The sequence below is a fragment of the Copadichromis virginalis genome, linkage group LG7, assembly GCF_057382275.1.
Source record: "Copadichromis virginalis isolate Kocher_CV1m ecotype Utaka linkage group LG7, C_Virginalis_male_GT1.1, whole genome shotgun sequence".
Classification (NCBI taxonomy): domain Eukaryota; kingdom Metazoa; phylum Chordata; class Actinopteri; order Cichliformes; family Cichlidae; genus Copadichromis; species Copadichromis virginalis.
In genome coordinates this window covers 32,237,229-32,523,449 of record NC_140624.1, presented here as the reverse complement: position 1 = coordinate 32,523,449, position 286,221 = coordinate 32,237,229, and the positions used below count along the sequence as shown (strand labels likewise).

General features: G+C 39.9%; 4 protein-coding genes and 1 long non-coding RNA gene across 6 annotated transcripts; 3 read left to right on the top strand and 2 right to left on the bottom strand.

Moving 5' to 3' along the window:
• The first annotated feature begins 12,000 nt into the window (after window positions 1-12,000).
• Window positions 12,001-26,268, top strand: LOC146705420 (uncharacterized). Its single transcript, XM_085463067.1, has 6 exons — window positions 12,001-12,065; window positions 18,714-18,855; window positions 19,309-19,756; window positions 20,052-20,294; window positions 20,425-20,672; window positions 22,062-26,268. The coding sequence occupies exons 2-6, from the start codon at window positions 18,722-18,724 to the stop codon at window positions 24,400-24,402; spliced, it is 3,414 nt and encodes a 1,137-aa protein (XP_085319193.1). The 5' UTR covers window positions 12,001-12,065; window positions 18,714-18,721; the 3' UTR covers window positions 24,403-26,268.
• LOC146705421 (protein FAM200C-like) lies at window positions 15,498-17,306 on the bottom strand. The gene has a single exon (XM_085461003.1). The coding sequence runs from the start codon at window positions 17,304-17,306 to the stop codon at window positions 15,498-15,500; it is 1,809 nt and encodes a 602-aa protein (XP_085317129.1).
• A 128-nt stretch (window positions 26,269-26,396) lies between the features above and the next one.
• On the top strand, window positions 26,397-37,541 carry tdgf1 (teratocarcinoma-derived growth factor 1). Of its 2 annotated transcripts, XM_085463069.1 has the most exons (6): window positions 26,397-31,647; window positions 31,744-31,799; window positions 33,355-33,642; window positions 35,202-35,316; window positions 35,583-35,692; window positions 36,672-37,541. In XM_085463069.1, the coding sequence occupies exons 1-6, from the start codon at window positions 31,625-31,627 to the stop codon at window positions 36,779-36,781; spliced, it is 702 nt and encodes a 233-aa protein (XP_085319195.1). In that variant the 5' UTR covers window positions 26,397-31,624; the 3' UTR covers window positions 36,782-37,541. The 2 variants fall into 2 exon arrangements, with proteins under 2 accessions (XP_085319195.1, XP_085319194.1); XM_085463068.1 differs by having other exon boundaries at window positions 26,397-31,799.
• Window positions 37,542-47,184: 9,643 nt separating this feature from the next.
• Window positions 47,185-52,481, top strand: LOC146705418 (uncharacterized). Its single transcript, XR_014921696.1, has 3 exons — window positions 47,185-47,230; window positions 47,323-47,447; window positions 52,093-52,481. It is a non-coding gene; the product is annotated as an uncharacterized LOC146705418 (long non-coding RNA).
• Window positions 52,482-123,086: 70,605 nt separating this feature from the next.
• dcc (DCC netrin 1 receptor) lies at window positions 123,087-268,752 on the bottom strand. Its single transcript, XM_085461002.1, has 23 exons — window positions 268,653-268,752; window positions 257,569-257,842; window positions 243,806-243,960; window positions 243,009-243,157; window positions 242,751-242,889; window positions 236,767-236,816; window positions 216,250-216,391; window positions 213,628-213,738; window positions 212,067-212,261; window positions 208,848-208,943; window positions 201,023-201,261; window positions 198,741-198,879; window positions 191,654-191,761; window positions 190,624-190,818; window positions 190,484-190,516; window positions 184,978-185,043; window positions 175,330-175,492; window positions 173,851-174,074; window positions 173,408-173,524; window positions 161,081-161,230; window positions 156,612-156,908; window positions 140,702-140,850; window positions 123,087-124,023 (listed from the first exon to the last, which is right to left on the bottom strand). The coding sequence occupies exons 1-23, from the start codon at window positions 268,750-268,752 to the stop codon at window positions 123,934-123,936; spliced, it is 3,381 nt and encodes a 1,126-aa protein (XP_085317128.1). The 3' UTR covers window positions 123,087-123,933.
• Between the last annotated feature and the right edge of the window lie 17,469 nt (window positions 268,753-286,221).

Below are 286,221 nucleotides of genomic sequence, written 5' to 3'. Positions count from 1 at the left end.
GGGCGGCGGGGGACCAGGACGGAGGGACCAACACCAAACAAAAAAAACTCCAGTGACCCAAAAGAATTGACCAAAACACAACACACACTGGAGTCCCCGAACAGGGTCCCAAAATATAGTTCAGGAGGCTGGCCCGGAGGCTGACAACTCAGGAGCCTAGAATAGTTCATCTCCGGGGGCCCACCATGCGGAAGGCAGTGGCGGCGACGGGGAAACCGTTCAGGCGGCCGACCGTGTGGACAGCAACTGCGGCGACGGGGAAACCGTTCAGGCGGCCGACCGTGCGGACAGCAACGGCGGCGACGGGGAAACAGTTCAGGCGGCCGACCGTGCGGACAGCAACGGCGGCGACGGGGAAACAGTTCAGGGGGCCGACTGTGCGGACGGCAACGGCGGCGCGAATGCAGGTCCGGGGGCCGACTGTGCAGACGGCAACGGCGGCGTGTAGGAGGTCGTCCACGCAGCAGGCGGGGGTGGCAACAGAAGTCCGGAGGGCGGCCACGGTGGTGATGATGCCCAACAAGCGGCCTGGCAGACGACCGATGATGTGAAGGTGGTAGTAGGGGAACCGAAGGCTGCGTGGCCCCTGCAGCCCCAGGCGAAGCGGAGGTTGGACCAGACGAGGCTGAAGCCGATGCGGAGGCCGGACCAGACGAGACTGAGGTTGAAGCGGAGGCCGGACCAGACGAGACTGAGGTGGAGGCTGGACCAGGCGAGGATGAAGACACGGAGGCCGGACCAGGCGTGGATGACGGCAGCGGGACGGCTGCAAAACCTGACGGCAGCGATGCTGCAGGAGGTGATGTGGAGATGTGCTGGCTGGGTCCTCCAGGACCGTCAGCAGGTGTGAGGATGTGCTGGCTGGGTCCTCCAGGACCGTCAGCTAACGAGGCGTGGTGCTGGGTGGGCTCCTCGGGCCCTCCAGCAGACGGCACTTGAGGCTGGCTGGGTTCTCCTAAACCCCCAGCAGACGACACTTGAGGCTGGCTGGGTTCTCCTAAACCCCCAGCAGACGACACTTGAGGCTGGCTGGGTTCTCCTAAACCCCCAGCAGAAGACACTTGAGGCTGGCTGGGTTCTCCTAAACCCCCAGCAGACGACACTTGAGGCTGGCTGGGTTCTCCTAAACCCCCAGCAGACGACACTTGAGGCTGGCTGGGTTCTCCTAAACCCCCAGCAGAAGACACTTGAGGCTGGCTGGGTTCTCCTAAACCCCCAGCAGACGACACTTGAGGCTGGCTGGGTTCTCCTAAACCCCCAGCAGACGACACTTGAGGCTGGCTGGGTTCTCCTAAACCCCCAGCAGAAGACACTTGAGGCTGGCTGGGTTCTCCTAAACCCCCAGCTGACGAGGAGGGAGGCTGGACGGGCTCCTCGGGCCCCCCAGCTGACGAGGAGGGAGGCTGGACGGGCTCTTCGGGCCCTCCAGCTGACGAGGCGGGAGGCTGGACGGGCTCCTCGGGCCCTCCAGCGAGAACAGTCTCAGGACCAGTGGGCACAGGGGCCCCTGGAACACACGGGACAAAACCAGCAGGCGCACGGGCCTCTGGCAGGCACAGGACAGAACCAGCAGGCGTACGGGCCTCTGGCACAGACAGAACAGAACCAGCAGGCGCGGGGACCTCTGGCACAGACAGAACAGAACCAGCAGGCGCGGGGACCTCTGGCAGGAATAGATCAGAACCAGCAGGCACACGGGCCTCTGGCAGGAACGCAACAGAACCAGCAGGCACACGGGCCTCTGGCAGGAACAGGTCAGAACCAGCAGGCGCACGGGCCTCTGGCAGGAACAAGACAGAACCAGCAGGCACGGGGACCTCTGGCAGAGACAGAGCAGAACCAGCAGGCGCACGGGCCTCTGGCGAACACAAAGCGGACTGCGGCTGCACAGAGCAGTGACTCAGCTCAGGCAGCGACAGCCGGATGCAGTCCTCAGCTGGCTTCTTGACCTCCAGGGGTCCAGAGTCGGCTGGGGGCTGGAACCCAGCCTCTGGGGAGGCCCTGGAGTGCGTCACAGTCTCTGTACTGGCCAGCTGTTGGGGACTGATTACTGCGTTATGTGGCGTGTCTCTCTGCTGGACATGAACAGGTGAAAAACAGTGCTTTTTGGGTTGGATGGACTCTACCAACTGAGCTATTGACTGGGCTATGGACTGTAACATAGTGTCTAATGAATCTGACTGTGACTGTAACTGGGCTATGGGTAGTGAGGCTGAATGTGATGGAGGTGGCGACTGAGCGGCTAACTGAGCTAGTGGCTGCTGGGCAGCTAACTGAGCTACCGGTGGGGCAGCTGACTCAAAAAACACAGCCCCGGAACAAACAGTCACACAGTCCAAAACAGAAAAAGGGTCCTTCTCACTCACCACAGCCGGCAGTTCCGAAGTCCTAATCTCCGGCTGTGGGGTGACGCGCCGACGGCGCGATCGTCGCTTCCTCCCGGGCAAAACCTCCGGCGGGCCGGGCAAAACCTCCGGCGGGCCGGGCAAAACCTTCACCGCCGGGCTGGGTTGGGAAGCGGTAGCGGCTGGTGGGTGAAGGTGCAGCTCGTGAAGAAGGAAGTCTTGTGCTAGCGGGTGAAGCGAGTCCAGCAGCCAGGAGTGGGCAGAGATTAGCTGCTGTAGCCTGGCTTCTACCGCGCGGTGAAACCCTTCCCCCTCGTGCTCGAGCCACAAGTTGACCAACCTTGAAACAGTGTCAATTAATTCCTCCCGAAACTCCTGGGAAGGTGCGGATGCTGCTGGGTCCATGTTGGTCGGCTCGTACTGTCACGGCTGAACACACTCACATCAGACAGAGACCTTCACAATAAAACAGGAAACTCAGACACGGGGAACCAAACAAGACACAGATCTAAACAGACAGCTTCACAAACAGATGGGGTGACACCATAGACAGACAGATACAGACGCAGACTCAGAGGCAGACCGAATATAACACAGAACTAAAACAATCATCATCATCATCATCTGGAAAATGATAACAAACTAAAAGCGCTGGGTCACCGACCCAGGACCATGACACTATTATTACGTTGAGGGTATTATGTTCTTTGTTTTGAGGGTTTTTGTGTTGTTTTTGAATCATGTACCTATACTACAATAAAGATGATACAGCAATAAATAAAGTTATGATTGTTCTTGTTAGTGGTTGTCTTGATATATTTCTTGAGACTACTTTGCTGTAACACACTCTATCATTCAAGACTGTTATAATAATTTAATGAGATTATAGTCAGAATTAGTAATTTCATAATAATATCTCAGTGCCAACATGAAAATGGTTAAACTAGATAAAAATATCTGCAGCACAATCAACACTTGCAGCTAATTTTCTTGCTCTCTCGCCAACAAACAGTTCACTGTCACAGATTATATTTTAATCTTTTTTGTTATTGGTAAAAACAGGTAGCTGTTTGCAGAGAGTACATTTCTAAAAACCCCTTTTATTACCTGCTAAAAACTTGGGTATGTACTTCACAAGTTGGTAAAATCACAGAGAGACAGAAAAGAGAGATAATGGGACTAAACTGTGATGGTGTCACTGTCAGTATGTGAGACGGACAGTGACATTGTACCTTTTTTGAAGTGACTGAAATGATGTCATTAAGTGATGACTTGATTGAACTGGTCTGTTGAACATGTTAATCTTTTCTAGTCCAAACACAACCAGTTACTGATGGGGTGAGTGTTTTTCCAATACAGAACCATGACAGATTCGGCCTGCATTCTGTATATGCATGAAAGGTGCAATCATTAAATGATTGAAATGGTTACACTTCTGAATGCGCCACAGAAATAACAGTTGACCCAGAAAACTGAGACACAAGACTGGATTATATGCCTAAACAGGTCAGGTGGAAGAGGTACCGTTTGGACCCTCGTTATAACAAATGTGCCTGTTTCAGCAGGAAGAAGGTTTAGAAACAATTTGGCTCAGGATTGGTTCACACTTGCACACAGCTGTCATGTTTGTGTACGTATCTGACCTGTTTAGGTGTCTCAAGCTGAAGAACAGCAGGGTGATTCTTAGAAATCCCCTGTCACAGGTGTACAGATTTATTTTCTGCTTTACAGTTTGTGGAAACATTACTGTTCTCTGTATGCTGCTGGTAAGTATTTCTATGTCTTCAGACTTTCTTATTGGTTGGCTTATATATATACTACACTGGCAATCCACTCATCTGCCTTGACAAACATATGAACTTAAGTGACATCTCATTTTCAATCCATAGGCTTTAATATGATGTTGGTCGAAGGCTCCACAAGGTTTAGTGTTTATGGGAATTTGGGATTATTTTTCCAGATGTGATCTGAGGTCTGACACTGATATTGAATGTAAAGACCTGGAATGGCTTGCGGTCTCTGCTCTGTCTACCTCTGTCTCTGCCCCCCCTCCACCAAACATTTACATTTGGCACAAAAGCCATAAAGAGCCCATTCCATGAAGCTCTCTACACACCATTATTGTGATAATCTGAAGGCCACATGGGGTTTGGATCTGTAGTGATTGACTGCAGAAAGTAGTGACCTCTGTGCTATCCCCATCAGCATCGACTCACCCCACTCTGTGGTATTACATGGCCTCATTCTTACACAGATGTTTGTCTGCATACCTAGCTGCTTAATTCTATACACCTGTACTGAAGTGATTGGAACATCTCAATTCAATAATTTGAACAGGTGAGTGAATACTTTTGACAATATAGAGTAAAACACGTTTAAAGAATTTGTTGCATTTGTTGCCAGGTCAGACTTGAAAGGATATTTTTAGTAACAAGGACTTTTAGTACACTGATACAAAGATGAAATTAATAAAATTAGTTAACGTCGTATTAATTAAATGACACCACAGAGTGTTGTTTCTCTTTTGATGATCTCTTCAAAACCTGGAAAAAAACTTATGAGTGGGAAAAAATACACGTGTAACCACCCACATGTTCTGCCATTTTGTTATTTGATAAACTAACACAATAAAACAGCAGTAATCTTAGCAAACAACTTCATTAAAGAAACATTTGATTTGAATCAAGAAATACTGTACATACACAGCAGTTATAACTTAGTGAAGACTCCTTCACATTAAATCAGTTTTTATTGTAGAAATCGTGATAAAGCCTGTTTGTCTGGTCATCAGTTTGTGTTGCCCTTCTGTAGTTTTCTGTCATCAGCAGCAGGATGATCTGAGGATCCCATTACAGGTGGAGCGGACTCCTGCTGCTGTCTGACCTCACTGAAACCTGACCCGAGAGCAGCACCAATACCTGGTCTGTAACTTCAGTATGTATAGAGAGTTCAGTAAGATGTGTAGGAAGTACATGGTCACATGAGCAGCCCAGCAAACAAGTCATTGGACAGTTCTGGTGATGCCATCAGTCTTTAGTCAAAGTCAAAGTCAAAGTCAACTTTATTGTCAATTCTGCCACATGTACAGGACATACAGAGAATAGAAACTTCGTTACTCTCAATCCCTAGATAAAATAGAAAATATGTCAACAGTGTATTTTGTTGAGTCACACTACACGGCACTGAGCCTTGCAGCCTTATTTCGGTCATCTCAGGTGGCCTTGAAGTATAAATAGTTGTTTACAAACCTTTATTAGTCTAAACAGCAGGAAGTTTCCCATAAATAATGAAGAAATGAGATGTTGTGGACTCTATAATGCTTTCAACAAGTTAATAACTAGAAATGTGGTAACATCACTAGAAATAAATCACACAGGGCTGTAAACAAACAGACAGTTTATCCAGATCATATAAACCACTAAATCTAGAGGTGACACAAAAGGTGAGGTGGGTGGACAACGTCAACAAATAAAGCCCCATCAGAGTATATGTTAAATATTGAAACCTCCCAAATATTTCACAGGAATTGACCTCATAGACCATAAAAGGTGAATGTAGACACTATTAAGTCACCCATCCACCTTGGAAAGCCCAGGTTTTCATGGCCAAATGTCATGAAGGAAAACTGTTTATTCTCAAACTGGTTGGTGAGGCAGGGTGGAGGGAGAGGTCATTGCTAGGTGACCTTGCTAGGTGACTGCAGTTGGTTTGGCTGCTAACAAACTTGTCTTTAAACATTTGGCAGCTACTGTACAGGCAGTACTGAAAACACTGGAAGTAAAACACTGGATCTTTTGAAATGTGTTGACTGAGCGCTGACAGTAGCAAGGCACATCTTTTATTTTGAAGATCATGTTCTGTTTCTGGTTTGCTACAGGTGACTGTAGCAATTTAATACCGATCACAAGGATGTTTTTGGTGACATATCCTCTTTATGATTTATTCTGCCTGGCAAGGGCCAGGAACTACTCACCAACCAGCTAGGAAGAGTACATTTTTCTCAGTTGACTGGTGGTTTCCAGATGGTTACCTACCAGTCTGTGGCATTTGCATAGATATGACAATCATTTAAAGCAGTCACACCCTTACCTTTAGGCCTGACCAAGTTAACTCAAGCATGAGTTGTGAAAAGATATGTCACTTCACTGTTGTTATGAAGCAGGAACACTCCACAGAAACCTTTTTTTATCAGGTTGTAAACTTTTGTTAGTCTGTTTATTTCCACCATTTGACCTTAGAACTGAAGAAGCTTCTCGGATGAGAGGTGAAACGTATCCAAGTAACTTAAAGAAGTCCAGACGCTTTTCTTTGCAAGCTCCTTTGACTACGATGACCTGGATGACTGAGAACCTTCACAGACATATCTGTTTATTTCTGTTGTAAAGCTGAACATTTTAATGTGGGAACCTTGGTGAAACTCCTGTATTGCCTTTATTTTTTAGTTGCAGCCAACAAACTGCTATTATGGAGGAAACTGGAATCTTTTCCCACTTAGCAGCTTTTAAATTAATTGGGTAATGGCACAGTCTCCTTTAGCTTTCATTCCCACAAACTTGACACCTTTTTTAAAGCTAGAACCAATTTTGTAAAGCAGGACAGTTTCACTTCCAAGTACTCCAACTGTCAGGAAGACAGTTAACCCAGCTTTTCCCACGGGAGCCTGGATGCCTGCAATCTGATATGGAGAGGTGTTTCAGACTCTTTGTGCTGATTGGCTGATTGCCAGGCGGCGTGAGAAATCTCTGGAGGAGTAAATGTGCATGTTACAGCTGTTAAAGATTCAAAAACCATTTGGTTTCTGATTGGTTAACACTTGCAAACAGCTGTCCTGTTTGTCTATGCAGCTGCACCTGTTAATTAAAAATCCATTTCGATTGTGCACAATTCATGTCACTTCTCCGTATTTCCATGCAGCCGGCTGCTCCTGTCCTGTTTCTCGTTGCCTCACCCTGAAACTAAATTTAGAGCTCTGGATCTGTTAGCGTATGATGTAAAAATAGCAAAGAAGGGAAGCCTTCTCACCACAGAGCAGAGACACGGGACACACTGAGTGTACGCTGGTAAAAGTTAAAAGCAGAAACGAACTGAAAACAGAGAGAGAGAGAGTAAGACAGGAACCACTGAAGCTGCTGTAAAGTGTAGAGACAGACAGGCGCAGACACTGACAGTCAGTAGTGAACACAAACTGTGGTCCACATTAATGCAGAGTTACATGTAAGAGGGGATTTAAATAAAACATCTGAGACACAGAAAGACTTCAGGTAAGTTGGGATTGTTATTTTTAATTTTACATTCATTGAACTTCCTGTATATTGTAATGAATTAGTCACTCATATAATTCATTTCAATTAGATTGTTGAAGAAAAAAAATACTAAAGATACCGAATGAAGAAAGCTACATTACATGTCTGTGTGCATCTGTAAGTTAGGGCTAGACTATAACACAGAGGCTCAAGGCTCAAATACTGCTAGAAGCATAAAACACTTATCTTGGACATGCCACTGGTCAAGTTGCACTGTGGGTAATGTAGGCTCCCAGGGTTAACTGCTTGGACTGTCAAGTCTTACAATAACAAAAGTATTACATTAATAAAAGCAAAACTTAAAAGACATTTTTAACCCTCTCAGGTCTACATCACCATTGGTGATGACCCAAACCTGAACTCTAACCCTGGGCAGTCAGATTATGTAATTAAAGCTTGTTTTTTATGAATTTCTTCTCTCAGGTCTCATCAATTAGGGATCAAGGAGAACAACCATTTTCACAAACATTAAAAACTTTTCCAGAATAGTCTGTTTACCTTTCTCCAAATGTGGGACAGGATTAGCACCTGATGACTTAGACCTCAGAGAAATAATTTCCACCCACTAACAGAAAACTGTAATAAATGCATTATTTGAAAGACCTAATTTGAGCATATTTGACATATGCTCAAATTAAAAACCCAACATTATCCGTTAATAAGTTAATGTTCCTGAATGCAAAAAGTAACAAAAGGCAACTTTGGTCAGACGTTGATCTAATCTTTACAATAACGACTAAAAGTAAGATTTGAATCCTCTCAAGCCCAGGAGCTCTGATTGTCAGTCCAAGCTTTATTCTTATTTCCTTTTTTGCTTTTCTAACTTTTCTGATTCCTGTACTGTGCTTCAATAAAGCAACATCTTTCATCAGATACAGAATATGAGAGAAGTTTGCCTTCAGGTCTTTTGAAGACATTGTGAAAGTGTTTATTAGCACCACTACAAAGCATGTGTCATGGTCAGTGTTGGGTAAGTTACTTTAAAATAGTAACTTAGTTACATTACTAGTTACTTCTCTCAAAAGTAACTCAGTTACTTCAAGTTACTCGTTACTTTCAAAGTAACTAGTTACTAGGGAAAGTAACTTTGGTTTTACTCAGAATTCTCTTGTTAATGTGTTTCTTCCATAACTTTGCCCGTCTTCTAGCTTGCTTACTTGCCACAAGTGCACTGTGCCACCTACCAATAGAAAGGAAAAGATAATGTGCATATTTCCACGAGAGAAATCCCACGCCTGGACCGTCATTGACTGCTGCCATGATTCTAGCCTACGTCACAGCGTCATGTGTGCCTTTTACATCCAACACAAAAACTGCAGTCGTGGTGCGTTCGATTGTACTCAGAACTCGGAAATTCTGCCTTCTGAATAGGAAGATGTAGGCAACACCAGACTGCAGATGAGCTGCATACAGGGCTGGACTGGGACAGAAAATTGGCCCGGGCATTTTGACTAGAGACCGGCCCACCATTATAGGAAAAATCATAAAGCCTTTGAATGAAAATAAACACTGTTGTGACAGTGATGTTCACTGTTTTGATGGTATATATGCATCAATCTATCAATCGTTTGTTGTAAGATTCAGTTAATTATTTTTTAAAAGCTAGACATTTTAAATGAGAATAAGAAAGAAAAGTATTTCTTTGTGCCCCCCTCTCCCCGTTAATGCCCTACATGCCCCCCTGGCCACACTTTGCTAGACCCGCCCCTGCACAGTTACCAGCTGTCAGCTACCTAAAAAAGGATCCTGGTGTTATTTGTCTCTCAGAAACAGTTCATAACTTCCCTTCAACTCATTCATGTCACCTAAAAGGTAAAGCTCCTTCTCCATCACCTGTTCAGCTCTGATGATCCAGTAAGGACATCTCCTGGTTTCATCTTCATGTTTCCCTCTCACCACATATACAAACCATATCATGACCAGCAGCTTTTTTATAGCTGTGGCTCCAGCAAACATCAGCTGATACTAGAAATTAATATTAAATAAATTCTAACAATAGCTGATCAAGCTTAAACGTGCTGCTGTTGTTTAGCGCGACATCCGCTGGTTTCCTCTTTCGGCGCAAAGTGGGCGATAAACAAACAAGAGAGCCGATCAGCTGATCACTGATCAGTTTTCATGATTGAAGTAGAAACGGGAGAGGGAGGGGGGAGGATGAGAGAAGAAGAGGCAGCTGTGCAGCAAAGACACAGAATAACTCCAGCTTTGTGCCTTTTCCATTGTAGCTGAAGTCCGGGGCAAACTTTTCACCTCAATAAGAAACGTGTAATATTTTCTCTGAATACCAGACGGGACGGTTGGCAACTCTAATAACTTATGAACAAAATAAAGTTCAACATCATTAACTTCATAGCACCCACCCAGCTGTATAGAAACTCCGTCATGCTAGCACGCAGTAGGGAAAAAGTCAGAATAACGAAAATAAACTCCACCTAAACTTGGTTCATATCTGACCCAGAGAGACTGCAGGTCATAACTTCTTACCTGAAGTTCAGTTCACACTTGGACCGGCGGCCGCCTCGGGTCTCTTTTCCTTCTGCGTCCCTTTCCTTCATCCACCTGCGGGCCTCCACCACTTGCTAATGTTACTGAATCTGTGGAAGCTCCGCGATAGCCACCACACGAAGTAACGAGTAACGACCCTATCTAAATCCCAGTAACGACTAACGCGTTCCTGATTTTGGCATAATAACTAGTTACCGTGCTCGTTACCACAATAATAACGTAGTTACTGTAACGTGTAACTTAATAACGCGTTAGTCCCAACACTGGTCATGGTGCTATTGTTTTGTGTTTTTGAACTCGGATTGTCTTTTAATGAACTTAAGTTTTGGTTTGTTTGGTTAGTTTTTGGATTTTTGGTTTCTTTTGATCTCTTTTGTGAGTTTTAATTGATGTGATATTAAGTCTTTGTTTCCATTTTTTACTTTATGATTATTATAGTGCTGCGTTTAAGTTATTGTCATATCTTTTCTTCTGATTTATGTACTGAGCAATTGTAGTACTGTGTTAATACCTTTGTCCCCCGGTGTTCTTTTCTCACTGACATGTCTGTGTTAGTTCTCTGTTGGTTATTTCCTGTTTTACTTTGAAAGTCCTTTATGTGCCATGTGTCATTTTTATTTCCTGTCTAGCTTTCCCCCTGTTTCCCTGATTCTCTTCGCCTGTTGATGGTTGCTTTTTTTTATGCTCCCTCCTGTTTCTTGTGGTGTAATTAGTCCACCGTTCATGTTAAGTCCCTTTTTTTGTCTTTGCTGATTCGTGGTTCTCTCTTGTGCTGTACTTTTCACAATTCTGTGTGATTTTCTGTGTTTCTGAATTTCTGTATCATTATCCTTTAGACTTAGTTTATATTTAACTTTTTTATCAGCCATTAAAGCTCCCTTTTTGTTACTTTGTCCTGCATTTGGGTCCTCATATCTGCACTGCACCAGTTGTGGCAGGATTACTTTACTAACCAAGCAATTTTGTTGACAAAACCTAAAAGTTCAACACAAAAGTTTAGTCAGGACAGGAGCACTCAGAAACCTGTGTGTTCTCATACCCCCGCATCCTCCAACTTACAAAGAAAAATGAAAACTGTTAACCACTTCCTCAGACTCCGAGGAGAGGACGGATAACAGTTTTAACTTTGTGTCAAAAATAAAGAGAGATATGCATCTTTAGCCTAGATAATCATAGCTGATACTTGCAATCTGTGGTATGTTTGGAAAGGTTTCATTTCATTTATATTTGTAACCCTTCCAGGCCTGTAGTCATTTCTTTTCTTGAGTTTATTGTCATTTGATTCTTGTTAAGTGTCCGATGGGGAAATCCTGAACACTGAGGTGGTGAAGGAGATGTGAGGTCATTTTCTAATTTTAGTTCACCATTAGTCTGTTAAGTATGCTTCATTTATTTACACAGACACTGCTAAGTCCAGAGTCAGTTTTCCAAGCAGACACAGATTAAAGGCGGGGACCTTTCTGAGTTCACTGTAACTCTGACTCTGGTTGTCCATATTATTGTAGTTTATCAAAGTATCATATACATATCCTGTGTATAATTTGACTGATTATTTCTAGAAAATGTTGAGAATCTTCATTTTATTTAAATAGTGAAAGCCTCTCTCTATTTTTGAATCATAATGAACTGAAGAGTACAAACCATTGACTGACAGCAAAGGCATTAACATATACACATTTTCAGATTAAAATGAACAAACTGACATTATTATTATGTTTAAATGACACAGAATCTCCATCTTTCCTGAATCAGTGCTGTGATGTTTTGTTGTTGTCGCTCCTTGAAGAAGAGCTGAGTTTAATTTTAGAGCATAAGTGGTGGTCTGGTGTCACAGTTACATGAGCCAGTATTCAACAAGACGCTGCACTGAGAACTGGACCAAAGCTGGGCTCAAAACTGTGTTGAACTATCGGTATGTATCTAAGAGGAGACTGGGTGGTGATTACTTTTTAAGTACCAATTTAAAATGTTGGAACGGTTTCATATCGAATACCGTTTCTGAATTCAATACGGAATGAAAGTATGTTTATCTAGATAAGCTCAGTGGTGTATTAGCAACTTAATTTACTGATTACTCAAAACTGGAAACATATTTTGAAAAGCCATACAGAGAAAACAAGGTAAAGAATGGACATTTGGTGTGTTGTGTTTATAGGCTGCAAATGTTGTGCTACATTTCTGGGTTGTATTGTGTTTGTGTACTGTGGGAATTGTGATGATCTTCTGAATAGGTTCACTACTTCAAAGTTTAGTCTATGTCTTTGAAATTATTGCAGTATAACTTGGGAAAACAGTAAAGTGTCAAATTAATCAGTCAAACTGAAAAACCAAACTAAACTTCAAGGAATACAGTCAAGGTAGACAATATGACATCTGAACTAAGAAATAAAAACCTGGAAAGGATATTTTAATAATTCGTTTTAATAATAAATGTTGTAATGAATAACCAAATGATGCTCCATGGTGCAGTTGTTAACATATTTACCTTACACTCCAAAGATCTCCATTTTGAGACCAGATAGAAATCTGTGTCTCAGTATCTCGCAAGACCCCACAAGAAAGTTAATAACAATAATCTATGTAACATTTTTCATTTTGAGGCGCATTGTTCCAAGAATGTGCAGCATACGTCTAATTTTTTTTCCTGCAATCTTGAATAACTAATGACACTTAAAGTCAGAAGTAGCCCATGATGTACTTTAGGAAGAAGTAAAAGAATCAACAGATCTCTGGTGATTCTTTACCAGCACACCAAAAAAAAAAAAGCCCCATTTTCAACACAGGTGCCTTTGCAAGACACAAAACCTTTTAAGGAACTCAATTTCCTGCATCAGTTTCCAGTGGATAAATCAGGGTCTAAATGAGGAATACAGACATCCAATTCCAGTCTGGCATGTACACATTCTTCCTACCGCTGTCGCATTATTGTTATTATTAAATCCTTTATAGTCTCATTGAAATTTAGATCTATTTTTAGAGACGTGTACAACGAACAGTCCAAATATTGAGACAAACAGCTACACTGATCACAAATCAAGAAAAACATATGCAAAACTAGTTGCAGATAGACAAATATAACCTTTTAAAATGTTCCAGTTGAATCACAGAATGCAGTTTCATAGTTTTTTGTAGCTCGTTACATTTATTGGCTGCAAATTATTTCCAGTTTTTCCAAGTTCAGTATGAACAGCAAGTACAGCTAATGTTAAATGTCCTGTGACCTGATGCTGTAAGTACTCACTTTAAATTCAAACAAGAAGTAGAGGTCTTCTATTTGCTAGGGAGCATTGTCACACTTTTCCATATAACATACAGAGGAGTAAGAAAATACCTGTGATGAGTCATAATGTACTTCTACAAATAATATTTTGATGCATGCTCAGTCATCCACGTAAGTAAATCCCAAAAGGTTGATTCTGTTAATCTGGACGTAACATTTTCAGTAGGAGAAACATTTCGTCACTCATCCAAATTACTTTTTCCGTCTCAGCTGACTGCCACTGAATGAACAACCTCACAGCCCACTGTTCATTCAGTGGGCTGGTTTCAGTTATTAACAGTGTTGGGAAGGTTACTTTTAAAATGTATTCCATTACAGAATACATGCCCCAAAATGTATTCTGTAACCTATTCCGTTACGTTACTCAATGACAGTAACGTATTCTGAATACTTTGGATTACTTAATATATTGTGGCGAGTTCAGACAAGGAGGAGACGGAGGTATCGTTTGGTCTTGCTTCCCGTGAGCTAGCCAGGGAGCACAGCCGTTTATTACATTTGCAGAAGAACACACTGCCACTAGCTAACTGCTCAGCGCGGCAACCACAACACACATAGGGCGCCCTCTGACCCCAGAAGGACACACCGTCGCAGCGAGAGGGCGTCACCCGTCACCATGGCAACATACACAAAACACAACTGTACAAGCAGAACCCCGAACAGCCCAGACCCGCTACAATATTATCATGCTTTTTACAACAACGTGAATGTACTATTGCTGTGTGATTTATTACTATTACTGAAGGTCCGCGACTCCGAACTGTAGTAAAGGGACCTCTGACTAATGCTGGGCTCACACTGTGCGATTTTTGGCCCATTTTGAGCCGATTTTTGAGTCGTGTGATCGTTTTGGTGATCGGCCCGATTTTGGCCTTCATCGTGCGTCGTGCATCGTGTAGTATACGTGGGGTAACGAGAAGCGATTGACACCTCACGACCAGCTCCCGATCATCAATCGCTTGGTCGTGAGGGTGTCACCGCAGTTTGCCACACTGCGCACGCGCAAACACAAATGTCAGCGAAAAAGACGGCGTAGCACGGCAGTGCAGCGTGTGATCTGGACACAAGCGATGGAGGCACAACCTGTAGAACCATCCGAGCCCTTTCGATGTGGCCTCAGAAAATTATCACGACCACAACAACCGTGAAAATAGTTGGATCGACACTGCTGCTCAATCACAGCTGCCTGACCAATGTTTTTCATTAGCAATTTAGCAAAGTTGATGGTGGTGGTGTGTCTGTGTGAGTGAAAGACGGAGAGGGAGAGCGAGCGACAGAATTTCTGTTATAACCTTCATTTTTATGGACGCACAGTGTGAGCACTCAGGTCGCATCAGAGCATCGGGCCGTATAGTGTGAGACCCTGCATCGTGACCTATGAACTTCTAACCCCTGCGAGTCAATCGTACAGTTTGAGCAGGAGCTGAATCGCGCGACTGAAAAAATCGCACAGTGTAAGCCCAGCATAATACGGCGGGGTCCCTGTCGGCTGGTAGCCGAAAAATAGCTCTACTTTGTTGTGTGGGTCAACTTCTCTTGCGACAGACAGAGAGAGGCGTTGAAAGGCTGCTCCAACGGAACTTGTTGTTTTCGGAGGAAAACACGAACACAGTGTACAGTCGAGTCTTAATAGCTTACTTACAACTGGGCTCGTCAGGCACTCTTCTTGGCTGCAGTGGTTATTATTATATTTACATGCTTCCAGCTCCCGTTTTTGCTCGATGACTGCTCGTACCTTTCCACTCCCCTTTTTCTCCCTCCTAGCGCTCACAGACACATAACGTGTATGGCAGTCCATTCTCCCAGCAGCACGGACTACACTGAACATGATGCTACATTCTTTAGAGCAGTGGTTCTTAACCTTGTTGGAGGTACCGAACCCCACCAGTTTCATATGCGCATTCACCGAACCCCTCTTTAGTGAATTTTTTTTTTTTTTTCAAATTCAAGACATAGATATGTTTTTTTACTGGTGCACAAAATGAGCCGTACATGAACATCACCTTGTTCAAAGAACAAAACCAACACAATGCATGAACTTACAACAAATTACATACCTGCAAATCAGTGTGACTTCTGCTGTTGCCTTTGAGAGACCAGTTCAGATATGCGTGGCTTCACCTTGGCAAGTGCCAGTCTCATGTCATTTTCACAGAAAAGTCTGTTCCTTTTCTTCGTTTTTATGTCCAGCATCGTCGAAAAGGATTGCTCGCAAAGATATGTTGTAACAAATGGTATAAAAAAATCCAGGGCTTTCTTAGCAATAATTGGATACTTGTCCATTTGTGGACACCAAAACGTTGAGAGTGTTGTTGTTCTGAAGAGTTGCTGTTGAACCTGGCTCTGCTGAATTTCAATGATTTCGTCAAGGTATTCATCATTGACATCTGCTGTCTCAACAGCAAACGTGAACGGCTGTCTCACCCATGCTGGATATGACTCTCTTGTAGGGAAATATCTGTCGAGAGACTTTGCAAGCTCATCTAAGTGCGTTGCAATTGTTTGCTTCAGTTCCGTGGATACAGAAACATCTCCGATTCCAGACACATCTTCGACCTTACTTACACAGTTGTCCAGAAGGGGGAAGTTTGCAAAGTTGTTGTTCTCTGTTCGTCGTTTCCATAACGTTAGCTTTTTTTGAAAAGCCTTCAGGTGTTCTTCCGCTTCTATGATATTGACTCCACCACCCTGCATCTGCTGATTGAGATGATTGAGAGCTGCGAATATATCAGCCATGTACGCTAAAATGAGAATGAACTCAGGATTTTTGAAGCAATCTGCATGACAGTGTTGGTGCTCTTGCAAAAACAGGGCTAATTCCACACGCATGGCAAAAACACGATTCAGCACCTGTCCCCGGGATAACCACCGAACATTAGAATGGTACAGAAGTACCTCGAATTCAGAGCCCATTTCTTTACACAGCTCACTGAAGATGCGGTGCCTCAGAGCACTATTTCGCACATAGTTCACACATTCCACCACGGTTTTTAATACTTCTGCCATTTTTGGAGGCAAGGTTTTTGTTGCCAATGCATGCCTGTGCAAAATACAATGAGTCACAATGATGTGTGGTGCATCGGCTTTTACTAGCGCACCAAAACCAGAGTTTCTTCCCAGCATGACGGGAGCTCCATCTGTACAAACTGCAGAAACCATGTCCCATGAAAGATTGTTGTCTCCGAAGAAGTCATCCACAAGCTTCTTCACATCGGCTGCCTTAGTTGTTGTTGTAAGAGGCTTACAAAATAAAAAATCTTCTTTTATCATGTCATCTTTCACATAGCGCACAAAAACAGTAAGCTGGCTTAGATTAGCAACGTCTGTGCTCTCATCGAGCTGAAGGCTGAATTTTGCCGGGCTTGAAATCAGATCGGCGACTACTTGAGCCAAGATGTCTTTACTCATGTCTTCTATTCTGTCGCTGACGGTGTCATTTGAAAGAGGAATTTGTGATAATTTACCTTCGGCCGCTGTTCCGAGTATCAGATTTGCCATCTTTAACGCGGCTGGTTTCACGAGTGTTTCACCAATGGTGTGTGGCTTGCCCTGCTTTGCGATCAGGTAAGCAACTTCGTACGATGCTGTGAGGATCGGTTTGTTAACGGGTACAAATCCAAGAGCAGGCAGAGTGGGCCTTTCATCGAATCTGGCTCTCTTCACCTTGAATTCAGCAAGTGTTGTGTTCTTGTATTCCCCGTCTCCATGCAGCTTCAAGAAGTGTTCCTTTAGTTTTGCCGGTGCGAGACTAGAGTTGCTCAACTTGGCGTTGCAAATCATGCAGATAGGACGCTCACTCCCATCACGTTCCGTGATACATGTAAATCCATACTGTACATATTCGTCCAACCACTTTCTTTTTTTGCCCGACATAGTTAGTATGGATTAAAATGTTTAAAAAAAAAATCACGCGAAGTACTACCACGACATTCACATGTTGACTACTGCGCGCGCTACATTCCCCGCAGGCCTGATTGGCCAAGCAGTGTAGCATGATCGTCTGCAGCCAGTGATGGCCAGAAGGGGGCGTGTCATCACAAATTTACAAGATAATTCGGGCGTGGCTGGACCTCTGCGACCTCCGCAGTGGAGGCTCTGCCGAACCCCTGAGACCGACTCACCGAACCCCTAGGGTTTGATCGAACCCAGGTTAAGAACCACTGCTTTAGAGCTATGCTTGTAGCATTCTGCCTGTTAGCTTAGCACAACAACAACAACAACGAAAAGGCGCTCTCTCACCCAGGAAACACACAGTCGCAGAGAGAGAGAGCGTCGCCCTGTAACCATGGCAACCGTAACGCTGCCGCCTGGAACAAAAGAACGTAGCTGTCAAACAAAACCCAAACAGTCCTGACCCGCGACAAAATGAAACAGGAAAGTACCGCAGTGTAATCCATTTATTTCAACAAAGTAACTGTATTCTGAATACCACCTTTTTAAACGGTAACTGTAACGGAATACAGTTACTCATATTTTGTATTCTAAATACGTAACGGCGGTACATGTATTCCGTTACTCCCCAACACTGGTTATTAAGCAAATGTACTGTTTATAGGGTTTGAGAAACCTGCAGTCAGCTGAGACTGAAGAAGTCATTTGGATGAGGGACGAAACATTTCTCCCACTGAAAACGCTACATTCAGATGAACAGAATAAAAAAAAATATCAACCTTTTGGGTTCTACAGATATAGAAACATGCATGCCTGCAGCATCTCCACAATCAAGCACAGACAAAATTGTTGATTGAGCAATCATCGAGTTGTTCATGAGAAACAAGATTTGTTTCTAAACAAAAAATCCATTCTTCATCATTTTTCTTGAAAGCTGTTCCACTTTTTTCCCCCCCTCATGGCAGGTCTGCCACAAACGTCATTTTAAATCAACAAATGGAATTTTTTTTTACTCCACACTCATGGGAGTCATACTTTTGATTGTTGTTGTCAGTATTTTCTTTGGCTATGAGTTTTGACCAAAGACCAGGCTGCTTCAACTTAGCTGAGGGTTTGCCTGACATGGACCAAATAACAGACACATTGTAGCATATGGACCACATTTGGCTCACAAAGTTGCTGAAACCACTGTCAAGCCTATAGTTCACAAGTTTTGGGTTACATTTGGTCTATTCAACATTTTTTCCAGTGCTGTAGCTGACCAGGTCTTAAGAATTAGAGATTGGATCCTAATGTTTCTGTCATTTGGGGAAAAAAAACTCTAAAGGCTTCTTATGGTTGTTTTATCATTATCATTATTATTATTATTATTATTTCTACATCTCTCAGGTAACAAGATGTTGTCTACAAAGGGGGAGCAGAGAACATTCAGCAATGGGCGTCTGAGAGACCAGTGGGAGAAGAGAGCCCAGAGCATCGCCGACGACAACAAAAAAGAGGAACAATGGAAGCAGAAAAGTTCCACCAATCTGTGAGAATAAACCTTTTTTTTTGTACAGTGTAAAGAAAATGTTGAAAATTTGAAAATGCAGCTATAAAGATTTTCAGATTTTTATCTTATAATTTATTTCCCAATTTATTATCACATTATTCTACGAATTCCTGAATCACCTCCATCATTCAAAGACAACAGTAAAATCAAACTTTAATGTCAATAGATAACTGGTCCAAAGGTACTTGTTTATGGAGCTTGGGCTGACTTGAAAAGACGCAGAAGTTTGTTTCTGGTCAAACATTTTTAAAAAGTAAGTTTTACATAAAATACATTTTAATTTTCACAAATCATTTAATTAATAATTTGAGACCAGCCTGTAATCGCCAGCCAGGAGGTTTGGTCCTTGGTCCACAGCTGATGAATGTTTCTGTACCTAAGATCTGTATTCATATACACTGATCCAGCGTGTTTTTTTGTTTTAATCTGCAGGCTACTCTCAAAATGGAACTATCACTGGCTGGTTGCTAATGGAGACAAGATGAAAGATGGCATGAGTGAGTTTAAGAGGGTCACAAGTGGTGCAGCTGAAGCAGAAAAAAACAAGCCCAGAATTCGATTCAAAGTTGTCCCTCCTCCTCCCAAACCCAAAGCCGAGCCTCCTCCTCCACCACCTCCTCCGAGAAGGTCAACATCACCCAGACTTCGAAGGCAAAAGCGCAAAGTAGAGGTTGATGCATTTCGAATTTGCTGGAAGGACTCCTGGATGAGCTTGAAGCCACCAAAGTATCTTTTTCTGAAAGCCCAAGAGTTGCAAACCAGAATTCTAGGGTTCACAACCATAGAGCTAACTAAGAACAGCAAGTACAAAGCAAAGGGAAGCGGACTGAAGGGTGAATGGATGTTTCCTGCTCATAAGTGGAATCAATCCTGGAAACAGGTACAAACACTAAAATTTAATATTGCCTGCAGTTTTTGAGGTCTGGGAAATATTTTGGGTACAGTCCTGACTACACGACATAGCTTGATAGAAGGAACTTCCAAGGTGCCATACATGTAAAAGTGCCTAAAACACCCAAACAGGGTCAGAAGAAAAATAAACAAAACAAATCGTTAAATATCCTTCAAGGGACAAGTCACCTGATCTTAATCAAACAGAGTTTGCTGTTCAGTTAACATCCTGTTCAGATTTTGTAGATAACTTTGCAGTGTTGTCTTGTTTTTCTTGTTTCCAGGTGAAGAGTCCAGGCCAGGTGGAGCTTTCTGAGGCAAAACAGTTTCACTGGGATATTCTATTTCAAAGAGAGAACGTTTGTAAGGTTGCGATAGAAACATATTCTCTTCCTGTTTGGGCTGGTACCTGGAAGATCATGAACTTTCCCTTCAGGCAGGAGAAAAAGGACTGGGATCATATCTGGACTGACTACCAACAAAACCTAACCAACAACTTTGATCAAATACAACAGCTAGAGGAGGAGGTGGGGATCATTACAATGACTGTTGTATTGTTGATTTCTGCTCTTTATGGTTTGGCCAGATGCTACATGAGCACTGAATCAGATAAACACTTATTAATATTTGTATTACCACTCTTGAATCATCAAACAGGATGAACCCTTTGACTGGGAGGATTCATGGAAAATGTCTGGAGCAGATTTTGAAACAAACGACTTCACAGATGACGAGACGCTAAGTGAGAGTTCCTTCAGTGCGGACGCTGAAGTTATGATGACTATAACTGATGTGTGCGTACCAGGATGGAGCAAATCCTGGCTACTGTCAGCAGCTCCTCCAGAGGAAGGTGAAGAACGGCAGAAAAGCTGGAGCACTTGCTGGGGATATAAGCAGCAGCTCAGGTGAGTTACCACTGTGTTCTGCACCTGATGCTAAACATAAAAGGGCTATATTTGTAATAAGATTCATGAAGACTTGTTATCTTGCGTTATGATAAGGCAACTTGATAGTTTGTAAAACTCCACAAAAAACACAGACCTTCAAACAGGCACATTTTTCTACACCTGATGCTTTCTGGCTAACATTCACACGCTGATGAATGCATCAAAGAGCAACTTGGGGTTCCGTTTCTTGCCCAAGGCAAGCAGACTGGAGTAGCCAGGGATCAAACCACCAATCTTCCAGTTAGTAGAGGGCCTGCTCTAATTCTTGCTCTACCTAGGTTTGAAAGCTTTTGTTCCCTAATAAATGAAATGGTCATCTAAAAACAATTTTGCATTTACTCAGGTTATCTTTGTCAACTATCACAATTTGTCAAACAGGCAAAAAATAAACTTTGTTTAGTGGTTTCTTGTTTCCTGTTTTATTGTGAAAGTCTATGTCTCATGTGAGCGTGTTCAGTTTACCTCCCTTGTCTCGTCTCGTTAATCACTCCCAGCTGTGTCCCCCACCTGTCTGTAATCTCCCTGTGTTTCTCTGAGTGTTTTTAGGTCGTGTTTTCTGTCATTGTAGTGGCTGGTCTGTCTGTGTATCCACCATGCTTCATGATGTCCGTCGTCATTTACCTCTGCTCATCCTCCTTCATGTTCAGGTCCTGGTTTGTGTTCAGTAGTTTAGTTGTTCTCAGTTTAAATAGTTTTCAGTCCCTTTTGCTGTTTCTCCATTTGCATTTTGTGTTCAATAAACCACCTCACCTTCACTACTGCAATTAGATCCTCCTTTATTATTTCCCCACGGCTCACTCCACTCGCCGTGACACAAACAGAAACAAAACAGCTACAAAACCCCTCTGTTTTGGAGTTGCATGTCTTTCTTGGTTGTTTTTGTGATCTTCCCAAAGATGGACCTGATGAGCAAATCAGCTCAAATGTCTTCAGATTCAATTCAATTCAGCTCAGTTTTATTTATATAGCGCTAAATCACAAAATCAGTCCCCTCAAGTAGCTTTGTATTATACGGTAGACCTTACAATAATACATGCAGAGACCGGTTGGGGAAGGAAGACAGGATAAAAGACATGCTGTGGACGAGAGCTGGAGATTAATAACAACTATGAATCAGTGCAGAGAGGTCTATTAACATATAGTGAGTGAGAAATGTGAATGCATGGGAATCTCCCAGCAGCATCCCCCTTTTGCAGCATAACAAAGGGAGGATTCGGGGTCACCTGATCCAGGCCTAACTGATTCAGCCCTAGCCTGAATCACACATGGTTTACTATTTCTACTGTTATATTTCTATGAAAAGTTCTTCTTCATGTCCATTTAACCAAACCGTGATTTCATCCACAGGTGGTGCAAAGCTTCTGTAAACTCCAATCATCAACACAGTGCCATGCTGGAGAGAAAACGCAAAGCTACAAACTTCCTCTTCACATCAGAGTTGGACGAGGAGATGACAGACACCACTGAGTGGATGGAGGCCTGGAAGGCTCCAAGAGGATGGTTTAAGGTAGAGGAGGAGGAAACAGAGGAGGAGGGGGAAGCAGAGGAAATATATGTCAAAGGGGAGGAGGATGATGAAGGAGTGAATAATGAGGACAGAGATATGGATGAGGAAGAGGAGGATGGAAATCTGGATGGTGTGGAGGAGGATGAAGGAGTTGAAGAGGAGGAAGCTTTCAATAAAAATAATGTGGACAAAAAACTAGAAAAGGAGAGAAAAATAGAAATAGTTATAGAAAAGAAAGAAAAAGCCCTTAACAAGAAGGCTGAAGATGATGAGGAAGAAGATGAAGGAGTGGATGAAAATGAGGAGGAGGAGGAAGAAGAGTATGAAGATACTGACAACAAGAAGGAGGGCAAGGAAGAAGACAATGAAGAGGAACAGGATGAAGATGGTGGAAGGGAGGATGGAAACAAAAAAGGCAATCAAAAAGATGACAATGAAACAGATAACGATGAGGAGGAGAAAGAAGAGGAGGAGGTGGAGGAAGGGGATGAAAAAACTAAGGTAGAGAAGCAGGAAAAAGACACAAATGAAAATGATGAGGGTGAAGTAGAAGAGGAAGAGCAGGACAGTGAATTGAATGAAGATGAAAGGGATGACAAAGTGGAAAAGCTGAATGAGGAAGGCACAGACGAAGAAGAGGAAGTGAATGCAGAAATAAAGGAAGAAGAGGAGGAGGAAGACATAGAAGATGAGGAAGAGGAGAACAAGAATGGCATAAATGAGGAGAAAGGAAACCATGATGGTGGCAGGGATGAAGATGCAGAGGTAGATGAGGAAGAGGAGGAAGATGAAGATTATAATAACAATGATGATGAAACAAATGTATGTGAAAAAGAAAAATACAAAGAGATGGACAAGAAAGATAAAGGTGGAGAAGAAGAAGAAGAAGAAGAAGAAGAGGAGGAAGAAGAAGAATCAAAAGAAGGAAAAGAAGAAGAAGCAAAAGAAAAAGAAGAAGATGAAGATGAAGAAGAAGCAAAAGAAGGTGAGGAAGAAGAAGAGGAAGAAGAAGCAAAAGAAGAAGATGAAGATGAAGAAGAAGCAAAAGAAGGTGAGGAAGAAGAAGAAGAAGAGGAAGAAGAAGAAGAAGCAAAAGAAAAAGAAGAAGATGAAGATGAAGAAGAAGAAGCAAAAGAAGGAGAGGAAGAAGAAGAAGAAGAAGAAGAAGAAGAAGAAGCAAAAGAAAAAGAAGATGAAGAAGAAGAAGCAAAAGAAAAAGAAGAAGATGAAGAAGAAGAAGCAAAAGAAAAAGAAGAAGATGAAGATGAAGAAGAAGAAGCAAAAGAAGGAGAGGAAGAAGAAGAAGAAGAAGAAGAAGAAGAAGAAGAAAAGGGAGAGGGTGGTGGGGATGAAAAAAATGAAACAGAAAGAAATAAGAGTAGTAGGGTTAATGTAGATAAGGAGGAAGATGAAAAAGATGAAGATGATGACAAAGCTGATGAAGATGAAGAAGAGGATGATGCGCAAAAGAATGAAGGCAATAATGTAGATAGCGAGGATGAAGAAGAAGAGAAGGAAGAAGAGGATGAAGCAGACAACGACCAGGAGAGTGATGAGGATGGTAAAGACAGAGAGGAGAATGAAAATGTTGACGAGGAGGAAGGTGGTGTAATATTTGAGAAAGATGAAGAAGAAATTAAAGAGAATGACAAAAAAGCTGACCATCACAAGGATGAGGAAGAGGAGGAGGAGGATGAAGAGAAGGAGGCTGGTGAGAAAGAAAATGAAGCAGAGGTTATAGTAGAGAAAAACACAGAAGAAGAAAAGAAGGTGAAGAAGTCACAGAAAAGAATGAAACATAAGCCCGATGTCCCGCTCCATCTGCAGTTCCACAAACTGAACGCCTGCTTTCCCTCCTGGAAGCAGTCATGGATGGTGGCAGTAGCTCACAGAGGAGGTTGTGATGCTGAGGATGAGGCTTACGAAGAGGGTGAGGAATCGGAATTGAGAGCTTGGAAGGACTCATGGAGGATTTGTCGCTATAGAAAGCCAGATGATGATGACGTGGTGTGTTTCTCTATGGAGCACCGGAGTCAGCGGTATATGGGACTGACGCATGAAGAAGACAGCATGCCAAACAGTGAGTGGACTCTGAGCTGGAAAATGAACAAAGAAAAAGATGAAGATGCTGAAGAAGAAGAAGAAGAAGAAGAAGAAGAAGAAGAAGAAGAAGAAAGTTAAAATTTTCTGAGAGGAGAAATTAGAAGTGCTGGGTATTATTTATACCTGATATGAACTAAATGTGTCAAAAGCTGGGATTGTCATGTCTTATTTCAGATGCTGACCAGAGATACTTTTAATCCAAACTTCTGTTCTGCATGTTTAGGTTTAGGCTAGGCTACTGGAAAACTGCAAAAAGATATTTATTTCAACTGTTGATGCCATCAACAACCTCACATGCCCAGAAGGAAGTAACTAATACAGTTAGCAACATGTCTGTGTTTACTTTAGGTCAGATTTGAAAACTACTGATGAGTCGTGATTTTTTTTTTCTTTCTTTACGCTTCTTATATAGTTTGGTGCTGTTTTGTGATCCTTCTTGCTTGAGTGAATGTCAACAATGAAAAGTACAAAGTTAGCATGACAATTAACGGTAGCTATGCAAGCTAGCCAACTCTCAGTCGGTAAAAACAATAGCATTTACATAAGCCCGGAAATCCACAGTTCATTATCAGTGGCTTTCAGCAAGAGTTCTCCAGGTTTTCTTAAGGTCTTTGAGAGTTTTTCTTTTCAGTCATTTTCAGTCCATTCCTTTTCCTTCCCATTTTCAGAGAAATTATTTTTTGTTGTGTATTTGTTAAGCACGAGCCACTTAACACTGGCCACCTAACTCAATGGATAAAAGAGTGTAACCTATGCATAACAACTGAGCAAAGAACCAGTTTTAAAGCATTATTTTACAAAGTTTTTTTGTTACAAAGACACATAATTTAATAAAACTCATGAAACAGTATTTCTGCACAAAACAAACAATTATTAATGGAAAACATGGCTTATATTGACATGGTGTGCAGAGTGTCCTTAACAACTTTGAGGAAACTGATCAAATGGAGGACAAAGAAGGTGCAGAAAATGAAAACAATATGTAACAGTATCTTTATCCAGTGTCCTGCATCTGGCATTTGATTCATCTCCTGTTTCCCAAAGTCCCATCAGAAGTGGTCTCAGTGGAAAGGTGGCTGTCAAGAAGCCATTCATACAGAGGGGAGACAGGGAGAGAGGCTGAGAAGTGCCAAATTACACAAGTACTGGACTAAAAATGCAGTGGTTGAAACAAAGATAAAGTGGTTGACAGCTTAAGAAGAATGTAGGAAAGGAGCCAAATGCCAGTTGGCCTCTTTACACTCAGCATTCGATGCTAAACTAATTTGATAAGTACACTCAGGGAGGATATCCTCCAGAAAGGCCAGCATAAATTTCACAATTTAACTTTTAAAAAAGTTATCCAGATCAAAAGCATAAAATGTTATGGGTTCTTCACTTGCTGATGCTCCAGAGCATCATTTGATTAAACTTTATAAAATCTTCATCTTTGACACTAGAAATTTGATATTAAAAATGATAACATACAAGGAAGTGTCCTGCTATAAGATTACATATTATTATTTTCACGTTTACAGTTATAGCTGCTTTTTCATCCTGTGTTACTAAATTTCTGCTAACTGCCTTCTACTGCTAGACTGTTTGTGTCATTAGACACCAAAGCTCTGAGGGTGTTGTGAAGATGTACAATTTACCCCACATCAAAACATAAAAATCAATAGCCAAGCAGTGAGCAGCTAATGGCTGTAATTGGTTAACACAATGTACTGACGGGGTAAAATATGAAGCACTTTAAGAGAGGTGACTGAGGTTTGTCTGATTTTTAAAGTAAGAAAATGTCATATTGGTGTTGTGTAGATGGAAGAGGCTGTGCAGAGATCAGTCTTAAACATTTATATGGTGATGTGCGTCTTTACTGCACTCTTTTATGATACAGTGAAGATCAAACTGCAACTTTTATTAAAGTTATAAACTGTGAATTTTACAGAAAAAAACTGCGTGTTTGTTTTCGCACAACTTATTCACACTTAATAGCACTACATAAGCACATTTTCAGTATTTTAGTTTCTTCCTGAGAGTGAGCGGTCAAGACTGATGTCAGTCTGCTTCATGTGTGCAGATCAAAATCTCTGTCTTTAGAAATTGAAATAAGTTTATCCAAAGTATTTTGAGAAATCATTAAAAGTAAAAAAAGAAAGAAAGAAAGAAAGAAAGGAAGAAAGGAAGAAAGAAAGAAAGAAAGAAAGAAAGAAAGAAAGAAAGAAAGAAAGAAAGAAAGAAAGAAAGAAAGAAAGGAAGAAAGGAAGGAAAAGAGAGACCCAAACTGAGTTCTAGTGTGGATTTAAATTGGATCTTGGATTTAAATTCAAATTCAAATTCAAATTCAAAATTTATTTGTCACATACACAGTACGATATGCAGTGAAATACTTAGACAACTGCTCGTGACCTAAAGAAAAAACGACTATGAATAGGATAGGAAATAAATAGGAAAATTAAAATGAAGGGTAAATTTCACTAGGAAAGAATAAATAAAATATAAAAATTAAAGTTAAAAATAAAATAACTGTACAACAAAATACACAATACACAAACACACAATATAGAAATGTATAAGAATATATGAAGAAATATAGAACAACAACAGCAGCTGTACAAGTACTAAATGGTAATTAAGAAATATAATGTCCAGGGTTGTGCAATCCACATGTGTAAGTGTCTTGTGCAGTGCAAATATGCTTAAAGTGATTTATTTAAGTGACTTAGTGATAAAGTGATTCGATTAGATGACCACGCAGTGTAGTTGTGCAGTGGCCACTAGTGTAAACAAATGTCCAGAATGTCCAGTGTGTGTGTAAAAACCATATGTGTGGGTCAGTACTATGTGGTGGTGTGATTGAGAGACCGTATCGCCTGCGGGATGAAGCTCCTCCTCAGTCTCTCTGTTTTGGTCTTCAGGGAGCAGAATCGCTTTCCTGACCTCAGCAGAGAGAACAGTCCGTTGTTGGGATGGCCGAGGTCCTTCACTTGGTCCAGCACCGCCTGCTGTAGATTGAGTGGAGCCTTTCTCATTATACCTTTAGACTGCATAACAAATGCATTACACTGCAAATGTGTTTTTGTGCTGAGGAGTAACATAGTTGAGTGTCCTTTGGGATTAGTGACTAGTGTTAAAGTTTTTGTTAGGTTTGTGCATCAGTGCATTCTCAAACAGAGAGCAAAATCAATTTATTGAATGTGTTTGGAAACTTTTGCTGTAACTTGTGATGGTACAAGAAATAACAAAAGCACAAACCCAGGTTGAGAAAAACACTCGTCTGCTTTCAGTTCTGTGCTGACTGTTCTTTATAAAGCAGGCACTAGAGGGAGATGTTGCTCTGTCTCCATGAGGTTCATCTGTATGTAGGACAGAGTACCTTGAACTCCTAATAGTGTCTGGCTCACCTCTGAAGTCTGTACAGGCCCAGCAGACAGTGCACAGAACACACCAGTGAGAGTGGAAAAGATAAATAAGCATAAATAATGTAGCGCTTAACATAATATTAGAAGGAAGTGATAAATAATGAACTCAATTTGGAGTAATAAGTAAAATATGTATCTCTTATTAGACTGCTGGTCAGTCTGGAATGGGTAAGATGGATAAAAGACTCTGAGACTCATATTAAACCTATAAATCACTTTCCGTGAATGGCCATTATTATCTCAAATAGAGACCAAATACTGTGAAACCGCCACAAGTGCAGTTTACAAAAAGGGTGTCCAATAATTCAGTGCTCTATTTTCTCTCTGGCTCCACAGCAGGAGATGGCTTCCACAGCTTCTCTTCATCATTATATAATGATAAACTTGTAGCCTGCAAAGTTTCCCTCTACCCCTCCGAGTCTCCCTGCATTTTGAGAGCTTTCACATGCAGATTTCCTGTAGTGTTCAGATCAGGGCTTCCCCTCCTGCTGCTGACTCTCCTGCTGTGTATTAGCATGAGATCAGTCTGCATTGTGATGCTGCGCAGATTACAAAATACCCATTTCCACCTCTGATTGCCCCTCTGTCCTCAAAGTAGAGACAGATTAACAGAGGTGAGTGGAGTGGGGGTGGGGCAGAGCTGTAATACTGTTTTGGATAGTTTGGTTACTTCATCTGTGACCACCAGAACCAAAAAAAGATGCTTTATGTAATCTATGCGATATTTATTATTGATATATATTAGGAGTTTAGCTTTCATTATAATGACATTTGACTTGCAAGTGGAAAAAAATGGCATTTTGTATTTATTAGGAGAACATAGAAGAAACTGTTACCTTTCAAATAAATAAATAAACTATATGAACTTCCTGGAAGTTAACCAAAAACTCAAATTCTTCTGCTCACCCTAGATTTGATGCCAGCTGTCATTGTGCATTTCAACTGATTTGTAGCTTTGTTGTCTGTGAGGTGACTGCTACTAGGAGGTCATTCAAATGAACTCATTCTGCAGTGTTTACAGTCTGTCTGTTAGCTTCTAATGCTAATACAGGCAACAAACGGAGCTTTTCTACTGCTGCTTTGCAAGTTAGATGAAACATGATGTCTGATTTGATCAGATTCATGTTGCTCTGTACAACTCAGACCCACAGAACAACTTGCATATTTGTGTGTTGATTCATATAAACTGTGTTTTCCTGACTATCTTGGGTCCACATACACATTGTAGCTGTTATTGTTGCTACTGGATTAGAGCAAAATTTAGATCAGAGAACAATTTGTGATACAGATGAATTTCTAGAAGGTATCTGAGGGAAAAAGTTGCCCACACATTGAGTACCATGTCTGGACATCCATATTGCTTCACTTTCTGGCTCTGATGGACTTGTTTTGGAGCTGAGTTACAGCCAGACTCATCATCATTTTCAAACTGTCTGATTACATACCATAGCCGGTCACCTTGTGCAGGTGACCCATATACTGGCTTTGAGTCCGCCCCAGACCATTACCTGTGTGATCTTAGCAGGTGGGAAAGAAAAGTGAATGGACTTCTTTAAGTTTCTTGAAGATGTTTCGCCTCTCATCAGTGAAGCTCCTTAGATTACCATGACCTGGATGACAGAGAACCTTCACATTTTCTGTGTGTCATTCGCCCTCCCACTCTCTCCCGACACTACTGTCTGCACTGTCCCATCCAGTGAAGGCAAAAAGCCTCATGTTCTGAAAACTCAGCATCTTCCAAATCTTCTTCTTTTCTAAAATCACTGAGGTTATTTAAATGAAGATTTTTTTCACCATTTGGGATATTTTTGGCATTTGTTGCTCCATTAAGTTGGTGGCAAACATTTTGTGATCTAAGTGTGGACAAATATTATTGCACAGAAATGACATAAAAAGCTATTTAAAAAAAGATTAAATTGAGATTAAATGCACCAAAACGCAGAGCAGAAAAAAAAAACACTGTGCAGAACTTAGAGCCATATGACTGTTGCTGTTTACACTCTCACTGAATACGCCTCACCCACCGGCCACCGAAACCATTCATCACAATGCAAGCAGAGTTTTTGAGAAGAAATCAGAACATCTGTTTAAGCATTTACCCCTGGATAAATGAATAGTTCATGACTAATAATACAGCCATTCTTTGCAATTAAATTTAATGCTGTGATTTTGGTTTTTGGGCATGGAGTGGTTTTAAGTTGTTTTATTTTGTACATTTACCAAATTACATTTAGGAGAACCTGGAATTATTCACCAAATTATTTAAAAGTACTATAAAACCCATAAAATAAAACTTATTAAAAAGGTATTTTACTCCCAAAAATCAGCGGCTGAAAGTTAAGCATCTTACTATACCAAGAACAGATTTCTATGTTTTCTATATGTTTCTTTCTGCTTAAGAAAGTGTGATACAGAAGTGTAAGTGTGTGTGTGTGTGTGTGTGTGTGTTCTTGTTGTGCACTGAGGAAAGTTTCAGTTTAGGTGGATTTCCTTTCAGGAGCAGGGTCATTAACATGTGAAGGTGAGGTTAATATGCATATTTACAGGGTGAGAGAGTGGGGGATGTCAGCGAGAGAGGTGGAGGAAACAAAGAAAGAAAGAAGGCCTGTGAGGTTTTATATGAGCAAAGAATTGAATCTACTGAACCACAGATGGTTAAAAGTACTTTGATCTTTTAATTCTTTAATGCCTCAATGTCAGCTTCCCAAAAACCGCTGAAAAATCATTATATACTAATATTTTTTCCACTTTAAATAAATTTTAAACCTTTAAAATCAGTTATTAAGTCACCCTAGTAATATTCTCTTAGACATTAACCCCTAAACTAAAAGGCTTTTATCTATATGTTATGTTTTTATCAAGTTAAACTGAAGAATCTTTATGTGCACCTGTCTTTATGTCCTGGTGACCATCCAAATAAAGTCAATTAAAAAAAAAAAAAACATTTTCAGCAACACCTGAAAAACTTCAAAAAGTTTTCATTTAGTTACTTCCTCTCATATTATTTTAGCCATAAACGTTCCTTTTGTTCAAATATAAGGTGAGGTTTTATTTGAACAATTACAGGAGCTTGCTACTCTGCAGATTTCTTTTTTTAGGAGATAAATTTTATGTTTGTGGTAATTTAACCTTTCTTTTTCCAGTATTCTTTTCATTTTTTTTTAAATCACCACCAGTATAAAAACCACTGGGCTCATTTTATACCCAGTGTAGAACAGATGAGAGATTCTGGCTCTCCAAAATTTTCTTTCTTTGTGCAGCATGTGAAGCATTTTACAAAACCCATTTCCACATGAAGTAGCTTTGAGTGAATTGCTGTACTTTTCTTGACATACGTGGGTAAGAGCCATCTAATTCTTCTTCTTCCATCCAAAGCTCAGCAAACAAAACCAATTACCTGATAACTAAATTAGGAAACACGTTATTTTTCTGGGCCACCAGAACAGCTTTCAGCCAGTTCCCAGTATTGTTGATTCCACCTTCACCTCCACCCAGACGGCCGTGAGGGGGCGTGGCTTCCGGAGCCCCTCCCCCTTGCAGGAGAATCACCTGGACAGAAGATAAGTTTTAGAGACACAAAACTGCGAGGGGGAGACTCAGGCCGGAGGAGGATTCACTAGATTCTTATACGGCGTTTTCGCTTTTATGAAGTTTTTAAAATATATTTTGGAGTAGCACCTGCTCAGGTTCTCAGCGTCTGAGTTGGTTTTATGTCTATGGATACTTTTCTCTGACTTCTGGAGCTACAAACGTAAACTTCAGGGAATTTTTTTCGACCTTCGGCTATTCGCGGTTTTATTGTACTTTTTCCTCCACTGTGAGTTGAAGAACGGCCAAGAAATCAAGAAGGTGGTTTGGAGTTTTTACTATTTAAATTTTTTTTTCACCACTTCGCTAAAATGAATTGGAAGGAGATGCTCAAGTAAGTCCAAATGACTCTCTGTGAAAATAGCTCTGTTTTTTTGTTTTGTTTTGTTTTTTTAAATACTTGTTTTAAACCAAATGTATCTGTTTCCAGGTTTGTGCTCTGCGCCTTCATGTGTGTCCAGTCTGCTGCTGCTGTGTCTGCTTCAGGTCTGATCATCACACTCAACATACGGTCATCTGTGCTTGTTTGTCTGTTTTTTGTTTCTAATAAGAACAAAAATGTGACAATTAATTGGAAAATTCCACAATTACAAACTGTTGCTAAATTCTGACCCCTGCAGTGCGGGAATCTGGTGGATATGATGCAGTAGGGGTCATGTTGTTGCCGTGCTTTGGAGTCACTTGTCTAGTTCCGGTCTCTGGGACTCTGGGCCGAGTTCCATTTATGATTTAGGGCCAACAAAAAACTTTTTTTTTCTTTTAAGTTGGTGTAAGATATAATTGGTCACCACCACAGGTCCCTTCTCCCTTAAACTGCCTATACTGATTGCTGAGTCTAGAATAGAATATAAGAGAAAAAAATGGAATAGAGTGGAATAGCCCTGTGGAATGCACACACAGATGTAGACAGAAGGGGGAGACGAACCCCAAAAACCAATGAAGGAAAGAATTCAGCAGTTTACCTGGAATAGCCCTCCAAATAGATTTTTGGACTGATTGTGTAAACCACCACCACCACCATCAGATCACCAAATTAGAAAATTGAGAAGAATGGTGTTTCCTAATGTCAGTAGACTGCAGAGACTTGGAATGCAGAGCTGTAGCGCTTTACTCAGACATTTATTTAACTGTTTTCTTCCATTAATTTGTCATCAGTTCCTATATGGCCACATGATTCAGAATATTAATTCATGTGATACAAATATGAGCTCCTGGTGATCAAAAATGTTTGGGGGGAGGGTTTTATTTGTGCAGCTTGTTAAACCATGCCTTACTAACATCACAAGTTGTACCACTTCATAAAGCAGCTCAAACTGTGTATTGTGTTGTCAGTGAACAGTGGCAGTATTTGAACAGCATGTTTGAATGTTGTTATAATTGATTTTAATCGGCTGGGGTTGTAGCTGCTAGAGCACAGAACACCCACAGTGACTTTTAATGTTTCATGTAAACAGTATCTCTTAGAGCACAATCAGCATTAAAATGTTGAACTCAAATGAAAGCGTGTATTTTACTGCCCTGTGCACGAAATCATCACTTTAACAGTTTTCTGCAGCGGGAATCTGTTTTATTGGCAACAGTGTTGAGTTTTACTGTTGTGTTTTCTATAATAGCATTTTTTTTAATTGGAGTAGATGGCACTCGTGGGGATCATTTTATACAGAAGAACTGCATGATGTGTAAAATTCCTCTTTATTTGAATGTACCCAAAGCGGAGAGCCCAGTTTAAAAGAGAAAGTTGATAATCACTGTCGTGGTACCCTTTATCTCTGAATGGGTTTTTAGGTTTTGTTGAGTCAGCTAACACAAAGAAGCCTGGTTGTAGTGAACTTCTTTGCTGCAGAACCTTCTGGTCTGCTTGTCAGGAGGGTTGATGCTTGTTTTCACTTCAGTTTGTAACGTTATGTTGATGTTAGTGGGACTTCAGTCAGACCAATACCCCACAATCTCCTTTGATTTTATTTTATGGGTCAGTTTCTTTGGCTCACATTTGCCTTTGCTCTGTGTGACATTTAAAATTTGTTGCGTTTCTCTTTTGCAGGTTGCAAAGGAGACAAATGCAGTACTCAAGGCACCTTCCCTACAATGCCCGCTCTTCCTTCCTCCTCTGTTACCTCTTCTCCTTCACTTCCAGTAACTTCATCTCTTTCCTCCTCCATTTCCTCTCCTCCTTCAAGCTCTGCTTCCTCCTCTTCTTCTTCTTTGGCGAAATCCTTACAGACCTCCCAGGACTTCCTGGGTCAGTTTACCCAGGTGAGGTCACCAAACAACGGGGACCGTAAACACCGTGACGCTAGCGCCGTACTGCCCTTCATCGGCCTGACCAGCAGTAAGTTCACACTTCGGTAATGCACACACAGATGTAGACAGAAGGGGGAGACGAACCCCAAAAACCAATGAAGGAAAGAATTCAGCAGTTTACCTAAAACAGTTTACCTGATGCTGTTCCGTAATTTTCCCCAGGATTTCTTTTTTGTAATGCATTTAAGATATATTTCCAGTTGCTCAGAAAGTTTTGTTGTCTTATGCTGTCATATACCTTCAAATAAAACATCATATGAAAAACTGTGAAAACAAAACTGGTAATGGGCAACATCATCTATTCAGATTAAATAAAGTCTTTGATCAAAGGGCCAATTGTTTAAAATAAAAACAGTATATTCTCTCTTCTGATTTAAGTGAGAGCTTTTAAAATAAAATGAATTCAAATGAATTTTCATTGTTACCCATCCAAATAGATACTAAAACAAACCCCTTAATTAAAAGGCGTGGCTGTGTGGGCCGTTGTTGGTTCACTTCTAGTGTTTTTCTGCCATTTTCGGAGGTTTGTTCAGACTCTCTGTGTTTGCTGATGTGAAGCAGAGGATCACAGGAATGTGCTGCCAGCTGGAGACTCTGGTTTATCTCACAGATACCGATACAGTAAAAAAAGAAATGCTTGACCTGAGGTCTGAGGGCACAGCAGTGGCACCCTGAACAACAAATTAAAACACAAAATAAGTCTTACTATACTAAAAATAAATCTTACAAAATTTAAAATCAGAAAGTCTAAGTTCATCTGTTAAATGAAAACTCCATGAAAGACAATCAGAAAAACGAAGACACAAGAAAGTTTTATATATTGAGTATAATTAATGATACTGGACTGAATACCTGTAATGGAGCTTACAGGTCATATAGACAGATTTACCTGGACAAATATGAAATGCATACATAAGGTTTGGTGTTCATATGAAAAAGGCATATCCCTAATGGCTCTGCAGACACAAGCTCCATATTCTGTATCTAATTCTTACAAAATATTGAAGAAAATAGTATAGATCCCCAATGTGCCCAGCTCTTGTACAGTTATGTAGAGTTGCTTACTTCAACATATTTGCTGGCAGAAACGTTAAAATAATCATTCTATAAGATACTTTAGATTAAGACTATATTCACACTTATAATTGCAAGCACTCATTTAATCACACTTTTGTTGCTTTTGTTGTTCCTTTCTCACTTAAAATGATCAATATTTCTGAAAAGCTCATGTAAGAGATGATCAGCTCTGTAAAGACCTCCATTACTAATTACAGGACTGTTAATTCTTCTGTATAGTTGCTACAGAAGTAGCAGAGAAACACAATTTTGAGATGGGACACATTCCTGCCTTCATACATGGAAAGCATAAAGGTGGTAAGAGCAGTAGCAGGGTGCCCTTAGATGTTAGAGATAACAGCAGACCGCCAGGATATTGGTAAAATCAGAAACAGAGGAGCTGGCGTGGAGGTGGTCTGCAAAGTGACTTACAGATACAGGAGGAATTGGATGCAGGTTAGATTGTAAATGACCTGGATGGATTTGTTGTTGGTTCCCATTTAAATATCTGTTTTTGTTGGGTTTTTTGAGGTGCTGAACAGAGTCGAAGCTGCTGTAAGAATGGAGGAACCTGCATCTTGGGCAGCTTCTGTGCCTGCCCTCCATATTTCACCGGGAGAACCTGCGAGTATGACCAACGAATCAGGTAAACCCGAATACAAAAATATTAGATGTGTGCTCCTGTATAATGCTCTACTTACTCTAAAATGCAAATTAATATTGACTATACTGGTTGAGCCAACTTGGTCTAATCTAACTGAGACTTTGAGAATATGTCTTCAATGTCTCTGACTGTTTTATGACCAGAAATTATCACCAATATGGTTCTTATGTCACTGGTTTAAAAAATCTTAAATATCTTAAAGAATCAAGTGCTTGGGAGTGGTTTTAATTTCGGTCATCTGTGTGCAGGACCTGTGGTTTGATTCCTCACGGCGAGTGGGTTCAAAAGGGCTGCTCCTACTGCCGCTGTGGTTATGGCACGCTGCACTGCTTCGCCAAAGTCTTCCATAAAGACTGTGGTAAGATCCAATGAGGACTAAATAGAGACTTGCTGCAGTTCAGACCAGGTTTAGCTTTTTTTCAGAATCTAGAGGGCCCACGTGTCTTGACTGTATTTGTATATTTCCATGTGGTTCATTCAGTCCTTTAGATGTATGATCAGGTAAGCGAGGGCTATTTTTGTTTCTGTGTGGATGAGCTGTTGATGGCCATCAGACAGTTTGAAAACTGTCGTTCACACTTTTTCAGACTTGCAACAAAAACAATTCCCTTCAAGTGTAAGTGTCGTATTCAAACTCTCACCCCACCCACTCATTTACAACTCAAGGCAATGCATTCTTCAGCACAAACAATGACAACGTGTAAGCACTTTTAAGATAAAGCTTATCCAACATTTGTTTTGAAGTATGAGTAGCTGCAGCTTTTTGAGTGATTATTTTATTTATCATGAGCTCCATTATTTCAAAATTCCTTAGCCAACTTTCTAAATAGCCTAAAGCCAACACTTTGGATAAATTGGCCTATCATTGCTGAACATACAGACATCCTAAATCTTCTAATCTAAGAATTGTGCAGTTTTCCAGCTCTTTTTGCTGATAGCGCCTCATGCCTTTTCTGCAAGTATCTGCTTTTTTTTCCCCCTCCCAAAATGTTTTTAGTATTAAAAGCAGAAAATATATTTGTTGGTTCTTTAGCCCGTCAGTAGTACAATCCACTCTTCATCTTTTTTTCTAACACAAGAAATAACAAAGGAGACACCGTGCAGTACAAAGCCAGGTTTGGGTGAAAAGTAAAGTGACCATGCTGTGTGTAAGATGAGCCCTCTTGAGAGAAAATGTGTTTTTTCTGCAATAAACAGGGCCTTAAAAAATGACCAACTACAGAACATAAAATAAGGCCATAAAACAGTTAGTGAAAAGGCTTTTGAGACACAGAATGATAACAAATCATAACTTTAATTCTACTCAAAATGACAGTTTTCCTGTTTCTGTTTTCCAGATGATTCTGATGAGGTGCGCTGGTATCGTTCATCGGCTGTCAGGATGATTCCCACTGGCTGCTTCTTCTTCTATCTGATCCTGCTTTCTCCTTTGTATTTCTTCATCTGATGCCTTGAAACACCTGGATTTATGTGAAACTGTGTCTTAGCCTCAGCAGGATATTTTTGAAAGCTTGAAATCAGAAGTGAGTCCGTAACAGAAACAGATTTTCTGAAATCTATCATTTTGCATCCAGAAGGAAGAGACACACTTTGAACTGTAGCTGGACTGGACTGTGTCCTGATTTATGGGGACTTTTTTTTTTTTTTTTTTTTTTTTTTTGATGCTGTGGTTTATAGGGATCCACAGGCCACCCTGTCCCCTAACCAGATCTATTTATACCCCCTTCCCGTGTGAGCACTAAGAGCTCAGTAGACTTAACCTTTCTCTTTCAATGTTTGCATTTTGAAGGATTTGCTGAACTCCCAAGTTAACGCGATTCAACCCAAAAGACCCAACATACAGCCAACATAATTCTCCCAATTAAAATGTTCAATATATCATTCAGAACTTCTTCTCGTTCAGACAAACCATGTACCCCTATTTCTTTGTTTCTATACCCATATATGTGTCAGATGTCTTGAAGAAGAAATGAAATATGTGAAGGAAGCTGTACATAAGATTTTTATGAAAAATATAATTTTTTCTTTGGTAATTTTAGGATCTCTTACTAAACACTAGATTTTTTTCTCTTTGTAAAAGATGATACAGAGTTTCTGTTTTTTACACTTTGTGCAAAAAGACAGAAGACACCAACTCAGCCAGTGTGACATTTTGTCCTTAAATATAAACATGTACGCACTGTGTTTATTAAAGAGTTACAATACTGTGCCACTGATGGTGTCTGTATGGTGAGAAAATTGCTTTGTCTTCATTTAAACTATAACACTCAGTTTACCAAATTAATATGATTGCATTGCAGCTTTTCCTTTCGTTCCATCTCTGTGACTCTATTATCTGTAGGTATTTTCAGAAGGAGCTGTTGTCTCCCTGCCTGTTATCTCCAGAGTTTATTGATGAGGTTAGGATTGATTATCTGCTGCTCTCTTATCTTAAACAAACACATCAGCTGTTGTTCTGTAGTCTGTCGCCCTGCCAGCTGCTACAGATCACATCTATAATTAACAGGCAGAGTAAAAAATAATTTATATCAAAGTTAAACAATCATTACAGTATCTGTCTGCCTTGGAAGCTATAAAAATAAACTCTTCATTGGAAAAAAAAAAGAGGTCTCATTGAACAAGACTGTCCTCCCTTGGAAAAAAAAACAATGTTGTGTTGTTTGTGCAAACTCTTATTACAACACATAGCTGTTGTTTTTTTTTTTTTTTTTAAAAAAGATAAGTGACCTTTAGAGGTTGTGTGAAAAGGGGCTGCTGGTGATGTGGCGTCCAGGAGGCACAATGAAGCACCCTGGTGAATTCAGCTTAGTGCTTTAGTGTTGTAAACCTACCCAAAACAAATCCCAACAGCAAGTTAAAGGGGAACTTGAAAATCAGGTGTTTGTGCAACCAGCAACATGTCTACCTCGTAATAACAACTTTCTCTGTAACCCTGGGAGGTCTTAGTTATCAGTTAGATAAGGAGTAACCCCTAGATAAATATGTGCTAAAGGAGTATTTTAAAAAACATGTTTGTATTGTTCTCTGACTGACAGCTTAGGCTTATTCTTGGTTACTTAAACATTCCAGGGATACAGTGGGAATATTTCCAAATTTAAATTCACAAACTGTTTCATGGAGAGTAAACATAAAAGAGAATGTGTGTGTGTATGTATGTATGTATATATATATATATATATATATATATATATATATATATATATATGTGTATGTATGTATGTATGTATGTATGTATGTATATATATATATATATATATATATATATATATACATACATACATACATAAACATGTATGTATATGTATTACTGATATATCACTATGAAACATTGTCTATTTAATACAATATAACCTCAAATGCTTACTTAAACCTATATTACACTGGTGGACATGGACAGCTGGAGACCTGTTACACTCTTTTGACATGTGAAGTCTGCAGCCTGGGGAGCACGGGTAGCTGTTGCATTACAGTGTTAAGTCCGTGCAGTATCAGAAAACAAGCCGGCATGTGGACATCTACGTGGATTCTTGCAATAACTGTTTGATGATGAAAATTACATCACTGGGATCTGAGCGGACCCACGGATGCAGAAAGTATAATGCCTGCTTTAGGTTTGTACTACATTAGATTTATGGTTTAAAATAATTTCTGTCTTAGACTGTCTGTGGTGTAGCTTCTTAAATCATGTCTTGTCTCCCACAAGCCATTTTTAAGACAACTTTCTTTTGATTGGCTGCTTCTAAAGAAATGTAATAAGGGAGGGGCTTCTGTGCTCACAGCAGATGATATCTGCACTCACTGACATCATGCAGTACAAAGAGTAGAAAGAACTGTGTGAAATTGAGCTTTGGGAGCAGAGTTTTATCAACAAGGTTTACTGAAAAAAGCTGCATTTAAACATTGGTGATAAGAGAATCCAACATTTAATTATTTTTTTTTACAAAGTGATTCAGGCAAAATTTCTCTCCTGGTCTGATTAAATCTTGCAGTTATAGTTCTGTTGGACAGACCAGAGTTAATGGGTTCTGTGGGTGTTTTGGGGCGAGGGGGCAGGGGGCACCCCTTCTTACTAGCATTCATTGAGCCACAGTAAACAACTACACTGTAACATAATTATGCAGATGACAATATCACCATCCTAATTCACCAGGTGACAACTGCTCCATAGATTATCTCCGCAAGGGACAAATAAAAGGGATGTGCCTGAAACACCTCTGCTAGATGCAGATAAAACCAATGATTTAGCTGAAAAAGAAGAAAAATGGTGAGCGTTAACACTTACCTGGACTGTGCTCTCTGAAAATCTGAGACCTGTCAGACATCATGATGTAATCCTGAAATCAGAGATAAATTGGTTACAAAGTCTGTCATCTGAAAAAGAAAGCGAATCAAAAGATATATGCCCATACAGAAATGAGAGAAGCTTTTCCTATCCAAAAGCATCAATAGTCTGGTCTCCTAGAAAGCAGAGTCACAACAAAGAACAAAGAAAAATGAACATATAACAGAATTTCTTAGGTCTCTGCACTGCTTCAAATGTGTCAGAGCAGAGATTGAAATCCTGCTTCTTGTCTATAAATCTTGCAAGCAGTGGCTCGGGTCTTCTGAGGCACTGCTTGGTAAATGAGAAAACTTAAAGAGCTACAGTTTGAGCTGGATTCCCGGGCAATTCAAGGTGAACCTCTCCTCTTTATAGTATAAAATAATGCTGTTTTGGCCAAACTGCTGGGGTGTGTCAATTAGGCACAGGGTCTCCATGGTGCATGGGATTTAATGAAAGCGACGTTCGTCTGTCACATCCTTCTTTAATGTCTGCTCAGTTGATAATCATGAGATGTCTGACGCCACTGCCCCTCGAGCCTCTTAATGCAGACTTCGTATGCCTCAATTGTTCTCTCTTAAGGCCTTCTGTATGAGAGCATAGAGAAGCTGACAAAAGAGAACTGTGTGTCAAACTGTGCTGAGAACGCGTTGCCTCTGCTCACTTCTCTTTCATGTTTCATGCAGCTCATTTGCAACTTTTGCATGTTGTAAACTTTGTCCCCTTGATCATGTGGTTCGTTACTGTTCCCTCTCCTGTGCATCTTTGCTGATATCTCTGGCTCTGGTTCTTGTTTTGCAGGGACTGACCTCACCACCCTGCACAATGTTTATTGTTTCTAATTCTCACTGCTCGTCTTTCCTCCTTTCACTCTCCTTTTACCACAGCCACTCGAGGCCATCAGATGTCCTCCCTCAGCCTGTTTCTCTTAAAGGTTTCTCACTCTTAAAAGGAGTTTTTTCCTCCTATCGTTGCCACGGGATTACAAACATTCAGTTTGTAATCCAGTTAAAATCTCAACCGAACTATGTAAAGCTCTGTGAGATTAGTTATTTTCATTATTTGAAAACTCCACTGACTTTAAAATCTGCTTAGTTTATTTCCTCGACTGCAAGCCTGTCTATAGGTAGCTGCTTTTACTTATCCTCCAGTTTAAATGATGGGGTACAAAATGCTACTTAAAAGGAAAACGAGGAGAGAAAGAACACGGATGTCAGGGCTTTTGTCAAGAAGCAGAGGAGGTTTCATAGTTTAATCCCATGGTTATCTGAGTGTAATCTCTCCTTTGTTATCTGGACTACTCCAAAGAAAAATGTGTCTAAAGTAAGTCTTCCAACTGGAGGAAGAAAAAACTACTGGAAAATGTGATTTCCCAAGCAAAGACCTTCTCAGACATTCAGCTTTGTTTCTATCTCTGGGCAGATCTCCGGTGGAGCTTTCAGTCTAAACTGATGTGCATTCTGGATCCTGTGAAAATTAATGTTGATGTTCTGTTTGTTGATCCCCTCTGAGAAAAGGTTAAAGGGATTGGACCAGATTTAAGCAGCTCTGAGTGGAGCGAGGGGGTCTGAACAGAGGAGGAGCAGCAGGAGGGAAGAGCGGGGATTAAAGGGGGATGTGAAAGAGAAGAGGAATGCTTAATGTCTTTATACCACTTTTCCATGTTCTCCTGTGACTTTAGTGCATTAATGCTCATGTATTGTTACATAAAGCCGATGTGCAAGATTCAGAAAAGGTTTTATAATCTAGTTTCTGAGCTGAGTAAACAACTTGGAAAAGGGAGAGTGGAGAGATAAATGTAATGAGGAGGAAACTGTGGTGAGCTTCTTATCTCTCCAGGTTCCTCAAACAACAGCTTTATTTGCTGATAGCAGCACTGCAGATAACGGCATTAACAGACACATTTGTATTTCTGTGCTCCTGGAGACTCTACGTGACACTACTTCAATCACAAAGACAAATTATCAGCTCTTTTAGTATGAATATGTTACCTCATTAAAGACTTGAAGTTCTATCTTTAAACGGAGCTCAGCTGAGCAGCAGCCAACCCAGGCATGGGCGGGGGTGAGAAGGGATCATGAGTTTGAAGCTGAAAACGGTGTGGATGTTGAATGTTGTCAGTGCGTATGCCCCATGGGTCACATGTCAGAAGAGAAAGAGGAACTCCAGAGTAAGTTGGATTAAGTGGTAAAGAGCCTGGAGGGACAGATTGTACATTACATATGTAGGTGAAGGAAACAGAGGTGGTGAGGAGGTGTGGTTAGGTATGGTGAAGCAGTGTGGCTTCATGCTGAAAAACAGCACTTCAGATGTGATGCTTGCTTTGAGAGTCCTGGTGGATCAGGAATCTGCTCTGAACCCATCCTTGTTTGCTGTAGTGTCTCTGTGGACTAAGATGCTTGCATACAACATTGTGATCTGTATTAAGACTAGTGAGCAGGTGGAAGAAAACCTGGAGAGGTGGGGAATACATGTGTGTGAGTAAGAGGGAGACAGATGGATAGGTGAGGATGGATGGAGTAGAGATAGTGAAGGAAGAGGAGTTTGAATAGGAGGGATCAGACATCCAAAGCAATGGAGAGTGCAGGCAAGGTGGAGCAGGTAGAGATGAGTGTGAGGGGTGATGTGTGACAGGAGAGCAGCAGGAGAGAAAGATTTAACGATGGTTGTGACACCTGCTGTGATGTATGGTTTCCTAAAATTTTCAGTGGGAGTGAGCCGAATGGCCAGGACTAGAAATGAGTACATCAGAGAGACAGCTCAGGTTGAGGAACCTCGAGACAATGTTAAAAAGTCAAGGCTGAGATGGCTTGGACATGTACAGAGGAATGACAGTGGATTAACTGGACAAAGGATGTTGAAGATGGAGCTGCAATCCAGGAAGAAAAGAGAAAGACCACAGAGGAAGGTCATGGATGTGGTGAAGGAGGACATGCAGCTGGTATGACAGAAGAAGATGCTCAGGATAGGGTGAGATGGAAGCAGATGATGTTTATTGTGACCTCAAAAACGAGCAGCTGAAGAAAGAAGAAGAAGAAGAAGCCGGGCAGCAGCCAGTTTCTGCTAACAACTACAGGCTGCACACTGAAAAATTAACCTTCAGGCTGTTTACATATTCATCAAGTATGACTCCAGTGCTGGACTCAGAAGCTTGGACTTTAATGATATGGACAATGCAAAGATAACAGAACCAGAGGCCTGTACTGTGAAGCACGATTGAAATCTTAGTGAGGTAACTTCCAGTCTCAATTTTGGGTTATGAAAACAGGAGTACATCACCATGACAACATCTGTTACAGACCTAACCTGCTCCAGAGCTGTTTAAGATAAGAGATAGCAGGTACAAAACCACTGTCTACTGATGAGTTCACACCATGAGACACAGATTGAATCTCACACTTTTTTAGACTTTCTAATTAAAAATAATGAGACTTAGGTACTCGTTACTTCTCAGTTACATTTAAGCACTAAATCTACTTCGTTGTGTTCAGATTCTAAAAAGTATTTGGCACAACAAAACTATTTTGTTAGCTTTAGACACTAAAATCTGTTTGGCTTGGTTTAGGTGCTAAAGACTAGTGGGAGGTGTTGTTGTATTACAGGCACCTGATTACAAGCATCTGACTGGCTTAGTGGGATCACTTAACCAGAGCATGCCTGACAGTCTGAGAGATTTTTGACTGTGTGTCTGACAGCTTCCTAGCATACACTGACAATGTTTCCACTATTGCTCACATTTCCACATGAACATGACTGATTACAAGGTACAAAACCAAGATAACTGATCTGGCATGAACTCAGACTGACTGCAGCTGCTGCTTTTCACAGTCACACAGTTTCTGATACTAAATTCACAGATGGTGTAAAACTTGTGGAATGGTCCTTCAATAACATTCAGTTTTATTAACTGATACAAACACACACGCGCTACTGTCAGCTGTTTTAATCCTGCCGGGGAAGTTTGCTCTCTTGTGCTGATCAGCTGTTTGGGTGGATTTGAAAAAAACTCATTGTTGCATGTACGTGTCTGACACCGTATCAGAGTTCTGTCATGCCTTCCATATGACTCACCTGCTGAGGGATTTTGTCAGCAGCCACACGCACATGAAAGGGGGTAGATGGCAGTGAGTCAGGAAATAATATATGAGTTCATCACTGAATAACAGTGAAAACTGTAAAACTAAACACACCATCGTTGGGTGGCGCGGTGGTGCAGCAAGAAGGTGGTGGATTCAAACCCAAACCCTCAGCTGGGCCCTGTGATGGACTGGTGACCAGTCCAGGATGGATCTACTGAATGTTTACAAAAGATGGACATGCCCAAGATGCCTTTGTGTAAACCTGCATCCGGCCGCTTTCAAACACTCTTGACCCTGCTTGAATCCCTGCTTAATGTTGTTGAGAAAACAAGTCAGTAAACAGGATTTTACAAGTTTTGTGACACAAAGTGGATGGTGGCTGTCAGCCTAAAAAAAAAGTTATATACAATTAAATTGCAAATAACGAGGCCAATCATATTACTTTCTATGACTACGCACATTTTCTATACAGAACAACAGGCAATAACAACCAGGTTAACCAATGTTTTACCACTTTGTGGCATAGATGCAACAAGGGGTTGGAAATATTTCTCAGGTGGCCAAATTGACACTATTACATCAGATACACACTAGAGATTTCTTAGCTGCACATCCGTGATGCAACTCTCCTGTTTTACTATATCCCAGCGTTATGCTAAAGAAACCAGTTTGTCATGACATAGTGGTGGTACGCTGTGGTCATTAAGGGACCAACAAGGTCAGTAGCAACACTCAGCTATACTTTGTGTTTAAAAGATGTTAAAATAGAGCACCAGTTTAGGTCACAGAGTGAGCAAGCACCCATATGCCAAAGGCTAAACGCAGCAGTCCATGTCTGACTGTGATCCAAGGCCCTTTGCTTGGTTTCTTCACCACTTTCACTAAACTATCTAATAAAGGCAAACAAACACCCCCAAAATAATGTTAAATTGGTACTAAGGGGCCAGATGGATTCATGATTTCATGTTATTCTAACTGTACCATCTGAATGCCACAGCAGAAATCAAGACTCGTCAGACCAGGCGGCATGTTTCCTATCTTGATTTTTGCACTGTGAGTTCATGTGAGTTGTGGCCTCAATTATCTGACAAGAGAGGCAACCAGTTTGCATTTCTGCTTCTGCAAACAAACAAGCAGACAGGCACTGAAGTAAATACACTTATACATACTTATTGTGTAGTTTAATAAATGTTTAGCAATAGTCTTTTTTTTAGCTGACTCTCAGCCCTCACACACACTCACTCTCTCTGTCTCTCTCTCTGTGTGTATGTAAAGACAGCTAAGCTGTGGTAAGATCCTGGTGCCTTTCAGTTAAGCCATGTGACATCTGCGTCTTCATGTCCACTGCTGAGTGTTGTCTGTGTAATCATATGACTGTGGACAGATGAATAGAAACAGAAAAATTGAAACATCCTGTTTGTGACCGGAGAGACTTTGAGTTACATAAACATCGTTAACGTCCATTAACTTTTTGGTGGTCTGAGTTCTGTCGCGTAGCATGATGCAACATATGTTTTGTTTCCCTAAATCACAGAAAAAAGCCCAACACACACAACAGTTTAATTCAGTTTTATTATATCCACAATTAACAACAGTGACCTTGAAGCACTTGATATTTGCAAGGTAAACACCCTACCATAATATAGAGAAAACCCCAACAATCAAATGACCTCCTATGAGCAAGTGTTGTGGCGAGAGTGGGAAGGAAAAACCTCTCAAGGAGGGGCAGCTGTCTGCTGTGACCGTTCGGAGTGAGGGGGGGAAAGACAGGACAAAGACACACTGTACAAGAGAGCCAGACTTAAACCCTCTTTCCCCGCGCAGCTGTTTATGATTTTACTGCACAGTTTCAGGCCTTTTCCCCCATTTGCAGCGACAGTAATTTCCCTGAAGTAAATACATTACGTGTCAGTCACTACTGTGCATCAGATCCCAACTGACAGACAGAAAATCATATGAATGTGATGTGCTTAGCGGTGTCTTTATTACAGTGAATGTGGGGAATGATGGCTCACATAATTCATCCACAGCTGGTAGTATGTGTTGTGATAACACTTTAATGAGTAGTAGGAGACTACATAGCTTTGCCAATCCTGAAAAGCTGCTCCACACCACCATGAACCAGTGTCTGTATCCAAAACGATATTTTGATTAGTTTTTGTCTTTTTACTTGAAAACATGAAGACACTCTCTCTCAGTGTTTTAGGTTGTAATTTAACATGCATCTATTATAAATATATGACACAAAATGCAATAGCGAAGAAGTCTTCTAAAAGTTCTTGAATCAATTTTAATTTGGTTCTGATTCTGCCAATTTCAGTTTTAAGTGATTCAGACACTACCTACTGCACTTTAGGACAGGAAGATGTAATACTGATGTTTGTATTGTGCTTGTGGTCTCCGTTTCATGAAAACAAACAAACTGGTGCGTATGTGTAAGTTTGGTGATGGAGTTTTTATTATGAATGAATGATGAATTTTTATGAATTATTATGTCTATTTTTTATGCTTAAGGACAACAGATGGAAATTAGTTCTTGGCTATAATCTGGTATGTTTACATTCATGTAATTTTTTTTTTTTTACATTTATGTTCATTAACATGCACTGTCCTAAATAAATAAGAAGAAAAATACCTTTTAACTGATTATTAGCTAAAGTTCAACTAAGTTCACATCAATTTAAAATGAATGAATTTATTTACTAATGATGATGACAACATAATGTTTAATTAGCTTGTTAGCCGACTGCTGATTAAAGCTATTTTCGGCTGCTCCCTTATTCGCAGCGAGTCGCTACAAATCACTGACAAAATGAAAACAGAGTTATTATTGCTTCCCTTTGGGCGGCTGTGGGATCTCATATTCATGCTCCTGCTGTATTGTAGAGATCCCATTAAACAGCTTCTGCATCTGATTTAGGTTAAGGATTTGTCTTCTGTTCATTAAATCCAAAGAACCACATTATGTCCAGCACACAAGAGTTAAAATGAACTCCATCATTAAAATGTTGCTTATCTCTGTATATTATATTGTGTAATAATTTCAGTAGCAGACACTATATATCAGCTTTTGAGAGTTTCCTTTGTAATGCAGTGATTAATGTTTCTTTCTTCACCTGTCAGTCCTTTTAATGTTAATCCTGGCTGGTGGACATGATGATGGCTGAAAGGCTTTATTCTGCTATATGAAAAAGTCTTTACTTAATTCACAGACTGGAGTAAAGGGACAGAAGTAACAAGAAAGATGAATAACAACAAGCAGAGAGATCATTTTATTTGTGAAAAGAGGAAGCAACAAGGTGGAGATGAGTTAAAAGAAGAAGAGCATTGGACGGAGGATGGAGAGCAGGACAGAGAGAGACGATAAAACAGAGATGTGGAGCAAAGGGGAGGAGTTAAAGAGGAAATAAAGGCGAACTGGAAACAGAGGGCAGTGATAGAGGACAAAGAGGCAAAGAAAGAAAACAAAAGAGGAAAGAAGTGAAAAGAGCCAGCAGTAAGTAAACAGACTTTCAGATTTTATTGAACCCACACCTGAGTTTTTGTGGACTAGTGTTGCGTCTGCTGCTGTGTAATTGCTGTTGTCAGGTGATGAATGCAGCTCGAATTCATGACAAACAGAAGCTGAAGTCATTCTGGGAGCAGAGGATTGTTCAGCACAGCGAGCAGACGAATGGGGAGGAGAACCGTATGAAGAACAGCGCTTTGGCACGGTCAGCAAATACAAAAACATAACAAGTTCTGGAAAGTTCCTGATCCAAGTGTGTAATTTCATAGTGCGAACCCTGATTAACATTCCAGATGATTTCAGGCTGGAAAATATTTGCTTTTTAAAGCCTGTCTTTGATGTGTTGGATAGCAGCAGAAGGATGACCTTTTGGAGTGCAGTATCCCTGATTTGCATGCATCCCAGGAAAACCAAGATGGATGAAGTCAGCTTGGTTTCTGCCCAATAGAAACAATGTGTGCTGTAAAAGCACTTTTTTAACCAAGCATTCTTTGCTCCTCAAACATTGTTCCTCCAGCCCAAACAGTCATTTTATTTCAGTGCCTAACACTGACAATACTGCATATCTATATGTTTCAGTTTTATTAATACAGCAACCCACAACAATATGCTGCAATGAGACAATGTATATATATATGTACAATATAATGTACAATATAAAATATGGAAGTAACCTCTTTGATGCCATCTCCTGGTTCCTGGCTTTTGGCCTCATCGGGTGGTGACCTCCATTGTGAACTAAGGTAGTTTGGAGCCACGTGTTAAGCAGCTGGGTTGAGAATCAGCATCATTGAAATCATTGAGTTTAATTATCTTGGGGTCTTGTTCATGAGTGAGGGGAGACTGGTACTCCTACTGAGCTGATGTGAAACTAAAGCTGTCAATTTACTGGTCGATCTACCTTCCTGACCTCACCCATGACCATGAGCTTCAGGCAGTGACTGAAAGAAGGAGATTATGGATATGATATCCATAATTGGATATCCATAATTATGGATACGGGCAATGAAAATGAACTTCGTCAGAAGTGTGACCTCGCACTTTAGTAAAGATAGGATGAGGGGCTTGGTCATTCAGGAGCGAATCAGAGTAAAGCACTTCTCGTCCACATGGAAAGGAGCCAGTTGTGGTGGTTTGGGCATCAAATACCTGATTGTCTCTGCTTATCATGGCGCCCCAATGAAGGATGATGAATGGATGCTATCCTTGCACTAGAAATAATAGTTTATTAAACTAACATTAATATCAGAGTACAAAAACGAGCAGCAACTCATCAGCTTCCGTCCAAATATCCATAATAGACAACATAAATGGAAATAAACCAGGGACAGATTTTGTAAACCTAAAAGAAAAGAAAGGTGCTGGGGCTAGCACTGCTAGCTTCAGGGCCCATTTAACATATATAGCCAGTTGTGTTGCACACAAAAAATGATGTTCCCACAGCTCTGTGCCATGTCTACTAGTGCTGAGAGTGCAAGTACTTAATGCAGTGTTCTTCTGAACAATAGGTGTTGATGGAAATTACATAGCAGAAGAACTGTATGATCAAACTGCATGTTAGGGACTTGAAACTGTATTTTTTTTATCTTGTGACTAAAAGGCATTCTAACCCAAACCGTACACCAAAAAAGTTTTCTAATGAAACTTGCTTATTTCTAAACACCCTGGACTACCACCAGCTGACACACAGTTCATTATACCAGTTAAATTCCAACAGATGCAAACACTTCACCAGTTGAAATGTGACATATTGTGTTGCCAGTCAAAGCTTGTTAGCATAGCTTCCATATTCCAACTGAACATAAGTTTGACAGCATGATGGGTGCTTCCATATGCTGAGATGTTACGTAATCAAATCTATATGAGCTTGGTGAAGAGCTTTGAGTCAGTGTTTGATGATGAGCAGCAGGGTCCGTGAGAGGCACAGAGGGAAGAAAAGGGCATCAAAAATAAACTCAATAACTGCCCTTTGTTCCGTCTCACTGCGTCATAACTTGATTAGTTCAAAAAATGGCTCGGTTATGTTTCCAGCTCTTCTGTCTGTCATCACGGAGTACCCTGAGAATGTTGATCAGAGCCAGTTTGGCTATATGTTTGAATCCTGCAGATCAGCGTGAGTATTTGAGGACAGACAACCAGAACGCAGCAGATTAACCAATGCAAGATGGCGTGTGCTGACAGATGAGCACAGACACAACAATATTAATCCATCAGCTAACATAGCCTAGTTCTCGCTCACTCAAGCACACTCACACAGACTCACACACACACTTCCTCTCTTTCTGTAACACAATTATCTGTGACAGCAATGACCGAAGATCAAGTTTCGCTGGATGTCTGCACGATTACTTTAAGCCTAGGAGTTATGGTGTCAGGGCAAATACTGGACTCTGATGCTCATCTCGGCTTCCAAACATAGAACACATCCTAAAAAAAACAAATGACTTTTTCTTCTTTCACACATTTTAAATCTGTGCTTTACACCAACAAATGGACCGCAGTGCTGCTGCTGGGGAGCAGCTCTTTCTGTGACTTGTGAGTTCAGAAAAATGTGCAATAAATTTTTGATTAAAATGTGAAAATCTCTCAGGTTATGAAACATTTATATAGTGTAAAGTAGTTCCTAACTGCACAGTGATATATAGCTTTATGTAAACTATAGATCTAAAGAACAGCCCTGCTGCAGAGGTACAGGATTAATAATCTTTCCGGGGTAGAATTTCAATACCTCCTTTATTTCAGGCAAAAGTAAAGTTTCATCAGCGCGTAGTCAGTCAGTGAATCACCTTGTCTAGACTAAAATATCATCACTGGTTAAATGGATTGCTGTGAAACCTACAGACAGGGATGCTTCTGCTCTAATGATCATTGGGATCATTAATCTAGAACCACAACAAAGTAAAAAGAAATTGTGAAACGTATTGATAACTATTGGATAGACCTCAGTCCTCGAGGGCCGGTGTCCCTGCAGGTTTTAGATCTCACCTTGGGTCAACACACCTGAATCACATGATTAGTTTGTTACCAGGCCTCTGGAGAACTTCAAGACATGTTGAGAAGCTAATTTAGCCATTTAAATCAGCTGTGTTGGTTCCAGGACACATCTAAAACCTGCAGGGACACCGGACCTTGTGGACTGAGATTGCCCACCCCTGGGATAGACACATTACCAGCTTGGTTATTCCCATAATGTGTACCATAGCAGCTTAATGTTTGATTGCCTTTGTGCGCATAGCAGCCTCCTGACCTGGAAAAACTGAAAGCAGTTCTTTCAATTGCCACTTAAATGTGGTTCTGGGATCAATTCCGTATCAGTGGTTGGATGTAGCTACTAGAACTATGATATTTTGGCTGAGTGACATTTTGGCTAATATTAGGTATTTGGCAGTATATCTGCATTGGCATTTATAGCAGCCAGTATATGAAAATTTAAAAAGTATTGTGTTGGATTGTTTGTATCAGGTAAAGATCCTACAATGATACAGAGAAAACTACAACAATCAAAAAGTTCCCTATGTGCAAGTGCTACAACAGTGACAAGGAAAAACTACCTTTTAACAGGAAGTAACCTCCGGCAGAACCAGGCTCAGGGAGGTACAGCCATCTGCCATGACCGGTTGGAGGTGAGGCGAGACGCAGTGGAAGAGAGCCAGAGATTAATAATGACTAACAATTAAATAGAGTGTCTGTTGATTTGACATAGTTCATTTACCATAGGGCACTCTGCAACCAGATGATCTGAGTGGAGCTGAGCATAGTGTAAACAAGTAATCCACGATTTTTGTGACAATAAAACATTATTATTAAATTGCATTGTCAGAATATGTTATTAAGGACCTGTAACTACACATAAAATGTTAGAGAAATGTTCATACGTTGTGTGTCAGAAAGAAAAGAATTATTGAGCTACATATTGAATATTATATATCACTTAAAATCCTATATTATTGTGTGCTATGTTACCCATTGTCTGAAGGCCTGTTGGTGCAGCTTTATTAATTTGACCATGACCATTTTAGTTTTGGAGCATATTTGGACAAGAGGGTGAAGCACATCCATAAAGTGAAGGATTGTAGGAATGTTTGTATGTCTCTTCCTTTTAACCGTGTGGTGGATTGGTTACCTGTCAAAGGTAAACTGTGTGTCTTGCCCTGTGACAGGCGAGAGTGGCAGTCTACTAAAAAATCAGAAAGGTGACTCACTCACTTTTGGAGATAGCCTCAAGTGGCCATGTGAGGAACTGCAGCTGTTTTAAATACACTGCCATCTTCAAATATCCAACTTTACAATAGAAAGGGACGTATCTGTACAATCTGATACAGCAAATAGATGTTTTATCAAAAAAACCCAAACCCCCCCAACAAAAAACGCATACCTGTCACAGCAATTCACAGCAGCAGTGGCCACAGCTATCTTTTAAACATACATACTATTTTTACTCAAAAATAAGTCTAAGCTTAAAAGCCATACTCTCACTGTTGCTCATTGTGTAGCTCACACACCTGCCACTGCTGACTCAATTGATTCCCCTGAGGTACTTGTTGCTGCCTTCTCCCTGCTGAGTTGAGCTCAGTGCTTCATTGTATGGAGTGACACGGTAAGAGCCTCAATGTCACGCATTAATGCTGAGCATACAAGATTAGTTTTAACAACATAATTGCATCGTTCACCTGAACTGTGACATTGCTAAATCTTGTGTCATAGTATTATAAACCACCTTAAAGGGTTTCTGATGAAACCCACACTCATATCTCTTTTTTAAATAGGTATTTTCATCGTAATCACCGGCTAATTCTTTACCTCCTCCTTGTTTTTCTCTCTCCTGTCATTGCTGTGAATGCTGCCTTCAGACTGAGGGAGCAGTGGGTCATCAGGTTGGAGCAGAGGAATCAACACCTGCAGAGTTTCTTCGAGGAGAGAATGAGACAAGCGCAGAAATCCCAGCAAATCCTCGGAAAGACCGATTCACCCTGAAACCAGCAGATAAGCCAGAAGGTGGTTAAAGAAAGAACAGCTGCTGTCCAGATATTGTTTATGGTGCTAAAAAATAAATGTGTAAAGGTCTGACCTTTACACATTTATTGTCATTGATTTTTATGAAACAGAGGAACTAAAACAAACAAAAAACAAAACTATATTCAATATAAATTAAATCCACTAAAACTCCATGAACACTGTTATACTTTATTGCTGCCTGGTGCCACTGCTTAGCCAGTGTCATGTAAATATGTTGAGGATACCATGCGTTCTTAAATAAGTAAATGTGATGTCTATATTTGCAGTAATAAAATCAAAAGATTAAAAATGCTTCATGTGTTGGCTGTTATTGATGCCCTGCATTGTTGAGAATGAACAGTACTGGGAATTAAAGAATGGCAGTGGGTATTAAGAATAACACAGTGCAGCTTCATCACAGAGTAAACTGGCATTTAACCACAGAGCTGAAGCAATGCACAGGGACATGGACATTAACCCGGGAGACAGGCAGGTTTTTAGTGCTAGCAGTGCTAATGCTGGCCACAAATGTCATCTATGGAAGAATGTTAATCCTAAATGTGCAGGTAATATTACAGGTAATCCAGTATTTAACCTCCATTAGACTGTGACCAGTGTTTACTGAGTTCTGTATTTTAGGTTAATGATTAGTTAGTTATTTTGTTTTATTTAAGTAACTAGAGAAATATACGTTTGCTCTTAACTCTGTGTTTTTCTAGTCTGGATAATTTCTAGTGCCAAAGTGAACAATGTATTTTCACTTTGGCACTAGTCTTTTCTCTTTTTTAAAATTTTTGAGCAATAGCAACTATTCTGTCTCGGAGTGATGCTGGAAAACAGATTCATGCATTTGTTACTTCAGGGCTGGTCTATTGTAATTAATTATTATCAGGCTGTTCTAAAAGCTCCCTTTGAAGCCTTCAATTAATCCAACGCACTGCAGTGAGAGTGCTGATAGGGAGTAGAAATGGAGACCCTATCCCTCCCATAGTAGACTTTGTTCAATTAGCTCATAGTTAATCCAGAATTGTACTAGTATAAGTACACAGCCCTGTAATATCTCAAAGACCTCGAAGTATAATGTTATCCCTTTAGAGCACTTCACTCTTAGACTTACCTCTGACAGAGTTTCCTAGAGTTTCTGAAAGTAGAATGGGAGGCAGTGCCTTCAGCTATCAGCCTTCAGGACACAGATGCTCTGTAGTTTAAGATTCGGCTTTAAACTTCCCTTTTGAATCCACTTACAGTATCAGAAGGTGCTGAATCCTCCATTAACTATGCTGCTGATTCCCATGATGCACTGAGCACTTAACCTCCACTTCCCTCTTTTCACTCCCATATGTTTATATGCTATTAACATTAACATTCATTAATGGCATAAGTAAACAGGGTTATCATTTGCATGGACGTCTCTGTTTGTGAGCGCAGAAGCCCCACCCACACAGTCTTTAATCCCTCTGTTTGGGATCATAGAGTGCAGGCTTGACGCTCCAGTTAAACTAATTGTGCTTTTCCATATTTTCTATCATTAAAAACCTCTCAGACTCCAAACTGCTTTAAACACCCGGTTTCGGACATTTTATCAACTCCTTGCCCTCTCTGATGTCAGTAAGAAGGGATATCCCCTATATGGTCACCTGAAGCATATGGCTCTTGCTGTGAGTATTGAAAAAGCCAGGTGAACCGAAGCCCTGTCTAAGATTTAAAAAATTAAAATATTTTTTTCATACCACAGTCATTCAGGGAATTGCCGTTTTACACCTGAAATTAATTAGCTTATGGTTTTTGCCTTAAAAATAAAAAAACATAAAAAATAAATGTATTTTTCCCCAGTGTGCACTTTGTTTTATATTTACATATTTATTGTGTGTGAAAATGTGTACCGTGTAATATGCACAGTGTAACTGAATGCATACTGTACCTCATCAGTAGCTACTGTATATCTATATGAAAATACATATAAAAATGTAAGCTGAGCAGTTAACTTGACATTTTTTATGTTTTTTACTCGGCATTAGTGCACGGTGTGCTGATTCTACATTTCTTCGTGTGGCCACCAGATGGCAGCAACAGACAGAGAAACACATGCAGCAACTCAGACATACTTTTCTTATGTGTGTTGTAGTCAAAATATTTAACATCACTGTCTACACTCAATTTGTCATGTTTTATTCCTGTTTTATATCCCTTATAGCCAATGAAGTCAGTGCTGCACTTGCACAAGAGTAGTTTGGACAATTTGTTGCTTCCAACACATAGATAAAGTGCTGCAGTGCTTACAAGCAACCAGCATTAAAAGAAAGAACTATTTTTTTCCACTTTGATGAGCAAGAATTGCAAAGATTTTTGACATTAACTCCGTCTAACACCTTTGAGATGAACTGGAATGCCTACTGCAAGCTCTGCTGACCTTATCAGGCAGTGTCAGAGCTGAACTAACGCTGTGTCTGAAAGAGAGAAAATCCCAGCAGCATATTTAGAATCTCCAGGAAAGACAGAAGGCGGAGGACCGGAGGCTGTTATAGCAGCACATTAATGCACTCATATGGTTGAAAGGTTCATCTGTATTCATACACTTGGTGATGCTCAGTATGTTGTGTTTGTCAGTAAATTAGATTTTTCTATGCCAGTATCTCCTTACCTTTTCCTTACTTCAAATTTCCTCTTGCTATTGATATTGGGTTAGAGATAGACTGCATTTTAATCACATGGTTTGTCTCATAGTTCTTATAAGATTTCTATCTGGGCTTGCCAAACAGGTGAAAATATCAGAGAAAGGGGTTGATGTGATTTGTGTGATGCTCTGAATGTTAAAAGGAAAAAAGTATTTCAGATTCTGGTCTATTTCTGTGTCAGCGATCAATCTGAAGCAGATTAGTGGCACTGACCACGTTGACTCCTTTGTTTGAAAAGATCAGATTTCTTTGAGTTTTATCCTTCCACTGATCAACATTAAGATGCTGGGATGGAATCAGTCGACGTATTCAACAAAATCAATCCACAGCTGCCGTTTACCCCTTAGAAATATGGCCGTGCCTCAAGTTTTTACAGAAAACGCATATCAAACAGCATTCTGACAAGAAACATGTTATCAGATCTAAGTGAAAGAGTCAGAAGTCAGATTGTTATTCTGTGCAAAGAAGGGCATCAAATCATGGTTCGACTAGACAAGAGATGGTGCCAGAGGCAACTGAGTTTAGATTTTCAGTGGGAGTGACAAGGATGGACAGGATTAAGAATGAGTATATAAGACAGAGAAGAGAGGTGACACTTAGTTTGGACATGTGCGCAGGAGGGATACTGGGTATACTGAGAGAATGATGCTGAAGATGGAGTTGCCAGGCAAGAGGAAGGTCAAAAATAAAGTTTATGGAATTTCAAAAAGAAGTACAAAAAATGAGAGGAAGATGAAGAAGATGACGATGATGACGGGGGAATAAGCTCAAGAAGTCATGGGAAGAAAGATGGCGGAAGAAAAAGAAGAAAGCCGATTTAGAGGAGGAGGAGAGGGAAAATGAAGAAGGAGGAAGAAGATAACGAGAAGAAAGCAGAAATACACAGTGTTTATTTCATTGAGAAATCATTTTAGTCAATGACCTTTTCTTTCTGACAAAAACATGACAATAAGTAAATAAAAAGTAATGCACGAGGACAAAAACTGCGATGATTTACATTTTCATTAACAAACAAATGAAATAAAAATGTTCCTGAGAGATGAGATCCAATCAGAAATAATGACATTTTGTAGAAAGGTAGGACAAGCTTCAAGGAAAATAAAACAATTTGTGAACCGTGTGATAAAAACATAACAAACCTTTACACTTTATATTTTAGTCAACTGAATCGATTTCAGATTTATGATAATCGTATATTTAGTCAAGTAAAACCAGTCTAAAAGACTTTAGATTATGACACGTTTACAATTGAGAACACCATTAAATGACAACCAAGCTTCATACACAGAGATTCGAATAAAGCAACTTTGCCATAGATATAGAATTTACTACTACTACTACTAGTGTCTACAGTGGTCACGTGTTTTGTCATTTCAAGAACTGAAGATGTGGTCAAATTTTTCTTGTGAGTTGCAACATCCCTACATGTTACCAAAAAATGGGGTTAAAAGTTGAGGTTAATGATTAATCCATGTTAGAAGAGTAGCAGAAGTCTGAGAATGATAACATGTAACAAACCAGAAAAATGTGTAATAGTGCCATTAAAGCAGTCCACTGGTCTTTTGTTATAGACAACATAACTCTGCAGGCACAAAATACACCTCAAATTAAAATATATATTTTTCAGAGTGTTATCCTCTGAGGGGTCATGTCAGCCGGCAACCAAGAAAATACAGCTTCAACAAAAGTGAGAATCACACTTTAATGAAAGCCACGATCTTTCTATAACCTAATTGAGAAGTTTTCTTGCCAAAACCTCACCAAAAACTTTCTGTCCAGGAAAACATTTCAGTAGATTCAATTCCGTTAATAACCTTTCGAACATGACTGTGATGATCAAACCCACAGTGAAATATTATTCAAATCAGGGGGTGTCCAAATCGACTTTTCCACTGAGAAAGGGAGAGCAGCCCTCCATTCTTCATAGAAATGCTTTACTCTGCAGTTTGCATCTTTGTGGGGAAGGATCATGCTGCAGCAGGATAATGAGCCCAAACACACCTCAAATCTTTGAAGAAGGGCTTGAAGATTGAACCCTGCCATGGACCTTCAACCACAGTGACCTAAAATCAACTCCACACATGAGGGAATTTGGAAATTGAGAAAAACAAACATTTTGGACATGATAGGAAACTTCTGGGACAACATAGGGTAGGGCTGCACGATTAATCGTTAGAAAATCGCGATCTCGATTCATACTTATGTGTGATCTCATTTCCAAATGACAACGATTTAAAAAAAAAAAAAAAAAAAAAGACGGCGACGATTGTACCGCATTTTGATCCGGGACGTAATCTGCATGAAAACAAGCGCTCACTCTTCCTGCTCAACAAATGACAAGGGCGGAGCCTTATACCACGTGATACAGAAGCTGTGCCGTGTGATGCTAAAATTAGCAGGGAAAAAACAACGGAGAGCACGTCAGGGATGACGAGAAAGTGACAGGAGAAAATCCGTCCCGGTCAACCACCCAAACATCAATAACGGGAACCTTATACAGCGCTTCCCTATACACGTCGAACTCCCGCAGGCACAAAGAAATTACGGAGGCTATCACTTATCACCTGACCAAAGATATGGCTCCCATCAACACTGTGCAAAACGAGGGATTTAGGAAAATGATCAACACCCTAGACAAACGCTACACAGTGCCGTCCCGCAACTGTTTTTCTATTGTTGCACTACCTGCTCTATACACGCAGTGTCGAGCAACAGTGGAGACGGAATTTCAAGCAGTACAACATTTTGCGGCAACAACAAAACCTGAGACATTTGTTGTTTTTATGTTTATTTATTGTTTTTATGTTCAGTCTCAACTGTTACGAAGTTGATGTGCAGCTAATAAGTGCAATAAATATTTATACTGGAAAAGAGAATCGTGAGAGAATCGTGATTCTGATGTGTCCGTGACACGAGTGTGGTGTCACTGACAGGAAATGATGATGTGCACGCTGGGTGACCTGCGGGTTCTGAAAAACTTTGTGAATAGATGAGACTGGACGTGACCTGCTAAATTTAAAGAATAACCTTGCTGCTGACAAAGACAAAAACCTGAGTCATTGCTGCTGCTGCTGCTGCTGATAGAAACCCAGAGAGAGTGGAAACACAAATATTCTGCGATTAGAAATAATGATGATGACAGTGGTGATGATGCTTTTGTCCCAGTGGTGGTGAGACTCGGGGCCTGTTACAGTTTGACATTCTCTGACCGTAGACCGTGAGCCGACTAACCTTCACTGTAAAGGGTGAAAACAGCTGTTTTTCTGAATTAGGCAAATTGAAGCTCCAATATTACAGTTCACTGGGCAGAAGGTAAATAGAGGGCAGGACCTTATCTGGCATATATATAGTAGTACATACCACTCAAAACACTTTTTATGCAAACCGTAAAGTAGTGTGAATGTAGCTTTTAGTCTAAACTCTATCTACAAACCCAATCCCACAAACATTGTGACACTGGAAAAAATGCAAATAAAAACCGAATGTAAGAATTTTTCACCACCTGACTTGACCAGACTTATGTGATATGCTATTAATGTAAATCTATTGCTCATCCTACCCCCACACCAATCACAACAGTGAAGGCGGGACCAAACTATCTATTGCTCATCCTGCTGTCTTGTCAGAGGCTGAGAGGCCGGTATGTGTGGTGGACCCAGAAGCAGACTCAAGGGACTGATTGGATTAGTAACAAAATGCAACTTTATTTAATTCAGGAACGTGTAAGGACATGAAGAACTGAAGCAGGAGACTCAGGGCATGAATAACTGAAACAGAGAGAGAGAGGGAGGTTAGTGCTGGATGGAAAATGGCTTCCAAAGGTAATTTGTGATTGTGGAGGAAGTTTACTTGCAGGTCAGAGTGTAAGTTGACATCAGGGAGGGGGACTGAGCGTGAATCCAACTGAACCACGAGGCAAGTGAGTTTGGGAGTCCAACCTTCTGTTCCAGAGATCTAAGCTGAGCACCGAGCAAGAGGGCAGGCAGGTGAAGGAGCAGTAGCGTGGTGGCAGTTGACTAGCATTGACGAGACGAGGTGAGTCTCTTTAATGCAGGTGAGTTGAATACTGATCCAAAACCAAAGGAGAAAACTGGTCACACAGCGAAACAAGCGACGAAGGCAAATGATACCCAAGAAACATGACAACTGAGTTTACCTCCACGGAGATAGCAGACAAAATGGCGATAAACCGAAGGCTGAGCTGGTCTTAAATGCCGGCCTGCTGATTACAGGTGATGAATCACAGGTGGAGGTACCGGGTAAGACATGAAACTCCGCCCCCATTGGCAGAACCTGAACACCATGGAAAGTGGAAAAACATACCACACATCAGACACTCGCTCAGATCAAGACAGTCTTTCTTCACCTGGAGACTCTTGTAAAAGAGATATTTGATCTAAAAAGTTTTATTTAAACTGGAAAAAAAATCTAAGTTCCAATAAAAATAAAAATACATGAAAATATGTAGACCAAATGCTGATTGGCTGAAAAGTGAGCCAGAAAAGGGAGGAAATCACAGCAGCATTTACCAGAAGAGAAAGAAGCATGGAAAAACATCAAAGATCAGAAAATAGAGCAGGAGCACAGATGGTGGCTGCAGTAGACACGTTTCACACTTGGTTTCATTTCTGCTGTTTGTTTGTACATCTTCTTTCTTTAACATGGCGGGATGAATGACCATCAACAGCACAGCGAGAGTAGCCCATAGACTGGTTCCTTGTGACACTGACCCCATGGTGAGGGTACACAGCTACAACATGTAGATGGTGTTCTGCAAAGCTGTCTGTAAGCTGTGCATAGGAGCACCACTGACGCATGTTGGAGCACGGGGGGGCTACAAAGCTTCACCTCAGCTAACAGGAGGCACTAAAAAGGACCTGTTGATCATGTTTGTGGTATTCATGCCTTTGTTAAGTCAAAATAAGCCTCATTCTGTGCAGCAGGTTTGGATTTCCTTGCACAGTGACAAAGCATTTAGCTCCAGGCACTGAAGGCTAAGGCTTAGACCCCTGCAACCCATACGGAAAAAGAAAATCCTAATTGCATTTTATTTACACACAAGAAGAACTGGATAAGTTGAAATGTACTGTGTGTTAGTGGAAGAAATATGCTTGTCACTACTCAGTAAACTAATTCCTGGCATTTCTATACTTCAGCTAATATTCTCTGGACTTGATTACTTACACAAATTCTGTCCAGTAGACTTTTTCTCTGCCAAATAGAAGAATCATCTCAATTAATTTGAAAGAATTCATAATATTTACAAATAAGAGGAATTGTTTTCCTGGTTTGCTTCTACTGCTTCTGTTACGGTCTTATTTTTTCAGCTATGCAAATATGTAGCAGTGCATAAAGATCCTACAAACCATCTAACAATTGATGATTCTGCCGCATTGGTGGCATCTGCTGGACTGGAGCATCGAACCAAACATGGCAATTGATGCATTTCTCTTGCGAGGGTACAATTCTTCAGCTCAATGCAAACAAGAGGAGCTCACTGTAACAAAAACTAGAGCTTAAAACCAACAAAAGCATCAAACAGTATTTAAGATTTAATGTTTTTTAAGACTGGAATAGAGCTTTGGCTTCTCGGATGATGGAGTACATTCATTGACAGCATAAGGGATACAAACAGGGACACGCTTTTAATTTGTTCCTTAGTCCAGTGCTTATAAATCCCTTTCATTAAAGAGCTTAAAACTTTTCTGCAGTCCCTGTACAGACTTTATGTTCCTGTGTCACACCACATCCTTATCTTTGTCAGTGAGCCACAATAAAACATAGCTGGAGGCCATAAAAACAGCCTGTATTATGTTTTTGACACTATAATTCTAATATTCTAACAATGTCTTGCAAAAGAAGTGACATGTAACTTTAAATTAACAATTGAGTTCTCTGAAAATAATCCTTAATTAATTGGAGGATAAAGGTCAACAGCGTGTAATTGGTACACTTTGAAGGAACATGTGCTAATTAAGTAAAAAGGGTCCTTTATTCAGTTCACAGCAGGTCAGTGGAACATGGAAAAAGGTTGTTATTTAATAAAAGTATAGAAGCCTACAAATAGTTTCTATAGTTGTTGGCTTTTACACCTTTATACCATTTATCCAGTTAATACCATTTCTTTTCACATTTCTTTAAAAATAAAGTTGCCTGGCTATGAGCAGGACTGCATTTACAGATTATGTAATTTTTCATGGGCCAAATTCCACAGCTTTTTGATCACACTTCATAAACATGACTAGAGGGTCCTTTAAGCGTAGTCACTATTAAATCATTAAACTTAGATCATTATTCATTGATTAGCATCTTTTTTTTTTTTTTTTTTGCCTGTCCCGTTTGGCTCTTTTGCCATCAGAATTGTTGTCTAAAGGCAAAGAAAGATGCCCAACGGATTTACTTTACCAAATTGACCATCCCAGCCTTGCCGTAATGGTCCATTTGATTCACCTTTTATTGTTTATTTTATTTTCACTTACTGAATACGGGACAGACTTGACTGGGGGAAAGAAGGGGAGAAAGAAAGAGGGAAAGAGAAACAGCTGAGAAGAGGGACGGGGGAGAAGGGCAAAAAACAAAAACCAACAGAATGAGCAGAGAAGAAAAAAATGCATCTATCGATCACCTGGATCACCTGCTGAGAAAGAAAAAAGAAAACAAGCAGAAGAGAACAAGAGTAATAGAATAAACAACATCACAATGATATATGGGAATATGACAGTAAATACTAAATGTTAAACATTATTGTGCAGCACATAAGATCAACCGAACACAGTGTGCTTTGAGGTAGGAGCCAAAAAGGGTGTAGTTTGTGGGTGTGATCACCCGTGTGTACACCTGTGAGCATGGACGCGCTTGTTTTTTTTAAAAAGGTTCCTTCATGTAATGATCTGCTAGAGGGTGTGGGGGGGCCATAGCCCCCGTCCTCCAGGGCATGAAGCAGGTATGGAGGAGATCAAGACTCCAGACATCCAGAGGCCCCCAGAACACAAGAGACCAAGGAAGACTAACAGAGGAGCAGCTGCGCCACTGTCCCAGAAAGAGCTGAGGAGAGTCCCAGATGAGGGCTCACTCAGCAGCCACGGAGCAGAAGCCAGGGGGAGTTGCAGTGACGTGCCCGTGAGCTCCGCCGGCAGCCAGCTGTGCCTGAGTGACCGAGCCCCAGGCCGAGAGGCCGGGGGCACCCCACCTCCGAAGTGGTCCGAGCGAGCCCCAGGCTCCAGGCCCCGATAAGCGGCCGCCAAGGAGTGAGCCGGTGTGTGTACCTGGACGCCCATCCCCAGACACAAAGAACCACCAACGCACCGATATCTGAGGGAGTCCGCCACTGGCAGGGGAAGTGGTGGTAGGGGGAGATAGGCCTCCAAACCTTGGAGGGCCTGAGATGTCCCCAGAGAGGTGTCCCATAAATGTTACAGTGCTGGGACATGTTGCAAGGACCTGCACATTAATGTCACAGCGTCTTCAAAATGGCTTCCATTTGGAAAAAGAGAGTCACGGTACAAAGATGTTTCTGTTGGCTGAGTGTGAGGACAGAGACTGCTGTACAAAGAAATTATCATGAAAGCAGAAAAATCAAGAAGAATTGTCCTTCACTGGCAAAGAACAGGCTGAATGTACTTTACCTTGTCTATGAGTCTGCGTGTGAGGTTTCCCTTTCCCTTCATTCACATTTTTAAATAGAAAAATCCTTAATGACCACTCAGTGAAAGGTTGCTGACTTACAATTTAACAAAAGTTGTTAAAAAGGCCAGTAGTGACTAAAAAAAAATGAGGCAAAATCGAAAGCAGGAAAGGGCCACAAAGCTGAAACCACCTGCTTTACATTAGTTGGAGTTAAAAACATTTTATTTACTTTACTCATTTCTGCTTGCTTTTACTTGGTGCCATAACAACTAATTATAACATTTTATGAATTTCATACATAACAAATCACCTAATGGGCAGACAGGTAAGTCACAGTCCAATTTAACCAACCGGAGCCTAATATAGAGCAGGTCAAGGTCAAGGTCAAGGCTCTTTATTTGTCACATGCATAGTTATACAAGTATAAAACACAGTGAAATGTAGCCTGACACGCTCCTCGACATGTGCAAAAAAATTGGGAGGGGGGGGGGGGGGTGTAGAGGAAAAACATTATTTATATATATATATATATATATATGTATATATATATATATATATATATGTATATACTACATATATATATATATATATATATATATGTAGTATATACATATATATATGTATATACTACATATATATATGTATATACTACATATATATATATGTATATATATATGTAGTATATACATATATATATATGTAGTATATACATATATATATGTATATACTACATATATATATATATATATATATATATGTAGTATATACATTGGGTGAATGTGCAGTAGTAGCAGCAAGCAGGTGAATTCTGTACATTAATATGAATAGACATCTGACTATTTTACAGGATAGACAATATAAACATATTTAAAATTAAAGGAATTGAAATGTACATTGTGCCTTGGTTTAGTGTCTGGAAGAGGTAATAGTAAGGTAATAATTTCACTGAGCTTCTTTCGTTTAAAGATTTATTTAGGGTTAAAGAAAAGATAGAGTGGGCTATAAATGTTTATTCTGATGCTGCTATGATCAAAAGAAGCATTAATTTTGGTTCAAAATGGGTGGCTGTAGCTCAGGTGGCAGAGCAGGTCAGCCACTAATCAGAAGGTCGGTGGTTCGATCCCAGGCTGCCTCCTGGCTGTGTGTCAAATATCCTTGGGCAAGATACTAACCCCACGTTTGCCACCTACTGGTGGTGGTCAGAGGGCCCGGTGGCGCCAGTGTCCGGCAGCCTCGCCTCTGTCAGTGCGCCCCAGGGCAGCTGTGGCTACAATGTAGCTTGCCATCGCCAGTGTGTGAATGTGTGCGTGAATGGGTGAATGACTGAATGTAGTGTGAAGCGCTTTGAGGTCCTTAGGGACTAGAAAAGCGCTATACAAATGCAGGCCATTTACCATTCAAAATGGGAAATAAACAGCAGCTTTCTATGATAAAGTGACAGTTTGATGCTTTGTTAACCCATCCATCCCACCCCAGATTACACAATTACCAGTTTGGACTGGGCTAACAGAGAGAAACAGACATGATTACCAACCATAGCCAGGTTCATCAATCAATTCCGATCCCTCCCAAAAACCAGACAAACAAAACACAAACTGAACACAGAAAGACGAGCAGGTTCAAATCCAGAACATTGTCGCTTTGACTCAACTGAGTAAATTATAAAAGTTGTTTACTTACATTAATATCCTAAAAGGATCTGTAAATTAAACGATTTGCTTCTTTAGAAGCTCCTTTAAAATGTAAGCTGCATCACAAATCCACACCTCTCTCTGACATGTTCCCTTTGGTCAACTGATTTTTGAGTGTGTTGTTGAAATACATCATCTACACTGCACTGCCAAAAGGAAATAAAGCAAAGGAAATATTTCTGAAGTACTTCATTGTATTGCATCATTTCCTGTTAGCACAAAACGTTAGGAGTATGGTGTTTTCCTATACAGTCACTGAAATTGAGTAAACAAATGTTTCTTTATTCTACATACACAGAGTAACAGTATGTTTGTAGTAGTGATGGGATTTCCGGCTCTTTTTAGAGAACACCAATCAAGTATACATAGTAAATAAACCTCAGGTCTCCAGTAGATTTTCCACCAGACTGCTTGGTGTGGTACTAATACAATACCAGAATCTAGGTTAGCACATTTTTCCTTGTGTTGTTTGACCTCATAGTAGCTTGTGTGTTCTAATCTATTACCCACTACTGCCAGCCTCACTTAGCTACCTGCCAGTGAACCATCAGCTTCCAAGCTTCCCAGACCAGCTCCCTATTCCACAGCCACCTGCTCAACTCACTTTGCCAACCTCCAGTCTCTGCTAGCTACCATTCACTATGAGAGACCATCTTGTTGCCACCTCTGCAGTCCTGGCTGTATTACAAAAAAATCCTGCTGAACTGCTTAATCGGACTCTTTCAGAATCTTGTACAGTTTTTAACAAAAGCAGTCCACAGTCTATGAGCTGCTGACAAATATCGAAAACCTCAAATATTTTAATGCTGAATCCTTTTTTTTATACCAATACTGTCTTCCATTGTTTACCTTCTGCACAGATCGTAATTGTTTAAAGCCAAATTCCAGTCTAAAGAATAGGTAAAAAATGCACTTTTAACTGGAGACACAGAGGGAACTGTGAGTGCTAATTTTAAGAATCTTTACTTTTTCATCTTAACAGCAACATTCACCTGACAGCTGTTATTCACACTGTATGCTTTACTGCACATCTTTTTTAATGGTTCTTTTCACAGACGGCTGCAAAGGTTGATTAACAACTGAGCAAAGTTCAGGATTATAAACATCACTTAACAAGCTCAAAATCTTTTTGAATGTCTTGAGGCCAGAAAATTTTTAGATGTCAGTTGCAGTCAGAGTTGATCATCAAGAGCCAGCATCAACAACAGCAGCATTGTGATTTATGGTCAGCAGGGGGCATTGACGATATCCAAACTAACGGAGAGGGACCGCTGGTTTTTCACATTATCTGATGTGATCTGGATCAGTGCTGAGTTTAACAGCCGGACTCCCCTCCATGATGACTGTTTGTTCAGTGATTTTCAGGACTGAAGCTCTCAGCAGCTCATTATGAGGCCTGTTCACACACTAAAGCTCTCACACAGTAAAGCTCATTTGGTTAAAGTGCTCAGCAGTGACCCTAAATCCCCTAATTTCCTCTCCAGCAAACTGTTGGTACTTAGAGACTCAATGCAGTTCACAACTGAGCTAAACAATCCCAGACAGACTTTCTGGGGTCTTTGTTCTGTTAAACAAGTAACTTGGCAGAAACAAAGGAAAAAAGAGCTGTCAATGCAGGAAAACTCAAACAATTTAGCATACGTTAATATCAATAAGTTACAGACAAAACCCAAAACTTTAAGCCCACTGGTTCCTGTTGAACACAATAATCTTTATAAATGTCTCAAATATTCACCATAACAATAAAGACAATAACAGCGCAAGACTTGGCTAGGAAACTGCCATTCTTGTGGATATTACGTTGACAGGTACCAACCTAAACACGACTGCAGAGCAAACATGGTAGCAAGCTCCTCAAGCACTACAATACATACTGTCATACCTCTGAAACATGCTCAGGAACAGCTCGAGCAACCTGACAAAGACCCCAAGGTGTTCAACCCAGAAACCCAAAGTGTCTACTGTAACCCACAGGACTCCCAGATCCTCCCTGATAGGTCAGAGCTGTTTTTGCAGCAAAGGTATTTGGATAAGTGGTTAATTTGTGACTTATTGGTGAAGTTTCATTCTTTTTTAAATGCCCAGGAATTCTTTAAATCAAGTGGACACTGGTTCCTCAGGATGCTCACTGTAAAAGGAAGCTATTATTTAGTATAGTTTAGCCATTTAGTTTAGCCAGACACACATGTAAAGACAGTTCTTACTGTACACATCAGGATTCAGGTCTATGTAGAAAAATCTGAAGCCTCAATGACTGGAAGTAAAATGCTGAGTTTCTCACATCCGTGTGGATGAATTTTGACCCATGCTTCTTTATATTGCTGATTCAGTACATTTAAACCCCTTTTCCATTAGTACCTACTCAGATCAATTCGGCACAGTTCGCCACAGTTTTCAGTTAGGTTTTCCATTAGGTCATCACTAAAGTGTTACTAAAATGTGACGTCATCATGCTTCATGCCACTGATTGGCTGGTCAGTAGCATCACTGGATGAGTGATGAGTGTGTCTCATTCACAAAAATTAAAACCACCATTTTTGAAACCTGGCAACCGAGCAGCGGGTATATTCTTGCCTCGACGTCCACCTTTGTTGTAGCGTTTGTGTCGCATATTAATTATGTCATTTGATTATGTCCTGTTGCTATAACAACAAGCACGCACACACGGATTGTAATGGAAAACCAGTCAATCCGAGTCAAGTCGTGGCAAGTCAATCTGAGTAGGTACTAATGGAAAAGGGGCTTTAGGTTTGTGGGCTTTTGGGCTTATGCACAGTGCTCTTAAGGTCCCATCAGCACATTTTAGTCAGGCTGGGAATTGGACTGACTGAGCCATTGCAGCACCTTGATTCTTTTATTTTTCTGCCAATCTGCTGTAGATTTGCTGGAGCGGATCACTGTTCCAGTACATGATCCAATATATCGGACAGATTGAGTCATGCTGTCTTTGGTATATGGAGGAGTTCATGGTTGATTCAATGACTGGATGGTGCCCAGGTCCTGTGGCTGCAAACAAGAAATAACTGGCACCCTTTCAGACTTTTAGTAGACCACAGGTATCAATTTCAAAATCCTCCCATTGTTCTCAAGTTATCACATTTACAAGATTTTCAGAAAACTTGACCTCTGCTCTTAAAGTCAAGGTCACTGAGGTTTAAACTCATCTAAGATGTTTGGTAGAGGGGTAAAAAGCCCAAATCAACAGGCCTCCATGACAGTTGGTCTGATTTTGGCCAAACATGGCATGGTCCATCTCCATGTTAGTTTCATCTATTCAAAGGGCATTGTTCCAGAAGTTTGCACTGTCATGAACTTTTAACATTTAGCATGCAGCCTGTAGAGTCTTAGATGCAGCTCTTGGGTTGTTTTGTTGTTTTGAGCATTGGATGGCCCGACTTTGGGAGGGGCAGTGTGGCATTGTGTTAACAAACACAACAGAAATAAACATGTTTACATCCTTCTACAAAAAACAAAACAAAAAACAAGAAAACAAGATGTCATCAAAGGTCACCTCTTCTCACCTACACTATTTTTTCACAGCTGTGATGAGGAAGTTTTTCGGTGGCAAAAACTTTCATCAAATATTGTCTCACTATAAAATCTTGGACCATAACATCATATGTATATTATGTGGAGTTATTAATAGATGTTTTCAGAAAGTAATCCACTCGAATTTGATGGTTTTTAACTGATCAGGACAGAAATGAAAAACACTCTGTAGCTGCTTTACCACACAGTGTTACTGCCTGTATTCAATGTGTTCAATTTTTCATCCTCTACGAGACTGCGCGTCTCTCAACCAGATCCAGAGCTACTTCTTTTTCTTCCTCAAACATTTTCTGTGATTTTATAAAACAGATGCTCTCTGTTTCTTTGTGATATTGTTTGCTGTGTTTGCCTCTCGAGTTTCTCAGCTGGTTGTGTTTGTTTTACTGCCTGCACACATGGTTGGTGGATAGATGCTGCTTTCTACTAAGAGCACACTGATGACATGAAAATACAATGTTCTAGCAGGAAACAAAACAAGCACAAGAGCTCACCAACAGGTGTGCAGTGTGACAAAGTGAAGTGTGTATAAACACTCAGAGTCGGTTGGGCAAAGACTACTTTAGAGTTGAGAGGTGGGTAAACAGTGTTTATGAACATTTAGTCTCCTTCACAGCACTGTCTATCAGAATATGCATATAATACTTGTTTGCAGAGTTATTTAAATGTTGGCTTTAGGTATTTGATTGGATTAATACTTACAATATACAGAGCACAACCAGATGCAAAGCATGAAAAGCAGAATGGCAACACAACAGCACCTTCAGTTGTCCAGTTCAGTGTACAGGGGATGCATTTAGAATGGAGAACATCAATCCAGTCTCATAAAAATGTGCAAATGATTAATTGGTTTTAGAACACATTCCTTTCAGTTAAAATAAAGATAAAATTTTATTTTATTTAAGTTAAAAAGTCACAAAGCCCACCCATGGATGGAGTTGCATAATTTCTCATAGGCTTGTAAAAGAATAGAAAAAGTCACTGCCTCCCTAGGAATGCAGATTTTTATCCATTGAAACATTATCTTATTGTCTGTAAAGTAAATGTTGTCTGTAAAGAAAGTGGCGATCGTGAAGATCGCCAGCAAACCAGGCAAAACATGAAGATTTAGGACTGCATTTTAGCTGCATGTTAAACAAACCTGGGTTAAGTAACCAAGAGTTACGTGTTATGTTACGTCTCAATTATAGTCCTTAAATGTGTTTTCCTTAAAATTTAAGACTTCCGTTTAGGTTTGATATACATAAAAGTGAAAAAAAAGAAGTGAAAATTCCATATACATGTGTAGATGCAAACCTAACCCTAACCTTCACTGGCGCCCTGGTAGACAACAAGAGGTTAAACTGAACTTACTAAGCACCTTTAGTCACTCACAGTAATGGACTGACAAAACTTCAAGTAGAATTTCTGGCCTAATAGCTCCTTATTTACTGTTCAATACAGGTATTTTGCACTGAGTAATGCACTCTGTCTGAACGCTGAATGGTCAAACTCCAGTAACCCCCTTAAATCCATGCTGAAGTCTGACAACGTGAAGCATAGTTACAAGAATAAAATGCCAAGACAAAAGTTTGAACTGCCATCTGTTTAGAAACCAGGATCTCCGATGGCGTATACGTTACATTAACAGACACTCTAAATGACGGTGACAACACAAACACTTAGGAAAAAGCTGTTTGTCAGGCTGAAGAGATAAGGACAATATAGCCTGATAGACGTACAGTTGGCCTTTTTTGGCACAGATGGAAGCTCATACATTCAGCTCCCGACAGCAAGTTATTGATCAGCGTCTGTGTTTCCAGCTCAAGTCAGAGAAGGCTGCCTTCACCACCTGCTGTTTGACAGAGCTGAAACCACATCAGCATGCTGCCTGGATGACTCACTGGATAAAGCACTGTGCTATGTCTACTTTAAGGGACTGCCATTAAATGTGTGAATAGCATTCAAGACTACAGTAGGCTCTAAAGACAAGGCGAATTCAAGAGTGGAAGGCACAAGCATGAACAGAAACTAACCCAAAACAGAAATGCTACAAATATGAACACAAATACACGAGTAAAAGCATCGGCTCCACGTTTAGACTCTCTATTTTGAGTGCCTAAATGAATCTGTACATATGACAGGTATATGTGCATGGTATGCGAGTTGGATATAGAATGCTGTACTTCTCAACTTCAGTGGTCACCTTCTTGGTTTTGTTGCCAACTAATTTTCAGCCAGTAGGAGAATACATCATCTGATCGCAATGCCTTCCATCTATCCATCCATACGTTCATTTGTTTTCTTAACCATGTATCCACAAAGCAGGGTAGATAGTTTATTCACCTTATGCAGTCCAGACTGCAGTGTCAATAATAGCAAACTAACCTGCCTACAAGATAACATTTTTATTAAGCATAGGCTGTACAGGTGCTGTAGTAGTTTTTGGTGTGCATGCATATTAAGCTCATCTACACCATAGAAGAAGTTAGTAGGCTATTAAATGTCTAATTAGAAACATACGTTTTCCACGTCCATAATCATAACATGTTGCAATTGTCATTTTTAATGACAGCCAGCTAACTAGCAAGGTAACAAATTTTCCTCAAGCACTGGAATAATACAGTATGTGTTGTGGTATTTATGCATGTTAAATTATTAAAATGTTGAAGAATTTGTGTGGCCAGTGGCTTGGCAAAGTCTAAAAGTTCAGATAATGCAAAAACTAGTGCAACAGTCTTATGTAATCTTACGTAGTATATAACCCTACAGTGTATGGCATGCAAGTAGAATGCAACAGTAGAATCTAAACAGAGTTATGGTCCTAAATACTTAAGTTTGCACTATTATTTTCCCATGGCTGATCTTTTTATTTTATCTCATCTGTGAAGCTGCCTAGTTTGTCTGTTTCAGTATGAGTGCTATAAATCAATCCCTGATTAATAAATAATGATAACTGAGATATCAGTCCACAGCATGGAGCAGTCATTTGTAAAGACAGCTGTTCTGTTGTTGGAGAGCTTTGCTGTTGTGACACGCTCAGTTGAATTGCACTTTGTCTTTGCTCTTCTTCTCCATGAAGGGTCTAATGAGTAGTGGAGCAGGGCCACAAGACTCAACTGCAAACAGATGTTTGGGGACCTTTAACTGAAACCCCCACTTAGATGAACAATTAGGAAATGTGTGGGTAGCAAATTCATTTTCTAACATTTTCCACTTGAGGTTGTGTTTTTATTCTTTTATGCATTTGGAGCTTATTTCCTTTAATACTTTGCTTTATTCTTTGTGCTTCGTCCTAACAGGTCCTCCTTTGGACAATAAGATGTCTAAAAAAATCTTACAGTGAGAGACTCTTCATTATTCTGCCATCGTGGATCTGATTAACAGAGAGAAGTCTGCTGCCTGTCTGACAGTTAATTAGCATTTTATCAAGCAGGAAATTAATCTGACGGGCTGCCCAGCTATCACATCATCGTTGACACTCTTTCATCGGTGGATTCCATTCAGTCCACTTTTAATAACCCTGAACACACCAGCTGTCCATACAGTTCTATTTTAAGCACCGTGTATTTAGCTTCTTTTTCACAACAGTTCTTTATTAGTTTAAGTTAAAATTTAAGCATTAATTTTGTTAGTTTTTGTTCATAAAAGTTTTGCCTAGTTTTCATCATTGTTGCATCATTGTAATTACGCAGTGTGTGCTGTGAACTTTCTTATGTCTGTATCTTTCATTATTCATCACTCTGCATTAAGGGACCAAAGTACGTCTATCTTTACATCAGCATAAGTATTCTAGCATTGAGAAAGTACAGCTTACTGGCATTTAGATTGACCACTTTTTCCCTATGATTTCCAATTCATTATATTTTAAAAATATGCCCAGCCATTGTCGATACTGAAAAGTGAAAGTGAGTGACCTCAACCTCTCAAGGTCAGAGGTCAAGTTTTCTCAAAACCTTGTGAGTGCGATAAGATAAGAAAGAAGTCACTTTGAATTTTCTAATTGATACCTGTGAGGGTGCTGGGGAGCATCGCCCTCACTATATGATGTACGCACTCACAGTGTCTAATAGGAAGTTTTGATTTTGTTATGCTTTTGTTTTGAAGTCCGTTAACCTCTCTCTCTCTCTCTCTCTCTCTCTCTCTCTCTCTCGCTCTCCCTTGAAGTCAACTTCCTGAAGGCCTTAGTCATGGAGTGCACACATGATTATGGCCTAATGATGTTCACCTGAGAGGAGTTTACCAATCACCCACTGATAGTGGGTTAAACCATCTGACGAGAGCTGAGGGGGGAGTGGGTTGAATTTTCAGTTTGATTTGATTTAGTTAGTTGGGATATTGTTTAGCTGGGGGTGTTTTGTAATTAGATATTTGTGAGGTGTGTCAAAATAACTGCAATGTTTCACTGTATAGGTTTTTGTAGTTGGGCTGTGTCGGGGTGGGAAGACCTTTTTACATTTTATTGTTGATGGTATGACCAGCATCTATTTAAGGAGGGGTTTGTTGAGCGGCTCGGGGGATTTTTTTTTCTAGATGTGTTGCTGGTGAGCATGACGAAACCTCTGTACCACAAAAAAAGAGAAAATATATTCAAAGCTTTGAAAACAATTGAAGGCTCGTGTGGTTGTTTTTTCCATTTGGTCCCCTTTACATTGTCGTGCCACCGTTACAATACCATAGTTGTATTTGCTAAAAGTGTTGGAGAAGTATGAATCTCAGTGACCGAGTCCTGGAGGTTGCCAGTAGTGATGGGCAGATGAAGCTTCATGAAGCACTGAAGCTTTTCATCCAATTGGTTCACCCCAGCGCAAAGCTTCTTGAAGCTTCATTTGCTCTAGTAGGACACCTACTGGATGTAAAAATATTAGTTGGCATGAATTTGAAGAGTGTGGCCTTTTGCACACAGCCTGTAAATGTCAACAACAAAAGGAGTGTGTAAAACATCTATATTGTAGTGATGCAGTATACTGTGTATATTTATACTGGCAGGATGGAAAATGATCATTTGGAAATGCTTAAAATGGAAATGATCATTTACTGTGAGGTGAGGTGTGGTTGGGGTGTGGACAGTGGTTGTGCTTTTGTAACGTTGAGGTATGGACAGCTACACACTGAGGCTTTGAGCCTCAGTCCTGCCTGTTCACATTTTATTCTGTAAAAACTAAATTTTCACTGCTTTTATGACCTTTTTAGTGGGGAGAACATAGCTAGGATTGAATGATTTAACAAATCTTTTAAATCCTTTGTCCTCCACAATGCTAAATGGCTGGGAGTCCTCAATCACCATGCTAACCAGGTCTTCATCTATTTGAGATTGTTCTCCTGAGGAAAGACAATAAAGACAAAGCACAAATATAAATATCACACACGTAACTTATTACAGCTGTATAATATTGTTATATCATTTAGTATTAGTAACATTACTGCATGCTATATTATCATGGCATTTGATGGCTCACCTGGTCTTGCTCCACAATCGCTGTTCCCCTTATTCTCATGCAAAGCTCTGTAGTGCCTAAGCATGGATGAGGTGTTGTTGTTATATCCCAGCTCCCTGGCACATAGCAAACACTTCACCTTGTACAAAAGTAAAGCCGCTTAACATTAATTGTATTGCAGCATCAGTATTATGAAAATACATCTTCTGTAGAAATTTACATACCTTGTTGGGAGGAATAAGATCAAAATGTTCCCACACAGGGGAGGACATCCTCCTCTTCTTAGCTGGCTCCATTCTCTCCTGACTTTCTCTCCTCACTCTCATAAACCTCCAAACTGTCTCCAAACTCTCACTAACCGCAACTCTCCATCAAACACCCACATTTTGAATGAAGTCTGAGGGGTTTATATCGCTGTCATAGCTCGCGGCAAATTCGAACCACTTCATGAACCAGTCACGTGGTACAGCCGGGCAGTGAGGCTTCAGACGTCATCATTTTCAGCTCCTCCCATAAATGAAGCAAGCCTCGATACGCGCATCACGGAAACGCCCCCTCCATTACTCGACACAAGCTTCGAAACCTCGATACAGAACGTCACATCACTAGTTGCCAGTATTTTTAGTAGAAGCAACATTCATCAGAACCGAGATGAAGCTATCTAAAGAACCTGAATGGAAGACGGCCTATGCTGCACAAGTTCATGCTGCAGTGAAGCTGTCCAAAGAAGTCCTGCAGAGTTGGACTGGGCCAGTATGGTATATAAGCCACATCATCGCGCCAAATCCACACTCTGTCTCTACCCCAGTGAGGTTGGTGTGGAACAGCAGCCAGAAGTACAGAGGCCTCAGCCTGAATGACATCCTCATCAAAGGTCCTGATGTCCTGAACCCGATAAGAGCTGTCCTGCTGCGGCATCTCGCTTAAAGCGAGATGCCGCCCTTGGTCACATCTGCAAGATGTACAACTCCGTCTGGCTGGAAGATTGAGAGGTCCACTTGCACAGATTCTTGTGGCGTGACACAGACGATGCAGGCATAGAAAACTATGCCATAACAAAAGTCAACATTGGAGACAAACCTGCTGGTTGCGTAGCCCAAGTCGCCATGAGAGAAACTGCAAATCTACCTTCATTCAGTCACTTCAAAGAAGAGAAACGTGTGCTGGAAGAAGATGCTTATGCTTATGTCGATGACATCCTGACATCCATCTGAGATGCCTAACAGCCACCTACCTACCTATCAGCTATCTAACTAGCTGGTCAAAATAAATTGAATGAAATTTAAAGTCTGGTCTTTTTTAAGTGTGGGCACCTCACAGACAGAGAACACTTGACACATCCTGTCTGTCTAAAAAAACTGAACAGTTAGATGACATCAAAGACTTTACTCTGGTTTGGTGCTGTAGTCAAACACGAAATAGATTCTCTGCAAAATATTGGAAATGTAGAGAATAATAAAGGAGTGAGACCAGAGCCACCCCATAAATAAAACTACAAACTTGACATTAGCAAGGCCATACAGAGAAATTCTCATTACAAAAACAGGAATACATGCAAACTAAATGTATTTGAGACCAACCCAGTGGATTGGAGGTTGAATCTTGAGGTTAAAAATCCAATGTTTGACTGTAAGGCTGCAAAAGGACTTACAAATGTAGGCCTATCTGTGGCCCACATCCTACACTATACTGTCAAAAAGAAAGGTCACACTTATAGCTCTTTACTTTCAACGACCCAGAATAAATATGAAATTGACTGCCGTTACCTTAAAATCCTAATATTAGCCCTCTGAATCCGAGTGCACTGGGACCTTTAACTGGCAGGTAAGAACACCCCGTTAACTGTTTTAATTTTAAAATCTAATTTTCCTCAGTGTTTCTCTGAATCATTGCAGGTCATTCTGGATTAGAGCATTAGCTGTGTGTGTTGTTTCCTCCCTGCTGCAAGTGTGAGCATGCTGTTTTGTTAATCTCCCTAAAATGAGCAGGGAGTGGATCTGACAGCTCTCTGTTTGCTAACTGACAGCCAATTAGCCCAGTTTCCCAATGAAAATTATACAGACACTATTCTTGGATTGTGAATCGATGTGACATGTTTCGCTTCCAAATTGCTTAGAAAACTGCTCTGTTTTATTTTAATGGCACTGCAATAAGGAGATTTCAAATGAGAATAAAAGGGGGGTTCTACTTTAATGTTTCTAAACAGGGACAAACTAAGGTTTTTAAGAAAGGAGTGTGTAATGTGAGAATGATCTGTTGGATCTGGTATAAGAACAAAATGTATGAAAACTTTTTGAGTCCTTGACAGTTTTTAAATTGGACTCACTCTACAGTTTAGATGAAGACAAAGCCCCATCGTAAAAGAAGACAAGACTTACTTAATTCACAGCTGGCAATCCAGTTTCAGCTGAAGACTAACACAAGTTATGTTCTAAAAAAAGGCCAGTCAATCCTGAGTCAGTTTGAATCAGTAAAGTCAGATGAATAGTCACAAAAGACCCAACTTTAAGATAAACAAGTCTTCAGTTAGCTCTGTTTTAGTGGTCGGCCTTGTTATAACAAACAAAAAATGGAGTACTTGGTCTGAGTCTCAGTTTAGCAGCCAGGAGATGAAACAGATAAAGTAAGTGTAATATGTCCGACATGTTTGACCAACTAACCAAACAATGATGCAAATGTCAAAAACATAAACCTTGCTACATAGAAAATGTTAGCATTAGCATCTCCAATCTTGCTAGTCTATAAAGTAGAAGTAGAGTGAGTTCAGAAAAATACTCAAGATGATCATTCACTCTATGAACTCTCCAAGGGCTGTCGTCAGCAGCAGGAAACTCAATGGATGTGTCACCTTCTCCGGTTTAGTTTTTGTGTGCATCGTGGTTGCTTTCCGGATGACTCAGCAATTGTTTCCTATCCCATTCACTAGAATCCTTTCCGCTTCCTCTCATGTTCGACTCAATATATTATTTACTCAATGCACGATCTTTGAGTGGAAAGTCATAATAAAAGTGGAACCACTTGAAGTGTTTTTTGAAGCCCTAATTCAATGTCATTTGACGTCTTTTCAACATAATACTTAAAACCTGGAAACATGATTTTATGAACAAGTAATTTGGACCTAATAGTGTATTGCTCATTCTCCTCAAATCCTGTATTTGAGCTTTTTAATACGCTGTGTTCATGTTGGGACAAACAAGCAGGTAGCTGCCACACAGCAGCCAAGTGTGGGGGTGTATAAGGTGGAGAAACTTTGTTTATTTCATCTTTGTTTATATTTGGTTATTGCAATCAACACGCCATCATTTGCATGTTGGCGTGATGGATAAGCGAATGTCCTCCAATAAAAGTCATTTCACAGCTCAATACACTGATCTAACGGAGGCAATGCAGGGTGCGCTTGTGTGTGTGAATGTGTGTGTCATCGCCTCGCCCTACTGATAACAGGTGCAAACAGCTTGTGGCTAAAAAAAGTCTCAGACAGTAAACAGCAACACGAGGAGCTGAATATGTTTTCACAATGAACTGGAGGGGTCACAGGTCAAGCGCACCTCCCATTCTGCATCGAAAATATGCCACAGTATTCCTGGAGGTGGTATAATCCTTCATCTTCACACAGCATATCAACCTTCCATACTTGCAGCTGTGTTCACATCATGGATTTGGTCTGCTCTGCTGGTTTCACAGGACATCAACTCACCAGGGTCAACCTAAGCATCTCAGACCATTCCACAGTCACTACACTGACATCCCGTCCCCAAATATAAATGTAAAATATTATTCAGAAATCTCTCCCAGAAATATCTTGGCTTTTACTGCGGGAAGAAAAAGAGTCTTCCACTGCTATCTGTTAACTAATTGGATGTCATCAACTATTACAACAAAAACTCCATTCATGTGTTAACTAGCTGGGTCCCAAAAATATACTTGTTCACACACTTTCTTACCTGTTCCCCGAACTTCACTAAAATCGCATCCATATGTTCTGAAAGAAAGGCTGGTACAAGATGCTCTCATAACAGCCCATTTTACGCACGTTTCATCTATTCTGAAAACCAACTATCACCAACAAAGTGACACACAACAAGAGATTTGCTTTTTATGTAGACTTCAACCTCAGCACCATAGCACATAAACACGAGGTCATTCTACCAGCACAGAGCAGGTGAATTCAAGCCTACATGTTTAATAGTCAGACTGGCACAAACGTTAACGGAGCACTTTACAGGGCTGGACTGTACAGAAATAACACAAGTATCTAACTCCTCCTCTTTACTCATGATCACAGACAGCAGGACTTCTTCATCGACGTCATTGCAAAAAACCCAAATTCAGCAGGAACTTAGATTTTGTTTGTTGCTGTGAGCAGCTAAACAGTTTACTCTCTGCATTAATTACATACCTACAGCATAATACAACAGCAGGAAGGATGATCATCTCCAGAGTATGTGGTTCAACAGCGGTCATTGGACTAATTACCTATAATTATCAGCTATTCAGGCTCTGGCACGATGTAACAGTGAATGATTTGTACTTTCTTTGTCAGCATGACGGACAGAAGACAGGCCTGATTAAGTCAGGAAAACACAATAAGCTTACCTGATTACCAGTAAATTTGAGGTTAGGCATGTGCTGCAGACCTGATATGACATGTGCTGCATTTACTTTGCCTACCAATAATGCAGCAGACACACAAGCTCTTCCTTTCTCCTGAACAATAGCAGCACTTTCATGTGATGTCAACACAACCAGGGACTCTTCCTCATCCTCTAAAGGTATTTATTTTCGTGTATGTTAAACTAAACTACAGACAATATTGAGATATTTAAATTATGCAAGTGTATTATTTCAATTTTTGTTAAAGTGCAAAAAAATGTAAGTATTTATTATAGTGCGTGAGTAATTTTGAGGAGTGTGTAACTTCCAGGTGTTTTACAGGAAGGGAAAGCAAATTATGCACTTCAGTTTTTGTTTTGCCTCATGCTGTTTTTATATTAGCTCAGTAAAGGGCATATAGTTTAACATCGTGGTTCCTCACACACCATATCCTGACAGCACTCTTCTAGACTAAGGTCTTGGATGTTGTTTCTGGGATCTGCTGGAGCCACTTGCACAGGTCGGGCATCACTGTAGCCTTCAGCCTCCACATCTTCTCGAGCTCCTCTCTCAGGCATTGGTATTTCTCCAGCTTCTCATTTTTATTCTTCCTGATGTTGCTATCACTTGTTATAGCTGCATCTGTCACTTTGGCCGTCTTTCTCTGCTTGGCCATGACTTCTGTGTCTGGGTAGCTTCCCTGTCTGTATCTGGAAGTTCAACAGGATCTTAGCTTGGTCATTCTTAAGTATCCCAGGGGGTGTATACCGTTTTGACCTTGGAACTTCCAGGCCACATTTGGCATGCATATTATGCAAGCCACTTGGTTATAGTTTTCCATATATGCCCTGCCTGCTAGCAGCTTGCATCCAAGATAAAAAGGCAAAATTCCCAAAGCATAAAGGAGTGCAGAATACTTCATAAAAGATCATAAAATTACACCCACCAAAACTGGAGGACAAACAGGTTGCGCCACACAGCAAGCATAGTCATCACATAATTCCATTAAAATGCTTCAAAAAGCACCAGCAACACAAACACAACAGCAAGCTCCAGTTAAGTGATGCTAATTAGCGACTGGCTACAGCTGCCTGCATTACTACACCTGTCAAACCTCCTCCATATTTCTCCTATGAAGGCAGAAATGATCCATACACTGTGAACATATTGTGAATTTGGAAAGTTGAACCCTAACCCTGTGTGGATTGATTCACTTTTTGAGACAGCTTCAAGTGATCATTAGAGGAACTAAAATTTCTTCAAGGTCAGTGTTTGCGTTTCATCATTTATGTTATGTTTGGAACTATAATTCACCACATTTTAAAATAAATTTATTGTCAATATTGTTTATTATATATGCAGAACACATTTAGTAGCTAAAAAAACAATAATGTGGTGTGTTTGTCAAACAGTAAGAATGAGGGGAAAAGACAAAGAAACGAGGCAGAGAAAAGAGAAAAACTGGAAGAAAAGATAGATGCAGCAGAGAAGTGATGAGGAGGAGGAAGCTGATATAATTTGCCTGTCGGAATTCATTAGGGCCAAACTGGTGAAACACACAGACACACACACACACACACAGAGTCTGGTTTTAATTCCAGAATCTCATTTCAGATCTGATTAATTACTCTCTCACGCTTGACGAAGAAAATCAGCAGCAAAACTGAAGGGATTAAAGACACAGTCTCACACACACACCCTCACCCACACACACAGATGGTGAATGAATTATTCATCCAACTCACATGTTTTTGTTTTTGTTTTAAATTGAAAATGCAACACAACAACAACACAATTATATCGGCAAACAATGGCAGAGAAACTGTGTCGTGTTTGCGTGTGCGTGTTAATGAGCTCGGCAGATAGATGTTATGAGTTTAATGAAAACAAAAGTTGCACATTTTGGCCACACAAAAACAATTATTGATGGAGCTGCAGGGTAAGCTTGAGCTTTTACAGCCGTCTGCCACATGAGGACTCACAGTTTAAGTCTGCCTACGTGTGCTTTTTATATTGAAACATAAATAAAATGTCATAAAGTCAATATTGGCAGTATCCCAAGCTGGACAGAGAGCAATGACATCGACCAGTTCAACATAACTGGGTTTTCTATGGGTTAGCTGGCTTGACAAATCCTAAAAACAGTTCAGTTAATGGGTGTATATCAGTTATTAATAAATGGACTGGACTTCTACTCGAGAGCTCAAAGTGCTTTATTAAACATATTTCATTCTTCAATACATTCAAACAATCTTTTTTTTTTCTACACCCAAGTGCTTTCTATTTTTCACACATATTCAGACTGATGAACACGCCAGGAGCTAGTGAATAGATGACCTACCTAGATGAGCAACATCCACCCCATAATGAAGCTTTGACTCATCATCTGACTTTTCCTTTCTCCTCATTATTTTAATTAGTTTTTTATACACACTTTTACTTTTGTTCTAACCCACTGGTTATGGCTTGATCCCACTACAGTAAATATAGGACAGCAACCTCTGTCTGACTCAGACTGTCTGAGGTTTGTAATGAGCTGCCTACTGTAAGTTCATTTTATAAATCACAGTCCCACAGTATCTATGACACGATTTGTGGAAGTAGTTTGTTTGTTATTCAGAGTGTACTCTGAATATAAGTGACTTTCTGTGTATGTGTCTGACAGTGACAGACTTGTGATTTATCATAGTTGATTGCTGTATTATCGTACACTATACGTAGTCGTGTTGTTTAACCTGTTTATATTAAACTGGTTCGTTTTCCACCTTGGTGCAGTTTGTTTTTAGCCGATGTGAACACGGTAATCTCATTATCTCATAATCACCAACACCAACAGAGCAGTTTGTTTATGGTGTGAGCATGAACCAAGCTTGATTCGAACAATCCTCCACGTGTATGTTGCAGGTTTGAACTAAAACACTTTCTGTAGTCACGTATGTGATCTGGGATGCAGCAAGTTACTATCAACGTGCAAATGTCTGTACAAGCTAGCAGCCTGCTGAAATGAATGTAGATTCTCAGAATACAGCGCCTTCTTCACATATTTACTTTTGTTGCTCCCACCCAACACATTTGGCCAATAAGTAGACTGAACATCCTCACGTGGTTTTTAGTGACACGTTCAATTGGAGTTCACTTGGATTTTTCTCTGTGTGAGAAGAAACCAAACCACAGGGAAAAGCTGCAAGCCATCAACTGATTCAGAGAACAGTAATGAACTATAGTTTTATTCACAGGCAACAAGATTGGACAAAGGCATAATAATTTTGGCCTTGCTTCAGTCTTAAACCACCATTTCCTGCTAGTGTGATTGCAGTATTAGGTTTGGGAAGAATCGAAACAACTAAACAACAACAGAAGCAGATGCTCTGTTGAAACAGGTGAGATGTCAGTTGAAAACTGTCATAACAGATTAACAGACCATGGATACCTCAACCTGGCAATACACACGACAACCAAAGAACGCCTTCTGTGATACGTCAGTGGCTTTGACAAAATGTCATTTGACATCTTTGGTTCAGGGTGGCCATTGCCATCACAGTTCATCCATTTTCCTGAGATTTTCATCCATATTGGAAGAGCTGCACCCAGGTATTCCTCCACCTGGCAATAAAGAATTTTTGCGGTAATTTCATGTCCTATCACAGGCATGCAATGAAAGGTTGTTTTTTTTTTATAAAGCATAGCCGCATTGGTGTTCTAGCCTGACTAATATTTAATACAACAGAAATGCTGAAAATTAAGCTCCCATTTTCACTTAGAATGAGTTTGTCATTCTGAGTCACGCCCACGCTGCTTGCTGTCTGGATTTCACTGCACTGTCAATAGTTGACATCAAACACGAAGAACTAAAGTTTTGACTCAAGATGGAAGAAAACCGGAAACCTGTGAGGAGATGTGTGGCTCTTTGAAGGTGCCTCAGCTCTTTGTTTGCTGTATAAACTCAATGGAAGCACATCTGCTGTATTAACTTTCTGCACACACCACTGTAGTCCAACTCTCCCTTTCTCAATAAACACAGAGTTGCAGTCTTAACTTTCACGTGTCAGTCTGAGCACATCTAAAGGACCAATCATAATCCATTACCACGGTGGCTGTCACCATCACTCCATGGAAATGAATTCTGACTGGTTTCATGCTTCATTAAAAACCTATGACCTCCAGTAGAGCAACTTTCATCATCTAATCATTCACTCATTGGTTTGTGGAATTTGTATTATTTATTACTATTTGCATTTGCCAGATAATACTCTTCCACAGACGCTCTCCACAGACAAACATTAAAATGAACACATTATTTTCAATTGCACCAAATCTTCATGAAAGAAGAAGAATTTTGGGGTACTTCCAGCTGCACCAGCTCCCCGATGAACGAAACAAAAGAAAGTATATGGCTTCATATTTACACTAAAAGAAATGAGATAAGAAGAATAGAAGCAAAATATACCGACAGAGTGGGTGGCTCAAAGAAACCCTGCAGGGTTTAATAAAAGGAAAAACTATTCAGAAGAAAAACAAAACAAAAAGAAGGTGACTGAGTGACAGACGGGGGAGGCAAGATTGAAACTCGATTGAAATCTACAATAACAAATTTAGTGAGAAGAGTGGCAGCAAACACAGACGCCTGCTCAGGAAACTGACTAGCGACAGCATTCACACTGCACTTAATGTTCTCACTTTATCTCACTTTATGCACGCAGATTAGAGCAGGATCAACACACACACACACACACACACACACACACGCACGCACGCACGCACGGTAGCAAAACATTTACTGTAGTTTTCTTCCAATTCAACTGAAAAAAACCCTTTTTAATGCTTATTCACTTATAACAGTCAACACACAAATCAGGGATGCACTTTTGTGGTTTCACACTCATACTCAAATTTCAGTTACACAGTATGTATTTTGTTTGTTTAGTTTAGTTCTTCTAGTCTAATTCAATGTGTTTTTATTTACATTGCACTAGTTTACAGCAATAGTTACCATCCATCAATCTATCCATTTCCTTCCACTTATCCAGGGCTGGGTTGGGGGGTCAGCAGCAGAGAAACCCAGACCTCCCTGTGGTCACTTCCTGTAAAAAAGAAATGACCACTGAATCGTGGCATGCACAACTGTTAGCGTTTTGTCATTTATACAAGCTGCATTGTATTTGGTTTATGTTTTGGGCTACTTGTCTGCTGCTCCAGTCCTGCTTGCAATAACGAAAGATGAGGATAAGGGTGGGGCTGATTGAAATTAAACTGGACTGTGGGACAAAGTGGCTAGGGCTGAATTAGTTTACCATTTGTCACTTGCATACATTGGGGGGTTTTTTCTGTTAACTTATAGTCAATCAGTGCTTTAATGTAGACACTGCACATGTAACCTTAGCTCTGCATACTATCCAGGGGCGGTTTGTGGTAGAATTGGTTACATTCATTACATCTGTGCAAATGTTCCTAAAGCTAAATGTCACTTCATCATTAGTTGATTTGAATCTTTCATTTGTTTATGTAGTTTGGTTATACTTACCATTGTGTGTTCCTTTGTGCAGGTCTTATATGTGAAACAGGTACATGGGAAGGGTCACCCCAGTACTTCCTGTTTTTATAGGATATGATGTCATTGATCAAGTCAGTTAGGTGTAACCAAATGAAGGGGTGTTTCTTTTGTGTAAAATTGTTTCATTTAAATTTAAAATAACCTCATGAGTCAGATTTTGTGGAGAGACTGACTTTTCAAACCGTTTAGTTGGGTGAATGAATTTGTTAAGTGGAAGAATGATTTTAGTCCTCTTTCTTTGTCTAGACTGTGTTATTTAGTTGACCCTGTTTTCCTCAATGGTAGAGTTAATGAGGTTCAGATGTGAATGGAATTCTGTATAAAGCAGGTGAGATTTTGACTGCCAGGCTCTTATGTTTTGTGAAATAATTGTTGAAAGGTGATGCCAGAAAAGAAAGAAAAGAAAGAAACTTTAAGAGAAAGAAACTCTTAAAAGAAACTTGAACAGTCTGCAGATGCTGTTTTCTTATCACTTTCCATGCTGCTTATGTTATGCTGCCTCACAGACTGAACCATCTGCTATGAAATCAGAGGGAGGGATGGGTTTTTCTTGTATTGAGCTTAGTTATCGTCCCTGTGGTATTCATAGTGTTATGTGTTCAGTAAATTTATAGAATAATGCTAGTGATGGCTTGAAGTCATGGCACTTGTGTTAAGTTCATTTATAAAATTTGCCCCCCTCCCCTACCTCACAAAAACACACACAGACATACAAACACAGGTTTTGATAAGCTGTGTTTGCATGTCTGTGTTTAATCAAGGTCTAGGGCTAGACCTTGATTAAACAATAAAAGAAAAACATCGCTGTTGAATTAAAAGGCTTGAGCACTGTGTGAAGGGGTTATTTGTCAATTGCAGGGTAAATTAAAAAAAATAATAATGAAAATGAAGGTGATGACTAGCATCAATCAACACTTAATCAATAAACAAAGTCATTTCTCAGAAATGCTAATCTGAAAATGCTGGTGGAGCCTCCACCTGTTTAATGTTTCATTGAACCAGCCACGTTAGGCACTGATGCTTCATTTCCATTATCAAGGTTTTCTTTGCTAAAGTGCTACAGAAGTTTTTAAAACTTCCTCACTCTACATCACACATGACTGAGAAGGTGTTTAGTGAGGTAAAAAAAAAAGAAAAAAGAAAAAACCACATAAGCTTTTTTACTTGCTAATGCTACCTCTGATTCCAAAGCACAGATTGTAATTAACTTTAGAGCAGTAAAAGCAGAGCCAGCAGCAGCATCTCTAGCATCCTAGTCTCCCAACAGTTTCCCCTCATAGACCACAGGTTTATCCACAATGCATATGCACAAACAACCAGAAAAAGGTGCTAGTCTCTGAGCTTACCCAGCTCCAGCCTTTCCACATATGCTACAGATTCCACTGGAGTCTGAGACAAGCAGAGTTAAGCTGCTTCCAGTGACAATAGCCAATTGTGGCCACAAGATGAAAGTAATTGTAATGATCAATGCAAACAAGTAAAGAGAGAAGCTTGTGGGAAACAACACTGAGATGCAAGGATCACTTTCACTTTGGTTTTAATTTATGTCTACTTTTAGATTTCACTGGACAAGCACTGCTTGCCTTGCTTGCCCAGGTGGAATGTAACTATTGTACCCCCCATATATACTCTTGATATTTTTCATTAAGTGATCTTTGTGAATTAAACAGTTGATTAGGAAAGACTGTCTTGCGGCCTTCTGTTATTTCTGTTCACAGTTTGCTTGCACAGAATGTAGACAGTCTGACTGCAAAGAGATTTTACTGCCTAACTCAGTGGCAGGTACCACCCTGGCTCTTTTGGTTGGGATTTTTCATAGATTTTTTTAAATTATAGCAGAAAATAATACCTATGGGATATTATGCTTAAATATTTTAATCAGGAAGATAATCTCCACTGATGTAACTCAAATCAAGAGAATTCAAATCCTAACAGCACACTGGAAACAAACTACATTATTGTTGCATAAGCTCTACGTCATCATGGGTTTTACATATTCCCCTAATATTCTATAAATGAACTTCCACAATTTTAATCAAAGTCCTGGAATATTTTGACTGCACCTCTGGTAAATATATTTTTGTCAAAGCATTAATATCAACACAAAAGGAGTTAAGTGAAATTTCCAAGAAGAAAAACTAAATTACAAGGTATCAAAGTGGTACATGTCAGCTTTTATCGATCAAATGATTGATGCTAATGAGCTGACACTGATTGCACATATCTCAAATAATCCTGCTACTATCAGACATTTCAGAATAATGAAATGAAACCAGTCCTGTCAGTTATGAGCCATTAACCAGACAGGGTTTGAGACAGCTGTTGGAGAACAGCGGGATCTTCGTTACCTTCCTGCAGCTGAACCAAAGAGCATCAGAAAGTGATTAGAGCTCAGTGGGCTCAAAGGAAATATTACGAAAGGCAGTCTGAATCACAACCTGTCAGAGTATGCTGCCTCTTAAATGAATACTCTGTACTATCTGGTTTTTAAAACATTTAATTGAACATACTAAGGCAGAAGGAAATATGTATTTATACTGTGCTGTCCTGGCAATACCATTACCAGGCACTTTCACTGTATTTCAAACACCTCCTGTTTGAGCTTCTGCAGAAGTCCAGCAGCCAGACACAATTAATCACTTGATCGGTCGATCACTACCTTAACCTCAGATGGCTCTCTCTCTCTCTCTCTCTGAAAGCTAACATCTCTGAAGAGACCAAACGAAACAGGACTGCACTCTTATTGTTCACAGGACAATGAGTTGAGAGAAACCTGTCTGAAAAATACAAATGGATTTGCCATGAATAATGAGGTGAATGAATCAGCAACAGCCTATATCACGCTGAATGATTAAAATGTGATGTGAATGTTCTCACAGCTTTAATGTTGTTTTCCAGGACACAAAGCTGGCAGTGGTAAATACAAAGAACATTTTAAAAGTAACTTTAAAGATGAAAAACAATAAAAAAGCAGCAAATGAGTAAGTCAGGTCCAGTCCTAAGAGAAATGGCAATAAGGATAAAAGGTTGATTTCCTAGTTTAAACACACTGAAAGATGTCAGAGATGCTGATGCCAGTCAGTTAGTCCTTTGGATCTATCACCTTTTTAAAATAGTTTCAATTTAAGTCTTAAAGCAAGCATTCAGCTGTCTCCAGAATAATAATAATAATAATAATAATAATAATAATAATAATAATAATAATAATAATAATAATGTCCATCCAAGTACCAACCCAAATGATGTCCATGCAGAAAGCTGTATAAAGAGCATTCCTCTTCCTCTCTAAGACTGACTCCAAAAGTGCAACTGTAACTAAACACGACTTTGATCTTTAACTAATGGCTCACTCTGTAATCAGTTTGCAAAGGGTGATCTTTTTTAAAATAATTCACCTTAAAACAAAATTTTAAATATCATCAAGGCGAAAAAGTATGTATTAGTATGGACTGCTATTGTACTGCTAGCTTTCTGTTAGTCTCATAAATGGACAGCTTAAAATATTTTGTGCCTTTAGGAGAATTCTTTATGCACTCTGGTGAGTGAAATTCTAGGATCTTAATATATTCTTATTTAACAATAATTTTCAGGTCTATGTCTGTGCGATGCATCTATATATAATCATGAAAACAAAGGTTTTTTACAGTACTAAGTACACTGCTACACAGGGATCAAGTGGTTCATTTGTTAAGTCAGGTCTTGCTAATCAAATGCACTTCAGGTGTATGTTTATACTGTCCCACGATTTTCCAAGGAGTGCATGTCCCAGCCAATTTACCCCAAGGTCAAACCGTGCAATGCTCAGGAAAACAGAAAAAAACCAAACAAACGAAAAGCAAAAACAAAACAGGAGAACTACACCTCGGAGTCAACAGGTCTCAGTAAGTTAAACTCTAAAGTTCATGACAGTGCAATTAGAATAAAACTGAGTAAGTGGTTCATTTGGAAGAGTTGCCTCTTCTCTCTGAAAAATTGCAGCATGGTTTAGATTTGTAAATCTGCATCTGAACAAATCATTTCTGGAAACAAAACACTTCTGGAACAATGGCCTTGGACAGATGAGACCACACTGGATATATTGGGCCATAATGCACTGTGTTGAAAACCAAACACAGCACATAAGCACAAACCCCTCTCTAAAAGTAGAAGTGGAATTTTCACCTGTCACACAGTGACAAATGGGTAATGATTTGGGCTTGTTTTCCAGCCACATGACCTGGACACCTAGCAGCCACTGAGTCCATTTTGAACTCCTCTTTATACCAAAGTAGTCAAGGCCATCAGTCGGAAAGCTAAAGCTTGGCTGAGGTCATGCAACAGGATTAGTGTGGACACAGCAGCACATCACAGAATGGAGTGAAAAAGAAAACAATCAAGACGCTGCAATGGTCCAATCATAGTCCAGTCCTCAATCTGTCTGAAATGCTATGGTGGGACCTGTGCAAAAATGAATTCCTGCAATGAACTGAAGCAATGCTGTAAAGAAGAGTGGGCCACAGTTTCCCCCACACTGATATGGAAAAGTGCCAAAGTCATACAGAAAACTACTATTTCAAGTTACTGTTGCTAAAGGTGGTTCAACAAGCCATTGATCATTGGGTGTACTTAGTGTTTCACAGGACTGCCGAGAGTCAAGTGAACACATTCTTGTTCATAACAAAGTGGTTTGTGGTTTGTTAATGCAGCTTGCTAACAAAACTTGCTACAGTCATGTGTTAACTTAGCACTCCACTCTTGTTAAAATGTAGTCACCTTTGAAAAAGCCATGAACATTGGCAATAATGTCAAAGCTGAAAATGCAGTGTCTACAAACCAATAGATAACATCATGATGCTTATATGCAATCTAATGTTGCATGCATAACTTAATATGGTATTTTCCTTACAGACAAAGCTAAAAGTCAAAGGAAGACATTGGAAGTGTTTTTATTAAGCTAAAAAGTCTTTTAACTGCTATTTGCAGTTGGCAGTGTCTATTGTTATAGACACTCCCCTCTATTATTAACTATAGCTTAGGCATAAACCTTTAACTACACTAGGAGAATAATTTAAGGTAACTTAACCTATAGGATTCATCATCTTAAACCAGGTCTTTGTTTTTGTTGCAGAAAATAATAGGTGATTTGCATTGGATAGAGGTGAACTGAATTTCTACCCTGTCAGAGTTGGTTGTCATGAATGATTCAGATTTATGTACCACCTTTATTAACCATTTTGTTTCATTTTCAAGCTAAGGTTCAGTTTTCAAATTATCTAATTTATGAATGGCTAAATTAATTCTTCATCATCAGCAGAGTAGGTGTTCATGAATAATGTAAATTTTATGCAGAGAACTTGCGGGTCTGCTGCTAGAGGACAGAGGGGAATCTGGACTGAAAGGAAAAATGGGTTTATATAAAATAATATATAAACCCATACACAGTGAGACAAGTTAAGTTTTTAGTTCTTTTTGTAGCTTCTGGTAGATTTTGGTTTTTTAACCAGATGATGGACCTGTTGTTAGGGGCAAATAATAATGCATATAAATACGCCATAGATTGTCAGTGATACCAGTGAAGGTGGAGATACTAAAAGCTCACTGTTTGGATGCTCACTAAGCACATGACCATGCCACTGAGGAGTTTTTGATCTTTCCGGCACTCCTGCTGCTGTAGGTGGTGATGGTGGGAGGGCTAAATTTTGAGGATGTTTGTTCTGTCCAACACTTTCATGCTATGGCTGTAATGACCAGTGAAGCCTCTGGGGCTGTCCCCACTTTAATCTGTCCTGGTTAGTTTAATACTTTTCAGCAGTTTTTTGTTTGAACAAAGGATCAAAAAGAAAGGCAGTGTTTTGTACTCTAGAGGAAAGAACTGAAAAATAAAATGCTGACATGGTCTTCAGTAATTTCTCCTTCAAGTTTTTTTTTTTTTTAATTTCCCCTTGACTTTATCTCGACTGACCTGAGCTACTCTTTCATGCCCAGTGGTGCCAGATTGGTCAACATACTTTCTTTTCTTGTGTTTCCCTCTTTCTTCTTACCTTTTCAGTACACTTAGGAATTTGTGAATGAATTATTGATTCATCTACAAATGAATCAATAATCCATTTGCCGCTTAAGTGACAAAATGTTAAACTGAAAAATCATAAATTGCATCTAAAAACAGGCTGTGATGCCATGCTTTGGTCAATAGAGTCCCATTGTTATCCTTCCATCACCACCATATTGGTTTTTTGAAACTGGATGTGATAAGTGAGGGGTGGGAACAGTTAAAGTTTGCTGCAACCACACACAACTTTGTGACCTGTCACAAGTTAGACCCTAAAGCATGTTTTACACTAATGTTTGATTCTAATGTTGGTCATAATTTACTTAATTCATATAACTTTTATTAAATAAGAATCAAAACTATTATTTTGTTTGTTTTTATGATTTATTATTGTGTTTTTGTGTCCACACAAACAGGATTCTTAGAAAAAAAAAACATTTTACTAGCAGCTTCTTGCAAAGAACATTGTCAATCACATAAGAACTGAATTGGAAAATAGTGGTAACATGTCTTGGAATGAATTCATATTTGACATTTTTGCCTTTTTTTTATCTACAGAGAATGTCAGGAGAGATGTAAGAGTATACAGCTATGTAGAAATCATGGTGGAGGCTCTGTCATGGTTTGGCACCTGATTGGCAGCAGCTTAATTTTTCAACATGACAACGAGCTTATACACAATGCCAATGTAGAAAAGGAATACCTGAAAAGAAAAACACACCGGAACACTATCAGTTCTGAACTGGCGTCACCAGAGCCAAACCTCAAAATTATTGAGCAGTGTAGGATCATCTTGAGAGAGAAAAGAACAAAAAGGAAACACTCTGGGATGTCCTTCATGGAGCCTGCAGAACTATTTCTGAAGACTATTTGAAGAAATTACAGAAATAGTTCAGGCTGTTCTGAAGAATAAAGGTGGTCATATTGATTTGTACGTAGTGTTTGTTTTGGGGTTGTTTTATTTAGATAGATAGACAGACAGACAGACAGACAGACAGATAGACAGATAATGTTTCCATCAGTTCTCTAAGTGTCCTGTTGTCTATGCTTGTGGCCACTAAAGATTTACTTCCAGAGATTCCGCACTTACAGATGGTTACACAAGAAAATAAGCATCCATACTTCCCATTTCAGATATTACACACTGTTTATTTTGTTAAAAGGCTTTTCTGTTTCTTATTTCCATAAGAAGGAGTGGACATTACCCTAACAAAAACCTAAATCCAAATCCGAGACATGTCTGCGATGACCTAATGAATGTTAAGAGGGTAAAGTCCCTGTTGTTCTAAAATGTATATAGAGCATTAGGGTTATTAGAAAAAAAAAACCCTCCAAATATACAGTGGGGCAAGAAAGTATTTAGTCAGCCACCGATTGTGCAAGTTCCCCCACTTAAAATGATGACAGAGGTCAGTAATTTGCACCAGAGGTACACTTCAACTGTGAGAGACAGAATGTGAAAAATAAATCCATGAATCCACATGGTAGGATTTGTAAAGAATTTATTCGTAAATCAGGGTGGAAAATAAGTATTTGGTCAATGACAAAAATACAACTCAATACTTTGTAACATAACCTTTGTTGGCAATAACAGAGGTCAAACGTCTACTATAGGTCTTTACCAGGTTTGCACACACAGTAGCTGGTATTTTGGCCCATTCCTCCATGCAGATCTTCTCGAGAGCAGTGATGTTTTGGGGCTGTCGCCGAGCAACACGGACTTTCAACTCCCGCCACAGATTTTCTATGGGGTTGAGGTCTGGAGACTGGCTAGGCCACTCCAGGACTTTCAAATGCTTCTTACGGAGCCACTCCTTTGTTGCCCGGGCGGTGTGTTTTGGATCATTGTCATGTTGGAAGACCCAGCCTCGTTTCATCTTCAAGGTTCTCACTGATGGAAGGAGGTTTTGGCTCAAAATCTCACGATACATGGCCCCATTCATTCTGTCCTTAACACGGATCAGTCGTCCTGTCCCCTTGGCAGAAAAACAGCCCCATAGCATGATGTTTCCACCCCCATGCTTCACAGTAGGTATGGTGTTCTTGGGATGCAACTCAGTATTCTTCGTCCTCCAAACACGACGAGTTGAGTTTATACCAAAAAGTTCTACTTTGGTTTCATCTGACCACATGACATTCTCCCAATCCTCTGCTGTATCATCCATGTGCTCTCTGGCAAACTTCAGACGGGCCTGGACATGCACTGGCTTCAGCAGCAGAACACGTCTGGCACTGCGGGATTTGATTCCCTGCTGTTGTAGTGTGTTACTGATGGTGACCTTTGTTACTTTGGTCCCGGCTCTCTGCAGGTCATTCACCAGGTCCCCCCGTGTGGTTCTGGGATCTTTGCTCACCGTTCTCATGATCATTTTGACCCCACGGGATGAGATCTTGCGTGGAGCCCCAGATCGAGGGAGATTATCAGTGGTCTTGTATGTCTTCCATTTTCTGATGATTGCTCCCACAGTTGATTTTTTCACACCAAGCTGCTTGCCTATTGTAGATTCACTCTTCCCAGTCTGGTGCAGGTCTACAATACTTTTCCTGGTGTCCTTCGAAAGCTCTTTGGTCTTGGCCATGGCGGAGTTTGGAGTCTGACTGTTTGAGGCTGTGGACAGGTGTCTTTTATACAGATGATGAGTTCAAACAGGTGCCATTCATACAGGTAACGAGTGGGGGACAGAAAAGCTTCTTACAGAAGACGTTACAGGTCTGTGAGAGCCAGAGATTTTCCATGTTTGAGGTGACCAAATACTTATTTTCCACCCTAATTTACGAATAAATTCTTTACAAATCCTACCATGTGAATTCATGGATTTTTTTTCACATTCTGTCTCTCACAGTTGAAGTGTACCTCTGGTGCAAATTACTGACCTCTGTCATCATTTTAAGTGGGGGAACTTGCACAATCGGTGGCTGACTAAATACTTTTTTGCCCCACTGTAATTGGCCCTGCGTGTCTTCACTCCTATTTCAGTCGCCTTCAGTGCTGAAAAACAAACATAAAACTTGACTCAAACACTTTACAGTCTCAACAGGGACATCTTTTGAAATGAACAGAGGTCATTCATTAGGGTCATACTGATATGCTAGCACGTATAAAATGCAAAAGGTGTTCAGTCAGCAGCTTGAGCATTAAAGTATTAAAAAATACACACACACACACACACACACACAAACACGCACGCACGCACGCACGCACGCACGCACAGACACACGCACGCACGCACGCACGCACGCACGCACAGACACACGCACGCACGCACGCACGCACACACACACACACACACACACACACACTCATATTCAGCTGCATAGCTTTGAAAAGTATCATGTAAATGAAAGTATTCCATTATTGATCAGGGCACTCGGATGCAGCCGTCAGTCTGATATAAAGTGATGAATCATCCTTTTGAGAGAGTGGAGCTGCTCTCAGTCATGCAAGGACAAACACTGCATAACCACACATGCACAAAGACAGGAAAGCGTAGACACAAAGACATTCACAGAACTCTATGCTGAGTTTAGACGTTTTCAAATTCATCTACCTTATTAAATTCCATCTTCCTGGTTTTAATGATCTCAGCTGATTTAAAAAAACAAAAAACTGAGCAACCAAAGAAAAAGTAGAAATATGCGTTTGCTTTTGCACAGTGCCACTCAGCTGAGTGTCACAGATGTGGATAGCGCAGGAGAAGTGCAGTGCAGTATGAGAATATTTCCACACAAATATTAGAAAGTGAGTCCCCATGTGTCTCACAATATTTGTTGGGTAATCATGCTTTTACCAAGTGGACTAGAAGAGAAACTGCTCTTGGTCTTAGACACCCCAGAATCACAAATATGGATGCTGAGAGATTTTGTAGGTCTTTCCTTCCAGCTGCAGTCAGACTCTACCACAAAGACTTTACAGATGACCACACACGCACAGTTTTCTCTGCATTACTGTAGGGTGTTTCCCTTACAAATAAAGTGCCCTGAGACAACTGTTCTTGTGATTTGGTGCTATATAAATAAAAGCAAATTGAACTGAATTGAATCTGGACCGATCATCAGTCAGTACCATAGCTAACACAGAGATAGCCAGCCATTCGCACCAATAAGCAGTTTAGAATCACCATTTAACATGACCCTTTGGATGTCTTTGGAGAGCTGGCAAGACCACACACAGACACGGGGAGAACATGCTAACTTAGCACAGAAAGGCTCCAGCCAGATGGTGGGTTCAAGACCAAGACCTTGCAACAGAGCTAACCACCGCACCACTGTGCTGCTCACTTATTGTTTCAATAGAAACTAAAAACAAATGGAGATAGAGTGAATCAATGATCTAGAGAGAGCAGCATGCGAGTCAATCACAGATCTCATTCAGCGGTTCCACAGAGGACATCAAAGCCTTTTATAATCCTTGAAATATTATTAACAAAGCATTAAGTTAGAGGCAGTTAATTTAGCGATCTCAATCATAATGACTTCTTGGAAAAAGAAAATTGCTTCAATCTTTCTAAGTGGAAGTTACTGCTTTTCTATATACAGCATTGTATTACCTTACCCTGTGGAAGTTATTACTCTGTTTAGTCTGAAAACTACCAACATGTACTGGGACCACTGTAGCAGTGCCAATAAAAACATTTGCTTTGGGAAAAAAACAAAACAGAAACAACAAAAAATGTTGCTACAGCCCAACATAGTAAAAGAAACATCTTTAAAAGTCTGCAAAGGCCAGTTTTTTTCTTTTTTTAAAAACCAGGTCTCCATGCAACATTACAAGCTAGACCTGTTGCTGTAATAAATGATAGTGAATCTAAAAGGGGTGGGAATCACTAATGCAGAATGTATGAACACATAGCTGTTCAGGAGTTTGTCACCGTGTTAATGTTGAGGCAGATCAAAACATTAACAGCTGAATCATGTTTCCCAAAACTGGACAAACTTTCAAGCTGCACATTTCCTGTGAAGTCTTTTCTGACAAGGTGCAAGAGTCTCATTCATAAAACACACTGGGCAATAATCAGAATTTTACATTACAGGCCTTGATCACAGCATCAAAGAACTGCAGTTACACATGAAACACGCACAGCACTCACAGTTTCACAGTTTAAGTGTGGAAATAAATGAAAGCACGCTGTGAATGAGCTTTTCACCTCTTCTTGGTTCACAGCTTTACACTTTACTCACAGGTTTAATGGAAATTATGTGTGAAAAGCTTTTCAACAGAAGCCTGAGAGATTATTATCCATGGTCAAGGTGTGTTATGCTAATTAGATCCCTATATCATACTATTAATCTACTATTAATGTTCAGAATTAAATATGACAGTTAAATTGTTATACAGAAAGACAAAAGCCTAAAGTCTTTTGTCCTTAAGTTAAAAAATATACACAATGCAACTTGCAAATATGCAAGTAATGCATTGTCAATTTTAGTTTTGATCACCATAGCTGAGAGGTGAAGTTCTGAATAGGAGGCACTGTTGACAAGTTAAAAAGCAAAATCATTTAGTGCATGAATGCTTGATATATTAACACGGGGAAGAAATGTCTGTTTTAAATTGATCTAAACCATCATTGCTGAAGCTTTAGTATATGTTCGACTATTCACCCTGAAGCCAACATTCCAGGAGACGGGGTTGCCCTATAAGCCTCGGTGCCCTTCCTCCTCCATCCTTCCCACTTCAGTTACCACATTACAATAACCACCACAATTTGTGAGTAGCATTTTTCACATTGTGATCCAGATTTTCAAATAAAAGCATTTGAAACCAGCGCAAAATAGCTGGTTGACACCAGCCAGATGCAGCCAGACATATCTGCAGGAGACTGAACTGAGAGAAAGATTTGTAGTAAAACCAAAACTGTGTACTAAAAGAGGATTAAAAAATAACTGAGTAGAGATGAGGAGGCATGAATGATGAAAATGAAGGACAAAATTAGTTAGTTAACCAACTTTTACATAAAACATTCATCTTGGCATGTCCAGTGTTTAATTTTTTAGGGCACTTACACAGAGAGTTGTTCTACTTTCCACAGCCCGACACACTGTAGCCTTCCATCTGAAATCAGAAACACACAGGATGCTGTGTAAAACGTACAGGCAAACAGAATGGAACAATTTACAAATAAGTTAAAGCCTAATTTATTTATTTTTTTCTGCCTGTCCCATTTGGTTCTTTAGCCATCAGAATTGTTGTCTGAAGACCAACAAGGATACCCAATGGATTTACTTTGCCAAATGGATCATCGTGGCATTGCCGTATTGGTCCATTTGGTCGATCTTTGTTTTTATTATTTATTATATTTTATTTTCAGATGTTACAGATGGGACAGACATGAGTGAGGGATAGGAAAGGGAGAAAGAAAGAGGAAGGAAAGGAAAAACAGAAGGGGAGAGGGACAGTGAGAAAGGGGGGGAGAAAAAAAATAAAAATCTCCTGGATCACCTGTTGAGAGAAGAATAGAAAACAAGCAAAAAAGACAAAACAAAAAAGAAAAAACAAAGCAACATTCTAAACACAACACCATCGCATTAATCTAGCTAAGTGTAAACAGCAGTAAATACTAAATATTCAATGTTGTTGTGCAGCACGCAGGACAGATGTGCTTCGAAGTAGCAGCCAAGAAGGGTGTAATTTGGGTCTACGAGCAGTGAACACCCGTGTGCATACCTGTGTGGATCAGCGCGCTTGTATTCCAAAGGTTTCTCCATGTAACGATCTGCTAGGGAGTGTGGGGGGGCCACAGCCCCCGTCCTCCAGGGTGTGAAGCAGGTATGGAGGAGATCAAAACTCCAGACATCCAGAGGCCCCCAGAACACAAGAGACCAAGGAAGACCAACAGAGGGGCAGCTGCGCCACTGTCCCGGAAAGAGCTGAGGAGAGTCCCAGATGAGGGTTCACTCAGCAGCCGCAGAGCAGAAGCCAGGGGGAGTTGCAGTGATGTGCCCGTGAGCTCCGCCGGCAGCCAGCTGTGCCTGAGTGGCCGAGCCCCAGGCCGAGAGGCCGGGGGCACCCCACCTCCGAAGGGGCCCGAGCGAGCCCCAGGCTCCAGGCCCCGATAAGCGGCCGCCAAGGAGTGAGCCGGTGTGTACCTGGACGCCCACCCCCAGACACAAAGAACCACCAACGCACCGACACCTGAGGGAGTCCGCCACTGGCAGGGGAAGCGGTGGTGGGTGGAGATAGGCCTCCAAACCTTGGAGGGCCTGAGGTGTCCCCAGAGAGGTGGCGTCTGATACCCAACCTGACATATAGACACAGACATACAGGCACACACAGATACAAACATCCATCCCCACCCTCATGCTCTCATATGCACTCACTCCACACTCAACCAACGTGTAGACAGACATAAAGAGACGCTGTACACACGATCACACTCCCCAAGCGTACTCTACAAACCGGGTCTAGGTACCCTTGCCCCTGGAGGGGGAAACTGCACCCAGACCCAGGTGGTGTTACCCTTTTCCCTGCGGTGGGGAGAGGCAGACCACCCCGACTCCGTAGCAGCAGGGAGGCCCCACACTCCAGACCGCAGTTGGACGGCCAACTCCTCCTAGCCCTCCCGCTCCAGCAGGTCACAGAGAATGGGGGTGGGAGAAGACTCCAAACCTCCCTCCACCCGCTCATTGTAGTGTTGATGCATGTGTGTTCTAAGGTGCAATTAAAACCCAGGAGGGCATGGAGCTACCTGCCAGAGAGCAGCAGGTAAGTGCATAGTCCCTCCTGATAGCCCTCAATGTCTAAGTGTATTTAAAATTGAGAATTGAATTAGTTAAAGCCTAATTAATTAAAGTGTCCAAAACCTTTTTGAACCCCACATATCTACATGTATCTCTAAACACACCTAATAATTCACTTTAGGTTTATGGAAATTTAATTTTTACAACAATCTAAAACCCTGTGCTAACATAAGAGCGCATAACATCGTCCATAAATCCTGCTGGTGAATATAATCACATTTCCAAACATCGTTTCATAGTAAGCAGCATGTCATTAAATTCCTCCTCTAACACCGCATTACTGGAGGCTTCAAAATTGGCTTTCTTTAAAGGGTTAAACTGTAACAGTTCTGCTCATTGTTTAAACTCAGTTCTGATGTCCAGAAGCGACTGTATCGACCCTCCACTCCGAGCCCTTCCTGTCTGCTCCCTGCCACTTTGGCCGCCTGCTCAATCTCTGTTCAGAGATGGTACCCTGCAGGGCTCACTGTGTGTGTGTGTGTGTGTGTGTGTGTGTGTGTGTGTGTGTGTGTGTGTGTGTGTGTGTGTGTGTGTGTGTAAAATAACTCAGACTAACTTCAGGCCTGGACTGAGGCGATTTGCAAAAGTTCATATCTCAGCACGAGACCCAGACACACACACACACACACTGTGCACACTTAATATCCTTTAGCCTCCAGCAATGCGCAGCCAGATTCCCACTGTCAAAGTCCAGACCACCCCAGATTGATCACTTAACACCCCTGCTGGCAAACATCTATATACATATTGCCTATATTCAGCTATATACGTCTATATACTGTTACTACATTCATTTGTTTTGCTGTAATCATAATCCCTATTGTAGCTGGCTTTAGGGTGGCCATAATGTGGATATTTGAGTGAAGATCAGGACTAAATATAGAGTAAAGAAAGCTGTAATGTATTGTGTTAACATTTCATATAGAAATATGTTGAATTACTGCCATCACTAGTGTTGAGCAACGGCATGATTTTCAGACAGAACATTTTAAAATGATCCCTCTTCTTTCCATTTGCTGCAACTTGAATTTTGTCCCTGTCAGGTTGTGTCTCAATAATTATATTTAAAAATCAAAGATAAAATCTGGTAGGATTCCAGCGTCATCTTTAAGGAAACTCAAAGTTGTCTAAGTGGACAACACAGATCAAAATGAGTGCCCTAATTGTTTTTGTCACGATGAATCATCGTATAGGAGATTCACTGATGATGACTTTCTTTCACTAATTGTGTCAAAATATTCCAGAATCAAACGTGAGGCCATCTGTCTGACAGCTAAAGCTTGGAGTGCTGTGGCAGTACTGCAAGAGAGCTGTACAAACACTTTCACACTGAAGCCACGTTATGAAGAAGAGTGGGACAGAATTCATCTACAATGATGTGACAGACTGATGTTGCTGTTGTTCCAGGAGCTACTGGAGCTACAATCATGTGAACAATTCTTCACAACAGTGCTAACTACCACAGCACTGTACCAAAGAATAGCCCTACCAATATTAGAGACTGAATCCCAGTGATCATACAGTGGTGACAGTGGGAAGAGAAACTGAAATTTTAAAAGGAAGAGACCTCTGGCATAGCCAGGCTGAGGGAGGGTCTACCATTTGTAACAATAATTTAAGGGGTAAGAGAAAAGAGAAGACAAAAAAGTGGCACCTTATTGCATGTGAAATATTCAGATACTAACCCAAGCTGCTCCCCAATGCATCCACAAGAGTATGAATGTGTTTGTGAATGTTACATAGAAGGCATAGAAAAAAGTGTTTGTATTAAGGGTGTGAACGGGTTTGTGAGACAAGTTGTATCAAGCACTTAAAGTGTTCAGGTAGAAAAGAGTTATATACAAACCAGTCCATTTACATTTACATTGTATTAGATAATTAGCGTTAGCTGGCTGTCTAATGACGGATGGGTTCATATTATATCCAGTAGTTATTGGCAGTGTTGGTCAAGTTACTTGAAAAAAGTAATCAGTAACTACTTACCGATTACTTCTCCAAAAAAGTAATTAGTTACTTTACTGATTACTTATTTTCAAAAGTAATTAGTTACTTTTTAAAAACACGATTTACAACCTGAAGAGGTGATAAAGCGATAGATCTTTCATCCCAATTCTACTTTTTCTACAAAATCCATCAAACCAAATAATAATCAAATGGAAAAGTCCCCTTTTAAAACTTGCTTTATTAGTTTTAATCTTTTAACTTTGTGTATCAAGCAAAAATTTAATTATATGCAACATTCTCTGACTGGAAGAAATTTGCTTAACATTTAAACCTATTTTCTGCACATTCCAGCACATAAAATAAAATATTTTTTGTGTTTACACTCACTCTTTTAAATAGATGCAAGTAAAACACAGCAGAAAATAAATAAAGTCAAAGACTCAGCGGTCCTGTTGCTCTATTTTCACCTGTAAAGCAGGAGTAGGGTAGGCGGAGGTTTACCCTGCTGCAGGTGTGCCGCGGTCAGTTGAAGAATCCGCGACTTTCTCTGTGAGTTTCCCATTACGTCGTAGCTACTCGGTGCTTGCTTGGAAGTTTAGGGGGTTTTTTTCGCTGTAAAAAGAAGTTTTCTTCCCACGCACGATGGACGCTAATGTTTTTGTCACTTTTTATGGAATCAAACTCAAAATAAGGTCAGTACTTCCACGCTTTAAACGCTGCACGCTCATACTCTCTCCCACACTCGATATATTATCCATTGTTGATCTGCACACAGGTGCTGCCACGAACGTCGCACTTGCCTACGTCACTGTCATGAGACATTCTCGCAAAAAAATCACGGTTTTAGTAACGCAGTAACGCAGCGTTCCTACGGGAAAGTAACGGTAATCTAATTACCGTTTTTGCAATAGTAATCCCTTACTTTACTCGTTACTTGAAAAAAGTAATCGGATTACAGTAACGCGTTACAAGTAACGCATTACTGCCCATCTCTGGTTATTGGTCACCTTTTTAGATCCAGTGCAGCGCACTTTTTATTAGAACATATTGTTAGCACATTAACAGTAACAGGTAACCTGTGGAAATGTTGTGAAAGGATCCATTTCATGTAAATATTACAATATATTTTTAAAAAATTGTCTCCTTCTCCAAAAAAACTTTAAGTTTAAAAGTCCTCACAAAAGTAGGAATATACCAGCACACACCGTCTTATACATGTTATCAGTTCCACCTCCGTGCACCACTAACATTCAAAAACAACCATCCACACTAGTCTCTGACGCACACACAAACACACACACACACACTGGTGCTGTGAAGGAAGCTCTATGCTGCGTGTTCCTTCTTTGCTGCAGCTCGTTAGTAGCGGCTCATCCTGTTGGTTGCCTGGTGATAGTGACTCATGTAAACACAGTCACTCTGTATATGCGAGAAATTAATTGATTTCTGTTTTGATATACAAACTCATCCTGAAATGAGTTTTTTGACAGGGTCGTCTTGTCATCTTCTTTATCTCTTCCACTCTAAGTCTCTTTCTTCTTCCACTCATGTTATCCATTTTCATTCTGTTGTCTTTTGCCATCAATTATTTTTAATAGAGACAGACTTTGTGCCGTCACTTCCCTTGATATTACAAATACAAACAAGTTAAATCTGGTGTTTCTCCGTTCTTGACTTTTTCTCTCTCTCTTTCCTCTTCTGACTTAACTTCCCCCCTATCTCTGACTTATGCTCTCACTGTATCCATCTGATACAGGAATCTCCCCAATAAATAAAAATGTTCTTCATGGGCTTGAAATACAAAGAGGTGGTACCTTTTTTTTAATTAAAGAAAATTATGAACAGACACAATTAGAACCCAATAATCAAAATCAAGTTTGTGAAGTTAAGTGTGCTTAAAAAAAAGAAGCAGAAACTACAGCAGGTGAAATAATGGAACATATATCAAGAATGAGGAAAACACAACTGAGGGTTAAAATGTCATCACCTTTTGAGGCACCAACATGCCAAACCATCCCACGTACTCAGAGAATACAAAGTCATGGTCATACTGACAAAACAATGATAACTGACCACCAACAAACACAGAGAAACTATCAAAAACCAGGTAATCTTTAATCTACAAATCAGCAGTTCTACTAACAACCACAACCAACTGCTAACAACTACAAACCTGAGATCTACCAAGATCAGAGAACAAACAAACCCAACCACTGAGCAACCATGTAGGAACAACCAGCCTTAATCAACTTAAACAACCATTCGGTAATTATCTAAGAAACCAAAACCTTCAACAACCTCCAACAAGAGCCAAGAATGACAGGTAACACCAAACAGCAAAAACTAAGACTACCTGAGATGGACATGAAACATCAAATTTTACCTTCTACTTAGCTCCTTTAAAATGATTACAGGGTACAGACAAACCTAAGCCCACAATGGAGCAGACTATTAAGTATTGAGAGCAGATGGTACAAACCATTTTAAGACATAATTAGACCGCTACTAATAAAGACTCTTGCAGTGCTTAATAAATTCCTATGCACAACACATCATTTTCTGCCACCAACCAAAATTTGTTTAGGTTTTTGTCTTGTTTTTATAAAACTGAATATTAAAGTTGTGGCGGCCCACTAGAGGGCTCCACTCACACCCAAGTTGAGAGGAGGGGTTTTGTCAAGTTGTGTGGCACGATGTGTTCAGTTGATGTGTTGTGATGAATAAAGTCAGAGTGAAAAGTTAGAGCTCCTTTGTCGTCTGTACCGTACCTCCACATTGGTGACCCTGACATTTTTGTTCCGAGGTCGTTGGACTCTTCTTGGTTTGTTTTTGTCAGGCACGATGCCCATCAGCCTCCCTTGCTTCGGCTTTATGATAGCCAGTATAGAGTTCTTAAACCGGGCCACAAGCATTTTCTTTTTGACTGCGGACTGCTGCATACAAGAAATATATTTCAGCGTTTGCTTTTATCAATATGCACACACAATAACAGCTTCTCTCGTTCAGTTGTTGCTTTTGCTCATATCTCTGCTCTGGGTGCTGACGGACATCTGCGGACCTGCTTTCAGCGTGTCACTCCTGCTCTCAACATCTCCGCACCCTGTGCGCTCAACTCTTTCTGCCACAAAAAGTCAAATGTGCCACAAAACCAACCAATCACAGACTTGGATGCAAAAATTCTGATTGGCTTTTTTGGTCTCCAATCAGCTTGCTAGCTACTGCAAAGAGCTCTGAATCAGGAGACCCCCACAGCGGCCCAGCTCCCCTGTGAACTGCACCAAGGCTGGAGGAGCGGGGTCACGAAGTGAGTCTGCTGAATGAGTGGAGTGGGCAGGGGTGCCGGAGCACTAAGCAGAACCAGTGGGAGTAGTTTAGCAAGGGCCATCAGTGTGTCGTTCACACCGCCCGCCCATTGTTCGGATTCCTGAAACTGTCATGTAAGCCTGGAAAGGGATTCTTGATATCTTTGAAGTAACAAGTCAGGAGACATGTCTGTGTGTTCTGCTGGGTCCATAAGTATGGCGGGAGTACGGGTGGGCCTCAGGAGCAGAACACACAGACACGTTTGGTTATGGCGCAGTGGTTTTATATACAGTGACAAAAGGGGGGGGGGGGGGGGCATGGTGACTGGCGGAGTGCTCATACAGTCTACGGAAAAAGAGAACAGAGATTATGAGGAGCTGGAGGTTTGAAGTGGGTTGAGCACAGGTTGGCTGCAGGTAGAGGAGGAAACTCTGATTCCAGATGAAGACGTTCTTCCAAGGAAACGGGGTTGACGGAAGCGAGGCAGTCTGGTGGGAGGAATACAGGCGAGGAAGGATCTTCAAACACTCGATAGATCGAAAGTACAAACATTCAGAACATTTACCATGTTACCATGTGGATGAGACAATACTCCCACACCAGACATCTGCTGCACAGCTCCTTAAAAGCCCCAGCTGATGACACCCAACATTTTGCAGGTGTGCTGGGGATCCTGCAGACCACAGCCCTGCCCACATGCTCTGAAAAAGGGAACATGACAACCTACCCACAGCACATACCCTCCCGGCTCCTAATAACCTCAGAGGAAACCTAAATGCATTTTCATATATTTATATCAATTATTTAAATGATTACTTAACTCCTATCTACTGTCATCTTTTTTTCTTGTGTATATGTTTAGATTAACTTGAAAAGTAGAATGAACATTTTCCCTGATCTTTTTTAATATGATATAATTAGCAGAGGAAAACAAAACCTTCATTAGAGTTAAAATGTGTCTGTTGTTGCTGCTGTTGAGATATGAAGTAGTCAGAGTTGCCTTGTGCAGAGATGTTTGTGCAACAACCGTGTTTTCATACCTGCTGATCACATCTAGCTCTCACAGTGTCAGTCAAAAGTTTGGAGACACTTATTCAAGTTTTTCTTGAGTTCATATCATTGTGTACAACAAAACTGAAGATATCAAAACACTGTCAGGACTACTACAGTCAAAAGAAGCCTGCTGTTTCTATCTGTAGCAATCCATATTTGGTGGTATGGCTCTGTTCCACATGCAGACGTGGAAGTAGGAGGAGCATGAGCAAAACTTCCAGTACGGAAGATACCATGCATCAGTGAAAACAGAACAGGACTATGATTAAGCCAGATAGAGCATGAAACTTGGACCTGGAATGGAAGTGGCTTGCAAAGTGGTTTGCAGATGCGTAGCAAACATGGACAGGGTAAAGGAGCTAAATTTGTCACAATTTGTTGTGTAAGCTGCTTGTGGATCTCTTACTGAGGTTCATGAGGCCATCACCTGGAATAGTATTTGATTTTCCTGCTGTTGATGTGATGATGCTGATGATGTGCTTTAGTAGTGTTGGTATACTGCAAATAACCCTGTCTATATAGTTTAGTCAGAACCAAGAAGATGCCTGCATGAAGTTGACCGTTTTAATTGTTTTTTGTATTTAAATAAATGGAAAACTGTAAAAGTAAAGAACATATATAGGCATGTCTGAACTTTAGACTACTATAGTGTGTTTATTAATCGTCAGTTTCTAACAGAGCTCATCTTTGTATCTGCTTCCTCAGTCGCCCGCTGACATGCCACATAGGGGCAGATTTAATAAGAAGCTAACTGGTAAAGTTGGTCCCCCTCTGTGTTCTCGCCTGTCATTTAACAAAAACAGCAGCAGTAATAATAATAACTCCTGAGCTGTGTTGCTCTGACAGTTAGGGCTCCCAGATGGATGCTAAAGAGCATCGAGAGCGATGGATCGTGTCTGTAAATATGAAGTCAGAGCAGCTGAACACACAGAACACAATCAATTCCCACCAGACACATTTTGACTAATTCATTAATCCGTTTGGACCGACTCTGAGTCCATTTGAGTCTGCACATTACTCCCAGCTGTCATAGGGCAAGAGGCAGGGTACACCCTGAACATGTCCCCAGTCTGTCACAAGCCAAGCACACAGAGACAGACAACCATTCACACTCACATTTACACCTATGGACAATTAGCGTAGCTAATGTATGTCTTTGGACTGTGTGAGGGAGCCGCACAGACATGGGGAGAACTTGCAAACTCCACACAGAAAAGTCACAGACTGGATTCAAACCCAGGACCTTCTTGCCGTGAGTTGACAGTGCTAATCATCACCTTAAATTCATTCATTTTTTATCCAATTACATTTTTTTCAGCTACTCAGGCAGAAATAAAAGTAGCCACCAAAACACCTAGATGTCCTAATGGCAGTTTTTGTTCCCAGTTTGCCAAAACACTGCTCCATCGTATCTTGAATGCCTCATAGTATATCATATTATCCCAACAGAGCTCTTCGCTCTCAGACTGCAGGCTTACTTGTGGTTCTGAGAGATTCTAAGAGTAGAAGTGGAGGTTCAGCTATCAGGTTTGGGTGCCGAAGAATAAGTTTACAGTTAGAGCTGGATCAGGATACCTGGCGATGGGCTCAAGCTCTGCTGGAGGGTTTAGTGACTTCTCCATCATTTTGCTCCTTTCAGTCTTAATGCATTTACATGGCATTAATGAATGTCATTAACTTTAGTCTTCTTTCACCTGCAGTTTGTATCTTTATGTTCTATTTTCCCTCTTTCCCTAAAGTTCATTTTGAAGTTCTTGATCATTTTGCTGGATAGCCACTATTTTGGCAAACCTTAGGGTTGCCAGATATGGGTAGTTGGTTAACTTATCCCCAAACTTATCTCACCCCTGTAACATCTCCTTACTTCAGCTGACATTTGCGACAGTCTGTCTCCTCTGAAACTGAGCTGAAACACGCCGCAGCTGAAGCTAATCCAATTTCATCCACAGTCACTTTCATTTCCATTTTCAGTGGATACTAACATTCCCCAACTGCATGCGTGGGCGACTCTCACAGCGAGAGAGTGACCGTGCAAAAAAACTGTCAAATCCACTTCACTGCTCTACTGAAGGAATTCATCTTTAATTAAATTTAAAAGTGATCCTCATCAGCTTTGCTTTTATTGCTCGGCAGCTTATGTCTTTTCAATGCAAAGCACACTTTTCTCTTGTTTTCTTTTTTTTGTCATCAACAATTTTTATTTATTTCATTTTAAACTTCAATAACAGAACTTAAGGATAACTACATAAATAAATAGTTTTAAAAACAAACAAACAAACAACAACAACAACAACAACAACAACAACAACAAAAAAAAAACAAAACAAAACAAAACAAAGAACAAAACACAACAACAACAACAACAAAAAACAAAAACAAAAACAAAAACAAAGGAAAGTTATCCTATTCTTTCTTCGCACACCAATCCCCACACCACCACTCTGTCATTACTCCTCTGTTCTTCAAGTTACAGAAAGCCAGCTTGTAAAGGGGGACCAAATACAGTCATATTGATGCAATTTGTCTAATAAACCATAAGTCACTTTTTCGTAAGACGCCAACATAGCCATTGTCTTTAGCCACTCTTCATAGGGAGGGGGGTTCTTTTTCCGCCAATGTCTTAGCAGGACCCGTTTGGTTGTAGTAAGAGCCAGAATCTTTTCTCTTGTTTTCAAATAAATTACAAAGAAGTTTCCATTTTAGAAAGCTGTTAAAGAGAAACCAAAATAATAAAAAAACAGAGCGGTCAGGAAGATTTGTGGCATCCACAGCAATGTGTTTGTTCTTCTTTAGTCAAAACAAGAGAAGGATGAGAGTTCTGTGAGAGAGAGACAACAATCGGAGTCTCAAAAAGAAGACTTTCAGCATTGAATCACATCATTTTGCCTCACATAACAAACAGGGAGGTTCCTTTTTCAGTCTCTGTTGCTTTCTTCACAGGGAGGACATCGATGGGATTGTGTTCTTGTAAAGACATGAACTGTGGCAAACAAAGTAAACTCATAAGCAGAAGTTTTAGCTTTGGAGCTTTTTTGAAGACAAAATAGTAAAAATGCCAAGAATAAACTTGACAGTGAAGTTGACCTTATGAGTAACATTTCAGCTTTGTTATCAGAGGTCTTCCTGGATTTTCTCTTTATGCTCCTTTTTACGTTTCCATGTGTCTTAAATATAATGCTCCAAAAAAATCAGGTCTTGATGAATAAAATATTTAAGATGAAAATCTATGATATACAATGTGTAAGTTGTTGAGAACAAAATGATATCAGCGGAAATCATCAACTCTTTGAGGGCTGAATTTAAAAAGACACCAGAAATTAAATGTCATAACTATTCAAGTGGTCCATTTTTGAGCCATATATTAAGGAAAAAGCTGAAGTGCATATATGAACCTCTAAAGCAGACTGAATCGAATCTAGCATCAGGACCAGCTCGTCACATTGCAACTTTATTTTTTTCACAGTGTTTTTTATACCTTCCTAAGGTTTCAGGTATGAAAAAATAAATAATACCTACCTCTAACTGATCTTTTATCTTCTCCCTTCTCTGCTTTTCTCTGTTTTTTAGTTCAGTCAAGCCTCATTTCAGTTTGTGTTTGACAGAGAAAGTGAGAGGTTAAAGACACAGTCAGCTCAGCCGTCTCAATAAACTACCTCCATCTGTTCTGTAGCATCCCATTGGATTGCAAATAATCCCTGCAATGTTTCGTTTAATGGAAAACTTCTGTTTTCTCCATGACTCACCTGATTCTGCTCGCTCCGCCAGCACATAAGCAACAAACTTTACCATTCTGTCCTTCTTTTTGCTTCACTGTTTTACTGACGGCTGATGTTCTTGGGACTAATTATCTATTGAAACTGCTAGGAAAAGATGTCAGTCCAGATGCTTCATACCTAGCAAAGGAAAAAAGAAAACTGTTATGTAATTTCTCTTTCATGCCACTGAATAGAGAGTTTGTTAGAACTTCTATTTATTTGTTATTGTTTGAATATACTCTGACTTTTCTACTGTAACGGTTTAAAAGACAAGCAAGCCACAAAAGAGGACACAAGTAGGTAAAAGCTTAAATCCCCTTAAATGCCTTTTATTACTAAGCAAGAACCATTCACAGGAGGTCAGTGAAATCAAACAGGACACAGACAAGAACTGGATTGTCAGTGACAGGTGGTGAACAAAAGAGGGAAACTTAAAAATGACCTAAAGTAAAATCCAGGCAAGCCTGTGATTTTAAGTAAAGATAAAATAAGGAGTGAGTGAACAGAAAGCCAAACCATGACTCATATCCCATTCATCGCTTTTGCATTTGTGCATTTGCGTGGAGTTTCTGCTCCATTAAGTGCTATTCTAAGCCAACTAGCCATTAACAGCAACATGAACGTGTGAACAACATCCTGAAAGAGCAAGCAAGATTACTAGATTGACAGAGGTGCAGTAGTTTATAGCACTGTTGCCTCACAGGTCTACAACCACTACAAAAACATAAATCTTAGATTAACTGGTGGTTTTAAATTATCAGGTGTAAATGTGACAGAATGCCAACTTGATCAACTTGTACTCCACTTTCTGCCCCATTTAAGGATGTACAGGGTCCGACGTCCTCTCCAATTTGAACTGGATAGGCATTTAAGAAAATGGATGAAAGGATCCTGTAGATACTTTGTGTTCATGTTTGAAGAGTCTTTTTTGAAGGGTTATTTTTCATTTTTCTTTGTTGTAGTATAGTATAATAACAAACAGAAAAAGAAAATAATGACGCTGATTTTAAGTGGAGCATTTTGGGAAATGGTTTGTTATCGCCATTGCATATGCCTGAATGCATTTGAAAGAGAATAGACACATTTTTTTTCAGCAAGTGATGGATGATTTTAATACATCCATTTGATAGCAATATAAATCACAGCAGATGCTGATTGGAAGTTCTTGTTTCAGGGGAGAAAGGCAAGAGGGTTCCAAAGCTTGCTGGTGTATTTCTGCAGTACCACTTTAATAACAGGCCTTTCAGCAGCGGCAACATGATTTCACACAGCGTTGAACTCTTCAGTGAGTGGGAGGTTGTAGGCATTGGAACCGGCCTGTATATAAAAGATGAATGTGACTTCTGGGTATGAAAAATAAAGCCAAAGCAGTAGTGAATCAAAACTGCATTCTTTCTGGTGACCAGCAGGTGGCCAGGTCTGCTTTCTTGTTGAAAAAGTAACTTGATTCATGAGCTCATTGAGTTCATGCTCTCAGTCACCACTTTCAACACCACACTGAGCCTGGTTCAGCCAGGCTCAGTGTGAGTGTTCTTCCTGTTTAAATGGAGTTTTTCCTTCTCACTTGCATGCTCATAGAGGGCCATTTGAATTTTGGAGTTCCACTCTATTGTTGTAGGGTCTTTTGCAAGGCAAAAAAAGTACGAGATGACTGTTGTTGTGATTTGGTGCCATATAAATGAAACTGAATTGAACTGAAGTAAGTCAAGATGTGTCTGACAAAAGTTTTCATATCCACTAGGGAGTTGGTGTTCATTGGCACAATGGAATATGATATGTCTTTGGATACACATTTTAAACAGTTGTGGGTTATTTTTATTGTTTATTTTCATGTAATATGTTGTAATAAAGATACCTGTAGCAATAACACTTTATCATACTTTGGATTTGGCATATGGAAGCAAACAGAGCGTTCACCTGAAATGTAGGTGTTTTCTAAACTTACTCCCAGCTGAGACATGATGTTCTTTAGCTTGCTTACACTGTCTGAGTTTAATGGAGCACATTTTAAAAATGTGTTAATTTTTAAGTATTACAGGAGTGTGGATGCAGGTAAACTCTTAAAAAACTCAACAATCGCATGTTTGTATTCAAAGCTGCATCCCCTGCATTGGAAAACAGTTGGATCGTATCTCTAACTCAGCAGTTACTCCTTCGAAGTCACTGAAAGCTCCGACAGGAGCTTTGAAGTGTGGACAATTAGTCGATATTTAAACCTGTCCAAATCTCCACAGTAAGCTGAAGAATAAAATATCTATAGTTTCACAAGGCTAAATAGCACATGTCATCCTAGAGCATCACATTTAGAACAGGTTAAATAACATCTGTGTCACTGATTGATTTTTAGACAATGGTTTATTCTCTCTGATTTTGAGTTTTAGTTTTGCAGAAGTAAATATATAATCTTTTGTTGGAATTTTTCCAAACTGCTTTTGGCGACTAGTCTTCTTTTCAAACTGCCACAATATATTGTTCATAGAGCCTGTCGTTGATTACTTTGACCCTAAAGTTGATCAGCTGTTCATGACTGAATTTGAGGATTCTTTTTTCAATTCAATTAGCCTACTGGCTCTATGGTTAAAACAAACATAACAAATGAAGATGAAAGTCTAAGAAAACAAAACTACTACTACTATACCATCAGTAATCCCATCCGTTTGTCTTAGACAAGCATCAACCTCCAGGACCTGATAATACAGCCAATGCAGAACAGCTGCATTTCCTCTTATGACCACTTGAGGCTGCTCCAAAACTGAGTGAGTCTCCATTTACTCCCATGTTAAAACTTTACGCAAGTGTTTATGTTGGTGCCCTTTGAAACATTTCTGTGGGATTATCTGAATTTAAATATCTTAATATTATCTAAATACTATGACTGGCTGGCTTTCTCTTCTGAGATATATCTGCTCCATTTTGACAAGCGAAAATCTTGCTTATATTTGGAACTTAGAATTCAATGGGTGACGTTTCTGGCCTTAGATTTTGAAATCCTTTGCCCCCAGTTGTGGCAATCATGTTAATATCACATCAATGAGGATGTTTATGTGTGTGGCTGGGACAACAAAATTTTGACATGGGAGTTATTATTTAGCGTTAACATTTTTATACTACAATAAGAAGTGATTTATTACAAAAATAATGACAAAGGTACCCTAATGTTAATGATGATGATTTTCTTACCAAGTGTTTTTCTTTTCCTGGCAAAACTCATTTAAATTTGAGGCATTGTTGGTTTCCACTTATGCAGCCTCATTAAAACTTAACTGCGTGGTTGTGTTGCCATCTCCCTCCTGTTGCAAAACTAAAGAACAAATTAAAAACACAGGTTTAGGAAACAAGATCTGTAACTTATTCAATTACAGAAAAATCATGTAAATTTGAACAAGTGACATTTGGTGACAATAACTCAAACTGGATATGTTCTGACTTCTTCGACTTTTCTCTTTGTCATTTTCTGTTATTTCACTAGACTAGGTTAGACTTTTATTTTGAAAGATTGTTTTACCAACAAAATCAATTTAAAAAAAAAGGTGTTTCATAAAGATTTCTAAAAGTCACGTGTCCCATATGTAAGCTTTATTTTACATAAGTCAACCACTTCACTCAAGAGTGAGCAGTGCATCTTATTTAAAATGAATATTCAACTCACAGCACGTGTTGGTTTCTCTTGTCTTGAACTTAGCTTAGAACTCTATAATTTTCTTTTCTTTCTGAATCATCTAATCACTCAGACTGGACAGCAGTGGCCATCAGGCTGGCAGGCAGCAGATGGAGGCTCACATCTCAGCATGGAGGAAGGAGACAAGCTGTCAGACAGTTTATCCTGCAGTCCTGTCCTCAGCTAACAACCAGCTCACCACAGGCCTCCTTCATCCGCCTCGTCTGCCTGCAGACAGAAGCTGGCAGCTCGTCAGTCGACATGCAGAAGAGACAGTAGAACCAAACAGAATGCAGTAGAACTCTTCAAAAAAAACCTTTTGTGTTCTGTCCTAAAGTTCAGCATGTCCACACAGTTGAAATCTCCACAGCTCCACACAAATGGAGACATTTTTAGACGACACCTTTTCACCACAGAGCTCCATAATGGGTCAGATTGCAAATTCTGTTGCTGCTTTTGTTTTTCAGTAGGAGTCAGGAAACAACTTGTAGGTGGGTTACAGCTGCAGGTGGTTACAGATGCAGGTGGTTACAGATGCAGGTGGTTACAGCTGCAGGTGGTAACAGCGTACATATGACCAAGTGCCATATATGTAGTACTGTGCAAAAGTCATGAATCATCACTTTTTTTCCTTAGTTTGATTGGAAACTGAGAAATAGTTGCAGAAATGTATTAAAAAATGCTAACATACATGGAAATATATATATATATATATATATATATATATATATATATATATATATATATATATTTAAAAGGCAAAAATAGAGTTTTTACAATTCTCACAAGATTAAAAGTTAATATTTGGCATGGCCATTATTCTTTATCACATTATGAGCTCTCTAAGGCAAGGATTCTCGAAGTTTCTTTAAGTGCCCTTCAGGAAAGGTTTCCAGGCTTCTTGATGCACAATCAAAGCTCCTCTTTGAATGTTGGTCACCTTTTGTGCTCGTCAAGATGATTCCACACTGCTTTAATAATTTTGAAGCAGTGTGGGCTCTGGGCCCTATCCATGACTCACATGCCTGCACATTTTCTATCCAGGCATGCTTTTGGTACATTGACTGTGTGTTCAGGGTCATTGTCATATCAAAAAATTAAGCTATTGATAATCAGATTTGCATGGGGGATCAAAATCTGACAATATATTTCTGTCTTTATAATTCCAGCAATTTTGGCACAATCCCTAATACCACAGGCTAAATTGGAGCCAATGGTGATCATCTTAATCAGTAGTTTTGTTATGTACATGTTAAAACGAATCAGTATCTGCACATTACAGAGCTCTTAGACTTGTTCCACTACAGATGCCCCAGATCCCTTCACTGACTCGTGTGAGTTCAGCACATTCAGACTTTCCTGTAATAATAATCAGTTTCTGTTCTAAACATGTAATATCAAATTACTTTTTAGCATAGCTAAGAGATGTTGATGTGTTTCTATACCCGTAGGTCCCTTGCCCCTGTACTGTATGATCTAGATATAGCTCTGATGTTACTTTGGGTTTGTCCATATTGAGTGAAAGATCAAGGTTTGAGATAAAAGAGTCCCTTCACTGCCATGCTTACGACATAGTCTAAATTAAAATAGATGATATGAGACTTTGTTTAAACTCTCTTAAAGCTATGTCAGGTTTACTACTGATAATATGTCTGATAACAGCTACACATTTCCTCATTGCCTTGATTTAGTGATTGAAAATCATAATGCAGTCTTGCCTTATGGTACATAATTGGCACGTTTGGCTGCTTCAGCTGTGCCAAAGACCCCTGGAGGAGTCTTTTTTGAACTCAGTTGTTTTACCCTTTTGAACTGTTTCCCTGTATGACATGCTGCACTGCTGAGCTTTTTAAAACCTAACCCTATAACACATTCTCATACCAGGGCGTCAGATACTGCCAAGTCTTTTAGTTGGTGTTAGTGCCTTCGTGCACCTTTTTATCCTCTTAAACTCCACATTGGAAGGGCACCGTGTAGTAAGTCAGAAGTTTGTCAGTCAGGAAAATGTGGTTCGTAGTAGCAGACGGACTATCATGAGCAGGGAGCATTTCCCTGCGGCCTGATGGCTGTTTGGCCTATGTGAACTTTAGCAGTCCTATTATTGAAAGTATAGATGAGGTACTGAACACGTAACCAGTCAGTCACAACTGTTATCTATAAACTTTATGCTCTTGCCACAGACAAAAGGGTCAATGTGTATGCTTCTCTCTCTTGGTAAGGTACACAGTGTCTACTTGATTCTCTACACGTAATGTTACACAGGTCCTGGTGTAACAAGAGGTTAAGAAATGGTGGAGGAGAGAGGCAGAAAATAAATAAGAGGTGTGGCTAAATGCTGAAATGTCAGTTAATGAGGTCAATGTTTGTGTGTTTCTGATACTCTATCCCGATCTTTGACTATAAAAATAATCATTTGAAGCTTTGCACTCACTCACTGTATCTCATTGTCTTTTTAAAAGATGCAGGTTGATTTTTTTGTGTTTCAGCATCTGGTTGGGGTGTTCTCATAGCCCGAACAGATTTTGATCACTCAGGTTCTCGGTTCTCCTGAGTGTGTTATTTGGATAACTTTCGTCTGTGATAAACATATAGTGGATGATTCTTCGCCTTAGAAGAATCACTATATTTACTATTAGTAGGAGTTAAAGTGGGCTAGAAGTGGCTTCAGAAGTGTGTTTCTGCACCTTCAGTTATTAAGCAACTAAATTTGATGGGCAGGATTAGTGCCTGTTACTTTTGGCTGAGTTAGTCTTGCGTGTGGTGCAGCCTGGTGCACCAGGCAATATTTGCTTAGTCATAAGAATCCCACAGTATCTCCACATATCCTTCTTTTTTCCCCTTCTCATTCATATCTGTTCATGGTGCACATACAAATAAAGTTGGGGCACTGAAGCACCAACAAGAGTGGACATAAACAGCTTAATGTTTTGTTGGAAAGAAATTTCAAATGTACCTTGTCAGATAGGACACAAACATCACCAAGTACAATTTCTGTTTCTGTGCAGTGTGTTGAAAATGTTCGAGCTAACATGTGATGCTCTAAGATGTCAATATAGCTCATTAAATGTGATTATCTTAGTGGATTCAGTTGGCTAAAGCCACAAAGAGCAGTGGATATCACAGTAGCATCACAGATCAGCTGGTCACAGTCTGTATACAATAAAAAATATTTCAGACTTTTAAAAAAAATTTATTTGGCTTATTTCTAAGTAATTCATTACCCCACACCCATTGTTAGGATTCCCCTTCATCCACATCGCACTTTAACCTCTGATAATTAGTATTGAAGAAATTCAGTTAAATATGTTCATAATGTCTTAAAAAGAAATCTATTGTTTTTTTTGTGCATCATAATTCTGGTTGCAGACTCTGCGTCTGACCTCCATTTACTATTATTTTGAGTTTAATAAATTGGTCAAAAACAGACAACCGGCAGACTAACAGCACTTTTTTCAATACTAGACAGCCAATAATATCAAGTGAATAATATGAAGTAAATTCCTTAAACAGCCTTAAATAACACACAGGTTTAGCCTGAGTGGCCTGGCATGGAATCAAATTCACAGCCTGAATTACTGTTTCACTCGACCTCTATTGGTTTGTGTCACATTTTAAGCTGTCTACTTCCCCTCTCACTCTGTGAATAAGTGTAGGAAAAGATCGAGGTTGGGATTAAAATACGTACCTTCACAACATTAATCCTGCATGCTGGGAAAAAAACAAAAAAGCTTAAATGTGATGCCAAAGGATGCTTTACGGGTACTAAAATGTGAAAACCGATAGTGAGAGACCTGACTTAGTGTTGCCGTAACTCTGTCACCACATCAACACACTGTAAGATGTCCTGGATCCCCTGGAGGATGCTCTGTAAGATGACAGCAGCAACAAAACACAGCATATTCCAGTTAAGGACAATTTCCTTTCTAACTATAGCCTGATGGATCATTCTGACACTAACTGTATAATGGGCTATGACAGACTCCCCTTGAGTCCTATGCAGCCTTTCCTCATGCATCAGGTTGAGTAAGGTGAAGTCTCACCCTGAAATTTTGTAGTTAATTTTGTTGTGACTCGGTTTTTAAGTCTCCGTAACATCTATTATACACACATTTGGTTGTGTGGTGAGTAATCGGGCACATTAACAGGATGTTTGTTTTTGTATCAAAACTTTATTTATCAAACAAAAAGAATGCACCATTGAAATAACATTTCTATAAAAAAGGACCATGGGACTGTTCTACAGTGCATTACAAAACCAGCAATTGTATACAACATTGTGGATAGAAACTTCGCTTTACTTTGTCTTCATCATCATCATCCACTTTCCCCCCTTCACTTAAATGAACAAAATGTACACTCTTAAATATTGCAGTCACTAAGCTAATTTGGTTATAATGAGTCTTGGACTTTTTTTTAAAGGATGAAGTTAAATGTATTTACTCTGAATCGTCCATCTGTCGGCTCCTCTGTCCAACAATGATGTTCTGGAAATGAAGTAATTGTCTGTGTGAGAGGAGATAAGGGTCGTTTTAATTTGGTCCCTTTCGCCCTGAAGAGATGAGGTCCACATCATTCGGGTTTTTTTCTACTCTATTATTTTCTTTTTGTAAGCTTTTGGCCTCAAACTGTCTGCCATGGAGCTGACGGAGATGGTTTCACACGACACCAGACCTCTCTTAGTCACCACATCCCTGACCAACTTTATTTTTTCTATTATTTAACCCTCCCTTTTCTTATTTTATTTTTTTCACCGTGTAATTTGTCCATTTTTTGATCCTCAATGGGTCCCACACAGGAGTGAAGCGCCCAAAGAAAGAAGTTAATGAAGTCGAGTTTCCCTTTGAAATGTGGGAGGTGAGCTGAGCCAGTTTCCACCTTATCAAGTCTGCTTGGTGTTTCTGAGTTTCACACAATTGACACTATACTAGTTCACAAGGAGCCTTCACTCGTACAGGACCTTCCCGGTGTGTTTCACAGGTTTTAGTCCATTAACTACAAAGAGCACTGGTTTTTCTTTCCTGCAGAGCATCAGCTTTTACTCTGATTTCCTGCCTTCCAGGCTGCCATTTAATGACACCTTTGTGAGCAAAGATATGCTGAAGTCATCCAGAAATGCAGCTGAAAGCATTTAGAACATTCTTTGTGGCGGTGCATTCAGAGACACTCAGACATATGAGAAGAAGTCATCATATTTGCCTTAATAGAGAGATGTAAAGTTTGACCAGTAGTGCTGGTCAGTATTCAATGATCTTTTATAGTTATAGTGAGGTATCAGTCTCCAGATGAGTAATCAGTAATCAGAGTAATCAACCAACCCAATGATACCTACTGGAAGAAGAAAAATACATTTAAAAATAAAGGGGATCTGAAAGTGTTCTACTATAATTGAAATAAGGAGTATGTAAAACACATATGGCGCTTTACTTGTCCTTAAATAATTATTCTTTTTATAATTTCATAATGATTCCATTTGAAACATTGGTATGTCTCTAACAATCAAATCTGAGTGAACACTTAACGTAACCCAACATCTGGTTTGTTTTTTGATATAGTCAGTTTTTTTAAAGAGAAAAATTGTCAATACAAGAATAAAAATGTGAGCACATGAAAAAAATCAGTTACTGAGGTGAAAGATTTTTATTCTATAGATGCCATTGTCAAATATATCATATATCATGTCTGAGTTTGTCCAAAGGCACCGTTTGTACTACTGTCAGACGATTAGTGTTGACTCAAGCACACCACAAAGTTAAGTCCTGCCCATGATAACTGCACTCTGCAAGCTGCTTTGCAACCCACCTTCACTGCAGCTTTAATCCATGCTGTATCTGGATTGACCAGTGTCATATCTGCTGTCGGTACCAGCTGCTCTGTTCTTGCTGCTGCTCAAGAATGGAGAGCCATACAACTAAATACAAATTACTCCATTTAGTAGTGAACACTTTCCTGCAGCTCAACTCAAGCTTCAGTTTTAATGTCACGATGAAACACACTTCACGTCAGCTCCACTCAGGTGCCTCTCTCTTTGCCCCAGATTTGGATTTCCTGGCTCCAAATAGTGGGCAAAGAATAAAACTTAAATGTGACCCTGCGGCGGGTCTGCTGTAACTATGAAGAAGAACTGCATAGATGCGATCGGAGCCCTGCCATCCAGATTTCGGACTGACAATAAACAGAAATCGGAGGTGACTGCATCTCCTTGGAACGAGGAATCACGGTGGCAAACAGAATGCTTCGTCAAGGAATGTAAATAGGCAACAATATAAAAAAAAATACTGAAACCTTTTAAGGCAGTAACCTAAAATAAGAAAAATAAAACACTGCTTCAGTCCTCTTTTTTAATTTTTGTTCTTTGCTAATCTAAATGCACATTTGCAGAAATATCACATGGTTATAAATAATAGATTTAAAGAGCACTCGAAATAAAGTAATAATAGTAATAATATATTAAATTTGATTATAAAAAAGTTACTTCTACTCTAGTGGAACTGTACACTGTAAAAAAAAAAAAGGAGCTTTTTAAAAATGTAGTTCTGCTGCAGCAATGTTTTTCTCCACAGTAAAATACACACGAAGCAAAAACCCAACTTCTGGCTGTTAGGAGATGGGGTGAGGGTGGGGTCAGACTCTTGAAGAAGAAAAGGTCCTTTTCAGTCCTTAGTCTCCTTTTTAGATTCCTGTGCACTGTTTAATTCACACTTGAAAAAGTGAAACTGGGCATTTTGTGTTGCACTGAATGATAAAATAAGATGATGACGTTGAGATGATGGTGATTCTTAGGCTGTTCCAGCATCAGATGAAGAAACTCTATTTCATAAAGCAATATTTGGGATCTTTTTGCGCATTGACAGTAAATCACAGGGTTTAGCTTTACATTTGACATTCAGATAAATTTATGTCCCCTTTAAGTAGACGTTTATTCTAACTGCCACAAATAAAAGCTTGCTCTTAACATGTTGTCCACACAGTCACAGTGTCTGCATCATTTAATCTCTCTCAATATTCTTGCCTGTCAACAAGTCCTCTAACCTAAATAACAATGTTGATACATTTGAAATATAACCGGAACATAAAAACAGATTTTTTTAAACCTATGTTTGGTTGGCTTTAGAGATAAAAATAAACTTTAGGAAGAGATTTAGCTTAAAATAGCGCTAAAGCAGCCTGGAATCAGAAAGAATTGCCACTTGTCCCCATCCACAGTCTGACAATACCTCCACTCTAGCTGATATTTGCAGGAGGGGAGCTTCAATTGTCTGTAGTCAAATACTAGAGGCCAACCTATCTGCCTCAATCTAATGTAATTTTAGGTCCACCGTGATGTGTAGACATGCTGACATTTTGGTCCCCCTGAATAATATTGATGTATTTTCTATATATGGATCAGAGTCCTACAGTCATGGCCAAAGATTTTGGTCATGACTGTATAGTCAATTCTCAAAGAGCTGATTTCACACTAGAAATCAACAGAAACCAGGCAAACAAAGTAAAAAAAAGTTGTAAAGTAAAATAAGTCTGAAATCTGAAAAATGAAAAAACAGGTAGAGTACAGGACGGTCCTACAGCTGTTACATGCCGATAACGTAAATTAAACTAATTTCCTTGCAAGTATTGGGAGAATACAGGCAGAATTTCTCCCCCCAAGTTTCTTAGTTCCTATAACTAAAGGTCAGCCAATACAGGTAATTTGTCAGGTATTAAGGCAAACATCACTGCACAGCAAAGGCCGTGGATCTTAAAGCTTGGTTACTGAAGGGAAAAAAATCTCTGAATAAGCAAAAAAAAAAAAGAGAAAGAAAAATCAGCTCATTTAATTCTTCTTTTAGAAATCTGGCCATTACACTGTTCTAAGTTAAGTAGGCGGATTTCCATAAAATGATCTTTGTTGCTGAAATAAAAGGACATTTAGGTTGAGTCTGAGAGGAAATGGTTTGTTTTGATGAACGCTTTCTGCATTATGAGTCACCGAGTGAGCCATTTGGGGGTACAGCATCTTGCACTGGAACATTTTGATAGACACGTTTGCCGTTCTGTGGATCCAAGCTTTGATATTTCAAGTACAGGACGATCCCTGCCATCACTGGATGTAGTACATCTGATGTGTCTGTGTTTCCCGGCAGGTGCTGAAAGGCTGCATCTGCGCTGCCAAAGTAAAAAAACAAACAAAAACAACTTTTCTTTTTTAGTTTCTCCCTTTAAAGGGACACGGGGCTTTTGGGATAAGTCCTCAGCAGAACAGCCCCGTCTCATCTGGTCCCCGTGTGTCGACTTTACAGGAGGAACAAATTAACATAACACAGAGCCCATTTTAACATTTCACAAAGACTTCAAATAAAGTGACTAAATATGGAGAAAGAAAAATAACACTGAAGTGAAAAGTATAGCTACAGAGAATGTCTTATTTATCTCAACGATGACAAAAACTCATGAAGGCGAATGACTGAGGATAAAAAAGTTAGGTGTTCTCTTTAAAGAACATTTCAAGTCACATCATTGGTATAAAGTCGGATTTTTGACAGCTGAGGGGAAAAACACCTATTTAAAGGTTTAATCAGCTGCTTATCCGTGCTACGTTTTATCTGAGTCCAACTGATTTCTCCTTCTAAGAGTTACCAAATGTCCTATGTAAACGCTACAGAGTGTACAGGTGTTTCATGAATTAGCTCGTGCCTAAAAACGTTCAAAGGTTTCAGCCCAACTGATTATTTCCGAGATCCTGCATCAGTTTTTAGACTGATTTCCTTCCTTCCAGGCATCCATTGGTTTCAGCTCAAGTTTATGAATTTCAAATAGTAGAGACTTCAAAGTGGAGGGGCTTTTGTAGGCCTGATACCTTGTGCATAAAGTATAGCAGGGCATCAGACAGACATCTGGAGACAAACCCATCGTTATGTAACTGAAGTATTCTTGATCAGATTAGTCAAAATATAATTTGAGCAAGCACTTTGACCTGATTTGGACTTATGGGCGGTCTACGAATTGAAAATATACAAAACTAATGGCAGTTGGAAACCAAAGAGTAGACATAAAAGATGGATGTTTCTTATAGGTTGAAAAGTGAAAACTAAGTGCCTTAAACCTGCTTTTTTTTTGTTCTAATGGCCATCAAACTCTGACCTTTGCCCAACTTCGCACTTGAAAACCTCAGTAAACGCTTTTCTAAAGAGGTTTTGAAATCAGCCACTAGTTTTGTATTTTGTTTTATATAGCTTGGTGTTGATTTTTGTAAGTTTGGGTCCAATTCAGTGTAAATAGACATTAAAGTAGCACATGCTGTAGGTAGTGGCGAATCCCTACTGCTCCTTGTTTTCAAAAACTGAGATCACAGTGGCTTAAGTGATGAGCGTGATGACTTAAAACGAGAGACAACTTCAGTGTCTATCTTTTGCATGTGGTCTATTACGGAAACAGCTGAAATTACAAGCCATTTCTAGGAAACTCAGAAGAAACAGTTATGAAATACAGATCAATTCTGCAACACTGACTAAAATAAAGTTGCTCAAATGCAAAGTGTGATGGCTGGCTGATGGATCCACCAGTTTAAAGACTCCTAGTACTGCTCAACTTAATTATTTTTTTACTTTTTGATTTAAGAGCTGTTCTGTAAGTTGACTTAAAGTAACCTGTGCAGTTGCTTCCATTTCCACTGACACATCATCTGAGTCACTGGATCAAAACCTGACAAGTTGGCAGTGATACGAAGGTCTGGAAACAATGTGTGCAAGCTGACTTTCACAAATGAAACAAACAAACGTCTGCCAGAAAGGTCCAGCTGGATGGATGATAATTGGAAAAGAAGATGTGATTCACATTTAATGGGTTAAAATGTGCAAATTCACCAGTAAGAGCAGTTAACTTTAATCATTCCTTCTTTTCTTTCCTTTTTGAAATGCCTTGTGTCAACAGGCCATTCGATTCAGAATTTATTGTTGAATCTGATTTTCTTATTTTTTTATAATCAAATTTTAGTCTGACCCCACAGCACAGGATTGTTCCGTCTCTACAAAGCTCTGCTCTGCAGAGAGGAGGGGAGGGGAGGAAGAGCAGAGTGAAATGGGGATTTTTCTCCGAGAACAGGCTGATGAGTTTGATCCCCTCACCGCCTGTCTGCCAGCGTTCGCTCGCTTTTCATACCCGCGCTCGCACTACCGAGATGTTACCTTTCCATCCCTTCCGTGCCCGGGACTTTTCTCCGCCGGCGTAACGGCCCAGCGAGCGTGAGCTTGAATCATAATATTTGAAACTACGTTATAATGAATTCACGGGCTCATTCCTCTGTGCCCTAACTCGCACATACAAACCACCCCTGAATATCAATTCATGGCTCTGCCTCTCTCTGTCTCCCTCAGGCTTTTTCCTTTTATCACAGAAAGATAAAGGTCTGTAAATTACAATATGGAGACTGGGGTGATGGAGTCAAATACAGAGCATACTGATTGCCTGTTTTTTTTTTCTCCCTACTGATTAATGAATCATTTGTCATTTTGAATTCCTGGTTTTCTGCAGGCAGACAAAATGACTATCCTTACCAGTCGTTTAGCCAGGTGGTCAAATGTGACTGTTACAGGTGGTGTAGTTCCACATACTTCCAATTATGTTGCAAGAATGAGGGGGTGATATTTAGAAAAACAGATTGCTGCAGCAGCAAAGAAAGAAGTGAGACCTTCACAAAAACTCCAGCGCAGATCAATTTGTTAGGATTTTTTTTTTTTTTTTACAGTGTACACCTTCTTCACTGTCCTAATGCCGCTTTTCACAAATATGATTTCTCTTTCAGAAAGAGAAACAAAAACATCCCCACCCATCTCACCTCCATCAAATTTTCAAAATCAGGTTCTCTGGCCTGCTGTCAATGCAAATGCAGTTGTTTTAAAGAACAGGGAGGTACATATGCTTTGCACTGATGCTACAGAGGACACCTTGAATGCAGTTGCTTCAGGTTTAAATTCCCTCTTTGCAATTTGTTTCCTCAGTCAACCTTTTCTTAAACGGCTTCTATTAAAACTACAAATGGCACAAAAGGGCTTCTTTATACCAGTTAACAAAGAATTTTTGAATTAAACTAAATGTCTGACATGTTCAAAGGCTGGAGGCTATCATATTTCACTGTGGTTAAAGTAGCTCTCTGCAGAAATGTGGTTAAAAAAACCTGACTTAAAAAAACTCAGCTCTGACAGGACATCAAATGTAAAAATATACTTTGTGGATTATGCATTATTTGTGTTGATCTTTTTGTCACATTTTCTCTTATCGTTTTTTGTATAAAAACAGAACCACCTGAAGAAAACTCTAAGTGAAGCTGACGGTTTTGCCATTGTTCCAGGTGGTTGATCAAGGTCGGCAGAGGTACACTCGTGTTTGTCTCATGAAAAATAAATATGGATTCATCAAAAGCAAGCCCAGATACAGCACACTCACATCCAGCCAGACACTGTAAAATGGCACAGTGAAAAAATAAACAATGACAGAGATCTGTCTCATCAGTCGTCATCAGTGGCTGCCCCATCATCTCCAACCCCAATAAAAACATTAATAATAAAGGTAACATCAAATCTCTTTTTCTTCCATTTTTGACAAGAGCAACACAGCGCCCTGCTGTGGTTGCTTTGAAGCTAATTATGCATACAACTTAATGACAGAAAACAAAATTATTGTTTTGTGATCTCAGAGTCAAAACTGTTGTCTTATGATCATGACTTAATTACCCTTTTCTCGATTTTGGTAGTGCTTATTATGTTTTTGATAGAATAACCATGATTCAGTGAGTGTCCTACAAAATGTATCTTTGGTGAACACGTGAACTAGTGTCCCAAAGACCAACAGCACTGATATTCACAGACTGTAACCCTTCTTTAGTCCTCCAGACAACAGGGGGGCGATGCTGCACTTTGCGACTAACATGTTTAGAGTGACTGAACATACGTTTGACATGAACAATTGCTGTATTTCAACCGGAGACATTTCTTTGTTCCACAATGGAATTGATCATCTCAAACCAGCTCCACCTTGTTCCTCAAATCGTATCTTTTTCACCCACTTCAAGTCCATTTTTAGGCCAGACTTGAACAACTAGCAAAAAAAAGTTACAGTAAGCTTTCAGAGATGAGAATTTGGCAACGACACAAGTCCTTGTGGGTAAATATTGGACATTTTCTGCGTTAGGGAGAGTAAAGGCTTGGTCAGGAGCAGCAACCAACTGTGGGAGTCTAAAGAGGTTTTTATACAGTCCTGTAAGAAAAAGTTAGTAGAATCCAGATCCAGATGATTCAGACCAGACTTTACAATTTTAATCTCAAGACCCAGAACGTGGAAGGGTATCTTGGGCTTGGGTGATGTGTGTTTCAGTCAAATCATACTGTTTTGTGTAAGACAGAAAAAGATAAACGATGAGAAAAAATGTCGTAGTGAATCACCTCGCTCTGTTATAACAGACAACCTTGAATCCACATGAAAAAAAAAAGTTTTGTTGAAACTTTGGTGGCTGAGGATGTATTTTCCATTTCTCACTTAGGTTTGTGTTGCATTTTCAAACCATATGCACATCCCGTAAATGCGCAAAGTTGGAATACCCAAAGAAAAAGAAAAGACAAAACGGAGTGGCGATAATGAAAAATAAGTGAGGTACAGTCACAGTAACTGAGTTGAAGATAACTCAGCGGAGAAGGATGCTAATAAATATCACAAATAAGAGAAACAGGAGGGATCTTGTAATTTTGTCTTCTTTTTTTGTGATAATCCTTTCCCCCTGTTTCATTAAGTCGAGGCGCTAGGCATTGGGTTTTTTTAGTTTTGTGTTTGAGGTTGAGGGGTCTAAAGGGGTTTCAGTTTAAACTCCTAAAGACGCCCCTCAACACTGGTCCTGTTCTTGATGCTGTGTGCTGTAGTGTTTATCCTCTTTCGAATTTCCTTTTTCCAATCCCGGTCCCAGTGGATAGTAGCCAAGACCAGTAGAAACCAAACAGACTTAACCCAGCACAAACGGAGATCTGATTCCACAGAGGCATCTTTAAACCCAGATTGACCTGTTGGTGCCTTGAAAGACCAGACAACAGGTGACATCGAGGCTTGAAGAAGGGTTCCAGACTAGGCCGTGATTCAGGGCCGGGCCGGGCTCAGATGTTAGAAGGCGGAGCCTGTTATGGCATTGAGTTGCTGCATCAGCCCTTCTAGACTGGCCATCTGCTCTGACAGGTCATCTTGCTCATAAATCTGAAATATAAAGAAATAAAACAGAGTTTAATAGCTTTATAAAATCATGGACCATTGTGTGTCAAAACTACATACAGTAGATACAGTTTAAAGAAAAGCTATCAAGCTATAATTGTGAACCAACCGATCCACCACTGAGGGTAAGTATGTATGAGGCAGATTCAAACATATGTATTTCAGGCTTGAGGCTACACCAAAGCCCCCCCAGGATCGATCCACTGTATTTTTCTCTCAAACTAGTTCCAAAATAACTAAGGATGGATATCTGCATTGTTGCTCAGGTGCTTGTTAGCACTGACCACAAGCTTGTGTATGAAAGCCGTTCAGTAGTCATGTTGTGACGAGTTCAGATATCAGTTTGATCATACCACCAAATTCTACTGAAATATTTTGTAGACATGTGCTTCTTCGTTGGTAGTGTGACCAAATCAGTCCTGGCTTCTGCACTTCATGTTCTCATAAACAAACATCCTAATGATCATCGCCTGCCAACAGACCAGAAAACAGTTAGGCTTTAGTTAATTACCCAAAGATCAAAACTTAACCTCCTACAATCCAAAGCAGCTACCAACCCTACTGAAAGTTAAGCAGCTTTTTACAAAAATGCTGCTTTCCAGTTTCAGCAAACTTGATTTAAAAAATGCTTAATAATGAAGATAGTATTTGGGTGATAAATAATCCTGGACTTTATTTTTTGCTCTGTTACAAATATGTATTTTTTAACAGTATGTCAGTGACTGAGTACACTTCAGTTTGGTGTTAGTTTCTTGCATACATGCAATTTGCATGCAATGTGCTCACAAATGCTTGTAAAAATGGCTGAACTACTCCTGAGCCACACTTTGGTAGCACCAGTGTGATTGTCACTTCAGCTGACAGCACTGTTAGCAGCCGTGGAAGCAAGACATTCTGTGGGGCGTTATGGGTTTTATTACAAAACTATGTCCTGAAAGCACACTCTTCATGGGGAGGCTGAATATGGGCTACAGACTGACAACTCAGCACTAGTTATGTAAAACCCAAACATGTGAAAATCATCCACTTGTCAACCAATTTTCTTGTGGATGTAACCACTTTCTTGAACTGCCAGCCGTATTACGGCTTAATTTAGCTCCAAAACCTAATATTGTAAATCCATCAGTTTACTAAGACAACAAACAAGAGGTCAGCTTATTTGGACCTTTTCTCTGAGAACAGGAAAAGCTACACATTTAGGCTGTGAAAGGACATAAATCACACCTTTTTCACTGCTGAAAACCATTTCCCCAGCCATACCTTTAAGAGGCTTAATGTGTTTCTTCTGCACTCTTTGATGCATTCATTCATTTTTGTGCGAGTCAACTTGCACAGTGTCGTAAGTGGCTGCAAATACCTAATCTATCACAGTGAACCTCGTGTCTGATTTGGTTTCTGTCAAGAGTTCAGTTATTGTTGCCTGGCAGTGCAGTGCAAACTTTTCAATATGCACTTATAACTGAATAAAATAAAAGGTGACTCCGTGTTGACTGTGATGGATTATCTATCAGCAGCAGGTTTCAAGTCTCTGCAGTCTGACTGATGTGGAACCAATGGCTGCCTGAGGGAGGGAAATCAGAGTAAAAAGTTGGACAGCGATCAACAGGAATTCAAAGTTCACAGGATTTCTAGTTAATGGGCTTAATCAAGAATAAAACCAGCAATAATGAGCTTAGCTAACAGTTCTCCCCCGAGACGACTGCATCAAATGTGTTAGAGTTGTTGCTGTCACTGGTCTGCAAGTGTTTCCAAGGATGCGGCACACTTATAGAGTGAATGGCTTCACTTAAATATCCTGCAAATGTGTGATCACTGTGTAATGGCCTGTTCTGTCCGACTATACAAACTGTCACCTCTCAGTGTGCCAACTTAAGTGCCTTCATCTGTGTGCGTGTGTGACAGTCAAGTGCTCGTCTCTCACAGACACACATTCTCGGCGTGTTATATTGAGCGTGGCCTTCATGCAGAGTTTGTCCTTGCAGCTGAAAAAAAAAATTCAATATTCTCCTCAGTGTGCTGTGGAAAACCGATAAAGGCCCTGTGGAGATATTTCTCACACTTTAATCGAAAAATTTTGTCAATGTACAAGACCCTCAATTTATATACTTGTAAAGAATTAGTGTTGTACACAGTCAGTCCTTCATTATACGGCAGCGACTCTATATAAATATGACTGCAGAACTCCAGTGCATATGCTTGGCTTTCTGAATTGACCCCCTTAAGCCACATACAAGTAGTCAATGTAATCTTTAGCAAACTGCAGATGGACAACAGATTTCTTTGTCTCCTTCCAGCCCTGTGATGCACACCATTGTTGTGCATTCTGTTCCCCTGACAGGGGAATCATTGACGTTAATATCAGCCTCTGTGTTATAGAGAACTTTAGTTTCTTAGAAACTTTTGGGGTTCCTTTGTGACCTTGCAGATCCTCCTGTGGAGCACAACAATGCTCTTGAAAATCCTTCAGCTGCACACAGTCAGTCTGTCAGTGGACTGCTGGGTCGAAAATCCTCAAGGACTGTTTAAAAATCCTTCACAGCCAAAAAAACCCCAACAACCACTCTTTTTATTAGGTATTCAAAAATTGTCGTTGCCTGTGCCATCATGCGCTTGTTCACACACATTTTGAAAGATATCAGATCAGGTAATCATCCCCTTAACTGCTAACATGCGACTATACTGTCATCTTCCAATTTACTGTTAATTCTAATTCTGTACAATATTGGAGAAATGACCAGGTCTGCTTAACAGAGGTGGTGTCCAACTTTGTGGGCTTGTGTTCGGTCATATTGATGCAGAATCTGAAAGCTTTCTCAAATATTTTTATACAACATTTATTAGATTAATAACACATATGACACACCAAAGCTTCGAAAGCAGCCATATTGTGTGAAAAAAATTGTACAATCACTTTAAATCTGCTCATTCTGGGACTAATTAAGGTGAACACTTAAATTTTGAGATAGTTCTTACTGACGAAAAATAAAAAGTTTGATTTGTGTGTTAACACACACAAAAAAGTGGTTTACTTACAAGCACAATAAAATAATAAAGAAAACTTTGGGTTACACCGTTATTGATAGTAATGCTTTAATATGAGTTATATTTAATATACTAACTTATACTTTTGTGCTCATGTTTTGGTTTAAAAGTCAGATTATCCGCTGATTTCCTCTAACCTCGACCCATCTGCAACCCTGATGATGCTAATCTGGATGTTTGGCACCGTAATGTAAAATATAAACATGATGGCAATGATTTTTTGTAAAATGTAAAATATTAGTCTTTGTGGGCAATATTTAAAAATACAGATTAAGTTAAAAAATATTTTTTAATTATTATTGCTATCCTGTTTTGAGGGGGGAATCAATCCTGCTGGTCTACAGTTAAACATCTCTCATGAGTTTGGTTCAGTTAAAGCTTTTAACCTGAACAGATGGATCATGTTGGGTCAGCTTTCGACTGGTTTTCTGCCTCGGGACAAGATAACACCCCCTCCAGTCATATATAGATTTTTTATACCGCCCCCATTTAAAACATCAACAGCAGTAAAGAAATATCAACCAGCAGCAGCAGCAGTCTGTATACCAGTTACCACCTAACTGACAGTCCTGTGACATCAGAATGTCAGAGTTTTCAAAGCATAGAGAATTCGATTTACACTGAAAGCTGCAGTAATGTTTATTTTTTTAATAAACTGAAATAATTTAAGTTATCATTGCGTAATATCTCATATCCTTTATTTTATCTTTCATTAGTTGCATTCTGAGAAGGGGAAAGTTGGTCAAGCAAACATCCCTTGAAAAAACTTTCGATGCCAACGACTGATGCAGTTACATCATACACACTACTGAAATGTAAGTAACTTGTTAGTAAATGTGATTGGATTAGTTTTACTTAAAAGATGCATCATATTCACAGATTTCACTTCTTTACAAATTATTACTGTGTAGTATTAGCTGCAGTGCCAAACGTGTAAAGAATCTTGCTTCTCAGTTAGTGAAGTGAAATGTCATTGTACATTTGTTCCTACACAGCTCACAGCTTCCTTTGAGTAGTAAATACATCACAGAGTTACCTAGGCAACCAGAACCTGCAATATCTGCTAGTGACCACCTGTCAGATTAAAAGTAATGCAGGGCAAGTGGATTGCTTCGTGTGTAGACAACCCTTCAGGGAGCTGCTGGGCAACTGGAATACATCCACTGATGGTTAAAGTCCTTGCATGCTTCCTTGTGTTTTTACTGATTTATTTCATCCTGATGGATATTTTTCATTTTGTTTTACATCCTGCATTTTTAGGGTAACTGAAATATTTCAGGAAGAGAATTACATAATCGCTGATTAATCAAGAAATTAGAAAAAAAAAAAAATCAAATGGACACGCACGAAGAAGTTGCATTGCCAGCAGGGGGAGATAATATATTTAAAGCCCAAAAGTCGGCAGTGAGCAAAAAAACGTATGAAGTACAGTCCAAGGTCCTTAATCAGCAGAAACGATTAAGCTAGGCGGCTAATATGCGTTTACATATAAATGTGTTAATAATCTCTGTTTAAACACTTTCCTGTGATTATTTCATGTTGATTTGAAGAGTTAAAACAGCGCTGCTATTTGGCCAAACTGAACATCTACTGTATAGGCTCCCTGTATAGCAAAAATATTTGGGATATTTTTCAGATACATTAAGTCTGTCCCCATCGAGATGCCTCAAAGAGATCTGAAAAAGTACTTCCACAATTCTAAAATCGTATCCTTCCATTCAGTAACAAAAATTATGCTATATCACGGATTTTGCTGTACTGACTGTGCCAAGCTTGGCAACCTTCGTCTTCATAATGGCATTTAATAACTATGACAAGCTTTATCCAAGTAGAAGGACCCTCCAGGACGGAAAAGGAAAGATCAAGCCCAGTTCTGTTGATCAAATTTACTCAATATGCAAAATATGTCTCTTGTTGTTCAACTCAGACAATAAATTGGTGTCTAAAACTGTTTTTAATGATTTGAAAAACATGATAAACTGTTCTTTCAAATTATACTGAATGCAGCATGCCAATAATGCTAATTATGAGCCCAATCAATGAATACTTTAGGATACTTTTAGTTTATTCATGCATTGTTTTAGTTTCTCCAGATAATTTGGGAGATATCCAATGCTACTTCACCTTGTAATACTCTTGGCTTCTACCAGGCCCATTTTTCTATTGTCTATTGTTCTACATTGTCCTTTATATGCACTTTGGCATGTATGTCTGCCAGTATAATTTAATCTAGTGGCTCATGTAGCTTCCCCTGAAGACAATTTTCCATCTAATTTAAAACACATTTTGGTTAAAATTAGCATTTAAATTATGTTTTTTTTGTAAAAACAGGCTTAAAAAACCTCCTTCACCAGGTTCTGTTCATTTTTAATCTCTCCTTCATAGCTGTTGAGCAGGTGACATAAATCTCTCTTGCTCGCTCTAGACATAAAGACCTGTTGTGGATTCACATTAAGGAAAAGGAAGGACACACTGCACTTGTAAGGTTGTCTTTTGTCAGTGTAACACATGGGGAGTGTGACCTTGTGGCCTTCCACTTTTATTTCAAATGAGAAAAGCTCATCTCAGAACTCCACACTGCTGTAGATTGCCCACTTCACATGGGCAGAAAATTCTTCTATATAAATCACAAGCGGGTGTAAAAAAATCCTTAAAAAACCCAGTGACCTTTTGATCTCATTTGTTGACCTGTAACAGCAGTTTCAACGAGTAAGTCAATGCTTCATCGATGGGATAAAACGCCCATCGATACTCTATGTTTCCCTCTGATATCCTGTTGACCTTGAATGAAACTCCTCTGTGCTCTGTCAGGGATTCATCCCGACACAGCAGAGCAAGCAGAGCACATGCAAACCTTGTTTCACACTAACTTAGATAAATGTGGTTACGTGTCTCCATCTGTCCAAGTATCCCACTCTTTCTTTCCTACAAGTTAGCAATGAAATGCGTAACGCGTTAAATGTCTCATAGTTCTGAGCGACTTGGAGGAGACATAAAGATGCAAAGAGGCGTGGTGCCATTTAACAGAGCTGAATACAAAGGGACTGATCGACAGACTTTCTGCTGCATTGAACAAATGCCAGAAATACTGAATAAGCTGTTAGTAAGAAAATGTGGGTCTGAGTGGTATCACCTCTTTGTTGACTTATTTTCTCTCCCCACAGGACATTAAATAGTTCACTCAACAGTCAGAAGCAAATCAAGAAGTTTTCTTTTAATCATTTTGCACCTTCACCATCAGCTTTCATGCCCATTGTGGCATCTGTAAAGCAAGATGCATTGCATTATAGTGAATTGGGAGTGATTATGAACAGATTGTGAAGGACAAATTCAAAAAGCCTGGACTGCATATACTTATATTCGCATTGAGATTAGATGCTACTAAATGTTTACGCCCAATAACTGCCTGGTGAGGTTGTTCTGTGGCCAGCTGGATGAGCAAAGTGTCAAAACATGAGCTATTTAGGATGAAGAGATGCTTTAATAATAATAATGGGTGAATGGGTTAAATGCAGAGGAGTAATTTCCCTACGGGGACTAACACATACACATAATACAACAACAACAACAATAATAATAATAATAATAATAATAATAATAATAATAATAATAATAATAATAATAATAATAATACATTTTATTTATAAAGCGCCTTTCAAGTCACCCAAGGACACTGTACAATAGATAAAAACACATAATATAACAATGACACTATGAAGAACAATAAAACAAAAGCACAGGATATAATTAACGAACAGTGAATATACAGATTTGAACTGATGGGTTTTGAGTTGAGATTTAAACTGGGGGAGAGAACCAATGTTTCTTATATCTGGTGGTAGAGCTCCACAGCCTGGGAGCAGAGCAGCTAAAAGCTCTGCTTCCTGTGGTGGTGAGGCCAAAATAAGGCACAACAAGCTGGACAGAAGAAGATCGAAGTGAGCGGGCAGGAAAGGTAGTGCTTAACAGGTCAGAAACGTAAGGAGGTGCGAGGTTATGAATGGCCTTGAAGGTGAGCAGAAGAAGTGAAGTTCCTGAAGAACAGGGGTGATGTGCTGGTAGGACGGGGTTCTGGTGATAATGCGAGCAGCAGAGTTGTGAACCAGTTGAAGCTTATGGAGGGATTTTTGGGGGAGACCATGCAAAAGAGAATTGCAGTAGTCAATACGGGAGGTAACAAGACCGTGGACAAGAATGGACGTGGACTGTGTGGAAAGAGAAGGACGTAATCTGTTAATGTTGCGTAGATGGAAATAGGCAGAACGGGTGAGATTCCTGATGTGAGACTTGTAGGAAAGTGAACTGTCTAATGTGACACCAAGGCTCTTAACCTGAGAAGAAGGCAAAACTGTGGAGTTATCGATGATGAGTGAGAAATGGTTCGCCCTGTAGGCATAGGGTCAAGATGACATGTTACCAGAGATACTGAAATTACATGAGCTAATATTTCTCTTTTCTCTGTTTAAACACTGGATATCGTTTCTGTCCCCTATTTTGAATAAAATATGTGTTTATAGCATTTGCAAATCATTTTCATTTCATGGATAAAAAGTCCACAATAACATGCTGGGCAGGTGTTAGAAGGTAAAAATGTGTTGGGAATATTTAAGGCCAGGCGGTAGCCTGGGAAAGTGTTACTTTCTGTAGATCTTGATTTGTCTACTTCTTTCTATCATTTTTTTGATATGAATAGAAGCAGAGATGCTCAAACAGGAAGAAGTGGGGATAAGATGTCACTTCAGTGAGTTGATAGTAATGTATATGTTCAGTAAGCGTTTCCGACTTTCAGAAAGTCTAAAATTCCGAACTCTACACTCAGAGTGAATAAAACTCGAAGCGATCGTGGCTCAAGAGTTAGGAGTTCGCCTTGTAATCGGAAGGTTGCCGGTTCGAGCCCCGGCTCGGACAGTCTCGGTCGTTGTGTCCTTGGGCAAGACACTTCACCCGTTGCCTACTGGTGGTGGTCAGAGGGCCCGGTGGCGCCAGTGTCCGGCAGCCTCGCCTCTGTCAGTGCGCCCCAGGGTGGCTGTGGCTACAATGTAGCTTGCCATCACCAGTGTGTGAATGTGTGTGTGAATGGGTGGATGACTGGATATGTAAAGCGCTTTGGGGTCCTTAGGGACTAGTAAAAGCGCTATATAAATACAGGCCATTTTACCATTAATAAGGAGTCTGAGGATGTCTTTGATGGTTGAGGTTAGAGGCCACTTGGTTCATTTTGATGTCCATGGACCATCTGCGGCCTGCTGTCCAGATCACACTGAGGCCAGCACAGACACTCATACAAAGGTACAAAGAGTCCTGTTCCTGTCACTTCAACAAACATTTCACTGAATTCCATTTAGTTCCTGGAGACAAATTTGAGGAAATACCAACATGAAGTGTCTTAGTAAGGTGTTTTCATCCTAATATCTTGGGGTACGCTGGAATTCTTAGCCTTTAGTTTTTTCTGTGGTTTCTCTTGCACTGACAGGCACCCAGCAGAGAAGCACTGCTGTGAACGGGGTTTTTTCAGGGAGGTCAAAATCAGTTCTAGCACTAGAAAAGCTTAAATATGCCTTGATTCTCCTAGTCCTGGCACTTTTTTTTCTAAAGATTCCCCTCATGTTAAGTTTTGATGATGATCTTGGAGGAAAACTCTAACAAGTTGATTTAAAATATCCTATAGGTGTTTCATTTGGATTGCAATCCAGTGATAATGAAGGTCACAGCACCTGCATCAAATGATTCAGTAAGCCCAGGTGTTTTATGCATAGAAGCGTTGTCATCCTGTAACAGGGCATCTTCATCATCTTCATCATCATCAAAGCTTGGTACAGATTTGCAGTGATCTTTGCCTCTAAGGAAATAATAATATAACCCAAATTATGACAGCAAAGTTGTTAATACTTTTGAAAAGACAATATCAGAATCAGATATCAGAATGAATATATAAAAAGAAAAACAGAATATTTGTTTTAGATCCAGTTCTCAGGAATGGGAAGTCGAAATTCAATTTTCATATTTTTCCAGATATAGTAATTATCTTGTTAGTATCTTACACATTGTGGGTATATACAAAAAGCCTGGCAATAGGTCTGGCAATCCAGAAGGTCAGTCTCATGGCTGATGGCTCAGCTGATTTTAATTGGTAAATCACAAACACTATTTAAGCTGCTTCTGGCTACCATTGTTGCTTTTAGTACAAGCCACTTTTCCCCTTCTTGCTGATTCTGATTTAATACAATGTCTCTTTTCATTGATGCCCGCTTGGTGCTGCTCTGCCTGCCTCAGGATTTAAATATACACACATGGAAGGCTGGAGAGAAAACACGCTGCTGAAAATACCTTAAAACCAAATTATGTATAGCTGATTTAAAGAATGATGCGGGCTTATTTTTCTAGGAGTTGTGTTTTCAATAGAAAAATGTGCTTGAGGCCAAAAACATTATAGAAGTCCAATTTAATTCTGCTCCCCTTCTTTCTATGATAGTTTGCAGGTATAACAATATAATAAAAGCACCATTGTGCTGTACTGACATTAGTCACTCACCCTGTGTCACAGTCTATTAACTAGCTGTGTGTGTGTGTGTGTGTGTGTGTGTGTGTGTGTGTGTGTGTGTGTGTGTGTGTTTGATGGATAGGCCAGGGGGCTGATGGGAAAAGACTAGATCAATTACAGAGATAGAGCAGCAGATGAAGGGACAGACCTGCTGACCTTTAAGACCTCTCCCTCCCTCTCTCTATCCCACCCTCCCTTCCTCCCATACTTCCAATTCATTTTCTCCACTCGTCCTTATCAGCTTCTCTGCTGATTTGCGCTCATCTTTATCATCCAGTCTTTATTTCCTTTCCTCTATAACCTCCCAACTTCTCTCCTTTTCTCTGTCCTGCTTCTCCCTTCCCTTATTACAGCATCCCTCTCCCCTTGTTGTCGTGGTAACCATCTCTTTCCCCTGTCCCCCTCCCTTCCACATATTGTCCTCTTTTCTCCTGGTCTTCTAATCTTTCCTTCATTTTACCTCCCTCACCTCTCTCTCCTCTCTTCTCCTCTTTTCTTCCTCTGGCCTCTCTCCTCTTTTCCTGTTGCTGTGGAAACCCCCCCTCCCCATTCCTGTCCTATTGTCTTTGAGTCACATATGAATATTTAACAAGTCCCGACGTCCAACGTCTCTCCACATCATCTCTTGTCATTTATCTTTCTGCTTCTCCTCTTCCCTTCCTTCCTTCACTCTTCTCCTCTCCATCAGCCTCCCCATCTGTCACCATGCTTACTCCCGAGTCTCTCTCTATAACTTCTCCTTCATCTACCTCTCCTTTCTCATCCTGTACTGTGATTTTAGTCATCTTCTTTCTCCTTTTCCTCCTTTGTGCCCTCCTTCAACCCCATTTTCTCTTCCAAGTCCACCTTCTCCTTGCTGTTCTGTTTACTCAATTTTAATTTCTCTTCCTCCCTGTCACCCCTTTATCTCTTATTACTCCCTCTTTCTCTGACAATTATCCTTTCCTCATTCGAATGCCTCCACCATTGTATTTTTCATTTCATGCCCTTTAAGCCTTTCTTTGCCCCTTCTTTCACTTTCACTTTCTTTCACTCACAGAGGCTCTCTCTTTCCTTTTCCCCTGCTCTTCTTCTTTTCCCCTTCCATTTCTCTCCCCCCCCTCGTCAGTTTCACTCACTAATGAACACTGTTTTATTCCACAGCTGAAAGGCCACCGACACGCTGGAGGGAAGGAAACAGGTGTAGTGACAAATCTCCACCTGTGTGAGAATGTCTGTTTATTCCAACCTCTGTGAACCTTACGTTCTATTTTTCTTTCTGTGTGCCTTGGTTTTACAACACGTTTCTGGTTATCAGAATCAGAATCAGAATCAGAATGGGGTTTATTGCCAAATGTTGAGCAGGTTTACAACATTAGGAAATTGCTGCGGTGCTTCAGTGCAAACATAGTGTCATAAATAGCACTTAAATAGACATGGAAAAATAAAAGTAGGGATAAGAATTAAAAGTGCTACGTGGAAAGATATGTGCATGAGATATACATGAGATATATACATGAGAATAAGAATTAAGAGTGCTACGTTGAAAGATATATACATGAGTGCAGGTGGTGATCAGTGCCAAACATGGAATGATGCAGTGAACACAGCGTAGGGTCATGTGTTAGTGGCGGGTACAGTCATATGGTTATTGTTCATGTGTCCAACAGCAGAGGGGAAGAAACTGTTCTTATGGCGAGAGGTTCTGGTGCGAATGGACCGGAGCCTCCTGCCTGAGGGGAGCAGGTCAAACAGACTGTGTCCAGGGTGAGAAGGGTCAGCTGAGATCCGAGCTGCACGCCCCAGTGTCCTGGAGGTGTACAGGTCCTGCAGAGATGGGAGTCTGCAGCCAATCACCTTCTCAGCAGAGCGCACAACACGCTGCAGTCTCTGTTTGTCCCTGATAGTGGCTCCAGCGTACCACACGGTGATGGAGGAGGTGAGGATGGACTCGATGATTGCAGTGTAGAACTGCATCATCGTCCGTGTTGGCAGGTTGAATTTCTTCAGCTGCCTCAGGAAGTACATCCTCTGCTGGGCTTTCTTGATGACGGAGGTGATGGTGGGCTCCCACTTCAGGTCCTGGGTGATGGTGGTACCCAGGAAGCGGAATGAGTCCACAGAGGTGATGGGGGTGTCAGTCAGGATGATGGGGGGGAGTGGAGCTGTGTGCTTCCTGAAGTCCACAATAATCTCCACTGTCTTCTGGGCGTTCAGCACCAGGTTGTTGTGGCTGCACCAGGACACCAGACGTTCAACCTCCCTCCTGTAGGCAGACTCATCCCCGTCCGAGATGAGTCCAATAACGGTGGTGTCATCTGCGAACTTGATTAGCTTGACAGACTGGTGGGTGGAGGTGCAGCAGTTGGTGTACAGGGAGAAGAGCAGAGGAGAAAGAACACAGCCCTGAGGGGAGCCGGTGCTGATGGTCCGGGAGTCCGAGACATTCTTTCCCAGCCTCACATGCTGCTTCCTGTCCGTCAGGAAGTCAGTGATCCACCGGCAGATGGGATCAGGCACATTCATCTGGGAAAGCTTGTCTCGGAGATGGTCTGGAAGGATGGTGTTGAAGGCAGAGCTGAAGTCCACAAACAGGATCCTGGCGTAGGTTCCTGGGGAGTCCAGATGCTGCAGGATGAAGTGTAGGGCCATGTTGATGGCGTCGTCTACAGACCTGTTGGCTCTATATGCAAACTGCAGGGGGTCCAGGAGGGGGGCCGTGAGGGTCCTGAGATGGGAGAGAACTAGGCGCTCAAAAGACTTGATGACCACAGATGTCAGAGCCACGGGTCTGTAGTCATTTAGTCCAGTGATCCTAGGTTTCTTGGGGACAGGGATTATGGTGGAGGACTTGAAGCAGGCAGGCACATGACATGCCTGCAGTGAGGAGTTGAAAATGCCAGAAAACACTGGGGCCAGCTCGTTTGCACAGTGTCTGAGGGTGGCAGGAGACACACCGTCTGGGCCGGGAGCTTTCCGAGCATTCAGATTCTTAAACTGCTTCCTCACATCTGCTTCATGAATATGAAGAGTTGTGGTGGGAGGAGGTGGTGTGAAATCCTCTTTTGTGTGGGGTGAGGAGGGGGGTGTTGTAGGTGAACGGTTTGAAGGTGGTGATGGCTCTATGGAGGGGGGAGAGGTGGGGGAATTAGTGTCCAAAGTGTCTCTATTGTTGGGGCCGTTGGAGGTGTGAAGGCTGCCTGATGGCTCGTCAAAACGGCAGTAGAAGTCGTTAAGGGTGTTGGCTAAGAGCAAGTCATCAGTGGAGTGGGGGGTTTTAGGCTTGTAGTTGGTGATATTCCTAAAACCTTTCCACACAGAGGCCGAGTCATTCTCTGAGATCTGCTGCTGCATCTTCTCAGAGTGCTGATGTTTAGCAATGTCCACTTCTTTAGTGAACCTGTACTTGGCCTCTCTGTAGCAGTCCCTGTCTCCGCTTCTGAACGCCTTTCTCTTTTCCAGCCACAGCTTTTTGAGTTTAGGAGTAAACCAGGGTTTGTCATTGTTATAACTCACCCTGGTGCGTGATGGCACAATGCTGTCCTCACAGAAGTGGATATAGGAGGTGACAGTGTCCGTAAACTCGTCCAAGCTGTTAGAAGCAGCCTTCAATGTGTCCCAGTCTGTGGTCTCCAAACACGTGCGAAGCTCCTCCACAGCCTCGTTGCTCCACAGTTTTTTAGTCCTCACGACAGGTTTGGAGAGCTTCAGCCTCTGTCTGTACGCGGGGATTAGGTGGATCATGAAGGATTATCTGAAGGTTTGCAAGACCCCCCCACCCCCCTTTATTTTAAAATGATGAACAATAAACAAAGCTAATTTTTACAGTTTTTGAGGTGAGTTTCTTTCGTAAACAACGCTACGTCCAGATGAACAGATTCAACTTTTGGAGATTTACTTTCCTGGATGATTGAGAATGCATCAAGAAGTTTCTTTCGTAATTGACTCATCAAATCAGATCATCTAATCATTGAGTAGTCAAATCAGAAGTTAATTAGAATAAGCTTGTTTGCACCTTCCAGTATGAATGGCATTCCCATATTAAACACACACTTGATGGAGGACAGTAACTGACTTTTGAATCAAGCTGCAATTTTCAGGCCTAAAAAAAGCCAGTGCAGAAATGCTAAGAACTGCAGTTCCACTATAGGCCACACCACAGACTTCCATGGTAAACCATGAAACTTTAAAGATTCACAGCTTTGGTTTCTATGGATAGTTGCCTCCTTCACATCTGCAGAATGGGTGACTCTATTGCTCATAACTACTTCTATTCAACTGTATTTGTTGTTGTGGTGTCTATTGGATTAGAACTATCTCAGAAACATGTTTTGTTGTTTGCTACATACCATCCTGTAGCTTGCTTTTTGTTTTCAGGTTGCTGCTGGTTGTGTAATTGTGTGGGGGATATTTTGGGTTGAGTATTCTTGCTGACCATGTCCATGCCTTTAAGACCTCTTTTCAGCAGAATAATGGAGCATGCCATCAAGTTAAAAAAAAACCCCAAATAACTGCTTTCTTGAACATGACCATGAGTTAACTGAAGTCAAATGCTCTCAGGAGTCACCAGATCAGATGTGGTGACGTTATCATGTCGGTGTGGACCAATATCAGATCTGAAGGCAACAGAGAACACCAGCAACCACATTTTTTATGTCTAATAAAGCAAAGCACAACTACACAAGTTGTGCTTTACCACAAATTATCATTCATATGTTGTACTCTATAATTTCCTATTTTAGGAATTAATTTATTATTGAATGTGTATCTTTCATCAGTGCATTTTAATTAAGTGTTATTGTGCCGTATCAAGAGAAAATAAGAAGCTTGGATGAATACATAATTACATGAATATAGCAGTTAAGGTTAAGATAATAGAAACACTTTAAATGAAATCAATTACATTAAATGTGATCATCTGACTCAAACTTTTATTGTTGTTACATTGAAGGCGTGTCCTTTTTTTCAGTGCTAATTGTGCTAACTATTACTTACTCATCACATTTCACTGATTAATTTTAAGGGATTCTGTCACCGTTTTACTATGTGAATTTTATATAATTATTTGTCAATCTGTGAACATTACTGACACTTCCTGTCTGCAATAGTTAAGAAACACACTCAGGACACAATAACCCTGCACAAACCTCCCGTTATTTGAAGAAGACGCTGTGATGTCGGTGTGGACCAGAAGATAGGCAACAGAGAACCTCTGCAAGCACATTTTTATTACGTCTACTATAGCAAGACGCCATGCGGCTGCTGTTCTATAGGAGAAATAGTGCAAGTTTACATATGTGCTTAGTTTATTTAATCTTACTGTTACTGTCTTACTGTTCATTTTAACGGCACATTATATTGGCTGTTGATGCACTCTGAGAAGGTTGAAGATCTCCACAAAAGCAAGAAATTACGCTAAATTTTTGTGGTTACAAACTGCTAAAAATGACGCTGCTGTACTGTGTAGACTATTAACTTGCTATGAAGCTATTTCACTGCAGTTTTAATGTCATTTTAGGAGTTCTAGCGAAATCCCCATAAACAGTTTCAGCATCTCCTCATCGACGTACCCTGAATTCAGTTTCTTTCCTAAACTATGTGAAGATATCAGCTCTATTGCAATTTACAGTCTCTGTAATGATAATATTGATGACACATTGTACTTGTTGTCATAAATGTGCTTTTCTCCACAATGAAACATCAGAATCACTTTTATTGTAAACAAACGAGGAATTTGTTGTTGTGCCATATAGGGCAAAAAACAGTGGCGCAGAAATATAAAAAATAGATACACACAAAAGGGGTTTATGCCAACTACTGACAGATACAGAATACAAATGAGAAAATAAGAAATATGTAGCGATTGTGAGCGGAGGGGTGGAGTGTAAAATATAGGTAGGACATGATGTGCAAAGTGCATATCAGTACATATCAGTCACACCTACTTCACATGCTGAAGCACCGAAGCGGTCGGCGCTCTGCTCACTCAGCTCATCTGAGAGCTTTGCTGCCACTCACTGCTGATGCTGTGCACGTAGCATTTCAAAAACTACCTCTGCAAACATCCACCTGTAGGCTCTGAGTCAACATTCCCCTAGGGGGGGGAAGTTATTATCATCGCTCCCGATTCTCTTCTCACTCCCTGCTGAGGTATGTATTTCCTCATGGAGCCTAGATGCCAAATATCAAATCCATACTACTTTTACTGCAGCTGCCGCTACTACCACATTACTATACTGAAACTACAGCTCATTTAAAATAACTGGCTTGTAATATTTAATCTTTCAAAGAAGTTACTTCAGTCAATTTCAAACAAATCACTACCACAGAAACAATAAAATATTACTTGAAGTAGTATAGGAGAAACTGGCACCTGAATCTGGCATTACACTGTTAAAAAGTTGCTGTAAAATTCCAGGTTGCTAGGTTTGATAGCTTTTAACTATTACTTTACACTGAACTTCCTCTAATCTACAACAACAGTAAAATAACAATACTGTTCTGTAAAAAATATGAGCTTTGCAGTATAACGTTGTTAAATATAAGGATACACCTCGGAAAAAAAGATTTGAAGCGCAGATATAACTTATAATATTTTAAATGTATTCTTCAAAAGTGTAGGTTTTCATGGAGTATTTTTAGCACAATATTTTAGCAGTTTACATTAACTTTTAGCCACTCCTAGGCCTCTTTTTTTCATGAGGGGGTTGTGTATCCATCTTTTCTCAAAGGTTCCTCCAAAAGATATTTAGGAACAGTAAGGACCAAAATCAGTAATTCAAAGAAACCTCTAAGAGGATTTTTCAGTAGATGACCTCAAACAGTTCTGAGCAGCAGAACACTAGTTGATACAACCAATTGCTGGAGTAACTATTTGTGATTCATGGTTTCTATAACAACACATAGAACACACAGCTGTCTAAACAGTTTTAAATCAATGCTGCAACTGAATTTAACATAAAGACAAAGACATTCATTGTTTCTATGACTAAAGGCCCACAGAAACAATGTGTAACAAGGACACTCGCCTCTGTGATGTTGGTGTAGTGCAAAACATCAATCAGCAACGCCCGCTACAACATGTTCACAATGCAGACTTACGTTGGCAGCTGAATCCTCCGCGGGTTTTGTTCCTCCCTCTTCTGGTAAGTCCGGCGCCGTGGGCACTGAGACAGGCAGCAGGGGAGAGCGAGCCTTACCGGCCTGACCCAGAGAGGCCGTCTTCACCTGGGGCTTCGGGAGGCTCGCACCTGGAGACACAGATGAAGTTTTTTTTCAACAAGTGTTTGCTCCTGGGATTTGGGGTTGTTGTTTTTTTTTTTTTTTTCAACTTTTACTTGCTGACATCAAATTTGAAAATGTTTTTCGTGTAGTGTCCACTTTTTTAAGTGATGTTCCAACAACAACTAGGATGACTGAACTGAACCTAATGAATGCTGTGCTTGTCGATGTTGTACTGAAAGCGCATCAGCTAATGAGTGCTAGAATGTCACTGTATACAGCCTGTTTTACATTCTCATTTTAAGTTGTTTTCCACCAAATGTGGGTGATGTCAGCGATGAGGATGGGGGAAGGTTTTTATCAAGATATAGAGGGAAAATCCATCTGTTTGGAAAAAACTATATCAGGGAAAGTATAATCCGGGCAGGATGGGTGACAACTGCTGGTTCTTGCAAACAGAGATGGATATGCACGCTGACCTTGTTGAATTGTCATCTGGTTTGTTTTCAGAAGAAACCCATTTCAACAGTGTTGATGGGAAACACTGAATGAAACATAAAAATCTTTGGTAGTATTATATTCTTTGACTTGCTACTAGGAATCCACCACAAAGAAACAAAACAAATAACTGCAGACAAAAAACAAAGATTGAAACAAGACGACAAGAAAAAAAAGAAAGGACCTCAACAGTTACCTTTGTATTGCCGACTGCTGGCCAGGTATTGCATCACTTTAGAGTTTCTCTAAAATGGATGAGTACTTGCATGGTACTTTTTCTTGTTGGACACTCAACGCACTTTTATCTACAAACCACACTCATCTGTTCACACATTCATCCATAGTACTTTATGTGTGTGTAGTATGAGTGCTCACACACAGTGTTGGGGAGTAACGGAATACATGTACTGCCGTTACGTATTTAAAATACAAAATATGAGTAACTGTATTCCGTTACAGTTACCGTTTAAAAAGGTGGTATTCAGAATACAGTTACTTTGCTGAAATAAATGGATTACACGGCGGTATTTTCCTGTTTCATATTGTGGCGGGTCAGGCCTGTTTGGGTTTTGCTTGCTACGTTCTGTTGTTCCAGGTGGCAGCGTTACGGTTGCCATGGTTACAGGGTGACGCTCTCTCTCTGCGTGTTTCCTGGGTGAGAGAGGCCTTTTTGTTGTTGTTGTGCTAAGCTAACAGGCAGAATGCTACCGGTATAGCTCTAAAGAATGTAGCATCATAGGCAGTGCAGTCCGTGTTGCAGGGAGAATGGACTGCCATACACGTTATGGGTCTGTGAGTGCGAGGAGGGAGAAAGAAAGGAAAAGTACGAGCTGTCATCGAGCAAAAACGGGAGCTGGAAGCATGTAAATATAATAATAACCACTGCAGCCAAGAAGAGTGCCTGACGAGCCCAGTTGTAAGTAAGCTATTAAGACTCGACTGTACACCGTGTTCGTGTTTTCCTCCAAAAACAATAAGTTCTGTTGGAGCAGCCTTTCAACGCCTCTCTCTGTCTCTCGCAAGCAAAGTTGACCACAACAAAGTAAAGCTAGTTTTTGGCTACGAGCCCGACACGGAGCACGTATTAGTCAGAGGTCCCTTTACTACGGTTCGGAGCCGCGGACCTTCAGTAACAGTAATAAATCACAGCAATAGTACATTCACGTTGTAAAAAGCATGATAATATATTAGGTAATCCAAGTACCGTATTTCCCGGACTACAAAGCGCACCTGAATATTAGCCGCACAAGCTAAAATCAGGGGAAAATCCTGTTTTGTACATACATTAGCCGCACCTGACCAAAAGCCACAGGTGTTTCAATGTTGACTTATCATATGTAAGAGAATATGCACAAAGGGAATTGTCAGGAAAGAGATGGCTGTTTGGAGACACACCCCTTTTATTAATATTTTGAAAAACAAGTTATGGGTACATATTTGCATAACTTTTTAGGTATATATACAAGTAGCGGTAATTACAAGTACGAAACATGTACTGTGCTTCATAAATGAGTAACAAATGTAGTACATAACAATAACCTACAGCACACCAGAAAAATAGATTCGGCCTACCTTTTAGGCTCAGGTGCAGTGACACGGCTTTAACAAGAAGAAAGGTCAGTCATTCACCACCATCTTTCTCTTCTTCCTGCGCACTAAAACCACCAAAGTCCTCTCCTCCAGTGTCGGATACGAACAGGCTCAGGATGGCTACGTCATCCACTCTCAGCTTCTTTCATTCGTTGTCACTTACAAAACCAAACAAATCCTCGTTGTCAGTGTCAGAGTCGAACACCCTCTGAAGGGCCGTGGCGGTGTCCTCCTCTCCATAATGCAGCAGTCCAGCCCTTTGAAATCCGTTGGTGATCATGGATGTTTTCACACTTTTCCACGCTGTCAGGTTCCACCAGTGGAGTTGAGCATAACTTGCTTTTCGCAAGTTTATCGCCGCTCGTCATCCACGACTCCCGCTGAACGCGTAGCGTTAATTTGAAGTTTGTTTTTCGCGCTACTTGTACGGCACTATGTTGCCTGGCGGATGGACACGTGACCAACATACCACTCTTGAACCCCAATACTGTGTGTCTGATCACATGCCCTCTGCCAGGCAACGTAGTGCCGTACAACTGCGGAACAAACAAAACAAATCGTCTTACGATATGACAAAAATCATGGACAATCCATAGAAAAGCCGCACCTGACTAAAAGCCGCAGGGTTCAAAGCTTGTGCAAAAAGTAGCGGCTTATAGCCCGACAATTACGGTATTCAGAATATGTTACTCTCATTGAGTAACGTAACGGAATACGTTACAGAATACATTTTGGGGCATGTATTCTGTATTGGAATACATTTTAAAAGTAACCTTCCCAACACTGCTCACACAGAATAAAATGATCCCACACTGATGGATGCAGTGAAGGCACATTCGGGTTCAATATCTCACCCAAGGACACTTCAACGTGACTGCCAACTTTCCAATTACTGGCCTTCCCCTTCTTCCTCCTAAGCTACAGCTGCCTAAAAATATTAGAGGCATTTATGCAAATGGAAAAAATGGCTCGGAAGTTATTGACTTCCAGGGGATATCCCAAGTGGGTACTTATCCTCTGGTAGTACCTAGAACTGCTAACTGGGCAGGCCACTAGGGGGTACTACAGACTTCAAAAGTATTAGTCAAAGCAATTAAAGGTTCTAATGCTCTTTCTCCTCTTTTGGCTATAAGTCTGGTTGCCTGAGGCTCTGTGGCCTGCAGTTACTATTGAGCTGTTCCACAAAGTGAAATTTTATTAATAGATAATCAGGCCAGGCCTTGTTTTGCAGAATGGCTTGTTTCCTGAAAATTGCTTTTTAATACTGACCTCCATGTAGTCTGTAGTTTGACCTGATAACACAGAGCTCCTATTGATTGCTCTAAATGACAAATTCACATGTAACTAAGTGAGCCATCAGACTGCAAACAGATTTAGAGTCTGAGCCATTCACTCATCTGCATGAAAATCCATCCACCCATTCATCTAACACTTTCCAATTCGTATAGTCCATCGCTCTTAGTCAATAAAAATGAAATGTAAACATAGAAATACTTGGAATGGACCACAAAGTCAACTAACAAGGAAAGAAAGCAACTAGGAACAAAATAAAACTGGCCTTCAAGCAGAAGACAAACTAATGAATAAAAGACAAAATATATAAATAAATACATGTAATTGCTGTCTCCACAATACAAACAGGAAATTGAAAGATCCCCCCATACGCACTACAAAGCGAAGGTGATGAAAAGAAAAAAACTGGAGACCAAAGACATTTTTTTCCTCATCCCTGAGTCCCTGAATAGCCTCCTCATATCTGAAGACGTCCTGAGGCTTCTTCCACCCACAGCCCCCTCCTCCATTCTCTGCCCTGCACTACTTCACTTCACTTGATCGATACATCTATTCTGCTCCCTGAGAAACAAAACACCTGGAACATCTTCAATAGGAGTGGATTACACCGGAGACTGCCAAGTTTTAAACTACTTTAAACATTAACGGTGTAGAAAACTTCACGTTATACTGTGTACTCAGTAATTTATTAAAGCACAAAATGGGAAAACAGGTAATTGTACGAACAACAGAAGTACGACACCAACTGTCCACACGCTCAACAAAGAATATACACAATTTGTAAAGAAGGCAGCAAAGTCCTTTTTATCATATTATAAAAGCAAAACTGGCTTTGGAAGTATAACTCTTTTGGGATTAGAGAAACACTGCAGTCATGCTGGCTGTTGATTGAAAGAAACAAAATTGGTGTCAAAATGTGCACACTGTCAACAAAAGTTGACAGTGCTGGCTCAGTGCTGGCCTGGCTCTCTGATCTAACTGTGTTTAATCAATGGAGTTGACCAATTATCGGGGTTTCTACAATTTTTGCAAATGAGTGAAGCTGATTTATGCTGCTAGCACAGTTATACTGTAATAAGTGTAAGCAGAGATTGCTACACCACTGATCCTTCAATTACCTTATTTTTCCTTTGAATATGAGCTTGTTTTGTCATTTTTTTAAATATCTTTTAGAAGTGTGGCTACAACAGTCAGCTGTCATTTACACTGGGTTGCGTATACAATTTGAACCTGACCACCTGTATGTTTGCATTTTTCACCCGCCAGAGCTGGAAGAAGGGAACTAAAAATATAAATATGCTTAGCATTTTTCATCTAGACTTGTGGACGGGCACCAGAGTGGCTTTGAGTCTGTATTTTTCAGTCTGGCTTTCACAGTAATACTGACCTTGTGCGGCTCTGAATGTCTCTACGTCTGGTGGAGAAATTGCTGCCAGCTTCATTTCCAACTGAAGCACGACCAAATGCGTTTGTATGACTTCTCAGCACGCTGCTGTCAGACCGAATCCAAACTGAACTGAGCTCCAGAAAAAAAAAAAAAAAAAGAAAAAAATGTGGAAAAACACAATGAGCTTCCGCACTATAAAGCTGAAGCAAAGGTTACACATCCACAGTGGAGAAAGCCATAAAAGAGAGTTTCACGGTGCCTAGCTCACCCTCAGGGGGTTTGTCAGAGAGGGATGGGGGGCGGAGGTGGGGGGACCCATGGCTCGTCTGCTCAGAGAGAGGTGGATATATTTACCAGACAAGCAGGAGTGGAGGTGTGAAATGCCCGACGGGGGTCACATCAGAGGTGTCTGTGTCTGCTTTTGGGTCGAAAGCAAAGATGGAAAGATTTACAGCAATAGGAGATGAAGATGGAAGGGGCGGGGTTATTGATCTGGAGAACAAAAAAAAACAAAACTTGTCTTTGAGAAGATATCGCATCTCTGGAGGGAGTCAGACGACGTCTGTTCCGTTTCATAGAAAAGTTTTATGTTTCTTTGTCTGCTTGTTTACCTTTTTTCCCCGTTTTCTGTCTGGTTTGACCCATGCGTGTCTCTAGCTACCTGACCAATGATTTCTATGATCCAAGGCTTAGAATAGTTTTCTTCTACTTGAATTATATGGAGGTCAGTTTCTACGATGAAAAGAAACAAAAAAACAGAAAGTGCAGAAGAAAAAAAATTAACAGTAACACTTATTATTACTATCATTATTATTATTATTATTATTATTATTATTATTAGTGGGATACAAAAACTGGGAATACTACAAAACTGTAAAGTATAACATCTCAAAGTTATATTCAAATTTAAAATGTGGACTTTTGGTACTTTATCTAGAATTTATTTATACTGTTTTATTATCTTAATTTTATCTTTTATGTTATTATATTAGCATATTACAATCTTGCCATCATAGTTTTTTTGAGTTTCTATTCAAGATTTGGAGAGAAACTCTGAAACAGAAAGCAGTTTATATTCAGAGCTGGCTACAGTTCAGTCAGGGACCTGGTTACCTAAAGCAGATGGATATTTCAGTCTGCACTTATTTCTGGCAGTATGCCGAAAATAAATAAGTGCAGATGGATGTGGTTCAGTCTGAATTCAGTTTGAATCAATACATTATTTGGATTCCTCCATCAGCTGATGCAAAGGTCATCCAAATGACTGTGGCTGTCGTGTAGAGGAAGTCAAATGTTATCCATCATGGAAACCCCGACCACCCGCAGCACCACTTACTGGACAGGCTGTATTCAGCTCTGCAGCCACAGAAAAAGAGATGGAAAATCTGTCCTACTTCATACATTTGTTCCTTTTTAAAACTCCTTTCTACTTTGTATTTTTTGTTTGTTTGTTTGTTTTATATAACTTTCTCCTTTTGTGTAATATCCATCCATTTTCATATGAGCCTATCCCAGACGAGCCTAAGACGAAACACCAAGTGCACCTTTGACAAGTCACCAGTGTATCGCAGGGCGATTTATAACATTACGATACTGATACGGTATCAATGTATGTCAGAAGTTAGTGTTATTATTTTCCTGATTTAGTAAGAATTTTTTACTTCACATCAACTTCTCTTAGTATCTCTACATGATGACAAAATCTCATAATATCGATAACAGCCTGCTACCCTATGATATTGTTTTAGTCAACTTTATTGATAAGTTAATACCTCATAAAAAGATTCAATATGATTTTTTGTGAGCAAAACATCTCATTAACATTTTTTCATGCCCCTTAATCAGGTTTTGTTAATCCTATTTTCCTGTCTTTTTGGTAAAAACTGGCTTCTGTAAAATGAGACTTGAAGTACCTTAAACTTTCTAATTTGAATATTACAAAGTGAGTATGAAGCCTTTGATGTTTTAAGGCCTCAGAGCACATCCTGATCACCTCACCATGTCTGATCAAACTGCAGATTGAAGACCAACTCTTCCCTCTTCCATCCTCTTCTAAACCCCCATCACAATTTCTGCATGCCTGCAGGTACAGTCTTTCAAAACACCTTCATCTTTCATCTCTAACATGATGTGGCCAGTAAAAGGTCATAAGAATACGAGATCACAGCTTTGACCTGTCTTTTATCTGCATGATGATGAAATGATAATTATACAACATGAATTATTTGTCAGTGTGGGTCAGTGTTTCACCGTTTCAGATCCTGTTCTTAGTTTTTTCTTGACTGCACCAATATATTTTTGCTAAACATTCAACCATAATGACTTTACCAACCCCTGATATTTTCTGTAGCGTCACCCTTAGAATAAACTACCATGCCGTTTGTATAGTGAAGGGTAGCAATCATTCCAATCCCTAGAAAACGAGTCGTCAAATGGATGATTTGAGAATATAAAAAAAATAAAACACGTTTCTTTCTCCGCCCTAACACGACCATTCAATTGCTACAGATAACCATTTTAAAGCACCAGAGCTTTTCATTGGTAATATCACTGTTCCTCTGAGGCAAGATGAAGGTGTGCCCTTAAAAACATCCATCACAGCTGGCTCTGTGTCTGCCTCCAGCTGTGGCTGTAATGTCTTTTCTCAGTATCAGACACTGAGTCAGACAATCCCATTACAGCTTCCAGCATTAAACCGCACATTCAGGCCAATTTAGGTGAATAACTGCCCACCATCACACTTTAGTCTGCAGATGGGCTTTGGAGACTCCATTTAAAAAGAGAAGAAGGTCTCAATTTATAAAGTGATATAAAATAAGTGAGCAGAGCGGTGGAGGTTTCTGTGGTCTGCTTCAGCTGAAGGTCAAAAATAGAAGCTGCTGACAGCATTCACTTATGATTCAATCACATCGTTTTGAAAGATGCAACATGGATATTTCAAGAAAGAAGCCTGAAGGAGGTTGGATTTACAACGCTGAACGTCATGCAGACCAAGAGACCTGTCAGCAGCACTGTAGCAACCTCTGGTTGGCAGGTAAAAATGTGTATTCCATGACCAGTGGCCAAGAGGCTGGGCTCAGTGTTGTTGGCTGTAACTGGGTGCTGCACCAAAAACCTCCTTGTCATTGCTTTGATTGCTAGCAGATAGCTGCATTCACCCATAGTTTCCATGGAAAACCCCCACCTACTTACAAACATTTGCCAACGACTCTCAGACTGGCAATTAATCTTAAGAAAATGTGACCCAAACAGGAAATGGAGATCATTGCTCTACAAACTAAAAGTCGCACCTCTTGATGCAAAACTTTTACAACTGAACGGCCTCAGCTAATAGATCAGGAAACATAAATTTTTCTCTTCTGACCAGTGGTGGCCAACCAATCTCCTTGGACCTCTTGCTCAAGATATACTGCTTTCAGAAGTCCTGCTTTCTAAAGTCCTTCATCTTTAATCCTTGAGTTGAGCAGAAACTGTACATAAAAGCGACTGTGATGTCAATCATTGGTTAGCAGCCTACAGTGAAGGTTGGAGGAATACACATTTTACTATGTTTTAACCCTCTCAAGGCAGGCGTTGCAGATTTGCAACAGTTAAGAACTAACAACCTGATTACCCCACATATATATTTTATGAGGTTTTTTTACTCAGAAGTACCACTGCAGGACTTGGTTGTGCATTAGCAACAAAAAGTTTAATTTGAGCCTGAGAGGGTTAATAAGCCTAATATGTACATTTTCAGTTTTTCCACATCCATGGAGTTTGTTGCCATGACATGCACATTTAAATTTACAGATCACAGTGGAAAGGCATAAAACCTCCACATGTAGAAATTTTGTAAGTAAAACAAAAATTTTATTTTATGCCTTTAGGATTTTTGAAGGAGTTTTAAATCTAGAAATGCTTTTAAATTAAATATTTTATTTATTTTTACTTTTTTTAGCAGGCTAATGCTGGCATCAACATACTGGCAATAATAGTCAGTTTTACTAAAATAAAAAGCAAGCAATTACTTCATGTTTTATGAACCCCTCCAGTTAGCCCATTGGTGCACAGGTTCTGTCCCCTGGGCTGCATTGTTTGACACCCCTGATCTAAAGAAAACTACATAATCTCACACATGCTCCATCACATGCTCTCTCTTCCCCTCTCTCTTTTTCTGTCTCACCCAAACAATCCAATTATACCATGAAAACATTATTATTTTCACCCAGGGAGTCATTCAGACCTGGATAAACACACAAACAAGACCAACAATGAACATCAAAAGCCATCGCTCACTGGTATGTTTTTTCTCCCTGGAGGGGGGTGGGGAATAGAGGTAGTGCTGCCTAGCTTTGAGGCTCTGTTGTAGGGAGGGGGCTAAAGTAAGGGTGGGCGGGGTCACGGGGCGAGCGGCAGGTCTCTCGGAGTTGTCGCCCCAGGCTTGCGATTTCTCAGCGAAAGATTTCCAGGAGCCAAAAATCAATGTTAATCTGAGGCCACCTGGGCATGTAAACAGAGCCATAATGGAACTGTATACACCCACGCACACACACAGAGGTGATACACACCTAACAAAAGAGGAAATGCACAACAAATACAGCTACACACATACAAACGGAGCCCAGGGATCACATGTACTGTAAGACGCCCCCCCCCTTTCCTCATTGCTGCAGGCTACCAGAGACAGTATGACAGGATGAGGCGCAGAGGGACAGAAAGAGCTAAAAAAGACAGTGAACAAGTGAGACAAAGGACAAAGAAAGAGTAAAGTAAAGAAAACCGAGAGGGAATTAGGGAATGTCTAAGAGGAGTGGTGCTCTTGCCTCCAGTATACTTCATTTTCTAAAATCTCATGGGGAACACTTTCTGGACTTACAAGTTTTAAAACGACATGGTAGAACCACATAGTGATGTGCAATCTAATATTAACCAGAGCTTTAAAAATTCAGCTGGGAGAAGTCCTGATTATTAGAAATTATATTAGTTAGCTTGACTTTATTTACCTTTATTGTAGGGTACTGACATTCACGATGAAACTGCTGATCAAGCTCAGAAGGGCAGAAGTCAGGAGTGATGAGACCAGAGATAGTCAATAAAGTTCAGTGACTTGTTGCAACGACAAGTGAAATAATGTCAGATGAGCAGTTGCTGAGGTACTCATCTCATCCCCGAGCCAAGTGACTGACCTCTGATTGACAACTCACTTTAGTGCCACCTGTAGAGTTCTGACGTCTCAGTCGCCTCTCCAACTATTTCACTGACATAGTGCCAGTTCAGTTGTCTCAAGGCGCTTTATATCGCAAAGCAAAGACCTTACAGCATTAGACCAAGAGGGCCAAGAATCTAAAGATAAGTTTTCACAGGAAGAGACCTCAGGTAGAAGGTTGGGGTTTGAGCCAAAAGATAAGCAGGAAAGAGAAGCAGAGAGAGACCAGGAACAGCAAACAGGACGACAACACAAACTATAGAAGAGAGTAAAGCTAAAGCTAATGCTATCCGGTTGTTCAGTGATGACGCGACGAATCCTACTTCCGGGTCTAAAGTAGTCTGCGTTTAATATGGCTTTTGTGTTGTTAACATGTTTAATGTTTTGTATTTTCTTCTATTTGATCTCAAAAAGCTCCTAAAACAGTCAGTGATCACTGTTGACCTCCCTCGGCTTTTATTACCGCTAATCATTTATTTAAGCTCAGTTTTTAAAACCTTAGCATGTAACTACAGCCCAGCCCATGCAGCAGTATATGAATGACTAACCTCGTATTGTGGATGGATTATCTCAGTTGTTCTCCTGGCTGAAGTTTTGTCCTTTTACAGCATCCTGCCATGCGATTACATTTGTTCCTGACCACCGAGAACACTCACGTTAACTTTTATCGAGTGGAAAAAAAGTTAGCTTGTTTATATTATGCTAACATAGCTGTGTCGCTAGCGGTCACGTAGCACATCATTATATACCAGCTAGCCCAACTTCAGTAACCCTACAAACGTCACTGCTGTTTAGTTTTCTGTCTTCATTTATGCTGGAAGTGATAGCAGAGCTGTACGTTTTAATTTGTTTCCAAAACCCCGCAGTCAGGACATGCTATATTTTATTTAGATAGAAGCTAATGAGCTAACTCCCTGCTAACTTCTAACTCCGTTAAATGTCATAAATTCCGTTTTCATGGATGCCTGGATGTTAAACTCAATTGTTACACCTGGTAGAGCAGAACGCTGATCATTTTATTAAAGATGAAAGACTTCAGACAGTTCTTCAACTCTCAGTAATGCCATAGTGATCGTTTGATATGTGGACCTGCAGCGGAGTTTAGACCCAGACACGGCTAGTGACGTCAGACTGAACAACCGGATTAACAGTGGCTGCAAAGTGCTCAGTGCATTATGGGAAGTCTCCATTCCACCCAGAGGCATAACTAAGCAATGATTGACCTGAGGCAGCCATAACCATTAGCTTTGTCAAAATGGAAAGTATGACTTTTCAAAGTAGAGATGTTTTTCTCCTGAACCTACTGAAAAAAACAAAAACAGTTGTGGAAATTTGAGGAAAATTTGTCATTTATGGAAAAGGTTTGTGACCAGTTGATGTCAGCTATGCGACAATTTGTTCTTGGGCAAATGTATCATAGAGTCGGTGCAGTCGCGTTGTGAATGACATTTAATAAGCCAAACAAAAAGAAAAACTAAATGAGTGTACTTGTTTATTACGTTGAACTGGCCCAGTTAGCCCGTCAGGATCTGTGGTTAATAATCTCTTTCTTCCATGATGATAGATGTTCCACTTGTGTTTAATGACTTTTGGGAGGTTAAATCTGTTTCAGCTTGTGGTTGAAGAACATGCCATGACTATAAATCATAAAGGAAACCTTGTGTTACCCAGTTGCTGTCCATGGTGCTGATCGGAAGCTGGAAAGATGCTACAGTTACTTTTGATTACTGTTATACACAGTGTGTGTGTGTGTGTGTGTGTGTGTGTGTGTGTGTGTGTGTGTGTGTGTGTGTGTGTTTGCTTGGGTATCTACTAGGGGTGCAACGATATTCGTATCGATATTGAACCGTTCGATACAGTGCTTTCGGTTCGGTACGCATATGTATCGAACAATACAAAATTTTTAATTTATTTTATCAACTTTCCTTCTGACGATGCTGTCTGTGTTGAGCGCTCAGTGAATCTGCGTTCGACTACTCCGCCTAGGCTCGACAGTGCAGCCTAGGCGGAGTAGTTGAACGCAGATTCACTGAGCGTTCAACACAGACAGCATCGTCAGAAGGAAGAGCGCAGGGCAAGCTAGCGAGACAGAAGTTAAGCTCTCCTTGCAACATGTATCTCCCCCACCCTCATTCAGATCTGGCGTTTGGAATTATTTTGGTTTTCATGTGACGTATGACCCTGAAGGTAAGCGAGTCATGGACTAAAGTAAAACAGTATGTTGGATGTGCCATGCAATGCTCAATTACATGGGTGGGAGCTAGTGTGTTAGCGCAGTTAGCTCGTTAAGTGTTGGCCGTCTAGCCCCATGCACGGGGCGATCCGCGGTAGCTCGTTAACGGAGATTTGCCGTGTTGTGGCGTTAAGGTCATTTCAACGAGATTAACCTGAAAGCACTAGTGGGAACACAACGAATATGACTGCACATTTACGCCGACATCATCCTAGTGCAAAGACAAGTGGAAGCAGAAAAAAAACAAGCAAGCATGCTACTAACTTTAGCCGAGTCATTTAGACAGCTGTTAGCACATCATTCTCCTTATATGTTTAATATGCTGCTGAGAATATAGCCCAGAAGAAGCGGATAGTATAGCTTTTATTTTGGAAAGAGACATTTCTCTGTAATAAACTCTCTTTTCCAAAGATGAGTGATTCCTCAATCAGATACAGGGCTCGCAATATCGCTAGCCCAACGTCCTGGAGCTAGCGATTTTTTTTAGTCGGGCTACCAAAATCTATCTCTTCCCTGCCCGTCGGGCTATTGTAGGAAGGAAAAATATATGTCAATGCTTTTGCATTCTTTCAGAAATGTAGCTGGGTAATTATGTCATTGGCATCGGTGAGCCACTGTCAATATGTGACATATTGAAGTCGCGTTTGAATTTGCGCTTGTTTTTTTGCTTTCACTTTGCAATCGCGTGAACTGTGTATAGAGTGCGACAGCACTGATCTGTGAGTGATGATAATTTGTGCACCAATTCCTCTGACATCGTCTTATTAATCGTTAGCTTACTATGCAAACATGACAAGTGAAATCTCCCGCAGCAAGCTTAAACATGTGAGAGGTTGATCGCGCAGAGAATCGCTGAGCTTATGTGAGTGCGGTGTAAAAGCAGCAGGATATATATTTGACTACGATGACCTTCACAGACAGATATATATTTTAGTTCTGCTGAGCCAAATAAGACAGGTCAGGGTGAAGAAGTGACAGCCAAAGAAAAGCTTACCACAAAACGGAGAAGTTATGACAAATCAGACTATAAGGCAAAAAGAAAGTGCAGCTTTATGGTTTCATGGACAAAAGAATTTCTGTGGCTGCAATATGATGAGCTAAATAACCAGGGCTGCACATAAGTGGTCCGCAGGTGCGTATTCGCTGTCAAAATAAAAAACACGCACAAGGGTTAGGGTTAAATTTAAAAACTGTACTTTTGAGTTAAAATATATATTTATAATTTTAATAAATGACAAATTAAAAAGGCATGAACATTTTTTTTGTATCGAAAAAATATCGAACCGTGACACCAAAGTATCGAACCGAACCGAACCGTGAATTTTGTGTATCGTTGCACCCCTAGTATCTACCCCGGGGCCTGTTACAAAGTTGTTACACCTGTCCTGAACCCACACTGGGAGCTGGTTCTACAGGAGAGGGTCCTAATAGCTGAAGCCTCTGCCTGTTTATCTAGCTTTAGAACTACAAGTAAGCCTGCAGTCTGAGAGTGAACTGCTTTACTGGAATAATATCATCTTGTGAGGTCTTTAAGATGTGGCAGGACTCAACAACTGCGCAGACAGGTTCACAGCCGCTGCGTTGCTTGAATTCTTTGCCAGGAAGCCACAAAAATGAGTTTTGATGACAGACATTGAGAAAAATCAGGTACTGAGCAAAGCCGGGAGGTTTTATTTTCTGTTCTTCTTGGATAACTGTGAAAAATTTCAACCCAGCTCATATTTTTAAGATATTTCAATCCAACATGGTGACTGACTGAGAACACCAGTAAAAAGAATCAGAGGGGACTCTGATTCCCATGAGACCAACATTTTTTTTGGTCAAACATAATGCCTGAGAGAGCAAGAGAGAGGGAGAGAGCGAGAGAGAGAGAGAGAGAGGGAGATTTGATATATGGAATATGGAGAAACCGACAGGTAACATAAAAAATGAATGAAAGAACAGAGGAAGGTCGGTCCAGATCAGATCCAACCCTCTGGCTAATGTCAAGGCCAGTTACAGTATATCGTTCTACAAATACACACACACACACACACACACACACACACACACACACAGTGTAGAAGCCTGAGGCTAATGCATTCAACTTCCCTGAATAAAATATTAAGCAAAGCACAGAGGCTCACTAGAGAGACCCAGCTTAAACACAAAGTCACTGGAATCTGACAAACCAATCAGCAAGAGGCTGCATCTTAGGGACCGGCTGCAGACGCAAAGCAGAAGAGGAATTTAAAAAAAGTGTCATTATTACAAGACAAACTTTACTTATTGTGCTGCTAGTGGTTCAGTAGAGGAATGGTACAAAGCTGTTGGCATTTCATAATCTAAGCATGCTTTGTACTGTGAAGGATTCAAAGACCTTTTCATTCTAGTAAATATACATAAGTTGGAATCAATAAGAATTACGGACACTTTAATGCAAAAGAACAGAGCACAAGCGCTTTGGTTAATCATTATATTTTGAAATTTAAACACATGTTCTACACATATAATTCACAGCTTTACATGACAATTGTTACTCTAATCTTCTTTATAAAAACTTTATTAATGGTGTTATTTTTTATAGAAATTTGTTGCAGATTGGCTGCGTGGTCTGCCACAGTTATGGAAATTTGTACCTCTCCAAGAAAGGTGGAAAGAAAATGAATATACTAACTTAACCCCCTAGGACCTGGCGTCCACATATGTGGACATCACATTTTGGGTTATTTAGACCAAAATACTCAATTTTGCTCTACAAGGGCCTGATATGCTGCTACTGTTCTATCAAAATTTTAAACAAATATCCTCATATGTGGCTCTTATTTTTCATAAGGTAAAAACAAAAAAATCTGGTAATTCTTTCTTTTTACATTCATCGGGCCCCAATATGCTCAAATATCAAAGAGAAATTAAAAATGCATGCCGTGGAAGAGTTCGGGTCTTAGGAGGTTAAAGAATATTTTATTCACCTACATCCACTCAGTTTATTTTAGGTCAGAGTAACAGTCTCTACTTTATTTTGATGTCCTTTTGTGCTAGTTTCTGTCCTTTGCTCTCAGCTTCACCACGTGTGCCCAGGAGAGAAGAGTTTGTTGTATTATTGTAGGGTCTTTACATCACATTAGAAAGCACAGTGAATCAACTGTTGTTATTATTTGGTGTCAATAAAATCTAAATATATTAATAAAATTGAATTGAATCCATCATTCCTTAAGCAAAGAAACAACAACAATCACTGATAATCTATAATCAGATAATTCAGTTCAGTGCACCAAATCAAAACAACAGTCTACAATATAAAGTTCCTTGGGTAAAGACTGTACAGTACTAGAAAGAAACCCAAATAATCAGATGACCTTTTATGAGAAAGCACTTGGAGATGGTAGAAAGGAAAAACTCCCTTTTAACAGAAAGAAACTCCAGCAGAATCATCTAAAGTCAAAAGATAAACAATTTAGACTGAAATCTGAGCATTTTTGAAAACTCAATCAGCCACTAGAGGTTTAGCTGCTGATTCCAGGAAAATTATTCCTGCCAAGAACACTACAATCAGTCCTGGTCCATTATAAGAAATCCTACATTATTAGTCATAACACATGCATTAAGCAGCGGTACTCACTGGACTGTGGCAGCATAGAAGTGTACACCTTGGGGTCGATGGTCCCCATGGGTGGTGGCAGCAGTGGGTTGGTGAAGCTTCTTAGTGGATGGGTGGGCCGCACACAGGCTGTCGGGATGGTCCGACCGCTCCCACCCTGGGCCTCCTCTGCCGCTGCAGTGGCTGCACCCGGGACTGGGCCTATCGAGGGAAGGTGCTCCCCAGGCGGGGCTGAGGAACCGGGGAGGAGAGGAGCAGTCTGTTGTGTTGGAGGCTGTTGCTGGAGAAGAGGATTGGAGGAGGCATCTGTGGACAAAGCTAAGAATGGGGAAGCAGATAAACGGATGTAGCATGTTAAGCAAGAAGGAGGTAAAAAAAAAAAAAGATTCAATGCGAGGTTAAGAAGAGATGAGAAATATTAGCGAGGGGAATTTGAGAGAAAAGACAAAATATCCTATTAGCCATTTTCGAAGAGCAAAAGAACGGTCAGAGAAAAGACAGACTAATCACAACAAGTCTGAGTAACACGGTTATAAATTCTGGAAAGAGATCGTGCTGAATTTTAATTGTGTTCTTTGGCACTACAAGGCAAGTACAATCTAGTAATTGTCCATTATCCTTTAAAAAGCAGACATCCTTACACTCAAGTAGTAATAAATATCACAACGGGCCAGAGGGAACATGTAAATTTGGGCCTTAAACTTGTTGAAATTCCACTACTGTGTTGCAGTTACTGTGTTTGTCTTCTCTCACGAAGTTACAGCTTGTCATTTATCCAGTCGTCTTTAAAATTTAATAAATCTCATCTGTATAATTTAACACTTTATTTAAAATGCCAATCTCCTCCTCTGGCATAGAGAAACCCTGCCAGATCTTAGTTTTATTCTGTTTCTTGTTGAATGTGAAGCTTCATGCTGGTGCTTCTCTGCTGGATGAATTTCTCCACACTGCGAAACCCTGTTTTATCTTGTCAAAGACACATATGAGAGGAAAAAAGGAGAAGAGCTTCTTGTTAAAGGAAAAGACAATAAAAAAAATCTTCAGCGTGCAGAAACTTGACTCTCATGTGTCGTGAGAGATGAAACTCCTGCTTGTGTAACAACAGCCAGTTTGATCAGAGAGAACATTGGAAAGCTGGTTATTGTATGTAGAGCTGCTGTGCGTTCATTAATGTAGTGCAGCTGAGACAAGAAGGAGAATGTAGAGGGAGAGCCGAGAGAAGGAACGTGAGCGCAGTTAAAGAGTAAAAATGAGAGGGGGAGGAAAAAAGTGACAAGAGGGGACCGAGACATAAAAATAGAAGACTTTCAAAAAGCTCAGAGAGACGATGAGAAGAAACAATAATTTGTGTTTTTCCAAGAATCTAGTTTTGAAGAAAATACATCTGCATTATCTCCAGATTGAAACACAGCATTACCTCCTCTATCAGGAGGAAAGTTGGTAACATTCTCCATAACAATTCACTGCAAAAAATAAAATGGATTTTTAAAATAGTGACTCGCAGGTCTACATGAATACACTTGAATACTGAAAACACCAAATGCCTTTAAAGGAAAAACGAATAGCAAGAAACACAATATTCATTTCATTTGGCTAACTCACAGGAATGTAAATGTTATATTAAAAGATGGTTATTTGAGAAACTTCACATTTAGACAATTAGACTGTAGGGAAAATGCTACATATGGCAGTGTTAGTGTAACTGTACGGTGCAGGGACTCAGGCAAAACTGATAACCTGGTTTAAATAACAGAAAATAAACTGCAGTCTCTGTGGTTATATGTTCCGGTAATAAATGGAGACCAGAGCAAGGACACTAAAATAAGAAATGAATGATGGCACTAAAATGTTCTTTACACCCAGGTATCATAACTTCTTTAAAGTAAGAATCTGCTTAACCTTGTATGACATGAGGAAATCTTTAAAAGAACCAAAGTTTATGTGTCAGTACGGCGCAATACAGGGTAACCATATTTGCCAGGAAGAGCAGACACTTACATTTACTCGCTGCACCTTCAAAGGCCTTGAAAAGATTATGAGTCTGATGTTATCAAATCTTTCAAAGAACTGAGGCATAAAGTCTGAGGCATACATTTTTAATATCCACCACTGAGAACTCTCGTAAGAGGACATCAACATGACTCCCTTACTAAACCCCTCAAAAACACGTGCTGAAATAATGATGGGAAAAAACAAAATAAAAAAACAAAAGCAAGTGGTTCATTTTGTTTTTCCTCACTACTCTTTAATTACTAACATCTGTCCTGTCTCCTTTTCCTCACCTCTAACCAGTGACAGATGGTCTCGAACATCATTAGTGATTGTCCTAACCTTAATCAGAACCCTGTACTATTAGAATATGTCATTTTAAAAATATGCTCCATATACATGTTGTCAATGAGGAAAAAATACAATCAGTTAATCTGATAAATTAAAATAACTATTGTTTTTTTCCCAAAAAAGTGCTTCTACTTGGGTTAGAGTTATGGACATGAATTAGGGTTAGCACCGAGTGAACACACAATGTAAGCCTGGACTAAAAAGAGAAAATAGTTACATTTTAACACATGACCAAAATACTGTCATGTGACATGAGATGGTATGGTAATATGAACATGGTGGGACTATTTCAGCCACACCACGCAGCTTCTGTCATCATGTCCAAGGCTGCATGCATGAAAGGATGTACATAAATTTCCTCCTACAATATTCCAAAAAACTTTGAGACAGTGTCATCTACTTGAAAAAGAGGAGAGCTATAAAGTACATAAACATTAAGTTGTTCAGAGCAGAAAGCAGATGAATTGGATCATTTGGATTCAAAGAGCATGCTGGTGTAACCATCGAGATTCGGGAGGATTCAGTATTTTACCATGCTAATGAATTGACTTAAATTTATCTAAGAAGTTCTACAGGGATCAATGTCTTAGTTTAATTAGCCACATAGCAGCAGAGTCTAAAGCTCCCAGATTGGGTATTGCTACTGTCTATGTTATTTGGGGAACATAGTTGACTCGTTCTGGCCCTAATCTTCTATCTTTTCCTTTATAATCAGCAGAGTCCATTGTTGAATCTCATTGCGTGTACGTCTCTATCGTTTTTCCTTCATTAGCAGCTTTCTCATTATATTTGCCTTTCTCTATCATTAGCTGCCCCACCCGCCTCCACTCTTGTGTGCTTTGCCAGCAGCGATCAACCTTCGTGTTGTGTCAGGCCGTCCACTGACTCTGCCTCTCTGCTGTTGTTATATCACTGATACGAGCCAACCAAGAATTAGCCAATTATTGAATTACTGAATTACTGCTCCCCACCATGCCGTTTACCATTTAGCCCTGCAGCAAACCGAGACTTTAATACAACAGTGAGATAAAGGAAATGAACAGTGGGCAAACAGTTGGAAAAGTTACATGTTTACTTCTATCTATGACAGTTCTACATGCATAACAACAATATTAGCATATACAGATGTAGCAAGTTAATGTGCTTAGTTTTTCTCTCATATTAGTTTGAGAAATCATTAGGCCCCGCCCCCTCACTGCTGCCATTCAAATTTTTACTATTTGATCACCGTTACTTTGGCAAAATATTTATTTTTAAATAAGTATGGCTCTTTGATTTTAATATAACAGATGTCTGTCATACATTCAAACATCTGCAGGTTAGCAAAAAAATTTAATAATAATAATAACATTTAATGTTTCATGTTTAGTTGACAAGTTCATACCATGAATATATTGTATGTCACTGAACTAAAATGTGCACGAACATCATCACATATACAGCAATTATGAACGTCTATATGTTTTTTTCAGAAAGATTCCTAACAAATCCAATATATGTTACGTTCATTTCATCATCCTCTTGTAAGTGCGAGATCATGTTGTTGCTTTGGTTCTCCCATGTGTCACATTCAATGTACAACAAAGCAGTTTACCTACAATGTCACTGCAACTGTCACTCCCATAAGAACAACAGTAATATTTGTAATATTTTATTTCTAAAATTTGCTTTGTGTCACTGATTAGCTTATATGTTTTACATGTCTTAACTAGCAAGATGATCTTTTAGTAATGCAAAAGCCCCTTAGAATGAGGACATCCTCTACATTTGTAAATGTAGACCTGTAATGTCATGACTGCTGGACACCCGAAAGAAGAAATTTGTAATTTGACGGTAAAATAAAATGAACTAGTATTGGTAACCAACAACGTGTTTCTTGGCCTCAGTGTTCAGTTATAAATATACATAGGAAGAAATCTCCTTTGCTGACTGCGCAAACTACAGCAGTTTATGTTGTTGGCACAACATAAAGGTTAATCTAAACATATCACATGGAAATAAGAAAGTGTAGAAAGCAGACATCAGAGTTTTCTTTCACACCTTTTGTTGCCTCCTGGCCACAGAGCTACCTGTTGTCTGAGCAGTGGCAATTTTTTCAGGCTTATTTTTGCTGCAGCACGATTAGAAGTATAGTAATGGCATCAAAGTACCTGGTGTGTATCCTCTGTCCACAGTCAGGCTGGGGAAAGGCATTGGTCTCAGGCTAAACTTGTTGTGAGTGAAGCCACACGAGGGAGAAGGCAGAATCCCAGGATACTGCGAGGAGTCCAGGGTTGGCACCGGGATGGCACTGACCACCGCTGAAACAGAAAGAGCAACAGGGTGAGTGTTCCAGTGACCCACACTGAAACAGAGACAGTAAACCTGCAGACCACACAGAGATTGCGATTTCACGTTCCACCGATGCCAGTGCATTTTTTATAAAGCTTATGAAGAACTGATCAGGACCAAAACTCAACGGATTCTTCCTTTGATCGTGCTGCATCTCTCCACCGTCATGAAATCTGGCTCAGCGGTGTTTGTGTAATCTTGCCGGCAAACACGCAGAAGCCGAACAAGCAAACACACAGCACTGATCACATAACTCAACCAGCGAGAGATGAGGCAGCGATACATGAGTCAGAGTGGGAAAACAAACTGTGAGCACCACTGAAACAGATGTATAAAGAAGCAGGCTGATAGCAGTGACAGAGCAGACACGCACAGGAGTCAGCAAACCAGCGACAGAGCCAAACGAGTCAGGGCCACCAATATTAGTCATTGCACAGAAAGTTTTTATGTTTATTTCAGTTTCGTTTTTCAATTTCAGATGTGTGTTTGCTCATTTTAGCTCATGCCTAGTTTGACCATTAATGTTTTCTTAATCTTAATTCTAATACGAGGATATTTGTCAGCGGAAAGAAAGCGTATTTAAAAAATATTGTTTTACTCACAATCATGTGGAAACCTTGGTCTCATTAAAAATGCAGAAACGCCTTCTCATACTTGTTAGGTTTACACATTTTAAAAAGTCAAACTTTAGAGATTTTCTAAAAGTTTTATTTCAATTTTAGTCAGTTTTGCGAGTGGACTTAAAAAAATATTTTTGTTCTTTTTGTCAATGAAATTTTTTTTCACACAAAGTTTTGGTGTATGATACGTAGAGCTGCCACCCAGGCAAAAGAAAAATACAAGTGTATCACGTTATAACGTGAAAGGTTTATTGTTCTAACAAGATACGTTTCCTGTTTGTACAATATAATATTTATATTGTACGAACGTGATAATTATGTATATTGTAATAACGTGATATTATGTTGTTCAAACGTGAAAAGTATATTGTACAAACAGGAAAAGTTGTTAGAACAATAAACCTTTCACGTTATAACGTGATACACTTGTATTTTTCTTTTGCCTGGGTGGCAGCTCTATGCTTCCGTAGTATGATGAAGTTTTAAATGAAAAGTTTTAACTCTTTTACCCTTGTGGTTGCTTATTTGTGTGAGAAAAAACAGAATGTGAGAGTAAAGCTGAGTAGACTGTGACAACACTGACTGAGAAGTTGTTTTAGGATTTGTCCAATTGGATACATGGCACCAATTTATCCTTACTTTAGGGTTATCCTGCTGTATATGTTATAGTGCTGGATAGTTTCAAATGATCTCATTTATCTGTTTCATGGTATCAAGTAGACATTCAGTGAAAGTTATCTTATGTGCAGTCATGTGAGAAAGTCAGTTTACTCTATGCATTCCTGTGAAAAAGGAGGAGTTTGAGTACCAGCCCAATGGTAATCAAGTGCTAATCACTCACGTAATCAGCAAACGTAAGCATCTGTATAAAAGGAGAAGTTTTTGTCTTTCCATCTTTTCCAGCAAATTCACCCAGAGGTCAGAACTTCCAAGCCTCAGAGAAACTCCAAACAAAACCCAAAATCTACATTTGGGATTCATCAAGAATCAGTTAGCAGGTTAAATAAAGTTAATGGCAAACTGAAGAAGACTGAACAAGTATGGCATCATTGGAAGGGTTATCAGGAGAAATGTGTGTCCACAATGAACTACACCTCATACCAACCGTCAAGCACAGTGGTGTAGGGGTGATGATTGGAGCTTGTTCTTGAAGCCACAGGACTCAACCATGAACTCCTCTCTATACCAAAGTATTCACATGTGAGGCAGTGCATCTCACAGTTAAAGCTTAGCACAGTAGGATCACTCAACATGACAATGATCCCAAGTACAGCACAAACTCTTCAACATAATAGCTGGAAAAAAAGACTCAAATTGCAATATTCTAGTAAAAGCTGAGACTTTAAATTCTGTGATGGGACATTATGAGAATGGCAGAATGTCAAAGAAGCAACGCATAAAGATGAGTGGGCAAAGAGTCCCCCAGAGCAATCAGAGACACTTACAAAGGTCATTTTCTAAGCTAATGAAGCAAAGGGTACTGGAGAGAAACCTGAGACAACTTTTGACATGACTGTAAAGCTGCACAGCACGATTCACATGTTAGAAGACATTACATTTCAGATTCTGAGTATCACAAAAAAGAAACAGCAGCAGAATTCTAATATCATTCTAAACACTGTTATTATTATTATTATTATTATTATTGCTGCTATTAACATAAATTTTCTTTTTTCTGTATGAAAACCTGCATTTCAAACTCCACTAACTATCCTGAATCATCCAGGTGTAGTATTTGTAAATCATGACAGCAAAGATAGTTTTTCACCATGTACAGACTGTTCTTTTTCGCAGCTATTCATTAGTTAGGAGACCTGGAAGTTCACTGCACTGAAGAACAGCAACCAGTGAAGCACCTGCATGTACATATCCATGGTAACCAAAGAGCTATGCCAGCGGACAGAAAGGGAGAAGCGTAAGAAGTACGATCTGTGGTGGAAGAAGTTTTTTATAATGTCACAGTGTTAATGATGTTATCAGCAGCCCTGTAACAGTCCCACCGACTGTAAAGCAGACAGTCAGTCGGAGCCAATAGAGTTCATATTGTGACCTTGAGAGGAAACTGCAGGGACTCAAACTCACTGAGACTGATTACACTGCCTCAGGTCCACACACACACACACACACACACACACACACACACACACACACACACACACACACACACACACACACTGCTTCTCCAAGCTGTTTAAAAGATAAGAGGCACCCGTCAGTGTTTGTTTGTTTTTGTGTGTGTGTGTGTGTGTGTGTGTGTGTGTGTGTGTGTGTGTGTGTGTGTGTGTGTGTGTGTGTGTGTGTGCACATATTTCTCTCTTTGTCTCTCTCCAGCTGTGTCTTCTTTACGCACCTCCATTCAGGCTGGAGGTGAATTCAGCATTGTGTTTCTGAATATAAATGAATGTTTAATAAGGAAAAAAAAGTGTTCAAAAGAAAACATTTGCAACAGCCCATTTCTGTTTTCTACAAAGATATTTTCAATGTAATACTGAATTAAAGGCTCACCAGCCTGCTGTAAGGAAATCAATCCAAAAAAAGAAAAAAGAAACACGACCCAAGGTTTAACATTTTGTTGTAAACAGTTTTCTCCATTTTTGTTTTCATCTATGTTTCTCAAAAGTGGATAGATAAAAGATCTGGGGAATAACAATGCTTATAAAGATATTTTTCTTACTAGTCATTATAATAATTGTGAAGATTATTAAATTGATATTTTCAACACTTTGTGAAATATACTTATTCGACTTGAATGAGAATAAATTGTGTAAACTGGCATGGAGCTTTTCAGATGGTAGCATGACAAATGAGCAGTGTAACTGTATAGCTGGCGGACTTGCTGAGTTTCAGTCAGTGTAAAAAAAACCACGGATGGTAAATTACACAGATTCATAAAATATTGAATCAAATGTACTTTTTTCATTACTTTTAATACAGAGTTCTCTTTACCCTCTCAAAGTTATTGGGCGGTGTGCAGGACTTTGCCCAACCAATCTCCGTGTGATTTGTGTTCAACAAGTCCCTGAGGGGGTGTTCTGTGTGGAGCGTTCGGCTCATTGCTACAGACTACTCAGTCCTTGTGCAACCAAAAGGAGAGCTTGGTATACACTAGGGGCAGACTAGTTCCCAGACAGAGCTGGACATCATCCCTTCACCATGTGTTAAAGATTTTCTGTGTGGAGCTTTCTGATCTGGTGACCTCAGGTGACCTGGCCCTGTTGGCTTTATCAAGTTGTACACTTCCTGCAGGCCAAAATGCCCACTCATGGTTGGGAATGAAGTGCTTCCCAAGTCTTGCTGGTCTTTTTTTTTTTTTTACAAATAATGGGGAAGTGTATGGGTACCAGTCTATTGTTGTAAGGATAAGAGAGAATACAAGCAGCAGAGATGAGCGTCCTCTGAAGAGGTCCTGAGCGCAGCCTTATAAGAAGAAGCTTCTGTGGAAGAGTTATACAGTCTTATTGCCACCGGCACAAAGGATTTACTGTGGCGGTCAGTTCTGCATTTCGGGGCAATGAGTTTTTTGCTGCTTTGGTGTATGCAGACAACTTTTTATGAACATTCAGATACAGTTTTCACCGCTGTCAACAACGAGTATCTGGTGTAGTTACACAAAACACAAATCTTATATCAGTGTCGTAAGATTAAGGCAAGAGAGGACTTTTTATCAGGATTAGGTAAACGTAGTGATCTTGGTTAAAATATCATATGGTTGTATATGACACGAGTTGGTATGTCTTTTATCTCGTGTCATTGGAACCTCAATTTGCTGAACATTTTGTTGAACAGAAGTCAGCGGGCCCCAGTTGGGCAAAGACTCGAAAAAAGATGATGAAGAAAGATTTATTGCAACTTAGATCTTGAAGGAGGTTGTAAGCCATCAAGGGAATGACTGCCTGGACTGAGAAGTCCTGAAGGCATGAGTAGAAGGATTGCTCCAAAGAATTTGCCAGCACGGGCAGGGCGGGGATTAGAGAGGAGGAAAAGGAGGGATGGTGGAGTTCCAACAGATCTAGGGCTTGCTGTCTGTGAGGCATGTTGGATATCTCAGGAAGCGCAAGGACCAAACTCTTGTGCTAGAAATTTGATTTAAATTAAAAGAATTTAAAAATGTCTTATTATGACTGCAGACAGGCTGCAGTAAACAAAGGAACCGTGTTAGCATTCAAACAAACTACAACCATGACTGAAAACTTTAGCAGGAAAGAAATAAATACAGAATAAAATCAGTGTCAGTGAACATCCAACTGACACGTTCATTATGAAGATAGCTGCAAACTGACAAATGCATTAGGGACATTTGCACATTAAATTAACAAAAAAGGCAATTTGACTGAAATTGTAAATAGCTTTTCAACACACTTTCGGTGTTTGTAATGTCATGCATAACAGTAGTGACTGCACTAGTAGACTTTTTATTTGCTTTGATTGCTTTTTATTTAATGGGGGAAATATTGAGAACATTTAAGTAAATTGTTTGTAATTGATTTGGTGGAACGTGCGTTATTCTTAAACCCCTGCAGGGTCCACACTGTTTCGCTCTTTGTTTATGTCTCTTGCATTTTGCTTAAGCTAAAGGAGCTCCAGGCTTCTTCGATATTTTTCTGTTTCATTTTTTTAAAACCCGGCTGTAACATCTCTGCTCTGCAGACGTCAGATGATCTCTACCTCTACCTGCTGTTTCTGTGTCTTTGTGTCTCCGGTCTGGCTTTCTTCTCTCACTCTCACAGTTTTCTATCAGTTTTATTTGGGTTTCATCTCAGTGTGCTTGTGTCATTGTTGATCAAACTTTTTATCCATTCTTGTCTCTGTTTTTGCTCAATATTTTTCTTTCTGTATGGTTTCTTTATCACTCCTTCTTTTTTATTTCTATTTAATGCCTTTGTGACTTTTACTTTGTTAATTTTACGTGACTTCATGTAACAGCATTTTTTTTATATCCTCTTATGCAAAATTCAGCATTTTGTGATCTCTATCTGTATTTCTGTCTCCTCTTATCTCTGGCCTCCTTCTCACCCTCTTACAAAACCTCCATAAACCTGTAGCTCCCCACCTCACTGCACCAAGCTCATCAATATTCTCCGCCAATAAGTGTATTGACCAGACTTGCTCATCTCTGGTCGTCCTGCTGCTGTAATGAAACCCTGACTCTGTTTAAATGAGCACACACACACACACCTCCTAAAGCTGCTGATCACAGCCCTGCCATTATCAATACTGTCTGATCGATGCTGGTATTGATGATGGTTTAGTGTAATAACCTCTGGGTTTCAAAGAGGAAGAAGCAGCTGGAGGAGAAAACTGGCCATCTGTCTCTTTTGACAGTTAGAATTCAATTTAAAAACCTTTATTGACATGTGTGTTTTTGTGCAGGATTTTCCATCCATCCATTTTCTAGCCCTGATTCAGTATTCAGGTCTGGGTTCCTTGGGGAACAGTCTAAGCAGAGCTCCCTTTTCTCACCCACCTCCTCCAGTTCCTATCTGCTGCACAACAAAGCCTTTCCAAGTCAGTCAGGAGACACGATCTGTTCAGCGTATCCTGGGTCTGCCCCGGGGTTTCCGACTGGTAAAACTGATACAAAACACCTGGGGTGCGTCCAGGAAGCATCCTGGGTCAGATGCCTGAACCACCTCAACTGTCTCGCTTTGATGTGGAGGAGCAGTAGTTATACTCTAAGCTCCACCTGAAAGTCTCAGCTCCTCAACTTAAGCCCTATTGGAAGTGTCCCCAAGAGCATCATGGACACAGTAAAAACAATTGTGACCACACCTTTTTTCACACCTTGGCTCGTGTGATTAGGTAGAGGATCAATAGGGGTCCATGATCCTCTTGGGAACATTCGCATATGGCTTAAAATCTGGGACTCTCCACCAGAATTCCTTTATAATTACACAGGAAAATGAGAAATAGATACAGTGATTTATTAAAATGTGTAAATATGTAAACACTGGTTCATGCTTTGAAACAGATGCATTTTTATGCTTGAATGATTGATATATCAAAGTGGCTCAAACGAAAAACACCGAGTGGACTGAACATCAGTGAAAAAGCAGCCGATACGCAAAGAAAATCTTCTGAAAGAAAATCATATCTCAAGACCACTTTCAAAAAAATCACAAGAAAGCCTGGTTCCTTGGAAGCAAAATATAAAGAAATGAAGGGTGGCTCAAGAGTTTTGCACAACACTGGAGATTTATTTTTAACTATATGCACTCAAATTTGAAGATAAAGAACTGTTAGCGTGGTTTTTGATATACTTTAGGTGTTTAGTGAATTAAATCCAACAAAAATATGCTGCCTATTTAAACAGATTACTAATTGTATTATAAACTATGACTGGAACGTCCACTTTCTAGTGTTTTTCAGTTCAGTATTGTCTTTAACTTCCCTCTCCAAAAACAAAAAATACCTTAAAGCTTTTCTATTTTTACAGAAAGAGAAACGGTATTTCTAAAAGATGCAGTGCCACAGCTTAGAACAGAGAAGTCTTTGACAGAACTTCCAAAAAACAATAAAATAAAAGGAAAATCTATGAAATGTGAAACATGACAGCAAATAAAAAAGATAGGAAGAGGGAAAAAATAAAATAGGAAACAGGTCTGAGTGTTGGCAGAGGAAGCCAGAGGGTTTTCCTGCTTTATGGTGACCCACATATCACAAACACCCACATTTATGTAAACTCACAGTCCTTGTCACATGCTAACAAGAATTATCACTTGGCCGCTGACTCACTCTCTCCAGAAATAACCACACAGCATTATAACCTGGATGCTACGCTTCACCTCAGTGACTCCAGTTTGTTACAACTGGGTTAAACAACAGCAGCAACTGCACATCAGAAGAAGAAGAAATAAAAGAGAGAAAAGAGGACACAAATCCTTCAAGACATGCAGCCAGACTGAGAGCAGGGTAATTACAATGTGAAACATTCTGCTCACTGATGTGACTGAAAACATATTCACTCCACAGAGAGAGAACACCGTAATTAGACAACCTGCTTCTGTGCACAAAACTGGTTCATAGACACAATTTGGTATCACAGAGATTCTGCAGATGTTCTGCATCAACCTCATGGTGAAAGGAAACAGTTTTATACAAACAGCTGTTTAAAATCAAGTGCCTACACTATGAACTCCACCCACAGTGCGATGGGTGCTGGGACAGGAGGAGGTGTCACTGCGATTCTGGAAGTGGGACAGAGTTGGTGCGAGGATGAGCCGACGAGGGTGATGCACATCAAACAGAATTTGACATAGTCTTAGACGGCTTTAGAGACTTCACAAGTGCTACAGTTAAAAGGTGTCTTATGGAAATGACAGGAGACTGGTGTAATTAAGGACTGCAAGAGCTTCAAAAGGGGTATGATAAAAATGAAGGGACATGACATGTCTGAAGAAATACTGGAGGAGATGACTTGGACTGACCCTTTAAACCAGAGTTAACATTCTTCTAATGGCGTTAAATGGTTTAAGTAAAGGATTTTAATCCTGACCGTCAGTTTGTACTTTCCTAAATCATGTAACAAGAGGTAATCATTTGGGTGGGTTTTTTTAGTGGCAAGACCGGGGCATTACAGTGACTTTATGTTTCTATTAAGATCTCAGCCTTGGCTAAGCCATCAGCTGTGTGCTGTTTGAAGGGATGGTGTTTGACATAGGTCTGTTTCATGTTTGTGAGTGCTGGTTGTGTTGGCTTACTGTAACCTACATTTTGGGTTATGACCATAACTTTTGTGTTTTAGGGAACTGCTGACACAGTCAGTCAGTCAGTGATAGCTGACAGACATTTCTAGGCATCAATGAAAGTCACTGATTTTGTTTGGGATGTTGGTCCCTCACTGTTGGGCTAGAGCCTATTCTAGCTTTCATAGAGCAGGAGCTGGGGTACAGTCTGGACAGGCTGCCAATGTATCGCAGACCCTCTCCAAATACTCAAATATTAGATAATATTATAATATTAAAAAAGATGGTAATATCAATAATGTGAAACTGCTGATGTCACGGTGGCCATGCTCCTTTTATCCACAGTCTTCTCTGAGAGGAACAGGGCCTTACGCTATGAACTGAAAAGCTTCTACAAGGTGCTACCAACTTGTTGTTTTTTTCCATGAGAATTATGATGAGTTAGAGTACTTAAGTCAAAGAATCATTTCTAAAACTGCAAATCTGCCAAATTACACAGCAGTGATCACTAGAGACCTCTTTGCAGAATGTGCCTTTAAATGAAGTATTTTAATATCGAAAACAGCCAGTTCTGATACAGGGAATAACACCCTAAAGAGGTATAGCCAAATTATCTTTGAGATACGATGATATCTGGAGAAAAACAGTAGTGAATGAGATAGAAAACTCAGTTTGTATCAAACTCCAGCTATTCTTTCTACACTGATGACTCACTGTTACAGACTAATGCTTTAAATTCATCCAAACAGAGTGCAGAATTTAGGGGTCTGTTTTTAGATAGTGTGGTATGCATTACAATAAACGTCTTTAAAATTAAAGTTGTGCTGACCAGCCAACCGTAAACTGCTGTTTAACTTCACCAGACTCCATTAGGTGGTTGTAGAACACGGAATTTAATGGCTCAGTACTCATTAATCAGTGTGAGTGACAAAGAAAAGTACAAATGCAATCATGTCTTTGGTAAAACTTTTACAGTCACAGCCGTGTTGACTGGCTGAAGCTGCTCTTGTGTCTGATGTGAAACCCCTCATGTGATCTGATCAGAGCCACTGCTGGAGTCGCACACTGTAAACCGAATCTTTGAGGTTTCACAGCAACATTCCTTTTTTCCCGCTTCATCTTGCCAACTCTCTTCCAGTTTTTCGCTGCTTGCCTCTCCTTCCTCATTTTGTCTTTCCCAGGCTCATCCCCTCGTCACTGGCGTGTCCTCAGATCTCCCCTCCACTCTGTCCTCTGAGTCGTTCTGAGGGAATGAACAGGCTAATTATCAGTGTGAGAAAGTTGGTGCAAGTGTGAACGCCTCTCTCTTCAACTTTGCTTTTGCCTGAAAGACTTTTTACATCTAAACCTCCCAAAGAAAGTTGGAAAGTCAAAGAAAGATGAACTCTCTGACTATCATCATCATCATCATCATCATCATCATCATCATCATCACCCTAAGGCAACTGGCCACTGGAGACATCATCTGGAGGTACCATGTGAAAGCTCAAGCACCAATAGCAAGAGCAATGACGTATATTGAGCATAATGTAAAATACGTTCAGTTCAGTATGCTCCCAAGTTAATCTGAGAAACTGCAGAGCTCTTTAATTATATGTGATTTTGAAATTTTCAGTCACAGATTTTACATCAAATGTGATGATATCTCACTAGCTTTAGACAGAAATAAGAATGCATGTGTGAGCTTCACCAATTTTCAGGAAAGTGATTTTCCATATTTTTCCTGATGTTTAAAATAACAACTGTTATTTAACCCGTAACCTTGAGAAATGAAGAACAATTACTACCTCAGATAATGTAGGCTAGCTAACTGATGTTTATCCACTCATTGCTAGTTTCAGGTTAACTGAAGCTGGTCACTTTACTGTGGTGCAGTAAAGTCACCCTACACAAATTAGACATTACTGACTACCTGAGTTGCTTTGGAGAAAAGGTCACTGACTGATTGGTCACTGGGTTTGTGTGTTAGCGTTCTACATTTTCCCAGCAACTATGAACAAATTCAGTGCTGTTCTGTATGTACTATTTCACAACTACCAGCCACTCTGACTGAAAATTAAGTGTCTGGAAATAATGGCATCAAAACCAAGTAATAGTGTCAAAATTCCCATATTCTTAGTAGAAGCACAGAAGCTTTATTATAATAAAATAATGGCTATATTGTCAGGTTTCAAGGGCGAACTCCATGAACCATAAACAAATTGTAGCTAGATAAGGTGGATAAGGACTAAAGCACCACGAGGTAGAACAAACCTGACCCCACCATCAGAAGATAAATGAATTTATAGGTGGCCCAATTTGGTAAACTTAGAGCTGAACCACTTCTCAGGAAAGGAGGAGGCTAAAAGTTTGTGTTGCCCAAGACATGCAAAAGTTTCACACTGGATGATGACAATCAATTTACCGATGGATCCGAGTCAGAGCTTAGTTGCAACAAGAGAGAGGATTTTGTAACGCTTTCCATCAAATCCAGTACTTGGGGGATTTTTTTAGTCCATAAAATAATTGATATTAATAATAATCACTCATTGCACATCACCAATGAACAGAAAGTAACCAAAGCATCAGGGCTTTTGCAGTTGTGTGAATAAGTGCATATAAAATCTCTGATGGACTACTAACCTAGAAAAAAGCAACCAAAAAGAATAGAAAACTGTGCAATAAAGAAAAAGAGTCCCGCATGGATCTCAAACTCATGTCTCCTGGGTAAAAGTCATCTTAATTATGCCACTACCATCCCTCCATCCTCCTTAAAAGGAATTTAGTCGCTGTTTCAAAGATCAAACACTCTTAGTTTGACTGTGAAAATCAGGCCATCATAGCTGAACTACAGAAGGGCAATGATATGCAGAAGAAGAGAACTATTTGGAAGAAGAGAGAAAAGGAATAGACGTCAGACCAGTGGAAATCAGGGCTTTGATGTCATAGGAACTTTGGTTTTATGTGTTTGTGAGATGTAGTAAAGGAGGTTCCTGCTGTGAAGCATATGGTGATACAATGCTCACACCATCCCTGGGAACACTGTTTGTTTTCAGCAGGACAATGAGCCGCAACAAACCTCCAGGCTGCGAGGGCTGCATGACCAAGAAGGAGAGCGATCGAGAGGCAAAGAGCTCTAAACAATCATGATAAATAGAAGAGCTTAAATGATTGTGAATCCACTGCAAAAGTGTCTTAAACCCACAGTTTTCCAGATGTCTACTGGAGGGCGACTCCTGTGTTTGGAAAACACACTTTGGGCTATTAAGAATTCTGATAGAAAATAACTCTCAGCTCTGGTGCTCTCTGACCTCAATAAACACTTTTGTGATGAGTGTGTGTTCCCAACCACTAGTTATGAGTCTTATTGAAGAAAACACAAAGTTTATTTTGTAAATTAAGGTCCTAATTAAAGTAAAAAATGAGAATAAAGCATGGTATAAAAAAGCCTCAGATGAGGCTGAGATGCATTTGAAGCTTTACAACAAACCAGGGGGTGCTCCCCCAGAAGCTACGTTCATTATTTATATACAGTCTGTGATTCCAACAATTCAATTAGACTAATTGGATGAACTGAACTGGACCTTTAGTGCTTTATGGAGCATCCTTAATGAAATTATCTGACAAATAAAATGGTTGAGCAGACTGTCCGAGAAGTTTAGTATTTTATTAGCAACATATGTGTTTCACCTGTGCAGTTATTAGGATCCAGCTTGCTAACCAAGTTATCATTTCTAGCTATAAAAAACAAAACAAACAAACAAACACACCCATGTCAGAGGCCAAAATGCTTCAAAATAGTACTTCATATATGAAAGCTTAGCTTCACAGTAGCAATATCCATATATTCTGTTGCGTTACTTACGTGTGTTGCTCGGCTGCGAGTCCATGGGAATCATCATTTTGCTTCGAGTTCCTCTCCTGGCAGCCAGAGAACGCTCCAAAGTGGAGATACTGCTGGAAACCTCATCAGCATCTGCTCCTGGAACATCACAATCAAAACCCAATCAGGGATTCAGACATCTTCATTTCCTTGGATTAGGATTTAGGTTTAGCATTCCATTTTCCACTTGGAAAAGATCTTTATTTGATACTTTTGTGTTCTTATCATTATTAATTAGGCCTGTTTACACAGCTAATTAAACCAAGATTCATAACCCATTTATCTTAAACGTAATGATGTAAAATAAAGAGAAACTATAAGATTAAATCTAATTAAACACATAAAAAATATAAGTGTAACTAAATGAAGCTTTGCTATACACATTATATACTAAATTGATTGGTAAATGAGAATCAGTACTGTACCTGAATGGCTGCTTTTGCTCCCCATCTGGCTCTCTGATTGGCTGTGTGCCACCTGGGGGAGGTCCTGGCAAGACTGGATTGGTGAATCGTGGCCAGACGGTGCGATGCTGGGAGCTTTCTCCATGTTCTTCATCTCCATCTCCTCGTGGTGGATCCAGAGGTCCGGAGGCCGCAGGTCCTTCTGGCTGCCCTTCCTCTTACTGGCACTGTGACTTGCTCTCTTCCTGCACAGAGGATGAGAAACGCACCGGGGAGGAGGGTCAGGAGAAGAAAACACTCCATCCATCATCGTTTATTTCCACTAAATGAAAGCACTGTGGGGTGGAGAGGGCTGTGAATTCTCCACCTGTAGCTGTACTCAAATCTGATCATCTGGATCATAAAACAGTATGAATTCAAATGAAATTTGGCATAATGTCTTGAACTGCCTCGAACTCTTGAAGATTATGAAACAAGATTATGCTCACTGAAATGTGGAGAGGAGAATTATGAAATTATACTGACATTATAAATGGGATTATACAGAAACTCTCTGAACCAAAGCATCATTTCTACTTGTATCTGTATTTTTGAGGAGTTTTCCTGTGTTTCAAATCATTAAAGATGTTTTGTTGTTTTGTTTTTTAATTTGCAGGATGTTGAGCTCTCATAGCCACCATATGATGTCATGAACAGGATTACAATAAAGGTGGATTGAAGGTAGGAAGATGAAATTAATCCACTTTATTAGTGGATTATATGATACCAAGTGTAATTTCATGAACTATATAAATAATCATTTTGACTAAAACTGAGAAAAATACTAAAAACTGCAATTTCATGAACACAAACTAGACTGAAACTGTTCATCCATTCATTATTTCTTGCTTATCTGAAGTTCTGCCTCTGTAGCAGTGGGCTAAACAGGGTATTCTTCTCCCAAGCAATCTTGGTGCCTGCAGTGGTTGACCATCGCTGATGCACCCACAATGAAAGACATATTGATTTGGAGAATGGAAATGCACTGAAGAGGCACTGGGAACACAGTTGCGGCTTTTCTGTCGCATTTCTTACAAATCGGTTCAAGGAGGCTAGAAGTCGAGTTTAAAGGCATAATTGCCAATCCTGCTGTTACAAAAGTCATCTGCGTGAGTTGACTTCTAACAGGTGGTTTTGAAAGAGTAAATAAAACCTCTTGAGTGTGTTTATAAAAAGAAAACCATGACAAAACAAACTACAATGAAATAACGTTAAAACCTGATGAACTGACATTTCCTGGGATGATAAAGTCTACATGCAGAGATCTAGCTGAGGTTTTTGCTGGCTGGGTTATTTGTGATTTGGTACATATATTCAGACCTGTGTGAGCTGGCAGGGACATTAATTTCAGAGTAAATCTCTGTGAGAAAAAACAAGACATGCAGGGCAGCTCATTAACCATCTGCCTCATTACAGTGACAGCCGTTTATTGCCATCACACAGATGAATGAAACATCTTACTTCCTCTGCTGGGCGGAGGTGCGCCGTGTGCAGATGAGGGCCACGATGACAACCACGACCACGGTGACGGCTCCCACAGAAACCACAATGATGACCAGGAGGTTGCTGTTCTTCTGAGGGGTGACGCTGCCGTGAGGGGGACGCATCTGACCAATTGGAGACTCTGGAATAAATACAAGAAGAGAGGCAGAAGTTAGAAACATGAATAAATGCACACTGAAATCTGTATATTCAAAATGAATATACTAAAATGACATCAGTTTATAAAGTTTATGCCATTTTTACTGTGAATTCATTATGTATAACAAACATTTTCCTGAAACCTTCACCTAAAATGCTTGATATAGTCAACATTACAACAATAAATTATATATACTGTAATATCTCAGGCAAATTGTTAATGCTTTTTCTTTTGCTCATTAGATCTATTAAACTAACTAAATTTCACCATAAAAAGAAAAGACAAAAATTGTTTCATACATTTTGATGATTGCTGATGACACAGTTATATTCAATTCAGTTGATTTATATAAACCCACAATAACAGCTGCCTCAAGGTGCTTAAATATGAAGAAAAAAAAGTTTTCACAGAACTCTATGAAATCCCGTGAAAAGCACAGTCACTGCTTCCATAAGGTTGGGGTAACAGTCAGGTGCTGCTAATCAAATGCATTAACTGATCACCAGCAAGTCTCAGCACCTATATAAATTCAGACGTTTTGTCAGTTTGCTGGTCAGGAGCATTCAGGTGTGTGTTAGAGAAGCAATAATTGCTCTATTCAGAGAAGGTTCATTTGACGTCCATCATTCTCCAATGAGAAAGATTATTTACAATTTAATTCAATTCAATTTAATTCAACCTAAGGTCACATGGTGACAGTATATTTAGAAAGACACTGAGTACGACTTGTCTGGAAGGCTTACGAGGAGAACGCGTTTCTTAGCTGAGGAGAAGATGGCAGCACAGCGTAGGTTTGTAAGGTTTGAATAAAGCACAAGATTTCTGGAGGAATGTGCTTTGGCAGACGAGCCCAAAGTGGAGACGTTTGCCTCAATGAACTGAAGCAACGTTGTGAAGAAGACTGATCCACAATTACTCCGCAACAATGTGAGAGACTAATAAAGCCATAAAGAAATCATTTAATCATTTAACTTTTTCTATTCAAAGAAGATTGAATTTTACTGAAATTTAACCCTTGTATGGTGTTCGGGTCTGTGAGACCCGTGTTCAGTTTTTTTCAAAAGAAAAATTAAACAATTAATTATTTTTTCACGTGTAAATGTGTTGTGTCTTTCCACTCACTCCACTTGATTATAACTGATTTATTTATAACATTTTATATAAAAGAAAAACGAGAAGCACATTAATTCATAAATGTGATCTAACAAAGGTAAAGGGAAAAAATTAACCATGTTTGCTGTTCATATGTCTTGTAATTGGGATGAAGTAAACATCTGTTGAGTAATTTAACATAAAATTGTTTGATAGTGTTAATTTGGAAAGCCAAAACTCTAGCGGGTCCACCAGACCCATGAACACTGGCTGAGTAACAAAAATACGAACACCACACAAGGGTTAAATTTGGTTTTACCTTTTTCATAATATCATGTGGAAAGCAGAACAGGAAGGGTAACACTACTATAAGTTGATATACCGAATCAAATTTTAGGCAAATTGCTATATTTAACTGCTCCACAGTCACATTTTTATATCTGTCTTAGTTGTGCAACCAATATATGTTATTCCACGATACCCAAAATTGAGACAAAGGAAAAAGAAGAAGTGGTTTGACTGGACTGAAAACGCAAAGCTGCTGCTGTTGCTGCTTTACCGATCAATACACAGTGTGTGTATGAGTGTACGACAGGTGTAAAGGGAAAGAGGGGAATTGATGACACGCTCTGTCATTCATTAACTCGACCTTGGAGCAGAGAGAGGGAGAAAATAGGAAACACATAAGGGGGATGAAGTCCAAATGCAGAGGCGAGGGAAGTGTGTTAAAGAGGGAGGAGCTGGAGAGGTGGAAAAAGGAAAGGAAAACATAGGAATGGAGAGACAATAAAATGACTGAGAGGGAAGAGAAAATGAAAGAAGAAGAAAGGGAGAAGATGGATGAACAAAATATCAAGAGAAGTGTGTACATATGAGACAAAGAGAAACACAAAGGAAAAGAGATAGCAGGACACTTTTCCTCTTTCACCTTCTCTCTCCATTTGCTTGTCTCTCTCAATGAAAACCACAATCCATCAAAGCTTACGGCCACAGCACAGAAGCCACAACACCACCTTCTTTTCCTTTTTAAAGTACAATTTCATCATCTTTCTTCCTTTTTTTTCTTTTTTAATTCTTTATTTAATTTCAGAATTCTGAGTTTTAGCTGATGCAGTTTCTGCTTTCATTGTTTTGCGAGAGCAAAGGTTATGGGGTAATTAAAATATACTAAGTTCAACCTTTGATGTCACCAGAAAAAGTGATGACAGTTCAACTTCTTTTTTGAACAAAGCGTCAACCTTCAGGTCTGAAAACTGCAGATCTTCGAGTGGCCACGTGACGCTGGTTCCAAAAGCGAGTCACTCATCACAGCCTCTCATGTTAAAATGCTTAGTTTCATGGATAGATAAAAGCACGCACATTTTGTCACAGTCTGGCGAGGGCAGACTGTATGAATTGAAAAAGGACCCAAAATGCAGACTCCAAGGAACAGGGAACAAAACTTGAATGTTAACAAAAAGCGAGCCGTTTAATATGGCTGGAAAAAAAGGTACAAACAAAGGGCAAGGCAAACTGAAGCAAAATTAACACAAACCTAAACTGGGAAATCTAAACAAACAACAAGAAAAACCTAGACAAGAAACTTGGCCGCATGGCATAGGAAACATGGCGTGGACAACAGACGACCTGACAATCACACACTGAAAACAGAGGACTTAAATACACAGGAGGTGATTAGGGGAAGTGGGAACACATGGAGGAACAGCTGAGGGTAATAAAGCAGGACGAGGCAAGGGAAGCAAAACTAGAAACACTCACATGAGACATGGACCTTCAAAGTAAAACAGGAAACACACTGACTGAATTCTAAACATGCAAACTTAACAGCAACTGGGGAGACAGAATATAGGAACCTGAAATATGGTACAAAAACATCACAGTGGACATAACATGGAACACAGGGAAGCCATATGACGAAGCCAAAGAGCAAAACCTAAGATAACCATAACTGAGATCTAGGGAAACACGAAACAGTACCACAAAGGACTCAAAACATAATCCATAATATAAAAACACGAGATCTCTCCAAAATGAAACAGGAACATGAGAGGCAGACATAACAACATAAGACAACAGACATGAAACACACGAAGGGCAAGGGAGATTTAACATAGTTGGAACACGAGGGGGAAATAATAAGAACTAGAAACACTTAGGCATGATAACAAATAAACTTAGGAAACCTGATAAGCTTAAACATACACTATGAACATCAAAAGAACTGAAACTCAAAACACTGGGTCATAAGACCCAGGACCGTGACACATTTTTATGGACAGTATTGACCTTTATAACAGCTGTACAATCGTGCTGTACAGAGGGCAATAGCGAATTCATGTGTAGTGTTTGCGCCTTTTAGAGTATTTTAATCGATCTGCCTGCCAAATATAATGTTTTCCTGTGTGGTGCAGGCCATCAAGGAAGATTATGCTTCAATTTTTATGAGTAAAATTGTAGAATTTCTACTGTCTACCACAAACATGTATTAGACGCTTGCTAGCATTAAGTGATAGATTAGTGCTTGATTTTATTATCCACACGTGGTCACATCTGGCTCCTAAAATCAAATGTGGTGGCTGCAGAAATGCTAACGTTGAGGATTCAAAACGTAAAGTCCAGAAACCAATGGTTAATGTCATGGTTACATTCATGGATTATATACAGGCAGCGTGATCTCAATCCTTTACTGACCAGGATCTGCCTCTATGGTAAGAAAATAGGTATGCTTGTGGAAAGTCTTACCTTCTAGTGTTTTGTGTGAAAAATGTGCATTTAAGTCCAAACCAAGAAGTTCTGGTGATTAAAACTAACTAAAAACAACATCTGAAAATAAAAAGTCCAAAAGATCAAATGAAAAAATAGCAGACCTACAAAGTCCTGAAAGTCCTGTGATTGATGACACTACCTTCACCTCAGCTACACTGTGCACACGTTGATTGCTTTGAATTTTTCCCCACTGGTTAAAAATGATCACAGTTGTTTACAAGTGACAAGTTAAACATGTGAAAGTGAAGGTAAAAATGATTTAAATCAAGTCAATCATCACCTGTTAATCAGCATCTGCTTTTTGTGCAGCGGTGGTACAGTTCTGTTTCTTTAGCACTTATCCACTCACTTCAGATGAACTCAGCGACCATAAAATGGAGAGAACTCAGCTAATTAGGTCTGATTTACACCTCAGAATGTCACATAATTAAATTCATGCTACTCTAGCATGAAAAACAGAACTGAAATCAGTAGGAGTCACTTGCTAACTTAAAATATTTTATAGCTCCTGGGCGTACAAAGATGTTTATATTGTGGGAACAAGTTGGCTAAACTTCAGGTAACTTTCAGGTCTTTTCCTGTTATGCTAATGTATTCGCCAGTTACTTGGTTAAACACTCGTTCCCACAAGCTGGATAAATATTTAAAACAATTGTTCCCACAAGTTAAACAAAGAACAAAATACTTGTTCCAACAATATGAACATGTTGTTCCCGCAAGATAAGCAATTTAGTTCGACCAAGAGATAAAACATCTTTTTCCACAAGTTCCTTCAATATAATGAAATTTTTCTCACAAGAGAAACAACTTGTTCAATGACATGCCCGTGAGAAAAATACCTTGATCCCACAAGTTAAATAACTTGTGTGCATTGTATCACTGCATATACATGTAGCTATATAGCTACATGACAGAACAGATTAGTTTGTACAGAATTGTCACGATCCTGGGTCTTATGACCCAGTGTTTTGAGTTTTAGTTCATTTTGATGTTTATAGTGTATGTTTAAGCTTATTAAGTTTCCTATGTTCATTTGCTTATTAGTTCCCCCTTGTGTTTTCAACCCCTGTGAAGTCTCCCTTGCCCTTCGTGTGTTTCATGTCTGTGTGTCTTATGTTGTCAGGTCTGCATCTCATTGTATTTCCTGTTTTATTTTGAAGGGGTCCTGTGTTCCTATGTTCAATGTTTTTAGTGTTACTCTCTCCTTGTGACGTCGTTATGTTCATGTGTGTCAGCTGTTTCTCCATGTGTTCCCATTTCCCTCATTATCCTCCTGTGTGTATTTAGTCCGTGTGCTTTCAGTCATTCTTTGTCAGGTCGTCTGCTCGTCCATGTCACTACTTCAGGAATCTATGTCAGTTCACCATGTTTAAGGTTTTTTCATGTTTAGTTTTAGTTCACCCAGTTTGGGTTATTGTTTAGTTTCACCAATGCCCTTTTGCTAGCCTCAATAAACGGCTTGTTTTTTGTTAAATCCACGCCACGTTCAGTTTTTGGAGTCTGCGTTTTGGGTCCTTTTGTCAACACATACAGTCTGCCCTCGCCGGACTGTGACAAGAATACCATTAATGTTTTTCTTGTTCCTATTTATACATTAAGGAAAACTTGTACAGGAGGTTTAAAACTCTTGATGTTTTATGTAAAGGACTGTGTCATCTGATGTTAACTAAAGGTAACCATGGAGACAAAAATTTGATTTTAGTTAGTCGAATGGTAGTCTTCTGCTCATCCACTTATTGGCACCTTGTTAAATTTCATCTTAAAAAAGCTTTTTAGATTAAGAAAGGTCGTGGCAAAAATGTCTTTCATCAAATTAATATTTGTTTTTACAATAAATTACAGTTTTATTGAGTATAAAGTAGAAAAAGAGTCCGTAATTTTAAATAACAAAAAGATGCAACAATAGCAGCAACTGACAGGAAGTCAAAACTGACCCGTGAGCAAAATGTATGTTACTGATGATAACAAGAGTAGTAACAACCTCTACTGAGATGCCCTTCAGCAAAGTAGCACAGGCCCAGAAGCTCAGAGAAACTGTGTAGAATAAATCACAAACTCTCGCCAGCTGAGTCAGTTTAAAGCCACAACGACACCAACAAATCAACACAAGGGCGACGGAGAGCACAGAAATCCTTGCAAAGCCCAGAAATCCAGCAGGGAAGCGAAACTGAGCAGTTACAAAGATGACAATGCAAACAAAGACATCAAAATGCAGCGTGATTCCGACTAATTTTATTTTATAGCTTATAGTTTATTCTTTGTAGACTGGAGCATAAAGCACTGTAGCACCAAAGGGACAAATCAAAGACAAGGTCCACCCCAGGGGGAAAAAATCTCTGTGGAGAAACCAGAGTATACACATCAATGAGGCTTTAATCTGAACATCACTGTCAGTCACAATGACATCATACTGGATAACATTTTGTCCTACTTTTACTATGTTCCTGCAACTGTTCATGAACAAGCAGATTTTTTTTTCATTTGTTAAGTTTTAAAATCCAATAAATGAGTATTAAAAAACTTCAGAGAAACAACTCAGCACTGTCCTTAATACCAGCAGAGAGATAAACTCAATACTATCATACAGTCCAATTATGTGCACAACATTATTACTGAAGCCTCCTTAGTATTTAATTAAGGGTTGATGTTAATGTAAAACCTGCATCACGTGGACGGTTCTTTTGGAGGCTCCTATGGAAACCACATGCTGTAAATAAACTGCAACATCTCAGCAGTTAATGGATTGACCTTATACAAAGACATGAACAGAAATAACTTTGCGTGGGGCACAATCCACATTACAAATCTTTTTATCCAATACTTTGGTTTATACAGCTGCAAATCCAACACTTTTGCCAACAATTTGATGTGTTTAGTTTTTCAGTATTGTCATCATATTAGCAAATATGTTAATCTCTCAGTTTAGGAATATAAACTTAATATGCATAATGTATAATATGCTTAATGTGCTTTCCATTAATGTATAAACATGAAAGCCATTTTTTCTGACCAGCAGAGAGAAAATGTCTGAACATTTCTGAGCTACTTAAGTGAAGCTACAGGGGGTTATAAAAGACGAAGAAGTTAATGTTTTTGATTAAAACTCTTGAGATGTTGTTTCCCTTCACTTAAAACTGAGATATTTTTAACTTTAATAGCTTGGCGCTGTGAGTGGAGAGGTATGGACCTCTCACAACAACTGCCAGCATCTACTTCCCAAGAGATATGAAGAGAAAACTGAGGAACTTTAGTGAATGAGTGGCAGTGCTGAAGGTCTTTGCTCGGTTGAGGCAAGAACATCAGACGGGATCGGTTCACCTCTGCACAGAAGCCGTCAGACCTACAGAGCTGTGGCACAATGAAACCAATCTGAGGTGACTCTTCTCAAGCTCATTTTTCAAGTGAGAGGAAGCTCTGCGACATAAACGACGACACCGAGTTAAAGATGAAATACCGTTGAGCTGATGAACGAGGCTGCGACCTGCCTGACCCGCAATAAAGCCAGAGGGGAACGGAGGTCAAAGAGGACAGATTTATGATCTCCTCCGGGAGCAGCAGCAGCAACTGCGCTGACAAAATGTCAGAGTCCATCTTCAGATATACACAAGCACACACGCTGCCCGACAGTGCTCCAGTGAGACCAGATATAGACCCTGACCTCTGACCTACCAGCGGAAGAGGAGTAACAGTCTTTCTCCAGCAGAAACGGGAGCGGACAGTTATGATTATGACCATGGTTTATATCATCAGCCAATGCTTTAGCTTTTATAGTGGTTTCAGCATTATTAGCTGCAATAGTAGTGTAGTTTACAGCAAATATAGTATTTTTATATGCATCAGTAGAAGTGGCGTTAACTATGCAGTTTGCATGAGTACATTCACTTTAGACATAATTATTGTTCTTGGTATGAGTATAAGTCACCTTGTATTAAACATAATGATTGTGTGCAGTAGGGAAAAAAAAATCTCTCTGTGTGTTTAATTTCAAACAATAGTTGACCAAGCAGCACAAAACCCTGAAAAGATGATTTTGACTTCCAGCATTCACCTCTCCTGTCATGCACAGCTGCTACTACACAGATGCTGGATTAGCCGGGTCTAAATGCTCTCCGGTGGAGTCCAAACTCTCCCAGGGGTTTTAAAAGTGGTATTTAAAGTGGTTTAAACATGGCGAGCTGGGCTGAACCAGACTGTCCCGCTGATTTTAACAGTAGTACATTTGTAAGGTTGCCAAAACTCAGACGTCTGGTGTGTAAAGTACACTTTTGCACTTAACATCAAGCCCCACATTCTGTGACCGGCCCTGCTGCATATTGCGCTCTCCTGGTATGTGTGGAACAGATGGATTACTTTTGCTTCCAAACGCAGTGTCCTCACAACAACATAAAAAAATCCCCACCTTTTCAGCGTAAGCATTCGTATTTTAATATAGCTAATTTTGAAATAAAGCTTTTCTATCAACATCAACATGCTCGTTTTCACTGCTGAGGTCCTAATTTTGCAACAACATAGCTATCTGACAAAATCAGTGTTGTCTTTGCTATTCTATTATTTTGGCCTGAGTTATTTACAGACCGTTTTTTAACCCCTTGGCAACCTCCAGTCGCTATGGACAAATGTATGTTCTTTGATCGGCTAGCGATCTGTTGCTGAAGTTTGTTGCCTGCCGCTGAGGAATCGGTCACAAAACAGGTGCTTCACCAGAGAATTCCTTGTGTTTGCTTTGGTCTTTAGCAGAATGCTAGACGGAAGATGTCAACATGTTCTTGAACACTGACTATTGCTGAGTATTACTCGAAAAGTGCAAATCAAGCTACCACTGCAACCATGATAATGTTCACGAGAGCTAAATTCAATGTTTCAAATACAAATGTTCTTTTGTTCCTGTTTGCACGTTTCACAGTTCTGCTAGGTGAGGAGTAGGAGAACTTTCTGGGGAAAGAAAAAACCACGACAGGATGAAAATATTAATTATATCATTAACAATATTAGAAGTACAGGCAAACAGCTGTATTCCATATTAGAGTGTTAGAGCCACGGAATATAAATAATTCATATGTTTAATATTGTTAGTTGTACTGTTTTTAATTAGAAATGAAAGGCAACTATCCTTTCTTCTCTATGTCAAATCAGTCCAATAACGCTATTGTTGTCATTATATTAAAAACTACAAGCTGAAGATTTATATGCCACCCCACTCTTTTAATCCTGTTTGTCCATAAAGATGATTATTTTCCTCCACTTTATAGAAACACTGATTGATGGCGAGATAGTGAATCTAATTAAATTTTCCTGCCACGGGCGATGCGACGGCGAACATGAAGCGATGCTCACTGACTGTAAATCAGCAAGCTGGAGCTCCTTGTCAGGACAGAGCGACTTATTAAAGTAAGTTTAGACATGACTGAGTCGAGTGATTAGAGGAATCAGTTGAGCGGCTGTGATGAGCTGATGATGCTGCAAGAGTATCACAACAGACACGCACACACAGCCAGCTCAGCTCTCAGGAGATTCAGTCTCATTGTTGTATCGAGCAAAATAATGAACCTAAAAGTAATTCTGCTTTCTGACAGACTCAGCAGAAAATGCAGAAGATGAGTTTCTGTTACCGTTGATGCTGCTCCTGTCAATCGGGTTGGTGTCAGGCGGCCAGTAGGCGTGTTCTCCTCCTCGACCTGAAAGGCGAGAAAGAAGGAGTATCACTAAGGAAAAGGGATAAATGAAGAGAAAATGGGCTCAGAGTAATTTTGTGGATGGAACACCTGAATCTGACAGAGAGATTGCTCCCTTCTTAGGAAATAAATTGCCGTCTTAAGGCACATGTCATGTTGCACATGTGCTCTCTGTGTATGTGTGTGTGCAGTTTCTCCTAAGAGTGCATTTAGACCAAATCCTTAGGTTTTATCCACCCACCTGGATCCTGACACTGGATTGGATGTTTAGAATGGTTTCCATAGTAACGAAATACAGACAAATTGGAGATTGAAGTGGTTCAAAGCTGGATCATCAAAATGGCAAAGCCAGCAGCTTTAAATCACCCACTTAAACTTGATTTAAAGAGGTTTAGATTTTTGTTTTTGTGTTGTTTCTTTGTCTTTCAGAAGGTCCTTGTGTGTGTGTTCTTATTACTTTTGTGCTAACATGACAGATATTCTGAAATTGAGTTTAATTAACTAACACAAAGTAGATTTATACCTGAAGCCATTTTGTATTATAAACTTTTTGCTTTCTGGGTAAATAATGATGCTGCTATCTATGCTTGCCAGTTTACACTCTGAAACCTGGATTTATGCCCATTGCAGTTGGTTATGAAGGAGTGGCTAGAGAACTGTTCTGCTGGATTGTTTATTACCTACATATATTCATTAAGACCACGGCAAAAGTTATGGAAAGATATAAATACATTTTTTAACGGGCAGTTTGGTCCAGCTTAGAAGTAGTTAAGGTTCCAGGTACACAGACCAGTTGACTCGTCAGTGGTAATCACCCTTCACTAGGGATGTGTAAATATGTATTTCTCGACCAGCTGGTGAGTGTTTGCTTGCTCTTCCTGTATACGTCTCGGTCACAAAGAGGTATACACAGCTTGAAAAGCTCCTTGTGATTGTTTTGGTTGCTATCCAGACTTCTCTCCAATCATTTACCAAGTACTCACAAAGCAACAGTGAACCTGTGAAGAGTGTGACGCAAATGTAAAATGTTGACCTTTAAGTTCTTCAGTTCTGGTTTGTGTCACTATTTTTTTTTAAAGTTGCACTTCCGGTGAGTATCTGCAGACAATTTGGAGTCTTTCATCGAAACTAAAGGTAACCAAGGCAATCTGCAAATGACCAAAGCAATTGCAAGGAGGTTCGGATGGTGCCAAGGGGTTGCCATTGTTAAAAAAATGACAGATATTTCTCAAGAAATTCCTTCTGAAAAATTTGAACAGGACACCATCTGCTCTTGAGAGCTGTGTGAATAAGTCCTGACTTTTGGAGTCATTCCAGATCTGGATCGAGGAATTTTTGGAATGATTATTTACCACTTCAATGTAGAACAAAATTCAAAAGACAATACTTGTCTTCACAAATATGCAGATAATTAAAAAAACAATTAACTGGGAGACACTGTCATAGCCAGTGAGACCAAATTCTCGCAATCTGGGATCCTTCTGAATTCGGGGAATCATGCATCTCAAATAACTGCATCAAACAACCTATCAAATCCACAAAAACGAGAGAATTTAACCTTCACTGGCTGATGCACTAAAAACTTCAGAAACAGCCAGCTAAAGACAGTTTATTGAGTTTCTGCCTCAAAGTTAAATAAATGTAGATGGTAATCCTGAACCCAGTCTTCTATGTGCAATAGTATTCACATTCTGAACTGCTTAGATAGAATCAAGACTTTAATTATGTGTAAGTTAGTGACAAAGATAATCTAACAGCATTTTATTTGTGTTTGGACACAGTCAGTTTCTCTGTTTATCAGTTACAAAGCCAATTCAGTCAGCTAAGTTTCACTAATGATGTGCTTATATCATCCAATTCTTTGTCTTATTTTTGTGTTGTTCTTGTCCAGTGTTGGATTTAGTTGTTTTCTTTACAAAATTAATTAAAAAAATACAAATGTGTTTGACAGATATTTCCTCTGTATTTTAGTTTTATTGTGTCTGTTTTCCAAGTTCACTAAATAGTTTCGATTACTTTATTTTTTATGAAGTCCGGTTTTTATTTTTTACCTTAGTTTACTAAAATGTTTTGTTAATTTCAATTAACTATACTTAAAATAACCTTAAACATTAACCACCACAGCACAGGATGGTTGATTAGCATGATGCACTGGGCAATACAAATGGTATTCTGTGCATTCTGAGCTGCAGCAGTTTTAAAATCTCCAGTTACATCCCTATCAGTAATGTAATGAGAAGTCAGTGCTGGCATTTTGTGTACTGTTCCACAGAGTAGTTGGGATGTATAGACAAGGCCACAGATCATTATTTAAAATGAAAAAAACCTCCTGTCCTATCTTTGTTGCCGATGCTTGAGTCAGAAAATTTAAGATATTTTTGCTGAGGTAAGATATTTTTTATTCATAAAGTAAGAGTTTCTTTTCGGTATATGATTTTAGGTGTTGCTCCAAAGTGGATCTGGATGGAAGAAGTTGACTTAACAATACATTTATATGGGTTGCCTTTATAGTTTGCCTCATTTGCATGACCACTATATTGGTGAAAAACTTTTCTGAATAGTCATTTTTGTGTTTTATCCTAGTTTACAAAGCAGCAGGCGAGGCCAATATGTGAATGCAGAGCACTGAAGGAAAAACTTTAAAGAGGAAGTAGATCATCACACGGGCTGCCAGAGAAGACAGACTGGAAACTGATGAAAGAGATTTTCAAAACCTCAGCACTGTCGCTCCCATCAGGAAACTGAAGCTACAGACCCCCATATCTCAAATTCACTTAAAGTCACATTTTAAAAGCTGATTTCTTTCTCACGTACCATCGAGCAGCAGCAGCTGGGCTCACTTTCAGTTTGTTGAAATATAAAAATGTTGGAATTGTTTATGTTTTTCAATCTACCCAACCCAATTTTCATTAAAGTAGGATTTTGAAATCTTTAATCAATTCTTTTTCTTCAGTCTGCCAGTGCGAGTGCATTTATGGCTGTGTGTGAGTGAAAGCGTGTAAATGTGTTTACAGAGCATAAGGTCCACAGAAACAGGGCCAGGCATCAATCTTCCCTCCTCCCCTGACAACACCTCTGATTTATATGGAGAGGGACCACAGAGTGTACATGTGCACATACCACATACACACAACTGTCAGTGACAAACAGCACCATTTAACACCCTGACACATGAGCTAAGTCCCAACGCCTAAAGCGCTTCGCTGCACTTAAGTCCAGATGCACTAAAAATTCCCAGGACAAAGAGGGTCTGAGGTCCGTTCTGTTTCTGTTACACTGAACTAAGTACTGGAAATCTGGTGAAAGTCAGACTGGAGGACATCCCAGTCCATTAACCTACATCAGTTTATGGGCAACCCATCTAGGGTTAAGGATTTGTGTTTAACCACATACTAAACAGGCAAATATTCATAAACTAGAAGATTTTACCTTTTAAATAATAGCTCACACAATTTGGCATTTTGTTAAAATCCTTTCTAGTTCTAGCTGGAGAAAAATTCTGTAGAAAAGATACAGGGATACACAGAAGGTTCATGGATATACGAAGGAGGATATGTAGATGTGACACAGGAGGATACCATGGGTGGGTGAGGTGGAGGCAGGGGCCACCCCTAACAGGAGAAGCCGAAAGAAGGTTTAAGAACAACTGGGGACAATTCTATAAAAAGGGGTGAATGTTGACCAAACCTAAAACCATATGGATGTTATGTTAAGACATTAAACATGAACCTGGCTAATCTAGCAAACATGATTGGAACCAACTAAAAATATGCTCTCAGTCATCTAACAGTGGGTTGGCAACAACAGGTTATATGCAAAGAGCCAAATATTTGCATATAACCTGTTTTTGACTGAATGAAGTAATTTTATATGAGCTGTGAAATGAAGAAAAATCAAATTAAAAAAACTTTTCAATGAACATGAACAACGAATATAGACTACTGCATATCGAGTCTCAAAGCAGCAAGCTGTTAAAGCAGTAAATCCTAGCTCACACTCAGTGGTGGTTTATCTGTTCAGAAGTGCAAAAGTGATGCCGTTCTTTTTATCTATAACAACACACCATGGGAGCTCAGTCCTTGAAAATGGTGAACTGCCCTCTTCAGTTAAAGACAAACTCAAGAACCTCAAACTGGAGACCTCAGCCTTCATTGAATGATGTGACTCAGTGAACATAGTTGTTGTTCCAATGGGGGAAAGAGTGTATGGATGCCTACATGATGCCACTTTTAAAACAAATTATTACTTTGTTTTAAAAGGTGTTATGTAAATAAGTTTATTATTTATTATTCTTTGCTAGTTTCACTGTATAAATATGTCATGGTCCTGGGCCATGTGGGCCCAGTATTCTTAGTTTCTTGTTTTTTTTATTTCGTTCCTTATTTAGGCCATGTTTCCTGAGTTGTCCTGGTGTGTTGTTCCCTAAGTGTTTTCCCTTCGTGACTCTTACCCCCCGTGTGCCCCTCTGTGTATTTATGAGCCCTCGTCTCTCTTTGTGTTTATTCCATGTCTCCCCTGCCCGTTATGTCTATGTTCTTCCTGTGCTCTCTCTCTCCCCTCCTGTCTGAACCCCCGTGTACTTCCCGTTTTACTTTGTGACTCCCGCGCCTGTATACGTCATGTTATGTTCACCCCGCCCTGTCCCGTTATGATTATCAGTGTCACCTGTGTTCCCCATGTGCTCCCACTTCCCTCGTTAACCCTCTGTGTATTTATGTCTGCGTCTCCCTCAGTTCCGTGTCGCGTTCTCCCTCATGCTGTGTGGATCTCCGTGTCTCTCTGCGAGTGCTTAGTTTGTTGTTCCCAGTTTAGTTTTGTATTTCCTGCGATCTGCCTCTCCAGCATTAAAGCTGTGATTTTTGAGTTCATCCCCTGAGTCTGTGAGTTTTGCATTTTTGGGTCCTCATCCTGCCTGCCACACAGCGATCCATGACAAAATACACGCTCAGGCTAAAACAAAAAGCCAGAAAAATGTTAACATTGATACTTAAAAGTACAAAGGGTGGAAACCAGTGAGTGACATCACAATGGCTACATGCATGTACAGTCTGAGCCTCATCCTGAAAAGCTTATGAAGTCTCTGTCAGTGTAGAGTTTGTGTGTTCAGCTCTATATCTTTGAAGTCTGTGAATCGGGTTTTCAGTTCAACTGAATGTCATGCCACAATTTCAGGAGTATGTAACATTTTACAACTTGTTGCAAAGGCAGACAAAACTTAAATAAACTTGTGAGAGATGAAGATTAATCGTATTCAAAACATGATCTGAAGATCAAATAACACGAGTATAATTTTCAGATTGAACTCAAAATAAAAAATAACTGCTCACATGAAAGTTAAAATGACTGTTTACTGGAGATTGAGGATGATTCAGACCTTCAGACATGATTTGCCTTGAAGTCAGACAGTCTGATGAGAAACCACTTTGAAGATGAAAAAGCCTACCTTGATCGTTGGCCATCTTGTCTGGATGCTCCACTGAAAAAGCAACAGAGTGTGAGCTAATTTATAAAATATGAAACAAAGGAATACATTTACAGGTAAAGCAGGAACGGGTGTTCAGTCTCACACACACTCGGACGCACCTTTGGCTGTCCTGAAGTGGATGGCTTCGGATAGAGGGCCGACTCCTTTGGCATTTTTGGCTTGAATCCTGAAGTAGTAAACAGTGTCGAGGTTCAGATCCACAACCTGGTGGGTTAGTCGGTCGCCACTAATTGCCTCCATCACCCAGTCGTCTATTGGCATGTTCTTATCCAGAGTGTAATACAGAATGTAACCTGTCGAACGAGTTGTAATTATATGAGTAATAATATGTATTTTTAAAAATAGTCATCTTTTTAACCTATTAACATCTACTGGTGAACCACTTGGGTAGTTAGAGTTAGGTTACATTTTAGTTAAATTCTAAAAAAACATAGTTTGAGAAGATAGAAAGGTGTTATATAAAATCAAGCCTTTTGCATACGAAACAGTTCTTCTGTTATAATAGGCGGATGTGATCTGAACTGTAACTGGAACCAGGTCAACGGGACTAGAGGAATTTTTTTTTTACAAGTGCGTCACTGAAAGGTGCTGCAAAATATGAATAATTATAGTGAAAAACCTGAGAACTACGATCTGATACCCAGAATGTTTGGGTACATGCCATTTAGAAGCAAATGTTAAAAACATTTAGGAAAAAACAAAACATTTAGGATGTAAAACAGAAACAAGTAGAGGGTTTAAAAATATGCGATCTGTGTGTCTGAGAGTAAGTCTGTGTTGTGCTGTTATGCCCGCAGGGAGCGTTTGATTCGTCCTCGGGGACGCTGCAGGAACAGCGGAGCTCGTTAAAACAGACGGGTTTACAGCCGAGCTGATCGCCCAGAGGAGGAGAGATGGAACAATGGAAGATATTGTGTTAGGTGTGTGCATTTGGATACACAAAGCAGCTGGGTTCATGTAGTCCTGAAGAGTGTGTTGATGTTTTCGATCTACTTTCAGACTAAATGATAAACCTTAAGCTGAAAAAAATCATCAGAAACTTAACCCTCTCTTCAACTCTAATCAACAGTATGTGTTATTACAGAAAACTACAGCGGTACACCCGTGTGTTTATGTGCAAAGACCCACCTGTGATTCGCCCGTTGGCCTCCATAGGTGGTTGCCAGCTGATCAAAATGGCACGGGGTCGTCCTTCACGGCTTATAACTGTTAAATCTTTGGGGGCGGAGCTAGGAGCTGTCAACAAAACAGAAGCAGTTTGAGAGGTTACAGTGTCTTTGGCTACAGTGGCTACAACACAAATGAAACTGGGCATAGACAATCTGGGAAGGAGGCAGTTTTAAATGGAACAGATAGCACTTCATGATTTCTTTGTTACACACTCCACATTTCTTACTTACATGTAACAACCAAACCCTGCTCAAATGCAGATTGTCACTGGAAAGACACGCAGAACCTTTACATGTTGAACTTTTAGGTCCCTTGTGGTGATGTCACTGGCTCTCTAGAAGAGCTTTTTGGCAAGAGAAGGCATTTGCAGTTTACTGGTGAGCATAGTAAAGTTATTAATGTAGTGTAGTCGGTTCATAGTGTCACATGATGTGAATTTATTCTCTGAATATAATAAAAATACATGACAATTTTCACCCCAACCTGTCACAGCAGATGGCTCCCCCTCCCTGAGCCTGGTTCTGATGGAGGTTTCTTCCTGTTAAAGGGAGTTTTTCCCTTCTCACTGTAACCAAGTACTTGGTCTTAAGAGGTCCTGTAACTGGTGGAGTTTTCTCTCTATTATTGTAGGGTCTGTACTTTACAATCTCAAGTCTCTAGACGTGGCTTTTGTTGTTAAGTGACGCTATATTAATTGAACTGAATTCATTAGTTTGCTGAATAAATGGGTAAATATTAAAACATTTTATTTCCTTTCAGACTTATTTTGTCCATTAGTCCAAAAGCTTATTGAAAAATACAACTGAATTTCTGTTGACAGAATCAATTGCTGGAGTAGAGCAGGGCGATATGACCAAAAATATTTATCACGATATACATTTGAAAATTTGCGATAACGATATAACTGACGATATAGTTCACACTAGACAAAATACTTTACAACTCCACAACTTCATTAGTGCATTAAAGTTATATAAAAAGTTAACAGTGTAAATGCAAATTCCTTGCTGACAGTTTAACCAAAAGGCATTTTCAGTGGAAACTGGCCGACATATCCTCAGCATAACCACGTATAATATCCACAAAACTTAAAAAGAGGTTATACACACACAATACGGTAATATTATGTTGAAGCACAGTATGTATCACTCCGCGAGGCTCCTGCCTACGATAGCCGTAATGCTCCGACAATCCATCAAGCGGTGCGGGTTCGTAGCTTAGCAAAGTCGTACTGAAACATTTGACAGATTTTCGAGCGCCGTGTACATAAAATCGTTTCGAGGTCAGTAAACAAAACCAGAATTCATACATAAGGCACACGGGATTATAAGGGGACCTGTCGATTTTCAGAAAAATCAAAGGATTGATTTTAAGTGTGCCGTATTTTCCAAACAACACGGTAATAACGACGGCCCGCTAGCATGCTCTACCAAAAATAGTGCTTTGTTGTGTATCTGACGGATGAAAGCTAAACCAGTTCCACACCACTGAAGTTGGAGCATTTTTACAAACCAATTCTGGTTCATCTGTTTCATTCAATGATCCACTTTCGCCCTTCTCATTCTCCGCCATGCTTTTTCCACCGTATGAAAACAAAGGCACTGCACATGTGCGTTTTACCCGTATTCTATCACAACATTTCATTTTCTTATTGTTGCCCAACATTATACCGGTATTATCGTGAACAGTATGATATGCCCCAGCAGAGCGTTCTCACTCCCGAGGCGTAACATGTCGACGTTTTGTCACGTCCCGCGGCGTTCCTGAGGAACGCGAAAGGAGACCTTCGGCGTTCTTATGGTACGCGGCGGGTTATTGCTGGAATCCAGTGCAATGACGCTCCCGCGGTAGTAGACGTTCCAGCCCTGTATTTCAGCCCTAAACCTAACCTTATCCCTAGCCCTGACCATAACCTTATTCCTGACCTTAACCAGGACTTTAATGATGTTAAATAGCGTGTTTCTAAGCGATTTGAAGAAAAAGAGCGAACATGTGTAGGTTCAGTCCAGACGGTTCTCATATTTCCTCTTTTTCCGAGGTCGTCATTTAGGAATGTGGTGGGTGGCCGAAAACGTAATATGGTGACGATTTGTCACCTAGCGTAAAATGTTACGCTTTGGGAGTGAGAACGGGTTGGCCCCAGCCCTATGCTGGAATTCTTCAAAGAATTTCCCTTTCCTAGCTGTTGTTTAATAATGTAAACTTGTTACTTTGGTCATTTGATTGGCACTTTATGTATTTGTATACTTGGTTGTTAAATGGATGGTTGGATCAGACAGTCATGCTGGATCAGACAGACACATACAGACGGCTTTTCCCTTTCACTGTTTAGTCTAAACATTTGCACAACGTCTGTCTGTGTGGGAAGTTCCAGAGTGGACAATAATCTATAATGAGCTCAGTTCAGCTGCTCTTTGGCTTTGTTGTGACTTTCTGCTGTGTTTGAACTTGAGGAAATTGTACAGAAGGTAATTTTCAACACTTTCCTGAACTGCCCTTTTGTGTTGCTTCTGTTGTGAAAATGTCAAGCGCTCGGCCTCACAAGAAAGACTCTGGCTTGTTGTCCTCCTCCAACCATCACCATGGAAACTAAGTGGCAGCCTATTAGATCTGTAGTGTGTGATGGCTGCGGGTGCTTCCTGAGTTACAGATGTGATTAAAGACGAGTTTTTAAGTTTCACACCAGGAAAGGACTCAAAGCTTGCCCCCCAGAGCTGGCTAATGAAACTGCTTGTTAAATCTGACAAGACGAGCTGGAGGAAATTACAAGTTCCTGCTGAGCCTGTTAGTGATGGTGACAACCTGTACTTATCATAAATATAGAGGAAAACCTTGAGAAAATACATTGTGAACACACCTGCTGGTTAAAGTAGTGGTTCCAGCACTCAAAGCAGATATAATTAAAACTATTTTCAATTTGTAGTCAATGATCCTGAATTGTTGACTATTGAAGATGATCACCATAATAAATGTCACCAAAATAACAATTTTAACTTAGAAACACAACAGGATTTAAATGTGACACCAAGGACTTCCAAATGACAGAGTTACTCTCAGACAATTATTGTCAGTGGGACCTGAAGGTCTTGAGCAGCTACACAGGTTGCTCAAGTGTTGTCACTGATATGATATGAGTGCTGTTGAGTTGGAGGTGAGTGATGCTTTTTTTTAAAAACAAAAACAAATGAAACCATTGAAGAATAAGAATATTAAGAGGATACTTCACAGGCCTTTGCAGGTAACAGATACAGCCTTTTTGTGTGGTTATTCTTTATATTACATATTAAGGATTTAAAACCAATATTCTCATGAAAGCTTTCTTTAGGTTACAAGCATATTAAGTAAAAATTTTAAAGCTAAAACCGAGTTAAAAAATACGCAATAGAAAATAATAGAAAATAATATGAATTTTGGATCATGGCTTTGTGATTGCAAATAGAAAGACCATCATTTTGGCTTTCATGGCATGCAGTTGTGACTCCTCACTCTCATTTAGAAATGAATGTTTAATCTACTGTTTTTATTTCTCAGTGTTTCCTTGCGAACAACTTAGGTTAAAAAGAACTGTCCAAAGACTCAAACTAGGTACAGTTCCCAGCCACAGGGCATCTGTCGGAAGAAGCTGGCCAAAACTAAAAGTGGAAAGAAAGTCGAAGAGGAACTTGAAACCAAACATCAGCCCTCCACCACCGCTGTGCTGCTATTGTTTTTCCCAGATGTAGCGATATACGTTATGGCCAAAAATCTGCACTGTGGTCTGTACTGTCCTTTAAAGTCTGATATGTAGTTCCTAGATTTTTTGCAACTTCTCTGAGGACATCATGGTGTGACCTTGACTTTTTAGGGACATCCACACCTGGCAAAATGCTCCATCCCATCAACTGCCAGAATAATTTGACTACCACAACCTGACTGCTCCTTAACCTCTTAATTCTTATAGGTTAGGGCCAACGGTGTACTTTGTTGAATTTTCTTTTTAACATGAATGTAGAGTCTCTTCTATTCTAAAATAATATAATCAGCATGAGTAATTTGTGCAAAAATGCTGAAGAAGAACACTAAAAACACACTCTGTATTTTGTTACCCTGTGTTTATACATGTGTAATAATAATAAAGTTGACTTTAATCCTAAAATGTTAAAGGAAAAAGCAGCAGATTAACCATAGCAGTGCTTTAGGTAGTGAGGTTATTTATTTATTTGTTCAAAACAATGAGTAATTCTTGTGGGCAGACATACTTTGTGTTTTGTTATGCTTTGTTTTTTATTTTGAAGGATTTGGGTGGTATTTTAGATTATCAGCTCCCAGGGGAGGCTGCAGCACTGAAAGCGCTGCAACACATCAAGATTTGTCAAAAGGCTAAATTCTTGTGTGGTACAGCAACCCAGCGAGCCGAGGAACATTATAAACCCTTGCTGGAATATTAGCTCAAAGCCATTTTGACTCTGCAGAGACCTCCATCACAACTAATCAAAAACAAGCTTCAGATTCCTAAAAATAATAGCTCATTAGAGAGAGAGAGAGGATTATTGTTGTTCTAAGGCAACACTGTCCAAACCAACAAATGCAGTCTAAGTAGCATACACCGTATGAAAGCTTAATCACCTATTCATTGCTCCACCAAGCAATCGATCACCCACATGCATTTTTTATTGACAAAAATCAAGTTCATTTTGAAAATGAAAACAAAACACACTGAAAAGACAACTTTGCCAGATATCTCAGATTTAACTGAAATGTGAAAGGTAACTGGGTTCAATTCACTGAATAAATGCTTGGAAAAAGATGGTAATTTCTTTATGAACACAGGTTGCAGACTGTCGGGAGTGCTCGGGAGATGATCCAGCATATTGTAGCATGATGCAAGCTAGGGTCATGCACACTGAGAGGCACAACCAAGTGCCTTTGAGTTCCAGACAGACAAGCAGCTGCTGGCTAACCAACCAGATAGGCTGACGGGCTGACAAGACTGCAGTTGTGACAGATGTGGCGATCCCAGCAGACAGAAAATTCAGGAAGATTCAATAATAGAATCAAATAAAATAAAATCCAACCATATCAGAGGTCACTGTCCAAAAGAGTTCAATCCTAGGAACAAGACACTGTGGAGAAGCCTCAAAGTTTCTCATTTTGGTTATGTTCACATCCATCCATTACATTGAACTTTTACTAGCATGGCATACTGAAATGGATGTAAGAGATGAAATATGAATGAATGAATATGAAACTATGCTTATGGCCTAGGAGAAGGTCAACTAACCCTACCCTTGAGTGGCTTGTTAATGACCCATTAGTTTCAAAGAGGTGGAAAAAAAATGCATTTTTAAAGCAAAATCCTCTCAATGCTTTTTATATCATTTATTTCAGGCAACTCCATGTGAGGACCACATACATGAGATGGTGCTAATAACAGTAATGCAATTATGACACAAGGAGCAAGATCTTCAGGTTCATCAAGGTTCATCCCCTGGTGTCCAAGTGTCTATAGCTTTTAAATACACCAATACCATTATGTGATACACTCTAATGTACAGAAATATTTCTCATATCTGCATTTCCTATTTTTCATAGTAAGACGGACACGTTATGAGCTGCAGTAAATGCAGTATTTACTTTGTTTTGCTTTTTAAAAAGTGGTCAGTATGTGTATTGTTGTGAAAATATGGTCAGTGTGTGCCTCCAGAGCCAGTGGATCACTGCAGGGACTGAGTGGGCTCAGTCCGTCTGCTCACTCTGAATGTCAATGTATTCCAACAGGCCCCAGGGAACCGGGGCCATAATGCCGTTCACGCTTAATTGGGTGACAAATCCGGCAAACATGATTGTAAACATCCTGAAAGGGATACCTTGACATTTTGATTTCTGTCTGCGGTTGGGTTTCATTGCTGCATTGCTGAGTTGTTGTGTTGTTGCGGGAGAGAGTGGAGTTTCTAGATGACTGTTCACTGAACCAAAACATCATTTCTATCCATAGTTAAACTTCTTATTAAAAGTAATTGCTGTTCAGGGAGGGGAAGAAAATAGAGTAATGCATCTCATTGTTTGGTGCACCCATGCTTCCTGAAGCTGCCCTTTTCCCTAAATGTTACTTTCAGTAGAAACTAAAGTTTCTGCACAATGAATGAATAAATGTCAGTCAAAGATTCACAATACATTCACAAAAAACAAATAAACAAATGATCCACCTCAAACCAGGGTTTTCACAGTTCCCATTCACTGTTTGTGTAATCAGCAGTGCAATCTGGCATCATAGCTACTCATTTAAGGCAATAAGATATACAGTTGGCTGCTTTTCATTTGCATTAAGTTGATTTAAATCAAGGACATCCAACAGTGCTCAGAGAAACAAAGCAACCTTTAATTTAAAGTCCCAGAAAATTATTTTCAAAATTATTTTTGATTTAAATCTAGTTCTGCACCCTGTTTCTTGATTTCTTAAAGTGCTTTGTGCCCCATGTATGTGAAAAGCACAATGTAAATAAATCTTCTACAGTAGCTTGAAACAAGTTGTGCAAATAAGGGCTGAAAGACTAATAAAATGCCTTTCGAATAAGTTCCAAGTTTACATAGGTAGTAGCTAATGATTGCATAGAAAAAAGGGAAGCTAAAAATATTTGCATATTTGCATGCATGAGAAAATATTTGCTGTATAAACTTACTGCCTTTCTCCAATCTCCAGTAAGGTTCAGTTCAAAGTGAGCTCTACCAACTTTCCCCTCTCATCCGACCAATAAGCAGCTTTCAGAAAGTGAGAAAGGATCTTCACAGAATGCAGATTTCTTGGTGTGGTAAAACTGTGGCCAAACTGTGCTCTGTCTCTATCTGGCACAGCTACAGTTTGTGCACTTGCAGTTGAATGTGAGGCACCTGTTGGTTGTCTGTGATGGGAATCGTTAGCGCTTCCCTGACTGCTATGTGGTTAAAGGGCCTGTTTGGGAGGTCTTGTGTTTGGGAAATAGGTTCAGAAACAGGTTCGGCTTAAAGTTAGAGTCAGACCTACTATGTTTATGAGATCCTAACAAAGGGCAGAAGTTGTGAGACTTACCTGCTTCATATGTCGTAGCATGCGCCGTCATACTCCAGGTGCTGGACTTGCGGCCTTTGGTGACCATAACAGCGAACTCGTACATGGTGTTTGGTTTGAGGCCAGTGACCGTGTGGCTGAGGGCCGTAGTGTCTGCAGACTGGACACATGACATTATTTGGAAGCTTAGATGGCTTTATGTTAAACTAAACAATACGAGAATAAAGCTGCTATTAAAAGATAAAATATACAGCAAATACAATCAACGGATAAAATTACAAAAAAAAAATAAAATCACATTTCTAACCCTAAACCCTATGCTGTGGGAGTGATCGTGGTGGGGCGCCTGGATCAACAATGCCAGGGCCAATTTTTTGTCCTATTCCAACCCTGAGGTCATTATTATTGAGGAGCTTAAAGGTTTAAACATAGAAATATAATACAGTTATTTACAGCCTTAGACTTTTATTAAAATTTGATAGTGTCTACTTCCCAAACTTTGATGTCTGATGACAGGGAAGAAGAAGCAAAGATGTTGCCACTTTCTCTTTGTCTACTCTTTATTAAGAACAATGGAGTCTGCCCTTGTATAGATTTCCTTTTTACAGTATTATGGGAGCACAGTTCAGATTATTTTTTCTAAGGTCTTTTTCACTCTTACAAGTTCTCAAGAGTTTGGTTTTCCAGGGAAACTCAGTAACCTAAAATCGAACAAGGATTTTTTTTTTATCTTGCTTTCAGACCACCATTAATGATACAACCCTTGTGTTTTTACTACTTCACTGCAACAGTGCTGCCTAAAATTTTAAGTTCTTTCTGCCAACTGAGAGATTTTTTATGTCAATAGAAGCTTCAAAAGTGTAAAAAATTATTAATAAACTTTGGTTTGTAAGACGACTCCATTCTCCAAGAGGGGTGTGCATGATTATTCTTGGTGGTATTGAGCAGCAGCAACAGATGGGGCACTTGTAAAAATGTTAGTGAAGGAATGAGATGGAGATGAAAGGTATGAACTTTAATTCCTGTAAGCTGATAAATGAACAGCAGCAGGAGGTGGAGATGCAGTTGTGAGACTGCACATCCTGGAGAAATACTGATACGCTATATTTGAAATTAGGGTAAATAATAAATGTGTATACAACATTTCAATTTGTGACTACAGCTAAAAGAGAGAAAGTGGCTAAAGACGTAATTGTTTCATTGTTTTTGTAAATTACATGCAAGACTTGAATTGTATGAACTCCAGAGTCACGTCCTAAACTGGGACAAACAAATCCAAACTCAAGCCCAAGTTAAGAAAAGTCCCATTATTAAAACTGAAATCCTTTCATTTCAAATATCTAACACAGCATCATTTGTCAGGTAAGGCTTTACATAATGAGTAGATGCTAAGGGAAGCAAAATGTCAAGATACTGTGAACTCCATGTTAAACCTCATGTCAAAATCTAAGTTTGGACCAACAAATTAAGTTATAAGACAAATCAAGAGTAAAGAGAAGTCCCAGAATTTTGAATAATTAGGAAGGCATTATTTAAGAGGTAATGTAAATCTAGTAAATCTAGACCAATAGATGGTAAGTTAAGCACAATGTTAAGATTGTTGAAATAACCCTAATCCAAGACAAGTAAGTCTTGTCCAATCTGAACTATAAGGATCGACAGGTTCCAAGTGAAGAATACAAAAGTCAGATCCATGCAATCAAGTCTCATGACAAAGTTTTCTGTCAAATCCTCAAAATTATCTCTCATGACCGCTGGCTCCTAAGTCAGGTCCTAAAGGCCCAAGTCAAACCCCCAAGGAAATACTGAAGGCAGCTAAGTATGCCCCATACAAATAGCTTTGAGCCTCATCATAACAGCTAAGTAATATACATTTTTTTTAAGTTCTAAGTTAAACCCAAGCTTTAAAAAAATTTATGTAATCTGTTTTGTTTATTTTGCAGGATTAGTTTAAAATACATGTCTTGCTAAAAGCTTATTTTGATTTTTAGTGGAAGCCACTATTTATTTGCACTTCACAGAGACAAGATAATAATCAGTCTGAAATTGAGATATACACAAATCCAAAACAAATTATTTTCTTGGTCCTACTGTTGATTCAACATTACTATGTGATACTAAAGATATTGACAATTAGATCATTTGCTTTTTTTATAGTTTAGGTTTTAGACTTTAATTAATCACTTATTCGCTCCAATCAAAATCAAAGGTTTTATTTCACTTTCAAAATAAAAGTCTGAGGGTAAAAGTCCTCAAATGTAATGTCAACACCCAGAGCATGGACATGAGAGTCTGTGATTTACCTTGTACTTTCCACTGGTGGAGTAGCTTGTCTTCCATTTGACGGAGTAGTAACGAACTTCTGATGACTTCTGGTTCTTGGTCATAGAGTTATCGGCCCAGGAGACACGGACTGAATCCGAGGACAGAGCCACAGCTTGGACCCCCACTGGGGGGATCATGGGAGTGCTGGTGTCTGGCATGGGAGTGGGGTATTTATCAAAGAGGTGGAAGAGGTCATCCTCAGATGGGTCAATGGGGTCTTTGGGGGGGGGGGGGGTTAGCGGTAACCAAGGCGTTTGGGAACATTTAATGAAATCATACAAAGCAATGGAAGTGCAATAATGACGTTTAGATATGGGAAACATATTGAAGACAAATATATAATTACATAAATAATAAATAGATAAGATGACATGCAAGTTTGGAAGAGACATGCAGCAGGCAGCCATGTTTGTTGGAGAGGAAAAGGAAGAGTGGTGGATGAAGAAGTGAAAAAGAGGAGAAAAGGAGAGAAAAAAGACAAAGATTAAGGAGACAAAGACAGATTAAAGACGTTATTCTAAACAGCAAGTGGATCCACAGACCCACAAAGGGGTGGGGCCTACAGGACAAACCCATTTGGTGACCACAGTTACTATAATGGACAGAACCAATGGCCAGTGACACTTATTTTTTTAATTAAAGAAAGTGAGGAAAAACAAGCCTTATTAAAAGTATCTGTGTGAATGAAATCCAGCCATCCTGAGCCTTCTGCATATTTAAACAAATATAAACTCATTGATGTGGATCTGTGGTTCCAGAAAACCAGAGAGCTTACGCTACCTACAGATGCTTTAAGATATCTTTCAGGAACATAAATTAAACACACTGTGTTTAAAAAATGTAACTGATTTTGATCAAATTTCTCCATTTTGTCAATCACTTATTTGTCATTAAATTACTGGGAATCTCTCCAAAATCAAGGAATCATTTGTGTGTGTGTGTGTGTGTGTGTGTGTGTGTGTGTGTGTTTGTCCTTTGCCTATGCGTACAACCAACAATCCCGTCTACATCAAACTTGGTAGGAACCCAGTTAAGTACATTGCTGAGTTTGAAGACATAATGGTCAGTGGTTTTAATGTAATTGCTAAAAAAACATTTAATAGCACTTCCAGCTACCCACTTGTGATATGTTTCGGGGAACACTAGTGAATTCTAGTCATGGCATCATCACCACAACTAAACCTACAAGAACACTTCTCACAATTTGCTACTCAATTCCTGGTGCTTCAAAGCAATGGACTACCGCAAGATTACATTTCAATTGGATTATTTTTAGCACTTCCATCAGTTAGCTGTGTTCCCCAGACTCAAGACGCTTGTATACTGTACCAGTATACAAAATACATGTGGATGTACTTCACTGAGGGTACACTCAGAGAAGCACATTTTCATTGACTGTATCCTCTTAGTTGTCCTCTTCAGGAAACTGTAGCATTATGTGTGTGTCCGCTTTCACAACAACAAATTTCTTATATGTGAGGCGTTTGGAGGACATTTACGGGGTTACACTCTCGCCGAACAGATACTCTTTCAGTAACTAAAGATAAGAAAAGTCAGTAGTGGAGCTGGAGATGCAGGCTGAATACCTCAGTGAATGTGACTTCTGAACCAGAAAAATGGAAGAGCACCTGAAGGCAGCAGGATGTGAAAAAAAGGCATTAACAGATGCTAACAGAGAGCTGGAACGAGCTGAGGTAAACACAATGAACTAAAGAGTGAATAAAAATAAAAGCAACTCTGCTGGTTTCAGCTCTGTGACCTCTGATCTACAGACCGTCAAACCTACTGAAAGCAGAAACACAGTGATGCAGATCGTTTAAAATACACACAAACACACCCACAGTAGAGTTAAGAGCGCTGTTTACTGATTCACTGCGAAGCCGTTGACACGAATTTGAACTGAAATTTTATTTTTAGTCTTTTTCATTTAATGAGCAAAACAGCCTGTAGGGCAGCTAAAAATGAGCATTTGTAATGCGGGAAAATCTCTGTGCAGTTTGGTACTGGCCAAAATGCTGATGACTGAGATCAGATATATGGAATATGGAAAAGTTAAAAGATGCCAAAAAAAATATAAGAACAACTTTATTGCTTATTTAAATGTTGCTTTACTTTACTGTGAAAATAGAGGGCAGCCAGCTCCAGCTGAGAGTGCTTTTCTTCTTCTCATTCTATTCCTCTACCTCTACCTTCTACCTCTAGAAAATAAGACGAGAGAAAGCTGATCTTTGTCTGTCCTTCTGCAGTATTTTTTTTCATGATTCGAACATCTTTTCACCGAGCACACTTACTGTCTGACACCCACACACACAGATTTTAGAAGTGTAACTCGAACAAACCCTTTTGAACTTTACATCTGCTCACACTGCACTGTCTCCTCGGGCTTCACATTAACAGTCCTCAAATTCCACCTACACTATCTGGACTTCGTGAGGGGTCAAACTGGGCTATAGATTTAAGCTGGCTACCACAAAACTACCTCCATTACTTATACTGACACACTGATCAGTAGTGATTCTACCGAATCCATGTATTTACAACCATATACCCAGCAGTGGTCTGGTTTTATGCATAAAGTCTTCTCTTGCAGCCACATTTAATGTAACAAGAACAAGAGTGCTTCAAATTATTAATTTAATGAAATTATTAAATATATGTGATACATAGAAGAATACTTATTATGCTCATTTCCAGACACATATTTGTATATTTCTGGACTCTATTATAGTAGCTGTGCATGAATCATGAAATAAATAACAGACACACACAGAAAAAGAGCAAAGTGTCTGCTACTGAAAGAAATAAGCCTTACAGTAAGATAAAAGTAGATCTCTTTGTAGAACAAACAAATCTCGAGCTTACATTTTCATATAACAGTGCAACAGATCGATATTTTTTATGCCACATAGCTACCATAAAAATGTTGTTTTTTAAAGAAAGAGCTGACAGGAAGTAGAGGATTTCTGGTACACAATTGGTATGCATCTGCAAGCCACACCTGCCTCCACCTCTGCTCCTCCTTTTGGTGCTATGTCTGACCTAGTCAATAACAATAACTGCTCTCCAGTCATCCAGCTTTCCACATAGAGCTGTGCCAACATAGAAAGGTCTCCAAAAGGAGCCAAATATAAGGTACGCTTACTAAATTTGCTTTTACAGTAATAACTTTTAAATTGTGGCTTATGTTTCCAAATACCTTTTAGGGACTGGATTATTAGATTTGTGATATGTGGATGTCACCAGTATAAAGACCAGCTTCTTTTAGTAAGGGAATACTGTTGACATTGAGAGTATTAAAAAAGTTCAGTTGGAAAAATTTTTTTTTCATATACATGGATATAGCTATAAAAATAATATTAAAGTTTTACATTTTGTTACAAATATTTGATGATAAAATTAAACAAGTTTAAAATATTTAGAAGTAATTCCTGTGAGACAGAAACTTCAAACTGTTCTAAACGCTTGGTTTGACAGTTTTTGTCATGTCATTGAATAAGGACACCCTAATATGGTCATCTCAGGCAGCCCCACCCACCTGCTGCTAAAAGCCCTACATTCCTAAGAGATAGCCAATCAGAGGCAAGTAGACGAAAAGAGAGGAACAGGACTTAATTTCAGACAAAGGGTGAACTAAGGTGCAGCACCAAAGTCTTTATAAGACAAAGATAGATTATTTTGAACTGTAATTAATGCAGAGCTACTCTGGTAGAGTCCAAGAAACTGAGTTGGAAATATTGCAGAATGAAAAAAAGAAAGAACAAAACCCCCAGTAATATTATTTCAATTTGATGACAAGTCAAATAGCTTTACTGCATTATTACGGTTTACACCACTGGATGGTATCGCAGGTTGAAACTCTCTGTGCGAGTTCATATGAGGGTAGCATCAGCTGTGGGAGCTGACGCGGGCTCATCCTGTTGCATCTGCAGTGTAAACGAGAAAATCAACATTGACATCTGATGTGCAGCTGCAGGCCATGAGAGAGAGAGAGAGAGAGAGAGAGAGAGAGAGAGAGAGAGAGAGAGAGAGAGAGAGAGAGAGAGAGAGAGAGAGAGAGAGAGAGAGAGAGAGAGAGAGAGAGAGAGAGAGAGAGAGAAATTGTTTGGAGCTGCGGGGCGAGCTGCACCAGGCGGTGTCGTGGTTAAACTGGTCGTCCAGCATCACAATAAAGCTCCAGTCAGGACAGAATACTGATGAGGATGAAGGACACGCCTCTTCCTCCACCCCCACTGCGCTCTTCTCTCTTTTCTCCTCCTTTCTCTCAAAAGTCCTCTTCTGTATTCTCACATTTCTTCATCCTTTCTAATCCCTCTTACCTTCCCTTACTGCTTTTCCTCCTTCCCTTCTCCTGCTCTAACTTTCTGTTCCTTCTTCACTTCTCTCTTCCCATTACGTTGTCCCTCGTGTATTTACTTCTTCCTTCCTCTCCATTCTTTTTTCTCCCACTATCCTCTTATCCATCCCATCATCTCTCTCGCTGTCTCCCTGTCTCTGCGGTCCTCCAGTCGTTGATTAAATGGTAGCATGGCGGTTGGTTAGGGATCAGTTCTGCAGTGTGCGGGCGGTGAGGACGAGGCAGTATATTAACGAGGATCCCGCCGTTAACGAGCCATTTTTTTAAAGCTCTCGTAAAAAAAAAGAGAGAGAAAGAAGAAGAAGCCTCTCCAGCAGGCTGCTGCCATGACAGGACACACAGACAATGTGTGTGTGCGGGTGTAGGTGTGTCTGTGTGTCACTGTTGACGACCTTGGCAGAACAGTAATGGGTTTAGTTTCTATCTCAGCCCTCAGGGTCTCGGCTTATCAACTCCTGACTGTCACATTGCAACGCCATGTTAGACTGTTTATCTGTAAAGAACTCCCCCTGTATCTGTGCATCGCTGAAGAGCTCCAGCTTTGTGTATGCATCAGTGCAAAATGTATGCATATGTATATGTATCTCTACTCTGGATGTTTCTGTGAGATTCCAGAAAACTTCAGATAGGGCTACGAATCTCAGGAAATCTAAGTTTTTGTCTACAAATTTCTAGATTATTCCATTTCTGTCTACAAATCTGCAGGTCTTTAAAACTCAAGATGCATCTTAGGAGTTCTAGATTACAAGATGTGTCTCTGCACATCTCTAAAAAATGCTACATTCCTCCAGAAAACTCTGGAATCTCCCAGATACCAAGGGTTCCAGATGTTTCTACCTATATCCAGAGAACTCATAAAATTTGTAAAATTCTTTTTTTGTGTGTTTGAACTCTCTGGTTGACATTAGCATATCTACAAATCTCTAAAGAACCACAGGCATGTCTTCAAATCTGCTGAAAATCATATATGTATGATCCAAAGAACTCCAGATGTTTCTACGTGTCTCTAGAAAACTCACGGTGTCTATGCAATACTAACAAAACTCTGGATATTTCCTCAAACATGTAAAATAACCTCACATGGTTTTGAATCTTTATGAAGATCAACATGTCTCAGAAAGACTGTAAACATGTTGACAAATCTCAGAAACATCTGGAGTACATGTATCAATGCAACATTTCAATGTGTCTGTATTTCTATGAAACTCAAGATGTCTACATATCTTGAGACAGTATCCCCATTCAGGATGTCCTATAATCTCTAGAATACGGATATGTATTCTTGTCTAGATAACCAGAGATTCCTTCAGACAACTGGAGACCTGTTGCATTTGTTGAAAATTTTAGCTATATATGTATGGAGAACTCCAAATGTGTCAACAGAAAACCTGATCGTACCTATCTACATGTAAAGATCTTCAGGTACGATCAGTGCAGAATGCCAGTAAGTCTAACAATCTACAGAAAGCCTCTGGAAGTGCTGAAGTGTGTAGTACTACTTAGCCAACATATTCATAAATCAACATGTGTTGGTGTATCTCTATAGGAGTCCAGATGTGTTTACATATGCCAAGAGAACCTCCAGATGTACTTACAAATCTCTATGGATCTACAGATGTCCTCCACTCTCTCAGACACTCAGGTGTGTTTAGAAATGTCCAAAAAGCTCCACATGTGGAGATGCATTACTACAGAACTCCAGATGTTTTCAACAATATCTCTACAGCCGCAGGTGTTTATCAAATATCCATACATCTCCTTATGTGTTTCTCCACAAGACCAAATATGTTTGTGTAATTCAAAAGGTCTCTCGATGTGTTTACAAATACAGAACCCCAGGCGTGTTTACAGATCTCTGCAGAATTGCAGGTGTATCTATATTGCTATTAAAAAATTAACTTTTTATTGTACGTCTGCAGAACTACAGAGAGAAAAAGTATTGCTCACTGTAAACATGACCACACCTGATCCTTTGTCTCTTCTTTTGGACTTTTATGCCCTTCTTGGTCATCTATTTTTCTGCCTCCATACTCTTTCCATGGGGTTTCATTAAAGTTGATGAAATGTCTCTCTATCCAGCGACCCTTTCTTCTGTTTTTCTCTGTATGAGATCCACATCTGACCCTTATCTCCCATCCACCGCCTCTCCCTTCCTCTCTTAAAGAAATCTCAATCAAAGACAACAAGTTAAAAATAACCTCGTTGTGAGTTTCCCCACAAAAACATCCAGCACTGAAGGTTAAGAAACTTTGGTGAGCCAAGTTTTCTCCACTGCTGGTTTTTCCTGTGACTATCATCACATCATGAGGGTAGAACCATTTTATGAGAGTTATAAAGGATTTATGTCAGCTGCAGGCTGCTGGGCGTGCAGAGAAGGGCCAGCTGTTTAATTCATAAGATGAAACTTGGCTCTGAGTTGGATGTGTTTCATTTATCTCACTTCTGCAGCTCATCGTCTGCAGGGACAGCTAATGAGTCTCTCTCTCTTTCACACACTCACACATGGTATAAAGGCATGGGTATAAGCCATCAAACATTATATCAATCAATATATAAACAAATATAACTACAGTACATGTTAAACACACCAAAGGCTGTGGAGTTACATGTTAGCAGAGTCCTCGGCATTAATATTTCAGGACTTCACATCCAGATTGAAGCCTAATTATTAGAAAGTGCCTCTTCTAAATCAAAAATATAACTACACTGGTTTCACTAGCATCAGCTCAAACCTGCCTGGAAGAGAAATTGCAAACAAAACAGCAAAAAAATTTGATTAAAGCCATCTCTGTGTGCTTGCTTTAGCCCCTCCTTCAGTGTTTAAAAGCACAAAGCCAGATATATCAGCTTTTCAAAAAGTTTGATTTTCCCAGTCATGAGTTTGACTTGGATATTGATCAAGCTGCAGCCTCAAGCACTGAAAAATGAGGCCAGTGTGGAAGTGCCAAAACCTTCCACAGTTTCTCTAGTGGCCACTCGAATTGGCTCCAAAAGAGAGCGAAAGCAAACATGTTTACAACCTGATACAATCTTCATCTTACTCAACTGTTCAAACAGTAACTGGACTTAAACCTCTGCATGATTAGGTGTGTGTCCACTTTGATAGGTGGGCTATTACAGTAAGCAAAATATGACGTAAAAGTGTAAGTGTAATACTGTTATTATTTCTCAAGCTATTAATCCTACTTGCTCCTACAATGGCTGCTACCGCTACTTCCACTGAAGTTAATAATTTCAGCTACAACTACTAATGCTAAGGCTTAAAATGCCCAAAAAGCTACTAATACTGTTGGACACATACGCTCCATCTAGTGATACAGCTAATACTGCTAATATAAGCCTCATGTTATGCACTGGCATGTTATTATATTTTAATCAAATCTGATGCCTTAGTGCTCTGTAAACACAGATTACTAGGATTGTTATCGGCGCCTGGTGAGTCATCCTACCTGTCAGGGATCGAGTGACGGCGCTCTCGTACAGAGGGACTCCCTCCCCAGCATTATTGAAAGCCTTCAGGGAAATCACATAGTGCGAGCTTGGCTCTGAGGAGAAGAAAGACGGAGAGAGAGCGAGTCATTTTAAATGGCATCTGCCACAGTACATTATCATGTTAAGATGCAACTGATTGCTTGCTGTCTTCTATGTGTTTCAGCAGGGTCTACTTAAAGGAAGCATCATTAAAAGTAAGCAGGGAAAGGTCAAGACTAGTTTGACCAAAGTGACTCGACATGAACACAAGTCTTTAGCTAAACCCTGCTCAGTGACTGTAACTTTTCTGTAGTTTGACAGTAAACACAGAAAGCTGCACTTTTTCAAGAAGATGCAGGACTTGAAATCTGCCAATGTTACAGGATTTTTAAAAATGAGGTGTTAGAGGGGGACTGCCATGTTATCAGTTGGTATAACTCAAAAGCACAAGATTCAGTAATGAGGTGGGCCTAACCTAGAATACCTTAGATGCGCAGTCAGAAGTGTCCTACTGTTCACATGTGGTTTAAATGTCATAAACTGGCTTTAACTAGTTTAAGCAAAGAGTTTGTGGGACAGACGTGGTCCAAATGCCTCATCTGGTCCATATAAGGCAGGTGTGGCTGAACTAAAGAAGCAACAATCAAGGCCAAGTTGGTCATGTAGGTCAAACATTCCTTTCTATTTGGGCCACAAAGTCAACGGTGCAGCGGTGCATCTGCAAGCCAATTGGTAACCCACTTTATCATGTTTTTTGTGATGATTGATCCCTGACCTGTTTTATTTTGTGGGTTTTGCTTGTCATGCTTGCTCTCCAACATTCCACATATGCACATGAAAGGCTGGAGAGCTCTCAGTAGAGAGTCCTGCTGCCAAATATAAATTGCTGCTAGCGTAAATATCAATCTCCCAGTGACAACAGTAGCTCTAACTAAATTATGTTTTATTGAGCTGAGTAGCAGAAGTAAAGAAAATCGTCTCACACATCCTTTGTTGTAAATTTTCAAAGGACTTACAGAATTGTAGGCAGTGGACCAAACCACCATGAGGAATATGAGGGGGATTCAGTTTTTAGAACTTTATTGTTTTGAAGTCATAACTAGCTGTCAGAGCTTCCACTACATATAATTGCATTTTTTTGATTATTTTGTTCTATTTTTCCCACATATTTTCTGCCCACAGTTCCACTGATGTGACAAATAATTTTGGCGGGGTTAGTGGCCAAGTCACAGCCACCCGCTTAGCCACACCCTTGCCGCAGACATCTGTAGTCATCATCATGCAGCGGCTCATCCTGCCACAGCCGGTCACGCGTGATGATGCTGCATGTTCTCACCATGTTGCGCCAAACCTTCGCAGCAGTTAGGCAAACACGGCGGCTCCGCTCCCCAGACGCATGAATTAATGATCGCTATGAATTATAAATACCGTGTACATATGTGCACTCACTCCCATGTGTGCATGCAACACAACGGCCCGATTTTATTTTTTCCATCACTCCTCCATTATGAGACCTGAGATGGGAATTCTCAGCCACATATAAAATTGCACCCTATTTGTTATTGTCTTCTTTGGCATGCAAATTGGTTGTTGCACTCACTGGGGAGGATGTTTTCTCTTTTTCGACCTTTCACAATTAGATTTCCACCTCAAGCAGCTTTCTTATTAAATTCTTTTAAATTATTGATCGTAATTAAATGGGGGGATTTCATCTTCATAATGAATTAATGGAAGAGGCAAACGCTGTGTGTCAATATTGGCACGCTGTCAGCAGGAGCAGCTGGATTTATGAAGGATGAACTTATTAAGTAGGTGCTGTTGATAAGCATGCTGGAAATGCCATGACATGATGAATTATTTTGGCGCTGATAAGAGGAAGGACAAGAAATGAAAAAAGGTTCTGACAGTGATGGAAACTATTGGTGATTAATATTCTGCTTATGACTGCAGGTGTTTCTGGCTATGAGGCCTGGTGTTGCATCAGGTGTCCTACAGCTCTGCCAGTTTGCCCTTTAGCCAGACACTAAGTAGATCCAGAATATCCTAAATTCACAGTAAGGCACCTAGCTCCTAAAGGATGAACACTTTGCTGAAATAAGTAAAATTCTGTCCACATTAGTTGTTTTACACAGTCTCAGTATCTAAATATCCAAAACTTTTCCCCCAAACTGTGATACTTTGTCCTAATGGGCTTTTTGTGTATGTGTATGTAAAATCACAGTCAAATAAGAGCCATTACATTAAGACGGTTCCCACTGGATGTAGATAATCTCATACTCTAAGATGTTCTCTTTGGAAGCAAGGTTGAATTTTAACAAACTTTGACTTTAGTAAAAGGGTGAATAGCCTATAAAAATGAGCAACTTGTGTCACAAGAGTGCCTCTACAGTAAAAATAAGCCAAGCAGCCTCTCAGGATGAAATAAAAAAAAAAAACAACCATCTCCTTGGTGGTGGTTATCTTCTGGCTCATTTTGATAAACACAGAATCCAATGTTAAAATGTCCAACTTTACAGCAGAAATTAACATGTATACAGCCTTTTACTGATAACAGTTTTGGTCTCTATGGATAAGTTCAGCCTTCATAACAACTGCACAGGGATGAAGTTTTATATCACTCATCCATCTGGATACAGGAGTTAGGAACTTAGTGAGTCTGATTGACTCACTAAGTACAGTGGGAGTGGTGAGCTCCCTGTCTAACCAAAAACAGGAGAAAACAGTTGAGTACCCAGCACAGAGAGCTATAGACAGTCCAATCTGCTAGCCCACCCCTTACTAATCTGAGGCAGTGAAATGGACCTCTCAATCACCTCTGCAGTCCTGCTTTGAGGTGCAGACTGCCAAAGATGTTTGTGCTTCTGTTTTGGTTAGTAACAATTATACGCTTTTTGAATATTCATGATTTATCAGCATATGTTACCGTTTTGTTTCAGTACATTGAGCTGTAATGAAAATGGAGGAAAAATTATGTCGATCCATAAGAAATGGTGACCTGTTTTGGCCTCAAATATTAAACCTGTCCACTGCTTGCAGTAAATCAGACTTTGAAAGTACAGCTCTCAGTTGGAAGGTCTATTTTGTCTCCTTTTGTTGGCACTAGCTGGCAGGTAATGTAGGCTGAATGTGTCCTGGATGAAAATGGTATCCATTTTCTTTGCAAACTATAGGTGAAGTCACTCCAGCCACTTTCATACCTAGGTTTTCAATGGAGTAGTATCTCTGCTTGCTGTCCACTCTGACCGTCTCAGCGTAGGGACTGCCTACTCCATAGCCAATAATGTAACCCCTGACCAGGATGTTAGGGCTGAGCGGTGGAGTCCAGGACATGATGATGCTGTTGGGAAGCGGCCTGACGTGCAGGGAGCTCGGCTGGTCAGGCACCTGACTCTCTGCAAACAAACCAACAATAAAATGTCAGACACAAAGACGATGACAGCACTGTGGTTTGGGGACATCGGTACATCACTGACCTCTACCACCGCCAATAGTCTTAAAGCTAACCCTGTTAGTGCTCACAGAAGCAGGTACTTAGAGCAGCTGTGGGTAACAAATGCTAACCCTGTTACCCCTAAAAAGACCTGACACTTAGTATTATTCCTCGGGAACAGATTAGATGAGATTAGAGCACTCTCGGTCCTCGGGGGGAGATGCTTCATATCACTTTATTGAGTGATAATCCATCGAAATAAGATTTGTGTCTCCCTCTGTCCCGGCCCAGGAACACAGTTAGCATGGATGTGTTTGTTGTTTTTATCTCTGCAGCATCCTGCTGACCAGAACATCCTGGTGCTGAGCTGGTTATCGTTTTTTAAATTATTCTGCTAAGAGTTATAGGGTCGAAAATCCCCAGAGCTGCTAGCCAGTTTGTTTCTGCTGATTGTTTTTGCTTCTGTCTGTAGCCTCGTAATGGCTTTGTAACTCTCGATAACGTAGCTGTAGGCAGATATGAAGACAGTTTTAATGCTTATGAATATACAGTAACCATTATAACTGAGTTATCAGTTTATCTTTAAAGAGTACCTTTTATACTTATGTCCCATCAAAATATACATTCTGGGGCTGAAATGTGTCTCAGATAGTTGATAACCTGAGGGGATGCACCAAGACCCAGTATAAGATAACAGGGGTCATACAAAGCTGTTCTAGTACTTTAGTCCATGAATAAGAATATAGAACAGGAAATGAGGAGAACAGACTAACTTTAAAGCACTAAATCCTCCACTTATGTCTTTGCTGAGGGTGTTATAGAGTAGCTGCTGACAAACAAATTTGTTCAGTACTACATTATGGTTGTTTTGAATGCTAGATAGCAGTCCAAATGGAAGGCTCGGTGACTGTTACATAATTCAGAAGAAAGCAGAGGGAGAAAGAGATGTTTTTTATTTGGACAAATTAAAAAAAAACTCTCAAATGACATTTTTTATCTACCCTCATATGCAAATGTGCAAATTCTTTACGTTGTTCATGTACTGCTCATTCATTAGTATTTAAGCTTAAATGAAGCAAATCTTTCTGTTTTCTTACACATGGACGACTGCTTTTCCTTTTCTTTCCGCTTTATTCCATCTCCTCTCACATCCCCCTCCTTGAGCTAAAACTTCCATCAATCCACCCGACACCCTTCTTTAACTGGTTAAATATTTATGCGAGTGTTAGGGCAGTGGAGGTATTTACATCCTGTTATACAGATCACCGCTGTCACACACACATGCACACAAAAACACACACACACGCTCTATCACTCTCTGTTTTTACCATCCAGGTCATTCTCTGGCGTCTCAGCAGTGTACCAATCGCTGGCCGGGCCTGTACCATTTGCTGTCATTGCTGCTACCTGGAAACTGTACTGACTGCCCTTCTCTAGACCTGGAAAGAGAAAAAGAGAGTGAAAGCATGTCATTATGCCATCATCGTTTTCCTGTTGTACGGCTGTAAAAACACGGGTTTGCTGCTTATAACCGATTCACAATCAACACGGTGTCACAGTCATTAATGGTCATATATGGACCCAGTGCCACTCCAGGACTGAAAAATGAAATACAAAAAATACAATTCCTCAAATGGCCACTTGAGGCTCACTGTCATATCGACTGTGTGGTGATTGTTGTTTAAATTGAATAACTCCAATATTTGGATTTTTATAAAAGTTTAAAGTTTGCAATTGAATGTCAGCACAGGTAACTGTAGCAGGGAGCTGTGTACTAGTCTTCACCTACGCTAATTCAAAATGCTGAAAGGCTCCTCTGCACTGCACTTGTGGTCTTGGTGCCTTTTTCCACAACATTTCTAATGGACCTCTCTGACAGACCTTAAGTCTTATATAGGCTTTCTAGCTTAACTGGCCACTACCCAAGTTTATTTTATGATTCGAGAGCTTTTTCATTCATTTGAGCCAACATTTCAATTTACGACTGGACAGTTCCCTCACCCTTATTTTTAAAATTCAGTTGCTGCTAACCAGCTAGTTCTGCTCTTTCCAGTGTCGAGTGTTGCTACTGGCAGACTGGCCAGGTTGTAGACTTGCTTGGGAGATCTTCCAAATATCAGTGTCAGTAATGGTCCTGTTAGTGATGGACTCCCAAGTGGACCATTTACCGTGAGGTTGTTGGCTCACACCATAATTGTGCGCTTTCCCTCCATCCACCTTAGTTACTATGAAGATAGCAAGCTCTTTCCTCTCCTTTCTGGTAGCCTTTGGATCGTCTTTTTGGCACTGTAACCCACCCTAGGCCGACAGTGTTGGATTGCATAAGACCAACAATTTCCTAGTGCTTCAGGCAATTTAAGGCCTTGTCTAACATTTGAGTTGCACTCCACTTGCGCTCTGTGTGAGTTTTGAGATTGGCAGCTTAAATAGCCGGGTCTGCCGAGTCTCTCAGCTTCAAAAGGAGCCTTACCTTCTCATTTTTGTAGCCCACGCTAATTAACTAAAGTGGGAGCTGGTGTTACCGTTACTGCCGCAGAGGGGAGGAATTGAGCAAGGCTACAAAAAAGTACAACAAATAAAAGCTACCAGAAACCAGAGTGATTAAATCTGTGCTGCTGTCAGATTGTATGATTGGACCACTTAAGCCATCTAGCCTGATATCAGAACACTCAGAGTGTTACAGTCTATTAAGGAGCAGAGTTCAGAAGTGTTAAATAACTGTGACAATGATGCCCAGTACACACATGGCCAAGTAAACCTAGCATGTCATGCGTACCACAACTATGCAGACATTTGAGAAGACAGTACTCTGAAGAATATTTAATCATTCTCATTCAAAAAAGGAAACACATTTTTTTTTACCTTGAAATTCCCACTGCTTGTTCCACTATGTGGGATAAGCAGTTAAGAAAGTGCATGGTTGGATTTGGGGCTTAGGTAATACGTGTCATTACATAAATGGAGTAAATTTAAGTTTTAATGTTAGCGTTAAGTATGTTTGTTTAATGTGCCGTTCTTTTCACCTCCTCTGAGAAGCTGAGTTTTTTTTTTTTTTATTCAAGAAATAATTTTATTAATTTAAATTTGTCTTTTATTATCAGACAATAAAAAGGAGTGATTACTGCTGACGGCCGGGCTTGCAGCAGGCGGATCAGATTCCAAACACGCACACACACAAAAGCAGAGCTGCCACTGGGCAATGAATTCTGATGCAGACAGACAGATGAAGATAACCATCAGTGGAAAATAATGAAAAGGAAGATCAGTTTCATTCAAATCCTGCAAACCTCAAATTGAAATAATAGCTGGTGGCAGTTTGAATGCAGACACACAATCACACACACAGACCCAGACTTGCAGCTGTTTTTCACCAAAGTAAAGAAATAAATTGACAGTTCCACAGACATATTAAAGCACACACACATATCTTTAGGATTTACGTCTTCTTTGTCTCTATTTGAAGATTTATGCATGCCGACTGTCAGACTCCCATCACGTTCAGTGAAAACAATCTTCTGTGCTTTCATTAAATCCCCATATATATTATATATATGTGTATATATATATATATATATCTGGCTGCAGTCTTGCAGATTTGTACAGCAGTTTTTGTGTAGTTTGGGCCAAACAAACGGAGTCATTGTAAGAACAAAGAGTGCAGCTTTAAAATATTTATTTGGGAGAGAAAATGAGGGCAAATACAAAAGGATGAGTCTGGTGATATATTGTAGTCTCTGAGAGATAACAGCCCCCTGATGAGACTGAATTGATCCTACTAACAAGTACTGTGTGCATGAAAAAAAACAAGATATTTCTCTTTCTTCTGTGCTAAATTTCCCAACAAATGCTCCTGCTTGAGTGATGTTTTATAAAGCCAACAGCAGATACATCTTTAACCATTTCTCTTTTCCAGACTAAATCAAATCACATGCCAGTTTGAAGAGACTTACCAGTGAACAGGTACCAGAAGTTGTTGGGTTCGATGGCTTCCTGGTCTCCACGCCGGCCCGTCTTCCTGTATTTGATCTTGTAAGCTGTGATGATCCCATTCTGGGCACTGCGTGGAGGAGGCTGCCAGGATACTTTGATGCTCTAGAAAAAAGAAATAGAAAACAGTAAACAAAGGTGCCAAACATCATCTGACTGGTGATGAGGTTCATAGAGTTCATAGTCCTTCATACAGTTTCACTTCGATTCTTATTGTCCTGCAAATGTCTTGCGTGGTTGTCCTGACCCTGGTTATACCAAAGGTTTCGTCCTGTTAAAAGAGAGAGTTTTTTCTTCCCACTGTGGACAAATACTTATTCAAAAATATTCGTTTGATTTTTTTCTGGTCATTGATGGTTTCTCTCTATTATCGTAGGGTCTTTACCTTACAATATAAAGCACCTTGGTGCTTTATAAATAAAACTGAACTGAATCTAATTGGTTCTCTTTATGGGTCTCTCTGTTGTGTCTTGAACTTCTTTGAGGTCATTGTGAGTCTTTTTGAAGCAACTTTGTGCACCTTTGCAGTTGTTTTCCATTGTCATGACCCTGACTCATTTCGAAGGACAAAATATGGAGATCACACAGAAGAAAATGACATAAATCAAACAAGTCCAAACAACTCCACAAGAGCAGGAGGCAAGACAGCGCAAGACACACTGATTGCTTTGGTGACTGATGCTAAGTGAGCCACTCCCCTAATCCATGGAGCTACAAAAACCTGGCAATGCATCTAGAATCCTAAGGCCCATCAGAATTTGTTCCAGTTATTTGGGTAGTATAGTTATATATTTTGTAGTATGTATTTTATCTGTTTCTTTAAAATTCTCCTGCATCCCACTGTATCTTTTTAGATTTCTTTATAATCCCTATTCATCACTTTGTGAGCATGTTGGGCTCATTGGTAGTTGCTGTTTGTCTCTTTTTTCACCTGTTTCTGGACATTTTACAACTCTTTTTGAATGATTTGGGTTAATGTGTAGTCCAAATTATGTGTTTGTAATTATTTTTACATCGCACTTTCTGTGTCTTTCTTGCTCGCTTCTGGTGGGGTATTTTTGTCTCTATGTGGTTTGATTTACAGGTTTTATGGGCAGTTTGGGTCATTTAATGTAGATTTAAAATCTCTTAATTTTGGGTAATAATTCAGAATCATTTCCAACCACCAACATAAAATTTTGTTCCAAAATTATAGACCTATTATCAGAGCGATAATGTGGCTTTCAGTTTAATAGTCCATGTCCAAATTAACTTTTAAAATCTGAATTTAAAAAAGAACATTAAAGACTCATTTTTTCAGCTTCAACCCTCACCAGCTCACATGGAGTATTAATTATCTAGAGGCATACCAAGGTTGACGTGACAGTATGATCTTTACATTGATATCATGGTTGTGATATGCTCCATGGATTTGGGAATTACAAAGTGTTTTCTATTCTGTATGTATGGGCAAATAAAATATTAAATAATCCCGAGGGTGGAACTTCAACTGCATGCTGTCAAAATATATCACAAACACATAAATACAGCATAATTTCTGGAAGTATTGGTGTTCATCGCAGGAGAGTGTGAAAACGGTCTGCATGCAAATCTGATCAGCAATCAACAGAGAAGCTCATCTGGCTTCTGTTGTGTTTCTATTTCAATTTGCACGTGTGTGAGTGTGTATCTGTGTGTTTGGGTGTGTGTCGCATGAATTTTAATTGCTTTATTTGCATGTTAACAACCCACCTCTGACACACACAAACAGACACACACACGCGTGCTCACACACAACAGATGTTTGCCTGGCCCCCAGTGTGCTCTGCTCTGTGAGGCAGCTGCCATCAACCAGCCTGCTGATATACTCAGTGTGACCCAAAATGTGTGTGTGTGTGTGTCAGGTGGGCTGAACATTAATGAATGAAGATTAATGAATTAGAATAGAAAAATCCTCTCTGTGTCTCCGTTGCTTTTTTCTCTCATCATATGAATCTCTTTCAGACGTTCACCTGATACATGTGGGTGTAACTGATAATAACAGAAATCCCAACTTAAACTGATAAACTGGAGGATATTTAGAAATTTTACGGAAGGAGGAAATGATGTGTATTGGATAAAATAATCCCCCGTGGCTTGTTTTTGACATCATTACCCTCAGTCAGAATTATAGGTCATGTGACTTTTAATTAAATTCCCCTACTGTAGAGATCAGACACAGCAAATATACTGCTTAGTAGTTTAGCAAGGTTAGCCTGCGTATAAAGTTATAAAGATAATTTATCCTCAGTACAAATGCGTATGTAAAATATCCCAAATTAAAACATGTTTTTGCTTTGTTCATTTAGTTTATTAAGCATACAAGATGTGATCAAACCTCAGTTATATGCATTGAACATTAAAACTACCATACAATAAAGTGAAAAACTTTAAACTAAGGGGTCTAAAACATCTAGAAATCTAAAGATTCTGTACTAACCCCAGACTATATCTTCTTCTAGTTACGTATTTATGTTATTTCTCTTTATTGTTAGACTGGAATTTGTTGATTATGAGCTTGATCATGCAAAACGTGCCTGGCTGAATTTCATGAAACTTCATGAAGAAGTGGAAACATCCCTACACTTTGGTGTGTACTACATTGCAGATGTCGTACAACAACAACAAACTCTGGTGAATGGCTGACATGTGTTGCAAAAGAGATTGTAGATATAGCATGCCTAATATGAGAAGTTTTTATTTAGATGTGTAGAAGGGTATTAACTGAGACACTGGCTGAATTAGGTGGCAATAAAATAATGTGATTAGATGACCACACTACAGAGCCCAGGTGCTTCAATAACACTGCGAAGCTTTAGTGAGTTATGTAACTTTTCCGTTAGGACCCAACAGGCTTGGGCCGTGGTGCTGCACAGGGTTCGTGCATGTTGTTCATGAAGTCATACCTCAAAGTGCTTTTTAAACATTATTGAATTAAATGTGATTTGTGATGTGACATTTTTAATACATGCTGGACGCTCTGTTTTGAGTTTATATTCATTTTGTAAAAATTGGAGTCTTAATCAGTTTTACCTCAGTGTTGCATCTGACCAGTTAATTATTCTTTCCAGTTTCCAGTATAAGTACTTTTGGTCTTTTTTAAAGACTGTGCGTGTTGCTTTCCACTCACCTAAAATGACCAGACACATGTGTGTCACCAGTCCTTGAAGTTAAAGTTTTGAATAGTTCTCATAGTGTTGTGTATTTGGGTCTTTGGTTCGTTATTCAGCCAATCTAGAACCAACATCTTTTGTTGTCACCCTTTAAAAAAAAAAGGTAACTAAATGGATTGTCATATGCCAACATGTGAACACACATTCACATGTTGCCGTATTAACACATATTTAAAAAGACACAGAGCAATGGTGTGTGGATCCCTGCTTCAGCTGCAGTGAAGTCATTGGGCCAACAAGCAGTTTAAATATTCAGCCAGTGTTACTGTGAGGATGGCCGCAGAGGAATTCATTAACATTTAGCTGCACCTGTTCCCTCTGCTGCTCCTCATCCAGCTAATTGATTACAGCAGAACTGATTATGAGAGGAAAGAGAGGGAGGAGGGGGAAGAGAGGAGAGGCAGAAGGATGGAGGGGGCTGGGGATAGGGACAAACTGAATATATGTGAGAGTCAGCCAGATTCCTCCATACACACTCTTTCTCGCTCTCTCTCACTCTCTCTGGTCGGGCATCGCCACGTGCTTCATTAACTAATTAGCCACTTTGACAGGACACAGTTGGATGTGAGGTCTCCATGGAAACAGTTCAGAAGTTAAATTCATGTTGCAACAACTCCCATGGGAACAAAAAGAGGGAAACCGTGAAGGAGGACAATACTGCTAGCATACCGACTCTCCATCTGGAGAGCAGTGCTCCTCTTCCTCCTTAACAGCTCCTTTTGTTCATTTTAGGCTCTTTCACTAAATATACCACTTTCAACGTAACTTTAAATGCAATCAAGTCCTACTGAAGGTACTAAGGCTCATCCAAATGCACAATCTAAGGAACCAAGGTCAGATTTCACAGTCACTCGGGTGGACAGATGAACTCACATGTGGTACGACACCAGTGACACTGCAGTGAACCTGAACACAGTTTTGCAGTTTTGCTCACCAACCAATGGCAGACACTGTCTGAACTGACATGGACACATCGTCTGAAAAGAAAACATATGGATAGAATTTCTGTATCCAAAAATTTGAAGCTATTAAATAGGCACATCATAATGTTCCTTGACTCTGCCTGTAAAAATCTAAAACACTCCCTCATGTTCAGTATTATTATCTCATGAACATCTGCACTGCTTTTGGCTGCATGGAAATATCGTTTTGACAACTTGCACTTGTGTCTCATTCACACTAGCTGGATCTCCATCAGTGTGTCACCAGAGTGACCTAAGTTCTAGTAAATCGTGGCAATCTCGAACAAAAGAAATCTTTCCTCTGTTCTCCCTCAGTTGCCTTTAAAAGCTACAGTCGAACTTTAAAAATGAAAGTCTTGATGATAAATTAATGGAGCACAAAGGTGAAAAAAGACAGGCACAACCCCAGTCTCACTTCTCAACTGCTCGGCCATAGTCGGACACCCAGTTCTCATGACATCTAACAAAATGTGTCAGTTTGAAACAGTAGTTCATGTTTTCTTGTTTTATCGATGCACACTGTCATCAGTGTGCTTTTAGACTGAATATTCCCATTCTTCATTATGTATGTGCTGAAAACATGCCTCTAAAACAGCCATCCATCCATCCAGGTGGTAGGAGAATAAACACGCATGTATCAAACATCCTTTGCCACAGCCATGTTTTCCAGGCACTCCTAAGGGATGCCAAGGCATTTTGAACCATATACGTACAGAATCCTTGTAGCAAGCCGTACATTTGCTCTGTGCTCTGCTTCCAATTTTCATAGCCATAGAATCTCCAAGAATAGACACCCAGGAGGCTTGATCAGTTGCACCAGCCACCTCGTCTGGCTCTTTTCAATGCAAAGGAGGTAGCGTATCTCCAAGACTGACCTCAGCCTCCCGAGAGAGAAAACTCATTCTCGCCATTTGTATTCACAACTTTATTCTTTCTGTCACCAACCAGAGTGCATGACTATAGGTGAGCGAATGTACAACGACTGGTGAATCAAAAACCTTCTTGCTCAGCTCATTCTTCCCCAAAATAGCCCGCTATAACACCAGCATTGCTATGGATACTGCATAAAACTGCCAGTTCATCTCACGCTCCACCTTCTCACTTTTCATAAATAAGATCCAGATATAGTTAAACTCCTACACTTGGGGTAACAAATATCTCCCACTAAAAAGGACAAAATCTCATGAAATCCTATAAAACTAAGACTCTATTAAACTGTAAAGAGTTTGGCAATATAAATACCAGTATCTGCTGACATATTTGTGCAGTTGTGTGTAGAGTATAGAGAGGACTTACCATCTTGTGGCACTTTCCAGCAATTTTCTACTACGTGTTCATTATTTAACAGACTCAAGTCTTATAGAAGCAGTGTGTAAAGTTACAAAAAATGTCAAAAATCATAATCATTAGAAAGAACTGCCTCACAAATCAAACCAGCAGTATATACTCAAGCAATTGTACAACCATGTCAACCTTATTATTAAATACATTTTAAGTACTGAGACCCATAAACCTCCATAACACAGTTTCCTGATTTTCTGCTGCCTTTATTTACATATTTGCGCAGTTAAAGAAAGTCTTAAATACAAACCATCTCATGTATTAATGTCAGATGTACATTGGATATATTTGGTAGAAATCATGTCTCTCAATTAAAGTGTGCTGTGTCCATTCATTTATTGAGCTTCATGGCTTAAATGTCACTGAATGAACTAAATGGGATCCATGGAACAATTAAGCTCATATCAGAAGTATTTTCTTTAGAGGTGAATTGGCCTCCAGCTGTATTGAAACACTGGATGATTTCATTCTATTTTATCCTAGTCTGGAGCAGAAAATGTCGGGAACAGAAATCCCTCCTGCAGCTGCTTTATATTCAGAGGTAGATGACATTGTAAAGCAGCAGGGTGAGCGAAGGCACGGCCTCATTCACCACCTTCAAACAGGCAGAGCGCTTCCGTCTCTTTTAATTTTCCCTCAGAGGACACCAGGAAAAATACACGGAGGCCCGCAGAAAGCTGAAGATAACGCTGATAATAATACAGATAATAATCAGACAGCCCTGATAATCACAGTGGGGGCGCACACATCTTGTAGAAATTTAATGAAGATAACCAAAGACATGCCAACCCTGCTCTGGTGTCTCGTACTTCACGTAAATTCTTCTATGTGCAACACAGGCTTCAAAACTTATTAAGTTCCCTGATGAACCAGGAAAGTGTTTAAAACCGGTTGGGACTCTTCACACCAGGCAGGATATTCTGAAAACCGCCATTTACTGCCAAACCCTTGATTCAAGCTGCCCCATCTGGCAATCCAAGTCGAGGGAGTACTCTGCTTAACACTGGGGCTGCTGAGAGTCCAGCTACACTGGCAACTTGGATGAAAATGAAAGTGGATGGATGAGCATCACCACCAAAGAGGAAACACAATAACCACAACACATTTTGAGTAACAGAAAACCAGCAGAACTGCAAAGAGAATAAACTGAAAAAGTTTTTTTTTTAAAAAACAAAATATTTTAATCTACATCATCCATTTAGAGACCTTGCAGGGAAGTTTCAACACTCTGTACTCATCTTTTTAAACTTTATGCTAATCAAGTTTTTTTTCTTTTAAGAAATAGAGGTTTATATGAAATCACACTAATGCAAGTGCGTCCTATATTATCCATCTTCTTTACTGCTTGTGAAACATAAGACCCCCAAAGAGCCTGCCCCACCTGACACAGGGAAACAGGTGAGGTGCACTCTAAAGAGGATACTGGCCCATTATAGAGCCAAGACAAAGAGACTGACAACCAAACACTGTCACCCACATCAATTTAGAATCATCTGTTAAGCTAACAAGTATGTCTTTGGACTGTAGGAAGAAACACACAAGGTCAGGAAGTACATGCACACTTCAGACATACAATTCCCAACCAACCAGAACCTTCTTGCTTTGAGACTCTTCCATCTGGTTCCTCTTCCATCAGAGATTCTTCCATCTGGTCACCATCTAACATTTTGTTAGACACATTTTGCACATCTTGTCCATTTTGTCCGAGTTTTGACACCTGAGTATACATCAACTGTTTGATGACAACCATTAAAATAGTTTCCAGGTTTTTAGAAAAGCAGTTGCTTAGACAGAGACCACCCTCACTAATGTCTGACATGCACCCAGTCACATGCTCTAGAAAAATATGAAATATGACAGAAACTACTAGATTGAGAAAAAAGCCTTGAGGGTTACTCCTAGTCAGCTTTCAAGGGGTAAAGAGTTTAAAAAGTGTCATGTAAATGTGAGAGGGAATTGTTGTCTGTGTCTCTGCGTTGGCCCTGAGATGGACTGACAACCTGTCCCCTGTCTCTCACTGCTGAGACAGGCTTCAGCCCTCCACAAGCCTGAAATGAACAAGTGGTTAACAAACTTGATGGAAAGATGAAAGATGAAAAGTCAGGTGAGATTCACAGTGGCAAAGTCCCAATTCCTATCCAAACTATTTCAAGCCCTCATGAACTCGACCACTCAGTGGACCCCTTGCTGGCAGCATTTAAAGCTTCGCTTTGGGCTGCTGAGAACCATGACATGACTGATCATCCCTTGTCTGTCCACATCCTGTCAGTGAGGCAGACAGTGAATGAGGTGAATGAGGAGATGCAAAAAACAAACTAGTGCTAAAATTGTAGTTCAGTCAGGACCACTACAGCTCACAGAAGACCAATATTTCCATCTGCAGTCATTTATACTTGGCAGTATCTGTTGCTGTTGATATCAGCTGATCTTCTGGGATTATAGCTGAGCTTGGCTTCGTCATCTGGCTAAACTAATGCCGTATTCGATTCTTTCACTTTAGATGATGATCACTTCCTCTTACAAACCTCCTGTATCTTCTCTGGCTCTGTAAACCAGAGCAGGTATTTAGAAACTCCAGTCCTGCTGATTCAGGACATGGTCCATTTAATTTATGGGTACAGTTGGTGTTATTGTATTTGGAGCTGTACTTCGACTGTTTGTGCTGCTGAGCAATTTGTGCGATCGATGTATGAAAAAGCTTTGAAGAACAACAAAATGTTCAAGTGAACCTGGAATTAATTCAGTGGGCTTCTCCTCTCTTTCTATATGCTGAGCTGCAGTGTGAACACGGCATACAGAATAGCTCATCCGCCCTGTGACCTCCACACACACACACACACACACACACACACACACACACACACACACACACACACACACACACACACACACACACACACACACAAAGGACCAGGTGGGTAAACACTCCCTGAATTCAATCTGTGATTGTTTGTTTATGTCCTCTGGGTGAGAGCTGCAATCACACTGACTGTGTGCCAGTGTGTGTGTCTGTAGGTGTGTGTGTGCACGCATGTGTTTAAATGCCCTCTGGGTAAAAAGAGCAATCACACGGAGGGCAAAATGTCTCTATTTGGTCGGCAACAAAACATGCAATGCCATGCTGCACTGTTCTGTGTGTGTGTTCTGAAAACTAACAGCTGTTAGGGTTTATACCAAAAATACACTTGATATATGTGTGTATGTATGAGGAGTTGGTCACTTGCATATAGAGAATATTAATAGAAAGGACCTATCCTGTTTATCCTGTTGGGCTCTGCTAGAGTAGCTCTGCGTGATTCACAGTTTAAAAAATCTCATTTATCTAATACTGGGCGTCTGCGCAGGCCCACAATTCATCCTGTATGAAACAAGCTCTTAAAGCGGCTCCTTCTTTAAAGCTAACTTTCTGCTTGTTGGCTGTCCCTCATGAAAAAGTTTTGTTTTGTGGACAGGGCGTTTTTCTTCCTAACATGAAATGTGAACATATCCCCTCCCTATGATATCACACAGATCCAAGAGTAAAAAAAAGTGTGTGGAATTGAGTTTAGAGCGAGGATTATATGTACTTACATTTTCTATAGATGTAAACTTATCTGTAAAGAGGATATTCATATAAAACAGGTACTGTCCCTCTGTTTTTCACTGGTAAAGATTATTTAAAAGCCTATTTAGTTTTATTCATTTGTAAGTTTTCTTTATCTGGGAGCAGGACGCGGGAGGATTTCCCACTGAACTGGACAGTCTCTCACAGGGCAGGTGACACAGAGTGACAGAGACAATCATACACAATCGCATTCACACAGTCGATGCAGAATCACCAAACAACCTAACAAGCATGTATTTGGAGTGAGTGGAAACCATCATACACATTATAAGAAATTGTTCATCCAGCCTGATTCTTTATACCAGGTGTTCCCAGACACCCACTGCCTGACACTCGCCGGTGTTGTTACTCATCTCCAATCGTTGAGTTTTGTGTGGAGTCATCGTGGTAACAGGATGATTAGACCCTCAGAAACAAAGCGAAAAGCATAATTATCAGTTTGCTGTCATTCATCAGGTTCTGTGCATCCTTCCCTCCAAATCACCATCATTGTAACATCTCCTGAAGCTCTGCATCAGGATAATATCAGACTGCTAAACAGTCCCACTCTGATTGGACCAGGGAGGGTCCTGTGTCCTCATAGTTTCATGTCTTCAATTATGTAACCTGAATCCAGTTTATTGTTTTGTTATTCATCACAACTGTCCTACGAGGTGAGGAGGATTCCTAATGAGCAAAACCCAACCTGGTGATGAATGTTGATCAGATTAGTTCAATCAATGCAGGACTTTTGGTCATGGTGGCTCATTAATAACTACATTGTAACACAGATCCACTAGTTTAAACACAACAAGACTGCATAATTATATCCGTCAGTTTTTAGGCTTTTATTATGCAAATGCTTTGTTCTATTTCATGACTGACTTTTAAGTGTATATTTACTGTTGATTTAGTGACTCTTATGTATAATTGACATTTTGTAGCTGTAGAGCACTTTGGCCAACTGAGGTTATTTAAAATGTGCTACAGAACACTTCTAAATTAATGATGTGAAATTAAAGATCTACAGTCCTACTTGTCTTTGTGTCCACCAAAGAAAAACATGAATATATGTTAAATTGTTCAACTGCCTGCTGTTAGTGCTGTTAGTACTTTTTTCTAACGTACAGTTAACAGCAGCTTGTGACTGGAAGAAAGAATCAAAGCTAAACAAGTAAATGATCAGATAAAGGTTTTTCAATAAATCAATAAAACCATAACTAAAATTTGTCTTTTTACCTTCTGGATGATTGATTAAAGTTGTCTTTGTGAATAAAACTTAAATATAATACAATGGCAATGGGGAAAAAATGTGTGTGAGATTGTATTTGTACAGAAGCTGTGGGGACATATTTCTGTTGACACAATGAGCAGTGTTGGGACTAACACGTTATTAAGTAATGCGTTACAGTAACTACGTTATTATTGTGGTAACGAGCACGGTAACTAGTTATTATGCCAAAATCAGGAACGCGTTAGTCGTTACTGGGATTTAGATAGGCTCGTTACTCGTTACTTCGTGTGGTGGCTATCGCGGCGCTTCCACAGATTCAATAACATTAGCAAGTGGTGGAGGCCAGCAGGTGGATGAAGGAAAAGGGACGCAGAAGGAAAAGAGACCCGAGGCGGCCGCCGGTCCAAGTGTGAACTGAACTTCAGGTAAGAAGTTATGACCTGCAGTCTATCTGGGTCAGATATAAACCAAGTTTAGGTGGAGTTTATTTTCGTTATTCTGACTTTTTCCGTACTGCGTGCTAGCTAGCATGACGGAGTTTCTATAGAGCTGGGTGGGTGCTATGAAGTTAATGATGTTGAACTTTATTTTGTTCATAAGTTATTAGAGTTGCCAACCGTCCGGTCTGGTATTCAGAGAAAATATTACGCGTTTCTTATTGAGGTGAAAAGGAACAGTTTGTCCCGTAATTCAGCTACAATGGAAAAGGCACAAAGCTGGAGTTATTCTGTGTCTTTACGCTGCACAGCTGCCTCTTCTTCTCTCATCCTCTCCCCCTCCCTCTCCCGTTTCTGCTTCAATCATGAAAACTGATCAATGATCAGCTGATCGGCTTTTCTCTCTTGTTTGTTTATCGCTCACTTTGCTCCGAAAGAGGAAACCAACCGATGTCGTGCTAAACAACAGTAGCGCGTTTAAGCTTGATCAGCTATTGTTAGAATTTATTTAATATTAATTTCTAATATCAGCTGATGTTTGCTGGAGCCACAGCTGTAAACCTCTCTCGTGGAAATATGCACATTATCTTTTCCTTTCTATTGGTAGGTGGCACAGTGCACTTGTGGCAAGTAAGCAAGCTAGAAGACTGGCAAAGTTATGGAAGCAACACACTAACAAGAGAATTCTGAGTAAAACCAAAGTTACTTTCCCTAGTAACTAGTTACTTTGAAAGTAACGAGTAACTTGAAGTAACTGAGTTACTTTTGAGAGAAGTAACTAGTAATGTAACTAAGTTACTATTTTAAAGTAACTTACCCAACACTGACAATGAGTGATATCTGCATTTAATAGTGAGGATCTAGTGTACGGGTAGGGTGAGGGTTGAGTTTTGTCACCAGGAAATGAATTTAAGTCAGTGTGTGTCTAAATTCAAAATGGTGGAAAGTTTTAAAATCGGAGCTTCTTTGTAAAGAAAAGGTCACGGTCAGCAGTACTTCACACATCAAAACGTTCCTGAAATAACTCCAAACTGTATGATGAGGAGACCCAGCACCGATCATAGAGGCACAGGGACAAAGGAAGTAAGAGAACTTCCAGTGAGAAATTTAAAAGCAGCAGCTGTGCTGAAAACAGTCCAGATGTAATGGGGAAATGATCATGAATGAGATATCAGCCATATTTTAATGTGAGAAAGGTTTGGATTTTTAGCTTATTCTCAGAAGTTTTTGATCACATTTCATATTTCTAACATTAACACAGTTATAGCTGCAGGCTGATTTAGTAGAACAGGTCTCTGATGAGTCAATCAAGTATCACCTGAAGCATTAATACAAAGATATAAATCTGTCCTTTAGTACAAAGATGTAAAGGTTATCACGGCCATTGATTTGGCTCAGTTTAAATACAGTAAATATTTCTCGTTGACTGTACATGACAGCTTCTTTTGTTTTTAAATGTTCCCGAATCTTAAGATTTTTACTGATTATTTCCAGGTTCTTGTGGAAATACGACAGAGTTAAAATATTTATACAAGAATACATGTGGAGGGAGACTGAGAGGCCTTAGGCAACTCCCTAACGAGGATGTTAACTTTCTTGTTTTGTCAACTGTGTCATGGTCCTGGGCCATGTTGGCCCAGTATCCTTAGTTTCCGTGTGTTTTGTATTTTGTTCCTTATTTACATTTAGTTTAGTTTGCGTTTGGGTCAAATTCCTGCCTGCCACACAGCCGAATCATGACAAACTGTCAAAATTAAGAAGTGAAATTTCATAAAGAACTCTGAAAAACCCAATTTTATCCCCTAAAAAGTTAAATTAACATCTTGTATTGAGCTCAGTTGGACTCCTCACTGCTATTTCCTTTAATTAATATTTAGACGAGTCTCTAAAGTCTCCAGACTAACATTCCTGTGGAGACTCACTAGGAGGTTAAACTGCTTCAGCAGGAACCTTTTTTGACGAAATTGTGAACCAACAGAGCTAAAAGTTTGTAGTATGAGCTGATTCTGACCAAAATCCACTCCTGATCCTCAGTCTGACAGCCATACATATACACAGAGTGACCCTAGATGGACTCTCCAGAGAATTCTGGGTAAAAGCCCCACAGCCTGACATACTGTAAACTCTGTGCTGTGTGTTCAGCCAAGCATTCAACAACACACACTCACACACACTCGCAGTAACGCTCCACTGACTGGAGGAAAGTTGAGGAAATGTCAGATTTGTCTGAAAAGTTGGTTTGACAGCAGAAACTTGACAAGATCGGAAAGATTCACATTTTTTTCCTTCAGCAACACGCTACAGAGAAACTGACTGAGGCAGGACTCACATACACACAGACACACTCTGGATAGCTGTTTGTGTGTGTATGTTTGTGAGACACACAATTAAGGAGTGATTTGGTCACTGCAGAAGTTTATAATTTGTATTTAGTTTTAAATATTTCACTATGAAACACATTTCTGTGTCGATGCTTATTTATGATCAACCAAATTCAGCTTAGAGTAGTTAACATGTTTTTGTTGCATCAGAATCATTAAAGCTCACATGTCTTTGATCTGAAGTGGATCTTTTCTGCTCCAGTTTAAGTTTTTAACCTTCACCTCTTCTAGCGTGAGCATCTTTGTGTCATTCACTGTTTAAGATAAGATTATTTGGACTTCTCTCGCTCTTTTGGCCAGCTTTCTGGCATCTCCTCTTTGAGAAGACATATGAACTGCAGGTGGGTGGGACTTTTTGTTTGAGATGACCATATAAGGATATATGTTCTCTGTGACATCATGGGGAGAAAATAATAGAAAAAAACTGTCTGTAACGGAATCTTCTGGCTCATCGGGTTTATTTGCACTTCCACTGACCTCATTCTTTGAAACTTTGGCCATGCCTAAAATGAACATCCCTAGTGAGGCAGTATATGTGTGACAGAAAATGAGAATAAGCAGAAAAACTCCTTTTAAGTCACTGTTATACTTCAACTTTCACATCTTTGAGCCTCCTGTGAAAATGATTTGGGAAGGCAGCCTACGGAATAAAGCAAAGCCTGCAAACCAGTTCAGGCAGTCGACTTGAGCAGGTTCTTCATCTACATATGATACTGTCACTTCAGCAAACATCTAATGCAATCATGCAAATTACTGCTGTCACTCCCCACTCCCTGCAGTGTTGTGCTGTGCTGAGCATAGTGTTCTGATGTTGGGAGTAATGAGGTCAAAGCCAGTATAAGCGCTGTACATTCCCATAGTGAGTGTGAGTTGGCTGATTGCATTAAAAAGTCCACTGCAAAATACACCAATCAGCTGTATTAAAACCACTGACAGGTGAAGCTGCAATCATCTTGTTGCAATCCAGCTTTCTCCTGGGAGACCTATGATCCTGGGAATCACATGGACATTTTTTGACCCACACCACCCATATAAACTACAGACTCAACATCACCTGTGCAGCAGCACACCAGTACAAAGCTCCCCTATTACACTCCAGTAATGGATTGTTTTTATTTTAGCACATGCTAAATTGCTAATATGGAAAATTACCAGAAAAAAGAAGACGACACATTCAAATTATTCTTTTAAAAGCAGTTATTTTCATGAACAATCACATAGTGTGTGCTGCAATTCAAACAACCTGTTTCCTTTCCTTCTATAAAAATGCTAACATACACACTCGGCTAACAGGGTGTGTTGTCAAAGTATGTAGCAATCATGAAGCTATAATGTTTAGAAAATAAAGGTTTATTTATTCAAATATTTTAAATGTGTTTGGTATAAACTAACTGATCTTTTAAATAACTTGCATTATTTTTGATGTTGTTATTTTATTCCAGACTTTTAAATCTCAGTGGGGTTTTTTAATATATTGTCTGTTTATATAAGTTTGCTTGATGGTTACATGATCACTGCTAAATGTAAAAAATGTGATAGATAAAGAAATCTTTGATCCTTGATAAAGGTAGCATTGACGCGCCGTGTTATTATCTAGAGAAATCAAACAGCTTTTATAAAAGCTACCATACAGATACTGCAGTCACTTCACTGAGTTTCCTTTCAAAGTTTCAGAGTTTGGCCACAACCCTGATCTCAGTATCATGAAGGATGACAAACTGAGAAAGTGCTGAAAGCTACAGAAACAAACTGTGCACTGATGCTTTCTCTCATCTCATCACGCTGAAAAAAAGAAGAAAAATCTGACGTTGAAAGAATATTGGGGGGCCTGAAGATACACACTTTGCTATGTTGACAATATAAATTTGATGTCCTCAGTGGTGGTACTGACTTATGATCATCTTACACAACTTTCACCGAATTCATAATGTCTGCTGCATGGAGAACATCTGTTTAGAGGACAATCAGCTTGAGCAGATCTTTTTGATTGCCTTTGATGTGTCTGAAATTTGTAATGTTTACCAGAAAGTCAACATTTGGTAGCAAAAACATTTTCAACTAACCCCGAGAATCTTACTTGAAATGTGACTTTTCTTTTCTCTTCAGTACCACTACTGCTTCCACTGATACTGTTAGAACAACCAATAACAGTAACAGTAATCTCTAATTATCTTGCCCCTATGTAAAATGTTTTTTGTTCTTCTCTTTGTCTAAGTGCAAGTTGAGGTCAGGGTGTGGAGGCAGCGCCACCTGCAGCTCCAGTATGTTTGGCATTCATCTTTCAACAACAGACACCCATATTGCTCTTTGTTATACATGTATCCTAAGGCTTTCAGCCATCAAACACCTCTGACATCGCCAATCAATCAGCCTTGACCTAAGAGCCAATCGTCAGATAAATATCAATCACATGCAGAAAAATAAGCGGACAGAAACTAAATGAGGTCAACTCTCCACAGACTGTCTGAACTTCCATTTGTATGGACATAAATTATAAGTCGCTCACACAGCCAACGGAAACATTCATGATTTTCTTTTCCACTGCTGCTTTCTGAGTAACATGAAATAACCTGATCACACAAACATCTGATGAAACAGAGTGAAAGAAGGTGGTAAGTTTATTCAAACTTACATCTCCACCACTTCTCTATATTCAAATACCCGACCAAGGTATTAAAAACAGAGAAGAGGCAGGAGAAACTGTGAAAACCTTCACAGGACTACTTAAATGGATCCTGTGGCTGTAACCAAGCTGTTGTGCCTTTGGCTGCTGGGGAAGCAACAACTTTGCACTAATCTGACTTTATCTTCGATATTGATTTGGTTTACCTCAGTGTGCCGGGCTGAACTTAAACCAAACTTTGGAATGGATTTTTGCATCAGAAGTTTCTTCTCAGCATATCATCATCTCTTCAAAACACATTTGGGTCATTGGGGATTTTGGTGTTATAGCAAAATAATATTTTATTATCACATTTTACAGTGGTTGTACCTGCAGCGTTGTTAAGCTGTTGATTCTATGGTTTTGGGCAAACTTGTCAGATAATATTATTTGCCACTACTTCCAAGTCATAGATGTATCTCTATGTATTGTTAAATATCATGATTGTATCGTCTAATATAAAACCACAACTGATAAAAGATCTTGGGGATAATTTAGAAACAGTGTTACTGCCAAACATTTTCACAAACATACTCAAAAATATACTTTGTTGTGTTAGTGCCATCACACAGGACAATGAAAGAAGACTGCAATCTTTTAAAAAGGTGCAAAGTCTGCAGCAGGAAGTCAGAGGGGCATTAAGCCCATTCTCTCCGGCCTGCTGGAGCGGGGGGGCTAGGAGGAGGAGTTGGCCGTTCGACTGCGGTCTGGAGTGTGGGGCCTCCCTGCTGCTGCGGAGTCGGGGCGGTCTGCCTCCCCCCACCGCAGGGAAAAGGGTAACACCACCTGGGTCTGGGTGCAGTTCCCCCCTCCAGGGGCAAGGGTACCTAGACCCGGTTCGTAGAGTACGCTTGGGGAGTGTGATCGTGTGTACAGCTTCTCTTTATGTTTGTCTCCACGTTGGTTGAGTGTGGAGTAAGTGCATATGAGAGCATGAGGGTGGGAATGGATGTTTGTGTCTGTGTGTGCCTGTATGTCTGTGTCTATATGTCAGGTTGGGTATCAGACGCCACCTCTCTGGGGACATCTCAGGCCCTCCAAGGTTTGGAGGCCTATCTCCCCCCACCACCACTTCCCCTGCCGGTGGCGGACTCCCTCAGACATCGGTGCGTTGGTGGTTCTTTGTGTCTGGGGATGGGCGTCCAGGTACACACACCGGCTCACTCCTTGGCGGCCGCTTATCGGGGCCTGGAGCCTGGGGCTCGCTCGGGCCACTTCGGAGGTGGGGTGCCCCCGGCCTCTCGGCCTGGGGCTCGGTCACTCAGGCACAGCTGGCTGCCAGCGGAGCTCACGGGCACGTCACTGCAACTCCCCCTGGCTTCTGCTCCGCGGCTGCTGAGTGAGCCCTCATCTGGGACTCTCCTCAGCTCTTTCTGGGACAGTGGCGCGGCTGCTCCTCTGTTAGTCTTCCTTGGTCTCTTGTGTTCTGGGGGCCTCTGGATGTCTGGAGTTTTGATCTCCTCCATACCTGCTTCATGCCCTGGAGGACGGGGGCTATGGCCCCCCCACACCCTCTAGCAGATCATTACATGAAGGAACCTTTTAAAAAAAAACAAGCGCGTCCATGCTCACAGGTGTACACACGGGTGCTCACACCCACAAACTACACCCTTTTTGGCTGCTACCTCAAAGCACACTGTGTTCTGTTGATCTTATGTGCTGCACAATAATGTTTAATATTTAGTATTTACTGTCATATTCCCATATATCATTGTGATGTTGTTTATTCTATTACTCTTGTTCTCTTCTGCTTGTTTTCTTTTTTCTTTCTCAGCAGGTGACCCAGGTGATCGATATATGCATTTTTTTTTATTATTATTATTTTTTTCTGCTCATTCTGTTGGTTTTTGTCTTTTGCCCTTCTCCCCCGTCCCTCTTCTCAGCTGTTTCTCTTTCCCTCTTTCTTTCTCCCCTTCTTTCCCCCAGTCAAGTCTGTCCCGTATTCAGTAAGTGAAAATAAAATAAACAATAAAAGGTGAATCAAATGGACCATTACGGCAAGGCTGGGATGGTCAATTTGGTAAAGTAAATCCGTTGGGCATCTTTCTTTGCCTTTAGACAACAATTCTGATGGCAAAAGAGCCAAACGAGACAGACAAAAAAAAAAAAAAAAGGAAGTCAGAGGGGCAAGAACAGGGAAACCTGGAAGTTTATTGACCGGGGACACCAGTTCATACTGTTTTAGACTTGAATACCAATATCTAAGAAAGACATTAGGATTTAAATATCCTCCTGTACAACACTGGGTCCAAAGATGAATGCTTATCCTGTTTGTTTAAACATTATTATAATATTGTTATAAACACTGTCACAACACCTTAAGTGTAACAAATTAAAAATTAACAATTAATTAAACTTTACATAATTTTTTAAAATGTTTTTTACAGTCTGACAGTAAAATGGTAATATTTTGAAACTGGATAATACCTGGTCTGTATGCCATGTTGGTAGCATATCACACACCCAATGCTAATGGATAATCTGTTGGTAATGGCAGTTCTACTGGATCAAACATTACTAGCAAAGTAACAGCAAAACTAGATAACCATTAATATAATATAATATAATATAATATAATATAATATAATATAATATAATATAATATGGTTTCAGAAGGTTGGCAGTGTATTTTAATAAATAAAAGTGCACATTGACTCAAGACGTTTATTTAAATTTAATCAAAGCTTCAACCAAAGCTTTGATGATTAAACCACAGACACCAGTCAGCCCGTGAACTCTAGCTGCTGGTGTAAAACTTGAGTACTTTGTACACCCACCATCCATTCCAGCCACCTCCTGCTGATTTTATGCAGTTCAGGAATTAATTCCGTTTAAACTCATATTTAGTACCACTCAATATGAATTGAGGCAGTGACTAGTGTTAAAAATAACATGCTTTCCAAATTATTTTTCCTTTGACTAATTTTCTTTAAACAGGGATGATCCTTGCTACATTTTGGTTTTTTTCCCGAATGTCTGCTACCAGACACATTTTCTGTTATATTTGAGAAGTATACTTTTAAATAAAAGCTCTTCAAAACCCTACACTGTGGGCTTCTCCTGAGACAAAGTCAAGACAACAGCCTTTCTATGCATTTTCAATGTATCCTGAGGCAGCACAGGATGGCACACTGGCACATACCATAGTTCATATTGTTTCCTCTGACTGTTCTTTCCCAAGACACTGCTGGACTTAAGATTAGAAGTCAGTAGAAACGGCAGTAGAACTGCCTTTGGGTTTGAAAACTCTTGATGCTTCCATTCAAAACTGCTGGCTGTAGCTGCTCATCATCAAAATGAATCATCAACATGAAATGCATCCAGCTTGAAACCAAAGTTGATGTTTACTATCTGTCCAGGTTTGAGGTCTTTAGTGAACCTACAGAGCAGCCATCCTGGAAGCTGTCTGGACATACCTAAGAGGATAATCTTGAATTTGAGATTGACCAAATTGATATAAGACTTTTGATCTTGCAAATTGCAACACACAAATATTAGAAATTACTTTTAGCCTTAAATATTAATTTACGGCAAATGGTTGCACCTCCCTCAGCTTGGTGCTTTTCGAGGTTCCTTCCTGTTAAAAGGGAGTTTTTCCTTCCCACTGTCACCAAAGCGCTTGCTCATAAGGGAGTATGTTTGTTGGGGTTTTCTCTGTTTTCTTTGTGTTATTGTGGCAAACCTTCTGGCAATTACATGTATTGGTGTACCATCCTAGAGGAGTTGGACTACCTGTGTGATCTCTGTAGGGTTCATGTATCACCTGGTAACAATAGTGGCACTGACCCTAGCCAAGTCCAAAACAATGCATAGCTTCTTATTGTTGTTCCTGTACTGCATGTATTGTTAATTTCATTCAAATGAAAGCAGTTGATACTGATTAACAACCCCTTCTGTTACTTAACTGACCAGATCAATATCTCACAAGTTTTACTGGCTTAATACCAAACTCTGATCACTGTTACTTCATTTATTTGAGCAGTGCACTATATTGCCATTTACATTTGCACACATTTCAGTATATCACTGCAGCTATTTACTATCTTCCTAGAAAAATATCAAGAAATGAAGGCTGATTCAAGACTTTTGCACAGCACTGTAGGTCTCACAGGGTTAAAGAAGTTAGAAAAGCTCCTTCACTTCATGGCTACAACCCTTGAACCGGCTGTCTGATCTGTTGGTGGGCACAGAGGGGGTGTCACTCATTTTTTGTGACATAAAATGTCGATTTCTGTATTGACTTTGTGTGAATTAGAGCATGTAAATATTTTTCAACACATAAATCACATGAGCAGCTTGGACAGTCAACAGAGGAAACATAAATGAGTTGGGAAAAATGCAGAAAGACATTTATTTATGCACATTCTAGGATCCCATCAATCAGTAAAATGAGGCCAGATCACTAGAGAGCGACTGCTGACTGATGGCTGTGTCACTGTTTAGATGTGGGTCAGAATAAGCAGCCATCAGTCACTTCAAGGGAGACAGAACCTGGAAAGTCAGGCAGTGATGTTAAAGTCTGTAAGCTCAGATCGTAAAAGGTGAAAGAGTCTTTCTGTTCAAGGGGATAACGTTGGATTTTACTGGTAATACCACCGCGAATGGAGCAGATTATGATGTGGATGTTGTTGCAGTGTATGGATGTGAGCAGAGAGAAGAGGGAATAAAAATATGGGTATTTAAACTCACCCTGGACAGGACGACCTCTAAGGTGATGTTTTGTGGAGGAGCGCTGGGTACTGCAGAGACAAATGTAAAGGAAAGGAAAATGTCAGGAAAACAAACAATGCAACATATAAATCAATACGAAAATACAACAATAGCTCTAATGATATTATTTATTAATAAAAAAGGAAGCCGCTATGGAGAAAAAGTGTATTTCTGGTTGTACATTCAAACATGACTTTAAACTTTAAAATGTAACATGCTGGTTCAGTCCTGAATATGCAAACAAATCTATGCTCCTGCAAAATGACAACTACACATGTACATGCATGAATAGGAACGCTATTAATATTTAACGTAAAAAAAAGTTTAATTTTTAATGCTACTTTTACATTGTTATGGCTGCAATAATGTAAAAGGTCTGAAAATTACACATAACAAACAGAGCTTTAGAAAGTTAGATTTGATTTATTTCTATTTTCTGTTTTGTTGGAAGTGACACGCACGAGGACAACAGGAAGAACAGAGAGAGGATTCATGAATGTAGTGACGAAGGACAGAGAAGAATACTACAGAGATTGGAAGAAAAAGACAATCTTCTCATGGTTTTGTGGCTATAGTAAGATAGATCACATACTGAGATCGAACGTTTTTAACATGACTGCTTAAGTCCTTCTAAACCTTTTATTTGTTAAAAATTTGTTTTATTTCCTAAAAAAACGAAACCAGAAGAAGCAAAGAAGGTGAAGAAGAAAAAGCTACAAAAAATAACAAAGGCAAAAGTAAAACATATATATACAAACAAGGGGGGGGGGGGACCAAAGTGAACATGATGGTCACTGGGGAAAAACGGGATGATGATGAAAGATGAAGAAGAAATACAAAAAAGAAGATATTGGGAAGAAAATGAAAGAGTAAGCATGAAGATCAGAAGATGAAAAAGAATGAAACATAAGAGCTTTTAAGTTTAGAGAGGAAAAAACTTGGTTTTAGTACATGAAAGCACAAAAAAAGATGAAGAGGAAGATGCAAAGGAAAGAAAAATAATCAAACAAAGAGGAGAAAGCTAAAAAGAGATCAAACAAAGACAAGAAAAAATGAATGGATGAAATAGGAAGACAAACACAAACTGGAGGAGCTCCACCTCCCGAAGTTTCATGAAATTTGGCTCCAAAGTTCTTGTGTAATCTTGCTAACTGACTCACAGAGAGACCAAAAGCACTGAAAAACACCAGAATAAATGGAACACAAAAGAGAGGATGGTGGTGAAGAAGAAGAAGAGATGAATGAATAATAGAAGAGAGAGTTGACAGACTTCTAGAAAAAGCAGCAGATGCGTTTTTGTGTCCAGCAAAAGTGCAACATTGGTTTGAGTGAACTGTCCAATCAGATGCCTGATTAACTGTCAACGGCTTATCTGTTGATTCAGCTGCTCGCTATTTATGTCTGTGTGTGTGTGTGTCTTCCAACGTGTGTCTATGAATCAGTTTTATTGTAAATTCAATTAGCCCACAAGTCACCGTTATCATCGAGACACAGCCGGAAGATTCACAATACAGCCGCTCTGCATCTGCAAGTGTGTGTTTGTGTTATTTCAGATCATTTTTATGGTGTGACTGCAGCTGGACACACGCCTCCGTTCTCTCTGCCTCTGTGGAAGTTTATTAATCACAGCGTCCCTCTCAGCACACCCATCAGAAGCTGAATGTTGCATTGATATTAAAGGACTCAGTCTGTGTAGAAAATGTAAAGCACACTGTCCTACCATGCAAAAGCTAGGAATAATAGCAGGAGAGTATAGGGAGCCAGAGTGAAACTAGGACTTCTGAAACCTCATTCAAGACCCCTTCAGAACTATATTTTAGAACCATTTGAAATGGATTTTCAGTAATGAAATTATAATTTAAATGCAGTTAAAATGTGTGACAATCATCAGATGTCAGATTTGTTTGCAGAGTGTGGCTAATATTAGCATTTTTTCTTGGAGGGAAATGTCCACACAGCTTATGCAATATCCAACTTTGGTTGGATAAGCATAAGTCGAGTGCTTACATGCCAGTGAGTCCATTACAATTTAAACAATCATACCCACGAGGGCTAATTACTGGACCTCAAGCTAATAATGTATTCCCTTTCTTCAGGCCAAAAGGTGCGTATATACTTAACAGATGCTTAACAAAGGTGCTCTATTGGACTGGTGACTGTGAATTCCCGTAATTAAAACCAAATAGAAACTAGTTTGACATTATGCGACCTTTGCTACATGGCATGTTATCAAGCTGATGAGTACACTGTGGTCATAAAGGGATTAACATGATGAACATATTCCCAAACACCATTACACATTCACCAGCAGCCTAAAGTGCTGATACATGGCAGGATAGATTTAGGCTTCCATGTTGTTGGTGCCAAATTCTGATCCCATGCTAGGGTCAGAGTGTCACATCAGACCAGGCAACCTTTTTGGACTCTACTATTTATCATTTTTGGTGAATCGGTGTGAACTATAGCATCATTTTCCTGTTCTTATACAGAAATGGCACCCAGTCTAATCTTGTGTAGTTCTGCTTCGAGGTTTGATGTGTTGTGCGTTTAGAAATGCTCTTGTGTATACCTCAGTTGTAATGAGCGGTTATCTCTGTTACTATTACCTTCACTTCTGCTCGAAGCAGTCTGGCTATTCTCCTTTGGCCTCTCATACCAACAAGGCGTTTTCACTCAGACAGTCACCACTAACTGGAAATGTTCTCATTATTCGGACCATTCTCTCTTAACCCTAGTGATGGCTGTGTAGGAAAATCCCAACAGATCAGCAGTTACTGAAATCCTCAATCCAGCATGTGTGGCACCAACAACAATGTCAGACTCAAAGTCACTTCAATCGCCTTTTTCCCCATCCTCATCCTCAGCTTGAATTCCAGCAGCTGGTCTTGATTTTGTCTACATCTCTAAATGCTTGAGGTTGCTTAAACCCAAAGTTGACATCAACTGATGTACAATAAAAAAAAAAAATTAGTTTAAGTGACTAGTCTTTCTGAGGGCAACTAGATGTGGACATGCCTAAACCTATGCTGAGTACTTTGTAATAGTCCAATTTTTCTTATGTCTACCAAGTGAACAATCCACACTGAACAATCCCTTTTCACCCTGAGAACGTCTAGTCTGATGTATTTATCTAGTCAAGTGTCCACTATTTGTAGGCCACAAACTCTTTAATAGTATCTGTGATAACATATTAGGCTCCCAGTGTCACCCACTGACATTTCACTCCCTGTGTCTGTAGTGGGCAGTGAAAGGTCAAATTAATCAAATCAGTGATTGTAAAGAATACGTCAAGGCTAAGGCTCTTGGATTTTTATGTGGTAACATTAAAATAAGATGTGAGATATGAGGATTTTGTCAGACAATCAGCGAGTAAAGGTGATTAGCTGGTCACTAAAACTAGTGCATGCAAGTATACGTTTCTTGAATCTATTTCTTTTCCTACGTTTTCTCTGAGTATTTTCATGACTTATGAACTTCCTCGTTTCTTCCTCTTTTCTGTGCCACACATGACGAACTTTAATACTGAACCATGTGAAAGAGAAAGTGTGTGTGTGTGTGTGTGTATGTGTGTGTGTGGACTCCATTTAATGTGTCAGGCTAAAAGGAGGTTTAAATGAAGCTGCTCCTTCTTCTGCCTACTTAATTAAAGACCCCCGAGTCTCCTAATGAAACTCCTGACAGCAAGAAGGGGGGCTGTCTATGAGAAGGGCTAAAGACTGTGTTCCCATTGGCTCTTCTCTCGGTGTCTTTCTCTCACACACATATACACAGTGCCAGGTAATAGACACCACCTCGCCCAGCAGTTTTCAGATCTAAGTTGAAGTGCTGCTTGAAACTAGGACCAGTTCAAACCAGTCAGACTGCACAAGTCACTCTTTAATATTCTGGACTCCTTGTGGTTAAGGATATTAATAACATATTAATCATGTCTTCAAATCATCTCAAATTGGTTTCTTGAACACGACACTGTACTCAAATGGCATCTGCAATCACCAGATCCCAATCTAATAGAGCACCTCTGAGATGTAGTGAATAAAGAGATTCAAATCTGCTGCAACTGTTTGTCATGTTCATGTCTGAGGAATATTTCTAGCACCCTGTTGAATCTGTGCCATGAAGAATGAAGGAAAAAGGCGGTCCAACCCAGTACTAACAAGCTGTACTTTATAATTTGGATGTTGCTTCAGGGTCTGAAAAGTGAAACTGCTGTGTCTTAAAATGAGGTCTGGTTATCTTTCGCTGATATAGTCGTCAGAATCGGGATCAGAGTCTAGATTGTTTCAAAAATAGCATGACATTAAAGATGTAGTCACTTTGTGTGAGCTAAATGTGGTGGTTATGGTTATGTGACTAAATATATTCATAACCCATCGAAACAAAATTTAAGACAATTTACTGATCATAAAAATGTACTTTGTGCAAATTTGTATTTCAGACTTTTGAGGACCCAGCTGAATAAAATGCATGTTGCACGGGTGATGTATGGCCTGAGCGGAAGAATTTTCAGCGTGGACTGCCTCAGACTGAGATAAGACATCAACAAAATGAAAACACTCGTTTTATAACAAGTCCCAGCTTGCAAAAAATAAAATAAAAATCCTCTTCAGATTCTTTTAAACTGGATGGGTTAAGTTCACTCTTGAACATCCACCAAAATCAATACTTTCTTCAATAACCACAGTGACAGCTTCCATTGAGATCATGTCCTTGGTATTTCAGAGAGAGTGGATTTTTAACAGCCTATTGTGGGCAACTTAAAAAAAAAGGCCTGTGCTCCAGTGTGTCATTGTTGTGCTGCTGTTAGAAATTAACAGTGGACGTGGCTGGAAGGAATAGAAGCAATAGATCCTGTAAATATAATAAATTAGCTTTTCTTTTTGTTACTGTATGACGCTGACAATTCTTTCAAGAAGTTCCGTATTTATTACTGTACTGTGTTTAATCAGTCTAGCCAAATAGTATATATATACAGCACAACCCAAAGAAGACAGTGAGCTGCTATTTTAACCCTCCAATTTTGTCCACCAATTTTCCAGAGATGTATTAACAGTGAGGGTTAGGTTAGAATCTTTGGTCACCTCTCGTTTCATTATAGTTTGTATTCAAGATGCCAGACTTTCTTGTATTTTCTCAAAGTGTTATTGCACAACAGTTCAAAGTTGGCATATTTCAGCATGCTGTGCACTGCATCCTTACAAAATCTGAGGCAATGAGAAGAGTAAAGAGCAAAGGAAAAGGTTGCTTATCTACACCAGATGAACAGGATCTGAAAGTGATGTCCTTAAGAAATAGGAAAAAAAAATCAGAGATTTATCTGAAATCTGAAAAAGTTTCACTGAATGGGTGGCTGTCAAGAAGCCATTCTTACAACCTGTAAAACACAGTGGAGGCTCTGTCACGGTTTGGGGATGCCTTCCATCCAGTGGTTTTGCAGATCTTATCAAAATGTATTAAATTATGAATGCAGAAAAGTACCATCAGATTTTGAACCCCCATGCAAAACCAGGGTAAAAGTATCTGATCCATCATATATTGGCCTTCCCAGAGCCCAGATCATTATGAAATAGTTTGGCATATTCTTTTTCCAGATAATGGAACAAAAGGCCTGGAGAATTCTGGAGAAGGTTTCCTGAAGACCACTGTGGGAATAGTGGACAAGATGTGCACAGAACTATATCTACTGCTTTATAAAGAAGTTTTACCTCTTTGCATACCCAAATGGGATTCATACAAGACAAGTGCTGTTCACTGGTGAGTGAGTGGATGTTAAGGCTACTATCAAAACTGAGAAAAGAAGATGAAAGAGTGGATAATGGGATACTGAAGACCGGTGGAATTTCAGTGACAGAGAAAAAGCCTCTGTGACTTTCCTTCTGTTATAACATGGTCATGTCATGTTTCATTTCCTGATACATGTGATTTTCCACACTGAATAAATGAGGAAATGTTAAGACACAGCTCACCATCTGATTGGGTGGTGACACTGACGGCATCTGAGGCAGTCCCTGGTCCATAGCGATTGATGCCCAAAACTCGAACTGTGTACTCTGTGAACTTGTTGAGTCCCTCCATCTTGTAGTTTTGTCCATTCACCTCCACACTCTGAACACAAACACAGAGTATTGATTACATTCAACAAACAACCGAATAAGGTCAAATGAACTCCAAAACAATGACTCAGACTATCTAAAGCATCATAAACCATTGGTGATGGAGCTCACCTGCTCCTTGCCCGACGGGCTCTCGGTCCACAGCAGCCTGTAGCCCAGGATGGGGCCGTTCGGAAAGCTGGGTGGCTCCCAGCTAACCTGAACGGAGGTTGGAGAAAGAGCCAACGCTCGGAGAGACTCCACCTTGCTGGGAACTTGGACTGAAGGCACACACAAACACTTCTGTTACCAGTGCTGCTACTTTTAGACATGTGTTACCTTTACTGCAGGGACAGCATGATCTGATTTTCATGAGAGTCAAGAGGATAGCTAGCTATCATTTTATAATAAAGGCCTATTTCACTCCAGTATCACTAAATTTAAGCATAGACAGGTTTAATGTCTTAAGAAAAAAAAAAGATAATATACTGACCGGAAAATCAGATGCATTTTTAATGATTTGACATTTCGATTTACAATAGCTTAGACAACCCGCTGAGTGAGCCTGCTATAGTAACATCTGGCCTATATAACTTGGACATTATTCAAGGCCAAATGTGGGCCACATCTGGGCCAGACATTCCTTGTTTTCCACCTGAGTGAGATCACGAGAAAAGAGGTGTAAGGAACCAACAACAGCCATGGATCCATCCATGCATCACAGCAAGTCTGGGTCTTTCTACCTATTTTCTCCTTCTGCTATTGGCTAACAGAGAACTCCATAGTTTGATGTTGGTCTTGACAGTCTGCCTCACTGAGCTCAACTGTAGTCTGACCCAAAATATGAACTAATGTGCAAAAAGAAAAAGAAGTTTTATACAGATGACTGAGTGTGTGTGTTTGTGTGTGATGGAGTGTTTGTGTCTTACGATCAGGTTTTGTGGTGATCTTGAGGGGGGCGGAGCTCTCTCCTGGCCCAACATCATTATAAGCGACAACTCTGAAGCTGTAGCTCTCCTCCGGCTTCAGGTTGGAAACTGTCAGCTCCAGAGACTCCGGCTCTGACACGTTCACTGACCTCTCCCTAACATGGAAAAAAGCACCATGGATTAACTGCTAATTACAGGAAAAACAAGAAAAGAAAGGAAAAAGAACCAACTGTCTTTTCCTGAAAGTAATTGTAATTACATATAACAACTACATCCTTTTTTTTTTTATTTAGGGTTTTATTTAAATAGACGTAAACTGGGAGGTAATCCCAGTCCATCTCCACTTTGTAACAGCACAGATAATCTCCCCTGTAATCAGCTGCAATCTGTGTAATCCCTCACTGTCTGCTGCTAATCCTCAGATTACAGCACCTCTGCAGCCTCGCAGTTCTCAACTAATCGCCAGACCACAGATGAGACGAACCCAGATGCAATGATTAGCATGTTTCCACAGTAACATCAAACACACACACACACACACACACACTGGGGCTTCAGTTCACTGTAAGGAAAACATGCTGTTGCATTTTTAAATAAAGAATACTGAAAATATTCCTGGAGATAAAACATAAAAGGAAACTTTATGTTGGCAGGATTTTGCTTCCTTTTGATGAAAACAGATAAAACATCCCTGCACTGATGTTCACTGCATGCCAAATCTTGACTTCACCACTGAGAAGCACAAAAGAGCTTTGTAACTCATCCTTAATTCAGACAGAAGGGAAATGGGATCTGCTCAGATATGTACTGTAAATAAATTACTGTAGCCGGGCCCAAAATCTTCCCTAAATTAAAAAACACTGAGGCACAGTTTCAGTTGCTTTTAGCTTTAAGTTTTAGCCGGGATGCAACAATCAGTCAAATTGTCTCTTCCTGAGCTACCCATTTCCAATACTGTTTTACATCATATTTTCCCCAGTGAAACACTGCAAATGAGTGAGTAAAACCTTCAGAGAATTGTCTTACACCCACCTCTCAAAGTTAAAAACAGTTGTCCAGCCTCTATTATATGTTTTTTCTTTTCTCTGTGGCAATTTCCATCATATTCCACTCAGGTCTGCAAATTTATAACAGTGACTTTGTGGTGACTTGTAAGTTTTTATTCCACTGGACGTAGCATGGTGTCAGCAGCTACATACGGTGACAAGTTGAACTTGACCTATAATGCCATACTTCCCTTTTTTCCTTTACAGCAGCTGGATAAAACCTGTAGTTTAGAAAACTGTCTATCCTGCAGCTTAGTCTTTTAAATACTAGAGAGGATTTAAATTTGTCTCAATATGTACAAAATGCAGAGCAGTCACAAGTAAAATGTGTCTGTAGTTCTTTATAACTCCTACAAACTGCACCGTGTGTGTGCAGATTTAAAAAAATAGATATAATATGTTCATTTATAAGCATTTCGGCTGTATTTTAAAATTACAGGAAAAGAACACTTAGCTGTTTCACACTTCTCATTACAAAACCACGGATCAATCAGTTCAAAAGGTGAGAACACATTTCTTCTTTTGTTTGTTGTACAAGCCTGACACAAACGCGTCTCATTCCCTGCTTGTCACATATAAACTCTGTTAAAAATGGCACTAGACTCACATTTAAATGTGGATTAAACTAATGTGTCAGGTTATTGTTGTTAAACCTAACATGTTAGACAACTACAGGCAGTGTTTAGGGCTTAAATCTAACCAGCAAATGGAAAAGAAAAGAAAAACCACAGACAAACAAATGGTACATAAATCTCAGTCTTCTGGCTGATAATCAGAAATGGGGGTCTCCAGTTTAATGGCAGTGGCTGGAGCTGTATGAGTCAACTTCATTTATACACAGACAGACGACAAAAAATAGGACTTCCTGGTAAGTTATAAAAATCTGTTACTGTTACTTGATTTCATTTACTTCTTGTACTGCTGTTGGCTAATATGGGTGGATATAAAGCAGTTCAGCAACAGCAATCATGTGAAAAACTAACCCCTTTCAGCCACCTTTTTGTCTTACAGCAGGGTCCAGGTACTGACTCTTAAGGACACCTTATCAGCAGCATCTCCTGTCAGATGCAGAAGCAGTATTCTGTTATTGTAGTTGAATTGGCTTTGTTCATTTCACTTCAGCTTTTATTGTTAAGGGCCATGTGGCAGAGGCAAGATTGAGGCTAATCATGTGTATTACGATGGGATTTTTGACAAAATGAGCAACCTTGATGATGAATGCAATTGGGAGAATGCATGGGGGAAAGCAATAAGCCTCCTAAACCAAACCACCACCAACCTTTAACTTTCCACCACAGCTATAGTTTTGCTATTTGAGTAAAGTGAATTGGACTGAGTGTAACAATTTAACTGGTGTTCTAAAGACATTAAGTTTATAAGGGTTGTTTTTTAACTGGTTGTTGAGCCTTTACTGCTTTTTGATAAGGATGAACCCTAACTCTAAAGGGTAAAATGGACATATTACTACCTTTAAAGTTTGTCAGAATGTTTTTGTCTTTGCTCACTGACTGTCATTTCTTTTGAGGACAATATAATAAAAACATCAATTATATATTGATATAATTGATCGGCCAGAGGGGCCGATGGCGCGATATGGCAGCCTCGCTTCTATCAGTCTGCCCCAGGCAGCTGTGGCTACAACTGTAGCTTGCCTCCACCAGTGTGTGAATGCGAGAGTGAATGAATAGTGGAATTGTAAAGCGCTTTGAGGGTCTCAAAAAGCGCTATATGAATGCAATCCATTATTATTATTTATTCAGATTGCTCAGGGTTGTGTTCAGGGCTGTGTTTAGGGTCATCACGTGGTTAACTACACCATATTTGGGTTTTACTTGAGAATTCCATTCTAAAGGTTCATTTACCAAGATCTTCATGTAATTCCACACACTGCCACTGAGATAGGATTGTTGCATGTGGCAGGTTCAATGACAAAGCGGCCTGCTCATACTATGATTAAAACGGATGTAGCATTTGCTGCGCTTATCCTCTTTAAGCTTCCCACAATTGTTCAATAAACAACTTACACCATGTGCAGTATATCAGCCAATCTGAACGAGGACCTTAGGTGATTTTTTGGGGGGGCAGTTTGTCAAGAGGTTATCAGAATTTATCAACTGCAGACCACAGATGTACACGGTAAATTACATGGCAATCTGACACATTGACACAAATCAAGCGCTATCACCGGCAGCAGCAATGACACACAAAGGTTAAAGAAAACACAAAAGGTGAGTGGAGTTCTCGGGGTATATAAATCCATGTTTTTTTTTTTCCAAGGCTGCCGAGTAAAAAGGCAGCGACACAAAGCTGTATGTGGAGGTAACCAGCAGGCTGGATACAGAGTGAACTCTGTTTGGCCTTGAAAAGGCCACCGTGTGAGGGCAGTAAGTCGGCTCGAACAGGAATAACCCACGGAGAGAGAAAAAAATAGTTCTTCCTCTGCTTACATCTTTACTGAGTCCTTCTCATCTTGCTGGCCTTTCTTGGTCATTTTTTCCCACTCTCTAAGGATCTCACCTCTTTCTGTTTTTATCTCTCCCTTTCCTTACCCTCCAGAGTTTCTGCTCCACCCTAATCTCATCAGCCTTGGGGTCGCAATATAGCTGCAGTTTAGCAGCAACAACATCGCTCTCAAGTGAGACTAAATTCCACCATGGCACTAAAACCCCACCTGCACTAAACAGGCTTTCTAAATTTATAAATAGCATTATTAATTCACCACCTATTGTCCCATACTGCTGGCACATCTTACATCTTCTCGACTGTTTCTCCAGACCCTTTCATGTCTGTCACATGTGCTCAGGGTGAAACTGCTCTCATCTGTGAAAAACACATGGTGCCAGTTAGGGATGGGTATCGTTTAGGTTTTATCCGATACCGGTGCCAAACCGGTACTTTTGAAACGGTGCCGGTGCTTAAACGGTGCTTAAAGAATGGAGAACACAAAATTGGTCCAAAAACCTCTCATGTTCAGCTGTTTTTTTGTAAAAAGATAACAATGTTAGCCTTTTCTGCAGCTATAGGGGATTTATGGCATCACTCTTGGCTGGAAGCAGTGCTTAAACAATGGAAAAAAACACAAACTTTGTCCAAAAAACCTCTCATGTTTAGCTGTTTTCCACTTTTTCTTTGGTCATTTTAGCCTTTTTGGCCAGGGTGAAGGGAGCATCTGCCATCAAACAAGAAGACAGCCGCATGTAGCTATGATGATGTTTACTAGTTCACCTTACATGCATTAATGTAATAACGTGGTTAGCCTACTCAATGTAAATTACACACGAACAACATTAAGCTACTCACGCAGAGAAGAACGGCTGCTGCTGCCATCATCATTTCTGCTACACTGGCAGGGCTAGGGGCCAGGACTCTCCTCTTCGTGTTTTTGGGGGATGTTGCTAACTCCGGGTCCGATAACAGGCAACCCACCCGCAGTAGATGTGCTCGATGTGAGGTCTCGCAGCAAGCTATCAAATACGGCCCATTTCTCGGCTTTTAAAAAAAACGCTATGCATCGCCAGGTGTTTCATCGGATTTGAGGTGTTACCTCCTTTGACAGTATCACAGTATCAGCTTAAAGCACTTGTTGCTGCTGAGTTTGCATATTTTGATGTGAAGTACAGCCAGACTTTTGACCGCTTCGCCTTGGACATTTTTAATCTGTAGCTCTGCTCTAAAAGAACGTACGTACCTGGGCCCGCCTACTATCCTCGGAAACGTAAAATGATTGGCTAGAATCTAAAGTGTATCACAGCTCAGGAAAAAAAAGCACCGAAATAAAGCACCGAAATGTGCGCTGCTTTTTGGTCTGGTTACTACCGTTTATATCAGAACTGGTGCCATCCCTAGTGCCAGTGGTGGATGTGACAATACTGCTATTCGAAATGCCAATCGGGCCTACTAGAGCAGAGTTTCCCAAATGGTGTGCCATGGAAGATTATCTGGTTCCACCTGTTTAGTACTCAGCATGAGTAACGGGCAGAACAATTATATTCTCTTCCACTAAAGGGCAGTACAATTACTTGCTCTAATTAAATGGGTTGCCAACTGCCAGTAAAAGAGAAGAAGACGAAGAAGAAATTACATAATAGTCATGCTGTGAGACTACGCAGTGTGTAATAGCAATAGATAAATATTTGAAAAGAGAAAGCAGTCAGTCTGACCTGGGTCCCGGAGAAAGTTTTGACCCAGATGAAAGCCCTAGCATGAGTAGTGGTTAGAAAAAAACAAAAAAGGTATACTGCGGACAAACCGAGCCAATTCTGCTACACCTGGTGCGTGGGGAAAAATGATCAATATGCTTTTTGTAACACTTTTGTTTGGTGGTGTGCCGTGTGATTTTTCTAATGTGAAATATGTGCTGTGGCTCCAAAAGGTTGGGAAACACTGCACTAGAGGATGTCAGGCCCTCGGGTCACCATCATGAAGTCAGTTTCTAATTGACTGGTTGGAGACATTCACAGCAGTGGCCTGCTGGAGGTCATTTTGTAGCTCTGGCAGTGCTCGTCCAGTTCCTCCTTGCATAAAAGAGCAGATACTGGTCCTGCTGATAGATTAAGGACCTTCTATGGCCCTGTCCAGCTCTCCTGGGGTAACTGTTTATCTCCTTGAATATCCCCCATGCTCTGGAGACTGTGCTGGGAGGCACAGCCAACCTTCTGTCACTGGCACATATTGATGTGCAATCCTGGAGGAGACTACCAGTGCAACATAGGCTCCAGGTGTCACCTCATGCCCTAGACCATAGCCAAAAAAAAAACTAGTGAAAAAAAACAGTCATAAAAAATGAAAAGGGAAAAATGTCAGTGGCCTCCACCAGCAAAACCATTCCTACTTTGGGGGTTGAGGCATTGCTATCCCTCTAGTGCACCTGTTGTTAATTTTAATAACACCAAAGCTGTAACTGATTAACAACCCATCCACTATATAACGGACCAGATCAATAATTCAGCAGTTTAACTGACTTGATACTATACACTGATTAAGTAGTGAGGAATTTTTGATCAGCGTATAAACAACAACAAAAGCTTCCATAGACATTGACATTTACAAAATCCTGTTTCTGTGCCTCAAACTGATCATTTCGCTCGTCACCATGCTGATGTTTTATAAATGAACATAATTTTGCATTAAATAAGACCTGAAGTAAACAGCTGAGACCTTAAACCAGGGGTCCCCAATTCCAGTCCACGAGGGCCGGTGTCCCGGCAGGTTTTAGATGTGTCCCTGATCCATCCATCCATCCATCCATTCGCTTCCGCTTATCCTTTTCAGGGTCGCGGGGGGCACTGGAGCCTATCCCAGCTGTCATAGGGCGAGAGGCAGGGTACACCCTGGACAGGTCACCAGTCTGTCGCAGGGCCAACACACAGGGACAGACAACCATTCGCACTCACATTCATACCTAGTGACAATTTGGATTATCCAATTAACCTATCCCCACAAGCTGCATGTCTTTGGACGGTGGGAGGAAGCCGGAGTACCCGGAGGGAACCCACGCAAACACGGGGAGAACATGCAAACTCCACACAGAACGACCCCGGCCTGATGTTGGAATTGAACTCAGGACCTTCTTGCTGTGCGGCAACAGTGCTAACCACCGTGCCACCGTGTCCCTGATCCATCACAGCTAATTTAAATGGATAAATTACCTCCTCGACATGTCTTGAAGTTCTCCAGAGGCCTGGTAATGAACTAATCATGTGATTCAGGTGTGTTGACCCAGGGTGAGATCTAAAACATGCAGGGGCACCAGCCCTCGTAGACTGTGATTGGGGACCCCTGCCTTAAACCTAATATGAATTGCTTTACTGAAGCATTCATGAAGTGTGAAACAGGCTCATTTTCTCATAGACAAACAGAGGCTAAACAATGTAACTTCTTTTTGCAGCCAGAGGACTCACCCAGTGTTGACCATTAAAAAGAATCCCGTCTTAAGGCACTTTTGAACAGGCTTCATTATTCAGACACAGAGAGACTATGTATTTGATTTGACGGCAGCTTTGCAAAGTATTGGTAGTGCTGTATACAACTTTATTACAGTTAACAGATGGGCCTTTTCCAAATGTAATTGGAGGAATTTCCTTCCTTATTTTGAGACTATAAGTGAGATAGTGTGGGTATACAGCAAAAAGACCTATTCAGATCAAATGGAAATCGTTGTTCATATGTGGTTTCCATTTCTCTTGGTTATATGCGTACTTTTCAGTCACTTCAGTTTCCCCATGCTGTCAAAATCACATCATTCAAAATTGCATTGTCACTATTGTACAATAATCTATCTGCCGGCGTTCTCTGCCAATCTGCTCCTAGTTCATCTAAGTTTCCTGTGATATCTCACTCTGCCCTTCCAGCCATCTAATGTGCAGCCCTCCTTGTGAGCTGGGACATCTCATCCAAAGTCTCTATGGGCCATTTGCTGTCTCCGCTCTGCTACCACTACCAACATTGAGACAGAGCAGTTTTCCTACTTTCATTTTGGGATTCTGCACAAAAATGTCATTCCTCACTGTAGTCCAGCAGCCACAAATTTATGTCTAAATGTGACAATACATGCTATTTTCTCCAAATGCTATCTCCTTATTTAAGTGTGGTATTAATCAAAGTTATGGCAATAGCTACTAAACCCAACAATATAAATGACAGTCCTTCATTACATTAAGACATTTTAACAATGCCAATGTACCAATGCCAATATATATATATATATATATATTTAATTTTTTTGATATACCAGGGGATATCCCAATACCCCTTTTTGTCAGGTCTTGTATTAGTACTTATCTTGGTACAATTAAATACCAGAAATGTGTCAAAGGGATTTACATCCACTGCAACTTGAAGATCAGAATTATATCATCTCAACTCTCAACTCAAACTATTTTGTATTATTTTTTCACCATTTTGCTATTTCAACAAGCATGTAGTAAACGATATAGAGACATCTTTGTTGATCCACTACTTTGACCCAAGGAGCTTTATATTGTAAGATAAAGACCCACAGTATTAGAGAGAAACCCAAACTAGCAAATGAACCCCTGTAGTTGGTAACAGTGGGAAGGAAAAACTCCCTTTTAACAGGAAGAAACTTCAAGCAGAACTAGGCTCAGGTATTGGAAGTCATCTGGCGTGACTGGTTGGGGTTGAGGGGAGGGATACAGGGCAAACGACACACTGTGGAAGAGAACCAGAGACTAATAATGACTAACATTAAGTTTCAATACCTGTCAGGTGGGTTAACTGAAGTGAAACCTATAGTAGTTCCTGTCAAAGGCTTTAGGCTACATTTAACTGTGCATCTTATTGGTCTCACAGCATCTATGTATAAGGACGTGTTCTAATTTTATTGCTAATTGAGTCCAAAATAACGGCTATTGCTGGGGAACATTAAGAGAGAAAGAAAAGAGAAAGGAGTACCGGTAGGTATCATTGGCATGTAAAATGATGGTAATTATGAGAACCCTAACATATCCTGAAAATAACAATAATCAGTATGACCTGCTCTGGAAAGAGGTGTGATGACTCGTATGGATGTCTACTCAAAACATCTTTTCATCCTTCTGCCTTCTTTCTTTTCCATTTTCTTTCTTGATCTGCCCAGATATTTCTCTATTTTGCTGTCAATATATTTCCAGGAAGTCATTACAGCTGACAAAAAAAGTCATTCTCACCCTTCCCCCCCAGCCAATTCCCCTTCTTTTGTAATCTTTCATTGTTTTCTCTCTCAGTCTCCCTCCCCTCTCATTTTCTGCAAGTTATTAGCACTGACAAAACCCATCTCGGCATTTTTCTCAAAGTCATTAGAACTGACAAAACCTCTGCCTCTATTCCTTCTGTAAGTCATTAGGACTGACAGAATCTCTCTATCGAATCGTTTCATGACACAAACTTCAGTGGCTCTTTTGTCCAGCCTACCGTTCAGAGGCCCAGAGCTCTGCAGGCCTAGATTGTCTCTGAGGTAACAAAGCTTAAAAGCCTGGATGTGAAAGCCTTCAGCTGGAGCCCCGACTGTCAGAGGTAACCATTTAACACCAGCAGGGGAGTCACCAATGTGTCACCCAGAGCTTTTTCTACTCAGTGCTTTGAGCTGCTGTGTGCACCAGAGCCGTGATCTAAGAAATGCACTGTTGTCTTTTACACACTGTTAGTATAAAACTCTGTACCATCAGACTTTTATCCCTTTATAAGCTAACAACTGCTAAATCAGGATCTTGGTTGCAGATGCCTTTGAGTCAACAACTTGAGTTTGTCTATCTTTTTCAGCCGAGTAAGCAGCAAGTCTCTGTAAAACAATGTCACTGCTGGCCAGTTTGTTCCAGGCAAAAATACCTCATCCACTTCTTATTGGATAATATAGAGACTTTATACAGATATTAATGTGCGTGGGCACATCCTGGTTGCCAGAGGATGTGCCCACGCAGCTCTACCAATCTGCAGATAGTTCATTTGGAGCCACAAGACATGACTTCAGGATTTGTGTGAAATGTCTTGGCAATTACTTTATAATGACATGGCATCTTACCAAAGATAAGACCAATAACTGAAACTAACACCACTGAGTAACAATAGCCATGTGCTACATTTCACGATTATTAATATGCAAACTAGGGCTGTGCGATATGACCAAAATCTCATATCCCAATATAAGACATTTATCATCCTGACAACGATATATATCACAAAAATTTTACACTTTCTGTAAATTCTGGGAATATAGGGAAACTCGAGTTGCGTGAAATGTTTTCAGCTTGGCGTTGTGTACCTGGAGTCCAGTTCTTTGACCAATGCATGAAACTGAATATTTTTAGATATAAGTTTGTAAGTTTGTGCCATTTTCTTTGTCAGTATTTATTACACGGTGTGCTGCGGGGAAAAGCATGAGTCTAAGGTTTATTTTGAGCACCTGATGTCTCTTTTTTTGCTTCTCATCCATAAACTCTCTCCATACTCTTTTACGTGACTCTTGCGTAGGTGGTAGAAGAGGTTTGCGGTGTTTGAGTCTGAGGTGGGGATGGTTTCTTGCATAATTTTAGTCCATGTCAGACTTTTCATAACCAAACCATCAAGACGATGAAAAAATATTGCAGTAAACAATTTATTTTGCGACACTACGAAACAAACGATAGGGTAATATGAAACGATTGACGTTTTCATATCGTCATCCGATATATATCGCTATATCGAACAGCCCTAACGTAAACTGTCATGACCAGTGAATAGTGGTTATGAGTACTATTCATAGAGAGTTAGAGGTTGCCTGCAATCACAGCATTATATGGTGGTTACAATTTGCATTCTTTTACCCATTATATTACATATATTAAAATTTTTGGCGTTGTGCATTTTGGGGTTTGAAAGCCACAGAAATGTTCAGTGTTTTAAAAAAGCGCATCTCAGCTTTTCTGTCACATATGGGGTCACCAAATCGTTTTGCTTATGCAATGATTCTCTTTCTTCAATCCTTTATCACCTTGACCGTTCTTTAGGCGAGGAGATATTTTTCACCATCTTACAATACTGTGATTACATCGTTTCCCCACCTGAACTAAGCATTTATGGCTCTTGTAACTTTGCAAATGAAGATTTTTTAAACATATATATGCAAATAAAGAATTAAAATGTATACTTTAATAGTTATCCAGTTAATCCATTTTCAAAGAAATAATCAGAAAGGGGTTCATCTCTCATGCTTCTCTTTTTAAAATTCTCCTTTTGTTTAAATAACAATAAGTAAAATATTCTAGGAAAAACATTGGGATCTGGGAAATTGCGTCAAGGATTTCCACCTTGTTTTTCTTGCTACTATCACCCAAACCCCAAATCCTACGTCTAGTTAGGTGCAGGATTGTGTCTGTGTCTATAGAGCTTGTAACTATAAAGCCAAAGTTGGGTGTCTTTCAGCTAGAGGAGCTGAATGAGAACTTATGGTTGTGTGAGAGATAGGAGATAATACATATTATAATATTAGCATTGCTTGAGAGATGTTTTTTTCACTTTATGATTGAAGGTTTCTCTAATTAGAACAATTAATCAGTTGATTTTTATTGTTTTCTCATAGTGTCTGTATAGCTGTTGATTTTCTTATTTTCCTATGTGAACATTGATTAAATTGCTATTGATTCTCCCTAGCTGCTTCTACCCTATTACAGTCAACACAATTCATTTATATGAGCACTGATAAAAAAATGACCAGGCTTAGTTAGGACCAGGTTTAAGTGCTGTTGGCAGCCTTCGTAGACATTTACTATTACCGTATTTTCCGCACTATAAGGCGCACTTAAAATCCTTTAATTTTCTCCCCCCCAAAAAATCGACAGTGCACCTTATAATCTGGTGCGCCTTATCTATGAATTCTGGCTGTGTTTACTGACCTCGAACCGATTTTATGTGGTACACTGCGCTAAAAAATCTGTCAAAAAATGTTTCAGTAGTACTTTGCTAAGCTACGAAGCCGTACCGCTTAATGGATTGTCTGAGTGTTTTGGCTACCGTAGTCATGAGCCTCGCAGCTCAGAGTAATCTGGGTCCAAAACTCCGTCCGCATCATGTCCCAAACTAACACTGTGTAAATTCTTTCATCTTTAATAAAATGATCAGTGTTTCTGCTTTACTAGGTGTAACAATTAAGTTTAACATCCAGGCATCCATGAAAACAGAATTTATAAAATTTAACGAAATTAGAAGTTAGCAGGAAGTTAGCAGGAAGTTAGCTTGCTGGTTTCACTAGTTACCTAAGCATGATATATCATGTTCTGACTAAGAGACTGCTGGAAAAAAATAAAACGTACAGCTCTGCTATCACTTCCAACATGAATGAAGACAGAAAACTACACAATAGTGACGTTTGTAGGGTTACTGAAGTTAGGTTAGGCTAGATGATATATAATGCTGTTGTCACGGTCCTGGGTCTCCTGACCCAGCGTTTTTAGTTCCTTGTGATGTTTGTATTATTGTACTTGTGTGAGTTATTCTATGGTTTCTAGTTTCGATCCCTTGCCCTTCATGTTTCTCTGTGTCCCCTCTGTTCTGTGTAGTCTGTGTCTGCATGTTTGAGTTCCCCTCTGTGTCTTTCGGTTCTTAGAGTCCTCTGCCTTATGGTTTATGTCTCTGTGTTTCTTAGTTGCTGTCTCCACTGTGTCAAGTTTGCGTCTCTGTGTGATACTTCCTGTTTTACTTTGATGGTCCGTGTCTTATGTAAATGTGTCCTGCTTTGCTTGTCTCGTCAGTCCTGATTTCTCCCAGCTGTGCCCTCCTTCTGTGTCTCATTCCCCTCGTTACTTCCTAGTGTATTTAAACCCTGTCTTTCTCTGAGTCAGTGTCGCGTCGTCCCGCATTCTGTGTGGATCTCCCTGTGTCTCACTGTGAGTTTAGTTTGTGAGTTTCTAGTTTAGTTTGCTTTGTATGACTTTCTCCTGCCAGCGAATAAAGCTGAGTTCTTTGTGTTTAAACCTCGTGCCTGAGTCCTGCATTTTGGGTCCAACTCCTGCCTGCCGCACAACGATTCATGACAGCTGTGCTAGTGATTGCTAGCGACACAGCTATGTTAGCATACCAAAGCATAACACAGTGAACCTGGAGAATGAACGTTAACTTTTTTCCCGATGTTTTTTTTTTTTGACAAATGCAATCGCAGTTATTAATGTAAGATAAGATAAACTTTATTAATCCCACACATGGGAAATTTGTTTTGTTACAGCAGAAAGTGGACAGTGCAAAGTTACATAGCTGGAACAACATATACTGTTGTTCCAGTGTTTATAGAGCAGCTACCAGAGAATTCAACATTAATGAATCAATGGTACGTAAGTAGAGGACGCAAGAGGAATGAGTTGAGTAAAGTTTGACTTATCTGGCTGTTTTGTTTCGTTTAACGTTCTTTATTATCCGGTGCGCCTTATGTATGAAAACCGACCTGTTTGTCAACAGTGCGCCTTATAATCCTGTGCGCCTTATGGTCCGAAAAATACGGTAATACAGTCTGTTACTACAATTAGTGGCACAGCACAAGATGTAATTGGTCAGAGAGCCAATTAAAACTACATTCTGAGACAAATGCAATAATTTACCATATCCAGAGTTATAAAAAAATACCAACTACAGTTGGTTTAAAGGGGAAAGTAACCCAAAATTATTGAAAATCAGACTTTGAACCTTTTCTCTCAACCTTTTCTTCTGTAAATTTGGCCATTTTAACATGGTTGTCTATGGGAATTTACTCACCAAGGCCCTATAACGGCCAACCTCCCGTTGTCTTAATTGTTTATCCCCATGGGGTGGCACTTATGTGACAAACATTTAAACACAACTTTAAAAAGCTGCTTTTTTTTTTTTTTTTTTTTAATTATTGTTAATCGTTGTTACTGATGGCCTACTGCGGGCACCTGTCAAATTTTTAATAAAATGAAATTTTTTCCTGTAATTGTCCATATTACCACTTCCCTCTGGATGAAGTGAAACAATAGGTCCTCCATTTCTACAATTTTGTTGTACATGCACAAGGACACTAAAGGACTATATTATTCTATTCCATAAAGGGGTAAAGATTACATTTTTTTTCCAGTGCTTCACTTCAAAGCAGTCCTGCGCATGCATACAGCCAGTTTATCTGTTGTGCTTTTAACTACAAAAATAATGCAGATTCACCGACCGTGTCAGAGCAAACAAAGACACATTTTTTAGAAAGAAAGAAATAAAGAAAAAAGAAAATCAGGCTTATCTTACCTATCGATTCCATCCTGGGAGTAATAAACACCGTAGGTTTGAACAGCTCCTCCGGTCTCCTCTGGGGGGCGCCAGCTGAGTCGGACAAATCGGCTGGACACTAGGACAGGGACCAGGTCGCGGGGGGCAGAGGGGAGGGCAACGCCTGGGCTGGGGGACACTGGTGGGGGATCAGAGGAGGAGGAGTAAGTCAAAGGGGTGCCAGAAGGAGCAGGAGAAGGGCGGGGAAGAGGAGGAGGTGTGAAGGAAGGTAGATTCTGAGTGGGCGTGGGCTCTGTTAACAGTTCATCCAGGGAAGGGAGGGGAAAGCAAAGGAAAGGAGAAGCAGGGAAAAGGATGGGGGACGACGGGGGGGAGGTGGAGGGGAGGTGCGGGAGGCGAGCAAAGGAGACAGAGCAAAGAAAAAAAACAACAAAAAGAGCAAAGGACAGATGAGATGAGCAGATAAGGAACGGAAAAGACGTGGAAGAGACAAAAAGGAAGAAAAGAAGGAAGAAGAGTGGTAAAGAAGATCTCAGCCAAGAAGAAAAAGCAGCAGAGCATCTGAAGAGCTTAGTTATCAATCAGATATCAAACAGATATCAGTCATCTGAATGTTAACACTGTTTTAATGCCATGACATTAAAACACACATGGTATATTAATTTTATGTGAAAATGATCCTTTAAAGTTCCTACTCTTCTCACAATGTTCAGTTCAGTTCTCAGAAGATGAAAACAAATCTGAATTCTTATGAATGTGTTATGAATGAATTGAATTCTTATGAATATGAACCATTTCTCTGCAATAAACACTCTTTTCCAAAGATGAGTGATTTCTCAATCAGATAGATTTTTTTTTATTATTTTGTTGTTTCAGCAACATTAAATTTAAAAAGGGTACTTTTGAGTTAAAATATATATTTATAATTTTAATAAATGACAAATTAAAAAGGCATGAACTTTTTTTTGTATCGAAAAAATACCGAACCGTGACACCAAAGTATCAGCCGAATCGAACCGTGAATTTTTTGTATCGTTGCACCCCTATTAGATATATCATACGACACACACACAGTGATATTTGAGAAGTGAAATGAAGTTTATTGGATTTACAGAAAGTGTGCAATAATTTTTAAAACAAAATCAGGCAGGTGCATAAATTTGGGCACCACAAAAAAAGAAATGAAATCAATATTTAGTAGATCTGCCTTTTGCAGAAATCACAGCCTCTAAACGCTTCCTGTAGGTTCCAATGAGAGTCTGGATTGTGGTTGAAGGTATTTTGGACCATTCCTCTTTACAAAACATCTCTAGTTCATTCAGGTTTGATGGCTTCTGAGCATGGACAGCTCTCTTTAACTCACACCACAGATTTTCAATAATATTCAGGTCTGGGGACTGAGATGGCCATTGCAGAATGTTGTACTTGCTCCTCTGCATGAATGCCTTAGTGGATTTTGAGCAGTGTTTTGGGTCGTTGTCTTGTTGAAAGATCCAGCCCCGCCGCAGCTTCAGCTTTGTCACGGATTCCTGGACATTGGTCTCCAGAATCTGCTGATACTATGTGTCCCTCAACTTTGAAAAGATTCCCAGTCCCTGCACTGGCCACACAGCCCCACAGCATGATGGAACCACCACCATATTTTACTGTAGGTAGCAGGTGTTTTTCTTGGAATGCTGTGCTCTTTTTCCTCCATGCATAATGTCCTTTGTTATGCCCAAATAGCTCAGTTTTAGTTTCATCAGACCACAGCACCTTATTCCAGATTGAAGCTGGCTTGTCCAAATGTCATTTAGCAAACCTCAAGCAGCTCCGTTTGTGCTGTGGGCGGAGAAAAGGCTTCCTCTCCATCACTCTCACATACAGCATCTCCTTGTGTAAAGTGCGCCGAATGGTTGAACGATGCACAGCGACTCCATCTGCTGCAAGATGATGTTGTAGGTCTTTGGTGCTGGTCTGTGGGTTGACTCTAACTGTTCTCACCATTCGTCGCTTCTGTCTATCCGAGATTTTTCTTGGTCAGCCACTTCGAGCCTTAACCTAACTGAGCCTGTGGTCTTCCATTTTCTCAACATGTTCCTAACTGTGGAAACAGACAGCTTAAATCTCTGAGACAGCTTTCTGTATCCTTCCCCTAAACCATGATGGTGAACAATCTTTGTCTTCAGGTCATTTGAGAGTTGTTTTGAGACCCCCATGTTGCTACTCTTCAGAGTAAATTAAATGAGGAGGGAAACTGACCCCCTTAAATACTCTTTCTCATTATTGGATTCACCTGTGTATGTAGGTCAGGGGTCACTGAGCTTACCAAGCCGATTTGAGTTCCAATAATTAGTTCAAAGGTTTTGGAATCAATAAAATGACAACAGTGCCCAAATTTATGCACCTGCCTGATTTTGTTTAATTAATTATTGCACACTTTCTGTAAATCCAATAAACTTAATTTCACTTCTCAAATATCACTGTGTGTGTCTGCTATATGATATATTTAACTGACATTTTTTATTGTAACAACCAACGATTTATACAGGGAAATAATGACTATTAACAAAGTTGCCCAAACTTTTGCATCCCACTGTAATGATGATTTACTCTTGGCCATTAACACTGATTCACGTACCATTACCAAAGAGTTCATGCTGACTGTTCATGTTGAACCTTCTATTACAACTACTGCTTGACTGTAGCAGAAATCTACCCTTTATACTGTATGAATATAATCAAAGCAAAGGTGGGACAGCTGCTAATGCCATGTAGAGGTTTCTTAAGATTCAGTTCATTTTTCAAAGTCTGTACGTCTGTAGCATTTTGACTGGCAGCTGGGTATTTCTTAAACCTCTGAGGTCTATGTCATTGCTAACAAAGACCTCAAGTCTAGCCCTAGGCAATGGAAATTTGTCATTTTTGTTTTTATTAAATCGTTCTTCTCAGTCTTGGCAATCAGGGAACAAAGAAAACAATCATTCAGTCTGACACCCTTCAAAAAGATGCCATGAGTGTTATTTCCACCTGTATTATTAATATCTCCTCCTTATCGAACGTGGAAAATCTTTGAACCACAAATCTACTACACATCCAATCTCGAGAGGTATGGAAATGGAAACCAGTAACTCTTGCTCTGTGTGGTACAAGTATGAAATGCTCAGATCAGTATGAAAATATGTTACCTTGCAGATTATAAGAAAAGTAAATGAAGATGAGAATGAAATCAAGAATGACTGCTCTCCTCTGGATGTGCAGGTTACTCACATTTTACTATCTACTTGTTCAGATTCTTGGTCACTGACAGTATTCAGTATTATCTGAAACTCATTTGAGAGGTTTAAATATTCCGTATTATGTCTAAGTTTTCTTTTTTGAGCAAAAAGTAAAGTTTTTAAAAAATACAAATAAAATGAACGGCATGTTCTGGAACATTCATTTTTAGTCATTTTCTTAAATCTCTTAGACAAGTGCAGTGAAGCAGTTTAATCTCTTCTCTTCAGACTTTCACCTGTCAGCATGAAGACCACTCCATTTGTTCCAGGCTGCCTACCTGTACTTATGATTAACATTCAAATTGACCAACCACAGAATATTGCTGTGCCTCTGCGGATTTATTCAGTCAAATAATTGCTGCTGTTTCTACATGTCACTATCAAGGTTTCAGGCACACTTTCTGAACAGCTCCATCCTCCCTTTCCCAACTCCCTTCATACTTTTAATGTATCTCAGTAAAATCTCCAGTAACAGCTGTGATAGGCAATAAAATAAAGGACAATTGCTCTATGTCACAAGGCCAGTTCAATGGATAACGAGGTGACCGCCTGTGAGGTTTAAACTCATGTCATTGAGAGTCCCAAAGTCAATGCCGTAACTTAACAGGAAGTTCAAAGTCTCTATATAATTCTTAGACAAAAATAGCCACCCTGCGCAATAACGATCCTTCAGGCAAACCATTTGGACAGCAACAATTATTTGACGTCAAACCTGAGTCCAAGGTTGTGGACATGGTGTTATTTATTAAAAAGCAATTTATCAGGTTGACCTTTAGACTTGCTTATTCATGCAAGGTGAGTACCTAGACTCACCGGAATAAACGGAAAGGTTAGGGTATCTCAGATATGCACAACTGTAATGACCAGTAGAATACAAAAGTTTTCTTGAAGCTTTTTCTTGAGGCGCAAGCTTCCACTTCACTTTTCATCCAAGAAAACAATTTTTAATCTGCAGTGTGTACAGGCTCACCAAAAACTGGGAATACATAGATACAGATGGTAGCCTCAGAATTTGGCGTGAGCAGCATGAAATCATGGGCATGGACAGTGCTGGGAAAGTTGTTTGTACACACTTTTGGCCCCTTATTGACAACCAATTATGGTTTGAATTCCAAAGTCCATTTGAGTATTGTTGGTGACCATTTGGGTCCCATAATTTACCATCTTCTAATTATAAGGCATCATGTCAAAAAGAAACCTAAAGTCTCAAACTTGTCTCACCAACAGGACATTATTTGTAGATTTCAGTGGCCTCCACTATTCCTCGACTCAAACCCAGTGTCTTGAGAGGCAGTAGAGTAGGATATATGGAGAATTAGTGTGAAGAAAAGATGTTTTTTGATGACCACAACATGGATAAAACTTCCACCTTGTGGAATCCATCACACTATGAAGTCAGGTTGTTTTGTATTCAGTCTTCTATCTATCTGTATCTATAAAAATAATGAAAAGCAAACATATTCAAATGGTGCTCAGAATAGCAATTTTTAAGTGGCTACACCAGAATCTGTGCATGGATAAGTGACTTTACTATATGTTCTGGACCTTTTTCAAGGCATGCTGTAGGTGCTTATACATACACACAAACTATGTATATCCATCAACTATCAGCTGTTTTTCATCTCTGCACTAATTTCAGTTAGTTAAATACTGAAAAGAAAATAATATGTCCTCAAAGTATACCATTAGAAATGAAGAGCATATTTTCCTGTCCTACAGTGTCTGCCTCCAAGACAGGAAAAAATGAAACCATGACATACTCCCCGATGTAAAGCACACCTTAGCTGTTCAAATGTGACAAAGCTGCAGAAATAATGTTATGGTCTACAAACTTTTACACTGCTTAAAATGTATGATCTACACATTGGGCTGTGCATCGTTATTAATAGTCTTAAGATGGATTAAAAATGTTTTGGTTGATTGTTAAAATCACCGTGGTGCATCAAAATAACCCAGTTGTGTATTTCTTCTCATTTGACACAGCACTGTGTTATCAAAATAACCCATACTGGATTATTTTTAACCTGCGAGGTCTAAGTTATCATAGCATGACCCTATGTTCTCCCAAGTATAGCCAATCAGGTTACAAAGAAAATAATCAATTAAACTTACAAGTATCACAAACAATTATTATTTTTGGTTCAACAAAGTCATTTTGGTTTGCTCCAAAACTTAGAGTTGGAGCTAGGGCTGGACTAGAGTTTGGGGTCATCACATGACTTAGACCTCACTGGAGGTAGAGTATGTGTTGTACCTACAGTGGGGCAAAAAAGTATTTAGTCAGCCACCGATTGTGCAAGTTCCCCCACTTAAAATGATGACAGAGGTCAGTAATTTGCACCAGAGGTACACTTCAACTGTGAGAGACAGAATGTGAAAAAAAATCCATGAATTCACATGGTAGGATTTGTAAAGAATTTATTCGTAAATTAGGGTGGAAAATAAGTATTTAGTCACCTCAAACAAGGAAAATCTCTGGCTCTCACAGACCTGTAACGTCTTTTGTAAGAAGCTTTTCTGTCCCCCACTCATTACCTGTATGAATGGCACCTGTTTGAACTCATCATCTGTATAAAAGACACCTGTCCACAGCCTCAAACAGTCAGACTCCAAACTCCGCCATGGCCAAGACCAAAGAGCTTTCGAAGGACACCAGGAAAAGTATTGTAGACCTGCACCAGACTGGGAAGAGTGAATCTACAATAGGCAAGCAGCTTGGTGTGAAAAAATCAACTGTGGGAGCAATCATCAGAAAATGGAAGACATACAAGACCACTGATAATCTCCCTCGATCTGGGGCTCCACGCAAGATCTCATCCCGTGGGGTCAAAATGATCATGGGAACGGTGAGCAAAGATCCCAGAACCACACGGGGGGACCTGGTGAATGACCTGCAGAGAGCTGGGACCAAAGTAACAAAGGTCACCATCAGTAACACACTACAACGGCAGGGAATCAAATCCCGCAGTGCCAGACGTGTTCCGCTGCTGAAGCCAGTGCATGTCCAGGCCCGTCTGAAGTTTGCCAGAGAGCACATGGATGATACAGCAGAGGATTGGGAGAATGTCATGTGGTCAGATGAAACCAAAGTAGAACTTTTTGGTATAAACTCAACTCGTCGTGTTTGGAGGAAGAAGAATACTGAGTTGCATCCCAAGAACACCATACCTACTGTGAAGCATGGGGGTGGAAACATCACGCTATGGGGCTGTTTTTCTGCCAAGGGGACAGGACGACTGATCCGTGTTAAGGACAGAATGAATGGGGCCATGTATCGTGAGATTTTGAGCCAAAACCTCCTTCCATCAGTGAGAACTTTGAAGATGAAACCAGGCTGGGTCTTCCAACATGACAATGATCCAAAACACACCGCCCGGGCAACAAAGGAGTGGCTCTGTAAGAAGCATTTGAAAGTCCTGGAGTGGCCTAGCCAGTCTCCAGACCTCAACCCCATAGAAAATCTGTGGTGGGAGTTGAAAGTCCGTGTTGCTCGGCGACAGCCCCAAAACATCACTGCTCTCGAGAAGATCTGCATGGAGGAATGGGCCAAAATACCAGCTACTGTGTGTGCAAACCTGGTAAAGACCTATAGTAAACGTTTGACCTCTGTTATTGCCAACAAAGGTTATGTTACAAAGTATTGCGTTGTATTTTTGTTATTGACCAAATACTTATTTTCCACCCTGAATTACGAATAAATTCTTTACAAATCCTACCATGTGGATTCATGGATTTTTTTTTCACATTCTGTCTCTCACAGTTGAAGTGTACCTCTGGTGCAAATTACTGACCTCTGTCATCATTTTAGGTGGGGGAACTTGCACAATCGGTGGCTGACTAAATACTTTTTTGCCCCACTGTATAATGATTGTGGGTGAATATAGCATATTCAGGTAGGGTCCACCCTCAGACCTGCAACCATTCACAATCACAATCACACCAATGACTAATTTAGGATTACCAATTAATCTAACCGAAACGAGATGGTATGCCTTAAAAAGGAGCGGCATGTCTTCCACTGTGATCCCAAGCAAGCATTTAGACAACACGCTAACTCCACAGAGAAAGGCCCAGACTGGATTTAAGTCCAGGACCTCTTGCTCTAATTCAACAGTGCTAACCTGTACAACTATCCCACCCCATATTAAAGCATACCATGTTTTATTAGTTTATTGTTTAATTCTAATTTGGACCATGATTTACAAAATGAACATTATCATCAAGTTTCTGAGACGTGGTTTTGAACTCAAAACAAAATTCACTCACGATCTCCACCAAAAAAGGTTTTAAGTCTAACACTCATTTTAACTCATGAGGTTAAAGAGCCTCAGCTGGTATTAGAAAGCCCTGAAACTACCATTTGAGACCTAGAACTCATCAGGAAAGAGGTTACAGACCAAGGGAACTAAAGAGCCACACTTCTAAGGTACATCTATCTTTTCAGTCTATGGTTTAACCACTTAACATCCTCCAAGTGTTTGGCTGTGTGGAATGAGCAGTGGCATTAGAACTGGGTCCATATCTACTCCCTGAACCTTTACCTGTGTGGCAAAAAAGAACTGTAAAACCAAAATGAATGTAAGAGGCTTTATTTGAAAAGTTTATGAAACTTCTGGTTCAACATGAGGTGAAAATGTCACCTTACCCCTATATCTAAGTGGATGTTAAGAGGTTAGCCCAACCTTAATCGTACCGCTAACCCACTTCTAAAAGAGGATTTATGGTCTGTGTGAAACCAAACAACAGTCTCAGTGTCTCCCTGCAGAAACTGTCAGAAACAGTTTCCCACTCTGTCTGTCATCGGAAGGACATTAAACACATTTGATTTCAGACCAGCTATCTGGGAGTCCATAACCCAGCCATTACTTAACGATAAAACCAAGTCTTAACTATTGAGCAGCCATTTGACTGTCGGTCCTGAAGAGAGGATCATCCAAAATGTTCTACAGATGCCTCAAAAACTCGAATTATTCCTTGCAAAGATAAGCGCGCGCACACACACACACACACACACTCACGCACGCCTAGACAAACACACACACTCACAGTTTAGATGGATGGTGTGTTCATATCACCACTTCAACAATAAAAGTGCAGTGACCTATATACTGTACCTATGTGTGAAGGGTAATTATGGAAAGATGTCATCTCTCAACAACTCCTAACTGAAAGCTACTCATGTGAAACTAAACTGATACCATCAAATGTCACAACTCCTCTCCTCGCCATTCCTCCGTCATAAGCTGAGAGAAATCCAATTTATCCCCGCGGTCAGAGGTCGCGACTCCCCACAGAGTCTTTAAATGCTTTTGTCCATCCACACTTGTCAATAAAGCTTCACTGACTTTGCAAGCGCACATTTCACACTTTATGGTGCAATGAAATGAAAGAGGGAAGCAAGAGAAAGACAGACAATCAAGGAGAAAATGGAGGAAATGCTGTAGAAAAAAGGGGGAATGAAAACAAGGATAGTGAAATAAAAGAAGAAGAAGAAGTAATACAGATGCAATAATATGAAAATGGGAAAAGAAAATTCAAGATGGTAGAAGGTAGTAAGAAAATACAGAAGATAAAGAAAAGGGAGAGGATGAAAGGAGAAGAAGGGAAGAAGCAAGAAACGGAGAAGGAAAAACAAGACTGAGAGGGAAAGCAAAAGAAAGATCAGAGGGGAAAAAGAAGCACAGTGCGAAACGGAGGAGTTTTAACACACCTCCTCTTGACTCTGTGAGATGAGATTTCAGGGTGTGAAGGGCGGATTTGTTCCCGCTCGGTGACCCAGCCAAAAAAACTGAGCCGACGCTGCGCAGTAAAGCGTCACTCTCTGCTGAAAATAGACGGGTGGGCTAAATAATAGAGTCAGACACCACAGAAGAAGAGCAGGAAAACAATCTGAATAAGTGCTGAAAATTACACTGCAGTCTGTCCTGCGACAGATGATACCTGTGCACGCACACACGCATACACAAACACACACACAAAGAGCCTCTGTCCATTTCCTACAAGCTGCTCTGCATTTATATTGTTTCTGCTGCCTGGATGATCTTTAGGGGAGTTTGTTTTCAGCTCTGAGGATTCTACACCCAAGATATCAGACCTTTGCGTGTCTGTATTGCATATATGGATTATTTCAAAAGACAATGCACTGGAGTATTATAACTCATACATGCAGCACAGAGGCAAAACAGAGTGTGCTACACTTAAGATGCTATTCAGAAACCGAGGATTTAGATTTCATCTGCTTCAGCATTTATTGTTTTACCCTGTTACAGGATCCGACAGGTTACCAGCTACCCTTCTAGTGACTTGGTATTCTTTAAAAAGCTTATTTTCTGTCAACAAAACACAACAAACAACCAAAGCAGCAATTTAACCACTTAACTGTTCTCTGACTTATGAATTATAAAAATAAAAACTGCGTTTATTTGAACAGCAGAATTTTCATTATTTTCTTCAACAGTTTAAAACCCTAAAATACTCAATTTACAAATAAATATTAGCTTCACAAGGTGCCTTAAAATAAAAAATAGACCCTATCTGATACTCAGTTTGAGTCACAACAGCAGTGCAATGCAGACGTACCAGCGCCCTGCAAGTATAAAAGCTTTGGTCATGTTTGAAGCCTAAAAAAAGTACATCAGGTAAAACTGAGCTTTTTGGTAATTAACTGTTAAACTTAGTGCATCATAAAAACAACGCTCAGTGTACTGTTCGAGGGAACACTGAGGTCAGAGCAATATAGGTGGAGTTCGAATCACGTCTGTCTTTTTCCTTCTTTTTTCTCAACAGCTTTAACAGATCTGTAAAGCTTATGAAGCACACACCAAATGGAAGCTGTGTTTAGACACAGTGCTGACCATCAATAAGCAAAGCGACTGCTACCAGTCAGACATGATGTACTCAAATTCTTCCAAGAATGGGTTTTTCCTCCTGTGACTTTGATGCAAACTTGTATCCATTAATTACTTTATCAATTTTCTTCCATTTTGCTTCCCTCTTGTTTTTATTCACTATGGAGGTCACACAATGCAGATTTATCTGACTTTGACCACAGCGCCTGCAAAAGCTCCCAAATTGAACGCAGTGATGACTTTGGGTTATGCTCAGTAACGGCAACAGCTTGTTATTGTGCAGGACAAACTATGGAAAATAACTGTTTTCTGAGAATGACAGAACAGGTGCTGCATCCCGTGTGAAAACTTATTTTCATACAAGCACTGTACATTTGATTTTTTCCTTCATTTTGAAATAACTTTTATTCAGCCTCCTTCAGATTCATCAGGGAAACTCACAACGTGACTCACAACTGATAAAAAGTGCTGTGGTGTTGTGAGTAGGTGAAGAGGTTATAGGAACACAAAACAAAATAGGAAATTTTTTTACCAATAGCTCTGATGCACAAGTGTGTACAAGGCCAGCTGCACGCAGGACATGTAACAGATAAGAGACTGTGAAGCCCACATGGAGAGGAAACACTTTTCTATGGAAGGGTCAGCTCTAACCTCCCCTCTGCTTTGACACTCCAAAGGATAAGTGGTTATGGATAATGGATGCAGACAACATAAAACTCACTCGCAGCAAAGCAAAATATGGCTGCTAACATTCTAAAAATCAATTTACCTCATCACTGAAACCCAAACCAATCATCCCAGGGGACTCCTAAGAATAGGCCTATTAATGTGCGCATAAATCATAAAATATATCCATGCATGTCACACACAATTAAATTAAATCAAATTGGGGTGGAGGAGAGGGGGAAGGGGGTGAATCTGACCATTGATCCATACGCTTATATATGTAGGACATCCACTATTACAACCATTAATAGCCTAACAGAGAGGCCCAGACCTCTCTCTCTCCAGCCACCTCCTCCAGCCCCTGCAGGGTGGACACTGAGCCATTCCAAAGAGTCGCCCTCAGGAGGCGTCCTAGTGGGCATCCTGGTCATTTTGGCCTGTATGTGTACCTGTGAGTGCTGACGTTCTCATTAAGATCTTTGAGTTTTCAGTGGGTCACTATCCATTAGACTGTTTATTCCTGTTGAGTGCAGCATAAGCCACCTCACCTGGCTACTTCCAGTGTGGAGGCCTCACCAATGACTGAGCTCCTCACCCTAAATCTATCTTCTTACACACACACACACACACACACACACACACACACACACACACACACACACACACACACACACACACACACACACACACACACTCAGACACACACACTCAGACACACACACACATCTAAGTGTCTGCTGAGGTTTAACTTCCAATGTCTTCTAATAGTTTTGGTTTGGAAAGGAGCACAAAGGGAGTGTACTCTGTCATAAATCCATCATTAACAACCAAATGCACACCTTTATGTGTAATGTCTGGTTCCTTGTAAGAGAAACTAAAGGATTTGGTGCTGTTTTATTTCACTTCACACCCATTAACACTGTATTTGCAAAAAAGAGTTTTTTGGGGGTTTTGTTTTTAGTCATTTAGCATATTCACTCCTTTTCATTGAAGACTATCTTGTGAGTGCCCCTTGCTGTGCTATAGAGGTAGCTATTGCAGCATCTGTACAGTGGGATAATGGCTCTCCCAGCTTGGCTCTAAATATACACACACATCTAAAAATGCTGTGAAAATGTATATATGTATAAATATGAAAATGTACTTTTGCTTCTGTCTGTGTTTTCGTTTTGTCAGCATTTTATTCTGGCAATTCAGCTGGCATCATTGAACCCTCCAGTGCCTTATGCATGTTCACAGTTCTTAATCTGTGTTCACAAGAAAACCTGCTTCACTGACCCGCTAAGGCTTCATATTAGAATCTGCAAACCTCTTTAAAGTCAACCTCATAAGCTTCTCAATATTTTCTCATTTGGTTCTCATCTCATCTGTTGCACTGGTTAATGTTCACTACGCAATCTTTGTGAGCTCAGTTTCACTCGCTCTCAGAGTGAGCCAAAGCACCCAAGAGGCCCCACCCACCTGTTGTTTAGACCTTCTGTTTGCAAAAGGTAGCCAATCAGATAAAAGCTGGGATAAAGGGAGGAGCTAAAATTGCTTTTTTCAAAGGCTAAACTGAGGAGCTGAAACAAAGCCCAGTGTAAATTTAATATGAACTATTTCAGATATGACTCATGCAGAGCTACTCCAATAGAGTCTAAAAATTAAAATACTGTGCAGGAAATTAGCAGGATTGGTGCCCACTTCTGATATGTAGAGTCGATGCAAACTGAATCTGTCTCTTTCTCCTTATCATCTCACTTATAAATATTCTCCATAACCCCTGTCTCCTCATCCTCTTATTCTGTCTTTTTTAACCTCCAGTTATGCTGAAGAAGACTGCTGAGCTCGCTCTCTCGCTTCAGCTTCATTCTTCTACACATTGCTTCTCTCTCACACACACTCTCAGTCTTCCTTTCCCTCTCTCTGCACTCAATTTCAGGGCTCATTTCAGCCAGCTGCCGTTAAAAACGCCTGTATCACGCACACACGCATATACGAACACACATGCACGCTCCTGTCTGCCCTCTAGCTTCAAATTCCTCTAAAATGGATATTTATTCCTGTAAATCTCCAGCGATGTGGGTGAGTGAGTAAAATCTCCAGCATCTTAAGTACATACAAAAGTATGTGTGCATGTGTGTGTATTTGTGTGTGACCCGACTGACCTGTAGAGGCTGAAAGCTGAATAAAGGAGCGTAGACACAAAGAAGTACAGCATTTCCTTTTAGATTTATTTTAAATATATGTTTTCTTCTGCCAATAAATCTCATGTATAGACCCAACTAAAAATTAATATACACTACTTCCACGTTTTGTGTATTCCGAGTCATGTGCGTCATGTTTCTTTGTGCTGAGCCACACTGTTGCACTGAACTGTTCTTTTATTATGATGAACAATCAGACCCACATAGCATACATTATCCTGCTGTGACAAACACAGGCAACAAATGTGGATTAACCCACCGCTGAAAATAGTCCCCGATAGATGCGGCATTTGGTCCCGTATGCCCCCAAGTGCTTTGGGACTACATGGAGCCATTACCTTTTTGCATATTTGTAAGGTTTCTTATCTTTAGAGGTGTTATATATGACATTTAGACCTATTGGGCATTTTTATATGTAGCACCCGCATGACACACCTCTCTTCCCTCTCTCTCCCTTCTTCCTTCTTTGTGTTGTCTTTAAGGTGAAGTGACACAAAGAAATGGTGTCCAAATATTGTAAGATAAAGAATTTTAACCTTTGTTTACTGAGCAGGTTCTAGTGAAGAGGTAAGTACACACGTTGAACAAGAAGATGTGCATGTTGGATTTTTTTGCTGGTTGTAACATTGAATTGAAACACTTTAGCAATTTAATATTGCATTAATCCAAAGCATGGCTCCAGCATGCACAGAACTCAGTACCAGCCTTCTAAAAGTAACCGAGAAAAGTGACCTGCTTTATCCTCCTCATACTGGCTCCCAGTATCCTTTAGACTAGATGTGACGATCTTAAAGTTGAATCTCAAGGCTTTTCATGTCCTCTTGCCTCAGGCAGATGTCTATCATTTCCTCGGGTGTTGCTGAAAACTGAAAGTGCATTTGCAGTCAGAGCCCCGAAGCTATTGCACGATGTACCTAATGAAAATCAGGTCAGCAGAGTCGGTGAACTCTGAAATCTTCTTAAATATACTTTTATCCGAGAGCCTTTCTAGGATGTATTAATTGCTTTTCCTTTTTACATTTCTCAGTTTCAATGATTTCCTGTTTGTCCCCATGTTTGTTCATTGGCAGAATGAGTGTTTTGTTGTGGGTTTGATGAACCGATAATATGTGGTATCAAGCTTTCAGGCTTTTTCCTTTCCTGAACTGTAATTAGTATGATTTGCTTTTTACAAGTGGTTGCTGGAGGCTGCTGTGAAATTGATTGCTAAAGCTCCAACAACACAGGATTGGACCGGCTAGCGACCTTGCCTGACCGGCTGGCACAGAGGTACTTGTTGCCTGGTGAAATTAGTCACAAAGACATCTTTACTGTTCAACTTAAAACCTCTTGTTGATTTCTTTGGTAGCTAGCTGGTTTCTGCAGTTATCCATAGTTTTAATGGAAACTGTGCATCTTTAAAGTAACAGTTGCATTTGTGAAATTTGTTGGTTTCAGGACCAGGTTGCCCTTCCACGTGCGTATTCACAAATTCCACTTTCCATTGCCCTTTTTCAAGTTTTCTTCTGCTTGTTGGTTAATAAGCTAATGTCTATAATTAATAAAATATATTGTCTGTCTTGCAAACGACAGGAAAATACCTGCTATTGACCAAAGCAACCACAATAAGGTTATAAATGCTGAATTTTTGTAACTGATCTAATCGGGCTAATCCCAACTAATGTACAACTTCAAACAAAGACGATTGTTAAAGTGTTCAATGCTAACTAACAAGATGTATGTTTCTTTTAACTGTCTAACAAGTTAGTAAAAAAGCTAAACACACCAAACAACAAAGTGTAATTTAATAGTCAAAGTATTAGGCTAGGCTAACCTGCACACTGATCAGAATCTCTGAATTTTATTCAGAAGCTAACACTTTGCCACTACTAGCAAGTTTTGCGTGCAGAGCATGAAGCAAATATCCATCTTCTCTGGCTGTTTTATTACAAAATTATCATTAATGATACCAAACGATTCCTTTGCTTTGCCTGAGTCAGTGTGAGGTAAAAAGTGTGTGCAGTTTCTAATTTATTGTGAAAGCTCAGTCTGTACTTTTAAATTTGCTCATGACAGTATGTGTCTCTGTTTTCAATAATGTACCATGAAAGCTAAGTGTGCGTGTGCGTGTGAGTGTGTGTGTGTGAGTGTGTGTGTGTGTGCGTGCATATGAATTTCCCCTGAAAGCGTGGTGTTCCGTGGGTGTTGTGCACTGACAGCTACACTCTGTGAAAGCTGTGTGTGTCCGCCTGCCTGTGTAATTTCCAGTAAAAGCTCAGTGTTACTGTGAAGTAATTCCAGGTGCTTTTCTGTCACGCAATGTGGTGTTCTCTGTGTCCGGAGCCCTGATGTTATTACTGTGAAAGCAAGGGAACACAGGTCACATAGCGAACTTTCAGTGCAGAAAAACGCAGATGTGCATGGAGGAAGGCTCAGACCTGATATCCTGCTCAGTCTGTAATAACCTACACTGCAGAGTAATAATCAAAACTCTGGCAGTAGCTCAGCAAAGCAACTGAAAGTTATTTTGACCTTATTAGATCAGATTTTCTTTTAAAACAGACTCATTCCGATGTTCAACAGAGCATTATACAACAAAAGTCCAGACCACCAAACTCTAGACTGCACAACGCTATGGACATTTACATCAGGGACAAGAAACGGGGAAATTTAACAGGTAATAAATTAAGCCTTGGAAATGTTTGCAAACTGTATTGATGACCCCAACCTTTATCTCATAAACATAGGACAGCAACATACTTGAGACTAGGAAAGATTTCTTGTTGCCTGATGGACTGCATTGACTTTTATTGTGTTCGGCATGTAGTAGCATCATCCAACTGGTTGCTCAGAGGTTGAGAGGGCAACACATGCTACTTCTGGGTGACCACTTCTAATTGCAAGAAAATGCATAGGTTGCCTGGTGGGAGTCTGTCACAAAACAGCTGTGGGCCAATAAGGACTGACTGCAATTACTCTCAGGAAGATTGGCAACACATCGCAATCATTGTGCTCCAGTGAAGGCAACGCATCTGTGTCTCTTTACAATAGGAAACTTGACTCAACCGGTTGCCAGCTGGTTGTACTCAGGCTATACTCCTATATAAATGCAAATTTGCAGAGCACCTATGTCATTTTGCTTCTAAATTAGCATCATGATTCCTAGATTCCTAGATTTCTGTCTCAGCTTTAAGAGGTTCTGTCTGGACTCTGAATGTAAGTATTTAATGTGGATTGTTGTGTGTCTAGACAGTGATCAATTTGTAATATAAGACAACAGATTATCAAAAATTGATCACAATTAATCACTGTATTATCACAAACAGATTGCACGCAATCTCCAACTTGACCCCATTCAATCCCAATAGCTTCTGACAGCAGACTGATCCTGTCTTATTGACCTCCTTTTGCCATCTAGACACACCAAAGTCACCTTTAAGATGACAACTGACTGAGAATGGTCACAGAAAGCATCTCAGAAGCCAGCAGTGGTCCCAGTAGGTCAATATGAACCCAGCAGTGATCAACTAAAGGACAAGCCCAGAGTTCAAGTTCATGCAGAACTTATGAACACAAATCAAAAAGCGAGAGCACTGCCACAGTGCATAGCAATTTGTATGTGCCTCCTGAAGAGTCGGCATTTCTGTCTCCCAAGATTCAATAAAAGTTAGTATTGCAAATTGAAATCTTCTGATTAAATAAAGTGAGTAAAATAATATAACATCCATTAAGTAAAGAATAAAGTCATTAGAGTACAATGCCACCCAGATTACATTTTTTAAATTAACATAATAGGGAAATGCTTACAATGAAACTATGCATAGAACTGTAATTTGTTCAGTACTAAGTTTAATTAGTTTTAATATAATATATACTTGTGATAATTATAGCCCGATGAGCCTTTTTGTGGCTCTGATTAGCTGACTTAATTACTAAATTGTGCTTCAGGAAAGTTGTGATCTTGGTAAATATTGAAAAAGACAAAATGTGTTTACGTTTTCAGTCACCTGGTTGGCTCGGGCCTTTCTATGTGGAGTTTGCATGTTCTCCCCTTTGCCTCTAGCTTCCAAAAGTCCAAAGCATGGATGTTAGGTTAACTGGTAAAAAAAAAAAGAGTGTGCATGTATGTTAGATTAAGCCTTTAAGTGCAAAATAGGTGAAAAATATAACACGAAAAAGGTAAATGTGTATTTAGTGTAAAAAGAAAAAGCACAATGTAAATGCAGTGGCTTACTGCTATATGCTTATAAGAAAATATCCCCATTATGATTTGTCACTTTTTAAATGGAAGTGTTGAATAGAATAGAATAGAATAGAATTCAACTTTATTGTCATTGCACAGGTACAGGGCAACGAAATGCAGTAAGGAATAACTGCTTTCAGCCTTTCACTTCTTTTTTCTGCTCCTTTTTCTAGTTTCTTGTGTGGTTCCTTGTCAATGTTGTTTTCCATATTTCTCTTCTCAGTTACTTCCTGTCTTATGTTGTAGGTCACTTTCCTTCTATGTCATGTTGTTCTTTTCCTTTTTTTTTTTACTTTGTATATCTTTGTTATTGTTTGCTCAGCCCTGACTCTGTTAATATGTTGCTTCTGTCAGCTGTCCTGTAGTAGTTGCCTGAGTTTTGGTTTTCCTGTTTTCTTTTTGACCAACATCATTGTCCCTGGTTTAGATTGCCTTTTACTGCAGGTAAACAATGGTCGGACTCTGCAACATGACCAAAATTGTTAGAACTCTGTGCAAAAACAAAAAAAAAAATTGTTGACTTCGAAACTGTTGCTTTAAAGACCGGGACCAGATCTGTAACCACAGTCGATTACCCTCTTTAAAGCAACATCAGTGCATTGAGTGGAAATGATACAGTCAATCCGAGTTGGACCACTTTTGTTTGGAGACAGGTCGCCTCCCACAGGAAACATGTCTGGTTGAGGTTCTGAGTCTCATGTGCTCAAGTTCTACGTGACAAGTTGGTTACTTTTACTACTTGCAATTGACCATCCACTGAAAATACAGGGAGTGCAGAATTATTAGGCAAAAGAGTATTTTGTCCACATCATCCTCTTCATGCATGTTGTCTTACTCCAAGCTGTATAGGCTCGAAAGCCTACTACCAATTAAGCATATTAGGTGATGTGCATCTCTGTAATGAGAAGGGGTGTGGTCTAATGACATCAACACCCTATATCAGGTGCGCATAATTATTAGGCAACGTCCTTTCCTTTGGCAAAATGGGTCAAAAGAAGGACTTGACAGGCTCAGAAAAGTCAAAAATAGTGAGATATCTTGCAGAGGGATGCAGCAGTCTCAAAATTGCAAAGCTTCTGAAGCGTGATCATCGAACAATCAAGCGTTTCATTCAAAATAGTCAACAGGGTTGCAAGAAGCGTGTGGAAAAACCAAGGCGCCAAATAACTGCCCATGAACTGAGAAAAGTCAAGCGTGCAGCTGCCAAGATGCCACTTGCCACCAGTTTGGCCATATTTCAGAGCTGCAACATCACTGGAGTGCCCAAAAGCACAAGGTGTGCAATACTCAGAGACATGGCCAAGGTAAGAAAGGCTGAAAGACGACCACCACTGAACAAGACACACAAGCTGAAACGTCAAGACTGGGCCAAGAAATATCTCAAGACTGGTTTTTCTAAGGTTTTATGGACTGATGAAATGAGAGTGAGTCTTGATGGGCCAGATGGATGGGCCCGTGGCTGGATTGATAAAGGGCAGAGAGCTCCAGTCCGACTTAGACGCCAGCAAGGTGGAGGTGGAGTACTGGTTTGGGCTGGTATCATCAAAGATGAGCTTGTGGGGCCTTTTCGGGTTGAGGATGGAGTCAAGCTCAACTCCCAGTCCTACTGCCAGTTTCTGGAAGACACCTTCTTCAAGCAGTGGTACAGGAAGAAGTCTGCATCCTTCAAGAAAAACATGATTTTCATGCAGGACAATGCTCCATCACACGCGTCCAAGTACTCCACAGCGTGGCTGGCAAGAAAGGGTATAAGAGAAGAAAAACTAATGACATGGCCTCCTTGTTCACCTGATCTGAACCCCATTGAGAACCTGTGGTCCATCATCACATGTGAGATTTACAAGGAGGGAAAACAGTACACCTCTCTGAACAGTGTCTGGGAGGCTGTGGTTGCTGCTGCACGCAATGTTGATGGTGAACAGATCAAAACACTGACAGAATCCATGGATGGCAGGCTTTTGAGTGTCCTTGCAAAGAAAGGTGGCTATATTGGTCGCTGATTTGTTTTTGTTTTGTTTTTGAATGTCAGAAATGTATATTTGTGAATGTGGAGATGTTATATTGGTTTCACTGGTAAAAATAAATAATTGAAATGGGTATATATTTGTTTTTTGTTAAGTTGCCTAATAATTATGCACAGTAATAGTCACCTGCACACACAGATATCCCCCTAAAATAGCTAAAACTAAAAACAAACTAAAAACTACTTCCACAAACATTCAGCTTTGATATTAATGAGTTTTTTGGGTTCATTGAGAACATGGTTGTTGTTCAATAATAAAATTATTCCTTAAAAATACAACTTGCCTAATAATTTTGCACTCCCTGTACAAATGCAGCCGCTGCAGATGATGCATTTTTCCTAGTTGCAACAAGGTTGGCCAGTAATCCTTAAAATAAATTCTCTTATGCTTTGGCCTTACTGTTCTATAATTATTTATTTAGTTAGTTATAAAAATAATAAAATTTCCGTAGAGGAAGAGTAGAGGAAAATAACCCTCTAACTAGACCAATCTAAGTCTGGTGGATAGTAAGAGGTTAACCCAAAGGCTTCATAATATTGACACGTCATTGATTTATTCTTTTTTACTTCATGAGAGTAAAATGGGATAGAGCGGATATGAGACCAGGATGACTATTAATTGTATCCATATAGTTTTTTTAACCATACAAAATCACTGATCTTTGTTCAGCCATAAACAATCCATTTCATTTCTGCTGACATAGTTGAGACTAATCTTTAAGTTTTTCAAAACAAATACTCTACACTACTTCTGCATTCTTCATCTTTTCTATTTCATGATTTTCAATGAAGGAGAGCTTTCTTATTTAGATTCGATTAGCCTTTATTGTTTCCTTTGTCTATGCCAGGCGATTGGAGACACATCATAAACTATCATAACATTAAAATCAAACATTTTATGGCATTAAAGTGAATTTGTACCTGTTTAACTTACAATTTGGTGCCTTTTTTTGTAACAGAAAGGTTACCAAACTGAGTTGTGATGCCATAACAGATAGTCAATTCAACAGTTGCTCAACAAAATAGTGAAATAGTAATAAATCCACCCCTTGAACCTTAAGCCTTCTTAAAAAATGCAAGCACTGACTGATTCATGAACATATACTTGACACAATGGACCCACTGTAACTGAGATTCAAAGTAAATGCCTAAATACTTTCTTTTATAAATGGTAGTATCTGAGTCTTTGGTTAACAAACTAAGCTCGCTCTATCATCAGAGAATTTAATCATGTCGCTGTTTGTATACTCATTTCTATAATTCTTTGTTCGTGATATGAAAAGAAGGAGAAAGCTCAAGCAGCCCTGTGGAGCTCCTGTACTTATAACCTGGATGTGTGGAAGAGTATAATTAACATTCAGTTGCTGTTGTCTTTTAATTAAAAAGGCCAAGTATCATCTGATCATATAGGGATTTACCTTAATTTGTATCATGGTATTTAACGGTGTATTAGGAAGCATGCTATTAAACGCTGAGCTTAGATCCATAAATAATAGCCATGCAGATGCTAACAGCATCACTAAATGTTTCTTCTTTTCTACTTTAACTCAAATGAGTTATAGTAATAAAAGCATCATCAGTGCTCCTCCCAGAATTACTGTATATCCAAATTGATAGGGATCAAACACCAATTTGTGGTTTTGTTTCTTTTGAGGGTTTTACCCAACTTCAATTCCTCTAAAACATGCCTTTGCATAAACGTTTCTTAACATTCAGCTTGCATTTGCAACATAATATGATTATTTTCAAAATGTGGCAGTTATGGAAATGTCTATTTTGTGGGAGAGACTGAAATGGCATCAAGTTGCTATATATATTATTGTTCTGGATAAGTTCAGACTTTATGGGCTTCTTTCACTTTACAGATGGCATTGTGTTTGATGGTCACAGACAATAATGGTCAAAAAAGTGAAATTCAACAGCTTGTCCCTCAATGATGAATTACATCAAGCCATTGATTTTAAAGACACCAATGCTTTAAACAAAACCACAGATCAGTATTTTTTTCCCCTTCAAGATGGTAAGTAGTAATTCATTTCTACATGAGTACAGGTGACACTATAGAAGGTTTCATCATCTGGGGAGTATAAAGACTTTCAGGAAATATGAACACAATCTGACATGTAGTTATTTGGATGTTTTCATTAGGAGGATGAAATGATTGAGGAGAGAAACCCATAATGTTTGCTGGCTGGTTTAACAGAGTATAACAAATCTGTAAAACCAGATGTACCCGGCTTTATCTCGATTCCTCTCATGTTCCTGCCTCTCTCTATCTCAGTTTTCCAGCAGATGTGAAGCCGTCACATCTTATCACAGTGTACGTTTTAGTACCTCATGTTTTGAATAATTTGCAACAAAATCACTTTAAACACGACATGAGAAAAAAAAAGTGCCGCTAAAGGACTGACAGCACAAGATAAAACTAAACATAGCAGGGAGTCTGAGCCTCTGATTGATGCAATTAAACTTGTAAAATGCATTTGGGGAAAACAGACTGTTTGATATTCTGTGTTTGAGTTAGAGGGAAAAAAAGGGGAAAGCATTATGTGTAGCATAATGTTACATCTAGGTCTCACCTGAATCCATTTATTTTTATGCACGCTAATGAGTAAGATCCACTGTTTTCCAGAAATAACCACAGCCCCGAATGAATAAGCACAAGCAGCAGTCGTCTGGGAATAATTCAGTGCCGTGTACAAGCAAAAGTATGCATGAATGAGCAGTCAGCTGCAGATGTCCAGGAATTATTCACTATCCCGAAGAAACAAGAAACTGCAATCGTCCAGCGTAATCTCAAGTCATCCAGGAATTTTAATCAGTCACAACATAAAAACCACTTGGTGCCAAAACTTCATCCTGCCAAGCTACAGACCTGGGCCTTTTGCAGTGGTTTCTGGCACCATGACATTGGCATTAAATCTTTGGGTCCTATGCAGTATGAGGTGGGGTCTCTGTGGAGCAGGCACCCAACAGAAGCTTAAATTAATCAGGAACCTGGAGCTTATGAGGCCAGGTCCAATATCTTGGGCTCTTTGTCATGTTCCTCAAGCCATTGTGCTCAGGGTTTTTGTGGTATGTCAGAATGCAGTGTTGTGTGAGGGTAGGACACTGCTGATGAGAGTGAATCCACAATACCAAATATTTATGCTAAAGTAACAACTATATGAATGCCAGAACCCAAGGTGTCCCAAAAGAGTAAGATCAGCAGTGTTATTCAGTGTTATTCACTATTATAGTTTGTATTTGCTTCATACATTGAAATATTGTCCAAATTGAGATAAAACAATCCTTTGTTTTGTACATTAAATTACTAGCATTCTGCTAATGAATGTAGAGTGATTACTTTAGGATTTATAAGAGCATGTGCTGCCTTGTCCATTTCGTCTAAAGTTAAGTAGAAAATAAAAGTATAGTTAAACCACGGCAAAAATGTCCATAAGAAACGGATGTTCAGAGGTGATGCTATCAGTTCTCTGTTATCTGCTGCTTCTCGGTTTATGTCTGAAAATCAAAATGTCAGAAAAGCATGAAGCTATTTAGTCCATAAATTGCACAGAAAGGTGTTGTGGATGAAAAATGGTTACCCTGCAGAATTCACATTTTTGCTCTAGTGCTCCACAGGAATCCATTCTGGACTATTTGATGAGGTCCAGACACTGGAGTGTATCCCTTACTCATCAAGAAACAGAAGCTGTGGTTTTCAGTCCATCAATTACTAAGACAGATCATTTCCAATGACAACTCAACAAACCAAATGAACAGACACAAATTGCAACCTTTCTTGCATTACCCACAAAATGGTAACAAGAATCATGTTTTCCATGAGGAGCCACCCACCTCCCTTTATTAATAAGCCCAAGCTGCAACTCCTCCAAGAATATCAGCAGCTAAAACTAAAACTCAAAAAAACAAAAAAGAGACACCAAAAAATGGGCTAACACAAGCTAACGGTATACTAGCTGTGTTGCATAGTAAACTGTTCATTTAAAGCAAAACACTTCCTGGAGTTCAATTTTCTGTAAACTGAAGGTAACAGACATGCAACTGTGTTTCCATTAAGAAAGACAGACACACACACACACACACACACACACACACACACACTTCCCCTCTCCTCCTCTTCCTGCTGAGTGATGATGAAGGGGATGATGGGAAGGTGTTTCATCACAAAGGAGATCAATGTTGGAGATGACAACACACAACCATATAAACACACACAAACACACACAAACACACTGCATGGCGACACATTTAGGCATAGGTGGTGAGGTACAAACCTGCAACCTCTAACCGATCGATACACACATACACACACATACAGGCGCGCACACACACTCTATGTATGACCTTCCACTCTCAGATCGATAATGGCCGACGTCGCGGAGACATCAGCACTATGAGAGAAGATAAGACAAATATTCTTCCATCTCTAGCTCTCTTCTTTGTGGATTTTTTGTTTGCTTTATGCAGAGCAGTGACCGGGAGGTTTTTATTGGCAGAAAAAGGAGGGATGATCTGATGAGAGATGAGGTGAGTGACCTGGAAAATGATTACTAGGAAAAGGTGGAGGGGGTGGGAAAGCAAATGAAAGCAGTGAAGCAAACCAAACAGACAAAACAAATGAATAAGGTTTGTTCTCTATAATGGGCATTATCTTTATTTACCTCAATTACACAAAGAAAAGCAGACATTTCCTGTCTTCTGTATTACTGGAGTATTTACCTTAGCTTATATTAGTCTAAAAGTAATGAAAATAAATTAGACCCCTACAGCAAACACTCATTTGCCTTTCTTGAAATGGTAAGTGGACTGGCAGGTATATATTGCTTTTCTGGTCTTATTGACCACTCAAAGTGCCCTCAAGGGCAATTTGGGGCTCAGTTTCTTGCCCAAGGACACTTCAACCTTCCAACTGGTGGATTACCCACTCTACCTCCCGGGCCGCAGCCAGCTGATAATGACGGCTACCTCTTCCTTCTTGAACCTCTTAACATCCATCTGGATGCCAGAAGTACATGGGGGTAGGGATATTATTGGGTTTTATTTCAGCCACACACAATGTAAGTGCATTTTCAGATACAAATAGGGTTAGATTTGTAAGATTTCAAATTAAGTTTCATGCATTTTGGCATTACAGCTCATCTCTTAGAAGCTTTCTGTTTTACTTCTTTCAGGTAAAGATTTTATAAAAGCAGACAGATTTTAACCATCTGAAGGCTAATTCACCACTGATAATGACCCAAACACTGCTGTACTAGTACACTTTAGAGAAAGTCAAAATGACCATACATAATTCTGAATAATTAAAACTCATATATTCTGGGTGCCAAAGGCTTGGATTGCGGTTAGGGCTGACATTAGCCCTCACAGATTTAATCAAATCCAAACTTGTCGCTAAATGTGACAGCAGTGAGGTTGTTGAGTTGTTGTCTTTGTCTTCAAACATTTTGCATCCTAGATACAACCAAGGGAAAGAGAAAATGTCGAAGCACCTCTATGTTTATATCTGTGCAAATTAGCTTCTCTATAACTGTGAATTATTTTGGTTTTATTGTTAGATGAAGACGTCTAGCATGACATGCACCTTATCAGACACTTTCACCTGGTGCACCCATAATGCTGCTTCTGGTGGAAAATAAGCCACGTTTCTCTTAGAAGGGCTTGTTTGGCACCAGGTTAGTATGACTCCATTTCTCCCAACAGTTGAAGAATTCAAATTGCAGGTTGTTGAAGCCTGGTCCATAAGCCAGGTAGACTATTATTAGATAGACAGTAGTAATGTAGGGTTGACACAAAAGCCCAACACACCTTTGAACTTGCCTCAAGACAAAACATTTGGACAGATAGATAGATCATTAATTAATTACTTAATTTATTTATTTATTAGTCTCAAAGTCTTGGCATTCAGGGGATAAAGAAAGTAATCACTCTGACATAACATCTACAGCATAATGCTAGAGTTCAGAGCTAGGTTTGGGGTGTTCACGGATGATTTAGACCTCAGAGGGCTAAAGAACAAAGAAAGGGGCATTTGCAAAAGTTTACTTAATCTGTTTGAGAAATAGCATCCATCCATCCATCATAGTGCGAGAGGCAGGGTACACAGTGGACACCAAGTGTCCATTTTTCTCTGGGTGAAATCTGGATGGCCAGCCTTCACAAAAACTTCCATAAATAAACAGTGGTGTACATGAAAGAAAGTTAGCAAGAATGTTAAAGCTCCACAAAGAAAAGATTTTCCACTTAGTGTTGTGTTTAATATGAGATGCATTGTGCAACCATGGTTGTCTTTGTCAGTTGTGGGTCTGTCTGAGTGAATCAACATAAAGGTGACTTATGTCTGAATGATGGAATGCAATCACTTTCGCAGAATGATGAAGCCAGCAGTGATACAAATAGCTTTAGTATGAATCACAAAGGCTGTTCCGATCCCCCGTCTATCTCTCTGTGTGTCTCTTTCCATATCAAACAGGTATTACTGAGCAGAATTTCATTAAATCTCTAGTCCCCCGGTGCTTTGAAGCCCTTTCTGGGCGTCGCCAGGTCGCCTCTCACTGCTGGCTGTGGATTGGAATGACACTCAGCAGACAGATAGCTGCCGTGTCTCAGGTTGTTTTGTTGTGAAGGTGTTGTTTTTAGAGCTGGAACCAATTCTGCCTGTCACTTAAAAAAAGGGAGGAAATGGAAAAGAAAAGAAGAGAATAAGAAGAATGAGGAAAAGATGGAAGGAAGAAGGACAGAAGGAAAATGACCAAGGAGAGGAGGTGGATGAGCAGGTGGAAAAGACGAGGATTCTCAGGAGGAGGAGAGGAGGGTCTATGCATGGGAGTAAGATGACATGAAGATAATCAAGAAGGAGGAGAGGATGGTGATGGAGGGTCAGGAAGAAAATTGTATTTGTAGAATAAAAGTTGCCCAGGAATCAGTAAAGTATTCTGAAAAATAAAAACTTACTCTATGCAGATTTATTATTAGTTTGATTGACGCAATCCAATTATAAACTTAAAAAAAGGACAATGATAGGGTTCCAGTTCATTTAAACACCACTTATTTAGCATTTATAAATAAAAGTATGAATAAGTGCTTTTCCATTGAAAAATACTTTGGAAGCTGTGTACAATGCAGATAAAAGGAACGTAAAACGTAGAAAATGCTTAAACGTTTAAGTATTATATGTTACAACAACAACTACTTTCAACAACAGTATGGATGCATTTAGCAGTTTAAGGTATAGTTTCAAAATCACGATTTAAAGAATTTCTGCTCTTTCTTCATTTGTATTATTGAGCTCAGTCTGGACGGTTATCCAGTCCAGACTGGAGGCTGATTCAACACACAGACTTTATACTTTGTGGAATATGAAGATAAGGATTTTCTTCCTATTAAAAAACAAAAAACAGGGCCACATGCAAAGGTTTTTTTTTTTTTCAAGACAATCAGTCCAACAGTCATTCCTAGGACAGACAGACACACACACACACACACACACACACACACACACACACACACACACACACACACACACACACACACAGAGGCACTTTTTTCTTCTGCTCTAAGGGGAACACTTAATATGTATCTCTACCTGTCTCTCACACATCGTCTCTCATCTGTTCCTAACAGGCTAGAGGATGGAAGAGGAAAGAAAGCTACAGTCACCATAGCAACAGACATCACCGCCCTATACACACCCTCCTACACACACGAGTTGTAGCGTGGGGGTGGAGTGTTGGCACGTGTGTGTGGGGGGAGAGAGAGAGCAGAGGTGATGGAGTAAAAGCATTTCTCTGTGTGTGTGTAACAAAGTGTGTGTGTGTCTGTGTTGTGTGATGGGTTTGCTAAGGTCACACGTTCAGTGTGGAATACAAATCTGTCATGGCTGACACACTTCCTCCTCTCCCTCTCACTCGCTCTGCCCTTCGCTTGACCCTACCTTTTCTTAATCTCTCCTTTTTCTTCCTCTCTTCCCCTCTCTCCTTCCATCCCTCCCTCCCTCTCTCTTTTTCTCTCACACCAGCTGATTGAATTTCATCTCTTATCCCCTCACTTTTTTGAATTACCATTTCTCCTTCCTCCTCCACTCTTTCCATTCATCTCGATCCTCTCTTTCTACCTCTTTTCCACCAGCCACCTGGATACAATCTGGGATGGCTTTTTCCTCTCTAGCGCGATCTTTCCACTTGCAGAAAAAGCAAAAGGTTACAAAGGGAACCCATTGATTTTAGCCCACGTTGGCTCAAATATGGCAAAAAAGAAAATTGCATATTTAGAAGCCTTTGCAGGCCCTGCTCCACACAGCTGTTACTGAGCCATTTTTGTTTTGAATGACATTTAAAAAGCTGATGTTTTAGGGTCTCTGTTAAAGAGAGTTTATGGAAAGTTACTTGAGATTAGATGTAATAGTATTTTTCTAGTGCAGTCTGACTTAATCTGAGTGTATGGCATATCATCTCAGACCTGACTGAGATATGATTGAAAAGGATTCTTGATCATCTGCACGTGAACAGCTGCCGTTGAAGCTCCAGCTGCTGACAACATCGACAAAAGCAGGCAAATCTTCTGCTTCACATTTCTTGTTTGTTAATCACGTTGCTTGTACTGTGTTCAGCTCCAATCTCACCCTTCCCCTGACGTCAGCCTGACCTTACCCTTACTGTAAACTCACTCTAACATTAACCTAAACAAAAGCAACCCTTCACACTGACCTTAATCTTACACTATTGTAAAAGGGGATTAACAAGTCAACTGCAGGTTTAATCCTGGATAAATCGACGTGATAACACATACCGGACACTTAACCTGCTCTGACAAAGGTTATGTTTGAGTTGTGCAGGTACAAAACCACCAAGAACTGATCAATTACTACTCCAGACAGTCACAATGCCTGGGAAATCCCTTGGCTCTCAGTGGGCAGATAGTAGTATGTCTATATTTAAAATGTGCTTTTCTCTGACAAGCGTTAATAAGAAAAAAGATTATTAACAACAAACGTAACTGTTACCATTTCCCTAATGCTCCAAAGAATTTTAAAGATTTTTTTTTTTGCTTTCTATTTTTTAAATTTGCTCTCAGAAATTTTTCTTTTTTTCCCCTTTTTTGCACTTCTCCAAAATACTGGGTTTAGTGGTTTTATGATTTGGGTTGCTGCCTGTTATGTTTTAGACCTCAGAGGGATAAATATTGGGTAATGTATCTGTAACAGAAGGACCCAACGCACACAGTGTTGCCAGACAGGTGACTGTTTATTCACGCTGTCTCTTCAGTCCCTCTGCGGGTGCAGCTTTTCTGCTGCCTTACTTTAGTTCAGCACAGCACAGCTCTCTTGTCAGGCCCTGGTGTCCTACTGAAACAGGGAAGGCATGATTAGATGATGCAGATGTGCTTTGCTGGTCAACCTCCCCTGACACCACACCCTGAACCCACTGCTCCACCCCTCCCTGGCAGCTGAGCTACAAACCACACCTCA

Excerpts from the sequence above, each read along its gene's own strand:
- LOC146705421 (XM_085461003.1), bottom strand. The coding sequence starts at position 17,306 with ATGTCGGGCAAAAAAAGAAAGTGGTTGGACGAATATGTACAGTATGGA.
- LOC146705420 (XM_085463067.1), top strand. The coding sequence starts at position 18,722 with ATGTTGTCTACAAAGGGGGAGCAGAGAACATTCAGCAATGGGCGTCTG. Across the intron at positions 18,856-19,308 it reads CAGAAAAGTTCCACCAATCT|GCTACTCTCAAAATGGAACT; the intron begins GTGAGAATAAAC and ends TTTAATCTGCAG. Across the intron at positions 20,295-20,424 it reads TACAACAGCTAGAGGAGGAG|GATGAACCCTTTGACTGGGA; the intron begins GTGGGGATCATT and ends ATCATCAAACAG.
- tdgf1 (XM_085463068.1), top strand. The coding sequence starts at position 31,658 with ATGACTCTCTGTGAAAATAGCTCTGTTTTTTTGTTTTGTTTTGTTTTT. Across the intron at positions 35,317-35,582 it reads GAGTATGACCAACGAATCAG|GACCTGTGGTTTGATTCCTC; the intron begins GTAAACCCGAAT and ends ATCTGTGTGCAG. Across the intron at positions 35,693-36,671 it reads AGTCTTCCATAAAGACTGTG|ATGATTCTGATGAGGTGCGC; the intron begins GTAAGATCCAAT and ends TCTGTTTTCCAG.
- dcc (XM_085461002.1), bottom strand. The coding sequence starts at position 268,752 with ATGACCAGGATGCCCACTAGGACGCCTCCTGAGGGCGACTCTTTGGAA. Across the intron at positions 236,817-242,750 it reads TGTCACCACCCAATCAGATG|TACCCAGCGCTCCTCCACAA; the intron begins GTGAGCTGTGTC and ends TTGTCTCTGCAG. Across the intron at positions 174,075-175,329 it reads ACCTCCGCCCAGCAGAGGAA|GAAGAGAGCAAGTCACAGTG; the intron begins GTAAGATGTTTC and ends TCCTCTGTGCAG.